The 205,586-nt window shown below is 35.8% G+C and overlaps 6 protein-coding genes and 1 long non-coding RNA gene across 11 annotated transcripts; 1 reads left to right on the top strand and 6 right to left on the bottom strand.

The window, feature by feature from the left end:
• Positions 1-3,606: 3,606 nt before the first annotated feature.
• LOC140143123 (extended synaptotagmin-2-like) lies at positions 3,607-59,568 on the bottom strand. Of its 3 annotated transcripts, XM_072165175.1 has the most exons (25): positions 59,217-59,568; positions 44,989-45,030; positions 39,763-39,900; positions 38,890-38,966; positions 37,973-38,048; positions 37,705-37,794; positions 35,790-35,845; positions 33,973-34,093; positions 27,526-27,625; positions 26,736-26,806; positions 26,287-26,372; positions 25,704-25,752; positions 24,968-25,057; positions 24,281-24,379; positions 23,745-23,819; positions 22,918-23,004; positions 21,672-21,821; positions 20,975-21,028; positions 19,969-20,013; positions 16,710-16,984; positions 15,576-15,620; positions 10,632-10,721; positions 9,882-10,016; positions 8,636-8,794; positions 3,607-6,484 (listed from the first exon to the last, which is right to left on the bottom strand). In XM_072165175.1, the coding sequence occupies exons 1-25, from the start codon at positions 59,511-59,513 to the stop codon at positions 6,430-6,432; spliced, it is 2,562 nt and encodes an 853-aa protein (XP_072021276.1). In that variant the 5' UTR covers positions 59,514-59,568; the 3' UTR covers positions 3,607-6,429. The 3 variants fall into 3 exon arrangements, with proteins under 3 accessions (XP_072021276.1, XP_072021278.1, XP_072021277.1); XM_072165177.1 differs by lacking the exon at positions 15,576-15,620; XM_072165176.1 differs by lacking the exon at positions 19,969-20,013.
• Positions 59,569-59,621: 53 nt separating this feature from the next.
• On the top strand, positions 59,622-174,404 carry LOC140143121 (alkyldihydroxyacetonephosphate synthase, peroxisomal-like). 3 transcript variants are annotated; one of them, XM_072165174.1, is made up of 22 exons: positions 59,622-59,706; positions 61,682-61,937; positions 77,410-77,499; positions 77,855-77,942; positions 79,253-79,373; positions 79,942-80,016; positions 80,541-80,612; positions 81,766-81,845; positions 83,764-83,844; positions 84,782-84,907; positions 85,663-85,771; positions 86,526-86,653; positions 87,195-87,246; positions 88,553-88,629; positions 90,016-90,078; positions 90,963-91,012; positions 94,396-94,465; positions 160,362-160,423; positions 161,541-161,630; positions 169,563-169,662; positions 172,398-172,455; positions 174,000-174,404. In XM_072165174.1, exons 2-22 carry the CDS (start codon positions 61,738-61,740, stop codon positions 174,119-174,121), a joined length of 1,914 nt encoding a protein of 637 aa, XP_072021275.1. In that variant the 5' UTR covers positions 59,622-59,706; positions 61,682-61,737; the 3' UTR covers positions 174,122-174,404. The 3 variants fall into 3 exon arrangements, with proteins under 3 accessions (XP_072021275.1, XP_072021274.1, XP_072021273.1); XM_072165173.1 differs by lacking the exon at positions 59,622-59,706 and adding an exon at positions 59,707-59,754; XM_072165172.1 differs by lacking the exon at positions 59,622-59,706 and having other exon boundaries at positions 61,572-61,937.
• LOC140142807 (monocarboxylate transporter 12-like) lies at positions 100,254-103,081 on the bottom strand. Its single transcript, XM_072164812.1, has 3 exons — positions 102,920-103,081; positions 101,155-102,033; positions 100,254-100,575 (listed from the first exon to the last, which is right to left on the bottom strand). The coding sequence occupies exons 1-3, from the start codon at positions 103,008-103,010 to the stop codon at positions 100,367-100,369; spliced, it is 1,179 nt and encodes a 392-aa protein (XP_072020913.1). The 5' UTR covers positions 103,011-103,081; the 3' UTR covers positions 100,254-100,366.
• LOC140142966 (monocarboxylate transporter 13-like) lies at positions 110,726-117,451 on the bottom strand. Its single transcript, XM_072164994.1, has 4 exons — positions 117,205-117,451; positions 115,562-115,702; positions 113,798-114,676; positions 110,726-112,119 (listed from the first exon to the last, which is right to left on the bottom strand). Exons 1-4 carry the CDS (start codon positions 117,449-117,451, stop codon positions 111,911-111,913), a joined length of 1,476 nt encoding a protein of 491 aa, XP_072021095.1. The 3' UTR covers positions 110,726-111,910.
• On the bottom strand, positions 126,834-141,820 carry LOC140142965 (monocarboxylate transporter 13-like). The gene is made up of 6 exons (XM_072164993.1): positions 141,501-141,820; positions 132,293-132,642; positions 130,357-130,497; positions 128,618-128,863; positions 127,986-128,432; positions 126,834-127,489 (listed from the first exon to the last, which is right to left on the bottom strand). The coding sequence occupies exons 1-6, from the start codon at positions 141,818-141,820 to the stop codon at positions 127,281-127,283; spliced, it is 1,713 nt and encodes a 570-aa protein (XP_072021094.1). The 3' UTR covers positions 126,834-127,280.
• LOC140142964 (monocarboxylate transporter 12-like) lies at positions 144,102-147,769 on the bottom strand. Its single transcript, XM_072164991.1, has 4 exons — positions 147,691-147,769; positions 146,763-146,903; positions 145,355-146,233; positions 144,102-144,656 (listed from the first exon to the last, which is right to left on the bottom strand). The coding sequence occupies exons 1-4, from the start codon at positions 147,767-147,769 to the stop codon at positions 144,448-144,450; spliced, it is 1,308 nt and encodes a 435-aa protein (XP_072021092.1). The 3' UTR covers positions 144,102-144,447.
• LOC140143116 (uncharacterized) lies at positions 164,478-167,762 on the bottom strand. The gene is made up of 3 exons (XR_011857623.1): positions 167,464-167,762; positions 165,993-166,154; positions 164,478-165,290 (listed from the first exon to the last, which is right to left on the bottom strand). It is a non-coding gene; the product is annotated as an uncharacterized lncRNA (long non-coding RNA).
• Positions 174,405-205,586: the final 31,182 nt, after the last annotated feature.

Here is a 205,586-nt window from a genome sequence, read left to right as displayed (position 1 = left end):
GAAATAATACATCAGCACTGTATCTAAATCAAACAGCACCAAATTAAAAGAACTCAAGTATATGGAAAAATAAATAAATACATAGTGCTACATAATCATCAAGTCAATCTATTAATTATGTACAAAACAAACTGAAAATCTCTTAAAATAATCAACTTAAGGTCATACATATCATCGGCTGAATAAAAGGGTTGTAAGTGCATGATAATAACAAAAACACTAACCTTCTTGCATGTAGGCCTAATATGATCACTTTATAGACTCTGGACTTTCCAACACAATGGTACACTGCATTTACATTGGTCAAATTGGTGCACTGCCAATGTAATGATGGAACATGTGATTACAAAAGTTGACATCATCTGAACTTGATTGAAGATAACATGTTCACCAATGCCTTGAACATTGGACATTTTTATATCATAACTATAATTTCATAAGTGCAATGTCACAATAAAACCTCAATTCTTCAAAGAACAGGTTAATTCAATTGTAATCAATTATAGTTTACCTTTATAATCAACTTTATAGACATCATTTTTGTGTGTTTTTAACACTGCAATATTCAAGAACATGTTTTACTTGGCCATAGTCTTAAAGCTTATAATAGAACCAAAATTTAAATTGCATGTGTTAGTATTTTATTGTGTTTTACACAGATTTAGTCATTTGACAATTTGGCAATGATGAATTTTACACCGATAGCATTACTATAAAACTTGCAAGGCTTTCATCCTCTACCCTGTTCACCTGACGTTGTTATAACTATCAGCTTGTGACCAATTTTTAAAGAGGACACTAATATACATGTACATTTTTAAAAACACAACCAGTAATTTAATATAATGGAAGACAAAGATAAAAAAGACTAGTTTGCGTGATATGATACAAATGTCGTGATATGAGTTACTGAACGCGGTGGTAAAACCAGGCGCCTTATACAAACATACAAACCATCTCAAAAGTTAGGTCTTTATAGTAGGAAACTTTCTTTCGCGAAGGTACCATGTCAACAATGCCTAGAAAAGTAATTTTTTGCCATTCACTGCTATTCCTTTTCTCCGATCGACAACAGATAAATCGACCTTCCTTTTACGCGCTATTAACCAATCAAGGATCGTAGGGAATTTGATTGACAGTGACGTCAGACGCAAACTAGTCTTTATATCTTTGTCTTTCATTATAGGAAGGGCATTGAAAGTGATGGGCTCAAAGGAGAAATTGTCATTCACATTTTCATTCACTCACTGCTAAAGCAATTTGATGTGGTCACAATATTACACAAATGCACACAAACAATACGACCCACTAAAAGCACATTTGTATTCTTGAGATAGTGCACAACACTATACAGCAATGGTAAAAAGCAAAACATTTTTTGATAAATAAATGCAACACAAATTACACCAAAGTATGTACAGAAATCTACCTCTAACCCTGTTTTCCCAGACACCAATATTATTGAAATATATGTACACTGATGTCTGTAAATAGATTCATCAGGTTTGAAGAAAATCAATTTACAATGTTCATATTTCAAAAGAAAATGGGCTGGTTTGAAAAAGAACTACACTCATCCAACTAGAATACAGTCTGAAGGCAAACTTAGCAAATCTGCGATAGCGGACCATTCAGTCCAACAAAATCACCTCATCGATTGGCAAGAGTCTAGAATTCTAAGCAAGGAATGTGATGTTAGATCACGAAGAATTACGGAAGTCATGAACAGAGATGAGGGGGCCCATTTTTTAATCTATGACCCCATCATCACCACGAGTACTGCGCCCTTTACAGGCTGAAGTTTGTTGTGGAAGGTGTTGGGACATAGTTCAACACTCTGAGGAAGAATGTCGACCATGACCATAGACTGTAAAAAGAAATTACAGTCTATGCCATGACATTCAAAACTGTTAGGTTAGTGAAGAAATCTGCTTGGTTTTGAAAAATGAACATTGTAAACAAACGTATGTACACTGGCTTATCATCTGTATTATTGCACCCATTCAGATGTAAGCCCATCCCTTGATGGGAGTACCAAAATGGGATGTGGGCTTACACCAGGGGATAAGCTGGTATGCGTTATGAGAGATGACTGATCCAACCAACTCATACAGTTGACCATCCCAAATTAATATCAGGCATCTTGGCTACCACAACAGCTGAAGTTCATTTGGAAACATCGCTATCATAATAACATCTCCATTGTCAAGCGTATGTTTACCTCTAATTCCACTACAGATCACCTTGCTCATGGTCCTTTGCTAGTATCGATGGACATGAGTGTGTCATTCAAAAATATTATTATTTGAGCCAAAATAACTACTGTAGCTATTTTGAATCGAAATGACAAAAGTCATTTCAATTAATGTGTCAAGTGTTGTGACATATGCGTATTCATACTTCACTAACATTAGCGACCGTCTGCCTGTTGCATAGCGTGATTGGTATACTTTTTGTCAAGTTGTGCGTAGTTTTCAACATCATATGCGTATGGAATGCTTGTGGATGCACTCTTTGCTTGCAAATTGAACTTGTTGTGTCCGAGAATTACATTAAGCAACAGTACATGGGTTAGTAATTTTAATTCATTTGTTGCTCATGAGTTGGATGAGGTAAACAATACAGTGCTAATCATTAAGCACCTATATTTAATTTATGCTTAGCTTCTTCTAATAAACTACTTTCACAAAGACTTGCTACATGCAATGTTGAAATTTAGCTGACGATATGGTTAATTTCATACCAATAATGGAATTACCTGATAACCATGGCAACATAGAAAATGCTTTTATCCTGAGTCTGTCATATCATATGTAGATACACCAGGCACAAAAAGAAACTCGTCAGTTATATTCATCCTTGCTGTTCAATAACTTGATAATTTTGGATTATTCTGAAATATACATTTTGTTAATTGGACTTTTCTTTCTCATTCGACACCCTGTTCGTGAACATTGAGTAAGAATTGACCAAGATATACGTCTCCAAACTCTCAAACCTCAAAATGAAAAGTTGCAATTTTAACGATTCAATTGTGCCTGTTACACTGTGTGCTTTATTGATTGGACCGTGGTGCTTGTGTCCAATACAACGATGCGTTCCCATTGAAAATGCAACTTTTGATTTTGGGGTTTGAGGCTTTGGAGGCGCATATCTTGGTCAATTCTTGTTCGTTTTTCACGAACAGGGTGTCAAAATGAGAAAGCAAAGTCCAATTTTAACAAAATGTATATTTCAGAATATTCCAAAATTATCTAGTTATTGAACAGCAAGGATGAATATAACTGACGAGTTTCTTTTTGTGCCTGGTGTAGGTGATTAACAAGGGTAACATTTGATCTTGATTGGTTTTTCTTGATTTCTGTGTGAAAAAATACAACTTAACCAGTTGATTAAGTACTTGTAAATTAAGTATAACCATGTCCCTTTTATAAAATAGAAAAATTTCAGCCCGATACAAACATGTGATATGCAAACTACACTAACAATACAAAATTTGCATTATGAGCTTTATATGAAAATATCTTGATATCAATTTCATCAGCCTCTAGTTATTATTATTACTGCGTACAAAAAATAGGAGTGCACTACAAATTTTGTCCACTACAGCTTAAGGTGTCATTTGATTGGCAAGATATCAATTAAAAACAATTATCAGTGCTAAATACAACTTATCTCCTTGTTAGATGGTATCATATCAGGTGATCTAAACAATAAACAAGACAAAAAATACAAACATGAAACCGTCCATTCTGCATAAGTGGTGGTAACTGGGTCTGACATATTATGAATCACTGCTATCTGTGCTTAAAAGCAAGACATTTAACCACTGCGGATGGACTTACATTGAGGTGATTTTAATCCTACAAAGTGTTGTGAAATAAAGCAATGTTACTATTTCTGTTGGTCTGTGCCACATCACTTCCGGTTGATGATGCGCTTCACAGTTGAGTGAAAACAAGTCCTCAATTTGATTTATTTTTGATGATTGCAGTCATTGCTTTTGTGTACATGGCGATCACAAATAGTCAGTGGAATCAAACAAGTTTCTAAGTCTGCAGAGTGGAAGTTACTTACTTGATTTACCATAAAATATAATGAGAAACTTAAAATTAAAGTCCATGGCTGAGTGTTTTTTTTTAAATTGAATTTTGAGTGAACAACATCGCATATAGCCTCCTTCGCAGCCGATTTGTGTTGTTCATAACAAACCGTGATCCACATGAAGTTTGGGCCCTAGACTCAAGAATGCCCAGATGTTGCTTTTTTTTGTTTCAAAATTCACCTGAATTGATGTCATCTTAAGGAAATAACTTGTATGAATACATCATATTATCCATTATCCCAAAGGCTGACATTATCATATGAACTACATTGTAAAAACAGTTAGTTCAGCAATGTCAGCCTTGTAGAATGGCTCTTCAGTCATATGCAAGGAGATTGAATTTCTGTTTAAAATTAGTAAAATAAAGGAAAGTATGAAACATTTAGTGCATCATATTTACAAGGGCAAGAATACTTGTTCATGGTATAATTTGTTAATGTTGACGATTTCCATCAACTTGAAAATTTTGTTCAATCATGAATTCAAGGTGATTTAAGTATCTTAAACACTCATAATTCAATCTGGTTTCATAAAATAAAAGTTTTTCACTTCACACCAAGATTAATGACATGTACATTTGAGATGAAAATAAGAAAGAATGGCAAAATTGCACGAAACATTATTATGTTAAAATAATGAGGTTACATGATTGTAATGAATTGAAATAAATAGCAACTTTGGACACGATAGCTCTTTGGATTTAATACATACCAGGACTAGAAAATAAAATGAAATCAATCACCAAAAAGACAAACTTTTACATAACCAAACTTCCTTCGTGGGGGTTCAAGGTATGTCCAAACAGCACAAAATGCATCACAAAACTGCACCGGGTACATAAATAGGTTTTGGTACTTAATATAAAAATTAGGCTATTTCAGTTGAAATCCATATTTAAGACATGACCTTAATCTCCCACAGAAGAGGTGTAGATTTCAACTGGAGTCAGTAATTCAGGTAACTCCATTTGAAATCTACACCCCCTGTGTGGGGGATAAAGGTCATGTCTTCCATAGTGCTGTATGAATTTCAAATGGAATAGCCCATAATAGGTCCCTTTGTACTTATTATTACTGACCACTTGTCGTCACCATTTTACACAGAATACAGCAAAATTATGATTCATCATAATTCCATGAACATTTGATGATGAGAATGTACACAATTTACAGATCCCACTTCATTGCATGTTACAAAATTGAAATACACTCATATAACGGTAAAAGGTACCTTTCCTGATATAGAATTGCTGAATTTTATTCCTTTAATGAGGTACATGCTCAAGAAAGAATTTAAAACCTGAACAAGTTGATTTGACTATATAATTAATCCAAGTTAGTGCAGGGCATCCCTATGTAGGGTCTAGACCTATGTCAATCAAGCATATATGTTGTACTTCAACAGTTACTCATACTGCTTATGTAGGATTTCCCTCAAGGTGAACGTCCTTTTTAGCACCTGAACAGGAACATTTAATACTGCATGGAACTGACCAGACTTTGAGGGAGCAAAGCTTCCAAACCATGTATAGTCCGTTTCTTCTCAAGCTGAGAGTAACACCATGTTGGATTTCACAGAGGCAGACTCTAATTGGTGCGTTTACGTGATTGCTTTGCCAACATAAGGACAACTCGCCTTTCTACACCTGCTGGGAATGAAAAGGGCTCAAAAGCTATAGAATTCATCACCCGAGCTTGCGAATTTGAGCCCTTTTCCTTCCCAGCATGCATCACTTTTGCCTATTGATCGCTATCAGCAATATACTTTATAGGTGTGTATTTTGCTGGCAGAGCATCAAATTGTGCACACCACCCTAATCCTGCGCACAAGGGCAGTGTATACAGACGCATACGAGAGTGTACAAGGGCGGTGTCTCAGTGTGCTTATAATTGAAGACGGAATTAAATAGACTAGTTTGCATATGACGTCCTGTCAACCAGACCAAAAATGTCACAGCAAAATTCAACATGGCGTTACTTTGGACAAGACAGACTACAGTACAAAAACAAAACAAATTTGTACACTTAATACTACTGTTCTGAGTCTGACAGAACTCTCCTCCTGCAGGAAAAGTTTCAAAGTACTCCTGCATAGTCATTCTTACTGCTGCTGTAAACCAATTCTTGCAAGAGATTTCACCAAGCTAAGAGGATGCAGATCAATAAGCCTCCAAACAGGTGGTTCTGTATCTTACAACTACTGCAGGACAATTCCACTGGGTGAAATTCAATCAAGAGTATCCCTGTATATTTCATTGGTATCAAGGCTATGAAGGTACAGAATACAGCATTTTGATTACTTTCAACTAAACCGCTGCAGCATGTCTATTTATTTGACCATGATGATATGTTGTCACCCTGGTCCCCTTTCAGTGTGTACCTGTAAACATGAAAACACAAACAATAAAATGGGGATGTTACAAGTGAAATCTAGCCAAAATTACCAATAATATCCAGCCTTAATAAGGCCACAAGCATGCACCCTATACAAGCTGGCTTTAAATTAACACCCTACTTTAAAGATTCCATAGAAATTTTGAAAATAATATAGCAAGTAGTAGGCTTACATACTTTTCTTGTTACTTTCTTTACATTTGACCATGGAGGTATATAAATAAATGGAGAATGATCGCCAGAATTCTAATCTCCTAAGTGGAGATTATCCGTTACCTCTATTCAATGAGTCACCAAACTTGAATTGACCAGCCACTTCAGCCAAGCTATTGATCTCCACGATGGTTATGAGCCTCTACCATGGTTCATTGATTGTCACTCCCAAAATTTCCTCATAGGAATTGACCCTACATTGACCCGTACCAGAAGCCTTGTAAAAGAGACTGTATAATCACGTCAGCTAGTCAATCAGCTAGTTCAAAGTCACCAGTTTTGATAGCTTATAGTTTCAATGTATGATCGTGCGAAAACCGAAGAAATTCGGATGTTCTGTTCTCAAGTTATGAAACTGTTTTCTACACTAGTTGTGCCGTAACTTGACAAATATACTTAGTTTTCATGTTCATATATTAAGCTTTTAAGGGGTCTGAGGGAGTTCAAATATAGTGCAAATGAAAGCAAAACGTTTTTACCTTCCGATTGTGAAAAAATTATGTTGGGCCAATTTGGGCCATTTGAGTTCTGAAAGCGAGCAAAATTTACGGAAGTACTTGAATTCAAGCAAAAGTGATGATCAGACAATCTTTTCTAGAGAGAAATTGATATACTGGAATGTATAGGCCCTATACATACTTTGTTTAAACAGTTTCTCATAGTTTAGTGTATGATAACCGTGATTTTGGTTGAAGCTTGGTCAAATTGATTGAGTGCCATGACGGATATGTCATGTTATTGTTTTAAACTTTTAATTCTGTATTGTCATGAAATCATTATAGGCCGCCTAAATCATCATCATTAAACTTCTCATTGTATAATAAATAATTATCAGTATTTAGGCCTAAATGATTATTAATATTATTAGGAGGCTATCATTTTCTTTGGAGGAGGGGTTCCAAATATACGAGGGGTCATAACTTTTTGGGAAAAAAAAGTCATAATTCAATTTTTCATGACCAAAATGTAGGGAGGCACAAGATGACAACAGATAAGGTGTTTCTTTTTCAAAAGACTGATTTCTTGATCCAATTTAAGCACTCAATTTTTGGCGAAAATGAGATTTTGATAGGCCTATCAAAATTTTATGAAACATGAGCACTTTCCAATAAGTATAAACTTCATTTTACCCCATTGAAATCAATGGCCAGTGAAACAGACTTCACAATGTAATCAGCTTAGCATAATCAATATAAACCTGAAATTGCCTATTCAACAATAATTGGTCATAACCAACGTAGTACAAAAGAGGCTTGGCTGGATCATTCTCCATTTATTTATATACCTCCATGATTTGACTAAGGTATATTTGCCAATTGAAAAAAATGAATAACACTTTTGCATCTGAACTCTTTATTTAATCAAAAAATTCTGAAGTCTGAATTTGATGAATCCTAGGATGTTCTGCAATTCTAGTCAGGCAAATCACTAAATGGCACTTTCTGTAATTGGCTATAGAATAATGGTAACAAAAGTTAATCATTTCTTACAATTTTGAGAATAATGCAAATAATGAAAAGGTATTTTTTTTACAATTCCACAAATTACAGTTGAAACACATTTTTGCAATCAAATCTTTACCCATGACATCACTCGCAACAGTTGTATTTTATTGCATAAGCTAGAGAGTCAAAAGTAAATGGGTGATATAGAGGGTATGCAATACGACGTCAATCATGACAGAGTCATCCTCATTTAAATTAAATTCTGTCCTCCATAAGGTACCGCAGGGCGATTCGCATGATAATACAATAAAACAGGTGATAGGTATGAATGGTTGTGGAATTGATCTAGAGACCTGCCCATCTGTCTTCTTAAGCAATCTTAGAACTGTCCTCCAACATGGCTGCCATATAAATTGTGTTACTGTTCCGGTTGGTTTATTGCATACACTCTATACAACAAGATTGCAAATATTTCTTACCATTCTGTAGTAGCTTTAGTGAGATCCAAAGTGTCCATACTAATCTCACATTGTCCCAGTAGTTTTGAAGACAATGACAAGAAGGAACTGGATGAATTCTTGACTGCTAGGGACAGTGAGCGTTGCTCTATTTCCTCTGCACTGCATACAAACTCAAACCTGATGGGACAATAACATACATCAATAGATTTAGTGATATCCATGGCACTGAGACTGTTTGGATGAAAACAAGTGGTTTCCTCCCTTGATAATTTATGGCAAGAGCATGAACTGGGTGGGAGGACTTAGTACAAATAACCATAATGGGATATGCCACCAACACATGCATTTTCGGCCCTTTGGCATATCAATGACCCCCTTTCTACAGGCTAAATTTTGGTATATGGATGGGTCGTTGTTTCAAAATGTTCTCCACTTTTTCTGAAAATTTTACCTCAAATTTAGCCAAAATTTTCAAAATTTACCAAACATGTGTAGAAAAGTTGTAAAAACTCTGCCAATTTGTGTTAAATTTGGTCAAAATTTTACTTTTGGTATATCAATTAGTCCAAATTTCTTGAAAAATTAGTATAGTGATGGGTCTACTCTTAGATTCTCACGGTACCTCCCAACACAAACCAAACTTGAGTACTCAAGCAGGGCATGAACAATGTGTAGATAACCCGACACAGAACAATACTAGATTACAACTCATACTATATATTCAAAAGTTCATCGCCTGATGAAGTGAGTATACATTGGACATAAAGTAGATTAATCCCATCTTGATGAAGACCCGATTTATATTCATAATATTCATGAATATGCAGGTAAGTTTAGCTCAAATATATACAGCACTGGTACTCATCATGCCTTATCAACTAACAACTTTGAAACACAATCAATTTTGTACAGGTTTTGTTTAGGATTTATAGGACCAAATTATTTGGACATCCAGATAAATCCTGCTCTCACATCCCATTATCCCTCCTTCCATTGCATTCAGTACTATTGCATTAAGTTTATGTGTGAATATGGATGGGCATTATAGGGCTAAAAAGCCTTCCTTTTGCAGTGCCCAACTCTACAGGTATACAGGTATAGTACATGACTGATATTCCTTTCCGCAGCTATCTAACCATACATTCATCCATCTACTATACTCATAAATCCATCCAAACTAAAACAACAGCCCAACAAAAGATTATTCTGGAATGCTAAAAGCTAGCAACAATTGCTAACAAAGACATAAATATGCCTCACTTACGTTTCATCAAATGTAGGACTGCATGTTTTCTTGAATTCTTTTGTTTTACGTCTTCCAGATTTGGATTTATCAGGTTTGAGATAAAGTCTGACGTAGGGATCTGGAGGATCACCGTCTTCTTCCTTTAACAATTCCCTGAAAAAAAAATCGAAATAAAATATGAGTTACTTTGTTTTCATAACACAAGATGATAGTGAAGATGAAGACAGGCAAAGACAAAGATGAAGGTCGAAATCTTAACAAGGACCAAAGATAAGAAAGAAAATGAAGAGGAGAAAGAAGAACCAAAAAACATGATATATATGAAGTTAAGTATAAAAAATGATTACTATTTAAAAGTGCTTCACCAGATTCAGACACTGTGCTTTCTACCTCACCTTCAGGCCCATCACCCAAACTTCTTATACTAAGGTTTGAGTTCAATTGCACCACCAATTTGGATTCTAGAATCACAAAGTTCTATGTATCATATAGAACGGTACACACCTTCCAGGGTGGTAACCATCAAACTACCATGTTTTTGTTCATACTGCCTAAACCAAACATATTCCAGACCTAAAATATAAGCTTTCACCTGATACCAAAATCTGTTTTTGATGGGGTAAGGTGGAGGGGTGAAGCTGTCAATCTAGTCAAGCGCCTTTAACTACACGTTGAAAGAAAAGTTTTGAACAAAGGTTAAAAGCATATACTAACACTCTAGTAAAATTTAAAATGTATACCCTTAGTGAATAAAATACACAAACTTACTCTGCTTTGTGGATGACAACAATGAGTCTATTCCTGGGTGAACTGTACCTGATAGTCAGCTGAATCTTACCAAACACTAAGTCCTGCTCCCTATATAAAGTAAGCACAGCAATACAAGAGAAGTTAATCATTTATTTCTAGACTTTGTTTCACCTCAAATTTGGTGATGACATAGGTGTGTATTTTGCTGTCACAGCATCAAATTGTGTACGCTACGCTATAATATTTTGCAGTAAACCTTTGACGAGTGCGTGCTACTATGATGTTGCAGTGTAGAGCAAACAACGCGTACAGTGCAAACTTCATTCATAAATTTCAACTCGGCAAAAGAAGATCGCCTCATCAGTCAGTCGTGAGCACGGTCGCTAATGAGCTGAATCGGCCAGTTGTGAAATGAGGATCTCGAAGAATCTCATGGTTTCTCGCTCGCAATCCGTGTACAATAATTTAGACACAAACACGCTGAGCACTGACTGACCTGAAAGATAAGGTATATACTGGCATCCGTTTTCTAAAAACATTTCAAAATTGCTTCCAAATTGCTAAGGAGGCATGTACATTTAATTCTGTGATAAAAAACGAGACCAAGTTTGCTTTATTTTTGTTGTTTTTGATCATTTAAATGACACTAACTTTTTGTTGAATTTTTCCAAATTGAAAACCTTAGGCGACATTCGTCTACCTCCCCTCCGATTTACTTAATCATGAACTTTTTTTTTTCATTTTTCACGTAGTTCACATAATTCCGCTTCGTTTGGTATATTTATAGGTATGTGTTATTTAGATTAAGTGTCTAAATTGTTCTTCAAAAATGATGGAAAAATGCTAATTTTACCGAATTCTTGTGGTATTTTTAAATCACCTATCAATCAACATTCGGTTGTCACGCTTAACGCAAATACCGCGCCAAGGCGCAAGAGTTAACTTTATGTGGCGCTTTCGCGCTATGCAAGTGATGTGCAGTGTGATACGCGTTTCAGTTCGCCACAGCATAAATAAGTAAACAAAAAGTTAAAAAAACCCTGAATATTTTCAAAGCTCATTTCATCTTCGCCGATAACTGTCTACCTCCCGGGTGATTTACGTCAATTTGTACAACATTTTCGTGGCATTTGTGTACAAAACCGTTTTATCTTTCATATTTGTGATTTTTACAATTATGTTATTTAAATTACAAATACAAAATTAAGTTTAAGTATGATGTTTTTTTCCCCCAACTTTTTACTGAAATTGTTTAGTTCAAAACACACGTTTATTTTTCATCTAAATAATTTTTGATTTCCTTCTTTTTTTGTGACATGCAAGTTCACTAGTTTGGAATGCTAATTTGAGAGAGTGATAATTTTTTGTGTTAAAATAAAGAAATTAGAGCTCTTCAAACAGGGAAATGTCATGGGCCGATTGTTCTCGAACCTCATTTTACCTTCCCAAAAAAGTGTCTACCTCCTGGTCGATTTACGCCAATTAAACGGATTTTTCGAGGTATTTGTATTCAAAACCTTTGTATCGGACAAATTTTTGAATTATACGAAGGTGTTATGTCAATAACCGCAGAAAAATGGAATTTAATACTGTGTTTTTCCGACTTTTGTACTGAAATGTGCTAGTTCAAAACACACACTATTTATTCATCCAAATAAACTTGGATCTACTTCTTTTTTTTTTTTTTGCAAGTTCATTGGGTTGGCATGATAATTTGAAAGTTTCGTAATTTTTCGTGTTAAAACAAAGAAATGAGAGCTCTTCAAACAGGGGAATGTCATGAGCTAATTAGTATGCATAATTGGCCACGGAGCATTACGCGCACTGGTTGTTATGCATATTTACTTTCACACAGAGCAGCGTTTGAGCGTGCTCACGACTGACTGTCATCAGCCGATCAGAGACAAGTGCGTTCAATGCAGTAAATACGCGATGTATGCTTAAAATATGCTCTCATCAAAGGTTTACTGCAAAATAATTATTATAATCCTGCTGAGTGTATATACATGCATACAAGGGCGGTGTATACAGATGCATACAAGAGCGTCCAAGGGCGGTGTCTCAGTGTGCCCAGGCACATCTGCATTAAAGCATTGACGCCTTTTGCTTGAAGCGTTAAGATACTTATTATGCACAGTATATTTACAGGTGCAAGTTCAATTGGTGCAAGAAAAAACACGGTCTTCATAATTATCTCTGATGGCTCCCTTAAACTGCTCCACAGTGGGAGGTTCAATGATCATAGATGTACAATAGCACTAATGAAACAATGCCTTTGTTCTTATTGGTTCAAGTAAGCTGATAATAGTTCATTCCCCTCTGTACTTACAAACTCCTCTGCTACACTAACAAAATAATGTGAACGAATTATATTTGGACTTGGACAATATTACACATAAAAAGAATATAAGACATACAGACTGCAACTTGCTTATATGTATTCAATTAACTTGGACACAGCATTTTTTTTTTATGTGAAACCACATTTCTTTAAAAAGTCATGAAAGGAAAATGCTTACATCCTGGGTACTAAATTCAGAATGTCAAATGAATGACCATAGCATGATGTGGAAGTGAATCCAACTCACTCCCTGATTGGTTGGTATTTCCGATAACATCTTTTGATTGGTTTGATTAGTATTTGCACCCCAGCCCAACTTTTTGATTTTGATATCTATAATGTGGTTCACCTCAAGTTTGGTAGTGACGTCAATGCTTTTTCGCGGTTGCATTGCTGGCGTGCAAACAAACTACCCTCGTACGCTCTGCACGTTTAACTTTAAGCGGGCTTTTCACATCGAAATAAGCACCTATGTGACTACCGAACTTGAGGCGAACCACAGTATAGGTATTCAACTTTACGAATCTTTAGCTAAAAACCTGTTAGTTCTAGTGATATGAAAAGACTTTCCTTTCAAATCACTTTCAATTAACAATAAAGCTTTGTTCTAAGTTTATTGAACACATAATAAAAGCACTTTAAATATGGCATGGTTGATCAACTAAAGAATATTTACAAAAGAAAACAATTTCATAAATGACAAAAGAAAGCAACTTAGGTACATTGATTGACGATCATTGGATTGTACTACTGATATAATCTTTGGCAGATTACCTTATATAAATTAAGCATACTATTAATCGTCCAGCGCATATTATTTTGCACAAGGTCTAATGCACATGCTTCACATTGCATGCAAATACGCGATGGTTAACACTTAAAAGGAACCTTACAAAAGATTATAATACACATTCTACACATTGTTGACATTAAGTATCATAAAATAACAAAATATGGAACAAAACAATAATATGCAAATAATGCAAAATCAAAATATTTGCCTCGTTATAATTAGCCATATATGGTTAAATCAGGAGTTTCAATTATATTTACTTGTGGGCCATGGAAGGCCAAATTCATTTGATCTGTGTTTGAGGGCCAAAGTTTTTCTATATTTTCTCTACACTTTGAGCTGTTTAAGTGTCAACCACAATTGTTTCGCAGGCCAAATATGGCCAGCATACTGAGAACCCCTAGGTTAAATATTCAAGTGCAACATAACAATCATGCACTTCTTATAGAAATAAACAACATTAAACCTAGCAAATTTGTGCCTTTACCTACCACTGCAATAGATTTAATAATACAAAAGATTTGTTATGTGCATAAACTAGAGATTCCATTTATGTTCAGACTTTTAGGCACTTCATAGCATAGTTACAAGTAAGCAACAACTGCATGCAAAACAAAAGCTAAAAACAAATGCACACTCCACCTCAGCAAATGAAACAAAATCAAAATCTGTGCTGTGTAGACTTGCATGCTTATGGTGCATAAATATTGCTGATTATCCAAATGAGAATTTTTTTTAATATTCCTATAGCTATTTAACTGGACTTGCTTGTTTTGCAGGGTATGAGGGCTCAATTTTTGACATTGGATAATGATTGATAATCTACAGTGTATAATCTCAATGTATAAATTGATATAATATATATAAAAATTTCAATGACTGAAGTGATATTCCTCATGAAATAATAGGCAATCTTTAGCTTGTAGTTGAAAGGGATTCAATCATGTTTCTCTATTGCTTACCACCATTTAATAACTTGTGTCCGGCGTGTCTCGCGAAGGAAACCACATGCGTCATTGTTAAACAGTGAATCGCATCCAGCGTGTCTTTGGTTTACTTCGCTTGTGAAGTACCATGCAAACAATGTGGACACTTTGTTGTTAAACAGTGATGAATAAGTGTGAAACATGATTGAATCCCTAAAAAACAGAACACATAGATATTTACAATAGCCAAATTTTGCAATTTTCCACAAATTTAGAGCCCATTCTGTCAACAATTTGCCATTTTATACTGTCTGAACAAATAATCTGATAAAATTTAAATAAATTAACATTTGTGTTGAAACAAGGAGTCGTTGATATACCTGAAAGTAGGAATTGCTACCCACATAAGCAGAACGTTCCCATAGGTACATGTAAGCTAAATCCACAGGATAATGATAGCATATTACAGGCTATATAGCTCCCATTGTCACACAAGCGGAGAATAAATCACTCGCCAGACAATCCAAAATAAACCCAGATAAAATGCAATGTTGTAATGTTATTCAGGCAAATCCTTTTGAAATATCAAAAGTTTTCTTAGTCACATGCTTACACGGCAGTCAAAGCACAAAGATACAAACACAAAGCTTATCACCAGGGACAGGCGATTTGCGCGGAACTTTTTTCAGCGCAATTCCAGCATAATTAGCTATTTTTTTCCTATGGGCAGGGATACATGATTTGCACTGAAAAAAGAGTTCAGCGCAATTCCGCGCAATTTGCTATTTTTTTCCGCGCAAATCGCCTGTCCCTGCTTATCACAAGCAACAAAAATTCACACAGTTCATGCTGTTATGCATCCAGATCGGATTTTCATGCTGTTAATAGAGGTGCATGCTTACGGTGTTGGAGATTCAGCTCTTTTTTTTTTCTTGGAGCCCTTCTTCCTGAAATGCAAATATTTTTTCAACTTATTTCAAGAAAATTATACTTTGCTGTTTGAATTTTTGTTATTATCTTACAATTTGACTACTTTTTGATTAATGATTAGTCTAGTACTACTTGTTTCATGAATAGATTCATCAGATAATCATCAGATTCATCAGATAATCACAATTTGGAGATTTCATTTACAAAAACCAAATTTTTGACACTAACCTGACAGTTTCATATGACTTGGTCGACCATAAACTATATGTGACCTGTTCTGACAAAACCAAGGAACAAGTCGCATTTTTGACATTTCATGATTTAAATAAAAATGTGAGCACTAGACAATAAATGTTACGCAGGATTGAATAGGGAGTATCATAGTTAATAATTGATTAAATAAACCTCATTTTAATAAGTACTAGCATCACAGTCAAATACCATGAAATTAAGAATTCCAAAATGTGATTTCTTTTTATGGGAATGTCATCTTTAAAGACCTATAACTCAAAAACATGCCTGGAGACTTGTTCCAGGTTTTGTAACTACAGACAATTCACCAACTGGCAAAGTCCCAGCATCAACTGTTAATGAGGGCCAATCATTCCAAGGAGTGCAACATAAAAAGCTGCTGCGCAAATACCTCATATTTTTATGCTGTGAGAAAATCACAGCCAAGTATGAAAGAGAATCTAATGAACGGCGACAAGGGGGCCTACCGACTGAGTCACATCTATGATCCAGAGGGCGCCATCATATTCCGATGACATCATACCATCCAACAAAGGATCGATTGGCATACACTATTGAGAAAGGCAACCGACTGGATTGCCAAAACTGTATGGAAAACGTGAGTTTTTTCTTGGAATTATACTATGAAGACTGTGAAATCTCATATTTTTAGTCTGTTAATGACAGGGGATGACTATTTACATCTAAGTAGGTACACACACAATGTGTTAAGCGCAACACACATTAGTTGAATGAGCTAAATATTAATTTTGTAAAAGCTTCACTGCAAATTAAGCGTATAGAATTTCAAATATAGCAGATAAGATAACGCATTGGAAATCAGAAAAAAACACATCATAATCATCTCATCTTACTTTTGCTGTTTAGACAGTCTCTTCCTCAGCTCTGTCCCATTCAATGCCATCTCCTGGTCCTCATCGCTAGATATGATTGTAGGAGAGTTGGGTTGACTTGGTTCTTTGGTAGTAGGACTTTGTGATTCTTTCTGTACAGGGCTACTAGCTTCCTGCAGCACTGCTGATTGAGGAGGTGGAATCGAGTCTACAGGAGACCCAGGACCGCTGCCAAAACTGTCCTCGAGACCACCATCAATGTCGTCATCTTCCTCGTCGTCTGCTTTACGAGACACCTGTTAAAGTATAGCAGACGATACAAGTTATACAGGTATGCACCTGCAATGGGCTATTCCAGTTGAAATCCATACACCCCCTATGGAAGACATGACCTTAATATTCCACACAGGGAGTGTGATTTCAAATTCCTGTGTGGGAGATTAAGGTCACGTCTTCCATAGGGGGTGTATGATTTCAAGCTGGAATAGCCCAGTGTCATTTGATAATAGCCAGGGTTGCCACACCTACGATTTGGTAGGCCAATTTGTCCCGCGACTTGACGGTGGCCACTGCAATTTTGATGGGGTACTTCTGAGCTGGAGCGGGCAAATCTTAATTTTCAGTCAATTTTGCTACAAAAACAACAAATGAAGTTTTTGAAGATGTTACTGAAAATTACAATTTTGGACCAATTTATCTCAGGATTGTGTGGATTTGTGTAAATTTGCAACATTTCAAATGTTGCATCTGCGAAATGGCAAGAAATTTGTGGCAACCCTAGCAACACAAGCCATCAGTGATCCCGCATGCTCATTCAGGGTTCTTAAATCTGGCTCATCCACTTCAGACTGGTGACAGTGAAACCATGTCAGTCACTATCTATAAAGTAACTAAAAAGATCACCGCATAAATAATATGGGTGCAGTAATTAACCAATCCTTTTGTGAATGTGGATACGTGCAGTTTTTGGAACAAGACATGCTCCACATCAACAAAATTAAAAGGATATCAATTTTCTATTTCAGGATTCTTTCGGCAGGTTAAAGAATGTTACAAAAACCCTTCATACAAACTTAGTATAATTTGGTTCACTTCAAGTTTGGTAGTGACGTCAATGCTTTTTCGCTACTGCGCCACAAGCGTATAGGCAAATCGCTCTTGTGCGTGTGAGTGCACACTTTGCGTGATTAACTTGATGCGTGCGATTCACTGCTCAGGCCAACAAAATACGCACATACGTCACTACCAAACTTGAGGTGAACCAAATTATAGGTTCAAGCTTCAGGCAGTATTTGGACCTTTTAACAACTGAATTCCTGGATTTCTGAGGCACTTGTAAGTCTTTCAAGCATCATGCAGCACTGTATTATATTAGAATAAACTTCATCAATTGTACACCATTGTATTAGTTTCTTTTTGTCCATTTTCAAAGTTTAGGTTCAACCTGCAAGCCAGTGTTAATGAAATTTGGGCTAGAGGCCAGCATTTAGTACAATTGTTTGCATGATTGTATTTTGCAGATTGCACAAGTAAAATGAAAATTAAATTCTACTCCACTGTAAAATGTAGAATGAAGAATGCAGAATGTTGACACCGGCGAGGCAGCAAAAATATGCATAAAAAAGTCAAAATGCATCGTGGGCCTAAAACAATTAGGCAAAGTAATCTTAAATAGTAACAATTCAGAAAAGAAGAACACATAATTTGTCGAGTATATCACATAATGACACATGTAAATTTTGGCACTAAAGCTTGAAATTTTAAGATTGGTTTTAACACTGGAATTATGGACACTTCAAGTACATCGAGTAAGAAATCCCATAATAAACGCCCCACCATTTTTTCAACCAAACTTATTTTTATTGACAATGTTTACAATATTTGTAGAAATTTTTTATTGTTTGTGGAGCACAAGATAATACTAGTGATGTTTTTATGAGAATTACCATTAATTAATACCCTCCTCTTTCAAAAATGTTAGGCTAGGTTATTATGATTATGTTTGCGCATGCGTTTTAAGCTAAACGATATCAGTTTCAGGAATTATATGGATTTCTCTGGAGAAGACACAATTGTAGCATCAAGCTGGACCAATGATTTCCCCTTCTAAATTAATCTATATCAACTTACATGCACTGTCTAGTAGCACCTGAGAAACGGTTCCATCATGCAGAGACACAATTGGGGATCAGTTTTAAACAAAAAGCTCAAGCTAGACTAATATGCCTAGCTATAAGAACACTGGCCTATAATTAATTCAAGTTGCATATTTATACCCTATTTGCACCAATTATAATGTTTGTTAATATCTGGTTAATTAACACCTGTGAGTCTTGTAAGCATAGACTAATAATATACAGACCATCCACCAACAGGCTAAGTCCTTAACTGAGAATTTTGCATGTTCCAGAGGGCTGATTGTTACAACGTCAGTGTCTAACAAATCATCCACATGCCATTTGTGGCTATCATGGAGCGGTACCAGGGTTTATTTTCAGCTATATGTGATGCCTAAGATATGTTTTATACGTAAAAGATGTCAAGACTGTGTTTTGAACAAATACACAGTGTGCATGCTTCATGGAATGATTAGCCTTATGAATTATTCATAGATTATTCTATTATAGATAATGCTGGACTTAGCCTGTTGGTGATTGGTCTGTATATATTATTTGTCTATGGTTGTAAGTAACAAGAGCAAATTGGGATACTGTAGAAGTGAACATATTTCATGCAAATTATATTTTCACACTTTTTCCATTTTAAACTAATTCACTTGCTTTTAATTTTGCATTTCTAAGCTTCCTCATATTGAAATAAATGAATTTATTTGTTCACTGCTATCTTTTAAGAAGCTGCTTGGAACCATAGAATTAGAGAAAGAGAACCAGGATTCGACCGTCATATTAATACAGTCATGGAGCAAAAATTGGGGGTATTCGGTTTCCTTCGGAATGCGCTTGAGGCAATCATTGTCATGCAAGCGCGACAAGGATGATGTGTGCATTTGAGAAACGCACTTGATACGACCTGCACATGATACAAAGACGCTTCAGATGAGACGCAGAATTGTTTTGGTTCATATATGTGCACCGTTGGCACTAGAACCCGAATACCCCCAATTTTCTCCCCATAGCACTATTGTACATGGCGGTATGGGGAGTCCGGGTTCTCCTTCTCTAATTCAATTCAGTGCTTGGAACGCAACAAGTGGAAAATATAATGCAGCATGAAAATGTTCACTTTTACAATGATACAATCACTAGACTGTGAAACTGACCGACATATTATAACCCAAGTTCACATTTTTTGACATTTCTGGAGCCTGTAAAGATAGTGATGCACATTATGTTAAATATCGGATATAATTTCCTACCTAATACATTTTAAGCTAAACGTAAAATCATAACACCAGAGATGCCAGTGGGTTTATTAAAAAAAGCCGGAAAGTCAACCCTGCAAAACTGAAATTTGATGACACACATTCGTACTGACTGCAATGAGACCCAGTGACCTTTGTCTCAGCACCGTATTCAATATATTGTCAACTTGCTACGCAAATTGCCTACGTCATTTTTTGTAATTTTGAGAACAAAGTACAAAATATGGATCAAGCATGCATTTAAACATATTTATTCACAAATCTTTGCACAAGAACAAATGATAATGGTACAAATGAAAGGGAATAATCCGAAATAGTAGGGTGATTATAAGTAACTGATGCCTGCTTGAACCACATTTTGTTCTTTGTTCTCAATATTATAAAATATGACTTAGGCAATTAGCGTTGCAGGCTGACGATATGATATAATAAAGTGTTGGTGAAACCTAGTCAAACATGTTGCCGATGCAAAAAGAATTTCCTGTTTTTTGTAAAGGATGACCAGGAAAGCACAGATCTTTTTTGGTTTCACTGAAAAAGCAGTTATTCCATTTACTTACATCTCTGTCACACTATATTAATGTGATAATGTGTTGGCATTATTTGAACAGATGTACAGGAATGTGATACCAGTTTTTTATTTTTCATTTGCATATGTATATACACAATCACGTCCTTCTATTACATTAAACTGGCTTCAGTGGATTCATCATATTGATTTTTATGTTAGGAGGGATTAACCCCAGACGGAGAAACGCAGAAACCCCAGAAACGCAAGGAAACTGCAAATTTTGGTACTACTTATATAGATTCCTGCATGTAATTTTGATTGGATAAGACTAGGATTTGATATGAAATAATATTAAAAACGTAGTTGAAGCATGAATGATAAAAATCCACTTACCACAAGTTTGTTGCCATCTACTGATGTGGTGTTTGCAGCTGCTTTATCAAGAGCCTAAATTAAAAAGAAGATTATATAGCATGAATGCTATGCAGTCGTAAAGTCCAATCAAGCATTTTGCAATAATATTCTATTTTTCTGAGTTGCAACCATACACTGATGACTAAAGTTACACCTTGTTTTGCTATGTTGCATTTTTTAACATCTGGCCTCATTGGGAATGAACAACAAATGCAAGAACTCTGTTTGGTGTCATTGATACAACATGCCCATTGTTTTACATCAAATGCACTGTTAATAATTTGTTGTAATTGAGCAACACTTTCTGTTTTGGAATGATCTTCTTAACTATCAAACACATACACGCACCTACATGCATTTGCTGGTAAACGGGAACTCTGTATTTATCTATGCGGATGTGCTTTTTCTGATTTTCTGCACTTAATTCTACCCATTTTCACAGATTAAACACAATTTTTTGGATTTTAACTTATCAACCGGGAACTGTTTGCTTTATCAACAATTGAGAACGTACTCACAAATGCATTTTAGTTTGCAGTCAACTGCACATCAGCAGCTATAAGGGGCAGTCCCCAGTTGCAATAACGTTCTCTGTTGTAACATAAAGTTTCATAAAAATGACAGCGTTTGCCAGCACACACACACCCCTACACATCCCCCACACCCCAACACTTACCCTGAGACATAATTTCATCAACAATTCACTATGGCTGCCAGACTGTTCCAATTTAAACTTTTGGTCCAATGCCATCTTGGGTTGTGTCAGCAATCTTTTCAAGGGTATTGTCAGTGTACCAAGAGTTTTGTTCTTCTTCTTGTCCTTTACCTTAATGGAAACGTAGTAAGAAAGGTATGGTTAAAGGTGCTCTTTTTATTTATCAATTCTGTCGGAATCAGGCCCTCTTACCAGCCCAGCACATGTCATTATCCATTTGCATACAGTCCAACCTCTCTTATCCGGCCATGATGGGACCAAGCATTGGCCAGATAAGTGAAAAATCTGGATAAGTGAATTATATGTAATTCTGCATTGAATGTCTGAAGTGCTAACATTGAGACAGCAAAAGGTTACTCAAAATGGGGTAATCATACTAAAGGATGGTATTTGAGTGCTTTATACCACCTATTTATGTCCTTCTAAATGCTTCAGCACATAAAATCAAGCTCTCAAAGCATTAAAAAAAAATTTTCTATGAGGATCATATTATGTCCGGATAACAGAAAGATAATAAGGTCTGGATAAGGGACGTTGGACTGTACTATACTTGGCTCCATTTTATCTTTCCAGTACCCATTTTCATTTTCAGTTTTGGATCTCGTTGTTATTTTGAAGTATTAGCCTATGTGTTATAAACCTTTTTATTCTAGTCTCCTATGACTCACTGAAAAGTTGAAGTGTATTTTTGTTTTCGCTTTCATGAGTTATGTAAATTTCTGACATGAAAACTCAAGGTAAGAGGGTCAATGCTAACCTAGACAAATAAGTGTCTAAATTTTATGGTCTTAAATTTGCAAGAAGTTGTACAGCTTCAATTGACTTGCATGTAATCCTACCTAGATGGGAGTTCCTCATAACAATATTCCAGCATTGAAATATACTAATTAGGGTTGCCAAGTAGCAGGGATATGTAGTGTGTCAAATCATAAAATGTCAGTCATATGTGGGAAATCATTTGTGACACAGATTTTGACAAATTGACAAAGTACACAAAAATTTGCAAAATGTTTTGCCTGTTTGTAATTCATACCAGACAACTTTGATACATAAAAAGCAAACCTTATAAATCCTTGTTTACCATCGTATTTTGTGGTGAACTTGCGCTTTTTAATATTTTATGTGGCAACATATTAAATAAATAAATAAATAAATAAATAAATAACTCTTGTAAATGTTGTCATGACATAAGCCTATTAATTCTTACCTCAACATCCAGTGATTGCAGCTTTGGATTTTGTACCAAGAAGTGATAAGCTTCTTCCCAGATAGGTGATGTGGTTTGATGCTTAATCTGTGGTAACACACAAAGAAACACTTGCTTATATATTTTATCCCATCACTTGTCCCTCTCCCACTTTTCACAACGGATTGGTGCCACTGATCATTAACTTTTGTCCCTTAAACCACGTGACTACTTTATACAGAACCTGTAATATTATGGGCCGATGCATCTTTCACCCATGGATGTAATGACAATACTATAGATCATACTGTATTGAATTTGTGTGCTTTTCTAATCATATTTTAATTGAGCATTGTTTGATACATTGTATTTCACACCACACAACAGATTGGCACCATTGATCATAAACTTGTGTCCTTTTAACCACCTGACTACTGCATACAGAACCTGTAATATTATGGGCCGATGCATCTTTCTCCCATGGACGTAATAACAATACTATAGATCATACTGTATTGAATTTGTGCGCTTTTCTAATCATATTATATTTGTTTTTCAATTGGACCCCATGGAAATAAGCCTCTATTGTTTGATCAATCAATCAATCAATCAATCAATCAACCAATGTTTAAATTGGGGGTACACATCATGGTGTTGAAGGTATACCATGAACGTAACTTCAGCTTGCTGAAGGATTGGCAGCATATTCACACCATTTCTTACTTCTGGTTGGCATCCTCACATCAAACAGATTTGGATTATTACATCATTATATCATGTGTAGTTTGTGACTTCTTAAAACTCTGGAATCTGCATTTATCTATATTTTCATTATGCTGTACACATACCTGGCTTGTTTCTTTGTGGTTGGAAACTTTCAGCTCACAGAACACATCTGGTAAAGCTGCAGATCTTTTGGAGGCCTAACATGGTGAAATAAATGACACAAAATATTATCATCACTGCTCAAACACTTTATTCACAAACAAATTCAGGTGAGACAACAATTATTATTTTAGAAGTACAATGTTTCTTTAAAAAAGTTGTTTCTGCTCACTATTTGCTTTATCTAACAACATTAAATTATGTATGGTGTCTTTAACTTAGTTTCATTCTGATTTCGATCATGATTTTGGTTCTAAATATTATCCATTCGGGAAAATGGACAGTTTTATATCAAATGATTCCAATTAAGGCCTATAAATACCCCATCTTTATCTTCTGTCATAGTCAGCCGTTTAAATGTTTACCATTATTTCTTTTTGTTCAACCTTTTTCCCTGACACCATACAATCGGTAAGTTTTTCAGTCAACACTACAAGCATAACACAAAAACATGTACAGTGTAGACGAAAAAATGATTTAGTCTAGTGTGTATACTTACAGGCAAGTGTTTGGCAGAATCTAGCTTCACTACCAGCAGGCAGGAATGTGTCCTGGAACTGTCTGTGTCACACTTCAGTTTTAAACTTTCTGCGAGTCTCTGTAAGATACAACAGTATACCTTATTAAATTAGTTTTTAAAATACATTGCAACATAATTTGTAAGCCACATAACCACAATCCCAATACTCTTCCCGATCATTGAAAAAAATTGCCTCCGATAACAGTCAAACATTTAAGTTGGGTATGTTGTGCAACCTTAATTTACCTCCTCTCTGACAATCTTGTCAACTATAATTCAAATTGACCTGTCAACTTCAGAAGTAGATCAAAACCAATACACTAGTTAACATTGAGTTTTCCGCAAATCTGGTCTGAAATTCAAGCTTACGAATTCAAGCTTATATGAATTTACAAATGCCTGACATTTGAGCAAAAACTACCTGTCTTACATTTGATCATAAACTCAGACATACAAAACTGCTACACATATCTCATATTTTTATGGTCTTCCGCATTTATTGCGTAAATGCAACGCTTTTTTGCGCATAGGCATGCAACGCTGCCTTGATTGTTAGAATATGAATATGCAAGTATTCACAGCACCCAAAGCATGGAGACTTTGGCTGTTTGTGAATAGTTTGTAGTAATCTGTGGGTGGATACAAAAGTAAATGTGTGACACATACCTCTTCAATACCTTTCATTGACTCTGTAAGATGCATCCATTGCAGCTGTAAATGAATATCACCATGCTTGATTTCTTGCAAAGGAAGCCACTGAAATATAATGCAGTTATCAAAAAACAATATTAATACCGTATTTCTTCAAATAAATGCCCCCCCAGGCGTTGCATTTTGCAAACAGGGGGCATTTATTTGAGGTCATTTTTAGAACGATAATTCCCGTTAAAATCATTAGGTAAGCTTAAAACTCATGATGAAATGACAAACTATGAACTAGAAACACTTGACTTCTGGTTCACTTCTGGGTTTCCATGGGCAAATGGCGAAACATATGTGCTAAATTTTTAATATTGCAATCAGACGTTCTTTAATACACATTTTCTCAAATCAATAACTTTGTTTTCTGCAAATATTATGGTGAATTGTATTTTGCTGCCTTTGCATTTTATATTGGCACCAATGATTTGTTAACAAAATGAAACTTTTAATTGATCTGAGGTAGCTGAGCAAAAATAATTAATTTTCATTACTCATAACTAATGACAGGAATATGGTATAACCATATAACCCACTTCTAACCCATCATCCTCTCACTAACCTATGTCAATTCAGGACAAACAGATGGTATATTAGGAAAATTAACCAAAGTCTCCCTTCCCATAAATCCCCATTCCTTGTCCCAGAATTTAGAATTCAATTGTGCGTGATTTGATAAAAATTATTACTATTTACTACTTACACTGTCTACATATCCTTGCTTGGCAAATAAATTGATATCCAGGCTCACACTGAAGAAAAGAGAAGAATATGATTACAAAATTTATTTAAGTTTCAAAAATGCAAAACAAAATTACTGAATCATTACATTTTGACTACAAAGATTAAATTGAGGAAACAAAACAACATACATTAAACATGTACCAAATCTTGTAATAATTCTACATATTTGCTATCCATTATTCTTAGTCAGTGGGACAGTGGCTGTGGCTTAGCTTGTTAGCACTGAATTTCATCGGTTTCTGCATACCGTCTATCACACGGCGTCCTAGCGGAAGATGCTTGTCAAAGTGCAAGTATGTAGCGAGTTCTATAATCATACGTGTACAAGTTCGCAGTACGCGTAACTTTAACAGTAAACAAGTTTTGTTCATTTCAGAGAAAGAAGTTTTCATGACGATAAATTAATTTTTGCAAAATAAAACAGTATTAAAATAATATTTAATTGACTAAGAATGAGTCAGTTAGTGGATATCCACTATTCAAAATATTGTACCTGCCTGTAGTCTATCACACGGTAGAAGATTCTCTAAATACATATTTACCATCCAATAAAGTCATCTTTGGTTCCTTTGTCTTCATCAAATACATCAATGTCCAATGTCTGGCCATCTGCCTCATACACAATTGCCTGAAAACAACAAAGGAATCAGTTGATCAACCACCAATGATCAAATGTCATTAAATTATCAAAACATAGTCAAAAAAGTTTTTAAAAGTTCGAAATGAAAATGTCCTAAATTGAAATTACTGTTTCCAAACATATTTTTGATGGCATTTAGTTTTGTTTAATTTAGATTTTACCACAGCAGGGGATTAAACACAGGACCTCATGTACCAGAGGCAACCTGCAGCACTGGTCCAGTAGTCTGGGGAAATGCCATAATAAATTGAGGTTGGTTAACCCGGTTAAGTACAAAACATGAAGGAAAAAAATCCACAAAAGCAAGAACAAAATAATAATGAATACTATTCATATCTACAAGATAGTTACCTCAAAATACTCATTAAACACTGGGTTCAATTCATTCTGTAGGATTTTGGTTTTGTATTGCTGAGCACCAACTGCAAAGAAAAGGACACATAAAAACTATATTAATATCAGCAGTCAGTACAAAGGACAAGCAAATCGCCCAGGGGAGGCAAGATATCATAATTTGTGACCTCACCATTGCTTTAACATGAAGTCGCAAAATTTTCACAAACAATAAATAAATTTACAGTACGTTATTAAACAATACTTTGTCATTCTAAATTTGTTGGAGTCGGACAATGGACTCCACTGTAAAGACTGTTTTTAATATTTTTGTGTGACCATGGGTTAAAATACACAGCCGACCGCAAAATTTTCACAAACAATAAATAAATTTACAGTACGTTATTAAACAATACTTTGTCATTCTAAATTTGTTGGAGTCGGACAATGGACTCCACTGTAAAGACTGTTTTTAATATTTTTGTGTGACCATGGGTTAAAATACACAGCCGACCGATCTGGACCGCTGCCAAAGTGAATGAGGCTGTCATGTTGGCCACCGTCGTCTTCATCACATATGTCCTATGATGATGATCAGTATTCTATACATATGTATTATAGATCTACTCTAAACATCTCATGAAACCACCATCTCATCTAAGCCACCGAGGGATGCGAAAATCGCCGGAATATGGATCCCAATGGTCATTCTGAAGAGGCTATCAGCCAAGATGGCGGAAGTCTAAAACTAGTGAGTATTTTTGGATTTGACAATCAAAAAATCTAATCAAGTTTACTCTAAACATACCTTGACAAACAACATATGGATCGGATTTGCCCTTCTTCATCAACCCTATATCAGCTTTGATCAGATTCTTACATTCAACCACACATATCCTCAGCACACCCTGTAGAAACAAATATGAAACATTAAAACATGTTAGCGAATTCTTGTATAGATTTTAATATTGACTGCTTGTTAGATCACACTTTGCTCTAATTACGAAAGTTGGCAAGTTGCTGGACATATTTACCAGGCTTACAGGAGCATCATAAGTTACATTAAGCACCTAGGGTTTTAATTACATGCAGGTACTACTATAAACTCCTAAATGTATACAATGGTTTGGGTATTTAATAATCCTAAATATTCTTGTTTATAATGCAGCTCACAGGGGAATAACACTTCCACATAGTAGAATTGATGAGAGAGAACTCAAGGTTGAAATTTGAGCCAAAAATACTGGTTTTTTTTCCTTTCATTTTATTTTTTTTTAAAGCGCAGTGATTTATAGTGTGCTAGCTGCGCACATGCACAACGCCTAGATGTTATCCACAAGCCTGTATACCACCATACAATCCAAAATCTTTAAAATCTTAAAATATAGCAAAAAAATACTGCTATACCTAAAATGAGTGAACATGTGGGCTATTCCAGTCAAATTCATACACCCTTCTGAAAGACATGACCTTAGTGTGAATGTGACTCCAATTGAAATTCACACTCCCTGTGTGGAAGATTAAGGTCACATCTTCCATAGGGGGGGGTGTGGATTCAACTGGAATAGTCCAATGACATCATCAATGTCTAGCATTTGCAATTTCCAGGACCGTAAGAGATCTTAATGTTAATGATTCTGCATATAATAACAGTACCAACTAATAATTATGATCAATACTTAATGAAAATATTTTTTTTAATTTCCCTGGAAATAACATCTTTCTGGAACTTCAAAAATTGGCTATTCCATTTAAAATTCATATACCCCTATGGCAGACTTGACCTGAACCTCCCATACAGCTTTCAAATGGAGTCATCCATTCAAGTAACCCCATCTGAAATTCACACTCCATGTGTGGAAGATTAAAGTCATGTCTTCCAAAGGGGGTGTCTGGATTTCAACTGGAATATCCCAATACAGCCCATTACCTACATGCAAAGACAGAATGACAGTATATAGAATAACAGTAATGATATGATTATGAAATAACCCAACGGTAATCTATTAAAATAATCATAATTATTGTCAAACAAATATGCCAAAGTAATAAATCTGTAAATATGAAATAATACTTCATGAGAATAAAGCAATCATAAATAGTATCCCTTTTTTTATTTGCATTCAGAAAAATGCATGTCTTCGCATGCTATTGTTAATGATACAAATAATACCTATTAAGTGCATCTGTTGAATGTCGATTTGTTTGTAGATTGTTTAGTTGTATGCAATGCATGCCATTAGGTATAATTATTTAGCCACTGGGCAAAATTAATTGTTAATAAATGCATGAATTGAAATAAACAATTTTAAAATACTTTGATCCAGTAACTTGGATTAAAAAAAGATCAGTTATTGCTTTCACATTTTTGAATCTGGTTAACTAATGACAAACTAAGAAATCCTGTTTCTACAGGTGACATCAGATGTAGTCTACTGTAGTAGACCATTTTAATTTATCATCCCCTAATCCCTCTGACAATGGTAAATCCACCAATCCTGTCCTGATCCAACAGTTCAGCTATCCATGAGAAGGGCAGGACAGTCACTGGGGATGTGTTATGTTTTATGCAGGGAAAGGTATGAATTGTTTAAATATAAAAAAAAAGTGAATGCAGAGCAGTCTACATCAGATGCAACATCCCAGTTTCTGTCTGCCAGTCTGGCAGTAACTTAATAAAAGATATACACATACAATTTCATTCAGAAATGTTGAAAAATATCAACAATATTTTTTGATAACAACAAAAGTTAAAAGAATCCATGAAAAAACCATATGCCCAAAATTTCAGCTGATTCTGATTTTGTGTTTTTGAGTTATGCATGATTATGTGTATTGGCTATATAAACCAAAGTGCTGTGTTGTAAATTTGTTCTGTTAAGGGGGTACTACACCCCTGTCCAATTCAGAAATGGTGACAAGTAAGACATGTATATTATAGGGGCAAGGACTACAACTACTGCACTGAAAATTCAGCAACTCAAGGCAAGTAGTTATTGATTTATTGATCAAATATTGGTTTTCCCTCATTTTTGACTGTAACTCTACAACTGTTGTCTGTGTTGAAATAAAATTTCCAGTGCAGTAGTTGTAGTCCGTGCCCTATAATATACATATCTTACTTGTCACCAATGCGCTATAATTTTTTGAGAAAAATGCAAAATAGGCACAAAATTGGGCAGGGGTGTAGTACCCCTTAAGACAAACTAAGAAATCCTGTTTCTACAGGTGACATCAGATGCAACATTCCCAGTTTATGTCTACCATACATGTAGGCGTAGATCCTAGGGATAAATCCCCCAAATACATTGCCAGGGAGGATACAATCATCCCCCAATGTTGAAGCCTGTATGTGGGTTTCTGTCCAAATTAACCTCATATTTGACCATTTTAGCCTCAAAAGTGCCAATTTTTCACGCTTCGCACAAATTTATTCCACATTTGCACCATAATTCACCAGTTTCAATATGGCAACATGAACTTATTCTGTCACCAAAAGGCGCTGGATTCACTATACTTCAAGAATATTTGTCCAACCCCACCCCCTGTGTCAAAAACAAATCTACCCCACTGATTTTTGTCAGTCACTATGGCAATAACTTTATAAAAGATATTCATATACAATTTCATTCAGAAATGCTGACAAATATCAACAATATTTTTATTATAAAAGTTAGAAGAATCCATGAAAAAATCATATTCCCAAAATTTCAGCTGATTCCGATTTTGCGTTTGCAAGTTATGCATGATTATGTGTATTGGCCATATAAGCCGAAGTGCTGTGTTGTAAATTTGTTCTGTTAACTTTATAACATAAATACAAACTTGACAATGTTGAGGCCGTGGATCACAAAATTCCCATTTAAATAACCCATTAAACGGAAAATAACAATAACAAAATTGAAACATGAAAAAATATATATATTTCACTTGATTTTGGTCCTTTATCAAAAATCATTTCCTTGCAAGATGCATGATGTTACTTGTTACAAGCGCCAAATTTTGAAAAAATGGGTTAAATGCATAAATAAATGCCAAAAGTCATTTAAAATGTTAGACAATTCCCTCATAGCAAAGCAAAATAATGAAACCTGTAAAATACATAATATGCCAGAATATTATTTGACTTCATGCATACGCATTGTCAGTCAAACCCAGGTCAAATGCAGTCAGATTTCTTCCTTTATGTGTTAGCTTGGGTAGGCTCAGAAACCTTACATCTTTATATTACATGGACAGACCATGTAATGATCCTTGACAGAGAAACATTTCAACAAGGCTGTATACTATTTTTGGCCCTGCATTGGCAGTGACTTCAGTGTGCACATGCATTGCATATCGTTGGGTGCAGCTTCAATGGGCTTGCTTAAAGACGCATCATAGATGTGTGCCCGAAACAGCTGCCTCAACACATTGAAGTTCCTACCACATCAGGGTGAAAAATGGTTTAGCTATGTGATGTATACATATATACCACTTGGTTTGCAGCCTACTTCAGTTAACCCATAGTGGAAGTATCTGACTGAATAACAAAGGCCATCTATGCTTTTTGAATGCAAATAATAATGCATTGTCATGTACACACCTTGGCTACTATCTGTTTACATTATATGCAGAGCAACAACAACAATAATAACAACACAAAAGTACAAATACGAGAATAATGATAAAAAATAACAAACATAAGTTTAAAGTTATGTCAATAAAATAGCTAAATCAGGTAAATAAATTGTTTGTTATAAGTATGGCAGATAGATGTGACTAGTCAAATCAAAAGGAGGCTTTTCTGACTGTAGGATTTAACCCCGTGAGAACTACCTGCCGATTGGCCAAAAAGAAGTTTTCATTTTCAATTGGACCAATCAGCAACATTGTTAGAATAATTTCACCATGCAAAAAAATTGGGGTGAATTATTTGAAAGCTCTTTTCTGATTGGTGATTAAAGTGAAAATATAGTGTAATTGACCAATCAGAGGCAATGTTAGATCGGCAGGTAGTGCTCAGGGGGGTTAAGGGGAAATCATTAATTCTGACCACCTGGTTCCTAGAATTACGCGGTCTGCAAAGTTCTTTGTAGTTCAGTGAAAACGAGAAGCAGCAGATAGAAGATTTTACATGTCAAATAATAATAATAATGATAAAAATAAAAATAGCAAAATTGTGATTGAAAATTGATGATAAAAATAAAAATAGTAATAAATGAGACAAATTGTGATTGAAAATTGAGGCTTTTTGATGTTAAAAAAGTTAATTACAAACCTTCTTTACTCATTCTCGGTCAAAACATATGGTGGCTCATCAGAACCACTGGCTATGATTCCATGGTGGTCTGATGCATAATTTTAGTACCAAGGCCTAAAAAAGGTTTGCATGCCTTTCCACTTCCTCCATGTTTTTAACTGCAAACTGCTCACCCAAATGAAGGCTAAGAGTAGTTTTGTGACTTATTTGGATACATTTTTTCAACTTGCATAAAGCCAGCAATTTCTGGATTGTTTTGGGTCAGTTGGGAAAGGGCAAACATCACCTTTTTTGGTCTAGTCTAGCCTAAATGGCCTACCATTTTTTCTTGTGGGGTGATATGGCAGGTTAAACAAGTAATTAGCATGGGAGCATCATTAAGGTGATGCAAACTGGTTCAAATATTTAACATAATTTCAAGCATATATTAATAACAGCTAATATTTGCATTTTAAAAATGTAACAAGAAACTTTAAAAAATTCTATTACAGTATTTCTTGCAGTTCTTGAGTTATCAAATAACTTTATTTTCCTGACTGTTGAGCATTTTACATTTACCCTAGCTGTCCTGAATGCTACAAAATGCTACAGCATAACAACACAAACAACTGCCAGCCCAAGTGTCCTGCGTGATGTAATTGCACAATAACTGTCACCACATTTGGCTTGCTATCACTGTCAAGATGCTCCAAACCCGAAGGGTTGGCAATTCAAAACTGGGCAGAAAAGACAGAAACAACTTTGCTCTTCATCTTCTTTTCCTCTTCCCCTCCTTCCACTCACAAAAGCAGTTAGGTAGGTGTCCAGTTTGGGAGTTGGGATTTATGATATACATTATACTTTGATCAGCTCATAATCGGTGGGAAATGTTAGGCTTTTAATACTACGCCGAAAAGTACACCCACATTAAAAGTGCTAAAATTGACATGTCTGCTCTATATTTTGTGAGTTAAAGAAAGTAGACAATTCTCAAAATAAAATATATTGATATTAATCCGCGATGTTATAAGCCCCGCCGATTACGAGCTGATGAAAGTATAGTTGTAACTGAGTGGACCATTTCTTTCCAAATATGTGCTTCACAATACTGAAGTACATATCCCTATTCCCAATTTATTAAAAAGTAAATAATTAATTACTCAGCAGATAAATCCTATTGTTTCTAGGGATAGAATGGACCATGTCTCAAACATGGCTTTGGTGGATCTTCATCCCACTTGTGCTGGTCAGTCACATTTTATATCTCAAGAACCACAAGACCTACTGCATCAAAAAGTCAATATTACATTTTCCCATGAACCTCTGCAAAATGATACTTTTTTGCAATACTATTGTGAATGCTACAAAATATGTTAATTAACTATGAAACCAGTCAGCCTCACCTTAATATTGGCAGTTGAAGGACCCATCTGGTAACAAGAGTGTGTATTTGTAAGTTATGAGAGGGGTATTTGTACCGTATTGTAACAAACAAAGCATATTCATACACACCACATGTTTAACCAATCTTTAAGTCATGAGGTTTATAGAATTTGATTATGAGGGCAAAAAAGTTGATCAGATAATAAGTAGTTTCTAAATTATTATATTGTCTATAGTCTGTCTCGTCTCAAGTTGAGAGTAACGCCATGTTGGATTTCGCAGTGGTAGCTTGGAATCATGCATACTAACCTAATTCCATGGAGGGTATAAACAAGCGTAGAAGGCCGATTTGTTTGTAAGCTGGTGACATAACTGCATAAACGCACTGATTGGAATCTGCCACTGCAAAATCCAACATGGCGATACTCTCAACTTGAGATGAGACAGATTATTATAACAGTGGTTTCATCTTTTATACACAACTTCATGCCTACATGGATACCCAGGGGTCAGAGAATGTAATTAATCCGAAAATTACAAGCCCCATCATTTCCCAGGATGGCGGTGGAGGGAATACCTGAAAAGTGCATAACTTTGTTTAATATTTGCACAAATAAGCTTTCGTCAGACCAATGACTACACTATGCCTACCTGTGGCATTGGGTACTTGAGGAGATCCATCTCTACACTGTCAATAAGACTGATGGGAATACGATTAGGCAGCACCAGGAAGTAGGAGAGCTGATCATCCAGGATGGTGTGCAGCAGGTTGCTAGAGGAACAGAAAAATAGAATTCATGTCATACTATGTGCACACCAAGAAAGTCCCAAACTCGCGGCCGCGTAAATTCACATAAGCGTGCGTTAGTCACTCGAAGTACAGTTGTGCCCTGCTGTGTGTACGCCATTCTATATTATCAAATTAGAGTATGTTGTAGTAATAATAGAATGGGATACTCATGATATTTAGTGATAAAATAGATTATTATCAAATTCAGACATCTACGCTCACATTTTTGTTTACTGAACCTGCCAAATCTTTGCCACATGTTTGAGGCTCTGATATTTTCCTTGTATGATGACATTCACTGTGCTCATCCTATAGTCTGTATACCTTCCTGCAAATATTAACAGTTTTCGAGAAAATCTCAGAATTTAATTTTACTTTTCCGACTCGAGGAAGTTATACAGACTATAGCATCCTAGTCAACAAGCCATTTCTAAGAAATGTATCAGAGCCATTAACATCTGCCAGTGAATGCTGTAGACACATGAAAGCACTCATGGTAAGTGAAAATGAATAGTAGTATAGATGTTGTCATGTTGTAGCGGTAAACATGACTAGGTGTTTACCGCTCCACCTCACTTTCTGATGAAATCCCATGGATGTGGGATGAAATATCAAGTAAGTCAAAATATTTGTTGAGAGAACTGTTTAAAATCTCTTTTTATCATGTTGTAGACTTGTTTTAGCTTTGTACAACTAAACTTTCAACATCCATACATTTCTGAGTGTGGCTCAGGTCATCATATGCGATGTGATTGAATACAATGTGTTGATTTTTAAAACATTCAAATTGTGACTTTTTTTAACATTGCTATTTTTAAAAATTTAATCAATGTTTCCAAGATAAAAATGTTCCCTATACAAAAATACAGGCATGCCTGTTTTGGCCACTATTTTGCATGTGATGTGAGACAAATAGACAGACTAATATTGATTCCTGCAAACCTGCTTTTACAAGTCACAAGAATGATGATTTCACACCAGTCTTGTTTACCTTATAATATTTACTTTGAAATTTCCAATCAATTGAAACAACTACAGAGCTTACATAATAATATTATGTCAAAGTACAACTGTTGTACTTTGACATAATATTATTATGTAAGCTCTGAGTAGCAAGAATGAAGGGGTCTGGTGGATAGGCCATTATTTGTACACATGTTTTTTCCCACCACCAGACCCAAGTACAGGGCAATAAAAATGGAAAAAAAAACGAAAAAAAAAAAAACTTGCAATATTTACGTAGAAATTTCCATTCAATTGAAACAACTACAGTTGTACTTTGACATAATATGTGTACATCCATATCAAAACGATGCACTTGTCGGCTGCTACATGTGTCTTATTTCACATAATAGCTAGGAATAAATACCTCACTCATCTCAAGCGGAGGTCACTTCAAATCATCCCAAGTCACATGATTTAGGAATTCAGAGAACATTCCTTAACCCTATGACTTCGGGATGATTGGAAGTGACCTCCACTTGAGATGAGTCTGGTATTTATTCCTAGTTATTAGGTGAAATGAGACACATGTAGCAGCCGACAAGTGCATCGTTTTGATATGGATGTACACATATTATTATGTAAGCTATAAATAGCAGGTGTGAGTATTCCATCCAATGTTTTTTATGCTTCACTTCACAACTGCAAATTATGTAAACATGTTCTCATTTCTCACCTTAATCCAGGAAAATCCAAGACATCTGCCAAGTTGGTCAAATTGAAATCAATGGCCTGAAAGAAGAATTATTTGAGGTGTTAAACTGTGCATAATAATTACACAACTTTAAAAATCAAAGGTTAAATGACAAAAAAATTATACAATTTGAACTCAATGGAAATAACTTGGATTATGTTATTAATATCAGCCACATAAAATATTTACAATTTAAACTTTTCCCCAGTAGATTGTCAACAGGTAATTGTATTGTGTGTTTTCTGGAAAATATTCAATTATGTTGACCTTCAATCACACAAATATCACATATTTCGAGGTTGGTGCCTAAAGGTCAGGTGCATGGTTAGTGATGGATGGCAAATTCTGCTGGCTTTCTCTTTCCTCTGTAAGGATTAGCTCAAGCACACATTCTTACTGCTAGCTAATATCAGTGAATGTCACTCTCTAGGCACTTGGTGAATTCATTTTCTTACCTTGGATATTTATACCAGGGATGAAAACAAGTAAGCAGACCTGCCAACCCACCGAAGTCAGAATGAGGGACATTGAGACCAAAACCTTGTACATGTACACAAACCAGGTACCGACAAATTCAAAGACTTGAGGTGTGCAATTCTTTCAGAATTCAGAGAAGGTTTTGCAGGTCTGAATTTATCACAATAGACTAAAGAGAATGCTATACCAAATTTTTAAGTTACATTTTCATCATTTTCTGCTGTTCTTACATTTAAATTTAAATTTGCCATCACTGAAATTTTCAGAAAACAGGACTGTCCCTCATTTTCACTTTGGTAAACCCCAAATGAGGGACAGTCCCTCAAAATGAGGGACAGTTGGCAGGTCCGAGTACTGGCATAATTTCGTGAAAATGTGCATTTCCCTATACTTTGTACAGGGAAGATCCAATCCAAGCAAAATTTCCTGAAATCAGGAAAATTCCTAAAGATTTACATCCCTGTATTACAGAAAATATGTCTCAGTAGAAATATACCAGGTGACTCCACACAAGAGAGGGATCCGCATTAAAATAGAGAGCTTGCGAAATGACGTTACTTTAACTTTAACGTCTAGAGGATTATGTATTCAAAACCAAGGTGGTTTTGAATACATAATCCTCTATAATCCTCTAGACGTTAAAGTTAAAGTTAAAGTAACGTCATTTCGCAAGCTCTCTAATGTTTCCATGCAATCTCCTGGAATGCGCATCCACAATAGTGTCTACACAGCACTCAAATCCACATGCAGGAAATGCTCGCGTAGTGAGCGTACTTCTTGTAGCACTCATGGTGCAACGTTGTGTGTGTGTAGGGCAGGCCTTGAATTTGATTATTTTTTGGCGGCATACATTTTCAAGGCCACTGGGCAAAGACAAAGAAGAGCACCAGGCCAATTAGTGATGAAGAATGTCTTGATCAGTTGACAAAGATCTGGGACCACCAAGGCCAAAACTGAAAAAGGGTAGGCAATGGCCTTGGTGTAGGGCGATCATGACACAATGCCGTCTGTGTGCAAAAGAGGATATCATATTGAAACGCATTCCAGGAATGCATGTAACTGCAGATCCCACATCTCTGTGAGGTCACCTTCTAATACACATAGTCCAATAAAAGGGTAGGCAATGGCCTTGGTGTAGGGCGATCATGACACAATGCCGTCTGTGTGCAAAAGAGGATATCATATTGAAACGCATTCCAGGAATGCATGTAACTGCAGATCCCACCTCTCTGTGAGGTCACCTTCTAATACACATAGTCCAATAAAAGGGTAGGCAATGGCCTTGGTGTAGGGCGATCATGACACAATGCCGTCTGTGTGCAAAAGAGGATATCACATTGAAACGCATTCCAGGAATGCATGTAACTGCAGATCCCACCTCTCTGTGAGGTCACCTTCTAATATAGGGCCTAATACTTACTGGTCTATTGAGAAAGTATATCTGGAGTCCTCCTACAAGGGGTACCTTTTTCACCAATGGTTTCATCACCACTCGTAATGTGCCATGGAGCTGTCAAATAAAAACACAAATATCTGATTATGTTTTTGTATTAATTTTTATGATAACAACTTCATGCTACCAATTAGTTTATGCAATAATTTACTGACCATATCGCCTAACAGAGATTTTACAGACTTAAAATTAAGTAGCCGAGTCTTGAATTGCTTGAATACATTTGAATATTTACCTGCAATGATTCTATGCCTGCTTTGATTCTCTTCAATGTCTTCACACTCATCTCAATGTCACAATCACCAGCATAACTATAGAAAAAAAGTGCAACTGTGTCAAAGAGCTTCTGATAAAAGATATATTGAAGCAAAACTTGATATATTGAAGCAAAGCTTTCTTGAGCTGAAAGCTTCTTTAACTTAATACTGTTTGACTTTAACTAGCATTACAGAACTTCAAGCCGTAATGTACAATTTCCAAAAAATTTAAATTTCTTATTCTTTACTCAAATAATATTTGTAATAACTGTCACAAAAGGTTCAATCTATTTTAAGCTGACATTACAAGGTAAAGTGAAAGAAACCCCACTAGCTATTTTGGCCGTTTAACATGGAGATGTTGGAATGTCTGAATACAACATTATGTCAAATTGCTCTGTTGACCTGAAAAACACAACAAATTTGGCTGATACTATTTATTTAGGTGTAAGTTGGGACATGTGTAAACATTACAAATATGCCAAAAATTCAGGTTTGACAAAATAATTAACCAACTTCATACTTTAAGATTGTACATTATGGCTTTAACATTGACATACAACATATAATTGCAGTTTATTGTTCAGTGAATACATTCGGATGTATTTATAAGACAAATCCATTGTTGATCAAGAGTTACTTATGCTCAAGGTTATTAGTATGATTGTGTCTTGAGCTGTCCCTTGAGCAGGTCAAGAAGATTGTTTTTTTGTTCATCCTTGACCATCAAGCATGATCAAATGTTATTCTTGATTGACTAGAGGGAAAGAATACAATTGTGGTCAAATATATTGTTGCTGTAAACTAATGGTTTTTTCCCTAGAATTTAAGTTAGTTATTTTCTGTGAATACATAATATGTACCGTACATAGAATTTCAAGTTTGGTTCACTTACAACAACTCCAAGTCCAAAATGATTTCATCTCGGCCAACTTCATCTGTGTAGACTTTGACACCACCAATTCGAGGAGGCTGTAATGAAACAAATCAAATGAAAATATCACAGACAGTATAAAGCTGAATTTCAGCAAGTTTGGTAAGAATAAATGAATGAGGTGGAATAGTGGCTTATCGCAGAAAATGTTGGCACTTTGGAGCAACTTTCTAGGCATTGTTAATATGGTGCCCCCAGCAAGAAAAAGTGCTATTACTGAGACCTAACTTTTGAGATGGCAAGCATGTTTGGAGGTGTAAAACTAACCAATGTTGCTATTTTTACTACTGCATTCAAAAATTTTATTCATCATGACAAATCATAAACAAACTGACTCACAGTTTGATTGACAAGTGACGTCAGATGCAAACTAGTATCTTTAATTCCAACTTATAAGTTACTGTATGCCCTTGTTTTAACCCTAACCACAAAAAAAACCATGGGTAGTGTTAGGGTTATTTAGCACATATTATTCCATTATTAGGCTCACATGTATGTTAACCCTAACCACATAAAATCTTACAAGGAAAACACTGTGCAAGCATGGACCCCACGTGATGCCATGATGCAATCACACTAAGTCATACATGTACATACACACAGCATCTCTGTGGCTACCTATCGGTGACCTTGTGTGTGGTAGTCAATGGGTCCCACTGTCAATTCCCAGGGGTACCAACTACCAAGCAACATCTTTGTTTATCTTCTCTACTTTTTCATTCCTTCTTTGCCTTCCGATAGCAGAAAAAACATGTTAGGGTTAATCAATTTTGTAGGATTTGAGGCTCAAAGACAACATTTATAATGAATCTTATTGTAATTTTGTTTACTTACATATTGTCCTAGTTTGATTTTCTCAAACTTGAATGATTTGAGGTATGATGGCAAAGCTCCTTGTACAGCAGGTTCCACAGTGTCTCTCAGTAGCTGTTCCACATAACCCTCTATGTATGGCCACAACTGCTTCACCATCTGAAGAAGAGAAGAGTCAATATTGATATAATTATTTTACACAAAACAAAGTGGAATGGAAAACATGAAGACTGAAATCAATGTGTTATGACTTAAAATTTAATTTTGTATGGGGGTGAATTTTGAAAACTTAGGAAAAGTAGTATTGTATTCCTAATCTGAACCAATTTTACGATTTTCTCAATATGAAGAGAGTAATTTAATACTATACTGAATACTGATGACATACTATGTATAATATATATAGAATTGTAGGTTCATTAGTAGTGGTAATAAAATGAGAATATTAATTTAAAAATTAGACTTCAACACTACTTGTTTATTTCGTTTACAGGGAACGCTTTTGAGGAACCTCCTTGTCGGCAGCAGATGTTGTTAGCTCTGAAGTTTTCACATGGTCTCTAGCCATTTCCAAGAAAACATTACAGCCTAACAACATCTGCTGATGACAATGAAAATCCACAAAAGCACCCCCATAAGCAAAATAAACAAGTAGCGTTGAAGTCTAATTTTACATTATTCTCAACATATAATTTGTTTTCAGTTTAGTCATTTCAAAAAGCTGCTCCACTGGATTTGAACAAAAATATTTTACAGCAGCTATGCATTTTGTAACTGAAGCCATGTGGCTGTTGCTATTTTTATCCAGATGAAGCATATGGTTATGAATGAGGTAACTTTAGCCATATATATATGAGTCATTTGTGTAAGATTAGTATTTGCAAAATGAAGATCATAATTAGTGTGACAGATATTAATAGGCTAAGTAAGCTGTTATAGGAAGATGGCAGATTTTACAGGGTGTTCACTGGGGGTAAGAATATGGTCCAAGAACTAGACCGAGAGCACATGCATGAATGCCTATACTAAACATTCAGTTCTAATGGTGGTTTATCCTTTACCATGTTTACAGGCATCCTGCCGGGGCATCCTGATGGGGGGGGGTGACACACAAATGACCAAAAAAGACCAAAGTGAGAAGGGGTGAGTTTCTTTATTGGTTCTTTTTGGTAAAAAGGGGGGTTATTTAGGGGGTATTTTGAAAAAAAAGTTGGTCTGTGTGTGTGAACACTAAATGGTTGAGACCCCCCCCCCAACAGGAGTACACCTCATTTTGTTTCTTGTCACTGTCAGTTTAACATATTGTCCCAAGAAGAGCTCTCATTAATATAAGTTGTTGCAAAAAGATTTCTTGTTTTATTAGTTTTTGTGTCTTCATAACAATACATTTATAAACAAATGTAATGGAAACTTACACCAATTCCCCCATTCTATTAAATTTTACACATCATAACCAAAACATTTTTCATAGTGAGCTTTTTGCATTTAGTGTTTCATATTTTTCTGTGTACAGCTTTACCACATAATTTCAGAAGCCAATGGACATTGCTCATTGTGTTCAAATATACCGATTGTGTATGTCATGTTTTTAAACCTGACATAATTTGCATCAAAATGCATTTGATGATAGAAGTTCATGCATGTCACCTGCACCTGGTTTCAAATCAAAATATTTTTATTCTGTACATCATTTTATAACAACAGTGCCATCCCTTTGCCATATTTTAATATGGCAAAATTTAATTTCAAAATTAATTTCAAATTTAATTTTAATTTTAAATTTCAAAACCCCTTTCTTTGTGCAGAATTCCAAACACAACAGGAAATTGAATGTAGACATTTGATCATGCGGTAAACATATGTATCCAAAAAAATCAGCAACTGGGTCTCCAAACTTTCTTTATTGGTTGGTTTTGTTTTTGTACAAAATTGTAGAGAATTTTACACATTATGTTCATTAGGCCAAAAGAAAAAAAAGGTTTGTCTCAAAGCTCACGAGCGGTTTGAAAACGAATGCGAAATGCCATTTTTTATTTATTTTTATAATTCCCGACTTGGTATTTTTGATAGTAATTCAAGCCGACTATCACCCCCACATTTCAAGCTGGATTGGCGCTAATGAACATGACTGTCACAAATTTGCATTACACGCTGCATATTTTAAAAAGAGAATTACACACTGCAACAGAACACTGTCACTGTATCCCAACAGGTTAACTTGGGATTAGAAACCACATTGCCATTTGATTTTATTCAGGTTTGTATGATCTGATATTTGATTCAGTATCTTGTCATTTCAGTTTTCTAGCATATTTCCGGGATATGATATTTCCATTGAAGTTGTCATCATGATTACAGGTCATCCGTGTACTGGCAACTATTTGCATACTTTTCATCTTTCACTTTCACCTATAATTTACTGAATAACAGTTGCATTTTTGTCTCATATTAAGACACAGTTTTTCCAAGTAAAACATGTAAATATTTTTAATTCACTGTCAATTTTGGTGTGCTTGCGATCAAGTATGTATTCATTCATAGAAAACATGATTCTGGTTAGTAAACAATGTAATATCCTCTGGATTGATACCATCATGTGTTTCATGCCCCAGGTTTCATGCATTTATCTTTACATTTTTTGCTTCAAGACCAGTGCTCCTGGCCAGTGCCTTATTGAAAGTTTCTTGGTTTTAGGCACTATATATAGGAATATAAATCTCTGGGATTGATATCTGTTGGTCACCACAGAATACAAGCCATGATCCTGGTGCTAGTTCCAGAGTGAGAGGTTTTCTGTTCCCGCTTTTGCTGTGTTAGGATTTGGAGCTCGTTCAATGAAAGTCAAACTATAGATAACTGAACCGTATAGTAAACAAAGCTTTGCCCAGGGTCTCTACACCTGGAAACCAGATCTAGCCATCCATGAAGCACTCAATATTTGTGTGTAGAAATTATCACAAATTTCTTACAACAAAGCTAATCCAATAAACAGGACAATAATCCAAAAAATTTCATTTTCATTTTCAATTTTGAAAAAGAAAATATTTTATTATATCCATTTAAGATTTGAACTGCAGAGACACATACTTTCAATTTAAAGTTTTTAATCTTGAAAAGATAAAGCCGCAAAATAATTGATGACGATGATATGACAAGTGTCAGCCCCCAGTAAATCTGTTCAAGTTGCAAACACATGTTAGCCCATATGTTCTGGTTTGCTGCATATGCCATGTGCGTGTAGCTGGTGAGCACATATCCTTTACAAGCAATTTGTCATCCACTAATTTGGGTAGCCATGCATAATCCATGTTGACATGTTTTATTAAATTAATGAACATTTTTTCAGCTGAAAATGATATCAAAGAAAATAGGCCTACTTTATTCCCATATTTTTAATTTTAGTAAGGGAAAGTTCTCTTTTTATGTTTGCAAACACCTTTTTTGTCACTTTGTGGTGCATATGTTCGATGGGTGGGGAAAGGGACTTCACCATGGGGGGATAGCACTCACATGTAAAGGTGGCGTGGGTATGTGCGGTGGTCAAGGGTCCCTTTTTCGGTCTATGCAACTGTTTTGAAGAGACCCAAAATTGGAGATCATGCTCCAGTTCTTTGACTCAAATGTGGACAAATTTGGAATTTCTTTGTTGCACAGCCAATAATTTAATGGCCCAATTTTATTTAGTTCACTGCACACAAACAAATGTGTTGAAATTTTAGTTTAGAAGCCCCTACCTTGCCCTGAATAATCAATCTCAGTTTGGCACACCATGCTGCACACCCCTACCAACATTTAAGTTGAACTCTTTCCACAAAACTTGAGCCCCTTTTCTGGCTCTAAAAGGCATTCACATTAAAAGGCATTCATACTAGAACTACTTGGATTACTGGACTTTTCAGCTTACTAATTTCCTGTTACTCTGGTAATAATGTTGCCCTATCCCAGTTTACACTTTTGTTTGGTCATCCCTCTACAAGAATTAGGGCAAGTAAGCTGTCTTGACAACTTTATCTACAGTCTTATATTATTTGTGCTTTATCAGGCTCTTCCAATATTAGATCCTTCCTTCCAAGGCAAGGCTCCCGCTAGACTTCAAAAACTCTGCGTCCGATCGGACGCACAACTGTAAAACCTGGTCGGGAAATGTGCGTCCCACAAATTTTTTGTGCATCCGTACATGTATGTTAATGTGTTGGACAACAGGGAATACAATTTTACAAAGCCCCGATTGCGGTATTGCATCGCAGTTTGATGCAAATATTTGACTATTTCCTTTCAGATTCCTGATGAGATTTTAAAGATTTATGTAAATATTATTGTCAATAACAAATTACGTGAATGCAAACTTGCTGACAATGTACGATAGTTTAGAAAGTTGTATTTTTGCTCTCGTGTTTGAAAGCTTATCACGTCTAAGCTGCCGTAAGAATTTTCCAATTTTCATTCAGACATTGACTGTGACCGGAAGTGTTGCAAAATGGGAGTGGTTAAACGTGAAAGGTCAATAACTCGTTTACTGATTGGTCCATTGGTTATGAATATTAATTAAGGTTTATTAGGAGAATTAGGAGTGATCAGTCAACATAATTTTCGCGATTTTTTTGATGATGAAGTTGGTAAGCTTATAATCACTCATTTTTGGGCTGAATCAACTTGCGTCCGACTGGACGCAACGGGTTGATGAAATTTGTTGAACATTGCGTCCAGTAATACAAAAATGCGTCTGGACGCAAGAATTCGCGTCCAGCGGGAGCCTTGTTCCAAGGTCAGTCAGTTTGTTACAAATTATGGTATACATGTAGTATGTTTTCAGTGTTTTGTGATTTTGTGACAAGTTCTTGAATTCTGCAAACTGATTTGTTTACAGACCTATACATGTAGAACTATTTACCATCAGAACTGGAGGTCCCTGCAAAGGCTGCAATAAATAATGTAGCTTGCAAATGTACATTGTATGGTTGTAAGAAAGCATTGGATTTCCAAAACAAATGGCATGCAAAAATTAGTACTTTTAGGCTAAAAAACCCACATAGGCCTACATTTTGTCCAGGCATCAACATTAGGGAATGATTGTATTGACAACCCCACTCTTATCAAAATACTGGGGGATTCATTCCCCCATCCCCTAAGATCTATGCCTATGTTCCAATACAAGCTTGTTATCTATCCAGAGTCTCAGCTATTTGAAATGGAATCCCCTATAATATTCCACAGAATTTGATGGACCCACTTCATATTATTAGTTACCTTGTTCAGCCATTCTGCTCTTTCTGTGTCTGGAAAATACACCTGCAGAAAAAGAAGAAAAGGGAATACAAAATTAAACTAAGTAGAAAGGGAAAAAATGTCATAATGTGAACAACAATGATGAAATCATCCAATTATATCTTCCACCATAATAGTAGCAGATAATGCACACTACTTGAGACTTCAGTATGAAATTAGTGGAAATTGGCATCAATATTATAAATGCAAAACAAATTTATCATTTTTTTAATCTTTCTAAATAACTGATATTAATAGCACAAATAAATTAACTTGGCTATTAAACAAAAATATAATCCATCACAATAGACACAGGCTTCGTCAAAATGACACTTTTAAAGGGATCACATCACATAAGATCACTTATAAAACAAAAATTATTTTTTATGTTACTTTATTTTCTTCTCATATTTATGGTTTTAAAGAAAATGTTTGAACAACATGAAAACTGAAATAAATGAGACAATCAATAATATTTCAATGTTTCATTATGATGATGACTAGATCAGTTTGTCATACAGGAACTTGTGTCACTCTTATTAATATTAAGCAGTCACTCAGTAGGCTTCATACACTGTGCACAACTTCTAAGTTCCAAGTTCAGATGCAACTTTTAACAAAGTTTCAAACAGTCTCTTTTTTTACATAATGAACCATTGTGACTGAACTCAATGACATGTGATGCTATAATTTCTTCCATAGGTGTAAAACAAATAAGGCTACATGTGTCTTTTTACAAATTTGCATTTCGTCGAATTTTTTTCGATTTATTTAAAAAAGTATTTAGGGGGAACTTAAAATTGTGCACCCTGTATATAGTGTCATCTTTGGGTGCACTCATCTGGTATGTTTCTTGTATGTTTCAACTTAGTAATTGTCATATATTTGATTACCATCCAAGTATTATAAGTTTGTCACTATCATCAAAAACAAATGTGCTTTATTTGTGAATAATTATTTGAATACAAGTGCCCCCCCCCCCAAGGCCTCAGGGACTTACTTTTGAGCGAGAGCAATCGCTCTCTGCTGCTCTCCTTCAATCTGATATAAGAGAGTGATTTTTAGCTCTCCTTAGCATTCTATTGTAAATGCTCTAAACAACTCTCCAGTGGTGTAGCGTGGGTCATCATATTGGGGGGGGGGCACAAACCATGACTGGGGATGCACCAGGTCTGATTGGGGGCACAAGCCATTTTTCGGCAACTTTCCTATGGGATTTTCTAAATTTTGCAATCATTTGGGAGGCATATGCCTCCCTCATGCCCATATGACACTATGCCACTGCAGCTCTCCATGAAGGCTCCAAAAGAGCTATTTAATGCTCTCCTGCAAATTCCAAAGACAGTCCCTGAGGCCTAATTTCTTTTATAGCAGATGTGTTTATAAAAACTTATTGTAAACCAGGCTTCCTCAAATAGATTTGTTGAAGCGCCACATGAAATATAAAAAAAACTGCAAAGCGCCACTCATTCACTCAATGGCTCTGAAGCTATCGATTTTTTTAAATTTGAGGTGCAAATGACGCCATTTGGTGCAACATTTTGTACTATTTTAGCCTGTCTTTACAAGGATAACATGGGAATGGCATTGTTTATTAATTTTTTTTAAATCTAAACGGCGCCGCACGACACTCGGGAAGCCACGGCGCGCCACATGTGGCGCGCCGCTATTTGCGGAGCCCTGTTGTAAACCCTTAATATACTGCACTGTCGGCACAAACCTGTGATTTTAGCAATTTTTTTCACTGATTTGGAGGGTCCCCTGATGTAGAGCCAACTGCTGCAATCATTCATGGTTGATTTTAAAGAAAAGGGACCAATATTCAACTTCAATGGTCACTTCAGAATCTATTTTTACATATAAATGTGTACAAAACCAATGCATAATTTTTAGATCTTTAATAGATTTATGAAGTAAACAAGTTACAAATCTGTCCCTTTTGGATACAAACCAAATGTTTTGATAACTTTTGCCCAACTTTTTAAAAATCAACCATGAATAATTTCAGCACATGGCTTTAGGACCAGGGACTCTCCAAATCTGCAAAAATAAAATAAAATAAAAAACAAATATATTAACGGCATGTAAGACGCTGTGACGGAAGTGGTTAAATTGAGCGATTCAATTGTCGCCACATATTCTGTAATTCATTTCCAAATTTAACATATTGTGTTGATATCACACTGACATATGCAAACATCTCCACATCACTAATTGGTGTCAGGTTTCATCTGTGGCTCAGTCAGGTTCAAGCTCACTACATTGGCATCCAAGTTCATGACAAACCCGCACATTCCTTTTCAACTCAGTTTAGAATACCCATCACTCAATGATCAAAATAATGCAGATCAAAACATTGTGAGACCACGGTGTTAGAGAAGTGATGATACAGAAACTATATTTAGGCCTATACCACACTTCCATGAAGTAAACTAAGTTTACCATAAGAAATTTTGCACATCTTAAAGTTCTCTTCATAAAACAATCAACATTCACCTTTCACAAGAGTCTTAAGTGCATCACTCTGCTTCCAAACATTATACTACATGAAATCAACAAAATAAATTTTAAAATTAAATTGAAAATACTTAATAATTATGATTTTACATGAATCTACATAATATATATACAAGTAGTTGATACAGTATACACTCCTCAAAAGAATTAAAGGATCAGTTGAATATAATCAGCATTTTTGAAAACATTGGATATGATGATAATATTATTGATAATTGTGCTCGATCTTTTATAACATAACTTGTTCCCTAAGTTGTATACAAAATTCGCTCACTACAAATGTCCGCTATCACCCACATCTTGAGGAGAGGGGAGACAAGACATGGAGGCTAAAATTTTGATTTTGAAGCCATTTGTCAAACGTCACCACGGTCACGGTCATGTCACATATCGAGATGGGTTTGTGTATGTAATGTGTGTTTGAGTCTATATGTCACATTAGTGGGTATAAGATGCCCACAATGTATCCCGGGGGTGGGGAAAGTCATTAATGTAACCGTACAAAAGATTATCTCCCGGCCCCTCCTCATATATCTGAGGGTAGGGGACATAATTAAGCTCCTTTAATAGTGCAACGTAATGCATAAATTAATACTCTATATATGTTCTGTCATTTTGTACCATTTAATGGTCACGATTAAGACCCCTACCCTCAGAGAAACGAGGGGGGAGGTGGGTGGCCATCTTTTGTACAATTACATTAATGACTTTTCCACCCCCAGGGATACATTGAGGGCATCTTATACCCATTTATGTGACATATAGACCCACACACACATCACATACACAAACCCACCCCAATATGTGACTTGACCTTAACCGTGGTGACATTTGAAAAATGGCTTAAAAATCTAAATTTTGGCCTCCATTTTCCTCCCTCCCCCTCATGATGTAGGTGATGGCGGATATTTGTAATTTTTGTCTGCAGCTTAGGGAAGAAGTTATGTAATGAAAGATCAAGCACAATGATCAATAATATTATCATCATATCCAATGTTTAAAAAAATGCTGATTATATTCAACTGATCCTTTAATTCTTCTGAGGAGTGTATTTGTAACAATTTGGGTCAGGTTCAGGTCATTATCAAATCATAATGACAAATCAGTGGGTGCCACAACATTTTGCTTGATGTCATCTACAACTGTATCGTCCTCATCGGAGGTATGTCAACATCACTAGCAATTAAAACAAGCAATCTTCAGAGCAATAACATGAAAATGAAGTTTGTCTTCAATGATATTGAAACCTTAAAACAACTAGACATAGAGTAGACATACGCTTATATTTAATTTTGATTTGTGAAATGTGATTTTTAATCACGGAATGTGAACACGGAATTGAAGGAAAATCACAGAATTTAATATTTAAAACCATGCACGGAAAATCACGGAATTCTGTGTTTTCACGGAAAACTTGCCACTCTACATTATACACAAGGTTCGTTCAGATGGGGAGCTTCCCTCGTGTTAGCGTAACAGAGGTAGTGCAACTGTGCAAGGTCATCATTTAAAACACTAAGCATAACAAAAATGCATGATTTATGGGTGCAAAATGTGTGCACTAATTTTTGAACATTTGTGATTTTAAAAGCAATTTGCATTTTTTTTTCCAAAATGGGTGATTTTACTCCCCTAAAAGTTTGAATTTGCAATATTGTAACGAAAATGGATTTTCGCTCATTCTCTAAAAATTGGTTATTTGAGCTCGTGTGAGGCTTATGGTCTTATTTTTGTATTGTTACACGTACCTATCTCTGTTGGACTAGTTATCATGATTTTTATAACCAAATTTGATCAATTTTGATGAGTCCTCGATTTCGATGTTCTGGTCATGCATTTTTAAGCTTACTGAATGAAGAGTATTGTATTACTCACCAGTCACTGATTTTGTCGCCAGATTTTTATGATCCAAATTCTTATATTGTGCAAATTAATCAAAGTTTATAGCAAAGCACAGGTGGAAATACTACCTAAATTACTTTTATTGAAATCTGAAATGAATTTCAGCTCAAATTAATTGATTTAAAATGATGTGTTTCGTGCATATTTTCGATCTAGGAAAGTTTCTACTTGTTTACAGGTTGCCAGTTCTTAGTCGATTTGGGTGTAATTCTCTGAATCTAGTAAAGATTCTGTCAAATTTATGACCCTGGCAACTCGCTTTTCATTCTGGAGATCGACCCGTCTGGGGATGTCTATGGTCGGATTCTCGCTTGTCTGGGTTTGTGCCGCGTTCGTTTTTCATGTTTTTCAGTCAATCAGAAACTTTTTCGATGAGTGAGTTTTCGTGAGCAGAGTGTGCTGTTTGATTGCTCACGAGAAAAGACGATAAATTGCTCGCGAGCAAGGAAAGTGATTTTTCTGCTCACTCAACTCTCGTTTTGTGCGTGTTTTCGCGATAAATTGCTCACTATAAAAGCGGCTGCTCGCCAAATTTGCTCATTTTTTTAGTTTGACGCTGCCAGGGGCAGTCACGCCCTTGGTCAGCTCTGTCACAGCAGATTTGAAATGAGACTCATCGGGCATTGGAAGTGATTGCCACTCACTGCCGTAGCCTCGCTTTCCTTGACATTGGTTCAGTAAACTTCAGCTTCGATGTGGAAGACATTTAATGCAATTTATGGGAACTTTCAGCCAAAAATGATGGTCAAAATGTAGCAGACGACATGCAGCCATGTCAGTAGTGTAAAGTGGGTTGTCATCGTCGAGCCTTTTTCAAGGCTAGCCTAGCTTTCTCCGCTTCGTACTTTAATAATTTTTGGTTCCCATAAATGCTTAATTGTCTTCATCGAAGGTAGGCCTATAGAACTGCACCAATTTTAAGCATCTTTACAGTCACCAATCGTCATAAATCGGTAAGCTTAGATGTCCTAGGCTGCTGAGCTTTGCGCCTGTAGGTGGCCTGGAAAGTTTAAGCTTACCTAGGCTCTTGGGTCTTCTACTTCTCTTGGATATCTTGGTTCATCGTGACTGATAAAACAATGGTTTAGTCATCTTTAATTACGATAGAATATAAAAGGGGAAGTTCCTAGTCTTCAAAAAAGGCTAAGCTTAGCCTTGCATTATGATGTGCATGCATGCCATGCAGATGGTGGCTCTGAATTTAGGTGTTATGGATTAAAGGCACACTAAATGCGTCTATGAATTAAAAGGAACTTCCTGTTTATTCTATCAATTGTGCAGTTCTAAACTTAAGAATCAAGGAAAGTACGTGGAAAATCTGCCAGTGACTTCAAAAGTAATTACATAGGCTGAAGCCTATTATTTTCTGAATTTATTTATTGATTTTTATATCACAAAGAAATTTGACTTCTGATTGGCCTAAATTGCTCAATTGCCAAACTGATAGACAAGCTGGCATCAGTCAAAGCTCCCGCCATGAGTAATATTTTTAAGAACCAGTGAAATTAGCAATAACAGTAGTTCACCATTTTAGATGGCATTTCGTACAATTTGTCTTTTTTGTCCAGTCGTTCCAGGTTCCGGATTCTCAGTATTCACCACCGCGGCCCAGCCGCGTTACAATATTTAAAAGAGTTTTTACTTGTTTTCTTCTATTTTTTCATGAAATGTTTTGCGCCGGTCTATTTTCTACACTTTTTAAAACATGAATTGTGTTGCAGATTATTATGGATTCATTGATTTTAGTGAAAACTTCAGGTTTTTCGGAAAATTAACACTTGAAAATTGGTTATTTTGGGAAAATCTTAACATTCACGGTCGGACCTACATGTATAATGCGCGATTATACCCAATAACGAAAAATTTTGGCGTTTTTTGCACATTCTCCCTATCCTTAATTTAACCCTGATACTTGTCCACACAGCGTTAACTCTAAGCACTCGGTGTTAGTTGCAGTGTCTGCTATGCATTTAGTGCACATCTTTTGTGATCAGCTTAGTGGTTGTTAACACGATACTTGTTTAGACGGGCACTAACACCAAGGTAAACTTAGAGTTAGCCTAACCCAAACTTATCCCTATAAGCCCGTCTGAACAGGGCTATACACAATTCAATCCAGGGTGCTATTTGTCATTGTGAATTTGAGCCTAATTTAGCCTGGTAATCAATGATTCATATTGTAGGCTTGACCTTTAAAATGATATATCCATAATATTTTGATATCCAATATCCTGAAATGACAATAAGGGATCATAATTCTTGCCCCCACAATTTTTTATTTTTTAAAGTATCAGCACCATGCACACATTTATTGCACATAAATGCAAATCAGCATATATTATGCAAGTACATAAGTAAATCAAGTTCACTGTAGCTGTTTTAACTTGAAGCACTAAAAAATCTTACAATTAATCTTACAAAGTGAAGCCACTGTTCATGTGATGCAATGATGCAATCATTGTGAGTCATATACGCAGTTTCATTGGCCGGGCCTGCGAAACACCTGTCCCCAATGGCATGCTTGGCACCTGAGGAGTCTGGGGTTTGAATCCCAAGGAAAACAAACATTTTTTACTTCAAAACTTCCTTCTTTCCATTCTCAGCACCAAATAGTCCTGTACATGTAACTATGGTTAATTTTCCTTCCGGTTTCCTTCATTCAGGCATCCTTAACACTAAATAATCTTGCAAAGCGAAAACACTGCAATGCATGCATCCCACAATGATGCCATTGCCAATGGCATGCTTGGCACCCGAGGGGTCTGGGGTTCGAATCCTGAAGAAAACAAACAACTTCTTTGGTAATTTTCTTTCTTCTTTACTTTCCCAGCACCAAAACGCCCATCATATTGCAAGTTACAAGCATCTCAAATTTATTAGGACTGAATTTGAGTTCCAAGAGGGAGCCATATTCTGTATTGAATTTCAAAATCTTCAAAGTGCCGAGACATACTTTGTTTTCACCTATCAGTACCCACTCCCTATTCCAGAAAAATACACCACTAATTGTTTGGGATATTTACAAATATTATCCTGTTTGGCTAAATGAAACATAGCTAAATCCTTCACTCAGTTAGTTCTGGCAATAATTTAAATCAAATTTTAATATTTGGCAATTTTTTGGAAATAAAGGCCAAAAACATAGGGTGTTTTTTTCGTATACTATGACAATCAAACCCAAAAAGACTAATTTCAGGTTAGGCATGATTTTTGGAATACACATTTTGTAATACCATATCGATCTTTATTTGACCAATTATCAAACTTAAGGGAATGGATAGCAATATTGCAGTTTTTTTGTGGGACATGAGAGCAGGGCTCGAATTAGGTATTTTGAAGGGCATCCATTTCAAGGCCACCAACAAATCCTTTGCAAAGGCACCAATGCCATTTAATGCTGAAGAATGCTTTGAAACTTGAAGCAGTGCTGAGGCATCAATGCCAAGTCTACCAAGTCTAAGGGCACCGGAGGCCATGGCCTTGGTGGCCTTCAGTTAATTTGAGCCCTGCATGAGAGAATATATCAAATTGCATTGTGAACACTTATTCAGTCTATAGGGGACCATGACAGGCCCTCTCTGACATTACAAAATGTGCGCGCCTTGTTGGCCGCTTTTCGCAGCCATAGTTCTATTCTGAATACAAGGAATGTCCTGATGATATCAAATGATTTTTTGAAATCCACATTATGGATTTAAAATTTATGGGCAAACTTATAGCTTAAGGGGGTACTACACCCCTGGCCAATTTTGTGCCTATTTTTGCATTTTTCTCAAAAATTATAGCGCATTGGTTACAGGTAAGATATGTATATTATAGGGGCAAAGACTACAACTACTGCACTGAAATTTCAGCAACTCAAGGCAAGTAGTTATTGATTTATTGATCAAATATTGGTTTTCCCTCATTTTTGACTGTAACTCCACAACTGTTGTCTGTGCTGAAATAAAATTTCCAGTGCAGTACTTGTAGTCCTTGCCCCTATAATATACATATCTTACTTGTCACCAATCCGCTATAATTTTTGAGAAAATGCAAAAATAGGCACAAAATTGGGCAGGGGTGTAGTACCCTTAAATTCCAAATTTTGAATGCTTAAAGTCTTGTGCCAAGTCTTTGTATTTTGTGACTGCAATTGAAATTGCATGTTTTGGGCCCATTTTCCTTCAAATTGCTAAATTATTAAAATTTGGCTTTCACTGCCAGTTAGAATTAACTGAAGGATTATGATTCAGCTAACTTTCATTTGGCAAAACAGGATAATATTTAATCCAAAAAAATAGTTCTGTATACCTTTTCTTTTTTACATGTAGTCAGTAATGATTTGCAATACAATGAAAAAATTGTGAACAAAGATTAAGAATGAAATACATTGTGATCACATGCAACATCAATTACTGATATGAAATGACAATTTTCTGAAAGATTTAACCCCTGATTGAAACAAGCAATGGCAATAATTTTAAACTAGATAGATTTTGTACTTTTTTTGATAAATGAATTTATAGAAATTGTAATCTTTGAGTTGTAAAGAAATATAATTTGCTGTTAAAAATGAAAATGTTCAGATTAATTATGAATTAACCAATAAGCATCACACAAATGGGTGATGATCTATCGCCCCCCCCCCCAAAAAAAAATATAATTCTTATTTCCTCTAAGTATAATATTCCCAGAATGCAACTGTCATTATTGATCACATAATTCAATAAAAACATACAAAGTATAGAATGAATCAATTTTCATAGATTTCCTTTGGAATCTAAATTGATTATTTTCATAAATTGACACATCATATTGATTTGATTTGATGAAGTTTGGTACTGTGTCCAGTCAGCCAAACCAGCCAAAATACTCAAAACCACAGATAATCTGTATAAAGCCATTTCAACCTGCGGCTGGGTGTTAGATAGCCACCCGTCCACCTGTTTATCTTGGACCTGTAGACAGTTTGCTCCTGTGACAGGCAAAATGAATGCCAGTGATAATGCCAAATTCTCTTGAGTAAGTTCCGAGAACTTAAATTCAAACCAAGACCAGACAAATAAATCAAGGTTATTGCAATTAGCTAAAATATTATCGTCGCACCGACTGGAATGCTCAAAACTCTATCATGGCCTACTCTGGCAAAAAGAAGATGGAATGCAAGACTCTCAATGTTCTACAAAATTCATCACAAAGTACCACATGTGTTGCTGTTGACCCCAGTCAGTTTGTCACATCCAAAAACCTCACCACACCAACACGCTCTGAAAACACACTCGTCTACATGTACCACATACCACACTCCCGTACTGATTATCACCGAACCAGCTTCTTTCCTCCCACTATCCGGGAGTGGAATCTTCTATCTGAAACAGTCATCAAAGCACCATCACCAGCACATTTAAAGAAGCCCTAAACAAGTTAGACTAGTTAGGCCTTATAAAATTAATGTTTTGGTTCTCGTCCCCTCCCTCCTCAATTTCTGGGATTTGTCAAATTGTTTATTTTTTAGATTCTTCAATTATTTTAGACTTTGGAATGATTTATGAATTTTTCATACATATAAATAAGTTTATTAGAGAACAAGGACCACTTCCAAGTCTATTTGTGGTACTCTAGTGGGTTTATCCCTCAGAATCTCACAATAAAAAAAAAAAAGTGCCTCATCGTTTCCTCGAGCACTGTTGAAAAAGACCGAAAACTACAGACAATGCTGATTTTACTAGGGTGTCCAGGTCAAAATTTTAAATTGTTAATTGTGTATTTTTTTAAATTTTATCCTAAAGAGTATGTTGAAAGACACTCATTAAAAAAAATTTATCAAAACGGACAGTCCGGTCCCCAGATACAGCCGTTTTAAGGCGTCAAAAAAGCGCATTTTAAATCGTTTTGGTAAAAAGTGCAAAAGAGGGCGCTTTTGTAGACAACATGGAAACAAAATTACTGTTTCTTTGACACTGCAATGTTTGTTATTGGAAGTATTCATCCCTTGTCTAACTATATTCCAAGTTTTATTCAAATAGCTATAGCCATTCTTGAGTTATCGCACTTTGAAAAACATCGCTTTGCCTCATATTTGATATTACCCATAATGCATTGCTTTCATGGCTCCACCTGTGAATCAAGCCTGTACAATCTCTATGGGGAATAACAAAATTGTGCTACATTGAAATACATTTTCTAAAGTACTGTTGTGAAGTTATTTGAAATGCAATTCTTATGTAACTTGGCATGTTGGTAGTACACATGATGTGGATCAAGTTTTATGTTCAATAATTTGATGTTTTGTTAGTTTTAAGGCTTAATTTGCATAAATTAGCATATCTTACAGCGATGGTACAAATGAAGCTCAAGATTTGCTATAATAAATTTGTTTGGTAATGTTTGCAATGTGATCTCCACTTGACAGCAACTGTATAATATTGTTGAGAAGTGAATTAAGTATGATATGTTGTTCAAATGAACTTTTTAAAATAAAAATAACATACTTAAAATGGGATGTTCCATTTAATTAAAGGGGTAATTTTAATTGTTCTTCAATTTCGACCCTTGTCTCTTGAGGGAACACATACATGAATGCTCACATTTTCTATTGTAATGTTGCTAATAAAATATACCTGTACTTGAAAGAACACAATTCTAGTCTTTGTCATTTTTATAATGTACAAATATTTTTGTTGAAGATAATAGAGTAGGCCTGCTCAATGCATGGAACAAGTAATAGTGAATCAATCCATGTTGAGGGATTTTGTAACTTCAATTTAGGTTCACATGTATTTAAATGTAGGCTTTATGAATTGTTTTGATTATATGTAATGTACATTTGTTTCCTATTTGATGTAAAAATAGGATGGTTGAAAAACAAAATAAAAATCATTTAATACAAGTCTCATTCAATTGCAAACTGAGTGGAATATTCCATTTTGTTTATGGGTATTTCAAAGTATAGACCGAGGAGCAATTTAACCCTTGCAAAATGTGAACCAAAAATTAGAGCTAAGATTAATATGAAAGAACATCAACAAACAATTCTTTAATTGATTTGATTGAGCATATTCAAAACAAAAACAAAACAAACAAACTAAAACCTCAAAGATAAAGTCCCATATCCCCCTTAAACTGTCCTGTTTCATGAAATTACCAGTAACTTGAGACCTGTTATATTAAAATACAAAAGTATTTAAAAGTGAACAATTAAAGTTAAAAGTCTTAAACTTTTTTAAAGAGATTTATTTGCATGTCTTCCTTTCACATCTCATGCCCCAAACCCCTTCCCATCCCATCCCTCTTTCCCGGTCCCCCTCCCCCCACCCAATGTTGGTGTGTATTTTTTTTTAATTAAAAATATTTAAAAAAATAAAACGGGCTTAAATCCTAAAAAGATACAACAAAAATGTTGTATATAAAATAAACATACAAAATAAATAAGTATTATTTAAAAAAAATGAAAAACTAATCTAAATTTAGGGCTTTGAAAAGTGCCCTCCAATATCATACACATCACCCTGAGACATCACCCCTATTCCAATCAATGTAATATCTTAGCTACACCTAGTGAGCGACCTCAATCACTGCATACTTGGCCTGTTGTGTGATACCATATTGACCAGCAATCGTAGTAGACAATTAATGAGGGACAACATATTAATGGTTTATGCGTGGTTGCATTTAAACAAATCATTACGTTAGAAATAGAAATAACATTCTATTCACCATCTGCAAGCCTATGATCTTTTAAACAAAAACCTGTACCACATAACTGCCTGGTTTTTATTGTTTATAAAACTCGGGATAAAACATCTCTAAAATGTACCAGAAGATGAACAGTCATTTTTTATTACAATCACCAACACAGAACCGCCCCAACCGGCTTCGAAAGCGAACCACGTGTTAGTTGAATACGGCAACACATGCAGACTCGACAGCGCGCCGTCATACAGAACAGGCACATGCCTTGGTTTTGCACGTACGCTAGTCATGTGCACTAACAGCGGGGACGATATTGCGTGAGCTAGCTGGCAACACAGCAGCTGATTTTCACCTTGTTTCGCATTGAAACCAACGGGCGGTATGGTATGACAATGTATGGGAAAGAAAATACACGTGGGCGATTTACAGAGATTTTTTTTAATGGATCTTGTAGCTGACAGAACAAGCTTTATTTTGATATCACATACAATATATTGGGCCACGGGAACCATATTTCCGTAAGTGATACATTTTTGAAAAAAATATTAAAATACTTTCCCTTTATCAAAAAATCTAGGGATTTCAGTATATAGGGCACTGAAGTCTGTACTTAATATACAATTAATAAAATAATCATTTATAGGCATGTAGTTTCTATTTTGAGATATAAATCACCATTTTGACGAAAAATATTGGAGCCATCACAAAAAAAAGCGACCAACATGGCCGCAGCTCGAGTCGGAAAAAACCTCAACTTTGGAAAATCGTAGATGCAAAAATACTCATCGGATTTCAATATTTTTGGATTTCTATTTGATTTCATCCCTTTTAGTTGTATTACGAAGTTGTATAACTCTATCTTAAATATTAAACAAATGAGAGCAATTCTAAAACGTTTGCTTTTTGCGTTCAACAAGCCGTGTGCTTGTGTGTGAATGGAAAACAACGGTACGCCGTGCGCTGCACAGTGGACACCCTAATTTTACACTGAAAAAACAACAAAAAACACCTCCCTCCCTCATCAATTCATGAAAATCCTCTGGACGAGAACCAAAATATTAATTTTATACGGCCATATCCTGCCGCACACACCCTGTGTCTGAGCCTTCATCAATGAAGTTGACACTATTTTGGAAGAAGAAGAAAAAGTGAAGGGGTAGAGGTCTGGCTTATATTTTGGAAAGGCAGTTTTGGTGAAAATAACAGGCACTTGTCAAATCCTAGCTAAGCCGACGAAAAGCAAAACCCTGTTTTACGGGTGGACAGACTTATGGTCGGTCGGTCAGGATTTTTTTCTGGAGGCTAAAATTACCTAATTAAATTTTAAACTTAGGCCTACCTCATCGTTGAGCAAATTTGTGGCTAGACTTCTCGAGCAACTCAAAATACATGCAAGACATTGAACTAGCTACGCCTATGGGTCATAAGTTGCTTGAAAAGTCTAGCCACAAATTTGCTCACCGATAGATTCACATTCGAGGCTAGACTATTGCATTTAAAATCTACTTGGATTCGCTAAAGTATGACACCGTGTAAAGCAATGGAAGTTCAGAAGTAAATACAGCCGATCACGACAGGCGATCGCATCAAAAACGTTGCTAAAATTGCACTTCAAATAACTGTGATCCAAATTTCAAAATTAACACAATAAATAACATCCGTTGCAAATACTTGCAAAAAATGTCAGCGCTGTCCGACTGAAAAATGATAGCAACATACTCTAGCATCGAATGCGTAACCAGTAACGTGTTCTAATTCAAAGCTAGAGTAGAGGTTTCTTTTTCAGCAGAGAACTTCAGCAGTCTGCCAATTTGGCGCAGTTGATGGCGTTTTTTCTAGGTCAAGCTGTGACCCCCTGTGTAGCAACGCAAGATAATCAGACGGAGGAGACAAACACGCGGAAGTAATTTGCTGAAATGAATATGGTATAGTAAGTTTTTTCATTCATCACTAATATTGATCATCAATAATTTATAAAAATAGTACACATTTATGATCAAGCCTTCATTTATGATTAATGAATGCCTTTTCAACTTCAAATTGAAGCTGCTCTGACTCTCTGAGTGACTGATCTGCATATTAATTATAGTCTTATTATTACTGTAAAATTGACTTACCCATGAGGGAAGCTCTCTTACTGCCGCCATAACTACTTCTCTTTCATTTTGCGTGGCATGCCTTGCAACCAGCATCCGTTGTAGTTTACGTTGATGTTGCCTTTCACGCCATAACATACCAATACCAACAAGACACAACCAACTCCAGCTGAAATGATAATAACCCAGGCTCCAAACTCCTGCTAGCACGCCAAAATTCAACAGATTTGACCGTATAAGGTGAAGAACATCATCCTTTCTTCCTGCTCTTGCAGGTTTTGCGGCCGGTTCGTCCACATTTGTACCTTCATCCGACATTTTTAGCTCTGAAAAAAGCCAAGCAGTCAACAAAAACAGTCAACAACTTTCACAGCTGCATATCAGTAACATAAAACATAGGGTTGACTTTACTATTTTCTTTCTAAAAATAGCACCGCAGTTAATCAATCAGGGATCACCTTCGAAAATGCTAGATGGCGCCAGACCATGTTGAAAATACACAAAGAGCAGGGTGACAACTTGACAAAGAGTAACACTTAGGGACCGTTCACAAACACTTGTAAGGGGCCTGGTGCAAAAAGGGCCCTGAAATTTTTGACCCTCCTAAGGGGGGCCTGAAAAAATGACCACACATTTTCCTGGAAAAATTGAGTTTATATGCTTTTCTATGGGGTTGACCCATAATTTTCATGTCAAAAAGGGGGGCTCTGAAATTTTTGAGGTCTGAAGCCGGGGTCTGAAGGGTTTGTGAACGGTCCCTTAACCACTTATCTCGTTATTTCTGCTAAAAGGCTTAATGTACGATTTCCTTCAAATTTTAAATTTGTCATTATATACTCAAAATGCTGAAATAGTAGGCCTACTAGTAATAATTATCGGGAATGGTTTCTGTCCATTTTGAGCTGAAATAATGAGGTAAAGTGAAAGAATCCTTGCTTGGCCGTTTAACACGGAGTTCTATGGGAGGACATAAAGTCATAATTCTTTGACTTTATGTCGAACTTTGCTCTATCTACAAACACAACAAATTTGGCTGATTCCATTTAGGTGCAAGTTGTGACATGTGTAAACATTAATACAAATATGCCAAAAAATCAGGTTTGAAAAAAATTAACCAAATTCATATTATAAGATCGTACGGTAGGCCTACATTATGACTTGAAAAGGGACAGAACTCCCTTCCATATTTTTCCAAAAATTTGGGGGTAGGCTAAAGAATAGCAAAAATAACAATAATAATAAAAATAAATAAAACTAGAAATGAAAAGTCAACTTTCAAGGGGGAGGGGGGCAAAGTAAACAAAATGGGCTAAAAAAAGTACAAAGGTGGCCAGGATCCAACAGGGGGCAAGAATTCTCACATGGTGGCTAGCATGTTCCCGTTGCCCCCTGGCTATGCCACTGGCGCCGTGTCCCACTCCCAGGAGTACGGGCGGGAGGGGGTGGGGTGGGCTCAGTGCTGTGGGGGACTATGCACTTTTAAGTAACGGGTATGTGCCTACCGGTAGGGGCCTATCGGTACATAATGTTGTTTTAAGAAGGGGGGTACTGGGTGAGTAACCTACAAGCAAAATGAAAAAGGGGGTCATTGGGTACCGGTATATATACCGTAAATGTTTTGAAAAAAGTGGGCACATGGGTATACATTTTAGAAAATGTTGAAGAAAAAAAAAATGGAGCAAAATTCTATTTTTTGTTTTGGAAATTTGCGAAACAAATTTGTTGAAATAAGAGAATTTGAAAGTTTCCTCCTCATGTGGCAGTGGTGATGATACTGTAGGGGTCATTGGGTGGCCGCTCCGCTCCTAGATAGGGGTCATGACTTTTCAAAAAAGGGGGCCGGTCATCAGGAATTAGTCGGACTTCAAAAAACAGGCGCACTTCTAAAGTTGAGGCCCCCATCCCAGTCGGGTAGGAGTCTTATTTGCATTAGGCCTTGTAAGGGGGGGGGGCTGTTACAAAGATGACCCTCCTAAAAAAGGGGGGCTTTGAAAAAAAGACCACAAATTTTCCTGGGAAATGTGATTTTCTATGGGGTTGACCCATAATTTTCATGTCAAAAGGGGGCCCTGAAATTTTGAGATCTGAAAGGGGGCCCCGAAACATTTTCGCGATTAAAATTGTTTGCATCAAGTGGCAAATCTGGCCTATAGAACATAACTTTTAAATCACCCTGTATGGCGTGATATGTGTTTCTAAACTGAAAAATTTAATTGAAATCTATTCTGTTGGATGATATTGCTTTTTTTTTGCTCAATTTGACTTAACATATTTTATTTACGTTTATAAACACACATATTTTAATTAACTCGCTTTGGTATAAAAGTACTGATGAATGTTAATTTGTTTTTGAATCCCTAAAATCTTACAGAAACACTGTCATCGGGCTGTATTTATCCATAACGAAGGTCAAATTCGGCGTGAGTTTTTTGTTACAAAATCTCATAATCACACCCAATTCTGTCCGATAATTCTCTTTAAAACAGGTCAATTAGTATAGTCAGGTAGTCCAGAGTAGTTTCAGCAACATTTTGTATCGACAATGGCAGGCAGAAGGCGTCTAGACGCAATTTTAGGGCATGTAGACTCTCAAAATACGTTAGCAGAAGACAGATCGACGTCGACACACGCCCAGCAACAGCAGCAGCCAGACTTCGCTTGTCGGCAAGGGTTCACCACAGTTGAACCAGTAAACTGTGCAGCAGATGGGGAACAAGTTGGACCAAGAATACCCAAACGCAGGTAAATAGCTGTGAATTTTTTCTAAGTTGAAAAAAAAAATGAAAAATTGTCACTGTAATTTGTACTTAGTACGAGGAACCCATACCGTACTTAGCTCTGCTAGTACGGTATGGGCGCACACCTCTAAATCACTCCGCGCACGATGTAATGTGGATGAGTTCCGGTAAAAACGAAATCTTTTTTGAGGTATTTTGGGCCTTTCTGTGGACTTGTAAGGAAAAAGAGAAGCATGTTATAGCTTAGATAAAAGTTTGAGACCTATAAACGAACTTGGATCCCATAAAAGTTGCATAATCCAATTTTTGAAAAAAGTAGGCCCTCGGATTGAGAAAATGACCAGAAACGGGTTTTCAGGGTAAAAACGGGTCGAAAATGGTCATGGTGCTGTTTAAACGCCCATATCATGAAATCTAATCGGAAGACTACCCGTACATTGAAACATATATTAAATTTTCATCGATTTGCAATCGATTGGTGGTATATTTATGTTCAATTTGTTGCCGAAAAGGTCTAAAATCGGGCAAAGAAGAGACGTGTTTTCACGTGTATTTCAATGGGACGCGCTATTGGTGGTGTGCGCCCTTATAAGGCATGATAGGCTTAATTGGCTCGATGTATGCTTTTTACAGGAATTACTTCAAAAACAGGACGGATATGTGTAAAATTCGATTTTGCGATCTGAATTAAAACTTTACAAGCCACTTAAAGATTTTAAAGTGTTTTATAGTGAAAATGTAATTTAAATTTCTTAATTAATATTGTTAAAGTTCATTAAAGTGATGAAAAAGTCAGCAAATTCGGCGTTCTGAGAGTTTTCATTAATTTAATATCGTGATTAAATTTTAGCACGTGTCCTTAAAACGTCTCAAATTTCAGTTTTTTTCGGGGGGGGGCAAAATGATGCTTAATATAAAAATATGAATGTGTAGAAAATGTTTAAACTTACTTTTATTACGTTTAAAGAAATAAAATGCAAATATACCATTCAAAAGACGCTGATCACGAGTAACATTTTTGAAGAAAATGACCAAGACTGCTAGAATGGTCAAAATCATACAAACTGTATATTTTCTGCATTGGACACATAACTTCAAACATATTTTTTTCCAAATCTATTTATCCTAGAGCAATAAAATTTGACAATTTAATCCAAAATGTAATAAAGTTTTCAAATCTATAATGAAAAGAACCGACTTTACAAATGTGCATTATAAGGGCGCACACCTCTAAATCACTCCGCGCATGCGATGTAATGTGGATGAGTTCCGTAAAAACGAAATCTTTTTGAGGTATTTTGGGCCTTTCTGTGGACTTGTAAGGAAAAAGAGAAGCATGTTATAGCTTAGATAAAAGTTTGAGACCTATAAACGAACTTGGATCCCATAAAAGTTGCATAATCCAATTTTTGAAAAAAGTAGGCCCTCGGATTGAGAAAATGACCAGAAACGGGTTTTCAGGGTAAAAACGGTTCGAAAATGGTCATGGTGCTGTTTAAACGCCCATATCATGAAATCTAATCGGAAGACTACCCGTACATTGAAACATATATTAAATTTTCATCGATTTGCAATCGATTGGTGGTATATTTATGTTCAATTTGTTGCGAAAAGGTCTAAAATCGGGCAAAGAAGAGACGTGTTTTCACGTGTATTTCAATGGGACGCGCTATTGGTGGTGTGCGCCCTTATAAGGCATGATAGGCTTAATTGGCCCGAAGTAGGCTTTTTACAGGAATCACGTCAAAAACAGGACGGATATGTGTAAAATTCCGATTTTGCGATCTGAATTAAAACTTTACAAGCCACTTAAAGATTTTAAAGTGTTTTATAGTGAAAATGTAATTTAAATTTCTTAATTAATATTGTTAAAGTTCATTAAAGTGATGAAAAAGTCAGCAAATTCGGCGTTCTGAGAGTTTTCATTAATTTAATATCGTGATTAAATTTTAGCACGTGTCCTTAAAACGTCTCAAATTTCAGTTTTTTTTTTTTTTGGCAAAATGATGCTTAATATAAAAATATGAATGTGTAGAAAATGTTTAAACTTACTTTTATTACGTTTAAAGAAATAAAAATGCAAATATACCATTCAAAAGACGCTGATGCGAGTAACATTTTTGAAGAAAATGACCAAGACTGCTAGAATGGTCAAAATCATACAAACTGTATATTTTCTGCATTGGACACATAACTTCAAACATATTTTTTTCCAAATCTATTTATCCTAGAGCAATAAAATTTGCCAATTTAATCCAAAATGTAATAAAGTTTTCAAATCTATAATGAAAAGAACCGACTTTACAAATGTGCATTATAAGGGCGCACACCTCTAAATCACTCCGCATGACGATGTAATGTGGATGAGTTCCGTAAAAAGCGAAATCTTTTTGAGGTATTTTGGGCCTTTCTGTGGACTTGTAAGGAAAAAGAAGCATGTTATAGCTTAGATAAAAGTTTGAGACCTATAAACGAACTTGGATCCCATAAAAGTTGCATAATCCAATTTTTGAAAAAAGTAGGCCCTCGGATTGAGAAAATGACCAGAAACGGGTTTTCAGGGTAAAAACGGGTCGAAAATGGTCATGGTGCTGTTTAAACGCCCATATCATGAAATCTAATCGGAAGACTACCCGTACATTGAAACATATATTAAATTTTCATCGATTTGCAATCGATTGGTGGTATATTTATGTTCAATTTGTTGCGAAAAGGTCTAAAATCGGGCAAAGAAGAGACGTGTTTTCACGTGTATTTCAATGGGACGCGCTATTGGTGGTGTGCGCCCTTATAAGGCATGATAGGCTTAATTGGCCAGAAGTAGGCTTTTTACAGGAATCACGTCAAAAACAGGACGGATATGTGTAAAATTCCGATTTTGCGATCTGAATTAAAACTTTACAAGCCACTTAAAGATTTTAAAGTGTTTTATAGTGAAAATGTAATTTAAATTTCTTAATTAATATTGTTAAAGTTCATTAAAGTGATGAAAAAGTCAGCAAATTCGGCGTTCTGAGAGTTTTCATTAATTTAATATCGTGATTAAATTTTAGCACGTGTCCTTAAAACATCTCAAATTTCAGTTTTTTCGGGGGGGGGGGCAAAATGATGCTTAATATAAAAATATGAATGTGTAGAAAATGTTTAAACTTACTTTTATTACGTTTAAAGAAATAAAAATGCAAATATACCATTCAAAAGACGCTGATCACGAGTAACATTTTGAAGAAAATGACCAAGACTGCTAGAATGGTCAAAATCATACAAACTGTATATTTTCTGCATTGGACACATAACTTCAAACATATTTTTTTCCAAATCTATTTATCCTAGAGCAATAAAATTTGACAATTTAATCCAAAATGTAATAAAGTTTTCAAATCTATAATGAAAAGAACCGACTTTACAAATGTGCATTATAAGGGCGCACACCTCTAAATCACTCCGCGCACGATGTAATGTGGATAAGTTCCGGTAAAAACGAAATCTTTTTTGAGGTATTTTGGGCCTTTCTGTGGACTTGTAAGGAAAAAGAGAAGCATGTTATAGCTTAGATAAAAGTTTGAGACCTATAAACGAACTTGGATCCCATAAAAGTTGCATAATCCAATTTTTGAAAAAAGTAGGCCCTCGGATTGAGAAAATGACCAGAAACGGGTTTTCAGGGTAAAAGCGGGTCGAAAATGGTCATGGTGCTGTTTAAACGCCCATATCATGAAATCTAATCGGAAGACTACCCGTACATTGAAACATATATTAAATTTTCATCGATTTGCAATCGATTGGTGGTATATTTATGTTCAATTTGTTGCGAAAAGGTCTAAAATCGGGCAAAGAAGAGACGTGTTTTCACGTGTATTTCAATGGGACGCGCTATTGGTGGTGTGCGCCCTTATAAGGCATGATAGGCTTAATTGGCCCGAAGTAGGCTTTTTACAGGAATCACGTCAAAAACAGGACGGATATGTGTAACATTTCGATTTTGCGATCTGAATTAAAACTTTACAAGCCACTTAAAGATTTTAAAGTGTTTTATAGTGAAAATGTAATTTAAATTTCTTAATTAATATTGTTAAAGTTCATTAAAGTGATGAAAAAGTCAGCAAATTCGGCGTTCTGAGAGTTTTCATTAATTTAATATCGTGATTAAATTTTAGCACGTGTCCTTAAAACGTCTCAAATTTCAGTTTTTTTCGGGGCAAAATGATGCTTAATATAAAAATATGAATGTGTAGAAAATGTTTAAACTTACTTTTTTATTACGTTTAAAGAAATAAAAATGCAAATATACCATTCAAAAGACGCTGATCACGAGTAACATTTTTGAAGAAAATGACCAAGACTGCTAGAATGGTCAAAATCATACAAACTGTATATTTTCTGCATTGGACACATAACTTCAAACATATTTTTTCCAAATCTATTTATCCTAGAGCAATAAAATTTGACAATTTAATCCAAAATGTAATAAAGTTTTCAAATCTATAATGAAAAGAACCGACTTTACAAATGTGCATTATAAGGGCGCACACCTCTAAATCACTCCGCGCATGATGTAATGTGGATGAGTTCCGTAAAAACGAAATCTTTTTGAGGTATTTTGGGCCTTTCTGTGGACTTGTAAGGAAAAAGAGAAGCATGTTATAGCTTAGATAAAAGTTTGAGACCTATAAACGAACTTGGATCCCATAAAAGTTGCATAATCCAATTTTTGAAAAAAGTAGGCCCTCGGATTGAGAAAATGACCAGAAACGGGTTTTCAGGGTAAAAACGGTCGAAAATGGTCATGGTGCTGTTTAAACGCCCATATCATGAAATCTAATCGGAAGACTACCCGTACATTGAAACATATATTAAATTTTCATCGATTTGCAATCGATTGGTGGTATATTTATGTTCAATTTGTTGCGAAAAGGTCTAAAATCGGGCAAAGAAGAGACGTGTTTTCACGTGTATTTCAATGGGACGCGCTATTGGTGGTGTGCGCCCTTATAAGGCATGATAGGCTTAATTGGCCCGAAGTAGGCTTTTTACAGGAATCACGTCAAAAACAGGACGGATATGTGTAAAATTCGATTTTGCGATCTGAATTAAAACTTTACAAGCCACTTAAAGATTTTAAAGTGTTTTATAGTGAAAATGTAATTTAAATTTCTTAATTAATATTGTTAAAGTTCATTAAAGTGATGAAAAAGTCAGCAAATTCGGCGTTCTGAGAGTTTTCATTAATTTAATATCGTGATTAAATTTTAGCACGTGTCCTTAAAACGCCTCAAATTTCAGTTTTTTTCGGGGGGGGGGCAAAATGATGCTTAATATAAAAATATGAATGTGTAGAAAATGTTTAAACTTACTTTTATTACGTTTAAAGAAATAAAAATGCAAATATACCATTCAAAAGACGCTGATCGAGTAACATTTTGAAGAAAATGACCAAGACTGCTAGAATGGTCAAAATCATACAAACTGTTTATTCTCTGCATTGGACACATAACTTCAAACATATTTTTTTTTTATTTATTTATCCTAGAGCAATAAAATTTGACAATTTAATCCAAAATGTAATAAAGTTTTCAAATCTATAATGAAAAGAACCGACTTTACAAATGTGCATTATAAGGGCGCACACCTCTAAATCACTCAGCGAAAGATATAATGAGAAAAAGAAAAAATAAAAACGAAATCTTTTTTGAGGTATTTTGGGCCTTTCTGTGGACTTGTAAGGAAAAAGAGAAGCATGTTATAGCTTAGATAAAAGTTTGAGACCTATAAACGAACTTGGATCCCATAAAAGTTGCATAATCCAATTTTTGAAAAAAGTAGGCCCTCGGATTGAGAAAATGACCAGAAACGGGTTTTCAGGGTAAAAACGGGTCGAAAATGGTCATGGTGCTGTTTAAACGCCCATATCATGAAATCTAATCGGAAGACTACCCGTACATTGAAACATATATTAAATTTTCATCGATTTGCAATCGATTGGTGGTATATTTATGTTCAATTTGTTGCGAAAAGGTCTAAAATCGGGCAAAGAAGAGACGTGTTTTCACGTGTATTTCAATGGGACGCTATTGGTGGTGTGCGCCCTTATAAGGCATGATAGGCTTAATTGGCCCGAAGTAGGCTTTTTACAGGAATCACGTCAAAAACAGGACGGATATGTGTAAAATTCCGAATTTGCGATCTGAATTAAAACTTTACAAGCCACTTAAAGATTTTAAAGTGTTTTATAGTGAAAATGTAATTTAAATTTCTTAATTAATATTGTTAAAGTTCATTAAAGTGATGAAAAAGTCAGCAAATTCGGCGTTCTGAGAGTTTTCATTAATTTAATATCGTGATTAAATTTTAGCACGTGTCCTTAAAACGTCTCAAATTTCAGTTTTTTTCGGGGGGGGGGGCAAAATGATGCTTAATATAAAAATATGAATGTGTAGAAAATGTTTAAACTTACTTTTATTACGTTTAAAGAAATAAAAATGCAAATATACCATTCAAAAGACGCCGATGCGAGTAACATTTTTGAAGAAAATGACCAAGACTGCTAGAATGGTCAAAATCATACAAACTGTATATTTTCTGCATTGGACACATAACTTCAAACATATTTTTTTCCAAATCTATTTATCCTAGAGCAATAAAATTTGACAATTTAATCCAAAATGTAATAAAGTTTTCAAATCTATAATGAAAAGAACCGACTTTACAAATGTGCATAAGGGCTATTTCATTATAAATGACACGTTCACAAAAATGGCTTTTATCATATCTGGTTGATATAATTAGGGTGATAATGCAGTGTTATTAACTTAATTCTAAGTATGCCACAAACTACAAGCTACATGAGCATTTTTACAGAATTCTGTATATTTATTGTATAAAAAAATTGCCAAAAGGTACATTTTTAACCCAATTTTGGAGTCCCATTTCATTTTGCCCATGTATTCTGAATTAATTCTTTGAAAAATTAGGTACATTCTATGGCAATGTGCTTGTTGCAATGAAAATATGATATGTGTGGAACATCATGCAAGTTGAATGGTGAAAATTGGTGCAAAAATGTTAAAATTCCGTAGATTCTTGCAAAATTGGCATTTTGCGTTTAAAAATAAAAAAATGAGTGTCCTCTCCAATTCATGCCTCCATTTTTGTTAACATTAAAGAGGAAATATAAACCCTTACCCTACCTGTATAATCTGTGTTATATTACCAATTGATGGGACAGGGCACTGATTGAGGAATTCATTTATTTTACATACAGTAGACCACTTGTTCTTGATACCACAGTTCAGCGTTAAAAATTTGTCCTCTCCAGAACTGAAGTTAATTACTAATTGTTGAAATAAGAAGGGTTATATCATAGAATGTGAAATTTGTAGAGGAAGAGTGGTCTTCCTTCTACCAAGGTGGCACATGATTTGGTATTTGTTGCATTTTGCAAGCCTGTATCCACGATTCTGTTTGCAATTTAACAAATGTCCTCTCCAGCACAATTATGTCATTTCCATGAATTGGTAAACAAACTAAAAATAAAAATTTCAAAGAGCCAAACCTACAAGAAATTTTTGCATTTTATTGCAAATTATGCTTACAAACCACTTTAGTGTTCAAATTATTGTCCAGTTGTTGAGAACACATATGATATTATTCTGCATTGAACTTGGTTAGCTAAAAATTGCAATATTCCTAATTTAACCAGAATATTAACCCTGTTTGTAGTGGATTTTAAATGCTGGGGATCTTTTATGCAATAATATTGATGCAGTGCAGCTATTTCTAAAGTTAAAGTATGCTTTATTATGTGTTAAAAAATGTGTCCTATCCAGAACAAATGACACAGGAGGGGTCTTTTATTTTAGGTTTTCCATGACTAGTACAACAGATTGACGCAGAATACTCACTTATGCATCAGTGTAGCTATTGGGCAGGACAAAATGACTATTTCATGAATTTTTCATGTGAAGATAAAGTTTATCCTTAAAAATATGTAGTAATTTTGCACCATTTATCTGGATTAGTATCAATTTACTAATTGTTTTATATTGAAACTGGCATATTTAAGACACTGAAGTGTAAAGGAACATACAACAATTATTACAGACTAAATATGAATAAGTATGAACCCAATGTTGGTTACATATACTCTTTCAAAGTTGTGTATTAAATTGTTTAAAAAATGTCCCCTCAGGCGGCAGCTATGTTTTACACAGCAAAAATTCAATTTAATTTTTTAATGGTTCCTGAGGGTTTGACGCTCTAATATTTTGAGAATTATTGACACACCATCTGAACTTTGAAATGATAATGAATTTGCATGAAATAAATGAGTTTGAATTTTGACCCCTTTTGGGACTCAATGTTGTCATTTATAATGAAATAGCCCATTATAAGGGCGCACACCTCTAAATCACTCCGCGCACGATGTAATGTGGATGAGTTCCGGTAAAAACGAAATCTTTTTTGAGGTATTTTGGGCCTTTCTGTGGACTTGTAAGGAAAAAGAGAAGCATGTTATAGCTTAGATAAAAGTTTGAGACCTATAAACGAACTTGGATCCCATAAAAGTTGCATAATCCAATTTTTGAAAAAAGTAGGCCCTCGGATTGAGAAAATGACTAGAAACGGGTTTTCAAGGTAAAAGCGGGTCGAAAATGGTCATGGTGCTGTTTAAACGCCCATATCATGAAATCTAATCGGAAGACTACCCGTACATTGAAACATATATTAAATTTTCATCGATTTGCAATCGATTGGTGGTATATTATGTTCAATTTGTTGCGAAAAGGTCTAAAATCGGGCAAAGAAGAGCGTGTTTTCACGTGTATTTCAATGGGACGCGCTATTGGTGGTGTGCGCCCTTATAAGGCATGATAGGCTTAATTGGCCCGAAGTAGGCTTTTTACAGGAATCACGTCAAAAACAGGACGGATATGTGTAAAATTCGATTTTGCGATCTGAATTAAAACTTTACAAGCCACTTAAAGATTTTAAAGTGTTTTATAGTGAAAATGTAATTTAAATTTCTTAATTAATATTGTTAAAGTTCATTAAAGTGATGAAAAAGTCAGCAAATTCGGCGTTCTGAGAGTTTTCATTAATTTAATATCGTGATTAAATTTTAGCACGTGTCCTTAAAAGCGTCTCAAATTTCAGTTTTTTTTTTTTCGGGGCAAAATGATGCTTAATATAAAAATATGAATGTGTAGAAAATGTTTAAACTTACTTTTATTACGTTTAAAGAAATAAAAATGCAAATATACCATTCAAAAGACGCTGATCACGAGTAACATTTTTGAAGAAAATGACCAAGACTGCTAGAATGGTCAAAATCATACAAACTGTATATTTTCTGCATTGGACACATAACTTCAAACATATTTTTTTCCAAATCTATTTATCCTAGAGCAATAAAATTTGACAATTTAATCCAAAATGTAATAAAGTTTTCAAATCTATAATGAAAAGAACCGACTTTACAAATGTGCATTATAAGGCGCACACCTCTAAATCACTCCGCATACGATGTAATGTGGATGAGTTCAGTAAAAAGCGAAATCTTTTTGAGGTATTTTGGGCCTTTCTGTGGACTTGTAAGGAAAAAGAGAAGCATGTTATAGCTTAGATAAAAGTTTGAGACCTATAAACGAACTTGGATCCCATAAAAGTTGCATAATCCAATTTTTGAAAAAAGTAGGCCCTCGGATTGAGAAAATGACCAGAAACGGGTTTTCAGGGTAAAAACTGGTCGAAAATGGTCATGGTGCTGTTTAAACGCCCATATCATGAAATCTAATCGGAAGACTACCCGTACATTGAAACATATATTAAATTTTCATTGATTTGCAATCGATTGGTGGTATATTTATGTTCAATTTGTTGCCGAAAAGGTCTAAAATCGGGCAAAGAAGAGACGTGTTTTCACGTGTATTTCAATGGGACGCGCTATTGGTGGTGTGCGCCCGTATGGGTTGATCTGTATGCAGAAAGCGAGTGCAACGTAATTTCAATTAGAGCAATTAATAAACAGTACAAGGCTCCAGAAGCTTAAATATCTGCATGTTTGTCATAATATTAATTACACGGGTTGTTGTACTTCTTACCTAAACGTGCATGGCTGAAATTGTAATTAATATTCCATTATGAATCCAGAAAAAAATAAGTTTTCCGGAGCACACAATCCAATGTAACTTCAACTTTTAATGCCGTAAATATGAAATATCACATGATCAGATGTCACGTGGTACATGTCAGCTCTGTGCCAAAAGCGATGTTTAGGCTGTTTTCCCAGTCGCAATCATGACGAAATGAAAATTGTGTTCGGCCACCCATGGCCGTACGCAATAAACTAATAAACGATGTGCACTAGTCTATGAATCAAGCCTTTGGAGTAATTCGCCCCTGTGTAATTAGAGTTTGACACATAAAATATGACTTCCAATTTTAGTGCCGTGGGTTGCATGTACTGAAGTTTTTAGATGTATTTTTCATCTTTTTTGGTGATTGTACATGCAATGCAGCATATGGTGCTTTTCATAAGGAACACAGGATTAGTTTGATGAACAATTTAGAGTGAGTATATGTGTACTTTACTGACAAATCGATGCATTCAAACTGAGCTGCCTCTTCTGTGCAAACTTAAAATAGGGCAGCGTCAATTACGAAAATGTCATACCGATAAATGACACGTCTGTTTTGCCCGGTTTTTTTAAGTTTGCGTTGCGAACTAATTTGTACTAGGCCTTCATTAGTTAATAGGGACAGGCATAAAAATTTCAAATTAATTCTAATAACATGAATTGTTGTTTATTGGAAGAGAGAACTTCTCAGAAACAATTTGACACCAAAACCAATCTTCTACTGTATTGCTAACTTTTTGCTAAGTGAAGTTATGATGAAATTACTGTCGGAACATTGGCATTTTCTCTGATAAGACGTACCATAGGAGTGCATGGGGGGATTTTTTGTTGTAATTGTGATTTTATCTAATTTTTGTTGAATATTATGTATGTTATCATTTCCAACACATCTGTGAAATTTTGTATGAAAATTCAATTTTTAAGGTGGTAAAAATGTGATTTTTGTGCTAATTTTGGTCAAATTTTGCCATTTTTCGGCCATTTTGGGCCCATCAAAAATCATCTTTTTAAATATTTCTTTGGACAAAAGCTGATGTGTAGAATAAGTTGAGCATTCACAGATGACATACATCGGTGACACAGGTTTCTAAAGTGAGCATTTTACTAGATATACTAATGCAAACTTGCCAAAATAAAATCCTGGAGGCACAGGCTACGGGAGTACCTACAACTCAAACGTTCGAAATTTGTAGTTACTACAACTAATGTATGAGTATATTCGCACTGCGTACAGACAAGCTGTACTTATTTTTTACTCTGGAACCTAGAGTAGATCAGTGTATTTTTGAAGTACAGTCATATCAACAGTACCGGGATGATCCCCTGCTCTTTTCGAATAGCCTGTGACGTTCTTTAAGGGGGGTACTACACCCCTGGCCAATTTTATGCCTATTTGTGCATTTTTCTCAAAAATTATAGCACATTGGTGACAAGTAAGATATGTATATTATAGGGGCAAGGACTACAACTACTGTACTGAAAACAAATAGTTATTGATTTATTGATCAAATATCGGTTTTCCCTCATTTTTGACTGTAACTCCACAACTGTTGTCTGTGCTGAAAATAAAATTTCCAGTGCAGTAGTCGTAGTCCTTGCCCCTATAATATAGGCCCTACATATCTTACTTGTCCCCAATGCGCTATAATTTTTGAGAAAAATGCAAAAATAGGCACAAAATTGGGCAGGGGTGTAGTACAAGGGTGATTTAAAGCGGGCGACGGGCGCCATTTGGCCCCCAGAAACTATGCAAGGGCGCTCGTGACAAGGCAAAATAATATTGACGGGCGACATCCATAGTTATCGGCAGCTTTCCGATCGTGCACGAGTTGGACTCAGGAAAAGATTTCATTCATGGCATTACATGTACCCCCGAAGATTTTCGTTAAACTATCGACTATTTCCGGTGGGGATGACGTCATGAACATGAACCATGACCCCATTAAATACAGAAAAAACTATGGAAATTGATTGCCAAGTTTTCGCCAAGTTTTGCACCTTTTTCTAACCACGTTTCAGACCAAAACTGACACGGAAATGAGAAAATTTATCATAGCGACTGGTGATGGAATATCACAGCGAAAATGCACTTTAACGTTTTATTTGAGCAATTTTGGTGAGGTGCAGCAACAACTTTACTTCAGAAATATAATTTATGAATGAAGGGATTACAAGTTACAACCATCTTGAAACCTAGCGGTGAGACTTTTGAATATCCTCCCGCATATATATCGTATATATGTGGGGGGATTGTGTCGTACCTACCAGCTAACTAACCATCAGGAAATATTTAGATGAGGACACTTGTCATCATATTGTAAGGGCTCTTGTTCTATCACGCCTTGACTACGGAAATTCATTGCTTGCAGGCATCACATGCGCAATTTGACAAACTTTAGTGTATTCAGAATAAAGCTGTGCACCTGATTTGAGGAGTTAAGGGGGTACTACACCTCTGGCCAAGTTGGAGCCTATTTTTGAATTATAGTGCATTTGTAAGTAAGATTTTTCTTTATTTTTGCATTTGTGTCAGCCCTCACTGTGGTTTCCATCTTTCTGTCACAGCTGTAATCTGCATCAGAAAACAGAAATAAAACAAATGGGCTAGTCATAATACATGTTCATTTGTATATCCATCAATACAAATAAAATAAATCTAGGATTAGGCCTGAAAAATAGACCCGACCCTAGACTTTTTTTAAACAATTTTTTGCAAAAAAATTAGAAAAAAAAGATCTAAGGCCTTTGTTATGCAATTTACAGCTTAAAATGTGTGTAAATAAATGCAGATGGACATACCTAATTTGTTTATGTTATGCCAATCAAATATTTTTTTAGGCCTTAGTTCAGTAATTATCAAGTGCTTGTTTCTTAATTAATTAATTTTTGTACTTTTTGTATACTTTTGCAAATTGGGGGGGGGGGGCTGCTAATAATGAGAAGAATACAATAAGATGATTTTTATCCATATTCCCCAATTTTGAAATTTGAGGCCTACATTAGCGGCCATTTTGGAAATATGCAAATTAGCATTTTTTCCCTGGCTGTTTTTTTTTGCCCTTTTGAATATGTTGTTCAGGAGGGTGTTTAGAGTTCATGTTACAAACTGTACAAACCCCATAAAACTGCATGTGCAAACTGTTTCTATCCATAATTATGGAAACATTGCCCAAATTTTTACATACCGGTACTAGGTTTATAACTAATTGTAAGTTTTTGTCATAGCATTCCTTTATTGCAGAAATAATTGCTATTTTACTCAAGGTTGAATTTTGGCAGTCAGAACCTCTGTCAAACTGAGTTTGCATTTAGGTACATCACATTTATGCAGGGACTGCCTTTTGAGGAGAGCGAGAGCAATCGCTCTCTACTGCTCTCCTTATAGGAGAGTGTTTTTTGCTCTCCTTAGTTGACCATTCTCCCCTTACATTCTGTTTTGGTTATGGACTATACAGCTCTCCTTTAAGGCTCCAGTAGAGCTATTTAATGCTCTCCTGCAAATTGCAAAAGACAGTCCCTGATTTATGTGAAAATATGAAAATTATACTTGAGTGAAATGGTAATCCTGATCGAAATAATCAACATTTAAGCTGCTATTAAAATTTTGCTTTATTGTGAAACATGGGCCTACAAATAATGAATAATTTGGCAGACTTTGAAATGTGGCAGACACATGGCAGACCCAGCAATCAAACACACCTGTAGTATTGATTCACTACCTCACTGTATAATCACAATGTAATAGTAAACAAATGAAAACTTTTTGATCAAATCAAATATGTGCTGTCTAATTGTTTGCATTCAAAATTTATCAGTGTAAAACAACTGCAGAAGGTCAATACCATAACTGATTACTAACTGAGTATTTTGTTTTCTGTACATGTGTTGCATGTTGTTAATTTAATTATATAATCTAGGCACTCTTAATCTATTATACAGTATCTGGCTTGCACGACCGATTTATCAGTCCTCGGTTGAATTCAATTGTCTAATTTGTCTTTGCCCTGAGATTAAGTTTACACGTCAATGTACAGATCAAAGTTCAGATTATCAATCTTTGATAATTTGTCTGTCAAGTGGTATTGTGTGTCAAGAGTTTATTTTGTTTCTCAATCAGTGTACCAGTCTTGCGCAATGGATGGGTGGCAAGGGGGAAAACAATGTCACAGAGAGCAAAAATTAGGATGTTTGCCATAGACATGTATAAATTGCCAGCTCATAATCATTTTGGCAGCATGGATGTGAGGGAAGGTTCATTCATAACTGAAGGGGAATGCCCCTGTTTTGTCCACCCTGTTTTATGCCACTGAGCTCAATTCTTATAAAGATATTGAAATGTCCCTTTTAAGTTAATCCTTTATTTAGATATGATGTATGTTTCATGGTGTTTTTCTTTGTCTTTCAGATTTTATCTTCCTAAAGGCAGCCCTTTGACCAACAATGTACTTGTATTTTGAAAATGAATCTTAACTTTTGTGATACAGTTAAATGAAAAAATGTTCTTGCATGCACACACCACCCACATACCCCGGAAGAGCACTCATATAATTGGTCTGTATGCATGCGTGACCAAAAAAACAAGGAAAAGGGGTGTTTTTTTTTTTTTAGGCAAAGGCGAGTTCTGAGAGTGGCGCACTTAGGGTCTAAAAACACTGATTTTCAAGAATAAGGGTAGTTTTCTGAAACTGAACAACTTGTTTAGGGTACCTTTTCAAATTTTTGGTAAATTACGAGTCCGAAAAGGGTACATTTTTTCATTTTTACTGGCCAAAAAACTCATTAAGGGTAAATTCTATATTAAATTACCTTATTAAGGGGCTAAATTTGCTGATAGGGTAAAACTCGTTTAGGGGGTGTTTGAAAAAAATTTGGTCACGCATGCGTACAATGTCATATTTGAGTGATCCCCCCGGGCACATACCATGCGCACAAACCCCCCACACATACCATGCCCATAAACCCACACCTCCGTAATGCAAACAACACACCTCCACCCACTTACATGTATTCGCCAAGGTACTGGATCAATGAACATGGATATGAGTTTCTATGATTAACCAGGGATGTTGACCCATTTTACACAAATTATACACACATGTTTTGGGATTTTAACATACCGGTAGCTACCAGGAATGATTTTGAGGACATACTCTCAAATTCATTTTTAGGCTGTTTGCAGTCGGTTGCATATGTTGGCTAAATGGTGACGGTCCTCCACTGTTGGAAAGTAAAGTTTCAAATTGTCATCCTCGTTTACCGGCAAACAGCTATGCACCTCACACACACTTTTAAATTTACTCAACTCATTGAAATTCTCTTGTTTGTTTTTGTATTGCATAGACAAGATGTACTCAAGTGGAATGGCTGGGGCTACAGAGACTCAAAATTTATACTGGACCCAAAGGGAGATGTGTTCTTTGAAGGCTCCAGGTAAGATCAGCAAACACCGGAATAAATATTCAGTAGCTGTTCAGGGTGTAATTTATTATCAGAATACATGTATAGTAATTTCATTGCAACAAAGTTTTATAAGATAGCACATGACATGCATGTATTTCTCTCTAGTTGCATAACAATTTGGGTAGATTGTGTAGCAAAATGCAATACGGTTCTGGCTATATATTATGCCACGAGGGCCTTTCAAATTTCTTACCCTTTGGCACTAATGGCCCTGGAAAGCTTTGGCTTAATTCACAGATTGCCAAATACAACCTATCACATTTATTGATTTCTTTTGCATTATATTATTATTTGACGAAAATTAATGTTCCATACATTTTTCTAGATACAATATATCCGGTGGTTTACCACACTTTAAAGCCTGGATGGAGACCATTGCTGGACTCAACACAGACAGTGTGAACAAACCACAGGTAAGTGTGTATTGTATCTAAATGGAGATGAAGGAAGTTATCGTCTTCATCACATTCATGATACATGTACCGGTACCGTATTCATTCCAATAAGTGGCCAGGGCGCTTTACAAAGTCATTTTGGGTGGGTGCTTATTTTTTACCTGGTTTACCTAATTTTTTCGTAAGGGCCGTTTATTAATGACAAATTTACCTACGTTATAATATGGTCCTGAGACGTTCTAGTAGCTTTTCTGATGCAGTAATTGTATTGCAACTTGACACAGGACTGCAAATCCTCAAGCTATTTCACTGTATCAATGTCTATCAGTCATTTCAACATTAATGGTACTCTTTAGCCAATTGAAAATACCCTGGGTGGGCGCTTATTGGGGTATGGGCGCTTATTGGAACGAATACGGTACTTGTGGTAAGGTTGCCCACCAGTATCATGTTATGACAGCAATAGTCAGCATCAGCTTTGAGAAAGTTGATTTGGGGAAAAAATGAGTAGATTTTTAGACCGCATGAAGGAGGCTTGATATAAGATGTACATAGGCCCAGACTTGTAGTGTGAGCACTTTTATGAGTATCAGTACTTGGTTAATTGTGAGTATGAGTATTTGGTTGTGAGTACAAGTATGGGCACTGTGACATGGGTACGAGACTACGAGTACAGCACAATGGCAAATCATGAGTATGAGAACTTTGTCATGAGCATGATGAGTACAAGTACTTTGGCATGAGGGTGAGTACTACTCTATGTACATGCTTTTACCTACAATGGTCTGATTTTGTCATGCTATTTTCACCTTCATAAGGCCATCTTGATTTAATAGATTGTCTCAAAGCCATTCCCAAGTTTATAACCTAATGCGAAATGCATTTTTTATTGATTTTTTTTACTTTACTTTTTTTTATGTGTCGGACGAGCTAGACCACCTTTTATATCTCAATGAGGTTTCACTATGATCAAGATGAGGACTTTTATTGAGATTAAGATTTAGGCTATTTTATTTGTTTTATGAGATTTATGTGTGTTGGATTTGAAAAACAAGAACCCATAAAACAGTCACAAAAAAAGAATTTTTTCCAGTGGGAATATGGCGCAAAAAGCGGGTGATTTTATTAATGCGGGGGCTTTGAAACAAATTATTAAATTAAGATGGCCTAGTTGAATGACACATATATAGGCCTTGTGAGATTGGTGCAGTGAACACAAATCAACAACATTTTAAAACCTGTTGAAGTTCCTGTATCGCTTGTTATTTGTTTGTTTGCTGCTATTATTTTCATTCAAGATAATGTTCTACTAATGATTATATTTACAGCGTGAGTTACAGTCAGAAGACCTACCACCTAGTATAAGAAATGAAGGTTTCCTGGATGATTTGCAGAAGACTGGTATCTCATTCTCATTAGATGGACAGGATAGACTATTCAGAGCTCATGGTAAGCATGCATAGAAGTAGATGGAGGAGAATATTTACTTCCCTGCCATTTTGGAAATGGCAAAAAGTTTGGGGTATTTATGTTTGCTGGCATGCATTCAGAACTGATCACTGTCAAACACACAAGAGGTTTACTTGAAGCTATCATAACATATTCCATGGCAATTGAATACACCATGGGTTCTCTTGTAGCACACCAAAGATTTTGCAGAGGAATGACACAGAAGACCAGGTAGACTAACACATAGAGAGATCTGTGTGTTAAGTTTATAAAAATTCTGCAAATTCTAGAATAAAGGTAATGTTTTTTAGCTGCAGTATGATATCAATCTATCGAATCATATAATGTTACTTTTAGAAAATTATGGCATCCTGAGATTATTATGAGATGATAGATGCGTGACAGAGGTTAAAAACAATACCTTTATTCTCATTTATTATCACTTTATTTCAAATATTGTTAACATTAATAAAAAGTTACATAAAGGTTAATCATTTAAATTATTATTTATTATTGTAATGTTGTTATACTGTTATCAAGTCACTTTCGCTTCATCTGTTTTTTGTAGGTCATACACTACATGATATCTTCACACTCCGAGAAGGTAGATTTGAACGCATTCCAGACATCGTCATTTGGCCAGGTGAGTATTGTTGGATTATCAATGTGTAAGCTACCAGTGGAAGCATAAGAATGACTTGAAGATACAGATATACAGATACAGATGTTGTCTTGTTTTTTAGTTTGTTCAAATAAGACCTGTCCTCACAAAATGAGATGAAAGTCCCCAGGGAAGAAAAGGAGATATGAACATTTCATAAAACATTGGAAAACAAACGAAGTCTTCATTGAAATATTGAATTTTGGAGACCAAGTGAGCAAGCAACCCTGACAAGATCACTTTGAAGCTTATTATCCAGAGAATAGGAATCTGGACATATAACTCAATTTTCCTCAAACTATATTTTGACTATGTGTGAGATTTTACTACCTTGGCGTGAGAGTGTGACAAAGTGCTCAAATGCATGAAAATATATGAGACTCACACAGAATGCATGAGAGTTGACAGCCAGTTGCACTTCATTCTCCAGATTTCATCACTTAATTATTGTATCTATTGCAAATCTAGGTTGAATTGTTTAAATGTTTTGGTGTTCTTTCTTTCAGCATGCCATGACTGTGTTGTAAAGATAGTAGACCTAGCAGGCAAACATAATGTGTGCATCATACCATTTGGAGGTAAGTAACACAGATCATGTCAACGTCATCTCAAAAAGGTGAACAAAATCAAGGACCATCCCCATATACATCCAACCTAGCGATGCCTGTACCATTAAGATATTTTAGCTGAATTTATTCACAAGTTACCTGTTATGGACAATGGACATGAAGCAAAGACAGATTAAATGCACTGGCTAAAATGAATGCAGGAAAACTCCACCATAACCAATATGTATCATCATAGTATCTTATGGAATAGTCCTAATGGTATGGACACCAGTTTGAATTTTTGTTTGAAAGTAATTGATAAAAAAGGCATGTCCTTTTCTTGACTTTTTGAAATAGAGAAAAGTGACTTATCGTGTGGGTAACATTATAATATAATTGGGTTTCAACTTCTGCATCACACAACATCATGATAGCCAGTGAAAAAGAAATTCCACTGATCATCAAGGATGATCATGGATGCCTAATTTGTTTATAAATTAATAATCTTCTGCTCTTCCCCAGCTGATTCTTAGCTCAGATGGCAGAGCATTGGACCAGTAAACCAAAGTTCAAATCCTGGATGATCAGTAGAATTCTTTTCACTGGTTATCATTCATATTTTGTAGCGCAGAAGTTTAAATCCAATTGTATTGTTTGAAACAGGTTAGGAAATGCTACCATTTCATTAAAAGGATATGCTCATATTATTTGCTGCAGACCCATATTCTCCCCCCACTTTTTGTCTTCATGTTGTACTGGCTACCCATATTATATATCCTTAACATTGCTGTAAGTAGAAAACCATTTTTATGGATGAAGGTTGCACAGAAACGGTGATTGACATTAGGGACCATCGCATATCATTTATTGCACATCCTGCCTCTTTATTATCCTAAACATGATGTTTATTAAGAACAAACAAAACATTTGTATTTGCAGTGGCGGAGCCAGGGGGGAAAATTCCCCCCAGTCAGAACTCTTACCCCCCTCCCCCCTTTTCCCCCCAAGTAAAACTCAAAATTACAAAATTGCCACTTTTGCAGCAATTTTGTGCAAAATTTGTTGATTCCCCGAAATTCACTTTGGCTCCCCAATCTCCCCCCTCCCCGAAAAAATTCCTGGTGCAGCCACTGTGTATTTGTATTTTGTTTGCAATCAATTCTTGTGCATTTGTGCATTTCAGGTGGAACCAATGTAACAAAAGCTGTGGAATGTCCTTTGGATGAAAAACGTATGATTGTATCATTAGATATGACACAGATGGTAAGTACATTCTGTAAAAACTCGAAACTCGATAGTTAGCATAATTATGTGCTTATACTATATCGAGCACTTTTGAAAACATGAAATTGTACCAAAGTCCAGCACTTTACCAACTGAGCTAATGGGGTTGAGACACACATTTCCAGGTTAACCTGTTCGCATATATACTATGTGTATCAATGATTTACTCAAATTCCTTTACACTTTTGTGGATGGGGCTTTTCATGTTTTCATGTTTTAAAAGCGCTCGATAGTAAGCACATATGCTAACTATCAAGTTTTTACGATATGAACCCCTGGATGGTGGTTTCTCATTCTGGTGGATAAGGTCCTAAATGTAATTGATTCCCCTTTCCTCTGGTACATTTATAATTTGGTTGAAGAACATGAGACACCTTTAGAGTGTGGGGGACTATAAGCCTAACTTTGATCAGGCAGTGTCTGAAGTCTTGGTTAGCTTGAGCAAGTTTATTTCAGCAAAATGCAACAGGTAGCAAAGTGTGGGGTACCATTAAAGGGGTGTAATAGACAGGGTTCGATTTACTTTGAGAGATGTGCGTAACAATTTTTAGTGAAAACCTTATTTAGGTGATGTTCTTATAATATAAGCATATGTTTACATTGTAAAAAATTGCTATAGAAACTGAAATTTGTGTAGCAGGTTACCCAAAATGGGGAGCATTTTGCTCCATGACACAAGTTAAATTGAACCCTGGTAATAGACCTTTTCAAAGCGATTCATTCCAATTAAACCCGAAGCATGTAATAATTTCCCCGATCACACATAAAAAGTACCTCTTCAGCATCATGTACAGTGCAAAGTTCCAATGTGTAATAGGCATCATAACCATGATGAACTTTCGCACGGTCAATTATGGACGAGAGAGGTACTTAAAGGGAGTCTCTCGGCAATCATAACATTATGCCTTATATGTTAGAAAAATAATTATCAGACACGAATCACATGGTTTTATTTAAAAAGAAACTCATATTGACCATAAAAACGAATAAAAACAGTCGGCTCTCAACACACAATATACCTGCGCCGAAATTGTCTAAGTGCAATGAAGTAATGGTTATTTGTGCTCAATTGTTGTCAGCCTTTATTGTATTACTGGGACGTCATTGCACTCAACAATTTTGGCACCCGGGAATGTTGAATATCACGTGTTGAGAGACGGATGTTTTTCTTCGTTTTTATGGTCACTATGAGTTTGTTTTAAATAAAACCATGTGATTCATGCTTGATAATTATTTTCCTTACATAGCATAATGTTGTGATTTTCGGAGACTTCCTTTAATGCCAAGGATACTCAATGCAGAATTAAGTGTGTGGTGGTATGTCTTGTGTAAGAGACTGACTTGTGGAAGAGGTGATGCATATTTTATCGGTCTGTAAAAAAATCAAACTGATGAAAAATGATGAGCATTTGATCATTTCTTTCCATTAGTGTCATATTGTGAAAAACCAAGTAGTTGAGGTGTTAGCTCAGTATACTAGTAAAATATTTAAACTGATGACCGCATGTTCACATTGGTTAAATAAGCTGTATTTTCGTGCAAAAGCATACCGTGATTGGATTCATGACATTTCTTATCCGCCAATTTGACCCCCTAGCTTACTGAATAAATACCGCTCACTGAGGAGTTTTTAGCCTGATGTGATTGTATGTGATTGGTTGCTCAAAGTCCAATTTCTGATGATTTCCGAATATGGCTTTTGAAAAGGTCTGTGGTAGCTGATAAATTTAAATAATTGTAGCATAATGGCCACCATTTAAGGGATTCAAATACTAATCTAAGTAATGTTACTTTCTGCCTGCAAAGTCACTGATTGTGTCAAATGTAGTATATCATGTGTTCAAATTCTGCTGGTGTGCAGCTCATGTAACATATATTTTACATTCCTATATCACAGAAAAAGATCTTATGGGTGGACCAGAAAAACCTGACAGCCTGCATCGAATCTGGCATCATCGGTCAAGATTTAGAGACGGAGGTATGTTGATGGTGTTATTTTGAGCAGGATACTTGATCAAATTGAATTTTTTTTATGAAAAAGAACAAAAAACTATCACTGCTTGACAAAAACCTTTTGTTTATAAATTAGAGAACAATAATTATTACTGTATGCTTCCTGAAGTTTGTAACATCAATTTGAAAGTAATGTAGTGTTCCCCTAAAAGTCTCATGAAACATTAGGCTATATATTCCAGTTGAAATACATACACCCCTGTGGGAGACATGACCTTGATCTCCCATGCAACCTAGAGAGCAATGATGTCAAGCTCATCATAATGGGTTTAAGGGGGTATTACACCCCTGCCCAATTATAGGGGCAAGGACTACAACTACTGCACTGGAAATTTTATTTCAGCACAGACAACAGTTGTGGAGTTACAGTCAAAAATGAGGGAAAACCAATATTTAATCAATAAATCAATAACTACTTACTTTGAGTTGCTGAATTTTCAGTACAGATGTTGTAGTCCTTGCCCCTATAATATACATATCTTACTTGTCGCCAATATGCTATAATTTTTGAGAAAAATGTAAAAATAGGCACAAAATTGGCCAGGGGTGTAGTACCCCCTTAATTATTATTGATGTTAATGACAAAAGCCTACCTAATTCAACTAAGACATCAAATTATGTATCTAGATTTTGTTTGGTCACTTGTCTTGAGTAACATCACTTGTCTTGAGTAACATCACTTGTCATGAGAAACATGGTCTAATGTTTACAGAATTGGTTCTTTATAATCTTCTAATTCTGTCTATTTCTGTCAGGCTTTCATTGGATTTCAGGCATTTGTAGAATATTATTATGGTGTAATCAGTACCAATGTTTTTTGTTGGTTTTGTTGTTTTTAAACAAGAGGTATAGCAAATGATTTCATTGCTGGACTTAATGCTTTCACATTTTTTTCTATACAGCTTGCCGAGCATGGTCTGTGCACAGGTCATGAGCCAGATTCAATGGAGTTCTCATCATTAGGAGGCTGGGTGGCCACCAGAGCATCTGGAATGAAGAAGAATGTCTATGGCAATATTGAAGACTTAGTAAGGACACTAAAATTGATAATTAAGATTTTACTAACATTAAATTGCTGACCAAGAAATGAATAGTTCAAATGCAAAAACTGATAAATGTTTCTCATTTGAGATTTTGACAAATATAACTAGTCGAATATAAAGAAAATAATGTTCTTCCAGGGATGTAAGTTTTCCGTTTTTTTACAGATTTTCGGATTTTCCCCGGGGGATTTAATTTTTTTTTTTTACATTTCCGTAAATGGATTATGATATTTCATCATAAAAATACCCTCATAGCCTATTCCCCTATCCCTAGCGTTCGCTAAAAAGATAGTTCTCTGATCAAGCGTTCGGGTTACTCGCTTAGCTAGCACCATTTCAGGGTTTTTTTCAACAGCTACTTAAATCCCTGAAGAACATATGTTTTACTTTTGATCATATTTTCAAAAAAATGTGCCTCTAAGCAGTTTTGAAGTAGGGTATCAATTTAAAGTGAGTGATATAGAGCACATGTTGGTGACCTTATCTAATAAATCTTAGGATTCTTGACTGCAGGTCAAAAGAATGTCCAATTAATGTTTTTATTTTGACACATCATTTTAAATCCTGTTGATGGGTAATATTTTTGTTTTAATAGCATAACCGAGCCATAGGATCTATGTTATAAGCAAACATAATAATCGTTATGAAGGCTCACTGAAAACTATAAATTTTGATAAATTTGATTGTCCTACAAAGTAAGCTGACATTGTACTTATAATTATTTTTGTCTTGTATTTCAGTTGGTGCATGTGAAGATGGTGACTCCAAAAGGTGTGCTAGAAAAGAACTGCCACGTCCCTCGTATGTCCACCGGTCCAGACTTGCATCATTTCATCATGGGATCAGAAGGTAAGCAATCTAGAGAACAACTTCATGAAACCTTTCCCATCTTGTTTGTTACTCTAACCCTAATACTTGTTAACCACCATTTAATTACCCGGTTGTATATTTTGCCTGGCTGCCCCTTGATTGTGAAAGTCTAGTAAAGCTAGTCTAGTAACACTAACACACTAAAAGTTTTCAAAGTTAGTGTACATGTTTTCACATCCCTCAAGATCAAAGCTACTGATATATCAACCTATTACTGTGAGTGTAATGTAGCCTCTTTTGACAGGGCTCGACTTTTACACACGCCCGCACGCCAATGGCATGTAATTTTGCTGTCGGTGTGTAACTTTCTAAAAGTACACGCTAGGTTGGCGTGTGACATTTTGACACTCGTAGGTAAGTCAAGGTCTAGGCCTAAATAACAAACTTCATTTTACTTCAAATTAATTATGTAGCCTGCATTTGCAAAACAGCATTTGCCTTAGCATTTACAGCAATGGGGAATTCCCTTGCTTGCTGAATTCAATCAAATACGGGAATCCCCTCTCGCTTGAAAATTAACAATAACGATACCCCATACTGTGCACATGCCCAGTGCTGCCCCTCTTATAAAATTTCTGTTGGGCGTTACACACCCAACTGGCTAGTACCAAAAAAGTTAAGGTCGAGCCTTGCTCTTTGATGCTCTAAACTGTTTGGTTACTGTTTTTAGAGATCAAGTCTAGTACCTCCTCAAATAAACATTTACTCTGATTTTCATCTTTTCTTACAATAGGAACCATTGGTGTGATAACTGAGGTAACATTAAGAATCCGCCCTCTTCCTCCGGTGAAACGATATGGCTCAGTTGTGTTCCCCAACTTTGATGAAGGTGTCGCATTCATGAGAGAAGTTGCCAGACAGGTATGTACTAGCTAGTACACAAGTGCTTTGTATAATATGTGTGCACTTGTAATGTATAATCCTATACATCTCAGGACCCAAACGTACCGATGGTTTACCTAGGACAGGGCCGTCGCAAGCAGGGGATATTGGGAGGCCTTCTTTTTGAGAAATTTTGAATATTTTTCTTTATAACTTTATTCCAACCTTTGCTACGGCTCTATCCTAGGACCTATACCCTATGTGTAAAGACCTTACCCTTGTCTTCAGACAGTACTTGTTAAGAACATACAACTGTAATCAAAGATTTTTAGACCTGTGTCATACATTTGGTGATTAATAGCTGAAAGCATAATCTTTAATTACCACCAGAACTAAAAATATTCCTCTTTCAAAATATGAGTGTACTCTTGGAAATACCTGATTGTTCATATACTTCCACCAAAATTGATGAACTTTTCTGAATGCTTAGTGGTAAACTTGGGTAAGGAAGAAAAGTTTGATCCATTTTGTGTAGATAAATAAATACCAACTCTAAATTTTGTTTCCATTTCGTATACAGAGATGTGCTCCTGCTTCAATCAGACTTATGGACAATGAGCAGTTCAAATTTGGTAAGTTGACAAAATAACGAACAGCAACCTTTGAAAGAGCAGTGACACAGGCTTTTACAATTCACATTGGATGAAACTTTCATCCTTGGAAAAAAGAATGTCTACTGAAGATTATAATGACAGTGGAGAGTATCCATGTATCCGATATTGGTGCTGACGACATCCAAAAGGAAACTGGTTGAAAGCTTCCTCTCTCTGTAGGCAATCAAATGTTGTGAGAATAAGAATCCTAAAACATAAAAACAGGAGTATATATCTTGCTAAAACCAGTGTTGAATTACCAATTTTTGTGACCATTTGGAATACCATAGTCCATTAGCACTTTCAGTAGGGATGACCATGAACCATCAACTTGATTAGAACACTCCCATAGACATGCAGGGAGCTCAACTGTGCACTGCTTGCACAGACATTTCTAAATTGAGCTCATTCTTTTATTTTTCATAATTTTTCTGTAAAAATTGGGGATGTTAATGCCAATTATGTTTTGTAACTATCTTGCAAATTACAGCAACATAACTTATTTCATTTTCCTGTAAGTGTGAGTCAAAATTGGTCCATCGCCACAGTGCGCTTAATTGCCAGTGGCTGAGTTCAGCACTGCTCAAGAATGGCACAAAATATTCATGTCAATAAGATCAGGTGAACAACGTGGCCTACTGAGCTGTAATTTGGCAGAGTTGCCAGTAATACCTCTATCATACCCTCTGTAAAAAGGTTAAAAAATTGAACAAGTAGATCTCGAGTTACAAATTAAATCACCAGCTTCCCTTTGGAATTTCCATACTCCTTTCGAATCATGCTAAGAAGACACCTTTCTGAACATAAATGTGAAGTTTCGTGCTCCCAATTGCTATTTTTGGACCTTGTCATTTCATTTCGTTCCAATGACCGGTCAGAATGGGAAACTTTGAAAAATTCATAATTCGAAAAGTTTTTGACCGATTTTGACCATTTAACCACCAAAATACTTCTATTGATGAGTTCTATCCAGAAAATGATCTTTTGTAGCAATAGGGGTAACATGAAATTTTGATGGTTATCCCTACTTTCAGTATGATGGCTCTTTTGATTTTGGTTAATTCCTATGATTTATTAATACTGAATTATTTCTCGGGCACCAACATGCAAAAGAACCATCACAGAAGTGAACTACAAAGCTAGAAACTTGAAATCTGATGATAGACACTAGCCTTAGTAGAAACATTGCTATTGCTTGAATGACCCATAGCTTTATTCCACTTGCACGATATATTATCCTTCACCACTTTGGACTCATATGATATATATTTCTTGTAACCTACAGGGCAAGGACTGAAACCAGCTGCATCCTCCATGTGGTCTTCACTAGTTGATAGTCTCAAGAAAGTCTATGTAACGAAGGTAAATATGTTGTGTGTGATATACAAATGTACAAGTTCTTTGTACCTTTAAGAGAATTGGGCTATTCCAGTTGAAATCCTTACATCCCTTATGGAAGACATGACCTTAATCTCCCATACAGGGGGTGTGTATTTCAAATGGAGTCACCTATTCAGGTAATCCCATTTGAAATTCACACTCCCTGTGGTGTATGGATGTCAAGTGGAATATCCCATAGACACAACTGCACAGAATTGTACCTCTAGGTTCTGGTAGTAAGTACGACACAAAATTTGTTTGTCAGTTGTCAACCTGAACTTGACCGACTGAGGGTGTCAGTCTAGTCCTACAGCTTCCGATCAGCTACTTTGGCTGAATTTTGCGGTCTTTACATATTCATGCCCATTTGTCCCAACAGCTCTTGTAAACTTCTTAGGAAGTGTAAACTTTCCTTTCTTGTTCCAAACTGAGTCCCCAAGTTCTGTCAGTGGTTGATAATTCTAAAAAACATATCGTTTCAAAGGATTAGGTTTGTGTCAGATTCTGTGACTTGTGAAGCTATTGGGTATTACCTTCATATGAGCATATTCAGAGTTATCAAGGCAGGGATTACACAGCTATGGAAAAAAACATGTTAAATCCTCGATGAATTCTTGATGTGACGGATAGACCAGGGGTCCAGTTCACTAAACTTTTCAAAGCTTCGTAAGTCTCGAAATCATTCGTAAATTACGACGAGTCGTAAGTTCCATTTCACTTAAGGGGGTACTACTCCCCTCAATAAATTTGTGACTATTTTTGCATTTTTCTTAAAAACTAATAACACACTGGTTTCCAAATTTATGTATATCATAGGGGCAAGGAATCCAATTACTACACTGGAATTTCAGTGACCCAAGACAAGCTGTTCGATACTTATGATAGAAAATGAGGTACCGCTAGGATGTACCTCATTTCCTATCATATTTACTGAACTGTTTGTCTTGAGTCACTGAAATTTCAGTGTAGTAATTGGATTCTTGCCCCAATAATATACATAACTTTTGTTACCAGTGTGTTATTAATTTTTGAGAAAAATGCAAAAATAGTCACAAATTTACCACAGGGGTGTAGTACCCCCTTAACTTACTTATGAACTGTACCCTTTGTAAGTAATAGGGATTTACTACAGGGACCATTCTAAAAGTTATGTCAAGTATTGGGTATTCGTAACTTTACGAATGGTGAATTGAGCTACAAAGGGTTAAAAGTTTAGTGAAATGGATCCCAGGTATTGTTGGGTCTCTATCGATGTAGCTGGTCACATTGATTTCACAGTTCTCCAAATCTAATATTTGCAATAACATTAATTGAGTAAACAGTATTACATTTTGAAAAAGTTTTATTTTTGTTTTAATTCATTTACAGTTGAAAGGTTTTGAAGTTGACAACATGGTGGTAGCAACATTGCTATTTGAAGGCACGAAAGAGGTAAGAAATGACAAACAACTGCTAACAAATATACATACATTGAGTTAAGACCCTAGCTACATTCAATTGATAGCTATGGGTAAAAAGATTTGGTTAATTAGGGTTTAAAGTGAGGACTCACAGTATATAAGAACCTAATTGATTCTTCATCAATTGACGAAATAAGAGTTTTACCTAATCAATTCATCATCAGTTCAGTCTGCCTTCAAAGTGCTTAAAAGCAATATTAAACATCCTCATTATGTGTTATTGACTAAGGATGGCTTAAAGCCTTAATGTATGATTTCCGTCAAATTTTAATTTTGTTGTTCTTTATTCAAAATGTTAAAATAGTATTAGTAATAACTGCCTGGAAGGGTTGCTGTCCATTTTAAGCTGATATAACAAAGTAAAGTGAAAGAAACCCCACTGGTTATTTTGTCCATTTAACATGCAGGTCTATGGGAGGACATAATGTCATAATTTTTATATTATGACTTTATGTTGAACTTTGCTCTGTTGACCTACAAAAACAACAAATTTGGATGAGTCCATTTAGGTGCAATTTGGGACATATGTAAACATTACAAATATGAAAAAAAAAAAAATCAGGTTTTGAAAAAAATTAACCAATTTCATATTATAAGATCGTACATTATGGCTTTAAATACAGCATGACACATTGCCCATTTGTTAATAGTTCTCAAAATCAGCAGTACAGCTTTAAAGCACATTCACAGAATTTGTGAGGATGGTCAACTGAAAGTTTTAGGATCTCCTGATTTTGACTTTATTATAAGTCACAAAATGAAATACCACATCAACTCATAGCTCTACAAATAAATATGGGCTCAAGCAATCCAATTTTATCACAATTGATCTGGTTGCATTCTATTTGCTTACAGGAAGTATCCAATCAAGAGAAGAGGGTGTACAGCATAGCAGTTGACTATGGGTAGGTTTAATGAAAAGGGTTTGGCACTTTACGTTAAAATGGTCTACAATTTGTGACAAAATTATTTTAATGTAAATTCTGGATATGACACGTTATTGTACATTGTTCATATTCCTAAATGAAGCCTGTTGTGTTGTTATGTCTGATTTGTTTGTCTTCCGCAAGAATATTAAATGTCAGAGGTCTGGTTTAACATCTTACTGTGGGCAACCTTTCCATCTGAACAGACCAAACTGAAATATTCTTTATCAAATTATGCAAACAGCACAAGCATTAAATACAGAACAAAGCATCTGGTGGAGATTTACTTTGTGAACAAGTGTGTGCGCAGTATATGAAAAATTACAATTTTACACAATATAGTTAAGGATAGGTTTGTTCAAAACCTCACTTATATAGATAGATACAATGTAGACTGAAGAAAATACACGCACGAACAGCGCATTTATCAAGTAGTATTTTGTAGTACTTTTTTTTATTTATTCAAGGTTTATTAGAAAAAATGCACTTCGCAGCCAAAGGCTGAATTACATACATTGCACATATAAAAATACATAAGCTAAATAATAAATGGCATATAAATATAAATTGACAATATTTTTAAACAAAGACACTTCAAATGCAAATAACCTTCCTTGCTCGCTCATACAAGCTGCCACTCACATTTACACAACTGCAACACACATTCACACCCACTTACACCCATCACACTCACCAAATATCACCAATAAATAATTGACCTACAACTACCAAAATTAGTACAACAAACAATATATGCAAAGAGATTGACTTTCCTCACCTCACAACCACACAACCACACACCCAACACGTCACACACACCCACACACCCCCATCCAAACTTAAATTTCATAGCATGATCAAAAACACACTAAAAACTATATCTACAAGCATTTCATGAAAATGTGACTCTTGAGGCACCCATCACATGTGACATTTTTCGTTCCACATTTTAATCATGAAAGGAATTGCACTTTGAGCGTATCTTTTAGTGCGTGTTTTTGGCACAGTCAGTGTGTTGGCATTACGGAGAGTCCTTCTGACTTGCTCAGATCTTAACTTTGGCAACCAATCGCGAAACTCATTTGAATTATAAAGAGTTTTGGCAAAGTCCAAACAGATTTTGTCACGACGTAATCGGAGCTCAGAAATGTCACATGTGATAAGTGCATCTTGGTAAGAAATATATTGAGAACCCATGATGATCTTACACGCCCTCTTCTTGAATACGCCATACAGGCACGGCGTATTCAAGAAGAGGGCGAATGAAACAGACATATATTGTGACCAGATCATGTATGCTTAGAGCATAACGCCTGAGTGTACTGAGCATGAAAAGGCGTCCATTTGCACGTTTAATGATGTCATCAGTGTGGTTGTCCCACTTGAGGTTGTTAGCAATTTTTACTCCCAAGATCTTAACCACATCAGTGCTTTGTAAATGCTCGCTACCCAAGCGAAGTGGGAGTAGCACTGGTGGGATTGCCACAAAGGTGACATCCATAAACATGCACTTAGACGCGTTCAAATTCATATGATTGTCAGTGGCCCACATATTAAATTTGTCCAAGTCACACTGGATGGTACTGTTCTGGCCAACAAATGTATTCTCAACCATAGTCAAGTCATCAACATATTTGAGCGCAAGTTTGTTGGTATCTTTCATACTCAGGCGTGTTAGGGTTAATTGGATGGGGTTTTTTTTCGCCCAATACCTTATTTATTGGTCTCGCATATGGAAACCTTTTTAGTGAAAAGGACCCTATCAAAATTGGCCTGAACGCACAGGTCACGCATAGTGAACACAGATCGATACTGTCAACGAAGCACTGAAACCTATGATACTATCGGTCGAATTTTTTATTTTGACATACGACTCGTTTATCGCTATTTTAACCACTTTATATTGTGTTTTATTGCAAACAAATACACACCTTTATTCTGTATTACTTATTTTACAATACTGTGGTTACAGAATAATAAAAAATTAAAATTAATTACAATTTGGCGGCCACAAATACGATAGAATCTACACGAACTTTGCGAAGAAGCTTGTCCACGTTATGCACAATAGCTCACTTAACCTCTTCAGCGGGTTGTTTGTTTACTTTCTGATCGATTGGCTTTGCGCATTCAGTGCGTCGAAATGTATAGGTCTGTGCAAAAGACTAGGATATGACGGCCTGATGACTAGATTTCAGTCAGACTTCGAATTCACGATGTTTTCTTTCTTGAACACACGCGAGTCTTAATCTAAAGCCACCAAAATGAATGTTACATCAATGGAAAGCAGTCACTTTGAAGAAATTTTACTCAAGAGATCCAAGTGATTAGATGGCGCTGTTTATTTTTCTGGTGAATAGAAGCTGACTAGAAGCTCCCGGTTTTTCAAGAAATGCGAAATTTACACTGAAATTTTCACGATTTTTGACTAAAAATAAAAGGTTTACCCCTAGATACGCGAGTCTAAGCAAGTTTCGTGCATGTTTATTTTTGAAAAAATCAAAAGGTCACAGTATTAGCTCCATGTAACTAGCAGATCCAGGTTATATCACTACAAATTATGTTTCGGTGGCAAGAGATGTAAAAAAAGACCCGATTTTAGCCTGTGTTTCTATCGGATTTCAAGCGTGGAATAGCTCGGAAAATCTTAGTTCCCCAAAGGTTTCGATATGCTATGAGTTTAAGAAATAAAGGGTAATGCATGATCCTTTACATGAAAATAATGTGTCCGAGGCAGTAAAAACTTAAATAATGGGTGAGGCGCAACCGAACCCATTATTTAAACGTTTTTACTGCCGAGGACACATTATTTGCGTGTAAAAGATAATGCTGCACCCTTTATTTCTATTCTATTACCACAAAATAGTGTGATTTAAAGAGAATATATCAAATTTTTTGCCCAAATATTTCAAGTTGTTTACCTCAAGGTGGAGCGCATACGCGTAGCCAAAGCGTATGCACATTCCAATAACACAACCTAACATTCCATTCTCCCCAAAAAGCAGGTATGCACATACAATAACACACCCCTGACATTCCATTCTCCCCTACATAAGCAGGTGTGCTGTGCGCTCTGCTGTGCGCTGTGATGATAGAAGGACATAAAGTTTGTTGCCCTTGACACTTTATCGCTAATTAATGGTCTGTCACGTGACGTGTTTCAACAAATCACAGTGCGCGATTTTGAATAATGGGTCGTGGGGGTAATAGAATTTAAAATATTGGGCTCGACTACGTCTTATCCAATATTTTTAAACTCATGGCTCGACAAATGAATTATTTGTGTATTGGGTTCAAACCATCCAATTTTATATCATAATTCAGTGGCGTGACTCTTGTTTGTTTGTTGATTTTGTTCACAGTGGTTTGGCTGGTGGGGAGGATAACGGACAGAGAGGTTACAACTTGACGTTCGCAATTGCCTATTTGAGGGTAAGTGACAAATGATATCAAAAACACACCACCATTGAATGTTTCGCTAAAAATTCCCTTTAAAATGGGACCAAACTTCTTTTATTCGCGAGATGGAACCAACCAAGCGGTGGTCTGATAAGTGAAAAATCTAGATCATGAAATGAATTATATGTAATTCTGAGTTGAATATGTAAACACCCTGAACACTACTGGCCATCTACAAGCATTTCTGATTGGTTGATAACTTGGAATGCTCATTTCATTTGCCAATTATGACTAGGCTTTAAACTATTTATTTTCAAACTTGCATTTGATCTTATTAATACCCTCCTTGATTTGTTCAAAATTGGACTCAGTATTCATTTTGGCCAATTGGCAGGTATAGTTTGATCAGCTCGTAATCGGCGGGCCTTATAACATAGCGGATTAATATTAATATTTTGTTTTTCAAGAATTGTCATGTGACATCTCGCTAGAAGCATCACAAATTATTAATGTAAGTCCTATACGTTGCCTATTTCTTTAACACGCACAATATAGACCAGACAGGTCAACTATATCACTCTTAATATGGGTCTACTTTTCAGCGTAGTGGTAAAAGCCTTTAACAATTCCCGCCGATTACGAGCTGATCAAACTATAGTTAAGGTGTTCAGTGTTGAACTTGGGTCAGTAAGAGATAACTTCATATTAGGTATTACTTTGAAAAGATGGAACCTTAGTTGACCTACATAGCGCCTTTCCCTAATATGCTTCAGCAGCAGTTTTGATGTGACAGCTACAGTCTTCAAATTAATTTTTTTACCTTGGGGGTGCACTTTTTCATCCCGTTTTGAAAGTTGTGGTTTAATTTCATGTAACACACAGCAGTTTGAAGTATAGTCTCAGACAATCAACACATTAAGTCAGTACAATGGTATCACAATTTTGCACCACGCTTTTAAAACTGTATTGCAACAGGCAAATTTTGGGGTGCAAATTGCACTGCGATATGGCGTATCCCATGCACTTATACAACTAAAATTCTGTCAAATGTCAAACTCAAATATTTAGGCTTAGATTATGATGACTTTGCCTTTAAATATACTGTATTCTTTTTGAATATATGTGACAATAGTCAATTTTGACCTTGCATTTCATCGTCTTAATAAGAGCCCCCAAAAGTTACTGACTTGCCCAACAAACACAAATTGTTTTTTAACAGGTTAAATATTGAGTTTTGGTTTTGGTTTTGATAAAAACGTTTTGATAACATTTTTGGACATAAAAAGGTCATGAAAACACACCATAACAACATTAATTTTTTTTTTAAATATTGTCAAGATGGTATAATTGTAAAATATTTTTTTTTTTTTTTTTTTTTTCAGCCAAATATTTTGTTAACACTTTTAAAAATAACATTATGTTAGAATATTTTATTTATAAGTTTTCAAAAAATGTTTTTGAATGTTTTGAAAATGTTTGATACTCTAATAAGTAATATACCCTTTATATAACCCAACATTTAAACATTTTCTGGCAACCTTTTCTAACCTTTTGCATATAATGTCAAAAATGTTTTGTGGTTGCTGGGCAGGGTGCTAAAATTAGGTAAAAATACAGTATGAGTATAACACTGTTGTACACAATAATGATAATTTCATGGAACCAATGTTTCAAAGCATGGCAATTTTCGGGTACCATGCCGTTAAAAACATGTTTTCCTTCAAAGATTATTTGGCCTAATAACAGAGAGAACCCTATAAAAGAGGACCGGACAATTGAGGTTGGGCTGCAGTGCAAAATGCATTCATGGCCTATTCCAGTTGAAATCCATACACCCCTATGGAAGACATCACCTTAAATTTCCACTCAGGAGGTGTCAATTTCAAATGGAGTTAATTCAGTTAATACTATTTGAAATTTACACTCCCTGTGTAGAAGATTAAGGTCATGTCTTCCTTAGGGTTTGTATGGATTTCAACTGGAATAGGTTGACTGTGACCTGAGTATGTTCATATGTTGTGCTATTTAACTGATTCACAATATGTCGCATCCAAACTCCAGTTGATGTATAGCTATAGAAAAACGTTGTACTGCAATATGATGTGTAGTTGGAGCAAGCACTTTTTATCAATGCACTGACATATTTTCCTTCATGTGTTGTGTTATATAACTGATGCACCTATGTCACAACCAAACTCCATCCAGTTGAAACAAAGTATAGATCTAAAATGAGATATAAAGTCATGCAAAATGATGCGTTGTAGTAACAAGCACTTTTCTCATTTCCTTGACACCTTTTATAAACGATTCACTTAGAGAATTGCCCAAATCTGTCAAAAACATGACCTGGTCAGTCAGCCTCATTAGTCTTAGGCACAAACAAAATATGAAAAGAGGTTTGTTTCAGGGGACCATGCTTGTAGCTTTTTAAATAAAATTTTAGCACTTAAATTTATTTGTGTATTTACCCCAAGATTTTTTTTTTTTTTTTGGAGGAGGGGGCAAAATGCAATTAAAAAAGAAAAGAATCAAAGTTGGTTATGTGATTCCATGAAACAGAAGGCAGAAATAAATAGCAACTTGTAGACTGTCAAAATAAATTTGAACAAGTACATAATTTTATTATCATTATTTCATGTAGTATCACAATTGCACATATCAAATTCATACTGTTTTATAATATAAATAGTTCATCTCATGGTATAAGAATTCTTTTCTGGGAATGCATTTCCGTCCTAATTTTCAGGCCAGATTCAAATCATATTTAAAGAGTGTCTTTCGAAAACTTACAATTTGTGAGCAGTTGTACATAAATATGCTGGTAATTGTGGCACATTGAAGTTTTTTTGCCAAAATCGTGGCAGAATCCATTTTGCGAGATGCGGTAGATGTTTTATATAAATAAAATTACAATTTCTATAATATAGATGCAAATCACCAATGTTATTACGTAACCTTTATAAGACCTGTTGAATTTCACATAGAAATGTAGAAAAACATAATTTTCTTGTAAATTACTGCTAATAATAATAATAAAAGACCAAAAGAAACCTCTAACACATTAAAAACAAAAACTTGCACTTTGAAAGAAAGCATAAATAATACAAATCAATTTTACATATATCAAAAAGACTTAAAGACAAAATGACTTAAAAGTAACTTACAGGAGTCCATTTGACAGATATTTATAGGCAGAATCGTGGCAGAATCCATTTTGCGAGATGCGGTAGATGTCTTATATAAATAAAATTACAATTTCTATATTATATAGATGCAAATCACCAATGTTATTACGTAACCTTTATAAGACCTGTTGAATTCTATACAGAATTTTCTTGTAAATTACTGCTAATAACAATAATAAAAGACCAAAAGAAACCCCTAACATATTAAAAACAAAAAATTACACTTTGAAAGAAAGCATAAATAATACAAATCAATTTTACATATATCAAAAAGACTTACAGACAAAATGACTTAAAAGTAACTTACAGGAGTCCATTTGACAGATATTTATAGGCAGAATCGTGGCAGAATCCATTTTATGAGATGCGGTAGATGTCTTATATAAATAAAATTACAATTTCTATATTATATAGATGCAAATCACCAATGTTATTACGTAACCTTTATAAGACCTGTTGAATTCTATACAGAATTTTCTTGTAAATTACTGCTAATAACAATAATAAAAGACCAAAAGAAACCTCTAACACATTAAAAACAAAAACTTGCACTTTGAAAGAAAGCATAAATAATACAAATCAATTTTACATATATCAAAAAGACTTAAAGACAAAATGACTTAAAAGTAACTTACAGGAGTCCATTTGACAGATATTTATAGGCAAATTCTTAACAAAGCATATGATCTTTGACCATAATATTTAGACAAGATTAGGTATAAGGATTGATTTGATGACCGTAGAGTGCAAGAAGGGGAATAATGTGGTGCTACACTCTCGCTCAAATGTAGTTGGAACACTTTTAGGACTATGTTACAACACAGTATTTTGTAAATTTTTAAATGACAGAATGGTTCATTGTTTTAACAATAACATCACTGCTATTATAGGCCTATTACTTATTTTCAATCATTGATAACATGTGGGCCATGTAAGACATTCATGCCCTGACCATACCATGCAAGAACAAGCAGATAATCTTTTTTGGCACAAGCAGATAATCTTTGTTGGCTCTAAAGCATACAAATTATAGCCAAATGTCCAGTGAAGGTGGAAGCGCCAAAATTTATGGGGAGGGGGCAAATTTTGTGATGGCTTTATTACATGTACATTTGCACCTGCAAAATGTTCAATTTCAGACTTAGCTTTGCTCCAAAGCCAACCTATTTTCCATCCAATTGAAAGAAAAAATGAAAAAACCATGCCATATGCCCTCTGACACTATAGTAAAGACCGGCTGTAAAGCCAACCTATTTTCCATCCAATTGAAAGAAAAATGAAAAAACCATGCCATATGCCCTCTGACACTATAGTCCGCTGGCACGTCGGTCAGTGGACTTTCGCGGTTGGTGTGTGGGGTAGACCAATATCTCAGCACATCCCTAATCTCAGGTAGACAGTGATCTTTACTGCATAGTGGTCCTACTTTACTTGTTGGTGACTTGCCTATAGTGCCTGTACAAATACATGTACTGCTGGGTGATGCATGGGAGTGGTATTAATTTTTTACAGTGGATTGGCCTATATACATTTTCTTTACTAATACTTGTCACTTGCTTGGGTTTATTTTACTTGGGGATCTCTGGATCTTCCAAGGTACTGCGAGGGCTCTGATCAAGAGCTATTTCAGACTATGCTCTCAAAATGAAGGTTAATTTGGGTATTTGATAGGCCAGAGTATGCAAAGTGTGTAAGTGAACTTTTGCAATTTTACCCTTTTTCGGTGTTCTTTGGGCTTAAAAATTAAGATGAACAGGGTGATCATGGCTTTATTTTTTCTTCTATTAGGATTTTAAGGAAGTGATGCACCCTTGGAAGAATTTCAATGTGTTTCCCCACCCCCTACATCCATCGCATATGCAAGTTTGTAAGACAGTAAGTAGGGTACATCCAGGGTCTTAGGCAGGATTTGAAGGTTTGGGTATGTAAATTAAAAAAACTGGGTATGTAAATTTAAGATTTGTGTACAAAGTATAGGCCATGTGGGCAAAAACTGGGTGTGTATTTACAAATTTGGGTGTGTAAAACATTCCCTACATGGCTGGCTGCCTATAAAGCCCTTGGGTACATCACAACATCAAAGAGTTAAGGGGGTACTGCACCTAAGGGGGTACTACACCCATGTGGTCAATTTGTGACAATTTTGCATTTTCTCAAAAATAATGACACACTGGTAACAAAAGTTATGTTTATTATTGGGGCAAGGAATCCAATTACTACACTGAAATTTCAGTGACTCAAGACAAGCGGTTCAGTATATATGATAGGAAGCGAGGTACATCCCAGCGGTACCTTATTTCTTATCATAAATAACAAACCGCTTGCCTTGGGTCACTGAAATTCCAGTGTAGTAATTGATTCCTTGCCCTATAATATACATAACTTTTGTTACCACTGTGTTATTAGTTTTGAGAAAATGCAAAAATATACAAATTTATCGAGGGGTGTAGTACCCCTTAAATGAAATAAATAAGTTAAATTTCATTGGCAAACAACCCAATAAGTATATTATCCACAGACGTTGTCACCCACTATTCCAAATATTTGTCTTGTGATGGGAAGCTACATATTACTTCTGGATACGGAATAATAAAATGTAATAAGTTGATGTGATTAAATGTAATTAATTACCCTTTACAAATGGGACCAAGTTTCAAAAAGGGAGTCGAGGTGGAGGCATTGAAAACTTGATGCTTTCTTCCTGTTTACAATGTTTTTTTGTGTGTACTATACTATCAGGAAAACAATATTATGACAGGTCTGTAGGTTGTGGTACTTGTTCATAGCTGTTACTCTTTTTGCGTAGATGCATAGTTACTGGAGGCATAGAAGACTTGCCATCTCTTAGTAATCTTATCAATAGTGGATCAATGAACAACAGAATAGAAGAGATGAAGAATGCTGCACCAGCCAGGAAGAAAGCTAGATTGTAGCTCCCTGTGTTGTCATATAAGATTCCTGTAAGATAAAAAAGTGGGGAAAATATGAAGAAAATAATAATTAGTTTCACATACATTTGAAGTACATTGCATTTGTGTACAGGTGCTGATATCAAGTTAACATGCTTTATAAGGCTACTGATTGGATAATTTATAATATTGTCTTGTGTTGATAAACAACATTTGGGGGGGGGGAAATCAATAATTGTTAATGCAAATAGCACATTATTGCTTAAAGTAATTTAGTTGAGAACCCAATCAAGGACTCAGGTAAGAGTATCTTAACTCCAAAATTGCCCATTTTGAGAAAAACACAAGAAAACATTGTAGCTCCATGGAGATAAGAGTTTGTGGTACCAATGACCCCCTGCAGAGCCAATACAAACTCTGTGGAGCTCAATGGAGTTGCTGTGACACATTCAGCAGCCTGATATTTCAATAGTGTATTGTGTGAATATATACCGTGGTGGAGTTAGGATTTTACGGCTGTCAATTAATGGATGGTGTTCTAGCTACATTTTGTTACCAAAATCTGATCGGAGTTACAATATTGTTGCATTATAATAAACCATAATTGTGTTCATAATTACCAACCTACCTGATAAATATAATCCTACAAACACCCCAGCACCTGTTGCAAGTAACATGAAGCCCACAGCACCTGATACACGCTTCACTCCAACATACTCCTTAGCTACAATAGGCACTGTCACATTAAACACTCCACTTGCTGTGCCAACTAATGCTGATAGAATACCAAGGATGGCGTATTCATCAGAAATTGGAAAGAAAACACATGCAACTGCTGCGAGCAGGAACGATAATGCTGTCAGTGTTCTTGCAGTGAGAATTTTGTAGTCGATGATGTAACCGTGTGTGAAACGCACCACAACAGAAACACTTCCCAGGATAGAGAGTAGAAACGCCGCTTTGATTTCAGATATGCCACCATCCACCGCTCTTGCAGGAAGGTATTGCAGGATAATGACGTATGCTAGACCATATGTGAAGTTGGCGAGGAGGATGGGGATCAATCTTATATTCGCTAGCAAATGAAAATCAAAAGATTTGAGAACGATTGCCACAAAACGATAACAGCCATTTTGATTGTTTTTTAGTTCATTAATACTATCTGTTTGGTCATCTTGTGAGGTTACTTCAACATGTTTAATAGTTTCTGTTTTCAGTGCTTTTGTTCTTTTATGCAAATTAGATGATTTGCTTTTTGCACTTAGTTCAAGTGGGGACACTCTATAGAGGGCGCCAAACATGGCTGCATTTGCAACCAATCCTGAGATGATGAGCAGCGCTCCATTCCAGCCGTAGTAATTAATAAATACTTGAAATAGAGGGGGTAGTGCAAAGTTTCCAATAGCGGTGCCAGCAGATGATATGCCAAGTGCTCTAGCTAGTTTCTTGTCAAAGTAGTAAGCTAGAATTATCATGGGAGGTTGATAGATGAACCCAAATCCAATGCCTGTGGAAAAGACAAGTTCAGGTCATTAGTCTATTCTTCAGTCAAGATTGATATAAAACATTTCTGCTTCTGCTTCTGGTGCATAATCTCCTCAATCGTGGGATGTATAAAGCAGGTGCGACGGAGCAGACGACGATTAGTTTTTGAATTTGACATAAACATGGATCTTTATGTATGGTAGTGGTGAGAACCAAATGATTTCGATTTAAACTCTCACTCTACATTGATTATTTACACTTGTTTGTATATTGTCTAAAACAATAACTTAGGTTACAGAAAAAAATTCTTGTAAAGTCACTATCTGAAAATTTCAAGCCAATGCTGATATTCTTGGGAAGGAATGATGGTATTAATTAAAACAAAACTCAATTTACATTGTATCAATGAAACCAGTCGAAATAAGAACGAAATCCATAATTTTAATGTCATTGTTTAGGAAAAAAATAATGCTCGGAATAATGTTATGCATAAAACGTAATCGCGCTTACCTCACGGAGCTTCACCTAATTTCGTGCAACAAAAATCGGTGGACCATCATCACCTATAGACCCTATCCAATAACCGGAACGGTATAACAATTGAAATGGCAGGACAGATTGTTGGATTTTTATAAATTCGATAGGGTCTATGCCCTAAGTTGAGAATGGACCGTCCCACTCGATTTGTGAAAAGGTCGCGAACCCTTTTGGTGGACCCAAGTAACTGCCTAAAATGAGGCGAAATTGAAAAGAAATGGGGTTTTAAATTGAACCTTGGAATTTGAAAAGTATAAATCACGGCTGTGCTAACTCATTTCTTTGATGACTTTGACCACAATTTTTTATTTTTTCAAATATCTTTAAAATACGAGAATCTAAGCTAATTGAACAGACAGTAGTGTACATACCTGCAACTGCAAATGATATATAAAGATGAGTAATATTTGTAGCAAACCATGCAGCAAAGAAAGCCAAACTGGATACTATAGCACCTGTCATAACCACTTGACGTATTGTGTAAAACTTGCATAGAGCACTGGCAACGGGAGCTGTATGTGGTGATTGATACAAAGATGATTACATGCATTAATTGGAGAGGGGTAAGAAAGGAAAAAACACACAACACCAATGATTTATATACCATAATGCAATTGCAAATGCATGAGATAATTGTACTTTGCATACATTTGTACAGTCACTGAAAACGGTGTCCTGTCATTCACAAACTGCTATTGTCTTGCAGAGAGGGTGGGGGTACTCGCATACAGGGATGTGCTGCTCTAATGGGTAGGTTATTTAGAAGAAATTGTTAAGACATGGATCTAAAAAATCTTAAACATGTGTCTTCTTTTTAAAATTGTCAGTGCTGAGAACAATTGAGGGGTCCCTTTTGATAAATGAATCCATGTGACTTGGGGATGATTTGAAATGACCACAACTTGAGATGAGTCTGGTATTTATTAAGAGAGAAAGTCCACTGTAGTGACTACACCTACCTATTATCATTGGAATTCTAACAACAAGAGAGAAAATCCACTGTAGTAGCTAAACCTACCTATTAACATTGGAATTCCAACAACAAGAGAGAAAATCCACTGTAGTGGCTACACGTACCCATTATCATTGGAATTCCAAAAACAAGAGAGAAAATCCACTGTAGTGGCTACACCTACCCATTATCATTGGAATTCCAAAAACAAGAGAGAAAATCCACTCTAGTGGCTACACCTACCTATTATCATTGGAATCCTAACAACATGATAGAAAATCCACTCTAGTGGCTACACCTACCTATTATCATTGGAATTCCAACAACAAGAGAGAAAATCCACTGTAGTGGCTACACCTACCCAATATCATTGGAATTCCAACAACAAGAGAGAAAATCCACTCTAGTGGCTACACCTACCTATTATCATTTGAATTCCAACAAGAGAGAAAATCCACTGTAGTGGCTACACCTACCCATTATCATTGGAATTCCAACAACAAGAGAGAAAATCCACTCTAGTGGCTACACCTACCTATTATCATTGGAATTCCAATAATAGAGAAAATCCACTGTAGTGGCTACACCTACATATTATCATTGGAATTCCAACAAGAGAGAAAATCCACTGCAGTAACTACACCTATATATTATCATTGGAATCCAAACAATAAGAGAGAAATCCACTCTAGTGGCTTGTACTGGCTACATCTACCTATTATCATTGGAATCCCAACAACAGGATAGAAAATCCACTGTAGTGGCTGCACCTACATATTATCATTGGAATATTCCAACAAGAGAGAAAATCCACTGCAGTAACTACACCTATCTATTATCATTGGAATCCCAACAACAAGAGAGAAAATCCACTGTAGTGGGTACACCTACCTATTATCATTGGAATTCCAACAACAAGAGAGAAAATCCACTGTAGCAGCTGCACCTATCTATTATCATTGGAATTCCAACAACAAGAGAGAAAATCCACTGTAGTGGCTACACCTACCTATTATCATTGGAATTCCAACAAGAGAGAAAATCTACTGTAGTGTCTGCACCTACCTATTATCATTGGAATTCCAACAACAAGAGAGAAAATCCACTGTAATTGAGCCACTGATTCACTGATCTGATCCTGCCAGTCTACTAGAAATACACCAAATGATGAGAAGACTCCAGCAGAGAGAAAACTATTCATAAAACACCCAAGTAAGATGACCCAAGCCCAACCTGTGTCCAGATGAAAGTTGGCATCATGGGATGATGGGGTACTCATACCCGATGATGTGGATTCTTTTGTTGATGTCATTCTTTTAATCTGTTGATCTGTGAAGTTATCTGCCAAAGTGTTATTTCTGTTGGTATTTGATGCATGATGAAAGTTGCTTGGTTTCTTCAGAACTTTGACACACCTATATTTTAAAATAAGATCAAGTTTGCCATAGCAAAAGGGTGGACTTGAATAATTAGTAACACTATTCTCTGTATGCTTATAAGTACTTGTAGCATGCTTACAGCACAGATTTTATTTCTGCAAGCACATAAGTCATCATTTCAGGACCTGCAAAATAATGAAAATGTACCGCAGGTGGTAAACAGCGGATTTGACTTTTAAACCAATATTTTCATTGATTTGTAGTAATTCAATTATTTGGGAAACTAAACACTAGTTACATAATAAGTAAGACAGACATACATCACACCCAGTCTCTTAAAAAATGCTACTTATTGTCATTATAAGTAAACTTGGAAACAAAACAAATTGATCATAATTTCAACTTGAATTGAAGCAAAGAATTGGTTTACTTCTGAAAACACTTATGAAACTACCAAACCATCAAGTATCATATTATTATATAGCTAATCAAGTATCATATTATTATATAGCTGGGGGGGATTTGTGTTTTGTGTAGAAAATCCCTGGTCTAATTTTTTTATGCACTCGTAACCAACATGAGTTGCTTGATCTTATTATGCATGTTGTATGGTGCTGATTCTGCCCACCCATGGCAGGGGGACCCAACAGTTGCCTTTGTGTTTTCATGCTTTTGCTGGGCTACCACTTCTTTTTCTGCTTGCCTTTTTCATCACTCTTGGTAGCGTAGCATTTGCTCTTTTTTAAAATAATTTTTTAACAGAGGTATTGGTTGGGTCCTGTTGTCGTGGTGGGGCAGTATTATTTAAATCTCATTGTCATAATCTGATTGTATCTTTGCATCTATCTTGGTTACGTAATTAAGTTGGGGTCTGGTGGACCATGTCTGTATGTTCTTTTTCCCTTCCACCAGGCCCAAGTACAGGTGAATAAAAATGGAAAAACAAAAAAAAATATTATTATATAGCTTTTCATGTTCATAGTCAAAGAGCAGTAAATCTAAACATTATAGATCATGATTACTCATACACAGTGTTGACACCCTGTATGTATTATGAATATTTTTCCTGCAACTAATTACTCCGTTGGTGAGCGACGGGCGATTGGTATTTCACCGAACGCAAGAAGAGGAGTCCTATCTGATTGGCTAGGAATCGATCGCTAGATTGTCAGTACTGAAGTACATTTTCAAAATGTAGAGACTTATTCAATTCTATTTAAATCAATATTCTATTATTGACGCAGATAAAGAAAGTTGCATAGTGTCTCAATATAGTGCATTGTATTATAGACTTGTGATTTAATATTCTCTACAGCACATGGATCTGAGCTTCATATGATTATATGATTATAATTCTCAAACAGTTGAATATATCACATTTTTAATGTACGATTTAAAAATTGTTATGTATAAAATGCAGTAAAATATATAAATATAAAGACAACAGCAATCGCCGCTGAGTGTATTGAATTTCCAATTAGTGTATTCAAAACAAAACCTGGCTTTTACCTGACAATAAATCGAATTTTCTTGTAATGGCAACACCATTTGGGGTACTGAGCATGCGCAATTCGTAAAAACATTTAGAATAGAAATTCTGTGGTATCTCATATCGTGTAAATTATATGCTTAGCCTGAGTCGCTCAGCCTATCTCGAACAAAATCGCCATGTGTAGCTTTTGAAAAACGAGAGGATACACCGTACTATCACGGCAATTTTTGACACAATGATATAGGGATATGATGACAGTGTCATATGCATTAAAATGAAACAATAGTAATGTAAATCTTACCTGTGGCAAGGAGAGAGAATGGATGGGGCGTTAGCCGGCATCCATGGCTAGTGGTATTATGGCACCGAGGCCAGGCTGCCAGCAAACAGCTAGGAGAAACTTGAGAATTTGAGGTTAATGGAAAATCAATAAAACTCTTGAACTTGAAAATGGGTTAAGATTGCCACATAAAGATGATTGTGAAAAATAATGGCTGGGAAAATATTTTGAACCTGCTACACAAGCATCTGAATTTCAATCTGTAGTACAATGGTTGCCATAGCTCCCATAAAACAAGTGAAAAGGGGCAGCAAGGAGTGCCCTGATGCCTGTGCACGAATATAGGGGAAAATCACATTCAGAAGAAATATCCCTGCAAATTCTACAAGAATAACACAATACAACAGGCTAGTAGTACATGTACGTACCTTTGACCTTGGCAGTGGCTCTACTACTTGTGTGATGTTTGATATCAGTGATCACTGGAATCAGTGCCTTTGTATCTAGCCAACATGTGAGCTATTTATACATGTAACATAACAAACATAACGGCGCTTGATATAGCGCAATACCAAAAATATGAACATTGCGCTTTACAAATATACAAAAATAACAACAGCAAAATACATTAGAAACTAGAGTCAATAGAATCTGGGTACACAGTGAATAGCTATCTGCCAACCATATTTTGACCTTTTGACCCCAAAGTAAACATTGACCTTTGGGGTCATAAATAATTTCAACATGTTTAGAATGTCGTAAGAATCGTTCCTGTTGAATTTGAGCTTGATTGGGCCAATTTTAAACATTTTTTTGCAAATTTGACGTTTGGACCTCCTTAATGACCTTTGACCCCAATATGAAAAAAACCTCATCTACACCGAGAAAATGCATTGTTACAGTTTAAATTTAAAAAATCTACTATGCTTTGTTATGGAGATAAAAAATCTTTAAGTTATTTAGCTTATAACCGGAAATGACGTCTAAATGACCTTTGACCAAAAAATTAAAAATACCGTGCATACATCGGGCAACACTAATGCATATTTGAAGTTTATGTCACTCTGGTCTGTTTAAGTTGTGAGATTTAAAAAAATGAACATATTTGATGATTTTTGGTTATTGACCGGAAGCGACCCCTTAAAGACCTTTGACCCCAAAACTTCGGACACCCCAAACTGGCCCAAAGACCCTGGTTGGTAGCAATGCATTTGTGCTAATGACAACACTCTGCTATATAATTTGTAAAAACAGTGATTTTTTAAATATTTTTAGCTTTCAGACCGGAAATGACCCCCTTAATGACCTTTGACCCCTTATCTGTGAACACCCTATAGACACAGACCAAAGTCAAGTCACATGACCTAAGCATGTCACCATCACATGTTATTTGTGGAAGAAGATACATTTTATAGGAAAAATCGCATTTTTGCCATTGTGAGCAGGTCAAAGGTCAAATGGAGTTCAATGTCATGTCACATGTGGGGACATGGTCAGTGGTGCTTGTGACCAAGTATGATATAAAATTGGATGGTTTGAACCCAATGCACAAATTTATTGGTCGAAGCTATGAGTTTTAAAATATTGGACCGAGACGTAGTCGAGTCCAATATTTTAAAACTCATAGCGAGATCAATAAATTTTGCATTGGGTGAAAAAAAACCATCCAATTTTATCATTATTATGTTTTCAGAATCTTTTTCAAAAGACAAAATTCAAATTTTTTTTCAATTTTTTTTTTTGGTTTTTTTTTTTACGAGGTCAAAATCGACTGATCTTACATGCCTAGAGCAACAAAAAAAAAATGAAAATTTTTTTCCGGCCTGTTTCCGAACTTTTTGGCCCTACTTCGAATTCCATAAGTTTCCGTAACGTTTCCGTCAATGGGGATCCATTTCACCAAAATTTATGACGATTCGTAGCGATTCGTAAGTCTCAAAATCCATCGTAACTTTAGAACGCATTATAAAATACATTTCACTAAAATAATTGACAAATCTGCACTTCCCAGAGACCAGTACCAACACTAGAGGAAAAAAATGGGAAAAAATCCCTGTGTCTCATGAAGTTACGTACTCGTTCCGAGTCGTTCGTAAGTTGCGAAATGATATAATTGAATTATGAGGGTTAAAAATATGAAGTAATAAAGTGTTTATAATGATATTTGATATGCAATAAACTGATAAAGTAAGCGTAACTTAAGCTACAAAAACAGAGTGCAAGCCTGCAGCCAGTGCAAGAGCCAAGGCAACAGTGCAGCTATGCAGGAGAAAGGCGCAGGATTGGTTGTTTTAGTAAATTTCCTATACTTAAGATATAGGGAAATTTTACATTTCGCCACATATATAAATTGTACAAAGAGCACAAATAGCTAGAAGTAAATGCAAAAGACAAGGGTTCAAAGGGCTTTAACGTACTGGCCATAAGCAATTTTAGATTATTTTTCTCATATCCTAGTTGCTTCCAATGATCGCTATTTGTGCAATTTGTGCAATTGGTGGAAAGGGCTTTAAGGTGCCGACTATATAAGCAATTATGACATTGATCGCCAATTCCCTTCTAGCCGTCAGCAATTTGTGCAATTTATGCAATTTTGAACTTAGATTATTTTTCTCATATCCTAGTTGCTTCCAATGATCGCTATTTGTGCAATTTGTGCAATTGGTGGAAAGGGCTTTAAGGTGCCGACTATTTAAGCAATTATGACATTGATCGCCAATTCCCTTCTAGCCGTCAGCAATTTGTGCAATTTATGCAATTTTGAACTTAAATTATTCTTCTCATATCCTAGTTGCTTCCAATGATCGCTATTTGTGCAATTGGTGGAAAGGGCTTTAAGGTGCTGACTATATAAGCAATTATGACATTGATCGCCAATTCCCTTCTAGCCGTCAGCAATTTGTGCAATTTGTGCAATTTTGAACTTAGATTATTTTTCTCATATCCTAGTTGCTTCCAATGATCGCTATTTGTGCAATTTGTGCAATTGGTGGAAAGGGCTTTAAGGTGCCGACTATATAAGCAATTATGACATTGATCGCCAATTCCCTTACTATATGAAATGTGGTGGGCGATTTAAAATGCATGTGCCCTGAGAAAACTACGATGGGTACGCACACTGCAGGGCAAAGAACAATGGAAATTGCCATAATTCGCACACTGCCGGGCAAGACGTCACATGTCAATTGGTCTATAAACGATTCACTTACAGAATTGCCCAAATCTGTCAAAAACATGACCTGGTTAGCCTCATTAGTCTTAGGCACAAACAAAATATGAAAAGTGGTTTATTTCAGGGGACCGTGCTTGTAGCTTTCAAAATAAAATTTTATTGCATAAATTTATTTGTGTGTTTTCCCCCAAGAACTTTTTGGAGGCCAAAATGCAATTAAAAAAAGAAGAAAAGAAGAAAAGTTGGTTATAAAACAGAAAGCAGAAATAAATAATAGCTTTAGACAGTGTCAAAATAAATTTGAACAAGTACATAATTTTATTATCATTATTTCATGTAGTATCACAATTGCACATATCAAATTCATACTGTGTTATATTATAATAGTACTTTTCCTGGTATAAAAATGCTATCCTGGGAATGCATTTCTGTCCTAATTTTCGGGCCAGATTCAGTTCAAATTTAAAGAGCGTCTTTCAAAAAATTACAATTTGTGAGCAGTTGTACTTAAATATAATATGCTGGTAATTATGCCATATTAAGATTTTTTTGCCAAAATCGTGGACGACTTTGGCTACAGAATCCATTTTGTGAGTCTTGGTAGATGTCTTACATAAATAAAATTACAATTTCTATTTATATAGATGTAAATCACCAATATTATTGTATAACCTTTAATAAGACCTGACCACAATGAAGTTGTTGAATTTCACATAGAAATGTACAAAACAGAATTTTCTTGTAAATTACTGCTAATAACAATAATTAAAGACCAAAAGAAACCTCTAACATTTAAAACTATAACTTACACATTGAAAGAAAGCATAAATAATACAAATCAATTTTACATATCAAAAAGACTTGAAGACAAAATGACTTAAAAGTAACTTACAGGAGTCCATTTGACAGATATTTATAGGCAAATTCTTAACAAAGCATATGATCTTTGACCATAATATTTAGACAAGATTAGGTATAAGGATTGATTTGATGACTGTAGAGTGCAAGAAGGGGAATAATGTGGTGCTACACTCTCGCTCAAATGTAGTTGGAACACTTTTAGGACTATGTTACAACACAGTATTTTGTAACTTTTTAAATGACAGAATGGTTCATTGTTTTAACAATAACATCACTGCTATTATAGGCCTATTACTTATTTTCAATCATTGATAACATGTGGGCCATATAAGACATTCATGCCCTGACCATACCATGCAAGAACAAGCAGATAATCTTTTTTGGCTCTAAAGCATACAAATTATAGCCAAATGTCCAGTGAAGGTGGAAGCGCCAAAATTTATGGGGAGGGGGCAAATTTTGTGATGGCTTTATTACATGTACATTTGCACCTGCAAAATGTTCAATTTCAGACTATGTTCTCAAAATGAAGGTTAATTTGGGTATTTGATAGGCCAGAGTATGCAAAGCGTGTAAGTGAACTTTTGCAATTTTACCCTTTTTCGGTGTTCTTCGGGCTTAAAAATTAAGATGAACAGGGTGATCATGGCTTTATTTTTTCTTCTATTAGGATTTTAAGGAAGTGATGCACCCTTGGAAGAATTTCAATGTGTTTCCCCACCCCCTACGTCCATCGCATATGCAAGTTTGTAAGACAGTAAGTAGGGTACATCCAGGGTCTTAGGCAGGATTTGAAGGTTTGGGTATGTAAATTAAAAAAACTGGGTATGTAAATTTAAGATTTGTATACAAAGTATAGGCCATGTGGGCAAAAACTGGGTGTGTATTTACAAATACCTATAAAGCCCTTGGGTACATCACAACATCAAAGAGTTAAATGAAATAAATAAGTTAAATTTTATTGGCAAACAACCCAATAAGTATATTGTCCACAGACGTTGTCACCCACTATTCCAAATATTTGTCTTGTGATGGGAAGCTACATATTACTTCTGGATACGGAATAAGAAAATGTAATAAGTTGATGTGATTAAATGTAATTAATTACCTTTTACAAATGGGACCAAGTTTCAAAAAGGGAGTCGAGGTGGAGGCATTGAAAACTTGATGCTTTCTTCCTGTTTACAATGTTTTTTTGTGTGTACTATACTATCAGGAAAACAATATCATGACAGCTCTGTAGGTTGTGGCACTTGTTCATAGCTGTTGCTCTTTTTGCGTAGATGCATAGTTACTGGAGGCATGGAAGACTTGCCACCTCTTAGTAATCTTATCAATAGTGGATCAATGAACAACAGAATAGAAGAGATGAAGAATGCTACACCAGCCAGGAAGAAAGCTAGATTGTAGCTACCTGTGTTGTCATATAAGATTCCTTTAAGATAAAATGTGGGGAAAATATGATGGAAATAATAATTAGTATCGCATGGATTTGAAGTAACTTGCATTTGTGTACAGGTGCTGATATCAATTTAACATGCTTAATATCAGGCTAAATAAACAATATTTGGCAGGGGTGGAATTTCGCGGGAGTCTGAGAGTCGACTCTGCAGAGACTCCGTAAAATCCTATTGCGAGAGTCCATGTGGACTCTCGCTGGAAATGATCGGATCAGCGAACTTACGTGCTTTAAGTTCAACACGCCTTAAAACTCAAAGCCTGCAAAATATAAAGGAAAAGTCGCCAAAGATGCAATGACATATATGGAAGTGAGAGTATGATGACACATATATTAAAAACTTAACTTTGTTAGTTTATTTGTTAGTTTGTTTGTTTGAATGCATTTTACGTAGGCCTACATATAATACCTTTTGGACTCCCGCAAGATTGTACATTATCATACCACTAAGGTAAGCATCAAAGAACACCGCTAACCTGATATATTTTCGTATCTAGTCAGTGAGTGCGTATTTTACGCTTTATATCTAGTCAGTGAGAGCGTATTTATGCAAGGCCGATCTGGCGTGTACGGCGAGGTACGCCAGCGTATAAAAGCGAATCGCGCGTAAACCGGGCGCGTAAAATGCACGCAACCTGTAATACGCGGAACAGTCATCTATTTTTGTAATATTTTTCCTATTTAGCAGGAATTAAAATGTTTAAAACGTAATTATTTCAATATTTAGAATGACTTAGTGGTATGATAAATTAGTTATTAGGTTCAGCGTCGGTATGAGTGCGGAAATTGTCGTGCGCTCAGTGTCATACTGGGTTCAGCCTTCGGCTTCACCCAGTATGACACTTCAGCACGATAATTTCCCCGCATATACCTCCGCTTCACCTAATAACTAATAATGAGAATCCATTTACGGGAATCCATGGACTCTCGCAAAACTCTCTTGCGAGAATCCACTTGGACTCCTGTGGCACTTTACGAAATTCCACCCCTGTTTGGGGAATAAAATTTTTTTTAATGTAAAAAGTAATTTAGTTGAAAACTCAATCGAGGACTCAGGGCAAGAGTATCTTAACTTCCAAATTGCCCATTTTGAGAAAAACACACACAAAATCATTATCATAAGAGTTTGTTGTGCAAAAGACCCCCTGCAGACCCAATGCAAACTCTATTGATGTGATACATTCAGTAGCTTGGTATTTCAATTGTGTATTGTGTGAATATATACCATGGTGGAGTTAGGATTTTATGGCTGTCAAATGGATGGCGTTCTAGCTACATTTTGATACCAAAATCTGATTGGAGTTAAGATATTGTTGCATGATAATAAATCATAATTGTGTACGTCCATATCAAAACGATGCACTTGTCGGCTGCTACATGTTTCTCATTTCACATAATAGCTAGGAATAAATACCAGACTCATCTTCGAAATGGAGGTCACTTCAAATCATCCCAAATCACATGGTTTAGGAATACAGAAAACATTCCTTAACCATGTAACTTGGGGCTGATTTGAAGTGACCTCCACTTCGGAGATTAGTCTGGTATTTATTCCTAGCTATTATGTGAAATGAGACACATGTAGCGCCGATGTGCATCGCTTTGATATGGGCGCATACAATTGTGTTCATAATCATAATAATTACCAACCTACCTGATAAATATAATCCTACAAATACCCCAGCACCTGTTGCAAGTAACATGAAGCCCACAGCACCTGACACACGCTTCACTCCAACATACTCCTTAGCTACAATAGGCACTGTCACATTAAACACTCCACTTGCTGTGCCAACTAATGCTGACAGAATACCAAGGATGGCGTATTCATCAGAAATTGGAAAGAAAATACATGCAACTGCTGCGAGCAGGAACGATAATGCTGTCAGTGTTCTTGCAGTGAGAATTTTGTAGTCGATGATGTAACCGTGTGTGAAACGCACCACAACAGAAACACTTCCCAGGATAGAGAGTAGAAACGCCGCTTTGATTTCAGATATGCCACCATCCACCGCTCTTGCAGGAAGGTATTGCAGGATAATGACGTATGCTAGACCATATGTGAAGTTGGCGAGGAGGAGAGGGATGAATCTTATATTCGCTAGCAAGTGAAAATCAAAAGATTTGAGAACGATTGCCACAAAACGATAACAGCCATTTTGATTGTTTTTTAGTTCATTAATACTATCTGTCTGGTCATCTTGTGAGGATACTTCAACATGTTTAATAGTTTCTGTTTTCAGTGCTTTTGTTCTTTTATGCAACGTAGATGATTTGCTTTTTGCACTTAGTTCAAGTGGCGACACTCTATAGAGGGCGCCAAACATGGCTGCATTTGCAACCAATGCTGAGATGATCAGCAGCGCTCCATTCCAGCCGTAGTAATTAATAAATACTTGAAATAGAGGGGGTAGTGCAAAGTTTCCAATAGCGGTGCCAGCAGATGATATGCCAAGTGCTCTAGCTAGTCGCTTGTCAAAGTAGTAAGCTAGAATTATCATGGGAGGTTGATAGATGAACCCAAATCCAATGCCTGTGGAAAAGACAAGTTCAGGTCATTAGTCTATTCTTCAGTCAAGATTGATATAAAACATTTCTGCTTCTGCTTCTGGTGCATAATCTCCTCAATCGTGGGATGTATAAAGCAGGTGCGACGGAGCAGACAACGATTAGTTTTTGAATTTGACATAAACATGGATCTTTATGTATGGTAGTGGTGAGAACCAAATGATTTCAATTTAAACTCTCACTCTACATTGATTATTTACACTTGTTTGTATATTGTCTAAAACAATAACTTAGGTTACAGAAAAAAATTCTTGTAAAGTCACTATCTGAAAATTTCAAGCCAATGCTGATATTCTTGGGAAGGAATGATGGTATTAATTAAAACAAAACTCAATTTACATTGTATCAATGAAACCAGTCGAAATAAGAACGAAATCCATAATTTTAATGTCATTGTTTAGGAAAAAAATAATGCTCGGAATAATGTTATGCATAAAACGTAATCGCGCTTACCTCACGGAGCTTCACCTAATTTCGTGCAACAAAAATCGGTGGACCATCATCACCTATAGACCCTATCCAATAACCGGAACGGTATAACAATTGAAATGGCAGGACAGATTGTTGGATTTTTATCAATTCGATAGGGTCTATGCCCTAAGTTGAGAATGGACCGTCCCACTCGATTTGTGAAAAGGTCACGAACCCTTTTGGTGGACCCAAGTAACTGCCTAAAATGAGGCGAAATTGAAAAGAAATGGGGTTTAAATTGAACCTTGGAATTTGAAAAGTATAAATCACGGCTGTGCTAACTCATTTCTTTGATGACTTTGACCACAATTTTTTATTTTTTCAAATATCTTTAAAATACGAGAATCTAAGCTAATTGAACAGACAGTAGTGTACATACCTGCAACTGCAAATGATATATAAAGATGAGTAATATTTGTAGCAAACCATGCAGCAAAGAAAGCCAAACTAGATACTACAGCACCTGTCATAACCACTTGACGTATTGTGTAAAACTTGCATAGAGCACTGGCAACGGGAGCTGTATGTGGTGATTGATACAAAGATGATTACATGCATTAATTGGAGAGGGGTAAGAAAGGAAAAACACACAACACCAATGATTTATATACCATAATGCAATTGCAAATGCATGAGATAATTGTACTTTGCATACATTTGTACAGTCGCTGAAAACGGTGTCCTGTCATTCACAAACTGCTATTGTCTTGCAGAGGGTGGGGGTACTCGCATACAGGGATGTGCTGCTCTAATGGGTAGGTTATTTAGAAGAAATTGTTAGACATGGATCTAAAAAATCTTAAACATGTGTCTTCTTTTTAAAATTGTCAGTGCTGAGAACAATTGAGGGTTCCCTTTTGATAAATGAATCCTTGTGACTTTGGGATGATTTGAAATGACCACAACTTGAGATGAGTCTGGTATTTATTAAGACAGAAAGTCCACTGTAGTGACTACACCTACCTATTATCACTGGAATTCTAACAACAAGAGAGAAAATCCACTGTAGTAGCTAAACCTACCTATTATCATTGGAATTCCAACAACAAGAGAGAAAATCCACTGTAGTGGCTACACCTACCCATTATCATTGGAATTCCAAAAACAAGAGAGAAAATCCACTGTAGTGGCTACACCTACCCATTATCATTGGAATTCCAAAAACAAGAGAGAAAATCCACTCTAGTGGCTACACCTACCTATTATCATTGGAATCCCAACAACATGATAGAAAATCCACTCTAGTGGTACACCTACCTATTATCATTGGAATTCCAACAACAAGAGAGAAAATCCACTGTAGTGGCTACACCTACCCAATATCATTGGAATTCCAACAACAAGAGAGAAAATCCACTCTAGTGGCTACACCTACCTATTATCATTTGAATTCCAACAAGAGAGAAAATCCACTGTAGTGGCTACACCTACCCATTATCATTGGAATTCCAACAACAAGAGAGAAAATCCACTCTAGTGGCTACACCTTCCTATTATCATTGGAATTCCAACAATAAGAGAGAAAATCCACTGTAGTGGCTACACCTACATATTATCATTGGAATTCCAACAAGAGAGAAAATCCACTGCAGTAACTACACCTATATATTATCATTGGAATCCAAACAATAAGAGAGAAATCCACTCTAGTGGCTTGTACTGGCTACATCTACCTATTATCATTGGAATCCCAACAACATGATAGAAAATCCACTGTAGTGGCTGCACCTACCTATTATCATTGGAATATTCCAACAAGAGAGAAAATCCACTGCAGTAACTACACCTATCTATTATCATTGGAATCCCAACAACAAGAGAGAAAATCCACTGTAGTGGGTACACCTACCTATTATCATTGGAATTCCAACAACAAGAGAGAAAATCCACTGTAGCAGCTGCACCTATATATATCATTGGAATTCCAACAACAAGAGAGAAAATCCACTGTAGTGGCTACACCTACCTATTATCATTGGAATTCCAACAAGAGAGAAAATCTACTGTAGTGTCTGCACCTACCTATTATCATTGGAATTCCAACAACAAGAGAGAAAATCCACTGTAGTTGAGCCACTGATTCACTGATCTGATCCTGCCAGTCTATTAGGAATACACCAAATGATGAGAAGACTCCAGCAGAGAGAAAACTATTCATAAAACACCCAAGTAAGATGACCCAAGCCCAACCTGTGTCCAGATGAAAGTTGGCATCATGGGATGATGGGGTACTCATACCCGATGATGTGGATTCTTTTGTTGATGTCATTCTTTTAATCTGTTGATCTGTGAAGTTATCTGCCAAAGTGTTATTTCTGTTGGTATTTGATGCATGATGAAAGTTGCTTGGTTTCTTCAGAACTTTGACACACCTATATTTTAAAATAAGATCAAGTTTGCCATAGCAAAAGGGTGGACTTGAATAATTAGTAACATTATTCTCTGTATGCTTATAAGTACTTGTAGCATGCTTACAGCACAGATTTTATTTCTGCAAGCACATAAGTCATCATTTCAGGACCTGCAAAATAATGAAAATGTACCGGCAGGTGGTAAACAGCGGATTTGACTTTTAAACCAATATTTTCATTGATTTGTAGTAATTCAATTATTTGGGAAACTAAACACTAGTTACATAATAAGTAAGACAGACATACATCACACCCAGTCTCTTAAAAAATGCTACTTATTGTCATTATAAGTAAACTTGGAAACAAAACAAATTTATCATAATTTCAACTTGAATTGAAGCAAAGAATTGGTTTACTTCTGAAAACACTTATGAAACTACCAAACCATCAAGTATCATATTATTATATAGCTTTTCATGTTCATAGTCAAAGAGCAGTAAATCTAAATATTATAGATCATGATTACTCATACACAGTGTTGACACCCTGTATGTATTATGAATATTTTTCCCTGCAACTAATTACTCCGTTGGTGAGCGACGGGCGATTGGTATTTCACCGAACGCAAGAAGAGGAGTCCTATCTGATTGGCTAGGAATCGATCGCTAGATCGCTCAGTACTGAAGTACATATTCAAAATGTAGAGACTTATTCAATTCTATTTAAATCAATATTCTATTATTGACGCAGATAAAGAAAGTTGCATAGTGTCTCAATATAGTGCATTGTATTATAGACTTGTGATTTAATATTCTCTACAGCACATGGATCTGAGCTTCATATGATTATATGATTATAATTCTCAAACAGTTGAATATATCACATTTTAATGTACTGATTTAAAAATTGTTATGTATAAAATGCAGTAAAATATATGCGTATAAAGACAACAGCAATCGCCGCTGAGTGTATTGAATTTCCAATTAGTGTATTCAAAACAAAACCTGGCTTTTACCTGACAATAAATAGAATTTTCTTGTAATGGCAACACCATTTGGGGTACTGAGCATGCGCAATTCATAAAAACATGTAGAATAGAAATTCTGTGGTATCTCATAGCGTGTAAATTGTATGCTTAGCCTGAGTCGCTCAGCCTATCTCGAACAAAATCGCCATGTGTAGCTTTTGAAAAACGAGAGGATACACCGTACTATCACGGCAATTTTTGACACAATGATATAGGGATATGATGACAGTCCCTCATTTCAAATATATAGTTTTGGTTTCTCTTTTGTTCAGAAACCAAAAATCAAGGGATTAAAAAGTAGAGCTGATCTGGTCTGTAATCATAACACTATTATGCTGGGAGGACACAGTATAGGGTATATAACCAGAAGTATACAATAGCCTATTGTGCTAACATAATTATTATCATGATTGATATCGAAATCTATCCCATGGACGACAGTTGATGCTCTCTGTAGACGGTAGGGGGCATATTACACTCACGAGTTCTACATGTAGGCCTAGCAATCATACACATGCTCGTATATTGAAGGATGGGGTGGGGTGGGGGGATTTGTTTGTTTGTATGAAACATAAACGATGCATGGAGATGATTTGATTATGAATTAGTTTATTATCCCGGGAAGCACAACCCATACCTCTTTAAGAGGGGCTCCCTCCCTATATAACCACATCTTCCCTAAATTACCCCTTTCCCCTCCTCCTCCCCTACATTCGATATCTTCATCTCGAGCTCTCCTCCCCTTCTCTTTCACTTCCAATGCTCTCTCTCATATGTTTCTCTCTCTCGGCCCATAACCCCTTGCCCTCCAACCCCCCCCCAACACACACACACACACATCACACATCTCTTCTCCCCTCTATCTTCTACTTTTGCAGTAAAAATTGCTTCAGTAAAAGTCATTAGGTTATTAGGTTATTAGAGGTCATATAATGGCCTTCCATCGATTCTGGTTAAGGACATGAATCGATTTTGTTTATAGCACCTATACAATTACAATAGTTGCCCCTTTTGTAATGTCGAATGCAAATAATTCGATGGTCTATATATTTTCACAGTGAAATCAGCTTAGGCTGATTTCGTAGTCTCTTGTCAATGCTTTCAAACTAAATCAATGCTTTCAAATGTAGACTGCTTTGTTCGACTTCTCTGCTCGTGAATATTGCACTGCGAAATTTAAACATTTCTTTTGTATACTTAGATCAGGTAACTCGAAAATCCTGTAATTTTATTTGTCACACCACTTATAAGAAACTGAAACCAAAACCGAAACTACCTGCCACAAATGTTTAGTTTTAAACAAAAGGTAGAAACAATGAGTTCGATATCTTGTGATTCAAGTGGTTAGGCAGGACAATAGGAAACCACGTGACCAAAACCAAAACCAAAACTAAAACTATATATTTGAAATGAGGCAGTGTCATATGCATTAAAATGAAACAATAGTAATGTAAATCTTACCTGTGGCAAGGAGAGAGAATGGATGGGGTACTTAGCCGGCATCCATGGCTAGTGGTATTATGGCACCGAGGCCAGGCTGCCAGCAAACAGCTAGGAGAAACTTGGGAATTTGATTAAAGGAAAATCAATTAAACTCTTGAACTTGAAAATGGGTTAAGATTGCCACATAAAGATGATTGTGAAAAATAATGGCTGGGAAAATATTTTGAACCTGCTACACAAGCATCTGAATTTCAATCTGTAGTACAATGGTTGCCATAGCTCCCATAAAACAAGTGAAAAGGGGCAGCAAGGAGTGCCCTGATGCCTGTGCACGAATATAGGGGAAAATCACATTCAGAAGAAATATCCCTGCAAATTCTACAAGAATAACACAATACAACAGGCTAGTAGTACCTACCTTTGACCTTGGCAGTGGCTCTACTGATATCAGTGATCACTGGAATCAGTGCCTTTGTATCGAGCCAACATGTGAGCTATTTATACATGTAACATAACAAACATAACGGTATGCTTTTGATATAGCGCAATACCAAAAATATGAACATTGCGCTTTACAAATATACAAAAATAACAACAGCAAAATACATTAGAAACTAGAGTCAATAGAATCTGGGTACACAGTGAATAGCTATCTGCCAACCATATTTTGACCTTTTGACCCCAAAGTAAACATTGACCTTTGGGGTCATAAATAATTTCAACATGTTTAGAATGTCGTAAGAATCGTTCCTGTTGAATTTGAGCTTGATTGGGCCAATTTTAAACATTTTTTTGCAAATTTGACGTTTGGACGTCAAAATACATTAGAAACTAGAGTCAATAGAATCTGGGTACACAGTGAATAGCTATCTGCTAACCATATTTTGACCTTTTGACCCCAAAGTAAACATTGACCTTTGGGGTCATAAATAATTTCAACATGTTTAGAATGTCGTAAGAATCGTTCCTGTTGAATTTGAGCTTGATTGGGCCAATTTTAAACATTTTTTTGCAAATTTGACGTTTGGACCTCCTTAATGACCTTTGACCCCAATATGAAAAAAACCTCATCTACACCGAGAAAATGCATTGTTTAGCTTATAACCGGAAATGACGTCTAAATGACCTTTGACCAAAAATTAAAAATACCGTGCATACATCGGGCAACACTAATGCATATTTGAAGTTTATGTCACTCTGGTCTGTTTAAGTTGTGAGATTTAAAAAAATGAACATATTTGATGATTTTTGGTTATTGACCGGAAGCGACCCCTTAAAGACCTTTGACCCCAAAACTTCGGACACCCCAAAGACCCTGGTTGGTAGCAATGCATTTGTGCTAATGACAACACTCTGCTATATAATTTGTAAAAACAGTGATTTTTAAAAATATTTTTAGCTTTCAGACCGGAAATGAACCCCTTAATGACCTTTGACCCCTTATCTGTGAACACCCTATTCAGCATCGAAGTGGTTACGTAATTCTCTTGGTTACGGATCACGCTACTTTGGTATGCCTTCGAGTGCCATATACTTTATGTGGTGATCATTTCGATCGTGGTTCATTACTCTAGCGCGTGATCCCGTTGACATAGTAACATTACGTAACTTCGATACTGAATAGACACAGACCAAAGTCAAGTCACATGACCTAAGCATGTCACCATCACATGTTATTTGTGGAAGAAGATACATTTTATAGTAAAAATCGCATTTTTGCCATTGTGAGCAGGTCAAAGGTCAAATGGAGTTCAATGTCATGTCACATGTGGGGACATGGTCAGTGGTGCTTGTGACCAAGTATGATATAAAATTGGATGGTTTGAACCCAATGCACAAATTTATTGGTCGAGCTATGAGTTTTAAAATATTGGACGAGACGTAGTCGAGTCCAATATTTTAAAACTCATAGCGAGACCAATAAATTTTGCATTGGGTGAAAAAAACCATCCAATTTTATCATTATTATGTTTTCAGAATCTTTTTCAAAAAGACAAAATTCAAATTTTTTTTTCAATTTTTTTTTTTCGTGGTTTTTTTTTTGTGAGGTCAAAATCGCCTGATCTTTGAAAAAAATTTCCGGCCTGTTTCCGAACTTTTTTGGCCCTACTTCCGGAATTCCATAAGTTTCCGTAACGTTTCCGTCAATGGGGATCCATTTCACCAAAATTTATGACGATTTTTAGCGATTCGTAAGTCTCAAAATCCATCGTAACTTTAGAACGCATTATAAAATACATTTCACTAAAATAATTGACAAATCTGCACTTCCCAGAGACCAGTACCAACACTAGAGGAAAAAAATGGGAAAAAATCCCTGTGTCTCATGAAGTTACGTACTCGTTCCGAGTCGTTCGTAAGTTGCGAAATGATATAATTGAATTATGAGGGTTAAAAATATGAAGTAATAAAGTGTTTATAATGATATTTGATATGCAATAAACTGATAAAGTAAGCGTAACTTAAGCTACAAAAACAGAGTGCAAGCCTGCAGCCAGTGCAAGAGCCAAGGCAACAGTGCAGCTATGCAGGAGAAAGGCGCAGGATTGGTTGTTTTAGTAAATTTCTATACTTAAGATATAGGGAAATTTTACATTTCGCCACATATATAAATTGTACAAAGAGCACAAATAGCTAGAAGTAAATGCAAAAGACAAGGGTTCAAAGGGCTTTAACGTACTGGCCATAAGCAATTTTGAACTTAGATTATTTTTCTCATATCCTAGTTGCTTCCAAATATGATCGCTATTTGTGCAATTTGTGCAATTGGTGGAAAGGGCTTTAAGGTGCCGACTATATAAGCAATTATGACATAGATCGCCAATTCCCTTCTAGCCGTCAGCAATTTGTGCAATTTATGCAATTTTGAACTTAGATTATTCTTCTCATATCCTAGTTGCTTCCAATGATCGCTATTTGTGCAATTTGTGCAATTGGTGGAAAGGGCTTTAAGGGCTGGGGTATGAGCGACCTTGAAGTTCCGGTATCTGGAGAGGGGAAGCAATGAGTTACCTCAAATCACAGCGGCAGGTAGTGACTGGGCACGAAAGTGCTAATATATATTTATTTTGGAAGGTTCGTGTTTGTTTTAAATTTTGGGGCGTTTTTCCAAAATTTGATATTTTTGGTCATATTTCAAAAAAGCGACATGCCAAAGACAACTCTTTGGGCACATAGTTTGTTATTGTTATTGCAGTTCTTTTCCACATACCTACGTTAACATTCGATTGGGTGATTTACTAATATTATATATTTTATGACTGCAATTTGCGTTTTCAATGCGTTTTACACGTATCATGAAATTAACGCAAATATCTAGTCACGCTGCTTTTAGAATTTTTACCTGATCGCCGGCTTTTGCAGGCAACAGAATGCAGATTGGCTCACGATAGATGTCGTATTCCTCTTTGTGGTTCACTCATTGATAAAATGAGTTTGCATTCCTTGTAACAACACACACATTGCCGTCTGGAAACCGGGTCTGGTACTGATTTTGGGACAGCCAATAGACTTCAGCGCCGTATCAAATCTCATAAAACCACACGACTGACGACTATGTGTTTATGTTTCCCATACGAAAGCTTGTGTCTACATCTATTACTATACTTCTTTGGAAACGTTGACCTTTGACCATTCTTTGTATAACGCCCTGATATGACCTTGATATGTTCGCTGATTGGGTAAGTTATATAGCATCCATTTCATTGAGGTGCTAGGACTTGGTCAGTATAATACTTGCAGGGATACAATAGTTTAACATGGTGTGTGAGCATGGTGAAAGACTCATTATTGATTAGGCGCGGACATATTAAAGGCACAGGTCCTTTGCGTGTATAGCAGAAAATTATAATAGAATGTGTGAATAGAATGTTTGGAATTTTGCAACTAAAATACTAACTGCATTCTGCATTATGTATTTATTTATTTATTTAGGCCTATGCCTATTTATTTATTTACTGACTTATTTATTTATTTTATTTATTTGGTATATTAGTTAGTAGGCCTAGTTAGTAATATTCCATGATAGGCCTACGTCGGTTTATTATTGATTGTTGATAACTTGACAACTTGATTGATTGATCGATTGATAGTCATTTCACATTATATTCCTAGTTTATAGGCCAATTTGAATAACATCGTATATTAGATAAATAGACCTATCAGTATTGATTTATTCTATTCAGCAATATCAAGGATTACTATCAAACTTCTCATAGCTGATTGTCAGTTGGCTCAGTGGTAACGCAGTAGGTTTTACAACACCGAGGTCCCGGTTCGATTCCCACCTCTGCCTATTTTTTGCAAGGCTGAGAAAAAATGAAATTTCTGGACTGCAAACTTATTTGGCGCGCGATCTGAGCTGGTCCTTTTCTGGTGGCTGTGTCTGTTACAGGCACACTCCCTCTGCATCCAAACCAGGTTCACGCTCATTAGACCTCCCTTAAGGTGCTGACTATATAAGCAATTATGACATTGATCGCCAATTCCCTTACTATATGAAATGTGGTGGGCGATTTAAAATGCATGTGCCCTGAGAAAACTACGATGGGTACGTACACTGCAGGGCAAAGAACAATGGAAATTGCCATAATTCGCATGCACACTGCCAGGCAAGAACGTCACATGTCAATTGGTCTATAAACGATTCACTTACAGAATTGCCCAAATCTGTCAAAAACATGACCTGGTTAGCTTCATTAGTCTTAGGCACAAACAAAATATGAAAAGAGGTTTATTTCAGGGGACCGTGCTTGTAGCTTTCAAAATAAAATTTTATTGCATAAATTTATTTGTGTGTTTTCCCCCAAGAACTTTTTGGAGGCCAAAATGCAATTAAAAAAAGAAGAAAAGAAGAAAAGTTGGTTATGTGATTCCATGAAACAGAAAGCAGAAATAAATAATAGCTTTAGACAGTGTCAAAATAAATTTGAACAAGTACATAATTTTATTATCATTATTTCATGTAGTATCACAATTGCACATATCAAATTCATACTGTGTTATATTATAATAGTACTTTTCCTGGTATAAAAATGCTATCCTGGGAATGCATTTCTGTCCTAATTTTCGGACCAGATTCAGTTCAAATTTAAAGAGCGTCTTTCAAAAAATTACAATTTGTGAGCAGTTGTACTTAAATATAATATGCTGGTAATTATGCCATATTAAGATTTTTTTGCCAAAATCGTGGACGACTTTGGCTACAGAATCCATTTTGTGAGTCTTGGTAGATGTCTTACATAAATAAAATTACAATTTCTATTTATATAGATGTAAATCACCAATATTATTGTATAACCTTTAATAAGACCTGACCACAATGAAGTTGTTGAATTTCACATAGAAATGTACAAAAACAGAATTTTCTTGTAAATTACTGCTAATAACAATAATTAAAGACCAAAAGAAACCTCTAACATTTAAAACTATAACTTACACATTGAAAGAAAGCATAAATAATACAAATCAATTTTACATATCAAAAAGACTTAAAGACAAAATGACTTAAAAGTAACTTACAGGAGTCCATTTGACAGATATTTATAGGCAAATTCTTAACAAAGCATATGATCTTTGACCATAATATTTAGACAAGATTAGGTATAAGGATTGATTTGATGACTGTAGAGTGCGAGAAGGGGAATAATGTGGTGCTACACTCTCGCTCAAATGTAGTTGGAACACTTTTAGGACTATGTTACAACACAGTATTTTGTAACTTTTTAAATGACAGAATGGTTCATTGTTTTAACAATAACATCACTGCTATTATCACTATGAAATTTTGACAATGAAAATCACACTGATATTTACCTCAACTCTGAAAACATGCTGAAAAAAAATTCAGTGTGAAAAATTACACTGAAAACAAAACCTTTGTTATGCAGCTATGCAAATGAGAATAATGCTCATTTTCACTGAAATATCTCTGAAAACTTTAACCTGGGGGCAAATCACACTGAAAATCTACTGAAAAGAATTGACCTCTTGGTAAATCACAATGAAATTGTTCACAACCATGGCAGTGGTGATTCTTTAATCCCACTGAAATTGATTTAATCACACTGAAATGAGCTGGCCAGTGCTATTGTTATGTAAATTTATCCTCTGAATCATTGCTCATTATAGCAAGTATCAAAATACTGAAAATACACTGAAATACTTCTGAAACACAATTTCAGAGTTGACTTTCTTTTGTTCTGGTCATTTCAGTGTTGAGGTTTGCTTTTCAGTGCTTTTTTCATTGACAAAATTTCATAGTGTATAGGCATATTACTTATTTTCAATCATTGATAACAATGTTATTAACATGTGGGCCATGTAAGACATTCATGCCCTGACCATACCATGCAAGAACAAGCAGATAATCTTTTTTGGCACAAGCAGATAATCTTTGTTGGCTCTAAAGCATACAAATTATAGCCAAATGTCCAGTGAAGGTGGAAGCACCAAAATGTATGGGGGGGGGCAAATTTTGTGATGGCTTTATTACATGTACATTTGCACCTGCAAAATGTTCAATTTCAGACTATGTTCTCAAAATGAAGGTTAATTTGGGTATTTGATAGGCCAGAGTATGCAAAGCGTGTAAGTGAACTTTTGCAATTTTACCCTTTTTTCGGTGTTCTTCGGGCTTAAAAATTAAGATGAACAGGGTGATCATGGCTTTATTTTTTCTTCTATTAGGATTTTAAGGAAGTGATGCACCCTTGGAAGAATTTCAATGTGTTTCCCCACCCCCTACGTCCATCGCATATGCAAGTTTGTAAGACAGTAAGTAGGGTACATCCAGAGTCTTAGGCAGGATTTGAAGGTTTGGGTATGTAAATTAAAAAAAATGGGTATGTAAATTTAAGATTTGTGTACAAAGTATAGGCCATGTGGGCAAAAACTGGGTGTGTATTTACAAATTTGGGTGTGTAAAACATTCCCTACATGGCTGGCTGCCTATAAAGCCCTTGGGTACATCACAACATCAAAGAGTTAAATGAAATAAATAAGTTAAATTTCATTGGCAAACAACCCAATAAGTATATTGTCCACAGACGTTGTCACCCACTATTCCAAATATTTGTCTTGTGATGGGAAGCTACATATTACTTCTGGATACGGAATAAGAAAATGTAATAAGTTGATGTGATTAAATGTAATTAATTACCTTTTACAAATGGGACCAAGTTTCAAAAAGGGAGTCGAGGTGGAGGCATTGAAAACTTGATGCTTTCTTCCTGTTTACAATGGTTTTTTGTGTGTACTATACTATCAGGAAAACAATATCATGACAGGTCTGTAGGTTGTGGCACTTGTTCATAGCTGTTGCTCTTTTTGCGTAGATGCATAGTTACTGGAGGCATGGAAGACTTGCCACCTCTTAGTAATCGTATCAATAGTGGATCAATGAACAACAGAATAGAAGAGATGAAGAATACTGCACCGGCTAGAAAGAAAGCTAGATTGTAGCTCCCTGTGTTGTCATATAAGATTCCTGTAAGAGAAAAAAGTGGGGAAAATATGATGGAAATAATAATTAGTATCGCATGGATTTGAAGTAACTTGCATTTGTGTACAGGTGCTGATATCAATTTAACATGCTTAATATCAGGCTAAATAAACAATATTTGGGGAATAAAATTTTTTTTAATGCAAAAAGTAATTTAGTTGAAAACTCAATCGAGGACTCAGGGCAAGAGTATCTTAACTTCCAAATTGCCCATTTTGAGAAAAACACACACAAAATCATTATCATAAGAGTTTGTTGTACAGTGTGCAAAAGACCCCCTGCAGACCCAATGCAAACTCTATTGCTGTGATACATTCAGTAGCTTGGTATTTCAATTGTGTATTGTGTAAATATATACCATGGTGGAGTTAGGATTTTATGGCTGTCAAATGGATGGCATTCTAGCTACATTTTGATACCAAAATCTCATTGGAGTTAAGATATTATCGCATGTTCATAATTATTATAATTACCAACCTACCTGATAAATATAATCCTACAAATACCCCAGCACCTGTTGCAAGTAACATGAAGCCCACAGCACCTGACACACGCTTCACTCCAACATACTCCTTAGCTACAATAGGCACCGTCACATTAAACACTCCACTTGCTGTGCCAACTAATGCTGATAGAATACCAAGGATGGCGTATTCATCAGAAATTGGAAAGAAAACACATGCAACTGCTGCGAGCAGGAACGATAATGCTGTCAGTGTTCTTGCAGTGAGAATTTTGTAGTCGATGATGTAACCGTGTGTGAAACGCACCACAACAGAAACACTTCCCAGGATAGAGAGTAGAAACGCCGCTTTGATTTCAGATATGCCACCATCCACCGCTCTTGCAGGAAGGTATTGCAGGATAATGACGTATGCTAGACCATATAGGCAGTTGGCGAGGAGGATGGGGATAAATCTTATATTCGCTAGCAAATGAAAATCAAAAGATTTGAGAATGATTGCCACAAAACGATAACAGCCATTTTGATTGTTTTTAGTTCATTAATAATATCTGTTTGGTCATCTTGTGAGGAGACTTCAACATGTTTAATAGTTTCTGTTTTCAGTGCTTTTGTTCTTTTATGCAAATTAGATGATTTGCTTTTTGCACTTAGTTCAAGTGGGGACACTCTATAGAGGGCGCCAAACATGGCTGCATTTGCAACCAATCCTGAGATGATCAGCAGCGCTCCATTCCAGCCGTAGTAATTAATAAATACTTGAAATAGAGGGGGTAGTGCAAAGTTTCCAATAGCGGTGCCAGCAGATGATATGCCAAGTGCTCTAGCTAGTCGCTTGTCAAAGTAGTAAGCTAGAATTATCATGGGAGGTTGATAGATGAACCCAAATCCAATGCCTGTGGAAAAGACAAGTTCAGGTCATTAGTCTATTCTTCAGTCAAGATTGATATATAACATTTCTGCTTCTGCTTCTGGTGGTTACTGCATGAGTGCATAATCTCCTCAATCGTGGGATGTATAAAGCAGGTGCGACAGAGGAGACGATGACTAGTTTTTGAATTTGACATAAACATGGATCTTTATGTATGGCAGTGGTGAGAACCAAATGATTTAGATTTAAACTCTCACTCTACATTGATTAGTTGCACTTGTTTGTATATTTGTTTGTTAGTTTACCTAGTGTGGTCCGTAAGGGGGACACACACATGTAACAGTGCAGAATGTTGATTGGGATCAGGAAATGGTGGCCCATAGGAAGAAAAAATAGCAAGAAATAGAAATAACCAAAGGCGGCCACTCGCAATAATCAATAACAATTTTGCTTTTAGCCCTTGGGCTGAGAAACAAGCAGCTCCATGCCCCAATATAAAGGATTTTTTGTGACACATTCTGATCCACTAGCTCACACCAAAGTCAGAAATTTTCCTTATTTTGTTATATTCTAAATTACATTACTAACTTGCCTAGTACCTACGCTTACTGATGTTGAAGTCCCTGGCATACTTGGTTATGCTGTTTATATGTCAATTTTCTTATGTTTTTGTTGTTGTTTTATGATGCTCCTTACTTTTGCCTATATCTCAATTTTGTTATTGTCGTTATTTGTTATCAGTCTGATCTAATTAGACCATTTCACAAATGGTTCCTTTGTAACACACATTTTCAGGAACAGCAGAAAGTTGGGCTATTCTGGTTGAAATCCATACACCCTCTATGGAAGACACAAGCTTTGTCTTACACACAGTGTGTGTGAATTTCTAATGGGGTTCGCCTGAATGGGTGACTCCATTCAAAATTCACACTACCTGTGGGAGCAGAGGAGGCTTAAAGGCATTCCTACAATGCACTATGATTGGGAAATTTGATCAATATAACCTCATTTTAAAGGCAAAGTCCCCATTGCCACACACACAAAATGGTAATTTTAAAACTGCAGCCAACAAGCTAATAGTTGAGACTTAGGACTGATATTTGATTTTCTTACAGGAAACATTCATATTATCCCACTGCATTAATTTTATTCCTAAGTCTCGATGTTTTGAATGTTAAATAATAGGATGAAAACACCACATATTTGCACACAATCCCAATGCAAGCCATGGTCAACTATACCACATGTGTACAAAAGCCAGACATACAAGGTCAGAAACCCCATTGGGTTGTGGGAATGTCTTTAAACATCCTCTGCTGTGGGAGATTAAGGGATGGATATCAAACTGGAATTGTGAATAAGGTAAAAAGGGATATTTTCCATCTTCAAATCAATTCAATGCATGACCTCCAGTTTACTTTACTTTGTTATGCATCCTTAAGTAAACTTAAGTAAAAGGCATGTTTGGCCTTGGTCATTCTAGAAAGTGACAATAGAATGAGCAATAAGTATACATACCTGCAACTGCAAATGATATATAAAGATGACTAATACTTGTAGCAAACCATGCAGCAAAGAAAGCCAAACTGGATACTATAGCACCTGTCATGACCACTTGACGTATAGTGTAAAACTTGCATAGAGCACTGGCAACGGGAGCTGTATTTGGTGAGGGGATTAGAAAGGTCAAAAGAACACCAATGTTTTATAACGAAGGGTCATTAGTCCAAAACCCCAATAACTTAGTTATATAAACTAACCGGATAACCCTACCCTAAACTTCAGCCTTGCTCTAAACTAAACATAACCCTACCCCTAACCCTAAACCTAACCTTATCTCTAACACTAACCCTAATGTCAACCCTAACCTCATTCTTAACCCTAATCTTAACCTAAAATACTACACCCGAAGTTTAAAGCAAAAATGTTAGTTTTCACTGATCGCACTATGTCCCTATTTAATTTCTAGCCAAACAAAATGAGGTAAAAGAAAGAAAATCTGTATTTCATTCCAGTGCCTATTATTACTGTCAGTGTATGTATTAGCTCGCTGATCATTACTGAGCTGCGCTGGAATGTATAAAAAGTACAAGACAAATAGCATGCATGTGACATTTCAGCCATTACTCAATTAGTGAAAATGGAATAAAACCGCGATCAGGTGTATGTTGTAAAGATTTAAATTTTATTGCAATTAAACACTTCAGGATTAGTCTTTCACATGGTATTGTAGCATTACAATCGTGCAAAATGTAGAAATTTAAGAAAAATTGAGGGCATTGCTGCGAAGCAAATCACATGTTATAGCCTTTACCCTTTTTGGTATAATGGGCTGGTCAGTCAGGGTTGTGACTAGCCTAAATTTAGTTCTGGGTAATTTACATAATATATAAGGAAACACCCATCTGGGACATGTGTTTGTGCGCCACCTATTGATGAAACTGTGATACAACAATGGCTGCCATGACCGATCAAGTGAATGTTACGGCAGCTAAGTTGCTGCAAATTGCAGTTTTAGATGCACGTAGACGTGAAAAATAGCAGATTTTGGCCTAGATTTTGATATTTACTAAATTTTGTACATAATCATACAATATATTGCTCAATTTTGTTATTTTGATTGAGTGCCAGTCGGCAACTGCAAGTGGTAGGTAATTCTGTCTGGCGCCGACCGGCAGTAGTCACAACCCTGTGGCTGGTCCCCTTTTGATATATCCACACATAGAAATAAAGATGCACGCGTACCTATTATCATTGGAATTCCAACAACAAGAGAGAAAATCCACTGTACTGGCTACACCTACCTATTATCATTGGAATTCCAACAAGAGAGAAAATCCACTGTAGGACTAGTGGTTACACCTACCTATTATCATTGGAATGCCAACAACTAAAGAGAAAATCCACTGTAGTGGCTACACCTACCTATTATCATTGGAATTCCAACAAGAGAGAAAATCCACTGTAGTGGCTACACCTACCTATTATCATTGGAATTCCAACAAGAGAGAAAATCCACTGTACTGGCTACACCTACCTATTATCATTGGAATTCCAACAAGAGAGAAAATCCACTGTACTGGCTACACCTACCTATTATCATTGGAATTCCAACAAGAGAGAAAATCCACTGTAGGACTAGTGGTTACACCTACCTATTATCATTGGAATGCCAACAATGGGGGAGAAAATCCACTGTAGTGGCTACACCTATCTATTATCATTGGAATCCCAACAACAAGAGAGATAATCCACTGTAGTGGCTACACCTACCTATTATCATTGGAATTCCAACAAGAAGAGAGAAAATCCACTGTAGTGGTTGCACCTACCTATTATCATTGGAATTCCAACAACAAGAGAGATAATCCACTGTAGGACTAGTGGTTATACCTACCTATAATCATTGGAATGCCATATGAGAGAGAAAATCCACTGTAGTGGCTACACCTACCTATTATCATTGGAATTCCAACAACAAGAGAGAAAATCCACTGTAGTTGAGCCACTGATTCACTGATCTGATCCTGCCAGTCTATTAGGAATACACCAAATGATGAGAAGACTCCAGCAGACAGAAAACTATTCATAAAGCACCCAAGTAAGATGACCCAAGCCCAACCTGTGTCCAGATGAAAGTTGGCATCATGGGATGATGGGGCACTCACACCCGATGATGTGGATTCTTTTGTTGATGTCATTCTTTTAATCTGTTGATCTGTGAAGTTATCTGCCAAAGTGTTATTTCTGTTGGTATTTGATGCATGATGAAAGTTGCTTGGTTTCTTCAGAACTTTGACACACCTATATTTAAAAATAAGATCAAGTTTGCCATAGCAAAAGGGTGGACTTGAATAATTAGTAACATTATTCTCTGTATGCTTATAAGTACTTGTAGCATGCTTACAGCACAGATTTTATTTCTACAAGCACATAAGTCATCATTTCAGGACCTGCAAAATAATGAAAATGTACCGGCAGGTGGTAAACAGCGGATTTGACTTTTAAACCAATATTTTCATTGATTTGTAGTAATTCAATTATTTGGGAAACTAAACACTAGTTACATAATAAGTAAGACAGACATACATCACACCCAGTCTCTTAAAAATGCTACTTATTGTCATTATAAGTAAACTTGGAAACAAAACAAATTTATCATAATTTCAACTTGAATTGAAGCAAAGAATTGGTTTACTTCTGAAAACACTTATGAAACTACCAAACCATCAAGTATCATATTATTATATAGCTTTTCATGTTCATAGTCAAAGAGCAGTAAATCTAAATATTATAGATCATGATTACTCATACACAGTGTTGACACCCTGTATGTATTATGAATATTTTTCCCTGCAACTAATTACTCCGTTGGTGAGCGACGGGCGATTGGTATTTCACCGAACGCAAGAAGAGGAGTCCTATCTGATTGGCTAGGAATCGATCGCTAGATCGCTCAGTACTGAAGTACATATTCAAAATGTAGAGACTTATTCAATTCTATTTAAATCAATATTCTATTATTGGCGAGATAAAAAAAAGTTGCATAGTGTCTCAATATAGTGCATTGTATTATAGACTTGTGATTTAATATTCTCTACAGCACATGGATCTGAGCTTCATATGATTATATGATTATAATTCTCAAACAGTTGAATATATCACATTTTTAATGTACGATTTAAAAATTGTTATGTATAAAATGCAGTAAAATATATGCGTATAAAGACAACAGCAATCGCCGCTGAGTGTATTGAATTTCCAATTAGTGTATTCAAAACAAAACCTGGCTTTTACCTGACAATAAATCGAATTTTCTTGTAATGGCAACACCATTTGGGGTACTGAGCATGCGCAATTCATAAAAACATGTAGAATAGAAATTCTGTGGTATCTCATAGCGTGTAAATTGTATGCTTAGCCTGAGTCGCTCAGCCTATCTCGAACAAAATCGCCATGTGTAGCTTTTGAAAAACGAGAGGATACACCGTACTATCACGGCAATTTTTGACACAATGATATAGGGATATGATGACAGTGTCATATGCATTAAAATGAAACAATAGTAATGTAAATCTTACCTGTGGCAAGGAGAGAGAATGGATGGGCGTTAGCCGCATCCATGGCTAGTGGTATTATGGCACCGAGGCCAGGCTGCCAGCAAACAGCTAGGAGAAACTTGAGAATTTGAGGTTAATGGAAAATCAATTCAACTCTTGAACTTGAAGATTGCCACATAAAGATGATTGTGAAAAATAATGGCTGGGAAAATATTTTGAACCTGCTACACAAGCATCTGAATTTCAATCTGTAGTACAATGGTTGCCATAGCTCCCATAAAACAAGTGAAAAGGGGCAGCAAGGAGTGCCCTGATGCCTGTGCACGAATATAGGGGAAAATCACATTCAGAAGAAATATCCCTTCAAATTCTACAAGAATAACACAATACAACAGGCTAGTAGTACCTACCTTTGACCTTGGCAGTGGCTCTACTGATATCAGTGATCACTGGAATCAGTGCCTTTGTATCTAGCCAACATGTGAGCTATTTATACGTGTAACATAACAAACATAACGGCGCTTGATATAGCGCAATACCAAAAATATGAACATTGCGCTTTACAAATATACAAAAATAACAACAGCAAAATACATTAGAAACTAGAGTCAATAGAATCTGGGTACACAGTGAATAGCTATCTGCCAACCATATTTTGACCTTTTGACCCCAAAGTAAACATTGACCTTTGGGGTCATAAATAATTCAACATGTTTAGAATGTCGTAAGAATCGTTCCTGTTGAATTTGAGCTTGATTGGGCCAATTTTAAACATTTTTTTGCAAATTTGACGTTTGGACCTCCTTAAGGGCTGGGGTATGAACATTTGGACAGTATTTATTTTGGGACATTAGAGCACATCAGACATATCGAATTGCATTCTGAATACGAAGAATGTCCTTCTGATATGAAATAATTTTGATTTTTTGAAATTCACAATTTAATACACATTTTATGGCAAACCATTAAAAATTGATATTTTTGATATTTAACAGTACTTGAAGTAAACTTTATAAATCTGATGATTGATACTTAAAGTGTATGTAGGTGGGATGAAAAGCCGACGATCAATTGAAAATTTTGACCTTTACATATTGGATATGGATTTTTTCCCAAAACACCAAAAAAAAATAGGTCTTTTGGGAAAAAATCCATATCTTCAATATGAAAGGTCAAAATTTTCAATTGACCGTCGGCTTTTCCTCCCAGCTACATACACTTTAAGAATATATCATTAGATTTATATAATTTACTTCGAGGACTGTTATATATCAAAAATTTGATAAATATTAAATTTTTATAATTTGTCATAAAATTTGTATTATATTGTGATTTTCAAACAATGAAAATTATTTGATATCAGAAAGACATGCTTCGTATTCAGAATGCAATTCGATAGGTCTGAGGTCCCTCAGAAAATACTGTCGAAACGCAATAAACGCTCATTCTAGATCCCTTAATGACCTTTGACCCCAATATGAAAAAAACCTCATCTACACCGAGAAAATGCATTGTTACAGTTTAAATTTTAAAAATCTATTATGCTTTGTTATGGAGATAAAAAATCTTTAAGTTATTTAGCTTATAACCGGAAATGACGTCTAAATGACCTTTGACCAAAAAATTAAAAATACCGTGCATACATCGGGCAACACTAATGCATATTTGAAGTTTATGTCACTCTGGTCTGTTTAAGTTGTGAGATTTAAAAAAATGAACATATTTGATGATTTTTGGTTATTGACCGGAAGCGACCCTTAAAGACCTTTGACCCCAAAACTTCGGACACCCCAAAGACCCTGGTTGGTAGCAATGCATTTGTGCTAATGACAACACTCTGCTATATAATTTTGTAAAAACAGTGATTTTTTTAATATTTTTAGCTTTCAGACCGGAAATGACCCCCTTAATGACCTTTGACCCCTTATCTGTGAACACCCTATAGACACAGACCAAAGTCAAGTCACATGACCTAAGCATGTCACCATCACATGTTATTTGTGGAAGAAGATACATTTTATAGTAAAAATCGCATTTTTGCCATTGTGAGCAGGTCAAAGGTCAAATGGAGTTCAATGTCATGTCACATGTGGGGACATGGTCAGTGGTGCTTGTGACCAAGTATGATATAAAATTGGATGGTTTGAACCCAATGCACAAATTTATTGGTCGAGCTATGAGTTACGTCTCGTCCAATATTTTAAAACTCATAGCGAGACCAATAAATTTTGCATTGGGTGAAAAAAAACCATCCAATTTTATCATTATTATGTTTTCAGAATCTTTTTCAAAAAGACAAAATTCAAATTTTTTTTCAATTTTTTTTTGCGTGATTTTTTTGGGGGGGTCAAAATCGACTGATCTTACATGCCTAGAGCAAAAAAAAAAAAAAAAATGAAAATTTTTTCCGCCCTGTTTCCGAACTTTTTGGCCCTACTTCGAATTCCATACATGGAAGTTTCCGTAACGCTTCCGTCAATGGGGATCCATTTCACCAAAATTTATGATGATTCAGAGCGATTCGTAAGTCTCAAAATCCATCGTAACTTTAGAACGCATTATAAAATACATTTCACTAAAATAATTGACAAATCTGCACTTCCCAGAGACCAGTACCAACACTAGAGGGAAAAAAATGGGAAAAAATCCCTGTCTCATGAAGTTACGTACTCATTCCGAGTCGTTCGTAAGTCGCGAAATGATATAATTGAATTATGAGGGTTAAAAATATGAAGTAATAAAGTGTTTATAATGATATTTGATATGCAATAAACTGATAAAGTAAGCGTAACTTAAGCTACAAAAACAGAGTGCAAGCCTGCAGCCAGTGCAAGAGCCAAGGCAACAGTGAGTGCAGCTATGCAGGAGAAAGGCGCAGGATTGGTTGTTTTAGTAAATTTCCTATACTTAAGGTATAGGGAAATTTTACATTTCGCCACATTATGTAAATTGTACAAAGAGCACAAATAGCTAGAAGTTAATGCAAAAGACAAGGGTTCAAAGGGCTTTAACGTACTGGCCATAAGCAATTTTGAACTTAGATTATTTTTCTCATATCCTAGTTGCTTCCAATGATCGCTATTTGTGCAATTTGTGCAATTGGTGGAAAGGGCTTTAAGGTGCCGACTATATAAGCAATTATGACATTCATCGCCAATTCCCTTCTAGCCATCAGCAATTTGTGCAATTTATGCAATTTTGAACTTAGATTATTTTTCTCATATCCTAGGTGCTTCCAATGATCGCTATTTGTGCAATTGGTGGAAAGGGCTTTAAGGTGCCGACTATATAAGCAATTATGACATTGATCGCCAATTCCCTTCTAGCCGTCAGCAATTTGTGCAATTTATGCAATTTTGAACTTAGATTATTTTTCTCATATCCTAGTTGCTTCCAATGATCGCTATTTGTGCAATTGGTGGAAAGGGCTTTAAGGTGCCGACTATATAAGCAATTATGACATTGATCGCCAATTCCCTTCTAGCCGTCAGCAATTTGTGCAATTTATGCAATTTTGAACTTAGATTATTTTTCTCATATCCTAGTTGCTTCCAATGATCACTATTTGTGCAATTGGTGGAAAGGGCTTTAAGGTGCCGACTATATAAGCAATTATGACATTGATCGCCAATTCCCTTCTAGCCGTCAGCAATTTGTGCAATTTATGCAATTTTGAACTTAGATTGTTTTTCTCATATCCTAGTTGCTTCCAATGATCGCTATTTGTGCAATTGGTGGAAAGGGCTTTAAGGTGCCGACTATATAAGCAATTATGACATTGATCGCCAATTCCCTTACTGTATGAAATGTGGTGGGCGATTTAAAATGCATGTGCCCTGAGAAAACTACGATGGGTACGCACACTGCAGGGCAAAGAACAATGGAAATTGCCATAATTCGCATGCACACTGCCGGGCAAGACGTCACATGTCAATTGGTCTGTAAACGATTCACTTACAGAATTGCCCAAATCTGTCAAAAACATGACCTGGTTAGCCTCATTAGTCTTAGGCACAAACAAAATATGAAAAGAGGTTTATTTCAGGGGACTGTGCTTGTAGCTTTCAAAATAAAATTTTATTGCATAAATTTATTTGTGTGTTTTCCCCCAAGAACTTTTTGGAGGCCAAAATGCAATTAAAAAAAGAAGAAAAGAAGAAAAGTTGGTTATGTGATTCCATGAAACAGAAAGCAGAAATAAATAATAGCTTTAGACAGTGTCAAAATAAATTTGAACAAGTACATAATTTTATTATCATTATTTCATGTAGTATCACAATTGCACATATCAAATTCATACTGTGTTATATTATAATAGTACTTTTCCTGGTATAAAAATGCTATCCTGGGAATGCATTTCTGTCCTAATTTTCGGGCCAGATTCAGTTCAAATTTAAAGAGCGTCTTTCAAAAAATTACAATTTGTGAGCAGTTGTACTTAAATATAATATGCTGGTAATTATGCCATATTAAGATTTTTTTTGCCAAAATCGTGGACTACTTTGGCTACAGAATCCATTTTGTGAGTCTTGGTAGATGTCTTACATAAATAAAATTACAATTTCTATTTATATAGGTGTAAATCACCAATATTATTATATAACCTTTTATAAGACCTGACCACAATGAAGTTGTTGAATTTCACATAGAAATGTACAAAAACAGAATTTTCTTGTAAATTACTGCTAATAACAATAATTAGAGACCAAAAGAAACCTCTAACATTTAAAACTTTAACTTACACATTGAAAGAAAGCATAAATAATACAAATCAATTTTACATATCAAAAAGACTTAAAGACAAAATGACTTAAAAGTAACTTACAGGAGTCCATTTGACAGATATTTATAGGCAAATTCTTAACAAAGCATATGATCTTTGACCATAATATTTAGACAAGATTAGGTATAAGGATTGATTTGATGACTGTAGAGTGCGAGAAGGGGAATAATGTGGTGCTACACTCTCGCTCAAATGTAGTTGGAACACTTTTAGGACTATGTTACAACCAGTGTTCGAAATAAGCACTTATCCTCTTTTCCTCTTGTCCAAAAATCACTGGGGACAACCATATTGAGCTATAAACTTATCCCCTGGACAACCACTTTTTGGATTCTTTGCACTCAAAAACATATTTTGGGGACAACCAAAATGCTTTCAGGACAAGCAGAATTCATGCTTTAGTTGTCCTCGGGACAACCTCCATATTTTCCTTATTTCGGACACTGGTTACAACACAGTATTTTGTAACTTTTTAAATGACGGAATGGTTCATTTAGGGATTCAATCATGTTTCACCGTTGTTCATCACCGCTTAACAACGATGCGTCCGCGTCGTCTGCGTGGTTTACTTCGCGAGGGCAGCTTTAGCTGCCCGAGCCGGTAAACTGACGCAGACGCCGAAGCGAGTTGTTAAACGGTGATGAACAACGGTGAAACATGATTGAATCCTTTCAACAACGAAAAGAAGCTAAATATCGTATAATTCACGATTATTTTACGAGGAATGTTACAAAAACTTCGATGATTTCTCTTTTGATATCAGCAATAGGCCTAAAACTACAGAATAAAACGGCAATGTTTAGCCGCTACCTGAAGAATACTGAATTCAAATTGTAAGCTGAAAGGTTCCAGGCATGACGAATTTTACGCGTTCTCGCGTGACGCGTAGTCTCGCTTGCGTTCGCGGTTACGCTACAGTAAAAGTGTGGGTTCATCACGGTTTAACAACGGTTGGCTCCTGTACAAAGGTATAGGAAGAGTTGTTGAATGTTTTAACAATAACATCACTGCTATTATAGGCCTATTACTTATTTTCAATCATTGATAACATGTGGGCCATGTAAGACATTCATGCCCTGACCATACCATGCAAGAACAAGCAGATAATCTTTTTTGGCTCTAAAGCATACAAATTATAGCCAAATGTCCAGTGAAGGTGGAAGCGCCAAAATTTATGGGGAGGGGGCAAATTTTGTGATGGCTTTATTACATGTACATTTGCACCTGCAAAATGTTCAATTTCAGACTTAGCTTTGCTCCAAAGCCAACCTATTTTCCATCCAATTGAAAGAAAAAATGAAAAAACCATGCCATATGCCCTCTGACACTATAGTCGCTGGTAGCGTCGGTCAGTGGACTTTCGCATGTTGGTGTGTGGGGTAGACCAATATCTCAGCACATCCCTGATCTCAGGTAGACAGTGATCTTTACTGCATAGTGGTCCTACTTTACTTGTTGGTGACTTGCCTATAGTGAAGCTTGCCTTCGGCAAGCTCTGTACAAATACATGTACTGCTGGGTGATGCATGGGAGTGGTATTAATTTTTGCTGAACCATGAAATGGTATCAGCCTATAAGAGTGTATGTTACTAGCTTACTTACTAGCTTACTTACTAGCTTACTTACTAAGTTACTAGCTTACTAACTAACCATTTGGTCTGAAATGGACATATCTCTAAATGCCACGAAGGTATGACCCCATGAGTGGTGTCATATGAAAGAGGAAAACATAAAGAATATAATAAAAATATTTCCAAACGTCGGAGGTCATCCAGGGTCACAGGGGTCAAAAAGGTCATTTTAACTGAAAATGCTCAGATTGAGCTTAAATTTAAATGTAATGATCCTTGTGACATTCTAAACATGTTTCAAACATTTAAAAATGTATTTAAGGTCATTAAGGGGTCATAAAGGGGTCAAAGGTCAAGGTTCTCAAAATGCTCCAATTGAGCTGAAATTTAAATGCAATGATCCTTATGATATTCTAAACATTTAAAAAATATTTTAAGATTCATTTAAAGTCATTAAGGGGTCAAAGGTCAAGTTTTCCAAAATGCTCCGATTGAGCTGAAATTTAAACGCAATGATCCTTATGACATTCTAAACATGTTGAAAATATTTTCAAATTCATTTAAGGCCATTAAGGGGCAATAGAGGGGTCAAAGGTCAAGTTTTCAAAATGCCTCAATTGACCTGAAATTTAAATGCAATGATCTTTATGACATTCTTAACATGTTTTAAATATTTTAAAATTCATTTACGGTCATTAAGGGGGTCATACAGAGGTCAAAAGTCAAGTTTTCAAAATGCCAGCTTCTCACGATCAAGGTATAGATAGATAGATAGGTTGGACATCCCGCCTATTATTTCAGGCGCACCCCTGATAACAGGGTAACAAAGACATTTAAGTTAAATACATAATTATGAGTTCACAAAGCAGTCTTTCTGCGATAAACACAACAGCATCATAAGATAACACGGAAAAGTACATAGGGGGGATCCAGTCCCACTTCGTTGACTAAACGTCAAAGTGTCAAAACAGCAAACAAACTGTGACTGTGCAATGAGAGGAGCACATCCATAAAATCCGATTAGGCAGCTCACTAGTCCAAATCGATCCGGGAGATCGATCAGAGTTGGAATTACAAATACAATAAAAATAAAACATAATAAAATTAAGAGCACATCCAAATTTGAGGCAGCTCAATTAGCGTACAGTACATAAACACGAGTACATTAAATAAGTTTAGTTCACAATTTTGCTGCAAGCCGTTCGGTGAATTTTCCAGTGCGCGGCTTGACACTCCCTGCTACAATACTTGGCAACTGAGCACCGGGTGCATTTTTTGAGTCCTCCTGGAACCTCTGGTTCTGGGGTACGACAACTCAAGTTAAAACACCTGTCCATAGGTTTTTCCATGTATTCATCCATTGCCTCACGCTCCAACGTCCCATAAAACTCCTCAAAATCATTGTCAAATTCAGGATCGGTCGATGAATCCAAATCCGAACTTACAATGTTAATGGGCGGGTCACATGAGTCTTGGGGTAGTTTCTCATGGGTGTGCATGCCAGACCCTACATCATGAGTGGGGTTATCCAACACTTGATGTGGTATTGGTAAATGAGGTTTGTCCATAGAAACAGTTTCAATTACAGTAGTAGCTCCGTCTTCTTCTGGCTCGGATTTTAGTTCAATAAACAAAGATGACGTGGCATGGCGAAGATGGCGATGAATGAGAACAATTGGATGCCAAATTGTCTCTATTCTGAGTTCGTTTTACTTTCCACTTTTCCAGCCTATCTTTATCTCTTCTCCTTGTTGATGGCGATTTTTTTTTTTTTTTTTCCAGCAGGAATAGACTTACTCGCTCCATGGTATTTGAGTTACAGTTGGGTTGGCATGCACGATACATTCATCCAAGCTTGCTTGCGCTGGCTGGTGTGTATGTACACGGTCATCGACAGCTGTGTGTGTTGATTTCTCACTGGCGGGAGATTTGATCCAAACAATATCAAGAAATATCTTCTTTTCAGTTCTTTTGAGTGTCCAAAATTAGTCAAACCATCAACATCCAATGCCTGCAACACTTGGTTGAGTTGCCCGAGTCCAGAGAAAAGTGGAGTTTCCATATTTTCTCGGAAATAAAACATTTATCGGACAGCTAAGTTCAGAGCGTTGCAGTCACGGCGCCATCTTCCTAACTATTGTTTCATGTACCCTCATATATTAAAACGGCAATTAATGAAACAGTCTTATTAAAATTAATACTATCCTGCACAGTATTGCTGCTTGATCAGATCGTCACAGTCATCCGCCTAACTTAAGCTGAATTTATACTCGATCGCCGAGCGATGCGATTAATCGCTTTTGAAAAAGCGATTTGCAATCGCCGAATTTTGCGATGCATCGCCCGTCGCTCGCTTTTGCATTTATACTTATAACGGCGATAGCGATTGCAGACGACAATTAAAATATTCTAAATGCCACAAAATACATTTTTAAAACATCAGTTGCTGTCAATAATTATTGCTTTGAATTAATTCATCACCAAAAGTTAAAAATCGAGAAAGGTAAATTAATTAGCAAAATAATAGATCCAGTTGGTTGTATATGATTGGTTGACGCATTCACGTGTCAAGCGATATCGCTGGGAAGTTGAGATTTCTTCAACTTGCAAAAGCGACGTCGTTTTTTGCCTCCGCGATTTGAATCGATTGATCGGCTTGACGCTCTGGAAATGTAAGTAAACATTGAGCATGCGTGAAAATCGCTTTTCTGCAAAAGCGATCGAGTATAAATTCAGCTTTACCTCGTGCCCTTGCAAAGGGCACAGTTGCTCTAGTTTATTTTATATTCTTTACTTTTCCCGATTCATTAACACCATTCGGGTGGTCATACCTTCGTAGCATTTCGAGTTATGTCCATTACAGACTCCGGGTGACAGTGGTATAGGCCTACCACAATATACTGCCAAAGCCACATGGTTCAGCTATGGTGCGGTTATCGCTCTAGTTTACAGAATGGATTGGCCTATATACATTTTCTTTACTAATACTTGTCACTTGCTTGGGTTTATTTTACTTGGGGATCTCTGGATCTTCCAAGGTACTGCGAGGGCTCTGATCAAGAGCTATTTCAGACTATGTTCTCAAAATGAAGGTTAATATGGGTATTTGATAGGCCAGAGTATGCAAAGCGTGTAAGTGAACTTTTGCAATTTTACCCTTTTTCGGTGTTCTTCGGGCTTAAAAATTAAGATGAACAGGGTGATCATGGCTTTATTTTTTCTTCTATTAGGATTTTAAGGAAGTGATGCACCCATGGAAGAATTTCAATGTGTTTCCCCACCCCCTACGTCCATCGCATATGCAAGTTTGTAAGACAGTAAGTAGGGTACATCCAGGGTCTTAGGCAGGATTTGAAGGTTTGGGTATGTAAATTTAAAAAACTGGGTATGTAAATTTAAGATTTGTGTACAAAGTATAGGCCATGTGGGCAAAAACTGGGTGTGTATTTACAAATTTGGGTGTGTAAAACATTCCCTACATGGCTGGCTGCCTATAAAGCCCTTGGGTACATCACAACATCAAAGAGTTAAGGGGGTACTGCACCTAAGGGGGTACTACACCCATGTGGTCAATTTGTGACAATTTTTGCATTTTTCTCAAAAAATAATGACACACTGGTAACAAAAGTTATGTTTATTATTGGGGCAAGGAATCCAATTACTACACTGAAATTTCAGTGACTCAAGACAAGCGGTTCAGTATATATGATAGGAAACGAGGTACATCCCAGCGGTACCTTATTTCTTATCATAAATAACAAACCGCTTGCCTTGGGTCACTGAAATTCCAGTGTAGTAATTGGATTACTTGCCCCTGTAATATACATAACTTTTGTTACCACTGTGTTATTAGTTTTTGAGAAAAATGCAAAAAATATACACAAATTTATCGAGGGGTGTAGTACCCCCTTAAATGAAATAAATAAGTTAAATTTCATTGGCAAACAACCCAATAAGTATATTGTCCACAGACATTGTCACCCACTATTCCAAATATTTGTCTTGTGATGGGAAGCTACATATTACTTCTGGATACGGAATAAGAAAATGTAATAAGTTGATGTGATTAAATGTAATTAATTACCTTTTACAAATGGGACCAAGTTTCAAAAAGGGAGTCGAGGTGGAGGCATTGAAAACTTTCTTCCTGTTTACAATGTTTTTGTGTGTGTACTATACTATCAGGAAAACAATATCATGACAGGTCTGTAGGTTGTGGTACTTGTTCATAGCTGTTGCTCTTTTTGCGTAGATGCATAGTTACTGGAGGCATGGAAGACTTGCTGCCTCTTAGTAATCTTATCAATAGTGGATCAATGAACAACAGAATAGAAGAGATGAAGAATGCTGCACCGGCTAGAAAGAAAGCTAGATTGTAGCTCCCTGTGTTGTCATATAAGATTCCTGTAAGAGAAAATGTGGGGAAAATATGATGGAAATAATAATTAGTATCGCATGGATTTGAAGTAACTTTCATTTGTGTACAGGTGCTGATATCAATTTAACATGCTTAATATAAGGCTACTGATTGGATTATTTTGTTGATAAACAATGTTTGGGGAATAAAATTTTTTTTATATTGCAAATAGCACATTATTGCTTTAAAAAAGTAATTTAGTTGAAGGTGAATGGGAAGAGTATGTGTGCATCAACACCAGTTGCTTCTACCAGACGTACATCATCACCAGTTATCATAACCAAGATGTATGCACAGGAAGTGCCAAGTTGAGAAAATTCAATATTATTAAAACTCAATCGAGGACTCAAGGCAAGAGTATCTTAACTTCCAAATTGCCCATTTTGAGAAAAACACACAAAAAATCATTATCATAAGAGTTTGTTGTACAGTGTGCAAAAGACCCCCTGCAGAGCTAATGCAAACTCTATGGAGCTCCATGGAGTTAAGATGTTGTTGCTGTGATACATTCAGTAGCTTGGTATTTCAATTGTGTTTTGTGTGAATATATACCATGGTGGAGTTAGGATTTTATGGCTGCCAAATGGATGGTGTTCTAGCAACATTTTGATACCAAACTCTCATTGGAGTTAAGATATTATCGCATGATAATAAATCATAATTGTGTTCATAATTACCAACCTACCTGATAAATATAATCCTACAAATACCCCAGCACCTGTTGCAAGTAACATGAAGCCCACAGCACCTGATACACGCTTCGCTCCAACATACTCCTTAGCTACAATAGGCACTGTCACATTAAACACTCCACTTGCTGTGCCAACTAATGCCGACAGAATACCAAGGATGGCGTATTCATCAGAAATTGGAAAGAAAACACATGCAACTGCCGCAAGCTGGAACGATAATGCTGTTAGTGTTCTTGCAGTGAGAATTTTGTAGTCGATGATGTAACCGTGCGTGAAACGCACCACAACGGAAACACTTCCGAGGATTGAGAGTAGAAACGCTGCTTTGATTTCAGATATGCCACCATCCACCGCTCTTGCAGGAAGATATTGCAGGATAATTACGTATGCTAGACCATATAGGCAGTTGGCGAGGAGGAGAGGGATAAATCTTATATTCGCTAGCAAGTGAAAATCAAAAGATTTGAGAATGATTGCCACAAAACGATAACAGCCATTTTGATTGTTTTTAAATTCGTTAATATTATCTGTTTGGTCATCTTGTGAGGATACTTCAACATGTTTAATAGTTTCTGTTTTCAGTGCTTTTGTTCTTTTATGCAATTTTGATGATTTGCTTTTTGCATTTAGTTCAAGTGGCGACACTCTATAGAGGGCGCCAAACATAGCTGCATTTGCAACCAATCCTGAGACGATGAGCAGCGCCCCATCCCAGCCGTAGTAATTAATAAATACTTGAAATAGAGGGGGTAGTGCAAAGTTTCCAATAGCGATGCCAGCCGATGCTATGCCAAGTGCTCTAGCTAGTCTCTTGTCAAAGTAGTAAGCTAGAATTATCATGGGAGGTTGATAGATGAACCCAAATCCAATGCCTGTGGAAAAGACAAGTTCGGGTCATTAGTCTATTCTTCAGTCAAGATTGGTATATAACATTTCTACTTCTTCTGCTTCTGGTGGTTACTGCTTCACCTAATTTCGTGCAACAAAAACTGGTGGACCATCATCACCTACAGACCCTATCCAATAACTGGAACGGTATAACAATTGAAATGGCAGGACAGATTGTTGGAGATTTTTGTACTAAATTCAATAGGGTCTATGCCCTAAGTTGAGAATGGACCGTCCCACTCAATTTGTGAAAAGGTGGACCAAAGTAACTGCCTAAAATGAGGCAAAATTGAAAAGAAATGGGGGTTTTAAATCGAACCTTGGAATTTGAAAAGTATAAATCATGTTTGGTCTAAGGCTGTGCTAACACATTTCTTTAAAATACGAGACAAAATTGAAAAGAAATGGGGTTTTAAATTGAACCTTGGAATTTGAAAAGTATAAATCATGTTTGGTCTAAGGCTGTGCTAACACATTTCTTTAAAATACGAGAATAGACAGTAGTGTACATACCTGCAACTGCAAAAGATATATAAAGATGAGTAATATTTGTAGCAAACCATGCAGCAAAGAAAGCCAAACTGGAAACTATAGCACCTGTCATGACCACTTGACGTATAGTGTAAAACTTGCATAGAGCACTGGCAATGGGAGCTGTATGTGGTGATTGATACAAAGATGTTGACATGCATTAATTGGGGAAGGGTAAGAAAGGAAAAACACACAATGCCAATGATTTATATACCATAATGCAATTTTTGGTTAAGATTACATGGTATTTTAGTACACCATTGGCATTACATGGTATTTTAGTACACCATGGCATTGGCCATTACAATCATGCAAAAGTTACAAATTTGAGAACAATTGAGGGTGTCGCTTTAAGCCTTGGCTCTAAGCACGTCCAGACTTGTGGGCTGGTCCCTTTTGATATTTGAAACCATGTGACATAGGATGATTTGAAGTGTCCACAACTTGAGATGATTCTGGTATTTTTTCCTAGCTTTTATGTAAAATGCACATGTAGCAGCTGACAAGTGCATCCTTTTGATATGGATGTAGACATATCCATACATAGAAATAAAGACATGCATACCTATTATCATTGGAATTCCAACAACAAGAGAGAAAATCCACTGTACTGGCTAAACCTACCTATTATCATTGGAATTCCAACAACAAGAGAGAAAATCCACTGTACTGGCTAAACCTACCTATTATCATTGGAATTCCAACAACAAGAGAGAAAAATCCACTGTACTGGCTAAACCTACCTATTATCATTGGAATTCCAACAACAAGAGAGAAAATCCACTGTAGTTGAGCCACTGATTCACTGATCTGATCCTGCCAGTCTATTAGGAATACACCAAATGATGAGAAGACTCCAGCAGAGAAAAACTATTCATAAAGCACCCAAGTAAGATGACCCAAGCCCAACCTGTGTCCAGATGAAAGTTGGCATCATGGGATGATGGGGTACTCATACCCGATGATATTGATTCTTTTCTTGAAGTCATTCTTTTAATCTGTTGACCTGTGTAGTCACCTGCCAAAGGATGAATTCATATTTCTGGTGGTATTTGATGCATGATGAAACTTGTATGTTTGGTTTCTCCAAAATAGAACAGAAAGCACCTACATTAAAATAAAGATCAAGTTTGTCATAACAAAAGGCACGACTAAAAATAGTTAATGACGATATTCTCTGTATGCGAATAAATTCTCATAACATGCACACAACACAGATTCCTGCAAGAGCACAAGTCACCAATTTCAGTCCCAGCAAAACAATGAAAATGTACCGGCAGCAGATTTGAGTTTTGTACAAGCATTTCCACTATGATATTTAGCAATACAACTATTTGAATAACTTATATATGAATAAGCAAGACAGACATATGCCACCACATCCATGTGTGTGCATATGCTCACAAACACACCCTACTTGTATTTACCCGCAACCCAGGATAATTGGGTAAGGCAAGGACAAGAAAATTGTGACATTTCACATAAAACTGAACTTTTATACACAAATCTGACTATTAATTGCCACACTGTGGATCTGACATTACACTTTATACCTTGATGTGAGACCTATAGGCTAACTTCTTCCTAAAGGTGTGTAGCGCAGTAGCATAGCCAGCAAGGTGGGGGGAACAAAAAGTAAAGCAATAATTGCCCTGTGCATCTTCTTTTTTTAGCACAAAAATTCCCGCAAAAATTACATCATGATTTTGGCCCAAATAGTGTAAAATTGCAAATGCGCATCGAATAGCAAAACACACCTTTATTTAGGTTAAAATAGTCTGGAATTTTTGTGCACTTCACACGCGCCAAAATATACACTTACATAAAATTCCAAAATATAAACTCACATAATTTTTTTAAATCCCCAAAATTTTGTACACGATAATAGCAGTGTATAGACCACTTGACATGTGACGTCATTGCCCGGCAGTATGCGCTTGTGATTATGTCAATTTCCATTGTTCTTTGCCCTGCAGTGTGGGGGTGTGTGTATGCATCGTACTTTGCTCTGGGCACATGCATTTTAAATCGCCCACCACTTCTCATATAGTACAAGAAAGCCATTGGAACAGTGTAGCGGTTCGTTCAAGCATGTCGGCAGACCAGTCCCTCGCCTTTGTTGATAAACAATGATGTCAAGTGGTCTATACAGTACTGTACTATCAATTGCATCAAGTACAAAATAATATTGAATGTTACACATTACTTATGGGTAAAATAAAAGTGGATTTGAAGTAACTTAAGGCCTAAAAAATTGTTTGATTATGTAACATGAAAAAAAAAAAAATTAGGGTAGGTCGGTCGCTATTTTTTTTTTTTTTTTTTTTTTCTTTACACACATTTTAAGCTGAAAATCGTGAATTTTTTTCTTTTTTTCTTAAATTTTTATCTTTTTTTTTTTTCATTTTTGCAAAAATTAAGAAAAAAGTCTAGGGTCTGGCCTATTTTTAGGGTCGGTCGGGTTACGCCAATCAAACAATTTTTTTTTTTTGGTCTAAGTAATTAAGATTGTCAAGTGATAGTGGGAACGCTATTCGAGCTGTGCTGCTCTTGCATGAAAGGTACGTAATCCTGCATTTTGAACTCATTTGAGGCATATTTTCTTCAAAAATAATTTGCAGATGAACATGCTCTGGGGGAACATGCTTTCTGACTATTCATGGACATTGTCACTTTGCCAACCATAAAAAGTTCATGTACTAAAAAAACAAACCATTATTAAATTTGCTGGTGAAAAAGCCTAGTACGGTAACTGTTATAGTCTGGTGACTTGTTACATACGAGGGGGTATCCAAAAGGTTTTGACATCACCCAGAAGTGAAAGAGCTATAACGATGAAATTTTGTCAGTGTAATCACTGGTTCTTATGTACATTATGGTCCAAAAATGGTCTCATAAATATGTTTACTTTCTTTACAGGTGGCGCTAGATGGGCAGTAGGCGCATAACCTGCAAGATGGTGAAATTTGAGGCACGCAGCGTGATTAAGTTCCTGCATTTGAAGGGTTATGCCTACAATGCTCAGAAAATCTATGATGAAATTAAAACAATCTCGGTGATGATTGCCCATCATATGGCACTATTGTTTTTTGAAAAAGGAATTCCAAACTGGCCACATGTCCCTCACAGATGAGCCAAGAAGTGGACGTCCATCACTTACGGATGATGCGGCCACAGTGAAAAAACTCAAGAAAGTGGAGGATCTTATCATGAAAAGGTTATGCGCCTACTTCCCATCTAGCGCCACCTGTGAAGAAAGTAAACATACTTAGTACAGGAGCAGCAACCTCAAAAAAATGACTTCGTTCACCCTCCACTACATACAAGGTTTGACACCATAGGTAGTTAGTATGGACCCTCTAGATCACTGCTAGGTAGGTAGTGGACTCAAATTGTGGTATCACTTTTTTTTACAGGTCATTTTATGTGTGGACGATAATCGCATAAAATCACCAAAAATAGGACAAAATTAAGGGGTAGGGGAGATATAAATTCTCATAACTCAACTTTTACTCATAATAATGAATTTATTTTGGTATGAATATGTAGCTAATTGATTGTTCTAACTGCCTAGTATTATTTGAAAGCAAACCTAGGTTTCATTTGATCATGATTGGAAGTGGCCAGTCCATACACTAGTGAAAAATCAGATTTTTCACAACAATGCAGGGTGGGTGTTTTTGTGACATTGGCTTCAAATTTTACTATTGTGCCAATTTCTATTTTCAAGATTAATTAAGTTTCCTTTTTTTAATTTTGTTTTTAATATCAAGCATATCTAGGCAAACTTTGATGTTCTGGTTCAAATATTTATGTATGTGCATGTTTGCTTGCATGTTGGTTTGTGTTGTGTGGGTTTGGGGTAGGTGTGTGTGGGTATGTGGGGGTGGGTGCGGGGTGTGTATAGGGTTCAGGGTTGGGGTGTTTTACATGTTTTAATATGTCACTCGGCTGAACTATATAAGTTCTATTAACAAAATTTGTTTTTAAGTTGCCATTCATGTAATATTTTGAATATTTATATGTGTGGGGTGAGATCAACCGCTGTTTGTCAGGAAAATAGACTGAAAATGTAAAAAATAGTTACTTTTCCACATGTAGCAGCGTGTGTAACAATATTAAGGGGTAGGGGAAATATAAACCATCATAACTCAACTTCAACTCATGATAATGAATTCATTTTGGAATTAATATGTAGCTAATTGATTGTTCAAATGTGTTAGTATTATTTTAAAGCAAAGCAAACATTAATTGTCAGGTAGATAGCCATAAAATGTGAGAAAAGGTTACTTTTCTATGTATAACCATGTCAAATATGGCATTATTAAGGGGTAGGGGAAATAAAAAGCACCATAACTCAACCTTTACTCATAATAATGAATTCATTTTGGTATCAACATGTAGCTAATTGATTGTTCTAACTTTCCAGTATTATTGTTAACAGAAAAACCATAAGATAGACATAAAATATGATAAAAATGTTAATTTTCCAATGTGTAACAGCGTAAAATTTGACAATATTAAAGGTTAGGGGACGACAAACCAACGTAACTTCGACATTTATTCATTATAATTCATTCATTTTGGCATTAATATATAGCTATTTGGTTGTTGTAATCTTTTAAAGCAAAATAACCATTAATTGTTAGCTGGAAAGACATCAAATGTTTAAAAAATGTCAATTTTTCATGTGTAGTACCGTAAAATATGACAATATGAAGGTGTAGGGGACATTCAAATCACCAAAACTCAAGTTTTACTGATGAAAATGAATTCATTTTGGTAACAATATGTAGTTAACTGTTAGTTCTAACTTTCTAGTATTATTTAAAAGCAATTAAACCATTAGTTGTGAGGTAGATAGACATAAAATGTACGAACATGTTAATATTCAATGTCTAACAGCGTAAAATATGACAATATTAAGGGTAAGGGACATACAAATCACCAAAACACAGGTTTCACTGACGAAAATGAATTCCATTTTGGTATCAATATGTAGCTATTTGATTGTTCTCATTTTCTGGCATTATTTTAAAAACAATTAAACCATTAGTTATCAGGTAGTTAAACATACAATATGAGAAAAATGTTAATATTCAATGTCTAACAGCGTAAAATATGACAATATTAAGGGGTAGGGGACATACAAATCACCAAAACTCAAGTTTTACTGATGAAAATGAATTCTTTTTGGTATCAATATGTAGCTATTTGATAGTTCTAACCTTCTAGTATTATTTTAAAAGCAATTAAGCCATTAGTTGTCCGGTAGATAGACATAAAATGTATGAAAATGTTAATATTCAATGTCTAACAGCGTAAAATATGACAATATTAAGGGGTAAGGGACATACAAATCACCCAAACTCAAGTTTTACTGATGAAAAGGAATTCATTTTGGTATCAATATGTAGCTATTTGATAGTTCTAACTTTCTAGTATTATTTTAAAAGCAATTAAGCCATTAGTTGTCCGGTAGATAGACATAAAATGTATGAAAATGTTAATATTCAATGTCTAACAGCGTAAAATATGACAATTATTAAGGGTAAGGGGACATACAAATCACCAAAACTCAAGTTTTACTGATGAAAATGAATTCATTTTGGTATCAATATGTAACTATTTGATAGTTCTAACCTTCTAGTATTATTTTAAAAGCAATTAAGCCATTAGTTGTCAGGTAGATAGACATAAAATGTATGAAAATGTTAATATTCAATGTCTAACAGCGTAAAATATGACAATATTAAGGGTAAGGGACATACAAATCACCCAAACTCAAGTTTTACTGATGAAAATGAATTCATTTTGGTATCAATATGTAGCTATTTGATAGTTCTAACCTTCTAGTATTATTTTAAAAGCAATTAAGCCATTAGTTGTCCGGTAGATAGACATAAAATGTATGAAAATGTTAATATTCAATGTCTAATAGCGTAAAATATGACAATATTAAGGGGTAAGGGGACATACAAATCACCCAAACTCAAGTTTTACTGATGAAAAGAATTCATTTTGGTATCAATATGTAGCTATTTGATAGTTCTAACCTTCTAGTATTATTTTAAAAGCAATTAAGCCATTAGTTGTCCGGTAGATAGACATAAAATGTATGAAAATGTTAATATTCAATGTCTAATAGCGTAAAATATGACAATATTAAGGGGTAAGGGGACATACAAATCACCCAAACTCAAGTTTTACTGATGAAAAGGAATTCATTTTGGTATCAATATGTAGCTATTTGATAGTTCTAACTTTCTAGTATTATTTTAAAAGCAATTAAGCCATTAGTTGTCCGGTAGATAGACATAAAATGTATGAAAATGTTAATATTCAATGTCTAACAGCGTAAAATATGACAATTATTAAGGGTAAGGGGACATACAAATCACCAAAACTCAAGTTTTACTGATGAAAATGAATTCATTTTGGTATCAATATGTAACTATTTGATAGTTCTAACCTTCTAGTATTATTTTAAAAGCAATTAAGCCATTAGTTGTCAGGTAGATAGACATAAAATGTATGAAAATGTTAATATTCAATGTCTAACAGCGTAAAATATGACAATATTAAGGGGTAAGGGGACATACAAATCACCCAAACTCAAGTTTTACTGATGAAAATGAATTCATTTTGGTATCAATATGTAGCTATTTGATAGTTCTAACCTTCTAGTATTATTTTAAAAGCAATTAAGCCATTAGTTGTCCGGTAGATAGACATAAAATGTATGAAAATGTTAATATTCAATGTCTAACAGCGTAAAATATGACAATATTAAGGGGTAAGGGGACATACAAATCACCAAAACTCAAGTTTTACTGATGAAAATGAATTCATTTTGGTATCAATATGTAACTATTTGATAGTTCTAACCTTCTAGTATTATTTTAAAAGCAATTAAGCCATTAGTTGTCAGGTAGATAGACATAAAATGTATGAAAATGTTAATATTCAATGTCTAACAGCGTAAAATATGACAATATTAAGGGGTAAGGGGACATACAAATCACCCAAACTCAAGTTTTACTGATGAAAATGAATTCATTTTGGTATCAATATGTAGCTATTTGATAGTTCTAACCTTCTAGTATTATTTTAAAAGCAATTAAGCCATTAGTTGTCCGGTAGATAGACATAAAATGTATGAAAATGTTAATATTCAATGTCTAACAGCGTAAAATATGACAATATTAAGGGGTAAGGGACATACAAATCACCCAAACTCAAGTTTTACTGATGAAAATGAATTCATTTTGGTATCAATATGTAACTATTTGATAGTTCTAACCTTCTAGTATTAAAAGCAATTAAGCCATTAGTTGTCAGGTAGATAGACATAAAATGTATGAAAATGTTAATATTCAATGTCTAACAGCATAAAATATGACAATATTAAGGGTAAGGGGACATACAAATCACCAAAACACAAGTTTCACTGACGAAAATGAATTCCATTTTGGCATCAATATGTAGCTATTTGATTGTTCTCATTTTCTGGCATTATTTTAAAAGCAATTAAGTTTCCCACGAGGGGTTGAAGGTCATAATGGGGCCAATACTAAAAATTATCCTATCATGTTGTAATGTTGTAATCTCAAATTGTTCCTCTCATCGCTAAGAATTTTAAAAAGACAATTGTCATAGTTCTACTGAAGCTTAGTTCAGGGGTTATAACGTCGAATATATCAATATCATAAATAAAGGTCAAATTTTAAAATGGTCCAATTGCACCAATTAACGTAAGAAACCTCAATCGATACTACATTCAAATTTTGGTGCAACGATTTGTATTCCTGTGTTCCCTTCACAGTTAATGCAGCCAAAGTTGAGTTATGGTAATATTTCCCCTACCCTTAATATTATCATATTTGACACTGTTACGCATGGAAGTTTTTTCTCACATTTCCTTTGTATCTACATAACAACTAATGATACCAGAACGTTCGATGAATTCATTATCAAGAGTAAAAGTTGAGTTATGGGAGTTTATATTTCCCCTACCTTGATATTGTCATATTTAGGGACCGCTCACAAACACTTGTAAGGGGGGCCTGATGCAAAAGGGGGGGGTTTTGACCCTCCTAAGGGGGGGGGTCCTGAAAAAATGATCAAAAATTTTCCTGGAAAAATTGAGTTTATATGATTTTCTATGGGGTTGACCCATAATTTTCATGTCAAAAGGGGCCCTACAATTTTGAGGTCTGTAAAGGGGGGTGGGGGGCTCGAAAGAATATTTTATGATGACATTTTTTGCATCAGGCCCCTCCCCTTACAAGTGTTTGTGAACGGTCTATTACGCTGCTAGATATAGAAAATGACTTCTTCTGACAGTTTCTGTGTAACCTGACAACTAATGATCGCTTTGTTTATAGAAAGTTAGAACAGCCAATCAGATACATTTTGATACCAAGATGAATTCATTTTCATGAGTAAAAGTTGAGTTATGGCAGTTATATATTTCCCCTGCCCCTTAATATTGTCATTTTACGCTGTTAGACATAGAAAAATTACCTTTTCCTCACAGTTTCTGTATATACTGCCTGACAAATAATGGTCGCTTTGCTTTAAAATGATACTAGAAAGCTAGACCAATCACTTGGATATATTTTGATACCAAGATGAATTCATTTTCATGAGTAAAAGTTGAGTTATTGCAGTTCACATTTCCCCTACCCCATAATATTGTCATATTTACGCTGTTAGACATAGAATATTTACCCTTTCCTCACAGTTACTGTGTATCTACCTGACAACTAATGATCGCTTTGCTTTGAAATAATACTAGAAAGTTAGAACAATCACTTAAATACATTTTGATACCAAGATGAATTCATTTTCATGAGTAAAAGTTGAGTTGTGGCAGTTTATATTTCCCCTACCCCTTAATATTGTCATATTTATTTATGCTGTTAGACATAGAATAGTTACCTTTTCCTCACAAATACTGTGTATCTACCTGACAAATAATGGTCGCTTTGCTTTTAAAATAATACTAGAAAGTTAGAACTATCAAATAGATACATTTTGATACCAAGATGAATTCATTTTCATGAGTAAAAGTTGAGTTATGGCAGTTATAAATTTCCCTACCCCTTAATATTGTCATTTTACGCTGTTAGACATAGAAAATTTACCTTTTCCTCACAGTTTCTGTATATCTGCCTGACAAATAATGGTCGCTTTGCTTTAAGATAATACTAGAAAGCTAGACCAATAACTTGGATATATTTTGATACCAAGATGAATTCATTTTCATGAGTAAAAGTTGAGTTATGACAGTTTACATTTCCCTACCCCGTAATATTGTCATCTTCACGCTGTTAGACATAGAAAAGTTACCTTTTCCTCACAGTTTCTGTATATCTGTCTGACAACTAATGGTTGCTTTGCTTTAAAATGATACTAGAAAGTTAGAACAATCACTTAGATACATTTTGATACCAAGATGAATTCATTTTCTTGAGTAAAAGTTGAGTTATGGCCGTTTATATTTCCCCTACCCCTTAATATTGTCATATTTACGCTTGTTAGACATAGAAAACGTACCTTTTCTCACAGTTTCTGTGTATCTACCTGACAACTAATGGTCGCTTTGCTTTAAAATAATACAAAAAAGTTAGAACAATCAATTAGATATACATATTAAATTGAATTGAATAGAATTAATACCAAGATGAAGTCAATATCATGAGTAAAATATTGAGTTCTGATGATTTATTTTGCCCTACCCTTAATATTTTTCTATGTTATGCTGATATACGAGGGAAATCAACATCAGTTTTGTTGGGTTTTGGGGTTTTTTAAACATTTTTTCTTCTTTTTACTCACGTCCTACACATAAATATTCACATCAATGGAAACTTAACGGATTTTGTAAATGGAAGTTGGTGCAGTGAAGTGACATATTAAGACATGTACACACACATTCATCCCCTCACCCCCACACATACCCTATGTACACCCAGCACCCCCCCCACACACACACACACCTCGTCCCCACAGACACCCCAACGAACTCATACATATTATAATGATTGGAACTGTTACAATAATGTTTCCCTTGATATGCTTAACATTAAAAACAAAATTAAACATTAAAATTTAAATTAAAAATTAAAAATGGAAACTGAATCAATTTTGAAAATATAAAGTGGTATAGTTGTGAGATTTGAGGCCAATGTCAAACTTTACACATATGGTTTAAAAAATCAGATTACCACTCATTTATGGACTATATACTTCCAAATATGCTCAAATGAAACCTGTTTTTGTTTAAAAATAATACTAGAAAGTTAGGAAAATCATTTAGCTACATATTGATACCAAAATGAATTCAAAATCACGAGTAAAAGTTGAGTTATGGGAATTTATATCTCCCTACCCCTTAATTTTGTCCTATTTTTGGTGATTTTATGCGATTATACGTCCATACATAAAATGACCTGTAAAAAAAAGTGATACCACAATTTGAGTCCACTACCTACCTAGCAGTGATCTAGAGGGTCCATACTAACTGCCTATGGTGTCAAACCTTGTATGTAGTGGAGGGTGAACCAAGTCCTTATTTAGGCCCCCTGTGGGATCTTGCTCCTGGACTAACTTATGAGACAGTTTTGGACCATAATGTACATAAGGATCAGTGATTACACTGACAAAATTTCATCGGTATAGCTCTTTCACTTCTGGGTGATGTCAAAAACTTTTGGATACCCCCTCGTATATACCTAAATATCCATAGCTAGATTGAGTACGTACCGCACACACGCAGTATAAATCAAAGTTCTACAGGAAAAATTCATTGTACGATCTATATTATGAAGTACAATGGTTGCCATAGCTCCCATAAAACAAGTGAAAAGGGGCAGCAAGGAGTGCCCTGATGCCTGTGCACGAATATAGGGGAAAATCACATTCAGAAGAAATATCCGTGCAAATTCTACAAGAATAACACAATACAACAGGCTAGTAGTACCTACCTTTGACCTTGACAGTGGCTCTACTACTTGTGTGCTGTTTGATATCAGTGACCCCGGATCAGTGATCACTGAAATCAGTGCCTTTGTATCTGGCCAACATGTGAGCTATTTATACATGTAGCTGTAACCAGCATATTTATTGTTTAAGGATAGATCAAAGGTATACAGGCTGAGTCAAAAGAAGTAAACTCATGTTTGAGGGCTGTAACTCGAGATCTGCAATGAATCTGCTAAAAATAAAAATACCACTGGAAAGAGCAAATTCCATACGTCTAAATAAAAAAAAGAATTGTTGAAATTGCTCACAGCAAACTAAAGTTATACTCATTTGAATACAGTCACCCATTTTTGTAGCTGCACACGGCTGATTGATTTTCATTCATTTCAATCTCGACGAATCAGCAAAGTGCTAACAGGATTTATTGTTGAAAAGACAACCTTTGTTTTTAATTAATATTCAACAAAGTCCATGACGGTACTATAGTTTGTAGGGATACCAATTCAATTCTTTACGAAAGATCCGGCAGAAGCTTGATTGGGGAATGTTGGGTAAAGGATTGAGCTGATCTTTGGTCTTGCTGTAACGCATGTCTAACTCTAGCAATGTTCACTTGTGATCTAGCAGTTCGTGGTCTGCCTAAAGCTTCCGGCTGTCTGTTCCTTAGTGTCCCATGCACATTGAGCTTGTTCACATTCTTATATACTGCTCACTTACATGAAACCCGGTTTGCTGGAGGAAATTGGAGACGAAAAAGACGATGAACTTCAGTGGAACTCTTCGTGTCACGATACTTCGTCGACAGAAACGTGCGCTCCCGTGCGGTAAATTGTGGTGCCATGTTGTCATTTGGCCCGGTTTATTATAATGTAGTGCAATGAGGTAAAATTCATATTGAAAAAAGCCCTTTAACATGTAGGAATTATTGATCGAAACCACACCTGCCACAGAACTTTATTTGCATTTGAATATCGCGCTTACCAATCAATATAATAGGTATGCCCGTGCATTTGGGAAGTGAAACCGTGCAGCTACAAAATGGGTGGTTGTATTCAAATGCGTATAACTCGAGTTTGCTGTGTGCAATTGCAACAATTCCTTTTTTTATTTAGACGTGTAGAATTTGCTCTTTCCAGTGGTATTCTCATTTTTAGCAGATTCCTTACAGATCTCGAAAGTTACAACCCTCAAACATGAGTTTACTTCTTTTGACTCAGCCTGTATACAGGTAGGACCTGTATATTTGTTGTATAAAATTGCATTTCAGCTCAATTTTCAAATACCTTAGTCACTTACAGCTGAAGTTAGGTTTAAAAGTACATGTGCTGTAAAACCAAAATTTCATAAGCTTTCATCAATAGCAATTATAAATGTTTTGGCAGTACAAAGTTCTATGTACAGATTTCACTGGGTCACTAGGCTTGATCAATAATGCATAAGGGCACTAAAAGTGTAATGGTAATGAGTTCCTGTAAAAGGTATACCTACTGGAGATAATTTGGTGTCCTTTGGGACCTAGTTTTCGATGCAGTTGGGTGTTGTGGTTATAAAAATGGCTGATAGTATCAAATTGAAAAAATCTATTCTGATTATGAGAAAAGCAGGCACCCTACTGCAAGGATACGACTATACGAGTGTCTGAAGCGGCTTGCGGGCTTGCTTACATGCTCAAAATGGTGTTGTTCACATTCAGAATTTTTAGTAAAAAGCTGAATCTATGAAGATATCAAAAACGTACTGAAGCTCAAATGAAAATTTGATTTATAATTAATACATTGATAGCAAAAATATTAAGTGTAAGGTAGAAATGGCCATCTGAAAAAGTCATTTTACATGCTTTCAATGGAAATTTATTTGGTGGTCTACACCCATAAGCACACCCATGACTTTCAATTGGGGCCACTCCATTGTTGGTCATAAGTAGACAAATTTTCCACAGTTGCAGAAAAATGTTTATCCATCCACAAAAATAAAATATATAGTCAATAAAAAATAATGAGAGTGGTTGGTATACTTATTAACAACAAAGATCAGGTCACTAACTTTTTAAAAAGTTTTAGAAAATATATGTATTTAATATTATTTAAACCAGCACCAAGATAAATTGATCTTAACCAGTTACTTATACAGAGAGGTATGTAAGCAGTGCCTAATCAAGGTGTAATTTGCATTGAATTTCTTGATTTTTTGTGAAAAATTTCATAGTCATTGGGAAAAATTAACTATTCACATGGAGTAGTTTTGCAGTAAGGCCTGAAAAAATTGTTTGATTGGCGTAACATTTTTTTTACTTTTAAAGCTGTAAGTTGTGTTTCATAAAGGCCTTGGAAACCTTTTTTTTCCTTTCTTTTTAAAATTTTTATTTATTTATCTATTTAAAAAAAAATTATTTGTTTTTTCAAAAAACAGCAACAATCAAACAAAGTCGGGCCTACTTATAGGGGTCCTTTACATCAATCAAATAATTTTTTAGGCCTAAATAAACCTCTTGTTTTCAAGAAAGCTTTAATATCAAGGTAACTCTGCAACGGGGACTTATTTGTAATTTTATTAAGTTTAACAATTTAATTTCTATTCTTTTTTCATTTTCAGGATTTTGGCCTTGATTACTACATCATAGCTGAATCATTTGAGACCACTGTGCCGTGGGATAGGTAAGATAAAGGATACACTGCAGGTGTATATTGTTAAATCGTTTTTTTTGGGGGGTGGGGAGCAAATTTTAAGGTGGGGGAATAGTTGAAAATTGTCAAAAATGGGCCTTAAATACAAAAAGGGACTAAAAATCTGAAATATCAAGATAGCCAGCATCCCAGGGGAGGGAGTTCAATTGGACTAACAGAATCAGCCTGAACAGAATAGGAAATACCAATTTTAGTAGGATGGGTCAAAATAATTGTAGGTTTTAGATGGGTAGTTCTGAAATCGGTCAAGAAGTAAAGATACAATGATCCAAAATGCCAAGAGAACTAGCACCAGGCTTTACATTGATTAGAACATTAAAGTGCAACTTTTGATTCTGTTCCTTCATGGGTTTTGGATAACTGTTTCTTTAATTATCAACCGATTTCAACAAAGAAGGTCTTAAATTCTTTAAATTTTGATATACATGTATTTGGCTTTGTTTAGGATATATAGGGATGAACATAATTTGTACCTTCTTAATTCTTTTGCAGTCTGTATATTCTTTTTATGGTCACGGGCTCTTTATAGCAGTTTTCTCATATTATGTGACACAATCTGATCCACTCAGACCAAAATTGGAAGAAAAAAAACTAAGCTCACTGATGTTGTAATCCCTAAGTCCCTGCCATACTTGGCTAAAAAGCTGAACTTCTCATATGTGACATGATGTGCTCCATGGGGAGGGGGCAAAGGAGGCATTTTTGAAAATTGAGTTACTATAATTAATACCTTGTACAAACAATAGGCTATCTGATACTGAAACACCAAGGTCTAACGTACTTGGTTCTAAAGATTTGTATTTTCTTATGTATTTTATTGTTTTTTACTCCATATTTTTGCCTTTATCCATGCTTTATCTCAATATCAAATTTGCCACCTTTGGTGCTCATGGACAAGATCATATCACATATGTTCATTTTCTTGTGTTTTTGTTGTTGTTGTTGTTGTTGTTGTTGTTGTTGTTGTTGTTGTTGTTGTTGTGGTTTTTTGCTCTTATTTTTGCCTATATTTCAAATTCATTATTGCCAACTTTGGTCTGATTGTGCCAGATTATGTCACTCATAATGCCTTTTTGTTCATTTTCAGGGTTGTGGATCTGTGTCGCAATGTGAAAGAAAGACTTAGTAGTGAATGTGAAGCTAGGGGAGTACAGTATGCACCACTCAGTACATGCAGGTAAGAAGCCAGCCTTGGGTATGAAGGAAGGAAGGAAGGCCAAATTTTAAACAAGAAAGTAATGAATTCTCTCTAATCGATGCCCCGGGCCATTGCATTTTCCATAAGGGGTGCAGTATTTCTAAATGTCAGTGAATTTATTTTTGATATCATCATTGAACAACATTTCTTACTGTTCTCACTTTTTTATGCATTAATTAAAGGTCTTTTTTACAATGATAATTCCTATTAAAAACATTGCTAGTACAATCTTGCGGTGCTCCATAAACAATAAGGAATTTCTACAAATACTGTAAACATGGTCGATAACAATGCAATGAACACACATATGAATATTGTGAATGGGTGATCGCATGTTCTAAAATACAGGTACTGTATTGTATTTTACAGCATGTGTGACATGATCAAGGGGAATGAGTCGGATGTTGCTAATATTTTTTTTTGAGATATTGCCAAAACAGTGTTCAAATTCTTTTGTTTTATATTGTTTTCAGCCATTGATAAATTGCTTGGTAACTCAGTAACCAGATGTCCGATTTTGATGGAGTTTGCATCAAAATGTAGCATTTGTAAACTGCCAGAAATGATGCAAAAAACTTTTAATTGAAAATTGCCGACAAGTGACTCATTCCCCTTGATCATGTCACATACATGTATGGTATGTCTCAAAGATCACGTTCACATAGTCTGTTTGTGCGCATTATAGTCACTTAAATTAAGTGACTATAATGCGCACAAATGACTTAAATTGTCAAAAAAACAGTTTTATTTTTGTAAATTTTTTCAATCTTTTCACCACGTAAAGCATGAGAGAAGGCGTAAATGTTCTAAATTTTCTTAACTATGTCAAATCTTTTTACCTGTGGCTTTTAAAGCAATATGGTCAGCCTGCTATGCTAATTGCCAAGTCATTTTTTGAGAACAAAGAACAAAATGTGGTTCAAGCATGCATCAGTTATGTAATCACCTTAGTTATTTCGGATTATTCCCTTTTATTGGTATCATTATCATTTGTTCTTGTGCAAAGATTGGTGAATAAATATGTTTAAATGCATGCTTGATCCATATTTTGTACTTTGTTCTCAAAATTACAAAAACTGATGTAGGCAATTAGCATAGCAGGCTGACGATATACATATAGCATGTGGGTACAAATGCATTTGGTAAAGAGTTCACCTGAATCTGCAAGTGGTGTCTGCAATGATGCAATTATTATTTAATATGAAAATTAAAAAATTAAAAGATTAAAACTGCATTGAGGGGGCTTAGGAGGAGGAGATGAACCCAGGGGAAGGGCCACTTTAATATCAGAGGTGTACAAACTAGAGCGATAACCGCACCATAGCTGAACCATGTGGCTTCGGCAGTATATTGTGGTAGCCTATACCACTGTCACCCGAGTCTGTAATGGACATAATCTCGAAATGCTACGAAAGTATGACCGCCCGAGTGGTGTTAATTAAAGAGGAAAAGTAAAGAATATAAAATAAACTAGAGCAACTGTGCCCTTTGCAAGGGCACGAGGTAAGTTAAGCGGATGACTGTGACGATCTGATCAAGCAGCAATACTGTGCTGGAGAGTATTAATTTTAATAAAACTGTTTCATTAATTGCCGTTTTAATATACCTTGATCGGGGAAAGCTGGCATTTTGAAAACTTGACTTTTGACCTCTGCATGACCCCCTTAATGACCTTAAATGAATTATAAAATATTTAAAACATGTTAAGAATGTCATAAGGATCATTGCATTTAAATTTCAGCTCAATTGAAGCATTTTGAAAACTTGACCTTTGACCCTTTATTGCCCCTTAATGACCTTAAATGAATTTTAAAATATTTTCAACATGTTTAGAATGTCATAAGGATCATTGCGTTTAAATTTCAGCTCAATCGGAGCATTTTGAAAAACTTGACCTTTGACCCCTTTATTACCCCTTAATATAGGCTGATACCATTTCATGGTTCAGCAAAAATATAGGGATTGTCAGTTCACACAAGTTTTTTGCTGACCGTGTTGCTTTTAAGCAAAAAACCTTTTGTGGATGTGCACTGTTATTGTCAGTGAGTAGCTGCATGTAGGAATTTTGTTGGGAGGGGGGCAGGTACACAATGACTAGCAGGTATCCAGATTTTGTGTACTCAATATTTAACTGTTTCTTACCAAAATAATCTCTTTAGTATGGATCTTGTTTACAAACCTTTTACACATACTTCATAGAAAAGAAAACAGAGTCATAAATATTTTCATTTATTATTTTATTTATTTTGTGAAAGACAAGAATAACACCAACAAATGCTTATAAAAAGAACATAAATTATCCCCTTTTGTCCATAATTAGTAATGCACAAGTTCAAAGATGACAATTATCGTTCAATCTCAATGAATGACAAAGCAAAGTGTTGGATTTCCCATAGCATTACACACTGGGAATTTTAAGCTGGTATTCTTGAGTTTAATCTTTTTTAATACTGCACCAAAAGAGATCCTGTAGCTCATATTGGGAACACTCAATTGCACTGTGATCTTACACTTGCAGAATCACAAATTGCATAGAACAGCTGCAGTCTCATCTCAAGTTTAGAGTAACACCATGTTGGATTTCGCAGTGGCAGTTCGAGTCACATGTGCATGCCAATCTAATCTTGTGGAGCGTAAACACATGCTAGAAGGGCAGCGTAAACGTACATCAAATTCAAATCTGCCACTACAAAATCCAGCAGGGCGTTACTCTCAACTTGGGACAAGGCACACATTAGTGCTATCTTCATGTTCACTCAACTCTCAGATGTATAAAAGTAGAAAGAAAGAAAAGAGCTTTTTAAAAGCACAAACCCTAAGCACTTGCACCATATATATTTTACATATATATTTTATTGTTTTTTACTCCATATTTTTACCTTTATCTCAGTTTCAAATTTGCCGCCTTTGGCCCCCATGGACCAGATCGTGTCACATTTATAGTTGATAATGTACAACTGTAGTCTATGCTTGTGTACAACTGTAGTCTATGCTTGTGTTATTAAAGTCTTTGAATTATATACCATCAACCAGATTTGTATTCAGTGCGTTGTCTTTGATGTAGCAAATTAAAAATCCAAGTTTACTGTATATTTACTACTGCATAAAAACTCTGCATGTCAAAAAATACAGAAATTTTATAGAAATTTTTTCTATGTATGCTTATTGCTAGAACAGATGACCACAAAAATCATATGCCCAGTCTTATGTAAGGAAACATGCTGAAGAAAACTTGTTGGCCATTTTACCCTATAACTGATTGCCCATTCAATTCAAATTTTATGCACAGTTGGGTCAAAGTGAGATTATGCTACATTTGTTACTTAAAAACATTGGTCCTGTATTTTGTTGACATCAGGAGCAGTCAGTCACCAAAACTGTTTCAGTAGAAGTGTTGAAGGACCTAGAGCCGAGAAGATTTTTTTTCAAAGATGACCTTTGTTGGTTCTGGTTCTATGAGCGTTAATCTCGGCATGATTCTGCGTGGGTCATCTTCTGATAGTTCTTGTTTCTGCTGCATCAGTTCCGGCTGATTGATTCTCTTCTTGACTGCCGTCTCCATCAATTCACCAATGAAATGATAAATCTTCCTCTCTTTTACCTCCACCGCATCCCATCGCTTGATACACTTCCTGTAACCTAATTAATAAATTGAATATGAAAAAGGAAATAATTGTTAAATAGATTAAGGACATCATAAAACTACTCTCTACCCTAGTATATCCATTGGAAAAAACTCTGGCAATTGTGAGCAGTCAAGTTGGCTCAATCGTTATTAGGCATTCGGCTAGGGTGTGAGAGGTCGCGGGTTTGAACCCTGGCGGTGCCTAGTATGCCCTCATGGAAAAATCGAGTTAGTTTGAAATTCCCCTGGACAAGGAATTTACTGCTAATTGTCTCGTTGTAACCCATACGAAACTTTTTCGCACCCAAATATTTTTTGATTTGCCCTCTTGGGCCCCATAGCTATGCCACTGCACTGCACTTACACATACATGGGAAGGATACAGAATGGTGCACCCACTACCTACCCTGCCATTCCGGAAACAATTTGCGCACAAAATATTTGCATACCAGTCTCTTTCAAATGACTATTTATGTTGAAATGCCCGCTTCGCGTCCAAATATTTTTTGAATTCATCACTTGAAGGGAGCACAGAATCGATGCTGAATTTGTCAATTCAGTGCCCCCAATGGTGCCCCGTCTTTTTCCTCCCATAGCTATGCCACTGCACTTACACATACATTTTGGAAGCCAAACAAGATTTAAAAGCCATATGTGTGAGAATCGCACAGAACCAAGATTCAACTTCTCACTGAAGAATTTGTTACATTCCTTACCGTGGCTCGCCTTCCTTCGTCTTGGCTACAGGCTGATCCTTAGCTTGATAATCAAGTGCTGCTAATATGCATCTGGCTCGGTACTCGGGTGGCCAAAAAGAAATACGCTTTGGAGCATAAGCAAGAACCTTGTTGTTAAAGGACTCGATGACCGATGTGTTTCTGCAAAGAAATACAAATAACAAACAATAAATTAGTAACTTTACCCTGTAGTTGTTTCATATCCCTGAATAAATAAACCGTAAAAGCCACTTCAATTTGAATTGATTAAAATGTTGGGTTTAAAACCATTGCCTATTTGTAGTGTCCAATGATGAAAATATCTAATTTGGGTCAGGCTTTATCAAAATGATTGGTATCTTCTTCTTACAAAATATGATATTGGATCATGTGGTACTGGGGTACATGGGGTACAAGCATATCCCACATGCCCCATACATGAATGCAATATGTATAAAAAATGTCTTCCCCCACCTTTATGACTTGCCAAAAATCCCCTTTTCAATGGGCTTACCTCTAACACTCACGCCACGCTCACTTTTATTTTATGCGTAAGTGCAATAATATTATAGTGACTATAAAAGTGAAGAAATACATAAGGGGTGAAATAAATAAAAGCAAGACCTTATCTTTTCAAGCATGATACAAGGAACATGGAAAAAAAAGAGAGCATGGTCTGCTTAAAAAAAAAAAAATTAATTAAAACTAAAATAAAGAAAAACATTAAGGGGGTACTACACCCCTGCCAAATTTTGTGCCTATCTTTGCATTTTTCTCAAAAATTATAGCGCATTGGGGACAAGTAAGGTATGTATATTATAGGGGCAAGGACTACAACTACTGCACTGGAAATTTTTATTTCAGCACAGACAACAGTTGTGGAGTTATAGTAAAAAATGAGGGAAAACCAACATTTGATCAATAAATCAATAACTACTTGCTTTGAGTTACTTGTCACCAATGTGATATAATTTTGAGAAAATGCAAAATAGGCCTAAAATTGGCCAGGTGTAATACCCCTTAAGACACAAAAATAAAAAGCAAGACCTTATATTGTCAAGCTTTTATGTGTATTTCAATGGGAGCTTTAATATTTAGTGGTGTGCACCCTGGGCTGTGGATTAAAAAAAATGAGTTTGATTTAAAAGATTTTATGAACAATTTCAGGTTTTATCAGGACTTTTTCAATTGATATAGAAACGCGAAATAAAAGTGAACGTGAAGTGAGCGTGACGTGAGTGACGTGACGTTACTGACGTAAAGCGATCAAGAGTTAGAGGTAAGCCTTTTAATGTGATAAAAATTGCACCCCCCACTTTTTTTTGCCCATCAACTCATCAAGTTGCTCCACTATTTTTACTCCCACCCAGCCGGGAGATAATTGTACAGATCAAATTTATTATCATCTGTTAGCTACTGTGTAATTTCCAATCATCATGATACATATGAAATCAATTTATGAAATACTCACATATCAAGAAGAAACTACAAAGCGATCCCATTTGTTGTTTATATGTTTAGATCTCTTTTGACTTTTCATTGCCTCAAAGGCGTAATTTGCTGTTGCATGAAGCTGTCTCGTACTTTTGTTTGGTCTTGCTCTCTTCTTACTGCTGTCACTGAGCCGAGGACGACCAGTGCGCTTCTCCATAATTAAGCAAATCAAGGATATATAATGTCACGTCAAGAAATCATTTCCTTTCATTGCAAATAATGATTACAAAACTCACAGAGAAACTCGATCCACGATGTCGAACAGCTGATCGTATAAACAAAATAATATGTCAATGTACATGTGCCAGGTCAAACTCAGGGGTCAAACTATACAGGCACGATGGCGCTCTTCAAATTATTGGGAATAAATTGAAAGCTTCTTTCGAGCTCGAGTCGGACTTTTGTACTGTCAGTATCAAAAGTCCAGATTCATGTAAATGCTTTATTTTGTCTAAAATATACGGCTTTCGACCGAACCACTAGCAGGCTATGTTAGCACATCTATGCCAATTACAAAGGTACCAAAATCTGAATTTTGATGATTTTTACGATCGTCCGGATGAGCAAATCACTGAATGGGCCTTTAATGGATGGGTGGTTGATCGATTGATTTAATATATGTGACACGATCTGGTCTATGGGGGCCAAAGGCAACAAATTTGAAATTGAGATAAAGGCAAAAATATGGAGTAAAAAAGGCAATAAAATACATAGGAAAACCAAGTATGCTAGACCTTCAGTGTTTTCAGTATAATGATAGCCTAATGTTCGTATAAGGTAATAGTTATAGTGACTCAATTTTCAAAAATGCCTCCTTTGGCCCCCATCAGGCCGTTGCAACTCGTATACCAGCGCAATGCAAAAAGGTGGCGACACCGTCGGCTTCCCCCGTGTATTACCCGACAGCGCCATTGATAAGTCACGGCCGCTGCCATTAATATTGAATATTGCTACAATTCATTTGTTTATGTTTCTTATATTCTTTCTTTTATAACTGTGACCATTTATACATGTACTTAAAATATTAACTGTCATTACTGTATCCGTTTGTTTGGTAAATTTTCATGAAATATTGATAAATTGAAGAATTTGTCATTAAACCCTGGTGCCGCCATTTTAGAAAAGTGAAGAAAAATGCTGCTGCCACCACGATAGTACTAAAAGCTACCTAAAAAAATATGCGTAGTGCTGTGGAGACTTACGTTAACATGACGTCACGAATATGCTAATTAAAGAAAAATGCTGCTGCCATCTACGTCCACATGTTGCAAGCGTGACGATCGCTGACCTCACATCGACGATCGGAGTTGCAATTCCATCGCACTTCGTGCTCTATTCTTTATTCCATGCCCCCATGGACTCGATCGTGTCACATATTTGAAGTTTGTAATTAGCCTTTCAAACAGCCTTTGCATGGGAGCGCCCTCTCTCCTATTATGTTACACATTCGGTCGTCGCGCCTTTGGCTCTCGGCTTGCGGCTTGGTCACTCGCCCCACCTCGGCATGGATCACGAAGGTCTTTGACAATGACTAGTCAAAGACTATAACAGGTGGAAAGTTGGAATGAAAGGGTGGATACAGAATATAACCAGGGATCTACACGAAGGGATAAGCATCCTAGACTGCTGCCCTCATTCGGAATACGTATCCTAGGTCTAGACAATAGGCGGATTAGCGGCCATTTTGTCTTCGACATGATTTTATTCATGTGTCCTTATACTTTAGTACACAAATATATAAGTCAACAGGTTTACAATATTAAAATTATATTTTGAATATACAATATATTCTGTAGTAAATGAATCAAATGACGGTGATTGTTCAGGTATTATATGCTTGATAAAATTAAACTGTCTGACCAGCTAGTATTCTCCTCCGCCATCAGTGTGATTCCAGACACTCCACGTACCGTGTTGCGAAGGTGGAGGAGACTAAAGCTGTATTGACGAACATTGTTCCTATGCACTTTCACCCTCCTATAACATTGCCGCTGTGTGGATCATATCAGGTGACCATCATTGAGTAATATAGAAATCAAGGAATAATCTTAGTTTTCATTATCTTGTGTTTTACAGAGTGACTCAAACCTATGATGCTGGAGCCTGTATTTACTTCTACTTTGCCTTTGTGTACCGTGGACTAGCCAAACCAGTAGAAGTGTATGAACAAATTGAGGTATGGTGTGAAGAAAGAATGAACAGTTTACCAACCCAAAGTGTTACAATTAAACATGACAACAAATAAACACAAATCCCGACCGGCACACAACCCAACTTGAAAAGAATCTAACCCACAACCTTCCGATCTCTAGACGGAAGCCTTATCCATTATGGTGTGAAACAAAAATTGCCTTAAAAAGACATATTGATAAGACACATTATTTGGTGTATTGAATATGATACTTAATTCAATTATTAGGCCAAACTATCCTATTTTAAGAGTGGATATTAATGCAGATTATGAATGATGAACTGAAAGAATGTGTCTTCAATTGTACAACATCAATCAAGTTCTGGGTTATTGTACATTCCTTAGTATTTGATAGTATAGTACATAGCAAATATGTGACCCGCTCCCACAAAACCAGACATAAGTCATTATTTTGACAATTGAGTTTTTGATGTCATCATTTAGAATAGGTCTTCCGCTTTCATTTGATGCCAAAATTATGTTTCTGGGACATGTCATGTGGTTCTCATTCTACAGTCTTTCAACGGGAAGGGGGGAAGCGACACATGAAGAAAAGGTAAATGCAAGAAAAATGGCTTTAAAGTTGTAAAATGACATGTTTAAACACCTGGTTTGGCTCAAAAAATGCTAGATTTGGGTGCTTTAGATGGAAAAGAGTATTTTATTTCCAATGGTAGGATAAAGTAAACATGTTAAGGGATCTAGAATGAGCGTTTATGGCGTTTACTTCGAGGACTGTTATATATCAAAAATTTGAAAAATATCAAATTTTAATGATTTGCCATAAAATGTGTATTACATTGAGAATTTCAAAAAATCAAAATTATTTGATATCAGAAGGAATTTCTTCGTATTCAGAATGCAATTTGATATGTCTGATGTGCTCTAATGTCCCACAATAAATACTGTCCAAACGTTCATACCCCTTCCTTAACCCTAACCCGCCTGAATACTACAAAATACTACTTGATATATGCGCTGTTCGTGCATGCATCCCACATGGTGTGATGACGCAATCGCCCTAAGTGATATATAGGCACGGTTTCGCTGGCCAGCGAAGCCCAAAACCCGTGGCAAAGTGTCACCGACCGAGTGCTTGGCATGCGAGGGGTCTCGGGTTCGAATCCCACCCAGAGCAAACAACTTCTTTCCTTCTTTTCTCTCTTTATTGTTTCCTTCTTTCCCTTCCCGTCACCGAAAAGCCCTTAGGGGGTTAGGGTTAGGTTACCACTATCGAAACTCAGTATAGGCTTCCTTAACCCTAACCCGCCTGAATACTACAAAATACTACTTGATATATGCGCTGTTCGTGCATGCATCCCACGTGGTGTGATGACGCAATCGCCCTAAGTGATATATAGGCACGGTTTCAGCTGGCCAGCGAAGCCCAAGACCCGTGGCAAAGTGTCGCCGACCGAGTGCTTGGCATGCGAGGGGTCTCGGTTCGAATCCCACCCAGAGCAAACAACTTCTTTCCTTATTTTCTCTCTTTATTCTTTCCTTCTTCCCCTTCCTGTCGCCGAAAAGCCCTTAGGGGGTTAGGGTTAAGGAATCAAAAAATAATAAAAACTGAAAAACGAAATCTGCAAGATTTTTCACCCCTTTCCTAACTTTGACTCGCCATATCTCGAAATGGCCGAGTGCGACTTATGGCGGGTTTCGTCAGAGCGGGTCACATATTTGTGTGGACTAAACATGCTCAGTGGAGTGAGGAGGCCTTGTTAAAAGGGGTGTTACCCAATTGACGGCTTCATCCCCTGTTTGAGATTTTGGTATCAGAATGACTCTTATTTTTCTCATCACCCCAGTAAAATTTAACACCCGAGATGTATTTCGTTTGTGAACCAAAACATGGTGAATTGTGGAAATTTTAATTGAATGAACACAGCCTGACATAGTGTGACGATTTTTTGCGTACACTGCGCGATGTACGCCAGCGTGTGTGATTGTGCGTGAGTAACACGCAAGTGAATCCAACCATGCCAACACACTTGTGATTTGTTCAAGATCATTCGTTCGTGCTGTAATTTGAAATATACGATATACGTGGCTGGATCGAGTACAGCTGTTGAAAGCTGAACACAATAGTTGAAAGCTTTATCATTCTAAGGTTGCCAGTTCAGTACTGCACTTAATTATGTTATTGTTTTGGTCAATTGCTTCAGTTTTGTTTTTCTTGCACCGTATCCACTGAGAACTACTACCATTCTTACAGCTTTCTGATGGGTTAATTATGCAATTTGAGCAACCAATCAGAATACAACTTTTACATACTTCAGCTCAATCCTATTTAGCCCTATCACCATTCTTACCATGTTGCTGATTGGCCATATAATTATAATAGTCTTCTTGTAATGTGGTTAAGTAATTAGGAGCTGTCTACAAGCTGTCATATAAATCTAATTTATCTCACTATAGCTAAAATACCGTAATAGTTTCTCGATCATGAGAGCTCAATACTTTTACATAGGCACGCAATGACAATTTCGTCGGCGTACAACGCTTACCACACACGCTTTGGGTAGCGCTGCATTTCCTCGATCGATCGCGCTATCGTGTGATTCCACTAAAGTTGCAACATTACGCAGTGCATGCAGTACTCGGTACATTCATACTCTCATGATCGAGAAATTATTATTTTAGCTATAGTGAATGAATATTTACACCAAAGGAAAACATGTTACTTATTATCAAAATGATACTGTTGTATTTTTGTGCAGAATTGTGCTCGTGAGGAGATCTTGGCCAATGGAGGAAGTTTGTCTCATCATCATGGTAGTAAGTCATCAATGCCTTTGTTTCAAGTGGACATTTGTAATTGAAAATGAAATTTTTACAATTTAAAGGTCTTATTAGTAAATTATTGCTGGAACATAATATGGAGCATATGTAGTATTTTGTTTTAGGAAGAGCAAAATGCTTGTTTTTAATTTATGGGCATTTTTGTAAAAAGGATGTTTTACATCAGGGATTACATGCAAATCTATGGAGAGAGTGGCTATTGAGGACACTATCATTAGGCTTGTAAGAAAAAAATAGTGTTTTGTTTGTCATAAAATTAAGGATATGTCATGGCCACTGAAGAACCTTGCCAAAAACTATAATAAGACTGTGTCCTCTACATGTATGCCTCAATACTTAAAAAACTATGGGTGTTACTAACAAAAACTGAAACTGTTCCTACTGTGACTCCAGATTTGCTTTCTAGCTCAAGATGGAATAAATTATGATGACTTGTGGTATTTGATGAGCTGAAAACCAAACATTTAAAGAATATATAAGGGTGTTTTTCATTGATCTTAGCAATTACTCTACATATTAACTTAATTTGTACATATAGATGAGTTGACATATGTTTACATTTGATACGCCCTCTGTTGATCTGAGTTCAAAACTGCCAGGCAAAAACACTATAGTTTACATGGAAGAAGTTGATTTTTTTTCATTAACTTTGGTTTCAAAGCAAATACTACTAAAAATGTTATCAAACTTGTTTACAAATGCATCAAGCTATATACATAATATCACACAAAACTTCAAAGGTTTTTAAAAGTTGGGGTTTGAAGAGATTTATGTGGTCTGCCATAGACACTCCTGTGTTATTTTGCCTGGCATGAAACAACAGAGGGCGGTCTGAATGTAAACATCATAGGTCAATTCATCTATAGAAGTGGGTCAAGTATTCAGGATTGCTTGTTTAATAGAAACAGACAGAAATACAGTCTGCAAAACAATTAAGGTACTAGTTATTGTTACCCCTGTATATCCTAAACAAAGGCAGATATGTCATAATTAGAGCCAAAAACCAATAGCTGCATCTTGCAGCTCGGATTTAAGACCCAACTGTTAAAGTTGGTCAAGAAATAAAGCCACAATGATCCAAAACCTAACTTAAGGGAGATGCAAATTCAAAAGTTGCAGTTTTGCTCCATTACCTGATTAAATGCCCTATTGATTTGGACACAAAGAATTCTCGAACAAGAGAACTAGTGCTGTGTTTCCATTGATTTGCACATACAACAGTTATAAGAACATGAAAGTGCACCTTTTGATTTTGTTACTTCCTTGGATTTTAGATCACCATTTCTTTCATTCTCAACCAATTTCAACAAGTGGGGTGTTATATCAGAGCTAATGGGTACAGGTTTTGGCTGCTGGTTTTAATATTAACATATTCATCTTTGTTTAGGATATTATACTATAGAGGTGAACATAACTGGTACCTTAATTATTTGGCTTACTCTATTTGCTAATTAGTAATTACCAAGTGTTAGTACTCGCATCGATCTAATTAAAAAATGTTTCTTTTTCTTTTCATACAGTTGGCAAACTTCGTAAGCAATTTATGCATGCAACAGTAGGCGATGTTGGCATAGGAGCTCTGAAAGCCGTCAAACAGCAGCTAGATCCACAGAACATCTTTGGTAATCAATGCCTCATATAAAGATATACCAAGATTTACTTGTGTAAGTAAAGACAGGTTACAGAGATGGAGAAACCGGGATTATACTCACCTTTGTTCCATAACCATTAAGGTATAGGACATTTTTTGATTTTGCTATAGCCCCCGAATGAAATGTATTTAATTATGTTTGTACTCACTCAGGTAGCATTGTGTGTGAATTTTACATCCGAACTAAGTGCTATTCATTTTTATGGGCATTTTAGTGTCTAATCGTCACCCCCATAGACTTTACATGTAAAATAAAAAGGCTCATAAAATTTAATAGCACCTAGTTCGATGTAAAATTCACACAAAATGCTTTTTGAGTAATTATAAAGATAATTAAATACTTTTCATGCGGGGGCTATGTGGATTTTTTTAAATGTATTCCTTGTACAATGAAATTTCACAATAAAATGTCCATTGGAAATAAAGGTGTACTGAACAGATTTGATTTGACAGTAATTCATATGTACCAAATTTTAAATTGATCAATAATATGTCATAAGTTCGACATACATTTTGTAGATAAAGGTTACTGAGATATGTAACTACGTGATAAGTCACACATATGAAATATGGAGATGTGAGTTTGTCAGGTATTTTTGATTACTTTAAAACAGACTATCACTAGGATCCACAACATGCTCATCCATCAGGGCACAGTTCTTTAACCCCAGTACATTTGTACATTCATTGAATGACCTTTGAAAATTATGGTACAAAATCTCATACTCTGTAACTTGAGGTCACACTTGCACTATGGTTGTTAGAATTGAGGTTATGGAACTATGTCATTGGGATGAGGCCATTGTGGTCCATAGTGTATTGCAACCCAGAGAAGATATCTTTCACTTCCCACAATGCATTTCTTCCTTGTACTGATTTGCTATTCACTGCAGCATGTGTTGATAGTGACAAGAAATACATTAATTGCAAGATCTGGATGAGCTCTGAAATTGAGGTATTTTTGTCACTATCAGCAATTCAGTACATGGAAGAAATGCATTTTGGGATGTGGTAGGTATCTTCTCTGATAGCAGCCATTGTGTAACATAAGGATCAATTTTCACCACTATTCAGACCCTCTTTGCTGGGTAATCATCTGGAAAGCTACAAGACTGGCTTTATGGTTAGATGTAAAAACTGATGTAATATGTAAGACATGTGATTCAGTGAAGATAGAACCAGCATGGTCTAACGGCTCATACAAAGATTAACTTGCAAAGATGGGTCTTAGTATTTATGATAATTCAATTTACAATGATATGCACCAAGTTATTTGTGAAACTAAATTGTCTACAAATAGTGAAATTACGGCTGAAGAAACATGACAATAGTACCCAGCATAACCATGGCCGTTGTGTAATTTAAGATAGCGATATCTTAAAACGACAGGTAACTCGGAAATTTTGGTCATTAATGGTCCTGCATTTTTATAAACATCCACGCCAGGACATTGATGTCTGTTTTCAAAATGCCTTTGGATGTGTTGGGTATAAAAACTTATTCCCCAATTTGAGGTCAGATTTGGGGCCATACCTGTTAACTTGAGGTCATTGAACTATGCCTTCCACTACTCTGTGGAAGATGTAGCTAAAGTCTTCCACAGAGGGAGTATCAATTTTGAATAGAATAGACAATTGGGTAACTTCCATTTGAAATACTCACTCCAGTTGTGGAAGATGTAGGTAAAGCCATAATACAGGGTGAGTACTCCATCCCATGGAAGATATTTTCAAAATCTTCCACAGGGGTAGTGTGGGTTTCAACTGGAATAGCCCATGACTCATAGTGAAGTGTGCTTGTGCTTAATATTGTCATGTTCAATATTGTTCAGCTATTGGAAGAATTGAAAGATTTATATCGCTTTGCTGCGATGTAAGTAAGCAAAAAGTTACAAAAACCAATCATGTCAAAATAATCTGAAAATCTATGCATAATCATGATGATAATTAAATACAATTATGTCATATTTGATGAGGTTATTTGCATTGTAGAAATATCTGACTTGGTAAAACCATGATGTAGGGAAAATGAATTTTAAGGTTCAGCATTATCAGCAAAATGTAACCTTGTGTAATTACATAGTATTGAAAAATTCCAATTGGGGACCAACATTGGATATCTCTATAGTCTATTTGGCATCCTCGAGAGTGACATCAGTTTTTTGTCAGAGTTACTTGGCTTGTTTACAGGTTTACTGCCTTTGATTGTGTGTGTAAACATGCCCTTTCTGTGAGTCAATGCGCGCAATTTAATACTACGTGCACAGGAGCATGCATTGACATCACTCTCGTGAGGATTGGAGTATAGCTATGTTTCGCCTCGATTGGCACTGAATAAATACACTGGGTTTCAGAGAAGAACGGCAGTCCCTTGCTCAGATTGAAGCGAGCGAGCGCCCTGTTAATGAGCGAAGTACATAGAACTTTGTGTTCACTTCAAGGGTGACGATCTGCACCAACCACCAATATAACGCACAATCGGCTAATCAGATTATCGGTCTGTTGCTATGATTGTCAGACGATTGATTCAGCCAATCAGAACCCCACTTCCGTGTATACGCTCTGCACGCTCTCAAAATGTAAGTGCCATTCTTTTCTGACAAAAACTTAGAAATCCCATTCATGCTTTGCCTAATCATGTACACACATCTCAATGATGTTTATATTTTTGAAGGTCAATAATGAATATTGATGAGAGGTATGAGTACCAGATTATAATTATGCAAAAACATGATACCATTTAAATGTGACAGTGACATCAGTGCGCATAAAATTGGGCGCAATTTTAAATCACTAGTGTTTGCTCAAAGCATTGGCATACACATGCACACACTTGAAGATACCGCATAGATTCACGCAAGAAACAGCTGCCTCAATGCATTGATGTCACTGCCACATACATCAGGGGAAAAAAGGTATATAAAGTACACTCCCGATTGTCATGATGTATGATTTCAATTGTAGCATGTTTTGAATAAGCGTGGTGCAATTTATGTATGAGGTTCAATTTGGACCTTGTTGTATATTATGTTTTTTCAAACAAAGGTGTATTGTTAACTAAATGATATGATTTTTACTATAACTATGGGGTAAGAGGATCTTATTATTGTGTATATTTCCAAATTAGAACTTACATTAAAAAAAAATTTCTACCAAGATTCTTTCATCCAGTACTTTATTACTGCAATTATCCTATATAGTCCCACTGGCAAAAAAAAAATGGGAGTTTGAATCAAAAATCCCATCCACAAATTAATCTACCATGAAGTACTTGGGGTACTTAAAATGTTCTGACATTTTTGGCTAATTGACAAGGGTTTTTATATAAGGATTTTAAACTTTTGAGCTCAATACAACATTAGACATACTTCAAATTTTCAGTCACAACTTTGCCCTTCATTGCAGCCCAAGTTCGGGATTAGTGACCTTTTGGACGTTTGACCCCAACACCTGTCGTCCATCCTTGGTAACTGGTATCAGCCCCCCCCCCCCCCATCATGGTTGAGTGATGGTTGATTTGCTCTGATGTAAGGCTCTGATGTCACACACCTTACAAAATATTTTGATTCGCGGTCTAGGATCTTAACCTTGTCTACATCAAGTATAAGACTGTAATGGGACAATTACGGTACTTGGAAGATACACCAGTGAGCAAATTTACTGGAATTATTGGTGTACTCATGAAGGTTTCATTGGTGTTGAATACATGCAAAATTATATTCACAAAAGGATGAATAGGTATTTTCTTCTCATTCAGCGTTTTTCTATTGGTTGCACCATTTTAATATGGATAAGAAGCAAACTGGCGAATAAAAAAATTGGACCTCTTCCAATATTCCTGTCCCGTAAAGTCCGGTTGGCATCCCTTGAATTTAGTAGCCTCTGAGCACTATTGGGCTTTGCCTTACTTCAGCCGAATGTAATAAATGAAATAAATAAATAAGATTAAAAAATTAAGGTTGAAGGTGTTTTCTACTGTGATAAATATATACCAGGAAATACAAAACACTGCAGACATCATTTGCTTTATTTCTACTAAAGTTTTTTTTTTAAAACTTCCGTGGTCCGGGTACGCGCTGGTGAATTGCGATCGCGTAGAAGTGGCAAGGTCGCCTACTACGCGCTGAAGACCAATGGGTCAGCCGGCTTGTTGTCAAGTGCGTTGATCAGCCAATCAGCGTGATTGTTTATTGCTTTTGCGTTTACGCTCGTGTACGCGATACGCACAGGCACGACCACAGAAGTTTAATAAAAAAACTGTAGTCTTTTGTAAACAGGAGTAATCCGGCTTTTTTACTCCAATAGAAAAACGCTGCATATATAAAATATGTTAAGATATGGTTGATCTAATTGTTCACTAAATGACTCCTTTATAGGATGATAGGCAATTGTGATGTGATAAAGGTTCAATGAGTCTTTTGTCGCTAATATTAATTTTGAGATATAGCTAATAATAGTATTCAATAATTGTATCTCTGAAATTCCAAAAAACAAAATAAAGCCAGAATGTGGCACATAATGAAACTGAAAATGAATTTTGATTTTGATCGACAAACAAATCTCATTTTGCTTGATCGCATCGCAATTGTGCAAAATATGTGTATTTCTATGTCAGCTTTATATGCTTAATTTTATGTTAATTTTGTATGCTTTATTGTATACCAGAAGTTGCATCCCAGAGGGAAAATCAGTTAGGCTATTCCATACACGCCCCTGTAGAAGACATGAGATTTCAAATGGAGTCTTCAGGGAACCCTGTGTGGAAGATTATGGTCATGTCTTCCATGTGGGTGTAGGGATTTCAATTGGAATAGCCAGTTCTGCATTATTTTTATTGTCTTTTAAACAAATTAAGTTGCTCATGTTATAATGGTACAAGTAAATGAAGTGGTGAGTGGCATTATGGGTAGGTCAAGCTAGACCAGTGCATTAATTTTGTTCAACAAAAAAACACAGAAAAACCTAATCAGTACATTGTACATAAAATCTTCAATTGGTTACAAAAACATCTTGTAATTATAATTTCAGTTGATTTTTTTATTACTTCCATGGTCTGTGCTGTGCGCCGAGTGTACACGAGCGTAAACACAGAAGTGATAAACGACCACGCTGATTGGTTGAACAGCGGTCTTGATAATAAGACGGTTGACCCATTGGCTGTCGGCGTGTAGATGGGGAGGAGACCTTGCCACGTCTACGCGATCGCCGATCACCAGCATGTACCCGGACCGCGGAAGTAATAAAATATTAACTGTACAGCCTTGTATATTTGTGACCGGATTTAACAAGATGAGGACAAATCGTCGCTTCGATGACATACTGGTGAATCGGCCATTTTGAACAAAATGAGATAATTTGTATTTTGACAAACTTTCAAGACAAGCATGTTGTTAATTAATGACATATTTTAGTTCAGTTTGGCATATCTCACTCAATAGGAAAATTGTGTACAGCATTCCCCATGTTGCGCATGATATAGTAGGTATCATTGGCATACACCACTATGTCATGAGTATGTGACATGTGCCACTATTTTGGTATATCACAGCTGTGTGGCTAATATATATATATGGATATCAACCTTTTAAATGGAATATCATTTCATGATCGCCCCCCCCCCCCCTGCAGCTACGCCACTGGAAGACATGACCTTTATCTCCCACATGGGGGTGTAGATTTCAAATTGAGTTACCTATTCAGGTAGACCTATTTGAAATTCACACTCCCTGTGTTGAATATTAAGGTCATGCCTTCCACAGGGGGTGTATGGATTTCAACAGGAATAGCCCATTTGTCCTCAATTCGCCTGATCAGGTCACATTTTCGAATTAATTTTCTTGTATTTGAAAGACAAATCTGTATGTTTGAGTGTAATAATTTGGATGTATGATAAGCATTGTTTCTTGAAATTTGTTACAATTAAAATTCATTTCTGTTATGTGACTAATAATTTACATTTTGTGTAGCTGCATAGCTATGTTTCTTCTTCTGTCAACATGTCAATCAAAATGTGACATGCACTTACAAAATGAGCAAAAAGTTGACAAGATATCTTTATGAGATATTCCAGTTTTGAAATCCTTATTTCATAAACTTTATTATAAGTGTTCTTTGTTTTGGTCTTAAAAAAATTCATATTCCCTCTAGAATTTCTATACTTTTATGGAATGTATCTAAAATGCCCTGGCGACTTTACACGTTCACTCATTTTGTGGGAGCATGTTTTCAAGGCTCATTGATTTGATTAAACCTGGTCAGAAGTACAATATTTCATAGCAGCATCACCTAGCTCCAAAACAGGATATTTAAATAAAAATAACTACAGCTTTGAAAAGGATTATTGTCCTACTGCTACTTAACATGATGGATATTTAGACCTATTTTGTCAATAGGGTATTGAGAGAAATTATTGATAGATAGATAGATAGATTTATTTGGAATCTTCACTTTTACAACAGTGGCACTCATCTACCCGATGGTGCGTCCACATCAATATTACAGTACATAAAAAGTTTAAACATATAAAAGATAATAACCATCACAAAATAAGTGGAAGTACAAGGTCTCCATCAAAAACATAAGAATTATTTACAGATATTAAATTAAACATGTCATATTTATGTACATTTAGGCCATTCATGAATAAGTGTCAACTTCATAATAGTGATTACTTGCTTGAGTTAATTATTTCTGTTCTTAATCTCCAAGCGCGCTTGATATAACTTTTTACTGAATTTATCAAAATGTAACCTAACGTTCTATCAACAATATATATCAATAAATATATCAATAAATATATTGAAAGGGAGGATTTAGTGGCTATGCATGAAAGAAGTATTGATGTGATGAGTCTGAATGATTCATCCTTTTTTTTCTTGGAACCAATCAACTGCAAGGATTGAAATATGCTTCACCGCATGTGAATAATGAGCACCTACAGTAACTTATCAAACCAAAGTGCTTAATAGCATATTGCATTTCAGCTGTGTATATTCATGTAGGGAGGCTGTATACTCTGTTAAAACTCAACTTTCTAACAATTAAGATGGATTCTAACAAGTTGGACCAGTTGGAGCATATCTTGTCAAAAATACATGCTGATGATGTCAAATTCATCCGGTTTGAGCAAACTGATATATATGGTGTGGCACGCTCCAAAACTGTTCCAGTGAAACACTTCTTGAAGAAAGCTACTTGTGGAATCCGTTTTGCTCTAACAACTTTGGGATATGATCCACAGGGTCAATGTACACCTGGAACTGGATTCCTATTTGAAAGTGGTTCCACCGATGCTTTGATGTTTCCCGATTTGGATACTTTTATCACCATACCTTGGTGCAAGAACACGGAACCCCCTCCTCAGGTCAACGGAAATGCATATGACCCTAACAACATCCTAACGAAGACCCCAATACTTCCATCTAATATGAAGACAGCCTTAGAGAACTTGAGTAATGATAACATCATCTGTGAAGCTTTGGGTGATGAGTTTGTGAAGTGCTTTGTAGCTCACAAGTTACATGAACTGTGTATGGAAAATGAGGCTAAAGCCAAAGGAGACATTGACTGGGAAAGGAACCTCTTCTTTGAATACCTTTAGAGTGCCAGTGATTAAAGGCCCATTCAGTGATTCCAGTGAAAATGTAAAAAAATTAAATTGTGCGTAAATTGCTTGAATGATAAGTCTTTAAAATTGTCACGAGGTATTTTTGAAATGAAACAATTGGTAGAAAACGAGGAAAACAGCAGTATTGACAAAGTTAAAGCCCCATTCAAATACATAACATGTAGTTAATTTCTCTACTTAAAGCCATAGTGTACGATCTTATAATAATTAATATGGAATTGGTTTTATTTTTAAATCTGATTTTTTTTTTTGCATGTTGTACACATGTTCCAACTTGCACCTGAATGGAACCAACCAAATTTGTTGTGTTTGTAGGCCTGCAATTTGAACAAAGCGAAGTACGACATAAAGTCATACATGTATTATGACTTTATATCCTCCCGTAGAACTGCATGTTAAACGGCCAAAATAAGGTTTCTGTCAGTTACCCGACGGTTATTACTAGTATTATTTCAGCATTTTTGAATTATAGAATAACAAATTTTGAAATTTGAAGGAAATCGTATTATGGCTTTAAGTAGATAAAAATTACAAATTAATGCAAAATGTCTATACCACTAGCAGGATATGTTACCACATACATGACACTTACAAAGGTGCCAAAATCTGAATTTTAATAATTTGTACGACCTCCGGATGAGCAAATCACTAATAAATAGACCTTAAATTATTTTATTATTTAGAATTAATTGAATTAACAAGAACTTCACAGTAGAAAATTTGAATGCTGGACGGTTCGCACCCTTTCAATTTCGGACCCGTGCACTTTCGCCCCCTTTCTATTTCGCACCCGTGCACTTTCGCCCCCATTTTATACCGCGGGTATTGTGCTGCTGTTGATTGATGCACGATCGATTGCTTGAACTCCCGGCGGTGCGGCGTAGTATGTTTATAGTGCTGGGGCCGTCGGGCATGCACTTTATTCCATCATCTTTATTCAAGCAATTTAAACATACAAATTTAAAAGAATAAAGAAACCAACAAACATCCAAGACAACTGGGGCCTTTACTGACCACCAGGCATGGCGTGAACGAAATACAAATTACACATACACAATCATTAAAACACCTAAAAAGATACAAAAAAAAATATAAATATAAATTTTTTTTTTAAAAGGTTAACCAACAAATTAATGACATTGATCATCAGGCGATAGATACGCCACCCTGGTAGGCTATCTGAGGATATTGACATTCCACTCTTTTTCATGTCTTGCCTGGAAGATGGAAAAAGAAGACGTGAGAGCCATTTTGGAGATGTCATTCCTCAGATCTTTGTATTTGATGTGCGACTTGGCTACATGCAGGAGGCGGTTAAGACGAGTCTTGTTCGATTTTGTAATTAGACCTCTTGAACCAACCTCGAATGGAATGTAACTGCAATTGTAGCCAGTGTCAGAAATGTCGCCTACCAGGGAAGCATATCTGTCAACCTTAAGCTTGTGAGACTTATCAATGTTCGTTTCAAAAGGCACGGTGAGTTCTAACAGAATGATTTTTTTCTCCTCCGGAAACGTTAACACAATATCGGGTTTTTGAACTGTGGGTATGACGTCAGGGGAACCGTCCCCTGCAGTAAGGTACCCTTCAATGTCCGCCGTGATGAGAACACGTTTATTGAGAAAAAGTTGGCTGTTCTCCAGAGCGGTAATTATGATGCGGATGATGTTGTTATGACGCCAGAGGTACCGATCAAGCATATGGTTGCAGTTGTTCAAGATATGAAGAAGGGTACCCTTACATGCACAGAGGGGGCAGTTCCTGTTCAGTCGTTTCCCCCATTTATAGAGATTTGTGAAGGTGGGAAGGCTGTCAATGGCAGCATTGATAGCAAATTTTAGCACGCTCTCCGGAAGACTGTACATAATAGATTTCCAAGTAAGATTTGTATTACATTCGTTTAAAAGTTTAGCTGTATCTCCCTGAGTCACGAGTGGTTCCACAACCGACTTCCAGTAAATACTGGTGTCCTCTTTCAGAGTACTTTTGATCTTGGGTTTTGTTATTTTCCAAAGGTGGAGCTGATCGCCATCAGTAGATCTTTGATGGATCTGATCACATAAGGCGACGGTGGAAGATTTTTTTTCCAAATAGCTTCTCTTTGCAGTTTCAGATCAAGAGCTTTGTTGGTTGTGGAGTCACCCAGACATCGGGTTCTGCTATACGCTAGGCAGTGCCAGTGGCGGCGCCACGGGGGGGCATGGGGGGGCAAATGCCCCCAGTCAGAACTCTTGCCCCCCTGTTGCCCCCCCAGAAAAAACCCAAAATTACGAAAATTTCCACTTCTTACGGTAAATTTGCGCAAACTTTGTTGATATTGCCCCCCTGAAATTCACTTTGCCCCCTAATGCCCCCCGAAAAAATTTCCTGGCGCCGCCACTGGGCAGTGCGATGTATAGTAAATATCAGATACCCTGGGAATATCAAGCCCCTCGTTCATATGGACCAGCGCTATGTTGGAACCGTTTTTGGGTATCCCAAGCCATTTTTTGACAAAAATATCAGTCTTTCTATCTAGCATAGACAGATAGGACTTTGTGAGTTCGTGCACCGTAAGGCAAAAACGCATAGATGGTAAGCAATATCTACTATAAATAGCAACCTTAAACTCATTTCTTACCGGACAATTGTCAATATTCAGAAGGCTATTCTCAAATTTGGCCTTGATCATTTCATAAGTATCAATTTGACTGCCAGAATGAGTAATCAGAGATCCCAAAAAGCGCTGAGGATCTTCTTTAACGCGGCTGTGTACTCTAGCCATTGTTTCTTTCTCAAAATTGAGTTTTTATGATATGTTTGTACCTTGTTGTGTTTTTATAAATACAAGGAATGAAAATCCAGATTTGTAAACTCCAACTGCAATATTTTAAGGATTTTATTTCACTATTCCACTCGTGTTTGAAATTGAAAAGGAAAGAAAATCTTTGTTGTACCAGCAAGGTACACGCGCGCAACAACTCATCGCGTTGCGTATCTCGCAATTTGTTAACGCACAAATACGCGACGCATACGCGACGCTTATCTACATGCGCGGCGCATCGTATGGAAACATCACGGAAGCACTGATTTCACTACAAGACTCTCTGCCGATTTAGTGTTTGTCACCTGGTGACCTGTGGGTTTTTTCAAGTTCTTTCCCCGATTTAAATATCAAGTTATGAATGGATTTCGCTCAAACTTCTCAAGGGGCTGTGGATTTACCCGATGTTCACGTAATATAAGTTACAAAAACGAAAACTGTCGCATTCTCCTGTGAGATTCGATGAAAGTGCAAAATGTGACCACTTTAAACTTCAACGGCCATTATTTCAATGTTCATTTTCTCGGTAAAATGACGATTTAGGTACACGATAACTCAAGAAATACAGCATCTATAGGTAAGCAAATATGATCATCGTAAAAAGCATGATCGACTCAAGAAACGGTTTTCTCATTTTTTTTATTTTGGTCTATTTCCGATTTTGGGCATCATTTTGTGCAAATAGGCGTTTTTGAATTTTAAAAGTTCATTTTGATGCCTTATATGGTCAATATCTCAAAAAATAAGGCCAATATCAAAAAATAAAAAACCGTTTTTGGAATGGAGCCTCAAGATTGAGCTAAAAACAAAATAAAATATTTTGGAAAGAGTGTTTTTTTGTTATGATGTACCTAACAAAATATTGCCAAAAACTCACTTTTTGTGATTTTCTTCAAAATTGTTGTTTTTACCCCAAATCTGTATTTATATTAAGATTTATTGATGTCTTGCCTTCATAAAATGTATACTTTTATATGTTTTGCGCGAATAATTACAAAGTTATTGCACTTTTACTACATGCATGTCTGAGAGTACACAGCCACCTTAACAGGGGTTACAAGCGCACCATTAATATCAAATTCAACCACTTTAGGAACACCACTACATATTGACAGAGAACGACATTTACTAGGTTTTAAAGTCAAACCCATACTCTGGGTTTTGCATTGAAGTTCATTAATGATCTTTTGATGTTGAACTTTGTTACTTGTTAGGATATTAAAGTCATCCGCATATGGGGTTGTAATAACTTTAGTACCGTCTAAGTTAAATCCACGCTTAAGTCATGATAAACCCGGGAAGGAAGGAAAGAAAGGATATTTTGTAACAAAATAGAGGAACGATTTTTTTTTCTCAGTATATATTACAGGCCAGATATTTTAGCAGCAGGCTTACCCAAAATAATGAAATAATTAGAATTCAATGATAAAAATAGTAATAATAATAAATAGTAATAATAATAATAAATTTATATTTAATTATTAATTATAATATGTATAAAAACAGTGAAAATTTGTTCCAACTGACGACCAAAGGATGGATCCAAAAGGATACAAGTGTCAACAAGCAATGGATAAAATTAAAAACAATGAAAGTATGACACCACATCCAATGGGGGAGTAACACAAAACATATAAACAAAGTTAATTTAATAATATAATATGATGATAATAATAATAATAATATGATAATAATAATAATAATAATAATAATAATAATAATAATAATAATAATAACAATGTTAATAATATAAACAAAGTTTATTTAATAATATAATATAATGATAATAATATGATAATAATAATAATAAGAAGAAGAAGAATAACAATGATATGAGGATGAATGCAGATTATTTTTATCATATTTATTATACATTTTTTGTCTCTTAGTGAAATATTGTATTAGTCTATGTACATTTTTGCATTATAATTATCTTTTAACAAACTTTTATATTTTATATTTTAGTAATGTTTTAATATCCACACGGACATGTGGAAGATCAATATTGTATTGAACATGTTTTTACCGTGTATAAATAAAGTTATTATTATTATTATTATTATTATTATTATTATTATTATTATTATTATTATTATTATTATTATTATTATTATTATTATTATTATTATTATTATTATTATTATCCCCTCACTTTTCTCAAAAAATTGAGATTTTTATACCACTGGAAACCTCTGGCTACATAATGTTTATGTCCAAAAAATAATTCTTGCAGATTTAATTCGTCTAGCAAAAATATCGTCAAGTTTGAATTACGTTCTGGTGTACCAGAACGAAATTACAACAGTGGCCTATGGAGCAGTGTAATACACATAGTCATGCATAACTCGCATAATGCAAAATCGGAATCAACTGAAATTTTGGGAATAAGATTTTTTCAAGCATATCTACCATGTCTACTAAAAATGTCATAAAAAGATGATACTAGGATCACGAAATACTCCTTTAAGATAGATGTCATTTATGCGTCGGACCCCTATAGCCTGATCATGCAAACGAAAAAAGAAAGAAAGGAAATAAAGAAAGAAAGGGAAAGAAAAACGAAATCCAAAGAAATTAAGATGAACTGAACAAATCTAATTGATAGAAATAAATTGATTGTTTAAAACTGTTTATTATGTGCAGCAACATCCAAAAACAAAACAGGGTTCAAAAGACAAAGCAGCTTTCTTGATTAAAAAAGAAGAAGAAAAAAAGGCACTATAAAAACGAAAAAAAAGGAAAAAGAAAAGAAAAATAAAGAAAGAAATTCATCTCCTTTACACGATCTTTATTATCTAAGAAATAGATGCTATATTACATTATTGACATCTTCGAGTTCAAACATCCCGCCTTAAAATTGTCGGCATATTTAGCAGATTAAGATATAAGATGTGCCGTGGTGTTAATAAAGCATCGTCATAATGAGTCCGTGATTGACAGGCCAGTAAACAAAATGAATCATGAACACATAAATGTCAATCATTTACAATGCAGAATTGATAGCATTTTTCCACAAATTTGTTTATTTACTTTATGTTATTTATTAAAACCATATTTATACAGGGCTACCTTTCAGATAAATCTGCTATTACAGGGACTCTGTGTCATAAAAACAATATACATAACAATTTGTAGAATTATACATAAGCCCTATATATGTAAGAATTTTTAAAAACATAAAATGCATAAACATCAAAAAATCATACATCAAATATATCAAAATTCATTAAAAGTATTTACATTTCTTTGTTTTATACAATTTACGTAAAACTTGTAGAAATATATATTAAATTAATTAAGAACACAGACAAAATACATCATTCATTAAAAGACATAAAAGTTAAAACATTTGGTTCATTATTTACATTTCTCATTAAAATGAACAGAAAACTTTCCTGATTAATAATATTTTACGATCGTACGTCAAGAGGCATATGGCACTTTGCGTGTCTGTTTACGGTACCCTACCATTGATTGGACCCACACCATACCCGGCGCTTTCGCGTAAGTCATTCATTACATAATGGGTTGAAGGAGTCACACTTTATACAATCACGCGGCCGCGTGGCCCGGAGACTTGTCAAGCAATCGATCCGGTACGGGTGTGTTCTGGGACGAATATATGCGTGCTACTGCCTAGTCACCGTAGGCTACCATTGCATTGATTGAACCCATGTAATGTCACGCCCGGCGCTTTCGCGTACTAGTGGCAGCTAATACTCGCGGTGAAGAAAGGTGGTGAAAGTCGGCACAGCATTATCGCAAAGCTGCTGCAGGCATTTGTTTTGCTTGTGCGCATTTGTCTTTGAGAAATTTGCTAAATATTTTTTTCCATTAGTGTCATGTCAAAGAAGATCAATTCGGCAACATAAAGATGGGATAAAATTATAAATTATAAGCCATCATATTTTTGGCCATATCAATATTAGGCCCTATAAATTTTATACTTTATAGGCCATAAATAATTGAATACTAAATTATATAGCCTATTATAAAGTACTAATAAGGTAACATAATTCTAATAACAATAATATAATAATAATTAATATAATAATAATAATAATAATAATAATAATAATAATAATAATAATAATAATAATAATAATAATAATATAATAAAAATAATTAATAGGCTTAAAATAAAATAAAATAGAAATGAAATAAAATAAAATAGGCCTAAGTAAAACAAAATAACAAATCAAAAACATAATGAATACCAATCTTTAGTCGAAGCACATTTAATATATCGTAATAATATAGGCCTATTAAATTCAATCGAACCGGAGAGTCCATCAACATACTATTTGCTTTTGTACACGCTGGACCCAGTACCGGTACTGCAAACACAGACAATCAACACTCAAAAGTCAACCAATACTATACACATACAACACCCCACTGTACCACCGGGAGTTGAAGCGATCGATCGTGCATCATCAATCAACAGCAGCACATTACCCGCGGTTTAAAAAGGGGGCGAAAGTGCACGGGTGCGAAATTGAAAGGGGGCGAAAGTGCACGGGTCCGAAATTGAAAGGGTGCGAACCGTCCTGTTTCCGAAAATTTTAAGTGAGATTTAATCAAGATACAAACGACTTTTTGGTTACCCTCTACGGACGGTGCCCCATTATTGTCTTGTAGTTTTTGTTTTGTTTTGTTTTGTTGCTAGATTTACTTTGCATATGTTTTGTTCAAAAGTACGTCTTAAATTGAATAACACAACTAACTTACTTACTTTTGATTCTATTACTTTTTACTAATATGCATTGGATGCAAGTTTTAAAAGTAGTTCTAAATACAGCGGGAATTAACACTTGAAATGCGAAATTAATGAAAATACCTTTTGGGCCTAACATATTTTAGAAACAAGTTGAATTTAGTCTCTTTAGTAGCTAGTTTAGTTCCGCTCCCCACACACAAACATTGTTCGTGTGGACAGGGCGACTGCTGATGAGACTGCGATAAACACGGCTCCGAGATGCATGGTATTGATCTATAACCATGGAAATACCATGCTATAACCATGATAACAGATGGCTTGTAGCTCAGTTGGCCAGCGCATTGAATTGACGAGTGCAAGATACCGGGTTCAATTACCGGTATTGGCGATTTATATTTTTTCCTATCCATTTTTCTTATGTGCAATGTACCGGGTTCAATTACTGGTATTGGCTATTTATATTTTTTCATATCCATTTTTAACTCAAAACAGTATAATTTCATTTGAGACTTTACATATTATTGCACTGGAAAATATCGTATTGGATTGCTAATTTGGCTATTTATTCACATTTTTGACGCTGAAAATGTTCTCGTTTCTTCACGTAGCTGTATAAATGTGACGATATTTGAAAGTGTATGTAAGTTTGACAATCCATATCGCAAAACCAATAGGGTTTACCCCCTTTAACAACGTCTTGTAGCTCCTATGAGCTATTGCACGTTAAGTGGTCTTGTCTAGGACTACACTGTAAAAAATATTTTACTCAACATTGAGTAAAAAGGTCACAGCTCAACAATTGAGCTCATTATAGGTCACAACTCAACTGTTGAGTAATTTGAGTAATTTTTTACTCATTTGTTGAGTTGTGACATATACATGTATGAGCTTAATGTTGAGTAATTTTTTACTCAACTGTTGAGCTGTGACCTTTTTACTCAGTGTTGAGTAAACTATTTTTACAGTGTAGTATGCCTCGTACAAATGCTTATATTCATATCTCTTTTGGTATTGATTAAAAAATCAGTCCCTTAATAACACTTGTTCAGATTGTTACACAGCCGTGACGTTAGTCACGGCTGTGTCTTTTTTCTTACAGGTTCTTTACACAGCCGAGAGCTGTGTTTTGTTTCTTACGAGATCGTCTACCTTTCTTCTGTCAACCTTTAGATTTGCTCTAGCACTGACATGCTTGTACCGATTTTGACCTAACTTGGTCACAACCATCATTGACCATGCCCCTACATGTCACATGAAAATTGTGGGGTCAAAGGTCACGCAGGGGTCATAGGGGTCAAAAAAGTGATTTCAGCTAAAAATGCATCTTCTCCCACAAATTACGTAGGACAGTGACGCCACTTGCGCACATGCATTGGTATTACCCAGTGTCTATGGGGTGTACACAGATTTGGGGTCAAATGTCATTAAGGGGTCACTTCCGGTATACATCGAAATATCTTCAAAAAATTTTATTAGCTAAGAAAAACATAGGAGAGTGATGGTATGTTGACACATGAATTGTGTTTACCCAATGTATATGTGTTTTTTTTTTATTTGGGGTCAAAGGTTATTAAGGGGTCACTTCCTGTATAAAACAAAATATCTTCAAAAATTTTTATCGGCCAAGAAAAACATAGCACACTGACGGTATATTCACACATGAATTGATGTCACCTAGTGTACACGTGGTATTTTTTTCGGCGGGGTCAAAGGTCATTAAGGGGTCACTTTCGATGTCTGACCGAATACTTTCAAAATACTTCTTCAAAGGTTCTTTCGATAGTATTGATCAATTTTCTATAATAGATAATTGTCCTTTCCTTTTGGTGCTAAAACGCTCGTTTATATTGCATCAAGTAAATAATTAACTCAGATCCGTATAAATTGTAACAATTTAGCTCAGTGTCTTCTTTTAAAAAAGAACTATGTTACGGGTTACACATTTTGGACTCGGAAGGATACGGTGATTAACTATTTTCTCGGGACTCCTTTATCGCCGCCTCTTCACTGGGCTCTTCATCGTAAAGGGTACATACCACAAAATAGCTTTCCATAGACTTTACGTGCAAAGTAGGGGTCATGTTTTAGGCTATAAGTCGAGTTACGTCTTACTTTGAAATATACAAGGTGTCCCATAAAAAGGTTACATGTAGAAAATGGACCGCATTTTGTGATGGTACAATAAAACAATATCATTTTTTCAGATATTATTTATTCATCCTTCTTGTAACTGTTTGCAAAGTGTCAACTCCGTATCTTAAACGCAACTTAACTTATGAGCGCAAGATGACAGGGGTGTCAAGATTGGCTAACCATCAAAATATCGCATAACGAAAGTTGAACACAAGCACACCTTTGTTTTCAGATTTATTTCTTTATTACCTTTTATGTTTCTCGTATTTTTCATTTTGAACTTATTGCACAAAAGAAACATATTGAAAAATTAAATATTGTACACTGAAAATAAATCCGTTTTAGAGCTTCTTGACTCTTGCTGGTAAAAAATAAAGGAAGATAGTCGTTAGAGAAGAACACGTTTTTGGTGAAAGCAGTTCTGCACGCTGTATCTCCCGTCATCGCGTCATCAACATAGTGAAATGAATATCAATCTTTTGCATTCAGGCCTTGTTTTGATTTTGTTGACTTGAAATCAATACTGTTTGTTGTTACATTGCTGAACTCTTGAAATAAAACTGAACAAGTTTTATTCATTGTTTATCAAAATAAAATACTGCATCTGCCATGCTATGGCTGGGCCTATTCAATTGCCCCGCCAAATGCACGGTGGCTGTGACGGTGGTATGGAATGTCATGTTTAAAGAGCTTGCTCAGGAATGCGTGCTAAGTACGTAGGTTGTGAACTTGACATTCACAGGGGTACTAGTAGAGAGTACATAGATTATGTCATGAAAAGGATACATATTTGTTAACATTAACTTAGATTATTTTCAAAAATCTACATGTAACCTTTTTTTGGGACACCCGGTATATTTGATATCATCTTAATCAGAACAAAATTCTACATTAACAGTATTATCTTATTAAGACATTTGTGGGGGTAAGAATGTGATTGAATTTAACTACCCTTAGCACGGACACATGGTGTCAAAAAAGACACCCTTATTTGTTATAATCAATGATTTTGAGACCCTTAAGACCCACGTTGCAGTAGAAATATCACCCTTTTCCCCGAGTTTTTGTTGACACGCATGCTTTAACTTTTTACATGAGTGCCCCCTGGGACCATTTTAAGGTTCATCAAAAATAAAAACCACCAGAGGTATAGCTCTATGTACGTAATGCTCAGTTGTTGTACATGATCCTGATGTTTGCCACAGGAAAATATAACAACTGGACACGGTTGAAATTGCAAGAAAATTACTGTAAGGTTTACTACTAGGCCCAATATTTCAGGAAAGGGAACAAAATTTAAATTTAACAATAATGTTTTGTTTTGTTTTTAAGCTTTTTAAAGAATACTTGCCAATTAGAGAGGGAATAAACACAAAGATTGACATTTAAATCTTTCTGAATCAGATGAAATTTTATTGGCAATGGTTTATTACTGCAGTTTGTTACCTTTCTTTGAGCATAATGTAGAGTAAAACCAGTTCATGAAAATATTAGTTTAGGGATTGGTCTTGAATGAAAAAATGTGGAAAGTTTTGCATGTTTGCCCCCCCCGATTCAATTATCATAGCATATGGATTATCAAACCCTATGGAATTAAAGGAAGAGCATACAGTTACAACATGGTATATGTTTTGTTATGGTAGTTCTGTATTTCATCTTAAATCATTTAGATTAATATAAATCCACAATTTTATTGTTCACTTTTAAATATTATCATGGTTATGAAATAAAATAAGAATATACATTTAGGGGTGGTGCAATAATTATGTGTACCCCCGGGGGGTGAATTCTCAAAATGACCTGCCAAAAATCGCTTGCCCCCCCTTGGGACGTGCCAAAAACCTTTGCCCCCCCTTTTGATGTGCCAAAAAATCTTTGCCCCCCCTTACACATGCAAGATTTTTGGGGAACCCGAATTTAAAACCTTAAATTGTCTTAACATATATTGCGAGCGCAGCGAGCAGGAAATTTTGCATACTTGAACGTGTTCGTAACATTTTCCTACGCCTTTTAGGGCGTAATATAGAAACGGTGCCCAAAATATCTGTGCCAAAATTGCTTGCCCCCCTTTCGACCTGCCAAAATCGCTTGACCCCCCTTTCGACCTGCCAAAAATGCTTGCCCCCTTTTGGCCTGCCAAAATTCTTTGCCCCCCTATAATTCACGACCCGGGCCATGGGTACACATAATTATTGCACCACCCTTAAATATTGCTAGTGGTATTGAAATTGATTTCATTATCAAGTTCAACGTTAAAGTCACCAGCGTAAAGGAATGCATTAGTTATAGCGATAAATTGAATTTGTCATCCGGTCCCATATGCTTTGGTTGAAATCACATGATTTCTGACAGTCTTTTGAAGGTATATAGAAATAAAAGGAACAGAAAATTCTTTAGGGACGCACCATTAAATTCTCAGGGTGGGGGTAGGAAGTTTTTCAAAAAATAAAAACTTCACCCACTACATGAGCAAAAAAAAAAACTTTCCCCACCAACACTAAAAAAAAATTTAAAAAAACTTTCCCCACCAAACTGTGTATAATGCATGAAATTAAAAAAAAAAAAAACTTCGCCGCCAAAATTCTTCCCCAACCCCAACTTCCTACCCCCCCCTGAGTATCAAATGGTGCGTGTGCGTCCCTTAGTTCAAAATATGCCAAACTATCTAGACACAAAACATATGACGCACATAACTTTAGCAAAGTAGTATTGCCAAACTTGTAACTACTGGAACAAAATAATAATAAATAAATAAATACATATAAATGAAAAAGTGGGCATTGACCAGTATAAACAAAGTTCATATAGGCTTAGGGAAAGGGGGGCTTGGGGATCATCCCCTGTACAATGTTGGTGCATGGGCTCAAATACCCTTCAACCCTACACCCAACAATTCCAAGTGATGGATATAATGTCATCATAAACCAGGAAAAATGTTGTTTTTTTTACATATTATTTGCAGAATTGTTTTAACTCCCAGGGATTGATTGCATTTCTTTCACTTGGGCCTGTTTTGAACCCAATGGGGGAAAATATTACTGTATGTGTCCCATTAACTGCCCAGGGCGTTTAATAAAGTCATTTTGGGTTTTTTGTTTACAAAATAACACCGCACCCCCACATGCTGAAAAGGAAGCAACAACACTCTAAACACAAGTGTTAACATATGGATAACTCTTTTTTAACACTTCAACATGTTTAAGTCCATACTTAACACATCACAGTACAGGAGGTGTTGCTTCCAATACACACTACAACACATTTACAGGTATTTTTTCATAGCAATTAACACACCAACACGTTTATATTGAATCCTGCTCATTTAAAGGGCATTTTGTGATCCACAGCATCACCCCCCCCACTTTTCTCAAAAAAAAGTTGAGATTTTTATATCACTGAAACCTCTGGGTACATAATGTTTATGTACAAAATATTTCTTGCAGATTAATTCGTTTATCAAAAATATTATGAAATTTGAATTACGTTCTAGTGTACATTGTATGTGTAATACACATAATCATGCATAACTCGCAAACACAAAATCAGAATCAACTGAAAAATGTAATAAAAAGAGGATGCTAGGATCATAAAATACTCCATTAAACAAATGGTAAAGATGACAACATCTTTGTTTAGTTCAATGTTGTAATTTTGAAGGTTTAAGGAGACTCTGCGTGGATAAGGCATGCTTATTACCGGTCACAGTGTCTGCACAAGCTTGCATGTTATTAACTCTCTCCATTCAGGTGTTGACTGCAGACGACAAGTTTCAATTTTTTCTTAATTAAAAATTTCAGAATTGTTCATTTTCATGACTGTATTTGGAATCAGAATGAAAAATGCATTAAAATAAGTACAAACAAGCCCTGCATTGGTTCAGTGGTTCTTAAAATAGCTCTTAATATTTTGAGAAAATATCTCAAATGTTGAGACTTTTCATGTTGAAGCCTATGGTTAGCATGCAGAGCATTAAACTTGATTTGGATTTTACTATTGAATTTGTTAACAATACACATTGGAATGTGTTGACGTCAATGCTGGTAACAATAACCTATTAGGGTAGCTGCAGGTAATATGGGACAGCAGGTAATATGGGACACCTGTTTTCATTTTAACAAAAAGTAGCTTAGAGAAGGTACACACTTATTTGTTAAGTGTTTAGAGACATCAATTGTGCTTCTAGAAATGCAGTTTTGGAGTCTGTGTATCAAACTCTTGGAAATCAATGCCAAAAAGAGTGAAATTGCCCAAAAATTTACGTCGTTTTTTGGCCTGATATAAAATCAATGACGCCACATTTTATGATTGTGTATCCAAATACTCTGGTACTGAGGGTGCATTTGTCACTTTTTATGATCTTTAGGTGATGAGTTAAGCTTATCAGCAGGTAAAATTCCACTGAAAAGTGGCACTTTCCTTTTATAAATGATTATTTTCTCTGATTTTCAACTGAATGGGTGCAGGTAATATGGGACACATAGGAAATTGTGTGCATTGTCAATGCGAAAAACAAAACTATTTAGAAAATTGAATTTTCTTGTTGAAATTTGCATTTAACATTCAAAATCATGTAACAAAAATGTTTTTAGAACAAAAGAGTGATTTTCTGAACATTTTGATTTTCACCATAGAGATAACACAGTGTCCCATATTACCTGCACATGCAGGTAATATGGGACACTTGACGATGACGTCATTTTGACGTCATAACGTCCAAACAAACATAAAAACAAGATAACATTGCCTGTTTTATTAATCTTAAAGGACAGGTTGTTCATCATAACAATCTCTTTTGGGCATATCTTCTATAGTTTTTATGCACATAAGCTAAACGTCCTTAATGGTCCCATATTACCTGCAGGTACCCTACATGTGTATCAGTGTGTTGCAAATCACAATGATCATATTAACTGAAATTTGAAACTTGCCATGTTTACCAAAAAAGGAGATTTTTAAAACGTTGTGTCGCTGAACTTATTCAATTCATCATTGCTGAAAGATATCGGTGCCATAAATGGAGCCGTCACAAGATCACATCTAGGGACCAAATAATTATTAGCCTTTCCATTATTTACATTTAAAACAACAATGACATTCATATCTACCAAATTCTATACCTGTTCAATAAGTGAAAAAAAGATTTATGAAAGAAATCATGTCATTAACGGTTCACATATTTCTCATGAATACAATATGATAATAAAAGAACCATATCACGCAATGCTTCCAAAACTGCAGACATGTCAACAAGAAGCTACAAGATTCTACCAAAAATTAATTTCTACATTCAAGGTTACGGTTAACAACTGTTGCATCATTTCTCATATACAATCTGATAATAAAGAACTATATCACGCCACATTCTCCAAAATGCACACGTAAACAAGATTCTATCCAAAATTTATTTCTACAATCAAGGAATACTATATAATCAAAATTATTCCTACATCAAATATAAGTACATCCCTCTACTTTATTAGAAAATCAATCAAAAATAGGCTGTCTACCAGCACTGAATCATATACACAAAAAGAAATTGCCTAGGCCCTGATTCCTGTTTATTTCTTCAGTGATTTAGCACAAGTTTACTATTTGTCCGAGTAGCAAGAATAAGCAATCCATTTAATTTGTTAAGCTTTAATTATTTAGTAGACTTTCAAAATGTATTTCCATTCAGGATTTTGTATACAATTAATAAGTCTATGATATTAAAACTATTTGCATATACACCCAGCTTCAAATCCTGGTCCCCACTCCATGCATCCGTGGGTATTCATGCTCGTCGAAAATTTCGCGAAATAAGGGGTGTTTTCAGATGAAGAAACGCGATTCGCGAAACACACAAAAAAGGGGTGATTTTTCAAACCATGTGTTCGCGAAATTGACATTTTTTTATCGAGCAGCCTACACGTTTCTGCCAGAAAAGTGTATATTAGAAATATCATTCGCGTTTAAACGAAAATAGGGGTATTGTGGAAGGGCAAATAATTCGCGAAATCGCTAAAAAAGGGGTGTTTTTCCCCTTAAGAACTTCGCGAAATGAGATGCAAAAGGGGGTGTTTTTACAGTTCACCGACAAGCATGAATACCTGCGGATGCACGGAGTGCTGGGACCGGGCTTCAAATAGGGCCTACACCATGGATGCATCTCCATTGAGGTTTGAAATCAACAACGATTTTGCTTTCAACATATCTCAGCATAACCCTATATCAATCTGTAAATTTATATAATTTTGTTATTCAATCTTACTTGCCAGTGCTGCTTGCTTTAAAATTGTATCACGGTACTCTCATTTTTGACAAAATTGGTCTGAATGTTATACTGTGAACTGCATTGTGGGATACATGAAGAGAGACCTGCCCACCCACAGCCAAACACTGTATCTGTTTTGCCATTACCATGATTACTGCTTGGTTAATAATTGTATCACGGTACTCTCATTTTTGATAAAATTGGTCTGAATGGTATAAGAGATGAATTCAACAATTTAATGAAGAATGCAGCTGGAAATTTGATTAAATATGGGTTTATTACTCAGAAAATCAAAATTGCAAATGTGAAACATGTAATTATAATGACTTAAGCACTTTGGTTATGAGGGTGACGATATGCTACACTCAGTAGCATATTCAGTACTTCAGGCAGGGCACCGGCCCATGCCCCCCCCCCCCCACCACCAATGTGCCCATTTTGTATATGTTTTGGACACCTGTATACTTTTGTTTAAAGCAATGATAACAATAATAGCCTAATAAAAAAGATCCACAAAATGGCTTGCACTGGGCAGTCTGTTTTAAAGGTTCCCTATCAGACACCCCCTGTGTATGGATAAAGAAGTGTCCATTTTGGCGTCTGTTTTGGACACCCGTACACTTTTTGTTTTAACCAATGATGACAATAATAGTGCAAAATTTCACAGGGAGCACATTTCCCCTCATCTGCATCGTGCAATAGCTGCAAAGGTGCCCCCTCCCTTCGCAAATTCCTGGACTGATCTGCCACTGGTTACATTGATCAATTTCATCAAAAAGCCTACACCTTGGAGCCTACATACACTAGTCTGGTGGTTAGACCAGTATTGATTGGTGAAAATTGTCTATCAATCATCATTTAGCAACAAACTTTATTTAGAAAATGTATAAGTTTAAGTGCTTTACAGTTTCATAATATAATACTCTTAAGTTAACTCCTGTTAACCACACACACAAAGAGTACATGCACCCCCACACAGACATATAACCACACAAACAAATACACCCCAACAAGCAAACAAACAAACAAACACCCCAACAAACAAAACACATTAGGTTCAGAACACATGCACATTACTCTCAAGTTTGGTCCTGTTATCAACACACACACACAAAGAATACTGTAAATGCACACACCCCTACATATACTCACACAAACACCCCCAACAAACAAGCAAGCAAACAAACCACAGCTAACAAACAAACACATACATTACAAGAAACAAACAAACACATTACAAGAAACAAACACACAACAAACATAGCTGCAAATTTGCAAGAAATATTGTGGCACCATTCATATTCTTCCAAACCAATAATTCTATTACAGTGGAATCATCTAAAAATAAACTTTCAAAGAAATGTCTGTTTGCTCATTTATATTGTTAGGGAGTGTTCATTAATACTTTGGTGGGGGGGCTGGTAAAAAGGGAGGGGGGACCAAAAAAGTTTTGGACCTTAAAAGAGGGGACCAAAAAGTTTTAGGTGTTTTGAAAGGGGGGTCAAAAAAGTTTTCCGCTTTAAAACCCCAAATTCCCGCGCGCTTCGCGCGCATTGAAAATCTCTATATATCACTTTAAACATGGACAAGTTTGGATTTTCAATTATGTTGTTTGACAAAATGATGCACTTAGTCCACAGTCTGCACACATATCTATTAATTAATATAACATTAAAGATGATCAGCAACAGGCAACATCTGGGTTGGTCGAGGAAATATTTTTATCATAGAATTTTATATCTCTACAAAGTAGGCTACAAACATATAAATTATGCACCAATCTGATCAAAAATTGGGAAAAATACAACTAAATCAAGAAAATATTGCAAATAAACCCGGGGGGGCACTCAACTTTGGAAGTGACGGTATGTGCCTGTCAATTTTGAAGTCGACTATACCCGATGACCCCCTTTTTTTAAAAGTCATACCCGATGACCCCCCTTTTGTTTAGTTGCGGCTACCCAATGACCCCCTTTTTTTGGTTGCGGCTACCCAATGTCCCTCTTTTTCTAGATTTTCTAGAATAGCAAATGCCAAAAAATAATGCTGAAAGTTTCAAATTTTGCTCAATTTTTTCAGAATTATGCCGAAATTTTCAAAATTTTGCTCAATTTTTTCAAAATTTTCTAACCGATGATCCTTTTTGGGAAATCTTATATCTTATAGCTTTGTACACGATAGGCCCCTACTTCGCGACACTGGTAGGCACATACCCGTCACTTCTAAAGTTGAGTCCCCCCCCTCCCCCGGTTCGCACATATTTGTACTATCATATTGGCCATGGATACAAATTATGCCGATGTGCCCATGAACCTCCAAATAAATCCTCTAAAATCAGATAAACACCCCCGATTTGGGATAAATCTAAATTAAGTATAAAATGAAAAAATCTTTGTGCTTGTATTACATGCGCAATTGTCCCACCGGTAATGTTTCAAACAATTTCCTCCCTGGACATGTGACCTAGATACACCTCTGGAAACAACACTATTAGTATTAAGTATAATGTTTGTTATACGATAATATATGAGGGGGGGGGTCAAAAAGTTTTGTCTGTCAAAAGAGGGGGGTCAAAAAGTTTAGCGGTCCATCGAGGGGGTCAAAAAGTTTTCGAGCGAAAAATTTGAGGAAGACCAGCCCACCCCACCAAAGTGATTAATGAACACTCCCTAGGGAGTGTTCATTAATACTTTGGTAGGGCGGGCTGGTAAAAAGGGAAAGTTTTGGACCTTAAAAGAGGGGGGACCAAAAAGTTTTAGGTGTTTTGTAAGGGTGGTCAAAAAAGTTTTCCGCTTTAAAACCCCAAATTCCCGCGCGCTTCGCGCGCATTGAGACTCTCTATATATCACTTTAAACATGGACAAGTTTGGATTTTCAATTATGTTGTTTGACAAAATGATGGCACTTAGTCCACAGTCTGCACACATATCTATTAATTAATATAACATTAAAGATGATCAGCAACAGGCAACATCTGGGTTGGTCGAGAATTTTATATCTCTACAAAGTAGGCTACAAACATATAAATTATGCACCAATCTGATCAAAAATTTGGAAAAACACAACTAAATCAAGAAAATATTGCAAATAAACCCGGGGGGCACTCAACTTTGGAAGTGGCGGTATGTGCCTCAATAGGCGCCCTCTTTTGGAGGCGACTATTCCCGATGACCCCCTTTTTTTTTAAAAAGTCATACCCGATGACCCCCCTTTTGTTTAGTTGCGGCTACCCAATGACCCCCTTTTTTTGGTTGCGGCTACCCAATGACCCTCTTTTTCTAGATTTTCTAGAATAGCAAATGCCAAAAAATAATGCTGAAAGTTTCAAATTTTGCTCAATTTTTTCAGAATTATGCCGAAATTTTCAAAATTTTGCTCCATTTTTTCAAAATTTTCTAACCGATGATCCTTTTTGGGAAATCTTATATCTTATAGCTGTGTACACGATAGGCCCCTACTTCGCGACACTGGTAGGCACATACCCGTCACTTCTAAAGTTGAGTGCCCCCCCCCCCCGGTTCGCACATATTTGTACTATCATATTGGCCATGGATCCAAATTATGCCGATGTGCCCATGAACCTCCAAATAAATCCTCTAAAATCAGATAAACACCCCCGATTTGGGATAAATCTAAATTAAGTATAAAATGAAAAAATCTTTGTGCTTGTATTTACATGCGCAATTGTCCCACCGGTAATGTTTCAAACAATTTCCTCCCTGGACATGTGACCCAGATACACCTCTGGAAACAACACTATTAAGTATAATGTTTGTTATACGATAATATATGAGGGGGGGGTCAAAAAGTTTTGTCTGTCAAAGAGAGGGTCAAAAAAGTTTAGCGATCCATCGAGGGGGGTCAAAAAGTTTTCGAGCGAAAAATTTGAGGAAGACCAGCCCACCCCACCAAAGTATTAATGAACACTCCCTTATTATATCAATGCTGACAATGCTGTTCAATCCCAGGCTAGCCAATTTCTTTCAATTTAAATTTTTTAGAAACTGCTTTTTCCTCTTAATTTCCTTTTTCTCAATAAAACAAATATTCATTGAATTTCAGTATAAATTTGGAGATGCCCATCAAAGCTATATTGTACCATTTCCATATGAAATAGATTTGCTTTTATTATCCATAAAAGGTTAGGATTCCCTGTCATGTCCCTTTTAGGTTTGTGTGGAATAAATTGTGGCAACAGTTCAGAGTTCCCATCTCTCTTTCGAAGCAATTGACAGGGGTGGGGTGCTAGACCTCCTCTACAGCAAGCCTGTTACCTTTCCTACAATTGAATAAAGCCAGTACCCATTTGTAAACCTGGGTGAGGCATTGAATAAAGCAGGGGTGGGAAGGGGTGCTAGACCTCCTCCACAGCAAGTATGTTACCTTTCCTACCATTGAATAAAGCCGGTACCCATTTGTAAACCTGGGTGGGATGAGGCAATAGGAGTGATGATCACAACACATTGATGCCGCAGGGACTCGAACCATAGATCGCTGCAGGGGTGGGGCGCTATACCTCCTCCACAGCGAGTCTGTTACATTTCCTACAATTGAATAAAGCCAGTATCCATTTGTAAACCTGTGTGGGAAGTGGAAATAGGGGTGAAAAGTACAACACATTGACGCCAGAGGGACTCGAACCATAGACCTCAAGATTGCATAGGTGGGTGGGGTGCCAGACCTCCTTCACAGTTACAAATGAATAAAGCCCATACCCAGTTGCATACCTGGATGAGTAGAGGCAATAGGGGTGAAGACCACAACACATTGATTCGAACCCTAGACCTCGAGCACCTTGCAATTAGGAGTCTAAGTCTTAGACCACTGTGCCAATGCATGATACAACAAATATGAATCAAACTGAAATCAAATTTCATATTTCTGTTGACATAATTCTTGCAAAAGTTCATGAAGTTAATTTGTGGATTTCCATGTCTATATAGAGTCATGGACTTTTAATATTATTACAGTAGCCCTGCTTAATTAAATATGTGCTGGAGTCTACTATGAATTGTTATTATTGTTATATCAGCCCTGCTTAATTCAATCTGTGCTGGAGTCTACTATGGAATGTTATTATTGTTATATCAGCCTTGCTTAATTCAATCTGTGACAGAGTCTACCATGGCCAGCAAAAGTGCTGTGCATAATTGCAAAATATCCTTAAAATAAAACAAAGATATAGAAAATGAAATTACAAGAATTACTCAACATTTTTAAGTTATTCAACCATGATTTCAGAAGAAAAATAGACGGCATTGATTTCAAGAATGAAATATACAAATAATAAATTGAAAGTAATAATCTTATGCAGCAAATTGATTCCAGGAATTGTTTTTAATTATTATTGATAAAAGTGTGATGACATATCTAAGTTGTAGTAAAGTATTCAGCCCGAGGGGCAGCCGTGATTTCAGAAAAACATGCGTCATCGATATCGCGATTAGTAAGTTATGCACAAGAAATTGATTCCTAGAACTGTTTTAAACTATTTTTTACAAATCAATGACTTATTACTGCCTTCATAATCCACACTAAATTTTCAATTTCTATTTTGACAATACTACCTATTGCTGCATTATTAGCGATCATTTACTGTGATCAATTGAACCATTTCTGATTTTAGAGATATACTTAGAATTAATGATTTATGTATAAAACAAGCATAAACTATGCTCCCAACATTTAGAGTTTTTGATTATATGAAAGGGTGGTTTCCCTGACAATAATTTCTGATGTCAAAAACATATATATGGTTTGCCAAAAACAGACATTGTAGTTAGGGGGAAAAGTTCACTTTGGTGACCACTCTCTGGCTAGTAAGGTTTGACTATTGATTCGACTTCTATGGACCATTTAGAAAAAAATAGCCACCATGTCCCTCGCGAAAATCCGGGCATTTTTCGCTAGAGGCCAAAATCCAAAATGGCCGCCACCACCATTTTGAAAATTTAAGTTTTGAACCAGAGCACCTATAATCATGCACAAAGACACTTTTTCGGATATGTCGAGTACAAGGATTCCGATTCTGACATTAGTTTGACATTACGGCATCATTTTCACCCAGAAATCCAAGATGGTGGCCGGCACCATCTTGAAAAATTTAGTTTTGAACAAGAGGACCTTAAATCGTGTACAAAGACACTTTTTTGGATAAGTCGACCACAAGGATTTCAAATTTGACATTACTTTGACATTACGAACTCATATTTACCCAGAAATCCAAGATGGTGGCCGCCGGCGCCATCTTAAAAAAATAAGTTTTGAACCAGATTACCTAAAATCGTGTACAAAGACACTTTTTCCGGTAAGTTGACCCCAAGAAATCCAAATCTGACATTAATTTGACGTTACAAAATAATTTTTGCCCTGAAATCCAAGATGGCCCCCATTTGGTAGAGCGTAAATGTGGTTTTTGAATGAGAGTAGAAGCATAAGTGTGTCATTTCCGCCTTATCTGGGGTTCATGTCTCTTATATGGGGTTTCAACTGCCTTATCTTGGGTTTACATCCCTTATCTAGGGATAAGGCGCCTTATCTGTGGTTTAGACGGCCTTATAATGGGTTTACGTTCCTTACCTGTGGCTAAGATGCCTTAACCTTAGCATTATGGTTTATGTTCCTTATTTATGGTTAAGGGGCCTTATTTGGGGTTGTGACTGGTTAATCTGAGGTGTACGTCCCTTATCTGGGGTTACGGCGCCTTATCGGGGGTTTAAACTGTCATATCTGAGTTTACGTCTCTTATCTGGGGTTAAGGCGCCTTATCTTGGGTTTAGATGCCTTATCTGAGGTTTACGACCCTTATCTGGGGTTAACGACCCGTATCTAGAGTTTGGGCACCTTATGTGGGGTTTAGATGCCTTATCTTAGGTTTATGTTCCTCATTTAGGGTTAAATCGCCTTATTTGGGGGTTGGACTGCTTTATCGACGGTCTACGTCCCTTATCTGGGGTTACGGCGCATTATCTGGGGTTTAGATGCCTTATCTGGGTTTAGACTGCGATATGCTAAGGTTAAGGCATCTTAGCCACAGGTAAGGAACGTAAACCCAGGATAAGGCCGTCTAAACCACAGGTAAGGCGCCTTATCCCTAGATAAGGGATGTAAACCCAAGATAAGGCAGTATAAACCCCATATAAGGACATGAACCCAGATAAGGCGGAAATGACACATTTATGCTTCTGCTTTCATTCAAAAATCACATTTACGCTCTACCAAATGGGGGCCATCTTGGATTTCTGGGCAAAAAATATTTTGTAACGTCAAATTAATGTCAGATTCGGATTTCTTGGGGTCGACTTACCGGAAAAAGTGTCTTTGTACACGCTTTTAGGTAATCTGGTTCAAAACTTATTTTTTTCAAGATGGCGCCGGCGGCCACCATCTTGGATTTCTGGGTAAATATGAGTTCGTAATGTCAAAGTAATGTCAAATTTGAAATCCTTGTGGTCGACTTATCCAAAAAGTGTCTTTGTACACGATTTAAGGTCCTCTTGTTCAAAACTAAATTTTTCAAGATGGTGCCGGCCACCATCTTGGATTTCTGGGTGAAAATGATGCCGTAATGTCAAACTAATGTCAGAATCGGAATCCTTGTACTCGACATATCCGAAAAAGTGTCTTTGTGCATGATTATAGGTGCTCTGGTTCAAAACTTAAATTTTCAAAATGGTGGTGGCGGCCATTTTGGATTTTGGCCTCTAGCGAAACATGCCGGGATTTTCGCGAGGGACATGGTGGCTATTTTTTTTCTAAATGGTCCATAGAAGTCGAATCAATCGTCAAACCTTACTAGCCAGAGAGTGGTCACCAAAGTGAACTTTCCCCCCTAACTATTGTGAAAATTGATGTCATAGCAGCAATCTACAGGGTACTATATGCATGAATGTGCGACTTCCAAAATTCAATGTCCAAAATG

This window comes from Amphiura filiformis, chromosome 20, assembly GCF_039555335.1.
Source record: "Amphiura filiformis chromosome 20, Afil_fr2py, whole genome shotgun sequence".
Taxonomy (NCBI): Eukaryota; Metazoa; Echinodermata; class Ophiuroidea; order Amphilepidida; family Amphiuridae; genus Amphiura; species Amphiura filiformis.
This window is presented reverse-complemented; position numbering and strand designations above follow the sequence as displayed.

Bases quoted from the DNA above. Each gene is read 5' to 3' on its own strand.
- LOC140143123 (XM_072165175.1), bottom strand. From the start codon at position 59,513: ATGTCGGATGAAGGTACAAATGTGGACGAACCGGCCGCAAAACCTGCA. The intron at 45,031-59,216 runs GTAAGTCAATTT...CTTTTTCTGCAG, and splicing joins TAAGAGAGCTTCCCTCATGG to GTGTATTTTCCAGACACAGA. The intron at 38,049-38,889 runs GTAAGTGAACCA...TTTTTTCTATAG, and splicing joins ATTTTGGACTTGGAGTTGTT to TTATGCTGGTGATTGTGACA.
- LOC140143121 (XM_072165174.1), top strand. From the start codon at position 61,738: ATGGCAGGCAGAAGGCGTCTAGACGCAATTTTAGGGCATGTAGACTCT. The intron at 79,374-79,941 runs GTAAGCATGCAT...TGTTTTTTGTAG, and splicing joins TAGACTATTCAGAGCTCATG to GTCATACACTACATGATATC. The intron at 160,424-161,540 runs GTAAGATAAAGG...GTTCATTTTCAG, and splicing joins ACCACTGTGCCGTGGGATAG to GGTTGTGGATCTGTGTCGCA.
- LOC140142807 (XM_072164812.1), bottom strand. From the start codon at position 103,010: ATGACAGGTGCTATAGTATCCAGTTTGGCTTTCTTTGCTGCATGGTTT. The intron at 102,034-102,919 runs GTATGTACACTA...TCTTTTCCACAG, and splicing joins TATATCATTTGCAGTTGCAG to GCATTGGATTTGGGTTCATC. The intron at 100,576-101,154 runs GTAGGTTGGTAA...TTTATCTTACAG, and splicing joins TGTAGGATTATATTTATCAG to GAATCTTATATGACAACACA.
- LOC140142966 (XM_072164994.1), bottom strand. From the start codon at position 117,451: ATGACATCAACAAAAGAATCCACATCATCGGGTATGAGTACCCCATCA. The intron at 115,703-117,204 runs GTAGGTGCAGAC...CACCACATACAG, and splicing joins TGGAATTCCAATGATAATAG to CTCCCGTTGCCAGTGCTCTA. The intron at 114,677-115,561 runs GTATGTACACTA...TCTTTTCCACAG, and splicing joins TATATCATTTGCAGTTGCAG to GCATTGGATTTGGGTTCATC.
- LOC140142965 (XM_072164993.1), bottom strand. From the start codon at position 141,820: ATGGACAAACCTCATTTACCAATACCACATCAAGTGTTGGATAACCCC. The intron at 130,498-132,292 runs GTAGGTGTAGCC...CACCAAATACAG, and splicing joins TGGAATTCCAATGATAATAG to CTCCCGTTGCCAGTGCTCTA. The intron at 128,864-130,356 runs GTATGTATACTT...TCTTTTCCACAG, and splicing joins TATATCATTTGCAGTTGCAG to GCATTGGATTTGGGTTCATC.
- LOC140142964 (XM_072164991.1), bottom strand. From the start codon at position 147,769: ATGACTTCAAGAAAAGAATCAATATCATCGGGTATGAGTACCCCATCA. The intron at 146,904-147,690 runs GTTGGGCTTGGG...CACCACATACAG, and splicing joins CAACTTTCATCTGGACACAG to CTCCCATTGCCAGTGCTCTA. The intron at 144,657-145,354 runs GTAGGTTGGTAA...TTTCTCTTACAG, and splicing joins TGTAGGATTATATTTATCAG to GAATCTTATATGACAACACA.